This window comes from Ruditapes philippinarum, unplaced genomic scaffold (genome assembly GCF_026571515.1).
Source record: "Ruditapes philippinarum isolate M1 unplaced genomic scaffold, ASM2657151v2 ctg223_1_1_1_1, whole genome shotgun sequence".
Lineage (NCBI taxonomy): Eukaryota > Metazoa > Mollusca > Bivalvia > Venerida > Veneridae > Ruditapes > Ruditapes philippinarum.
This window is the reverse complement of record NW_026851762.1, coordinates 1-254,826: the sequence shown is the minus strand read 5'-3', so window position 1 is coordinate 254,826 and position 254,826 is coordinate 1. Positions and strand designations below refer to the sequence as shown.

At 32.8% G+C, this 254,826-nt stretch overlaps 7 protein-coding genes and 3 long non-coding RNA genes across 13 annotated transcripts; 4 read left to right on the top strand and 6 right to left on the bottom strand.

The window, feature by feature from the left end:
• Window positions 1-10,415: 10,415 nt before the first annotated feature.
• Window positions 10,416-32,346, top strand: LOC132739107 (uncharacterized). 2 transcript variants are annotated; one of them, XM_060726759.1, is made up of 4 exons: window positions 10,416-11,108; window positions 29,686-30,129; window positions 31,237-31,449; window positions 32,205-32,346. In XM_060726759.1, exons 2-4 carry the CDS (start codon window positions 29,686-29,688, stop codon window positions 32,343-32,345), a joined length of 798 nt encoding a protein of 265 aa, XP_060582742.1. In that variant the 5' UTR covers window positions 10,416-11,108; the 3' UTR covers window position 32,346. The 2 variants fall into 2 exon arrangements, with proteins under 2 accessions (XP_060582742.1, XP_060582749.1); XM_060726766.1 differs by lacking the exon at window positions 10,416-11,108 and adding an exon at window positions 19,337-19,678.
• A 25,384-nt stretch (window positions 32,347-57,730) lies between these two features.
• LOC132739099 (uncharacterized) lies at window positions 57,731-60,999 on the bottom strand. Its single transcript, XR_009626959.1, has 2 exons — window positions 60,896-60,999; window positions 57,731-57,767 (listed from the first exon to the last, which is right to left on the bottom strand). It is a non-coding gene; the product is annotated as an uncharacterized LOC132739099 (long non-coding RNA).
• Window positions 61,000-64,843: 3,844 nt separating this feature from the next.
• LOC132739083 (DNA repair protein XRCC4-like) lies at window positions 64,844-82,467 on the top strand. 2 transcript variants are annotated; one of them, XM_060726737.1, is made up of 12 exons: window positions 64,844-64,959; window positions 65,193-65,341; window positions 68,981-69,168; window positions 69,727-69,891; window positions 70,593-70,649; window positions 73,155-73,209; window positions 73,907-73,954; window positions 75,499-75,568; window positions 76,125-76,158; window positions 77,461-77,567; window positions 78,583-78,672; window positions 80,492-82,467. In XM_060726737.1, the coding sequence occupies exons 2-12, from the start codon at window positions 65,206-65,208 to the stop codon at window positions 80,586-80,588; spliced, it is 1,047 nt and encodes a 348-aa protein (XP_060582720.1). In that variant the 5' UTR covers window positions 64,844-64,959; window positions 65,193-65,205; the 3' UTR covers window positions 80,589-82,467. The 2 variants fall into 2 exon arrangements, with proteins under 2 accessions (XP_060582720.1, XP_060582727.1); XM_060726744.1 differs by lacking the exon at window positions 73,907-73,954.
• A 2,342-nt stretch (window positions 82,468-84,809) lies between these two features.
• Window positions 84,810-96,478, bottom strand: LOC132739072 (PDZ and LIM domain protein 1-like). The gene is made up of 3 exons (XM_060726726.1): window positions 95,908-96,478; window positions 89,518-89,666; window positions 84,810-86,804 (listed from the first exon to the last, which is right to left on the bottom strand). Exons 1-3 carry the CDS (start codon window positions 96,004-96,006, stop codon window positions 86,726-86,728), a joined length of 327 nt encoding a protein of 108 aa, XP_060582709.1. The 5' UTR covers window positions 96,007-96,478; the 3' UTR covers window positions 84,810-86,725.
• A 2,677-nt stretch (window positions 96,479-99,155) lies between these two features.
• Window positions 99,156-104,457, bottom strand: LOC132739015 (uncharacterized). Of its 2 annotated transcripts, none has more exons than XM_060726658.1 (4): window positions 104,382-104,457; window positions 101,756-101,784; window positions 100,930-101,547; window positions 99,156-100,422 (listed from the first exon to the last, which is right to left on the bottom strand). In XM_060726658.1, exons 1-4 carry the CDS (start codon window positions 104,387-104,389, stop codon window positions 100,043-100,045), a joined length of 1,035 nt encoding a protein of 344 aa, XP_060582641.1. In that variant the 5' UTR covers window positions 104,390-104,457; the 3' UTR covers window positions 99,156-100,042. The 2 variants fall into 2 exon arrangements, with proteins under 2 accessions (XP_060582641.1, XP_060582648.1); XM_060726665.1 differs by lacking the exon at window positions 104,382-104,457 and adding an exon at window positions 103,536-103,658.
• Window positions 104,458-108,867: 4,410 nt separating this feature from the next.
• LOC132739027 (uncharacterized) lies at window positions 108,868-112,940 on the bottom strand. Its single transcript, XM_060726678.1, has 4 exons — window positions 112,849-112,940; window positions 110,666-110,694; window positions 109,849-110,475; window positions 108,868-109,247 (listed from the first exon to the last, which is right to left on the bottom strand). The coding sequence occupies exons 1-4, from the start codon at window positions 112,854-112,856 to the stop codon at window positions 108,868-108,870; spliced, it is 1,044 nt and encodes a 347-aa protein (XP_060582661.1). The 5' UTR covers window positions 112,857-112,940.
• Window positions 112,941-116,155: 3,215 nt separating this feature from the next.
• On the bottom strand, window positions 116,156-119,268 carry LOC132739058 (uncharacterized). The gene is made up of 2 exons (XR_009626948.1): window positions 118,787-119,268; window positions 116,156-118,746 (listed from the first exon to the last, which is right to left on the bottom strand). It is a non-coding gene; the product is annotated as an uncharacterized LOC132739058 (long non-coding RNA).
• On the top strand, window positions 118,621-118,866 carry LOC132739064 (uncharacterized). Its single transcript, XR_009626950.1, has 2 exons — window positions 118,621-118,741; window positions 118,781-118,866. It is a non-coding gene; the product is annotated as an uncharacterized LOC132739064 (long non-coding RNA).
• A 986-nt stretch (window positions 119,269-120,254) lies between the features above and the next one.
• On the bottom strand, window positions 120,255-139,576 carry LOC132739048 (ubiquitin carboxyl-terminal hydrolase 44-like). Its single transcript, XM_060726700.1, has 16 exons — window positions 139,498-139,576; window positions 135,688-135,822; window positions 134,939-135,016; window positions 134,053-134,093; window positions 133,346-133,504; window positions 131,971-132,021; window positions 129,681-129,893; window positions 129,350-129,515; window positions 128,231-128,382; window positions 127,636-127,785; window positions 126,733-126,832; window positions 125,510-125,642; window positions 125,104-125,175; window positions 123,943-124,039; window positions 123,554-123,744; window positions 120,255-123,226 (listed from the first exon to the last, which is right to left on the bottom strand). Exons 2-16 carry the CDS (start codon window positions 135,793-135,795, stop codon window positions 122,409-122,411), a joined length of 2,529 nt encoding a protein of 842 aa, XP_060582683.1. The 5' UTR covers window positions 135,796-135,822; window positions 139,498-139,576; the 3' UTR covers window positions 120,255-122,408.
• A 127-nt stretch (window positions 139,577-139,703) lies between these two features.
• Window positions 139,704-250,446, top strand: LOC132739037 (inactive phospholipase C-like protein 2; the record flags this gene model as incomplete). The annotated part of the gene is given in 16 exon segments (XM_060726689.1): window positions 139,704-140,033; window positions 176,279-176,428; window positions 184,739-184,960; window positions 194,865-194,907; window positions 201,893-202,022; window positions 219,351-219,463; window positions 220,077-220,143; window positions 226,410-226,503; window positions 228,303-228,420; window positions 229,055-229,140; window positions 233,113-233,233; window positions 237,016-237,184; window positions 245,615-245,707; window positions 248,537-248,639; window positions 249,583-249,762; window positions 250,268-250,446. Coding segments are annotated over 16 exon segments (2,133 nt in total), but the record flags the coding sequence as incomplete, so codon positions are not given.
• Between the last annotated feature and the right edge of the window lie 4,380 nt (window positions 250,447-254,826).

The window sequence follows — 254,826 nt, the reverse complement described above, 5'->3', positions numbered from 1 at the left end:
TGACTGTTTTCTATAATATAAGAAAGTGGGATGATGACACTGGTTAATATGTCGCTATTTAGCAGTGAGTTTGTTGATGAGGTTCCTACAAGTTGCTCCTGCTAGCACAAAAATGATTATCCCATCACCCAGGCGAAGTTTGGCACTTGGGATATAAAAATAGCGTGAGTGTGCAAACGAAAATGATTTCTCTATGATTAGCATGTATGTATTACAATTAACTAATTTCAAATGGCCTGGATAGTGGGTATAGACTAAACACCCAAAGACAAAATAATGTCCGTAGTTAGTTTTGAGCTTCACGAATCAAAATCTAGATTTTAGTCTGCTATATATTGTTGTGACGTTATGGCACTCACACGTTGAAAGATCAATTGGCGAAGAAAACAGATATTTATCACATCTAAATTATGTGTGAGACATTTGTGATTTTAAACGTACTTGACGAATGTTGAGTTGTTTCCTATAGACTTTTGTTGCAGACTAATCTACATCTTATTTTCAAATTTGTGGACGAATAATTTTATGTTTCATTTTCTCGGCTACCACATTGTGGACGAATGTTGAATTTTTGAGACTGACACATGTGGCCTTACCAAAGATTTTAAATGGTTACTATTTGAAACAAACGTCAACATTCGTCTTGATATAATGCAATATATGCATTATTGTAAATAAGATATTGCTAGGGTGGGGCACTTAAAATGTTTATTGAACATTCCTTTTTGTTATGATAAAACAGGCTCGCCTATACTTTTGAAAACTGCGTTATTTTCGTTTATTTTATTGTCATCACATTTCCTACGCCTGCGAAATCTAATATCATCTGGTCTGCCAAATATAACTAATAAGATCCAATAGTTTTTCGCGAAAAATGTCCTATGTCTATACATAGTTACAGACAACATGTTTTTATGAATAGTATAAACAATTCAACATTATATTTAAGCCCCATACAGAGCCCTGTAACACACTTTAGATTTTAAGGTGTTTATAATATATTTAAAATAAGTTATGGCAAATTTATTATGAAATAGATATACAAATAATTATTGAAATACTCCAGCATTATTTTGAGCATTTTTTTCTGCTTTATTTTTGAATCAGGCCACGCCCCCACATACTTAACTCCTCTAGTGACAAGTGGCGAAAAGCTTGTTAATTTTCAATTCAAGATAGTTCATTTTAGTAATCATGATGTGATAAGGCTACATATACATTATCAATCATATGGAATTGGCTAGTAAAATATAGATAGCCGATTGCAACACACTTATGATATGGCGGGTATCTTTGTGTACCTTTCTCCAAATCGCCCAGAGGCGTGCACGTCGATTGAGAGCATGATTCGAAGCACGGCAGGTTTTCAAGGTCAAGTCATCTGTAGTACCCAGAGGTGATTGTTGAGGCTTCCTGTCGTGACTAAATCTGAGAAAGCGAGTTGGCTGCAGTGTCTAATGGTAGCCGTATTAGATTTTTGTGTGTGTTTTTCTGTCAGTTTACGTGGAACTTGATGCCTGGCAATTATTGTCGTACTTCCTCTTACCACCGAACGAACGCAAGAAATAGGCTACAGGAAGATTCAAGCTGAGTGTATCTATACACGTATCTATCCCGAGATGATTGGACTACCACCTTGAAGTTGGTAATATAGCGAGAGGCAAGGATGCTATAGTTCTCGGACAGATTTGGATAATTTATTTTTTGAGAAAATTTCCTTCGCATAACCAATGAGCGGAAGGCACACCGAGTTTAATAAAATTCTTAAAATTTAAAACAGACTGGGGTTCTGTGGTTATTGTTCCTACCTGAAAGTTTACTTTTTTATGAGTAATGTGGGGTGGGACGTTTATGTTTCGGGCCTACCTTGTTATAACATTTTTATAGGTAAGGTGGCTTTTGTCCTATGTGGAAAATTCACAGTGGGAGGGAGCAAGTGGGAACTCTATTGTCCAACTTGTCCAATTTTTAAGACGGCGTTGGACAGGGGGTGGGGGAGCTTTTCGCTGGGCGACGAAAATGTGGCTTCGTCCGTAATCAGAATTTAGCTGATATAGGCAATGTAAATGACTTTATAATAGAGAAGATTGGAAAAAAAGAAAATTAAAAAAAATATTCAAAAAGGGCCTAAAAAAATTCCCGACGCTGACTTTTTGGGAAGTTTGAAATCGTCTCACCTTCGTATGCAAGACACATAGTATCCCAGAACACACGTACAAGTATCTACAGGGTCCGAGTGATTTATTTCATTCCGACCTGTCTTTTTCCATGGTGAATTATGCGGGGCTGTTGTTTTTGGTATATCCTTTTCCTGCCACCGCGGGCCAGACCAAACCAGTGCGTAACTTTTGGTAATCTTATAATTTAATATTTAAACTTTGGCTGAGCTATTTCCACAGAAATAGGTTTTGGATCGTCAGTAAAATCGCAATTTTTCTGAAGTATTTTCAATAGGGGCATTGTCATATGGTTAAAATATTAATATGAGCACTTGATAAAGCCACAAAATAATATAATCGTTAATATTCTCTATGAGTATATTATAAAGATTCACAACAGTCTTTTTGCTGAGTTTTTCTTTATTTCAACTCCTTGATATAAACATAATTAATATCTGGTGAGTACACAGGGGGTTTCAGGGAATTTTCGTGATCTTTTTCTATGAAAAAATATCGCACAAGGGCTTGACTGGTCTTGTTGAACACTTATGCGACTCTTTTATTCACAGCACGGAGTTAGTACCCTCGAATAATATAACATATTAGGAAGTCGCTGTATGCCTCGGAGCCCGTAATGAAATTCCTTTCCATTGTGCTTTAAACTGCATGTGCACACAAGACGCGATATGTTATTCAAGAAAGTTATCCGCTCAAATATCAAGTATATCTGACGCGCGGCACATACAAAACAAGTGTCGATACATATTCGGCTGTTGTCATATATACAGACCCCTTACATTTATTCTAACGTTTAATAGTTGATTATATAAGCCGAGAGAGTGTTTTTGAGTAATCACTACCAAAAGTCACACCCACAGGTGGGTGACGAGATGCAGTATAAACAGATGTATGTATCACCCTACATGAAACTTTAGTACTGCGGGCTGCGGGACACACACACACTGCGCTCAAACAACCACACACGAAAGCAGTATGGGGAGACCGGTTATCACTATATAAGACTTTTAAAACAAAAGCGTTGCATAAAGAGGTTTGTTTTTATATATATTGGGCTATTTTTTTCTTTGGGAAGGCACACACCACACACACAGTAACAGATGGAATAATTTCGCACGCAGAATACTTTGGATTCTATTATACCACGAGAGAGTTCGAGAGAGTTAATGGTAAATGTTTAATCACTTTTTGTAAATTTGTAGAAGGATCAAAATTAATATCAGGTTGTGACTTTTATGTGACCGGTTGCTTACAGTGAATTGGTCCGACAACAAATACATAATATCTTTTCTTAGAAAGAGGAGTCGGTGGGTAATCAATGCCCTATACGGGACAAAATTCTACCATAAAGTATGTTTGTATACTAGCCGGACATTATAATTATTATGGCGAAGGTGGTCACAAAGTGAATACCCACCACTTCAGGTTTTAAAGTAGGAGGTGGACAAAACTTTCTTGGGGTAAAGCATTTAAAAAACTAACATTGTGCATATAGCAAAACTCAAAAGAATTGTGTGAATCAACCATGGAAGTAAGGAGATAACCCGTCCGTTTCGCTCTCGTAGAGGGTTTCTATATATGAGGGGCTATCAGCCACAGCTTAATCCACTTAACGTCAAGTTACAGATGAAGTACAATGAGACGGAAGGAATATACTGTCGGGGCTGCGTTCAAACTAGATAAATTAAAAAATATGATGTTTCCGAGTGCATATAATATAGTGTTCTAATGCGCATTTTAATTTCATTAATTGGATGGAAAGTGGCTTATTCTTGATTATTAGGTAGTTTTATTTTCTATATAAATAAATTGAAGAAATGAATTTGAAGAAAACCTAAATATAATAATGGATATTCAATTCAAGATGCAATAAATATTTAATTTGAGTCAGCATGTTCAAATCAATAAGACTAGCTCTGTTGATGTTTAGATTTTAACAGATTCTGGTAAATTTAATATGTATAATATCGGTCTAAAACATTGAAATTATAAGCTAAATAAATGTGAAGCTTTTGTACTGTATATTAATATATATTTTACATTCATCAAATTCGTTCCCAAGTAATTGGTAAGATGGTGGGTTTTGGTCCACTCTATAAATTTAGGTGGTGGGGTTTTGTCCATCTAAAAATTAGGGTGGGGTTTTGTTCCACTCTATAAACAATTTTTTGAGTGTGGGGTTTTAACTGGTGGGGTTTGTCCTGTACTATATCACGAGTGTTAGGCACTCAGTTACTATATTTACATTCATAATGTTATTTATATATGTAATCAATTCATATAAAACACTTTATACATATAAAGGTATTAGCTATTGAGATCATAAATAATAATTCTATACAACTATCGGAATTTTTTCTATATAGACAAAGAAGGACGAGAGAGGAAGCACTGAGACTACTAAATTTCTACAACAATGCACTCGCCGTTCTTATTATCTCCCAAACTCCTCACACTGATTACCTTTGGTGGCCCACTTGGCAGAATAGTTGCTAAGGTAAATCCACTTTAACGCAGTAGGTATAGTGGGCTTCACAGACGTTCACATGAAAATGATGAAAGTCAATGACGTAGGTTCGCAAGATTTTCAAAACTAATGTAAATATCCAGGTCTGTATAGATAAGGGGAGATCACTGCGTAGGAGATTGATTTATCTCCCTGTTGTATTTTCACAGTGGAGAAGGCGCCATTTTGATTATAAATAATATTACTGTATATAATATTAAAATAGAAAAAATATCGGTAACATAATTGTCGAGTTGATGAGAACTATGCTGCAGAATGAAGAAAATGGTTAACTAAAGAAAATTCATTGATCCGGAAATCACTCGCGAATATCTTTTTAAATTCAAGTCGTTAACATTCGGGCACTGTACAGACGTTTAAAGTCGTTGTTCTGCACCAAAATTATTTGACGTCACTAATCTTGGTATACTCGAGAGCCAAGCAAGCACGGTAGTAAAACAATCTATAAATATAAGTATCGCTATTTAATGTCGCAACGAGTTAGGTTTTACATTTTTGATTTTTCACTTTTAATAATTGTATTCGCTTGGAAAATTATAAGTAATGCTGAAAATAAATAAACAAACTTAAAAGTGTTATCATATCGTTTTTTTTTATTTCAATACAAAATATCTTACGGAGTTTTTTATTTTCAAAATTGTTTTCTTAATTATTGGTGCTTTGATTATGTTCTATGTTCATATATACCACTGGAACGCCTTTCTTAAGAACGTTCTTATTGGACAAACTACTAGACAGAAAAACAAATTAAAAAATTTACTAATCCAAACACAATATACATAAAGTCCAACGTTTATAAATAAAAATTTATGTTTATTATTTCTTTGAACGTATTAGAATGGAAATATTGATTATCAAAAGTCTCGTGACATTATTGTATAATAAAATTTGACCTATCGTTTTTCGTATCGAAAATGTGACTTGTTATATGTTATGCAACACCCGAAAAACTAAGCCCCTATCTCGTGTATACTGTGAGATTAATTTACCACGCATTTGAACTCAAACCGTGCATTGATTCTGTACAGCTTAATTCAATTGCACACTCTCAATTAATTGATATTGTGACATTACTTAAATAATACAAAAATAAGTTTCAATTATCATCAATTAATATAATGGAGTTATAGATAAAATAATAATTTATTTTCAATCAATTTTTATGGAGCATTAAATAATACATTAGGAGATGAAATGAAATGAATCAATGTATCGAACCAGAAGTATCAATTTGATGAAGATTGGTTATTACGAATATAGAAATAAGCAATTATTCAATATAAGAGAAACAGCATAAAGTAACAATAGTTAGACATTTCTTAGTGAGCTCGAACTCGTGTAATAATTTTAATGTTCGTAGATCGTATAGACAACACAACTTTATCCAATTTGGGCCATAAAGTTGTTTTAAGTGATAGGGCTTCTTATCTTAAGAGGAATATTTTTATTTCGTTTGCGTGAGACATAAATTTGGAAATATATTATTCAGCGAAACATGATTAAATGACCACAAATATTTTCAGCGAGCCGAGGCCCAGCCCGGCGAGTGAGAAATATGATGGGCATTTTAAATCATTGTTGTAAGTGACTAAATATATACGGCATAATTTCACAAAAAATCGAAAAAATAACCTATTTTAATTAGATTTCATTACTCAGGAGAAATGGTAAACGAATGCCCCTTGGATTGGCTAAACAAACGTGCAATTGTAGCAGTCTGCGCAATAATTTATATTGAGCAGTACAATATCATATTGTTAGCGCTGGTTCTCGGGTGATATATTACGGGCTTCTATGGATTGTCACAATATTATCCAGATAATCATATGCCCTTTTTAATATGAATCTGTTAGAGTTTTTAAATTAGTTAACTTAATTTTTAACACGAAAACAATCTATAAATTTTTTTTCATTGAATGTATCGACAGACCGCTAAAGTATACAAGCTAATGTTAATAATACTTAGTACCAAAATAAAATAAAGTTAGTTCAAAGGACTTTACATTACACTACAAAAATTATGTATGAAAATGAGAATTGGTACTTCTTTAAGGGTCCTGAATGGGTATACAAAACATGGTCTTTTTACCCTCAACAGTAGGATAAAGTCGACACTTAAATTTTTTAAGTAAAAAATGACAGGAAAATCGGCATCATTAATTATTTTTACATCTTATATATTTTATCTATTTTTGTTGATGTAAAAACAAGTTTTCAAAAATATTTCCTTAGTCAGTGGTCTGTGGTCAATACATTTCTAACTACCTCATTGTAATTTAGTAAAAAGAAACGTTTTGAAGCAGTTTTTGCTAACGAAAAGTTTCGGTTAATTGAAAAATATTAAAAACTTTACCAACTTACAAAAAATCATTACGTTCTGTCCTGCTCCTATACTACTAGGTGACCATATGCTTATTTGTTGAAAAACAAAGTTCTGAAAATTTTATTTATCAAGTGTCGGGGTTATCTATGCGTCGGAGTTATCTCTCCGACCAGTATATGAAACCAAAATAGCCTATTTTCAAGTCAACAAGTCAAAGACCGAGGTCACTGGGTTACAATGCATAAACTTTTTCATGAAATCAATTATTATTTGACAAATTATTTATTAACTTTGTCAGTAGATTAACCTTGATGTGTCCTTCTGGCACTGCCTATTTTTGATCAAAGGTAAAGGTCGAGATGAACTTATTTTTTTAAACATGTTTTTGTTAATGGTCAGTACGACTCAATAGCTTAAATTATGACATACAACTCCTACATATATAACGATAAGTTTTGCCTGCCCAGCCCTTTTTAAGTGAATGTGACGTTAATTTCAAATATTTTTTCCTTATAGTATGCAGTCAGTATGCATTTAGTGAAGCACGATGTTCTTTAAACAAGGACTGTAATACCGGTGCAAGGATAGAATACAGCCTGTAAAAAAGTCCCGTCAATATAATGACATTTTGGTTCAATATATTGCTACTTTGGTATCATATATTGAAGAACTGGTATCATATAATGTGAAAATCAACTTTTATATTGCTACTTCGGTTACATATATTGATAAACTGGTTTCATATATTGTAAAATTGATTTAATATATTGATAACTCGGTTTCATATAATAGCATCTGTTTCCATACATGACTTACTTGGATCCATATATTGAAGATCTGGTATCATATAAAATTACTACTTAAATGGTAAACGATTTATGATGACATATTCATAAAAGATGTACAGTATTTGTATGATACATGTATTACTAGTAATATCGACTTATAACAAATAAACAGGTTATATTATATGAAACTACCGAATTCCATCATTGATGCTTCAATGTTGTTGTTTTTTTGGACACGGCTTGATATGCACTTGTGTACAGTTAGACATCATCATAAATGTAAAAATATAATGAAGTTAAGTATGTTATATATTGATCCATATATTCAAGATATAAATATTTCGTAATCGTAGTGCGTTTAAAATAGTTTGATTTTTAAATTGCTAAATTTAATTAATTAATTAATCACTTGACATGTAGCAGAGTCCTTTAAAACGAGGGGAACAAGAAACAAATAACAAAAAAAAAATAGAAAAAGAAATTGGGAAGAACAAAGTATTTTCAAACGATCATACAAAAGACAGACAAAAGAAAAAGAAAAAAAAATAACATCATCACTATGTCATGTATGAGCGTCGGTTTCGAACCTGTGAGTGCATTTCATAAGAGGTTACAGTGACCCTGATTTACCAATTTAACCACTACGATGGTACACATTTTTATTAGAAATTATACTATAATAGTCGTTGACACTTTCAATCTCCGATGATATGCAGACTTACCCTTTAATGGACTTTCCCAAGTACCGTTAGAACCAAATTATCACCTCGGGATAATAGGTAGAACAGCTTTTTTGAAGAAGAGAATATAATACATTATTTAATTTTACCCATGAAATATGGTGCTATATCAGTCAAATATATTTCATATTTTTTAAAAATAAATATGAAATATAAATATGAAAGTGGGCGGAGTCAAAACTCATATTTATTTTAAGGGACTTCTTTCGCCGTTTTGTTTGAAAAATCTGATAAATACAAAACAACTTTTTCTTGAATATTGTTTTGAAAACTATCTAGCATGATAGAAAATGGTCTAACTAAGAAAATTAATCCGAACACCAATATCTTTAATTCAGTAATTAACGCTGTACAGACGTTTAAAGAGTTGTTTGCATGACGTCACAATGTAGCGCCAAACAGCGCGTGCTTACGCATAAATTATTGCGCGCTGTACAATTGCAGTTGGTAGCAAGCAAGGGGATTCGTTACCATTTTCTTTGATAATGAAATTAAATAAAAAGGTTATTTTTTCGTTTTTTGTGAAATATGGTATATATTTTCACTCAACATGATAAAATGCCACATATTTTCACTCGCCGTCCGGCTCGTGAAAATATGTGGCATTTTATCATGTTTCGTGAAAATATATTCCATATTTCACGCAAACGAAAAAATATCCTCTTAAGATAAGAAGTATCATTTAAAACAACTTTATGGCAAATTTGGTAAAGTTGTTGGTATACGATACGACTTAAAATTTTACCACGAGTTCGAGCCTAAGAAATTGTCTAACATTTTTCTTTCCTTATTTTATCAATTTTATGATATATGCAAATGAATTGGGATATCAAGGTAGTTTTGTTACAATATCTAATAATTTTAATATACAGATAATAATATTTTTTTTTCTTGTATACATTGAAAACAAAAGAAAAAGTGAAATGAGAAGTAAATAAAAAAATAACACAACACAATAAAAATATTCTTCATACAGAAATAATTTTTGCGAATCGAACATGCCTTGCATTGATATTCAAATAAAAATTTAACTGACAGTCTTACCTACTGCGTTAAGTTGACAGTTGGCAAATTATTAGTTTTTTTATTTACATAGTTGAAAGATGATAAATACAATATGATATCTGTTTTACACCGTTATAGTAGACTTGACCATTATGTTACTAATTAATTATAATTAAAAAATGTTGTTTGAAAATTTTTGTAATATTTGCTGGAAATCACTGACCAGCGAATTGCGTAGCTCATCTACACAAACGTTATCACAGATAGATATCTGACTTTTATTAAATTTGCCACATTTTCAGAATATTTGTTGCCATAGCAACCAGAACTTTCAACATCGGAAGAAAAGAAAAAGACGTGCATAATCTCCATACTGCCATCTATCCATATATCAAGTTTCATAAAAATATTTTCAGTACTTTTTGCGTTATCGCGGGATCCAGTTTTGAGGACGGTACAACCGGTTTCAAACATATTAGAACAGAAAAGGTCTTATATCGGAAATGATATATGGGGTTTATTTAAGAAATAAAAAATGGCCTTTCTGGGAAAATGCAAGCTTACGGACTGGTTGGTCTGGCCCGAAGCGCATCTGAGGTCCATATACCTTCCGAAGTCTGAACAACTAGTCCCTAAACTAGCATTTTCCACGAAAGGCCATGTTTTATTTGTTCTATTATACAGAATCTAAATCCTTTCATCCCCTTGTTTTGTGCTGTCATTTTTGGAAGGAAATTTTTTCAAAAAAAAATTTCCTTTCTATATTATCGGTTTTCCATATTGAAAAAGAACGAACAACATCTAATTAAATAGTGTTTAAGCTCAATAGAAAACAAGTAGTTAATGCGACCAAGAAAGTAGTGCAGCAGAAATATATGTATACTTTCAAACATTGATGACTTGAAGAGAAAGCTGATGTGAAAAAAAATTTGTAATAATGATATTCAATGTTAGCTTTCATCAATGGAACATAATCTTAATCGTGTACGAAAAGAAAACATCAGTATTATTACGCATTAGGGCAAAGAAAAGTGTGTGTCCATGTACCTATGTACAAAAAATTGAATTTAAATAAGGTGTAATTTTGTAGCAGAGATACTCAAAAGTTCACATAAAAGTCAACCGAAGAGAAATGAAAGCATTTATTGTATATATTTAGCAACTTATCAATAGCATTTTATGCTACCGATGATTTTTTTTTCGTCGATAACTCAAGAGGAAACAATGGATACAATGATATGTGGCCTTAAAAAGTCGTACTATTTTCGCAAAAAAATAGTTCGCAAATTATCATAGAATCAAAGCGTTTAAAAAAAAAATATTGTTATGCAAATAATTAAAAACAATATTGCAATACAAGATTTTCAAAAGTTTTCTGGAATTAACGGATGCAATTTGGTTAAACTTTGTTTTGACAAATAAGTAGGGCACGCCGTATTCATACGCCACGCGCCATTTTTCTGGCTATCAACAGCTGAATAACGTTCGTGTTTACTTCAAGTTTTATACATCAAAGACAAAGATTTGCTGAAAATTAACATCGCAAAGGTTTGTGGAAATGCTTTTATTTCTTTGTTCACAATCGTTTTGTGTTTTCAGATGTTAATTTGTTAGACAAACGAAATTAGGTCAAGGATAAGGTTTTTAGTTGGGACGTAGTCCCAACTAGTGCACTTACAAACCCGAAATTTCCAACCATACAGGGTAACGCCCACTGCTGTGACGTTTCATCGCCACTCTAAATGCTATATTGTATTCTAACATATCAAGCTAAGCTGAATTCATAGTGATCACCCGACCATGACCGACGCATAACCGCCGCGAGTGAAAAATAGTGCTCTGAATTTCTGAAAACTTCGATTTATTGCGAACAGAAGTGGAGACAAGAAATTTATTTTTTGAAAATAATGCGCAATTGAGCTTGAATTACGGTATTAGAAACGTAGCGGATATAATTTGAAAGGTCACATAATTCTATGAATGGGATAGTAAATTAATTGGGTCATAGTGCTTGACGGCTTGCACTATTTAACTTACTCATCCGCCTTATCATCACATTTTTTTGTATTATATTCCAGAATTTTTGAAAAAGACATTAATTATCGGATAAATTTTGTAGTTTATAATTGCAAAGTGGATATTGAAATAGAATTAGCCAGAGATGTAGATAATCTATTCGTCTCTGAATTAGCCGATAATTAGGTTAAATGAATCCGACAACTTCCGGTATATTTTTCGACCTACTTCACGAGCATAATTATCAGTCTGTTAAGCTCATAAGGTATGTTATAAAGCAAAATATGTTATGAATTTGATGACTAATAATATTAAGTTTATTTATTGATGCCAATTTGTTTCCGAGGACTAAAACTTTCGTAAATAATTTCGAAGTAATTTGGAGATCTCGAGTCTTTCGTACCCAAGACATTTCGATCATACTTAGACTGCAAAACCGACAGATTTTACAAATTGATATTACACAGATGTCTGCCTTTACAGGAAAACCGGCATATACGCCTACAATTTTTTGGTCTTGTCACGGCCGTTACGTCTCTACCAAATGGGGCACATTCTTGAATATTTCAGAATAATTTTATTTTGACCTTTATAAATTATTATATACAGTATCCCGGTGTAACCTAAATTCGGCGATATAAGAACAAATGTCAATGGCATTTTCAATAAACTACAGTAATCTATAATTATACTTGATATAATTTTACTACAAATATTTAAAAGTTACTTTAAGTTCATTTCTAACAATGTAATCGTTCAGCGGTTGCCAGATATAAACAAATATGGCTGATGTAAAATCTTACTACGATCTGAATACGTCACCTAAATTCGGCGATTCTGATTGGTTGCAGTATTTTTTTTTATTTTGGCGGGAATGTGACGTAGTATGTTGACCTAGATCGGCAGTAAAAATAGTTAGTGTAATATTAGAAAAAAAATGGCGACTGTCAAATCATTTTAAGCATAAATATCAATCAAATAGAGGGAAGTATAGATAAACTTGAAATTGCATCAGGTAAAACACACAATTTTCTCCATGTCAAATACAATTTTTAATGTTTACCAGCCGTATCTCCATATTTAGCGCAGAAAATCACTGGAGTTGTAAAAATAGACCGTGGGACATAAACATGATTGACCTTCACCTCTGAAATTTCGCGTGAATGATGAAAAACAAAACATCGCCGAATTTAGGAGAACGCCGAATTTGGGTCACGGTAGGTCTGTTTAAAGTCTAGCCATTTCATTTTGGGTCATCTTTTTACAATTTGAATAACTATTCTGGAAAAACGAAGTGCGCAAATGATCTAAAGGACGAGTACAAAGATTAGTGTTCTAAACATTCATCAAATGGTACATTTATCTGGAAAAAATATTTCAGTCCCATCATGACAAAATACCTCAATGGAACCCCTTTAAATTGAATTACACTTTTTTTAAATGTATGGGTAAATTCCATTTTCAGTGGTTGAAATTTTTCCTCTTTTCTGATTAATCAAGCTATAGTTTCCCATTTATAAAGCCACAGGTTGTTTTGAAACTTGAAAAAAAAATCACTGCCACCTTGATAATTGTTAACCTGAAAAATCTTCAGGCACTTAAAGGGATTTGAACCCCAGACCTCTTGATTACAAGGCAGACACACAACCATGTCGCGAAAATGTCAACACAACAGCAAGACTGTTGGAAATGATCTATACCTGTTCTCAATACATGGTTGAAGTAATTTATCAGTGTTAATTAGACATTTTATAATTATGATTTAACAATTTTTGACACTACTGATATTCACATTTTTTTCACAAATCTACATGTAAAAAATAGATATCATAATAAAATGATAGAACATTTTCTATTTTAGTGGTAATACTGTGGAGTAATATGAAGAAATATTATTAATATTTTATTATCATAAATTTTTCAAATTTTAATTATGTCATTACATGCTGTACACAATCATATTATAGTGTAAACATATATATACATTGTATAGACACATATATACATTGTATATACCAGAGACGTTAAAATACATAAAATGTATTTATATGTCTCTGTATATACACACACTAAGAGAGTAGTATTGGATGATTTTGAAATGAAATCTCTAAATTGATATTTTCAGGGAAATAAAAGATTATTTACTTTAGTATTCACTTGGAAAGGCTGGTACATGTAGCTAGAAAAAAGTACAGTATAAGATTAAAGAAAGACTAGAAGATTATTACAAACAACAGGTACTTATATAATATTTAATGTATATTTCACAAACCAAACTGTTTTCCAAAAAAAATTAATGAAAACATGCATTTTTACCAGTGTCACCACGGGTCAGATTAACAGACCCATTCCCAGTGGCAAATAATGCCAAATGTGCTTTTTTCTTTTCCATGTTTAGAAAAAAGTCATAAGTCAAAATTCCCGTTATCAAAGCTGACAATTTTTCTTCATTCCATTTCAATCCAATATGGTACCAGACAGATGATGTTCAAAAACACATTCCATTGTCAATTTTTTATGTATTTTTTATGCTTTGAATGATATACAATTTGTTGGATTAACAACTTTGTACATGGTACTAAATATTTTTCCCAATCAAGATGCAAAATTTCTTAACCCATTACTTCATGAGCATTTTGTGAAAAATGGCTGTTTTCATTGAAAAGTCTCCCGTTACAAGTTCAAATTGCTATAATACTATAAAAACTACTTCAACACTAATCAAACTTGGCACAAATGTTGACTGGACCATTGCCCTTGCAACAACATGCTCAGGCTTAAATTTTCTGTTACCATGGCAACGAGGGGACATCTCAAAATTGCCCAAAATCACTATTTTGCCTCGATTTTTTCAATCAAAATTGATTTCAAAGTGATGCCACTTCTCAATGGATTGAGATATAGTCAAATGCTTTTCAGCGTTGGTTACACATTACCTTATGATCAATCTGGGGTCATTTACAGCCTCTCACAAGTCCAAAATTTTCTTGGCATCATGCTTAGAATGGTATCACACAGGTCAGTAAGACTGATGTACACAATGTACTGTCTGCACATATGTGTCAGAAAAAATATCACAAAAAAGGAATTTAGTATTACTATATGAGTATTTATTAAAGAAATTGTATTTCAAATATATTTAAATAGTATTATTGAAAGTCATTTTGTATGACTGACACACAAATCTAGTGCTCTGCATTATAAATGTAAGAAGAGACAAATAAGATAAGCATTTTTTTGCAAATTATTGCACTTCATATAATTTTTATTGCTTTTTTTTTAAGGTGGACATGTGTCACTGTCAAGCGAATGAAGATAAGCATCACACTCAGTGGGATCTCCAGTTTCCAGATGTAGTGATCATAACTGTATAGGCACCATTAACACTTTGGACTAGTTGGAGTATTTTAGAGGGCTAGTCTGAATTGAATCCCCTGTCAATAGTAAAGGCCAGTCATGAACGTTGTGTTGAAGGAAAATGTTAAAACTCGGATTTTCCGCTTAACCAATCATTACTTTACCTTATATTCAGTGCGGTAATGTAAGAAATGGTTACTTTCTGGAACGGAGCTGTCAATTATTTTTAATTTTTTAGCTTGTTAGTGTTATCGTCGGACAGTTGTGAAGTAAAGACATCGCAGTTTGACTGTATACAAGTTGCCTTAAAGAAAGTATGTCGAAATCTTAACAGTTATTCGTTGATTTTGTAGAAATTGACCAGAATTCACCTTTGTTTACACGCATCGCTTGGACGTCGAAAACAACATGCAATGACATTTCAGTGAAATTTGGAAACTTGCTCGTATTTTGGAGCATTTTGTAGGATTTCGATGAAGTAAAAAGTGTTTATGATAGGATACATTATTCCTAGAGACAACCACAAAGATAAAATAGTGATCTGGTGTATTTTTACCGAACAGTTCTTGTTTGTTTTGCATGATATTTCTCTCTCGTTAGGGACCTTTATTCTTTATATATAGTATTATGAGCGTATATGGGTAAATGTGGTATATAGTGCCTGTGGTTTTAACATGTATCTTAGCTTGCCTGGTGTAATGATAAGTAATAAACCTGAGAATTGAAACTATGAGAATAAATTGTTATTATTAGTCCCCTTCTATTTTCATTAAGAGGGGACTAAAGGCTGACCCATTTCTGTATGTCAATGAAAGCTGAATTTTGCTATAACTTAAATGGTACAAAAGTAAGGTTCATCATACTGGTATCTGATATAGAACTATACAAAGATTTAGCATGTTATTATAATTTATGCTCCTGAAAGGGAGAGAATATAGTTGCGGTCTTAACCATCTGTCGGTATGGACTCAAGTAATATTATGGATAAATATCTGTGTTCATTCCATACAGACTTGTACTTTTGGGAAAAAGGGTTGCTCATGGGAGGAAAATATGTTTTTAATGGTGTTTTTGAGATTTTAGTTGATAAAGGAAAAAAAACATAGTCTGTACTTAGGAAGACATTTGTCCTTCACACTCTTGTCCGAAATATGAATATAACTAAATATGTATTGAAGGGATTTTATGTAAACTTCACAAAGTGATAGAGACTTTTAAGAAACATAACTCTACCTTGCTTCATGTTTTAATTATATCCCTTAAGTTAAAAATGCTTATTCCAAACTATCACTGAATCTGCATCAACTTGAACGACTCGAATTTTCCAATGTGTCAAAGAACCATAACTCCATTCCTTAGTTTTTAGCTCACCTGTCACAAAGTGACAGGTCAAGCTTTTGTGATCCCTTTTCGTCCGGCCGTAAACTTTTACTTTAAATGACATCTCCTCATAAACCACTACGCTAATTTCATCCAAACTTCACAAGAATGTTCCTTTGGCTGTCACCTTTAAAAATTGTGCAAAGAATTTAATTCCATGCTGAACTCTGGTTGCCATGGGAACCGAAAGAAAAAAACTTTAAATATCATCTTTAAAAAAACCCTAAGAGCTAGAGCTTAGATGTTTGGCTTGAAACATCCTTTAGTGAGTGTCTACCAAGTTTTTTAAATAAAAGCCCTGGGGTCAAAATTGGCCCCGCCCCAGGGGTCATTGATTTTCCCTATGTGCATACAGTAAAAACTTTATAAAATCTTCTTTTAAAGAACCCAAAGAGCTAGAGCTAAGATATTAAGCATGAAACATCATCTAATTAGAGTTTACCAAGTTTGTTCAAATAAAAGGCCCGGGGTCAAAATTGGTCCTGCCCCAGGGGGTCATTAATTTTCTTTAAATGCATATAGTAAAAACTTTAAAAAATCTTCTTTTAAGGAACTAAAAGAGCTAGAGCTAAGATAATTAGCATGAAATATCTTCTAGTGAGTGTTTACAAAGATTGTTAAAATAAAAGCCCTGGGGTCAAAATTGGTCCTGCCCCAGGGGGTCATTAATTTTCTTTAAATGCAAATAGTAAAAACTTAAAAATCTTCTTTTAAAGAACCCAAAGAGCTAGAGCTAAGATATTTAGCATGAACATCTTCTAATGAGTGTCTACCAAGTTTGTTCAAATAAAAGCCCCGGGGTCAAAATTGGCCCTGCCCCAGGGGATCATTGATTTTCCCTATATGCATATAGTAAAAACTTCAAAAATCTTTTTAAAAGAACCCAAATAGCTAGAGTTTATATTATAAGTTGAAACATCTTCTAGTGAGTGTCTACAAAGTTTGTTAAAATAAAAGCCCTGGGGTCAAAAATGGCCCTGCTCCAGGGTTGTCATTGTTTTTAACAGTATGTGTTAGTAAAAACTTAAAAAATCGCTTAGCATGAATCATCTTCTTATGGATGTCTTCCAAGTTTGTTCAAATAAAAGCCCTTGGGTTAAAACTGGCCCTGCAGGGTGGGGGGGGGGTATATACAGGTGAGCAACCTCAGAGCCATCATGGCCCTCTTATTTAATTATCTACCTTTATTATACATGTACTTAATTATGCTTGTCCAGAGAAATACTGGAAAAGAGTTGATGAAATTTGATTAAACTTTTACACAGCGAAAATAATCAAGTGAAAGAAAGTGTTTTTTCAAAGAACCCTAATTTTTGTGTCGCCTTGAAAAGGTGACATAATAGGGGTTACTTTTGTCGGCGGCGTCTGTGTCGTTGTCGGCGTCCCCTAAAGCTTGTCCGGAGCATTACTCAGTCACTATAAGTCTGATTGACTTCAAACTTGGTATGCATGCTTCTTTTAATAACCCGAAGTGCAGTGCACAAGGACCGGTACTCTGCAGTTCTTATTTTTTTAGTTATTGCCCTTTGTTAATTTTCATACTTTAATTTTGTCTGGGCCATTTCTCTTCAACTAAAAAAGCTATGGACTTGATACTTCATAGGAAGATAGATCTCATTAAGAAAAAGTGCAGTGCATAAGAACCAGTACTCTGTACTTCCTAATTTTTGAGTTATTGCCCTTTGTTAATTTTCATATTTTATTTTTGTCTGGGCCATTTCTCATAATGAATAAAAGCCATGGACTTGAAACTTCATAGAATGATAGGTCTCATTAAGAAGAAGTGCAGTGCACAAGAACTGTTACTCTGCATTTCTTATTTTTTGAGTTATTGCCCTTTGTTTATTTTCATACTTTAATTTTGTCCGGGCCATTTCTCGTTAAGTATAAAAGCTATGGACTTGAAACCTCATAGGATGATAGATCTCATTAAGAAGAAGTGCAGTGCACAAGAACTGGTACTCTGCATTTCTTATTTTTTGAGTTATTGCCCTTTGTTGATTTTCTTTCTTTATTTTTGTCCTGGTCATTTCTCCTCAAGTATGAAAGCTATGGACTTGAACCATCATAGTATGATAGATCTTATTGATAAGAAGTGCAGTGTTCAGAAACTGCTGCTCTGAACTTATTATTTTTTTTTAGTTATTGCCCTTTGTTATTTTTCATATTTCATTTTTGTCCTGGCCATTTCTCCTAAACTACATTGTTCACAAGGCGACACATCCGACTCGCGGAGTTCTAGTTTCTAGCTTAATTTTACAATTATCATCTCTTAAAATACATGTACAACAACTTTTAAAATAATGGTTGTCTGGAGTAAATCTTTTCAATGATATCACACTCAAACTAAATACAGTTGTAGAGACTAGTAAGCATAAGTTTTGTGTCAAATAACCAAAATTCTACATTACTTAGTTTTTGAATTATCTCCGTATATATTTCATGATACTGTTCTGAGAGAGGATTAAAATATTGAAGGAATTTGATTGAAACTTTATAAACGTTATACAGTGAAAGAGATTAGCATGAGAATTGCAGTAAACAAAGGCCATTATAAGTTCTAATGACATGGTCACATTCATATAATGTGATGCAAAAAATATTGACCATTTGAGTGTTTACTTGATACTGATACAGAAAATTTGATATATATCACAATTGATTATTTTTTCATAGCTTTATCTCCCTTTATAATGTCATGTGTTAAAATAGTCAAGCTTGCAGTTTCCTCTGGTAGCTCTAATTTCACTTGTTTCTCTTGTCAAAAAAGGCCAATAACGGTTTATGATCGACCTACACGTACATGTAACCTAAATATTATATTTGAACATGTGTGTCATAGAATAATTGTATCAACTACTGTTCATTTACTGAATTGTGCACTTTATATTTATCAACCGGCAACACCCTTCACTCATTGAATTATCTGCCCCGAAATAGAAAAAATAGTTATTTGATCCTTCATACGTCCCAACTGCAGTGCCTTCAGCACTTTGATTGTTATTGTTTACATAATTGTTTTACAGTGTTGACTGTTGTGTAGGATTTGCTTTTTCATATCTAATCTTTTGTATATAGGCTATCTATAAACATTGAAATAAGTTTATAAGATTTTTAACTGTTGTGTACAATTGATATTCGATCATTTAACTGTCGTTTAATACACTGTTAGGTGTTGTGGTCAGGGTGATTAAAATTTATCACTTGATCTGTTGAAGTTGGCCTCTTGATTTGGGAAAACGGTAAAACCTATAATTTGCTAAAATTCCTTATTAAGGAAGTAAAAACAGATTTTTTGGGAAAACTGCATGATTTTAATGGGAAGAGGCCATTAATCGGAGTTTGTTACATAGTTAATTAGTTTAGTAAGTTTATTTCTTTATTTACGTCTTATCCAATGTTTTGTGTATGATATCTGACATAAATTATATGTGAGTGTGCATTTGTTTTCCAAAGATTTGAATATTCATGTGTTGAGCATCTGCTTGGTTTGTATATTGTGAACTTTGTATGTTTAACATTTGTTCTTTGTACACATTTGATCTGTTGAGCTCTGTGCTCCAGTGTCTGACATAAATTTCAAGTAAAATTGATAATACTATTTCTGAATAGATAGTATTATTTTTTACCTGTCAGATTAACTTTATTTTATGATATTTTTTTTTAAAAAAAAGCCTGCATTATTGGATTCCTTAAATTTTAGCGTCCTACAGTATAAGATTTGAGACTATTTGATTCCTCGGCCAGTCATCAAATTTAGCACTGCCCTGGTGGCCCAAGGGCGAGTGTAAATTTTTTAGAAAATTGAGTTAAATAGTGCCAGTTGAAACTGTCAATTGATGTATAAGATTATTGACTGATGCTCAAAATCGATGCTCGGTAGACTGTAGCATTTCAAAAGTAAAACACAAACTGACATTTCAATTTCTAGAGTAAATTCCAAGAAAAGACAATTATAATAACAAGAGTTGATCATACATGATTGTATCATAATTTCAAACAAATGACATAACAAAGACTGCCATTTATGTTCAATTATTTCTTAATTATATGCATTGACATTTCAAGAGTTGAACACAAGCATTGATATTTCAAGAGTTGAATACAAGCAGTGACATTACAAGAGTTAATTACAAACAGTGACATTTCAAGAGTTGAACACAAGCATTGATATTTCAAGAGTTGAACACAGGCAGTGACATTTCAAGAGTTAAACACAAACCGTGACATTAAGAGTTGAATACAAGCAATGATATTTCAAGAGTTAAATAAAAGCAGTGATATTTCAAGAGTAAATTCCAAGAAAAGACAATACAAGAGTTAATCATACATGTTTTGCATTGCCATTTCAAACAAATGACATAACATACGAGTGTCATTAATTAAATTTCAAGAATTCACTTTAGTGTATGCATAGACATTTCCAGTGTTGATGACATAATTTGAAAACAAATGGATACAAGGTAGAGTACAATTTCAGAAAAGGTATTGCTTACTGTGATTTGACCTTAGGGTTTTTTTACACACTTACTTTTTTTGAGAAATTATTTTCAGAAAGATACATTACTTGGGTATGGTAGCAAATTTTAATGCATTTATGGAGTTTTTTAAATTTTCAAGTGCAGGAATTAACTGTTCGCATGTGCACTTATAGTATATGCTGGGCACATTATCATGCACACTGATTTAACAGACAGCATTTTTGATTTTATTGTGTTTAATAATATTTTGCACTGTAAAAATGTGTGCATCCAACATACAAATTGACTTCGTAACACAGGGCTCATTTCACCAAGGATCAGATAGGTTCCCCATAGACAGTCGAGGAAGACAGTGTGTGGGGAATGCTGTATTCAGTTGTGTGTTTAATCATGTCACATCAAAACCATTTATTCTGTGGACTGGTGGAGACATAGAATTTTAAAAATTTTTCAAAAAGGGGATTTTTTGTACAGACATCAAAAACCGTTCTGTCAATCTGTTATTTGGAACCATGGAATTTCCCTCCCCTTTTTTTGTTTTTCAGGGGCCAAAAAAATTAAGTGTTTTTGTTTTTAAACATATTTGGGGGCATTTTGGGGAATTGTTTACAGATTTTGGGGGATTTTTTTTCTAAAAAAAGCTTTGACAAATTAAAGGCTTACTGAAATTTTTACAAAATGGCTGTCTTGATATGCAATCAAAATTTTCTGTGAAATTAATTACTGTTTAACCATTTCTTTTTATGTATTTGATTCCCTTCAAAAAAATGCTTATGGCAGCCTTTTAGTGAAGGGCTCTGCCAAACAAATTTTTTTGGGTTTTTTTCCCTTAAAACATTGGTTTTCTTAGGCAAGTTTTCGGGTCAAAAGAAACAAGTGCTTTTGATGTTCACAAAATTAAGACATGTACAATTTTAACAGTAAGCACATTCAAAAAAGTTGATGAAGTAAAAAGAATTTGTTTTAGTACAGAAACTAACACAAGCTCCTGCAGGACATGTAAGAAACCTCTGACAGTCATGGAAAAATTCCATAATGCCATCAAGTATGGCCCAGATTTTGTTTGCACATGCTGTTCACAAACATGGTTTAAAGAAGGTGTAAAAAAAGCAAGCTTGGTTCCAGAAGTTATGCGCACAAAATGTAATTTATCACAAAGTGACCACGTTTGTATCACATGCTTTAATTATTTACGCTTGGAGAAAATCCCTCCATGTTCAAAAGTAAATGGATTAGAATTTCCAGCAAGACCAAAAGAGCTTGATCTTACTTCATTAGAAGAAAGACTAGTAGCTCCTAGAATACCATTTATGCAGTTAAGGGAGAAGCCAAGGGGAGGACAGTTAAGTATTTCAGGCAATGTTGTTAATGTACCAGCAGATGTAACATCTACAGTAAAGAAGTTGCCTCGTTTGTTATCTGAGGATGAAACAATAAGTTTAAAGTTTAAACGAAATTTAAGTTTTAATCATTGTGTTGCTTTTGAAAGGATTCGTCCTCATAAAGTTTTTGCAGCAGCAAGGTGGCTGGTGGAGAACAGTGAGCTATTTCAACAAGAAGGCATACAGGTGAACTTTGATTGGTTGCAAAATCAGGATTTCAATGAAGAAAATGCTCCAAATAGCGCATGTGAATCTGTAAAACATACAAATGCACTTGAAACAATAAGCAAGAGCCCCAATTTAGAATCTTCAACAATAGATGAAATGTCAGCTGTTGACTCTTGGACAGAGGTTCCGAATATAAATGACAGACCAACAGGCAATATGGACACCATTCTGCAATGTCTAGATTTTCGTGAGTTTAATGAAGTTCTCTCAGTTGCACCCGGGCAATTTAACTCACCTTTAGGTTTATATCAGGACAAAAATGCAGAGTATTTGTCTTTTCCTACCATTTATTGTGGGCAAATACATTGTGACAATACTAACAGACTTGTTCCTTTGCATTATAGTACCATATGTAAATGGGAACTGAGAAATGTTGATCGTAGAAGTGCCGTCTGCATTCCAAATATCTTTTTTAAGATGAAGAAACTACAAATTAAATATGTTAGAGACAAAGTCATGTTAGCAGTGCGTAAATGCAAACTTAATAATAAGAAATACACTGCTGCTCAAATGTTAGATCCAAAGGTAACTAATGGCATAGTACATTTAAATGAGGGTTATCAAGTGTTGAGGAATCTTCGTGGTTCACCTCCTTACTGGGAAATGTGCAAGAAAGATGTTTTTGCACTGATAAGACAGTTAGGAATTCCAACCTGGTTTTGTTCATTTTCTGCCGCAGAGACAAAATGGGTGCCTTTGTTAATAACCTTGGGAAAATTGGTAGAAAGGAAAGACTACACTGAAGATGAGGCTGCAAATTTGACTTGGGAGGAAAAGTCAAAACTGATAAAATCAGATCCTGTAACATGTGCACGCTACTTTGATTACAGATTTCAGAGATTTTATGTCTGAAGTGTTACGTGACCAATCACATCCAATAGGTGAAATAGTGGATTTTTTTTTATAGGATTGAATTTCAACAGCGTGGGTCACCTCATGTTCATATGCTGCTGGATTAAGAATGCACCTACTTCAGGAAATAGTGAACATTCTGAAATTATCAAATTTATTGATAAATACTTAACCTGCAGTAATAACGCAGCAGAAGAATTTCTAGTAAATTACCAAACACATCGCCATGCCAGATCATGTATGAAAAAGAACAAACCAATTTGTAGATTTAACTTCCCTATTCCACCAATGCCGTATACAGACATTCTTTATCCACTTGAAGATCAAGCTCTTTTAGAGTCATCGCAAGAAAATTACAAAAAAATTTCTGTGTTCCTAAATTCACCTGAGATGAGAGATTCTGACTTATCATTTGAAGACTTTTTGTTGAAACTTGAAATGGATTTTGAAACTTACAAGCTTGCGCTCCGATCTTCTCTGAAGCAGCCAAGAATTTTTCTACGACGGCGTTTAAATGAAATCCGAATCAATTTGTACAATCCAACTTTGTTACAGTGTTGGCTTGCAAACATGGACATTCAATATATACTAGATCCATATGCTTGTGCCTCTTACATTGTGTCCTACATTTCTAAAGGGCAACGAGGTATGTCAAATCTGTTACACAAAGCATGTGAAGAAGCTAAGAGAACAGATTCAGATATACGTCAGCAAGTAAGGCATATTGGAAATCAGTTCCTGACGCATGTTGAAGTAGGTGCACAAGAAGCTGCTTACATGGTGTTGCAGATGCCATTGAGAAGAACATCGAGGTCAGTTCTTTTTATCAATACAAGCCCCCCTGATGAACGTGTTGTTCTTATGAAACCGAAGCATGTTCTGGAGGAGATGAATCAAGAGAGCACAGATGTTGAGTCTGGAAATATATTATCTTTGTATCAACAGAGACCAAAAGCACTTGAAACCATTTGCCTTGCTGATTTTGTCTCAAACTTTTCTGTTAAAAGGAACTCCCACAAAGTAGCTGTTGGCAAATCATCGGATGATGGTTTCTTACCAGAGGTCGATTATGATGAAGATATTTCTGATTTGCATGTTGAAGAAAATGAGCATTTGATATTGGAAAAAACATATACTTTGAGGAATGGCACTCAGCTCGTAAAACGGAAAAAACCAAGTGTTCTAAGATGGGTTCATTTTGATATTGAAATTGACAGTGAAAAATACTATAGGGAACAAATCATGTTATTCATGCACTGGAGAAAGGAAGATGAGCTGATGAAACCATTTCAATCATTTAGAGACAGATATGTTTCTTGCCATGAATTTATTGAAAAAAAGGACATGTTATGAAAAAGGTGCTGCTGTGATGCATGATCTAGAAAACATGATAATCAATGAAGATGACATTTGCATGGATCTGGTTGCTCCAGGCAGTGAGCATATGGAACAAATTGATTTTGCTGAAGGGACAAGAAAAACTAAATTATTTGGGTGCTTTGATCCTGGACAAGATGCTGAATCTTATGATGTTGGTTTAGATTTAGGTATTTCTAGAAAACACATAGAGCAAGAAGAAACATCCAAGTGGGGAGAGTTGGATGATGAACAATATAGGCTGATAGTAAAGCAACTAAATGAGCAACAGAAAACCATTTTTTTTTTCATGTTTTACATTGGGTCAAAACAAAAGATGAACCACTTCATGTATTTCTTACTGGAGGTGCTGGTGTTGGCAAAAGTGTGGTGACAAAAGCCATTTATCAGGGTGTCATGAAGTTTTATGCACACCAACTGCATGTGAATCCAGACAATGTCCATGTTCTGGTATGTGCCCCAACAGGCAAAGCAGCACACAATATTAAAGGCTGTACAATACATTCAGCATTTTGTTTACCTGTCGGTCAAGGATTTAAGTACAAGCCACTGGATATGCAGCAACTTAACTGTATGCGAACTAAGTTTTCAGATTTGAAATTATTGATCATTGACGAAATTTCAATGGTTGGGAGAGGCATGTTTGATTTCATAAATATTAGGCTGCAGGAGATCAAAGGTTGCAAAAGGCCATTTGGAGGTATAAGTGTGATTGCTGTTGGTGACCTATTTCAGCTGAAGCCTGTTATGGACAATTGGATTTTTCTTCAACCATGCAGTGAGTATGGTCCAATTGCTGCAAATTTATGGCAAGATCATTTCAAAATATTTGAATTGACAGAAGTGATGAGGCAGAAGGATGACAGAGATTTTGCTCATTTGCTTAACAGATTGAGGGAGGGAACTCAGACAGAAAATGATATTGCTGTTTTGCAAGACTGTGTGGTGCAACAAAATGATATGCCAGCAATAACACATTTGCCACATCTTTTCACTACCAGAAAAGAAGTTGAGGAATACAATGGGCAAATTTTCATGACTGCTGATAGCAATTTCAAAATTTCTGTTACAGCAATTGACTGGGTAATGGGAACTGTTGATGAAAGTGTCCAAGAAAAGGTGCTGTCTCGTGTACCAAAAGATAGCTCAAAGACTGTGGGTTTATCATATGAGTTGAAATTAGTAATAGGTATTCCAGCTGAAATTACAAATAATGTCAATGTAAGAGATGGCGTGACAAATGGATCAGCTTGTATAATAAAAAAGTTTGATTACAGGGTACATGGTTCTGACAGAGTAAGCATTATTTGGGTTCAATTTGAGGAGTCTTCTATTGGGCAAGAGTTGAGAACTGAACTTTCACATTTATATGCAGAAGGAATTCACAAAGAATGGACTCCAATTTTGGAGATAACACGTATGTTTTCAGTTAGAATGAACAGCGCTTTTCAGGTCAAAAGAAGACAATTCCCATTGCAATTAGCAGCAGCTAAAACAATCCATAAGGCTCAAGGGTCCACTTTGAATAGTGCAGTTGTACACTTCGGTTCAAGGAAAAATGACCACATACATTATGTGGGCCTAAGCCGCGTTACCCATATTAAAAGTCTGCACATTTTGCAATTAAATGAGGGGAAAATATCAGTGTCCTCACGTGTCATAGAAGAAATGGAAAGACTTCGTTTTAATGCTAGTTTAAAGCTGTGCTTAGATAGTCTTCATTCACATCCATTGACAGCACTCAAAATTGTATTTTTCAACATCAGATCACTTCATAAACACATAGCTGATTTACAGACTGACTTCAGTCTCCTGTCTTCTGATATAATAGGAGTCTCTGAAACAAGATTATTACGAAGTGATAATGACTCTTTGTACCAATTGCCTGGATTTTCTTTGTACCGGTTTGATTTTGAAAACGAAACTCCTGGCAGACCTTCCTATGGACTTGCTTTATATATAAGAGACAGTGTTACATTCAGAAAAATGAACAAGAAATATATCGATAAGATTCAGTGTTTTTCTATTGAGGTTGCCTGTACAACACAGTGGATAACAGTAACATTGATATACTTACCTCCTAAGCTTACACTGAGTCAGGCTACAGAAGTGTTGCGAAAAGCACTTGAGGGAAGCTCTGGGCCATATTTGCTTGCTGGGGATACAAATTTTGATTGCCAATTTGCTCAGGGCTTGCAAAAATTTATTCTTGAAGAATTTGGGTTGCAGTACTTGGAAACCAACAGTACTACTGATTACAAAACAATTATTGACCAAGCTTTTACAAATCTTCTCCAAGAAGAGATTTATAGCTGGGGAACATTAGAGTCTTATTATTCAGATCACAAGCCACTCTTTGTTTCTTTAAAATAATAATTAATTGTTGAAGTTCATTTCTTTTTTTCAAATCATCTAGTGGTTGCAACTGTTAAAGTTATTTTGAGAAATTATATACTGTGAGTCCAGTTTGCACTAACATTCAATTTTTCTGGCGGTAACCTGATGTAAGCAGTCACTTCATGCCATATCTGACAAAATTCCTTCTTATACTAAACTTTACTAAACAGTCACTTGTTTTTTGCTATTTATGGCCTCAGTTTCAAAATCTCTATCTATTTTGTCCATTTTAAACGGTCACTATTGTTTGAATAAAAAGATTAATATAACACTTGCAGCAAAATGAATTAACAAATCGTTGATACCTGAAACTCATTCTTAACAAGTTTCTGATCTAGTCCCGAAACACTGTAACAGGCAAAGTTCATTATAGCTTCATCATGAACAAGAACCGTTTGACTTGATCAAAGCTCAATTTCATACCGCAAAGTAAGATGTGACAGTGGGCTTGACATGTTCCGGTCTGGCATCTAGTTGTATTTATTGCTTGTTTTCCCATTGTGTACATAATGAACATTTCATTATATAGTTGTGATGATTATCATGATAGTGACAATGTAACAGTATCGATAATGGTGAGAGTAACTTGTGCATAGTGATGTTGACAACAACAGTGATACTGATAATGATTTCTTTTGCAATCATGTAGATTTCATTTGCCTTGGTACATTTGTATATAATTGATTTATGTAGTGATTAGTATGATGATTTGTAATTTTTATTGTACATAATTATTATACATGTAAATAGATGTACTTTTTATTTGTGTGTCTTCTAATCCAGTTCTTCTCTGGGGTGGGTTCGATCTTTGGAGATGCTTTGGTAGTTTAGTACAGAGGAAGGTTACATACAAGTCTAGTACTGGTGTAACTCTCCAGGAACGATGGTAAGGAAACTACCTGCCTATCTGACTGAATTAGTGAAAAAAGGCGTAATATGAAACAAACAAGACATTTGTGTACATATTTTTGATGTTATAATTCTAGTTGTGGATGATGGAGATGATGTTGATGTCCGATGTAATGATGGTTAACTAATTTGTAGATATTGCTGACTTTTGGATCCTTAGGCACATATCTGACATTTAATTTTTGTCTAGAAAATTATGATAGTGATGCTTTTGATATTGATGATAATAATGTTGATGAATTCAGTCATTATGATGATGATGATATTGGTGATGAAGATAATGATGATTTGTTATAAATATTTTAGATGTTGGTACTACTTCTCCATTTGCATTCATATTGTAGATGTTCATTATTCTACTTGATGATGAGGAACATGATGATGATGACAACTAACATTTGTAGAATTTATTATTATATTGATGGTTTATGTACATATTGTTGATGTCATTGTTCTAGTTGATGATGATGGTTTTAATGATGATATTGATGACAGCACTTATGATGATATAATGTTGATAAAAACCAATGATGAATTTGATTTCGATGGTGATGATGATTATTATGATATGTCTGCGTGCATGTTGTACATTTCAATTTAATTATATTGTTGGTAATTATGATGCTACCATTGTAACAGTTTTGTTGACTTTCTTTACATACAGTATTTGCATCTCTTTTCATCATGTTTAATGGAACTGTGATAAATTATTTGGTAATATTAATGATCATGAAAATGGTTAGTAAGCTGCTACTGCGAATAATTATGAGTTTTCTACAAACTGTTGCATTAGTATTTTTGCATGTTTATTATTAGTCTTCATGTAAAAAAAATTATGGTCATTGACATTCAGATTTGTCGATCAAAATATCCTTGCCCAAAACAATTTTAACAAGCCTGGAAAAATCCAGCAAAAGTTGTGGCTAGGTTTTCCGCATCTACTTTAAACTGGAGAAAATAATAATAAGTGATACCACTTGTTTAACACTTATTTCTGATCTTCTTAGACATGGTATACAGTAGTCTGAAACTCACGGGTCAGATGATTTCATTTAGCTTTCTCAGACAAAACAATCAATGTGCATATCCCTCTTGGTCATTATAAATACAGCAGGTTTAAAGGGAGTCCACTGAGATTTTTTGACATGATGGTACTGGAAATATTTCTTTTCAGATACACATACCATTTTATGTAGGTTTAGATAACTTATCTTTGTGCAAAATTTCAGATTATTCCCGCGCTTCATTTCTGCAGAATAAGTATTCAAATTGTAAAAAATGACCTAAAATGAAAAGCGTTTAAACGCCTCTCACTCAAATTGGCTAAGAAAAACATAAAAATACGATTTCTATTTATTTCAAAGTATTTTTCTTATCTAACTGCATATGTTTCTGTTTGAAGTGCCCCAACTCATTGTTATGATTTAGGCTTTCAAACCTCAGTGGAGTCTCTTTAACTGATTGTATACATTACATAACTTTTTTCAGAAAAATTTATCCCAATACCTTAAAAAAATGTTTCCCTCATTTTTCCCCATACCTTAAAACATTGCTAGACTGTCAAACTATGCCCGCTACATTTTATGCGAACAGAATTTTACTAGAGTTGGGCTGGGACTTTGCTTTACTTTTGCAGACTAAAGACTATTTCAAATTCAGCCTGCCTCTATTTAGGGATTTTGATTGCTTATGATTTGTATGTTGTCATTTCCTGTAAAGTAATGAAAGATTTTCGTTTTGTTACAGATGATGTCTTTGTCCAAACTCATCGCTGCCAAAACAGCAAAACCCTACAGTCAACCAGTAAAGGTTACTGTAGTTGAGGTCGGAAGGTCAAGCAGTTACAAGACTGATAAGGGAGAAGACAAACATATTACAGTGGTGGGTGCATGTGATCGTGAGCATGCAATAAAATTGAATGTATATGATCCTGCAAAAGTTGCCCTAATGAAGGAGGGAGGGTGTGTAATGTTAATGAATTACATATTTAAGCAGGAACCGGACAGGGCAATTGTCATCACGAACAAATGGAAAGTGATGCAAACATCACCCATGCTTGACTTGAATGAAGATATCAGGCAAAAGGCAAGGGAATTGGCAAACCCTGCACCTGCAAGACTGGTAGGCTGCAAGTCAGCGAAACTGTCACCTATAAAATCCCTTGTGTCTGTTCAAGGAAAGGTCATATCTGTAAGTTTTATATATAATTTGTTATTCTTACTTGCAATAATAGCATAAGCATTCCTTATATATTTATAGATATAATATGAATGACTTTATTGAAATTTATAAACATCCTTTCATACTAACATCAAATTAAAGGAGTGCTTTGAGTGTTCCATTAGTAAACGAGCAATGGGGGTTCAAAACCCAGTCCAAACATTAAATTACTTCCTTAATCAAGAAACATTCTTACTACTCATTACTTCTTGGTTCTAGTAACCGACTCTAGTGAATTCATGTAAAAGCAGTGTAGCTGCCTTCACAATCAAGCTTTGATAAATACATATTAACCAAAGGCATCAAATATCAATTCATAATAATATATAATGAAATATTCTGGCTAGAGTAATAACTCCTACATTTTCTTGTTTACTTTCAATCTCGCTTTCATAGAATTATATTTAAATTAGAACTAACAGTTTGTTAAAGAATAACATAAATGTCTAGATTCCAAAATTCCTGAATTCTTAATAAACTAAAACATATAAGGCAATTATTTGTAATATGAGTGGCAGTTTATTTCTGAAACTCTTTTCAAAAAAGTTTGTAAATGATTTCTGTGTATTTAAATATACAATAACTTTGCCACTTCTTGTAGTTTCTGGCCCTCTCAGTATTTTTTAAACTATGTTGAAAATTGTTCACATTGGTAAATAAAATGACATTGAAAGATTGTGCTTAGTATATTAGTCTCATTTCGAATGGACATACCAAATACTGCCTTATTGGTATGCATTTTATGTTATTACCTGTAATTAGAAGACTGTTGCTTATGGTAATTTCAACCGCTACAGTTGTGCAATATCATATATAATGCATATACTGTTGGAGTACATTGAATCTGTAAGGGTTGCTTATGCTCTTAAGGTAATATTTTTTCTTAAAAGAAATATATGGGATTATTTAAAGGATACCTTTACACACAATAAATTTTGACAAGATAATATTCTTTTTTAAAAGGGCCAGCAGCTTCAACTGATTGTAAAGTTTCATCTTGGTAAAAAAAGCACTTTGATTGTACAGTCAGTAGAAGAACTTTAAACTTTAATTTGATATGTTATATACTCTGTACAGGAGGAGGCAGTCAGAACAGTGAAGGTGAGAGGTGCTGATGTTCAGGTAAAGAACATCAACATTCAGGACTCAACTGACACACTGAAAGTGGCGCTCTGGAGGGACCTTACCGATTCCTCGCTAGTTGGCCAGTATGTCAAGTTACAGAACGTTGTGGTCACCTCATACAAAGATGAGGTTTCCGTCTCTTCAACAGCAAGGACACAAATTGAGGTACTTACAGTTTCCTTTTTTATATAAAGTAAAACTATTAATTACATTTGTATTTAATTCTTACCATTTCGACAGTGTTAGACATTCGGATTTGAATACACTAGGCTGGTCAGACCACCAGAGTTGGAATATTCACTAGCCCAAAAGACATTTCACTAGCACGATTTCATTTGTTCAAGACAGTTGTTTATATTGCCTCTGAAAATACAGTACCCTGGTCTGGATTGTTACTGTGAAAAGTTGGTAGCCCGAGGAGTAATTTAGTAGTCTGGGGGCTATAGGACTACTGCTAATTTCGAACACTGTTTTGAGCTTTTGGGGATTTATAAACAACTTTAATATTTGTAATGTTATGATATGGTGACACCAGCTTACAAAAGTATTTAATCATTCAATATGACAGCTCTAGTTGCCATTAATGTATTAACAAGATGTTTTTTGCTTAAATCCAGTGGGATTTCTTACATTAATGCTTTTGCCAAGAAACATACATAATTACAGGGCTCTTTGTCCTTGTTATCCGGTATAATGGGTACTTGATAAATGATTTAGTTTATACAGATTTATTTCAGTTTGATGATTGTGTTGGAAGCTATAAGCTTATTGAAACACTCTGGATAAATGATTTGACAGCTGATGCTTCTTAATTCATTGAAAATATACTCTTAAAAAAAGATTCCAAACACATCAATTTCATCCCATTATGATAGTGAATACTAGAAAATACCCTGTTAATTTATTATTTTTAATTTCAGGACTGCCAAGAACCTGCCTCTACCATAGATGGAACGGTGGTGGCATTTGAGGAAGGAGACTTAACTTTCTCCCTCATGGTAGAATGTGGAGAGAACTTCTCTACATACGACGTCCCTGCAGAAATGGTTTCAAGCGCTTAGATGAGGGTAACGCTGGCAGAAAAGATTCCTGCTGAGGCACAGTTTAAAATTGAGAAGGGAACAGTTGTTTCATTCAAATTTCTGTAAAATTGTGTTTGTCAAAAACAACAAAGGCTGTCCAGCTAGAGGGGATACAGATTTGATGGGCATGTGCAGTAGGCCATTTTATGCTCATTGAAATTTTGTGCAGCTAAATATACCTTATGTGCCAAAACCACACAATAACTGCCATATTAGTATTTACTTTTATTACATAAATCTGTCTTGTTGTTCACTTTTCTTCATGTAAAAATGAATCTAGTCATTGATTAGTGTTTTTTTTTGTTGTTTTTTTTTGTAGTTCTGTTTTTTTAGTTTCATTTTGTGTATATGTGTTTATTTTAAAGAACATCACTATGTTGCTCTATTTTGAATAATTTCTCCTTTTTGTTCAATACATTTCACAATGGAGGCAGAACTTCAGAGTTCTTTTCCCTGTTCAAACAATGAAAATATTTGATGTTTCTTTTACCAAATTTTTATAGGCAACTATTCCTTATAATGTGTTTCATTGACTATTCTTATATGGAAATGCTCGTGTTCTAGTATTTTTTGCTTACTTAAATTATCTTTTATAATTGTTGTGTATTGATGTTTCCTCCAATTTTTATCACGTCAAAAAAGCTGTAATAATAATATTAACACAATTTGAACATTGCTTTGATTGTATTCTCTACAATTTTAACAGCTGGCACGTCAAAAAAGTTTTTAAAATACCTGTCTTGGACTCATAATTATACCCCTTTATTTCACTGGGAAACACAACAACATAAAATCATATAATATGCATATAAGTATAATTACAACGATCTAGTCAGTATTATGCCACATATTTTGTGTACATCTTCATTTTTTAACAAAAATGTGCTTTTTTCTTCTTGCTTTGTTTTATAATCATCTTTAAAAATGTTTTCCTACACTTCTTGTTCAATGTTGTAAATATGTATATATGAGTATGTGTCTCCTGCAGGTACGGTTGGATATCATTAAGTAAAATATAAAACGATACAATACTAGTATTTTGAAATTATGGTATTTTAACAGTTACGCTTCATATTTCTTTTTCTCCATATAACAGATGACGCACTAAGACCAGCTTACTTGCATTTAATTACAATAAATGTCATGATAGCGTTAACCTTGAAAAAGCTTCCATTTAATGGAAGATCATATTTAACTTAATATTAATAAAATCAATGGAAAACAAAGTTGGCTGTCATGTGAGAGCAAATAAATGGGTTTTTCAAATTTTTCCTTCAAAAACTGAGAAACAGAAAAAACATATTAAATATGAGCACAAAACTATAGTGATACTTTTTTTAGAATGGTAAAGTGCCATTAGTTTTGATATGGTTTCAGTATCCAACCCTACCTGTGATAGATACACAGTTGTCAGTTCATTAATTTGTGATATGTGCATTTTTTGTCACCTGCCACAAGGTGGGCTTTTGTGATCTCTTTCTGTCCAACTGTTGTCCGTCCGTAAAACTTTTACTTTAAGTAACAATCTCCCCGTCACTGATAAGCCAGTTTTCATCAAAAACTTGGGCATGGAACATCTTTATATGAGTGTCAATCAAGTTTTATCATAAAAAAGCCCTTTGGTAGAAATTGTCCCCAACCCAAGGGGTAATTAACTTCCCTTATGTATATAGTAAGAACTTTTAGAAAAATACCTTTATCAGCTAGAGCATAGAAATAAAGTATGAAACATCTCATAGTAAGGCCATCCTTAAAAAAATGTTTGTTTGCAGTAACCCGACCCAGATTTTTCAAGGTGGGTAGGTAGGTGGATTTTTTTATTTTTTTTATTGAACTGTACTCCCAAATAAACATGGAATTTCAAAATGCTTGACAATATATGCTTTGATAATCTGGTAACAATTAATAAATTGATAACTGAATTCTAATATCATAAGACCTACATTTTATTTCTTCTATAAACCTTTAAAAGAACGAAAACAAAGCACAAGGCATAATTTTCTGATTCAAAAAAGATTTTTTTTTATCCAGACCATGAAAAAAATTTTGAGTAGGGGCAAAATTTGTGAGTCGGTCGCGTTACTGCAAACAAACATTTTTTTAGAGATGGCCTAAGTATCTACCAAATTTGTTCAACTAAAACTCATGGCGTCAAAATTGGCCCTGCCCTAGGAGGTCAATGATTTCCTTTCCTAATATTACAACATTACTTGTTCCTTGTTATGGAAATTTTTTATATTAAGGTGAGCGATTTCATGGTCCTCTTGTTTCTTCATCTTTTCTGTCCATAATTTGCCAAACTATTGTTTATAATAATGGTCTTTCATATATGTCATCATAAATACATGAATTGAACACAAGCTAGAATATTTTCATCATGCTTCTTAACTGACATAAGTTTAAAGTTTTAAATTTTTTTCAACTTAAAACTTCTTTAAACACTTACATTACTGCTTTTTTATCAAATATACCTCACGGTCTTAAACTCTTTTGCATTAAATCTATTTGATCATAGTGTCACCATTTTAGTGTTTAAATATTGAATTTTGCATCAGCCAGTGCTAGGGGGCGTGGGCAGTAACTTTCACTTTCTAGTACCGTCCATGAACAGGCCTAATCAAATCAAGCCAGAAACAGTTTTCAATACTGTTGTGAGGATTCTGTTTTTTCTCTACTTTTTAATTTTACCAACAAGTGTTCACTTTCAAACTTGTGATCATAGTATTTTTTGTACTACCTTTTTGTATAATGTTGTATTTTATTTATGTTCTCATGCTAAGATTAACCTTGGCTAACTCATGACAAGTGCAAACATATTCAACTTTTTTATGTTTTCTTTCTTTTTTTTGCCTATTTTTTGCCAACATTATTTACTTTTTTTTAAACATTGTTCCTCTGAATCATACATTCTGTTATAGTTAAACATGCAGTTCTTGTTAGTTATTTTGCCGAACTTCATATTAGATTGATCACAGTTTCATGTGATGGCTCATATAACAATCTCATTTCTTTGTACTTTATCTAGTAAAATATGAAAACAGAAATGCTCTTGTATGCTCTACTGTTTTAAGTTTATATGCCCATGCCATTTAAATAATGGTGCCAGGACATTAAGTGTTACCCCGTCTGTCGTCCAGTCAGTACGTTCAACTAACATTAGTTTCCAACCAATAAGATTTGTACACCTTTTAAGGATTCAATTTATAATTGGTATATTCAACAATATATCAAAACACAGGTCAAGTTTTGATTTCAGTTACATTCAACAAAATTTATACAACATTATGCCTTCCTTACCAAATTATATGCAAAAAATTGATTTATAACTGATAATATTTGAATGCTTTAGAAATCTATGAAGATATTTCATATAACTCTGGACATAATTTAACAGTCTTCATAGTGAGGTGGAATGTAGTGTTGAAAAATCAGGATCAAGGTCACTACTTTGGGTCAAAGGTCAAATAACAAATTAAAACATGAGAGTATATTTCTATATACAATGTACATGACTGGATTTTGATAGCATTTATCACAACTGTTTACCTATGTATACATCTTTCTCCCTAATCTGAAGCTTTAAGGTCCTGTTCTGATTAAAAGCAACAGGCTCGATTTGCTGCCAAATAACTTATCTAGTTATATACATATTTTGATTACCCACTCAATATAAGCATTGTTCATTGCGTGGCATCCATGTCCTATGGGCACATTTCTAGTTTTTACTAAATTTTGTTGTATTATGTCAGTCTTGTATGTAAATTCTTAAAACAGCACCACCTATACCACTGGCCGTTTGCATTAAAGCCTCTATCATTCTGATTGTTATAACTTGTGTTACCTGAATATGTACCAATAATTTAAAGGAACTCCATTGAGGTTATAAAGCCTAAAACATAACATTTGAATTTCTACATAAAAGAGCTGGGGCACTTGATACAGAAATATATGCACAGATAGTTAAGAAAATATACTTTGAAATAAATTGGAAATCGTATTTTTATGCTTTTCTCAGCCTGATCTGCGTGAAATGTGTTCAAAACGTTTTCATTTTGGGTCATTTTTTACAATTTGAATAATTATTCTTGAAAAATGAAGTGTGCACTAATCAAAACACATCAAATGGTACATTAATCTAGAAAAAATAAATTTCAGTCCATCATGTCAAAAACCTCAGTGGAGTTCCTTTTACACAGTTTATGAAGACTGACAAACTAAATTCCATGATCTCCATATATTTAAGCATTTATTTTTATATAACATATATTTTTACTTTTATGGCAAGTTTTAACATTAAAAGTTTATTATAGATCATTGTTCTTTGTTTTTACTTTCACTTTAAAGCAGCACGCCTCCAGGTGAGCAAAATTTTTTCAATAAAATCACAAACCTGCGAAAAAAGTACTAACATATTAGGAAAAGTATGAAAAATTCAAAGTTCTTGTGATAATTTACATGTTTATTGTGCTATTAGTGACCCCCTATTAGGAAAAGTATCAAATTCAAAGTTCTAGTAATAATTTACATGTTATTGCGCTATTAGTGACCGCTTTTTCAGTATTTATAACAATATTTCTACAGCTTTACTAACGCAGTAAGGGCTATTTTTGCATATTTTTACCTATGTTTAGTAATTTTCATGGGTTGTAAGTGCCATTGATAATGTGTAAAATGCTTCCTTTTGGTTATTTTTACTAAATAATACTTTTAAACACATTTTCAAAATTTTCATGGCAATCAGCATGAATTTGGCGGGCGTGCTGCTTTAAGAGCATGTACATAAATTTCATACTAAAACACAATTAGTCATGTTTGAACTTAACCATGTAAGCACATGATGAGCTTTCGGTCCTTGAGTTTAAAATAAACAGTCTCTTCATTAACTATTATTAAATAATGCTGTACATTTTGTCTATGGCATGGTCTTGAGGTCCTATCAAATCAGCTAGCTTTAAAAATGAAAGTAGGATTGAAGCTCGAATAGCTTTACATATTCCTTTCTTTTTACTTCACAGGCATTGGGAATTTCTATGAAAATTTCCTTCCAACAGTACTTTCAGTGCTTTGATTACTATTATTTGCTTTCAAATAATAATTTTACTTGTTCAGTGTGTGAAATATCTCAAACCCTAAACGGATTTTGTGTATGCTCTTCTTTTAATATTCCGATTACCGATGATTTAGGAGTTGTGATTCCATTTTTGTTAATGAAATTTAATATTAATTTAATGTTACTAGGCAAAATAACTCGGACTTTAAAGGTACTCCACTGAGGTACGGCCGAATGTCACAAAAAAAAGTAAAATTTCACGAACCGATAATTTTTTGTTACCTGCGTGTTAGGGACATTCAAACAGAATCAGTGATACATTGATATGTGTTCTTTGGGTTGGCAAATCGTTTGAAATACATATTTTCTCCAATTTTGTGGGAAAAGCGTTTAAACACCTTTCAGTTTGCAAATCTGAATAAAAAACAACGGTCACGTGATGATTCTCGGGATGACTAAAAAGCGAAACGGAGAATTTTTTGTGTATCGGCAGCAACGAATGTGCGAAAGTGGAATATACCAACAATCCATAAATTTAAAAGCAAATTATGGGTTTGTTTGTTAAATTTCTTGTTGTTCACATATGTTCTTGTGAGAAAAATCTTTCAAAAGCAATTTCAAAATATTTAAAGTATTACATTGTTGTAATCATGTTTTTTTCTCCATTACAGTGATGAATTTAGCTAAACGTACGGAGTTGGAAACTGACATACACAAATTTTACAAATATTCTATGTTAATTTGAGAGCTTTCGTGTAATTATTAAAAATTATGTATTAACTTTGCAAAAATATCATGATATCTAGGCTAAGAAAATTTACTTTGTCAATCATTGTATTAAATTGGTCCTATTTTAAAGGTCATTTTTGGTTTATTTGACACGTGTTCAGGTAAAAAAAAACTTCGTAATACCTTTTATACAACGAAAATGAACTTGAGTATTGTAAGCATAAAAAATCACACGCACACACAGAATGTTATTCCAGAGATTTCTCTTCAACTCTGATCAAAGCACTGAAAGCACTGGCTAAATAGAGAAAGAATCCGGCCTCATTATAGGACATTTAGGCTTCAACTTTATTAGTTAGTATTTCTTATGTATGTCTAGTGCATATAATTAAAATTCTATAAGAAAAAAATCGATCTCCTTTGCTAGATAGATCTGAAATTTTAATATTTATCATTTTAACATACATACTTGCATATTTTATCGCATTGGATGTAAACTTTGTTGATGAGAAGATTACTACGTTTTGATCTAGACATTCAAAACTATAGGTAATTGATACATGTTTCATGTACATGGTAAACATTATCAAGAAGGTCGAAAAAAGAGTTACAATCTGGCTCTATTAATATTATTATTATCATTTATTGATACAGCAGATATACGGATAAATTTCTTTCTTATAGGAAGGCCTCCGTACTAGTGATGGGTCAATTGAGCTGTGATTTAATGTTACCAATATATTGAAGCTTCCCGGTGGAAAGAAGTTGAGAGCGTTATAAGAGTAAAAAAGGAAAACTGGAATAAAGACAAACAAGGCGACGGCAACGTTCACAGGACGCAGCCCCCGGCACAGTCAAGCTTCCACAGCTGCCGTGACTAGTGAAATAAACTTAAAACTGATTATATAGTTGTTGTTCTTTAAAACCCTAATTTTCTTTCAAATTAAAACGAAACAAACAAAATAATGATACTTGCAAGACAAATGTGAAGGGCAGGTAAGTAAAAGTAACTTTAAGAACTCAGTAAGATATCATTAACCTCACCTCATACAAAAAACCATTGCTTTAAACTATGTTTTATAATACTTCCAAACTCCTAGGCGGTATACAAAACTTTGGGAAAGGGCAATACATATTCTTAACCATTGTTTTTCCTCCTTATAGCCTGTTTATCATGGCACACTCATTGTTAATAGTTTTGTAAAATATTTTTATAAAAAAGGTCAGGTTCATTTCCCAACTATTTTGAAAACACGAGTGACTAGTTTCAAAAAACTGCAATGGCTAAAATACTGATCGGGGTGCATTTCATTGCTAGGAAGAGAACCCTGCTTTCTTGCTTTATAGCACTAAAACCTTTTTTTTCTCTACTTTTGTCTCTTCTTTCTTCCTTTTTTTCATTTTTTTTGTTTAGTCTTTTTATTTACCACTTGAAAGCCTAAAATTAATTTTTTTTATTGATAATTTATCTGTGGTCCTGTGTTGCTTGGTCGTGTGGGTGTTGCATTCATTGAATGTTACCATTCCTTTTTGTATTTCTGATCGAAGATCAGGAAATACAAAAGCTAATAACATTCAAATCTCTGACACAGCGGTTTCATGACAAACCTAACAACAAGCAGTTCTTAAAACAGCTGAAAACTAGCGATTTAAAAGAAAGAAAATATTTTTCATTTTGTTATAAGTATCCAACAAATTACAATGCATTCAAAGTTTTAAAAGTAGCTTTGGTTATAGAATTGTCCATGAATGCACATTCACAAATTACGCGGATGAATATCATTTTATTCAATGAAAATGCTATTTTAAGCGATGTCGAGAGCGTATTTCACAAATAAAATCTGACTGTCGAGTAGTGGAATATATACATGTCGGACTGTTTTTGGCGAGAATATTTTTGTTAAATTATTTACATCAATGTTAAACAACATTTTTATCCTGAACAAAAAACCTCGAAATTAATAAGGATTACAAACCAGAAATGCAATGGAAAATCTAAATTAAGTATTACTTGATTGTATTCAGGCATTGTTCATATATCTTCTCCGTGGTGCAAGCGTTACGCGCTCGTTTAGTGTGTCTGGGGTTCAAATCCAATTCAAGGCAACTATTTTTTAATAAAGTTTCTTTGTTAAGTAAATAGCCACGATATTCAAGGATAAAGTGTGTCTGTCATAAAAAATGAACATAAATGATTTTTTGATGCAACTCTAGTCATGCAAAATTCCATATGTATCAAACTCTGGTACAAAGCAAGAAGAATAAAAGTACATAAAAATAAACTAATATAGGGAAAATAATACAGTTATTACAATGCGATTTAGATTGCAAAGATCAGAAACTACCACAGAGCTTGCAGTCTTTTGATTTTATCTTGTTTTTTCGTATGTATGTTCTGGAGATTAGGTGGGTGGTTCTCGTAATACTTTAAGAATTTATATGATTGTGTATTAACCCTTTACCACATATATACGCGAAACAACGCACTTTCGACCCCCCCCCCCCCTTTTTCAGGCCTGAAATAGTGAAAATATGTCCTATTTGGGCCCCAACACATGTTTTCGTTTGAGAAATGTTGCTAAAAAAGTGAGCACTTTTTCGGCGCCGCCCCCCATCCAAAAGATACATCAGGGGTTGCCAGAAGGGGGATGTGCCCCCTTCTGTTTGGGGGGTTTGAAGGGGGGCGGAGTCCCCCTCATCGCCAAAGAAAATTTTGGACTTGTGAGAGGCTTAAAATGACTCCAGGTTGATCATAAGGTAACGTGTAACCAACGCTGAAAAGCCTTTGACTCTATCTAATCCCTTGTGAAGTTGCAAGCACTTTTGAAATAAATTTTTGATGGAAAAAAATCGAGGCAAAATAGTGATTTTTGGCAATTTTGAGACGTCCCCTCGTTTGCCATGGTAACAGGAAATTTAAGACTGAGCATGTCGTTACAAAGGTAATGGTCTCCAGTCAACATTTGTGCCAAGTTTAATTAGTATTGAAGCATTTTTCATAGTTTCATAGCAGTTTGAACTTGTAAGAGGAGGCTTTTCACTGAAAATGGCCATTTTTCACAATATGCTCATGGGGGAAAGGGTTAAAAGCCTTTGTAAATTGTTTTGGAAATACTGGATACCGTTTTGAAAATTTATAGAGCTCCTTAAGTATTTTAAACACATGAACGAAAAATTTCACAGTAACAGTAATTCCTAAGTATTTCGGTTATAGTGAAAATGATGATAAAACAAGATCAACAAGGAAAGGCGGCGTTCCAAAGAACACAACCCCCATATGACCCCAGCAACAAGAACCAATGATTAAAATTACCGTTATCAAACGTTAAAGGTCTCCTTAAGAAATGTTCTTTGGAATTAAATACTAAGTGTAAGCACTAAACACATAAACCACCAGATTGCTTGCAAAATCTTTTATCGGCAGGATAAATTGGTTCACAAAACATGATTTTTCACAGTCATGATCAAATGAACAGACTGTCATTTTCTTCCTGTTACCGAAAAATACACAACAGGAAAATTTCAAGTAGAAGACACGTCACTGACAGAATGATCTTAATATTTGAATAGCAAAGAATTTGCTAAAGCCAATTTATGAAAGAGAAATCGGGATGATACTTAAATCATTTGCCCATAAAAGAGGGTTTATTTTACTCGTTTAGATTATTTTCAAAAACAAAAGTCTCAAAAAGCAAAGGTTAGCTGATATTAAGATGTAAACCGCGATATATAAAATTAATTTACCTGTGAAACTGAAGTGTAAATGTGTTAGTTTATCCAGTTTTTTCTTCAGTGCCTTCAGCACTTTGATCTTATCTGTAGTACAAGTAAACTATATCGTTTTCACCGAGAAATCAATTAAATTCTAAACAAGTTTTCTAATAGAATCATAAACATTTATTGTATCATAGTTTGAAGACTTTTTCTGTTGAAAACGTGTCCGAGTTAAATCGAATTTATATACATGCACAGTGCGTAACTGGAGTGCAGGTAATAGTTCCCAACACTCCAGAGCATGCCCATTGATGTACTCATGTTCTTTTTTTCTTTCTTTTTTTTTTTGGGGGGGTGCTTTTTGTGGAATAACGATAGAAATGCCCACATTCAGAAGCTGGTTCATAGTTTTTTTTTATCTGGGATTTCATATTATTTTCAACAGGGAACGTGCATTTAATTTTGCCTATGGTATGAATATATGATGTAATAGTGTGTGGAACGTGTATGTACGATCCTATCAAGATAGCCTACGAAACGTCACTCATTACATACACAGATGCCCGTTTGTGCCAGAAACAATTTTGCAAAGGAGGGCACCTGAGTTCTTACTCCACCAGTAAAAAACTGAAGAGTCGCCAAAAATGACCTACACAGTTTTGTGTGACGTAATTCCCACTCAATCCAAAAAAACAATCAAATCAAATGAGACATGTGTCATTAACTGTATTTGATTTAAATACGTTATAGATAGCGTTAAATACTTTTATTAGTGTGATTACACTGTTCTCGTTATAGTATAAATTATCACCGATGCATTTATGTTTGCCTTAGAAAATTGAAATTGAAACTGAAATGTCAATGAAAATAATTGTACATGCATATAATATATTTCCGTTTTGTCTAGAAAATGTCCGCTTCGCTGGCGTTTGATTTTTGCAAGACAACGAAATTGCTACCTTGATTATCTTTTATACAGTTTTTCTTCGCTATACTCAAGTTATATAAACATGGTAGGTTATTAGAGTGTTTGAGAAAAAATCAATAGACTTTTTTTTACCCCCGTTTACTCTGTTGTTCCAAAAATGTCCGTTGCGTATTTTAGTTATACCCGATGATTTGATGGTAACCTTCTGTACATGTCTGGGAAAACCAACTTTCATTTTTGCATCAAAAACTAATGTGAAAATGCATTTTCTAGCATAATTGTTGTTAGAGGGTTAGTTAAAGTGTTAAGTTATTGTTATTTAGTTCATAAATATTGTGATTTGTGAGGAAAATTTGTTTACATTTTTTTGGACACAAAATTACCTGTCAGACCTCAGTGTAGCCCCTTTAAGAATTTCAGGAAAAGTATAAAATAAATATTTTAAAACTAAATTAAAGAAAAATCATGACTTTTGATCAACATGTAGTACATTTATGTCTCAGATAAAGAGACAAATCGCCTATCCATTTTGACAGTTATCGTCTGTTTGTGTCGTCGTGAAATTCGCACGTCGTGAAAGCTACGTTTAACCTGCGGTCTGGAGACCGCAGGGTATTGTTACGCGCGTTTAACTTTTTGAGGCATGGAGGAGCACGTCACCTGTTTTCGGTACATGGAGGAGCACGGGATATGTAAAACCTTACATGATTGGTTAATTGAACTTTCAAAAACCTGGCTAAATACCGTTTGCCGGTTTCGTGACGGATTTACCTCTGGGGAATTAGGCAGAATTACATCTAATTAGAACAAAATAACTGTTACGTGATATTTGTAATTTTGTTTAAATATTTTACCGTTTAAGGTTGAAAAACTTGAATAATGTGTTTGAAAATTATCAATGTTTCTTTAATATAAACAATTTATTGTCTGTAAAATTTGAGATACATACTAATTGAAATATTCGATCGTAGTGGCATATGCCATAATAAATAGAGATATTGTCTGCGTAAACTTGTGTGTTTGCTTATTTTTTTGTTCGGAATTATTCATAAAATGGTAGGCCTATTGAATCATTTTCTTAAAAAGAAATAATTGTTTTATGTTCGACCTTCACCGGTCATCAACGGTCACCAGTTTCCAATGACCTTCTTCTATATTGATCGACTATATGTTGTCCCCAAACAATGTTGAAAAATAGTTAAATAAAATATCTTATATCATTTAAAATGTTCCCGCCGGAAACCATTTTACTTGTAAGAATTATGGACCGCCCCGGTCTGTATGCGGTATTTGGACCGGATGACGTCATATTGAATATAGAAGACCGTATGCAAATGAGGTATAATATAATTTATTATCTCTCAATAATAGACTCCAACGAAAATAGAGACTGCTAGTGTCAACTATATATATTTGCTTTGGAATATTGCTCTTAAGGGATCTCCACGATGTCCCATTACAGCCATCACGACACACATATAACGCGAACAGCGTTAAAACGAATTTATGATGGTTAAAAGTCGAACAAAATAAAAGAAAAAAAAAAAGAGAAAAAAAAAAACAACAACAAAAAACAAATGAAACCACGATGTTGAAAAACTCTGCATAATCTCGTATCATCGTCATCGTACTTTCGACCTCTCGCCATAGTAGTTCCGTTGTTTCGTGACCTGGTAGCCTTTGTTCATTTAGTGTTTAGATTCTTGCTCAAGAAATAACGGCTTGCCCCTATCTTGGTTTGTGCCCACACGGTGAGCGATACATAGTTGACTACAGTAAATTCTCTCTATTAAGACCACTAACGGGTCTGACTCAAAGTGGTCTTAATAGTGAACTGGTCTTAATAGTGAATAAGTCACTTTCACAGCAGATGAAGTCCAACTTAACTTAATGTGTACTTTATGCACATGGTAAATGTACTTAATAAAATGAGTAAAAAGAAACACATTTTTTTTAAACAAAAAACATTTTTAATGCATGATAATAATTATGATACATCATTTATATGATGAAAACATTAATTTACGACTTCCCCTTTAGAAGAAAAATATGAGGTATTAATATAGTTATGACTCTCATGATTTATACATTAATTACATATCGAAATAAAGCACACATGAACTGATAATTTGGTGTAATTAGCAATTTTTACCATACCCGCTATACATTGTGATGCACAACAAACAATTTTACATGCTATTTACTTGTTTATCACATCCTAAATACGCTGACAAATTAATCGTTTCTCGCACAATAGCTGCTTAGATTTATTAGCCAGAAGTTGTTTAAACTGATCATGTTGACGCTTGAATGCTAAAGATACATCGTAAAGCAAGCGTCTAATCAATTGATATATTAATGACCTCATCTGACCCGGTGTATTTGTTTACGCCGAAGGGAAGATTACGACAATTAATTGGGGGCAATTAACACCAAGTGATGTCTGGCCATTATGTTGCATGGTCGTAATACAGGTTAATGTTTTGATAAGAAATACACACAAATGTCTGACAGAAGTGGTCGTTATGCCGGATTAGAGACGTGGTCGGTATTCTGGTCATTTTTCTCAATGAATAAAGAAGGCAAATATTTTGTACTTTGAAAAAGTGCCCGTAATAGCGGCGTGGTCCTATTTGTGGCGTGGTCGTTAGGTGGCATTTTACTGTATTTAGACGCGCTAACCACTCGCAATAACAATACTTTATTTATTATATACATGCATAATTTAGTATTATAACATAATGATATGGTTATAAAGATATTTATTTCGTGTACAAGTTATGTTTTTATTTTGACTTTCAAAAGATTTTAAAGAATAATATAACCGTTATAAAATAAGATTCTATTCCAAATATTGGCACCATTGTAACAAAATGTATTTTTTTACCATAATTTATGCGGTGTTGAGGTATAACAATTATGCGATGCAGATGGAAAATGGGAGCAAAACCTTACAAAGCAAAGGTACTGTACATTTATTCTGGTAATATCCATATATACAACACCATAGGAATGAAGTGTTAAAGTACAGCAATAACAAAACGATATATTGACAAACATGTGATTCATGATAATAATGTAAACAACTACACACTTTTACAAGCAACATACAACATATACAAATGTTAAAACAAATCAATGTTTAAAAATTACAAGTTAACGGTTTAAAAATTTAAACAAAAAATAGCGTTAAAATGACAACATGGAAACATTCAATACATTTTTCACCCGAATAACTTGTGCTAGCAATCAGAATCCCAACCATTCAACTTTTCAGTTACATCCAATAACAAGGAGGCAATCATTTAGGGTATGACCATAGCCCTATCTGTAATCATGAGTTATTGTTAATAAATGTGTAAGCAAAAGTTATTTTGTAAAGTCAGTAAAGGATGACTTATACTCATGGATTGAACGGGGATAATAAATTGGATGGGACCAGAAAAAATGTTTTAAAACTTCATAAAGGACAATTCATATTTGTTACAGAAATTGTACACCATATATTAGCCTGCGATCCATTCTGTCACTCTTATGTCCTGTTCGGCTGATCGATATTATCAAAAACACGAACAAGTATGAAATAACGCGTATGTGTTTTATTGTTAAAAAATCATTTTTGGCCGCCAGGCCGCCGGGCCGCTGGGCCGCCAACTTCACAAAAATGACAAAATTAAAAAAAATTCTGAAAGTGATTTTTTCTTTAGATATATCGTTTAAATAACAATAATTATCTTTAAAACTTCATTAAATGCCGTTTTATTGTTAAAAAAAACATTTTTACAACATAAAAATTTTGGGCCGCTAGGCCGCTAGGCCGCTAGGCCGCTGGGCCGCCAACTTCACAAAAATGACAAAATTAAAAAAATCTCTGAAAGTGATTTTTTCTTTAGATATATCGTTTAAATAACAATAATTATCTTTAAAACTTCATTAAATGCCGTTTTATTGTTAAAAAAAAAACATTTTACAACATTAAAATTTTGGGCCCGCTAGGCCGCTAGGCCGCTGGGCCGCCAACTTCACAAAAATGACAAAATTAAAAAAATCTCTGAAAGTGATTTTTTCTTTTAGATATATCGTTTAAATAAACAATAATTATCTTTAAAACTTCATTAAATGCCGTTTTATTGTTAAAAAAAACATTTTTACAACATTAAAATTTTAGGCCGCTAGGCCGCCAGGCCGCTGGACCGCCAACTTCACAAAAAATGACAAATTAAAATAATTTCTGAAAGTGATTTTTTCTTTAGATATATCGTTTAAATAACAATAATTATCTTTAAAACTTCATTAAATGCCGTTTTATTGTAAAAAAAAAAACATTTTTACAACATTAAAATTTTGGGCCGTTAGGCCGCTAGGCCGCTAGGCCGCTGGGCCGCCAACTTCACAAAAATGACAAAATTAAAAAAATCTCTGAAAGTGATTTTTTCTTTAGATATATCGTTTAAATAACAATAATTATTTTTAAAACTTCATTAAATGCCGTTTTATTGTTAAAAAAAACATTTTTTACAACATTAAAATTTTGGGCCGCTAGGCCGCAGGCCGCTGGGCCGCCAACTTCACAAAAATGACAAAATTAAAATAATTTCTGAAAGTGATTTTTTCTTTAGATATATCGTTTAAATAACCATAATTATCTTTAAAACTTCATTAAATGCCGTTTTATTGTTAAAAAAAACATTTTTACAACATAAAAATTTTGGGCCGCTAGGCCGCCAGGCCGCTGGGCCGCCAACTTCACAAAAATGACAAAATTAAAATAATTTCTGAAAGTGATTTTTTCTTTAGATATATCGTTTAAATAACCATAATTATCTTTAAAACTTCATTAAATGCCGTTTTATTGTTAAAAAAAACATTTTTACAACATTAAAATTTTTGGCCGCTAGGCCGCCAACTTCACAAAAATGGCAAAATTAAAAAAATCTCTGAAAGTGATTTTTTCTTTACATATATCATTTAAATAACAATAATTATCTTTAAGACTTCATTAAATGCCGTTTTATTGTTAAAAAAACATTTTTACAACATTAAAATTTTTGGCCGCTAGGCCGCCAGGTCGCTAGGCCGCCAACTTCACGCCGCTAGGCCGCCAACTTCACGCCGCTGGGCCGCCAGGCCGCTAGGCCGCCAACTTCACGCCGCCAGGCCGCTAGGCCGCTAGGCCGCCAACTTCACGCCGCCAGGCCGCTAGGCCGCCAACTTCACACATCTTGAACTTTGCAGTCTAATAGCCAAAAGCTGGCAGTCTAGGAGCCTGGCAGCCTAAAATTGGTGTCATGTTATAAAAAATGGAACGATCAAAATAATAAAATGGCATGTTGGATTTTTCCTAAAATCTACTCGTACAAGGGGCTTCATAATTTACACATTAATTAATCAATACAATATACTTGATCCTGGCAAGTTACATAATTATTGCATAAATTTTTTTCAAATTATTGCCATTTTCAGCAGTTTGATAATGATTATCGTGAACCTAAACCGGCAAGATGGATTTTTTAAAGTACTGTCTATACTTATGGCTTCATAATTTCCACACTTACTTATTTAGAGAGAGTTCATGATATTGCCAAGTTATATAACACTGACATTCATTTTCCCAAGTTATATTCTTTTTTTTTCACTTTGAAAATAGGACCTTGTATGGTTAACTTAATACCTTTAATGGCCGTGTATTTTTTGTGGAGTAAGGGGTCTCTAGTGTCAAGGTCACTGGTGTGAAAATTTTTATAACATTTTCGCTCATTAAGCCTTTATTGTTAAGTTGTATCATAGTTTGGGGACCTTGCTGTTGAAAATGTGTCAGAGTTAAATCGTATACATATACATGCACAGTGCGTTAACTGGAGTGCAGGTATTAGTTACCCGTACTCCAGAGCATGCCTATTGATTGGTTCATTTTGTCCGGGGTTTACATATTGTGACGACAGAGAAAGGGATAGCGATGGAAATATCATATTCAGATGCTCGTTCATTGGTTACTTTTTTGTGGGGTTTCATTTTGTGGTATCAGGGAACGTGTTTTTATGTTTGACTATGATACAAAAGAGAAAGAACATCAGAACACTCGGTAATCAGATTTATACTCGGGGGCTACGCCCCCCTCGTACAATCATATAGCCTCGTGTTTCGATGCTCTTTCTATTACTTAATGTATTTCATGTTTAATACAAACATGCCAAGGGAGGTCCTCTTCCTTTGGGTTTAGTAAGGGGGCCTGTGGGTCAATGCCAAAGTCACCAATGCCAAAAATAGATTTTCACATTTTTACAGGTGCATTAACATTATTCTTTTGAGAGGTGACTTTTATATTTGTAGGAACATAAAATTGAAGTCTTCTCCTTTGGATGGAGTAAGGGTTCAGTTGGGTCAAGGTCGCCAGTTCTAAAAATAGATTTCTACACTTTAACAGCCTTTATTTATTGACAAATGTATTACATATTTGGAAGATAGATAACTTGCATGGTATTCTTCCTTTTGATTGAGGTAGGGATCAATGGGGCATGGTCACAATAATTAAAATAGATTTTAATTTGCAGAGTGAAGTTCACACAAACAGTTTACGCTTTTATCAAATTTGCTTCTCGTATGCGTGTTTTTATTTCCATTTTAACGCCAGAAAGGCAGTGGTTATTCATATTATTGTTGCAATAAATTTAAAAGATGTTTTTCTTACACATCTGTCTTATGTTTTTGTTTTGAAAAATAAAGTTCTTAAAATTATCTTAAAATAGATACTCTATTGTGCGTATGTTTTGTATTTATGGTCATTTGAACTTCACTATGACGTACAGGACATGCGCATTCGGACATGATAAGAAAAAAAGTCAAATCAAACTCGTGAATAAAAATACGATCATAAAATTGGTTACAGATATCTAACTAATATCTTCGTTACATATGTATTATTCATGTCTTGTGTTTTTCGAAAGATGTCAGATTTAATTTCATTGAAATATTTAAAATGAAGCTTACAGATTAAGATTTTCATTACAGCAAAGCAATGATATAAAAAGCCCAATACGGCTAGCTGTCTTCAGCCAAATAGCAAAGCCAATATAAGCTTAACCCATTATTTGTATTCTTAAATTTTTAGCGAAAAAAACACGGCACCCTGCGTTGCCAGGACACGCAACGGAAAATATTATGACGCATATTGGACAATTTGAAACCAGAACTTTAATAGAATTAAAAACACATACAGTATTTTATTCGGATGAGAGCAATTGTAATTAACATACACATATTAGTTACACTGGGACTACTTTTTAAAGAAATATTTTAAAACAAATCTTAATTACAACACAAGTACAATATGATTACATTTTAGCGAAAATAACCGACGACACGCGTGGCCAGGACATCGCAATTAAAATTATTTTGACATATATTTGACAATTGGAAAACAGCAAAATAGAAATGATTAGCTTTGAAAGTTTTAAAGAAATTGATCTTAGAAGAAGCAATTAAGTCAAAAAGGAGCATAACTTCTATGATGAGAAGCCAAAGTGGTAAAATTAATTCAACATTTAAGCATGAAACATAGTTTTTTTTTTTTATTTCTCGATAACAGATCGAAAATAAACCAGTACTCAGTATCTAAGCAGAACTTAGGTGACATCTTCAGAACTTAGGAACCCAAAGTGCGTTGATATGTAGCATATTAACGCACTTTGGGTCGATTTCTCAATTTTGACCAATTTCTCAATTTTGACCCAAAAGTGCGTTTGACCCCAAAGTGCGCTGAGAAGTTAACCGCACTTTGAAGTCGGACCCCCAAAGTGCGTTTGACCCCAAATTGCGGTGTTACAATGCAGAAACCTTTGCTCTCTTGATTAATATAAATACATCCCTCTTTTTGTATCAATAAAGACAGATATTGTTAGAAGTAAAAAAATGTTTAATGTTATGAACTCATTTAACAACATGCTGGAAAAATTAATTCTATATTTTACTGTATAGTTAATGGCGAATTATTATGTGGCAAATCGTTACATTACTATACATGTGACATTCTAAGAGGTAATAATACATTGTTGAGTACAATACTGAATTCTTTTAGACGATTGTCAGACCTCTATTGGACGAGGTAATAGCCGAGTCTGATATAGATTTTTCAGTTGTGTACGAGTCAAATAGAATAAGAACTGTATACATTGTATAATGACCACTTTATTTCACTCCACCATTTTGATATTTTGGCAGAACTTTGTTTTTTTTTCAGGTTCAATAATTTAATGTGAGTTTTTGAACTGAAAATGAATCTAGATGGACTATGAAATGCATGTGATATAGATATTTTGGACTGTGAAAATGAAAACGAGGCCATTTGGGGTATGATATGTATTTGATATAGATATTTTCGACGACGAAGCGATATGGATTTACGATATGCATTTGATGTAGATTTTCTGGCCTCTGAAAAAAAAATGATTTGATCAATAATGATTTCTATAGGAACATTACGTAGCTCAAATTGGTTATATCTTATCTACAGAAAGAAAAAAATGAATGTAACCTTATTTCATGTTCATAGATTTCTAAAAATAATAATGCAAATATCTACATGTATATTTATGTTAGGACAAAATATAATAAATGCATATGGACGTGTTTGTGATTTTAATGACGAAATATGTATGGAAGGTAAAATAAATATTGCATTTTGATTTTAATGCACTGGCGAGGTGTGTATATAAATGGCAGAGTACCATATTTAGAGGGAGTGAAATGTGTTAGAAGTAAAAAAATATATGTGTGTATGTAAAAAAATGTATGTATGTATGTACGTATGTGCGTGCGTACGTACATATGTACTGACATGATAGAAAATTGTTTATACAAATAATACCAAAAATAAGACGATGCAGAATAATGTATTAAACTTAGTTTATATTTTATATCAATCTTAATAAACATTAAAGAATCAATTATGAACAAAAACATATATTTTCAAAACAGACACAGTATTTAGGAATACAACTGTTTGGGTTTTTCTAGCATATATATTTTGAAATGTAAGGAAAGTAATTACGAATTAAATGCATTCAAAGCTTGTAAGAGTAGTGTATCCTGTTTTTTGCATCTTGCTATTTTTTACACCATATTGACAATTTTATATGTGTATATACCATGTGTATATAAAAATGTGACTATGAGCTATATCGGCTGATTGGTCAATTGTGTATTGTGAGATGAAAGAATAAAGCTTCTTCTTTTTCATCTTCTATGGATCTAAAAAGCAGTGAAATGTGCCGACGAAGTTTATGAAATTGTTGAAAAATGAAATAAGCATTGCCTTATTGTATATATCATGTTCGGTGCCTGGTGATTCACGTGAAAATGAAATCGTTTGAAAACAACAAATCATAAAAAAAATACTAGTAATACGAGTATTTATATAATTCGCCAATAAAGTACAGCCGCCACACAAGTTTGAAGTTCCTAGGCCATTGCGTTCTTTAGTACATGTAATTGATCGGAAGCGGTTTGGTATATGGACCAACCGACGGACTGAAATCTGCAAAGCAATATACCCCCACTTAATCGAAGGTGGTGGGTATCAAACAAAAGCAAAAATGAGGACAAAACAAACATGAGGGAAATCTTTTCATTGCTCACAAAATACCCGTTACAGTGAAAAAAACACTGCCGTTTGACGGATCCTTTATCTAAACATGTGGACAATGGCACAAAAGCAATCATTGAGTTGTACAAGGTTTTAGTGATCAAAGTCAATGTTTTTTCTTGACCTTTGACCTACCAACCTAAAAAAACCTCAAAAAAAGGAATCTACTAGTCATAACTAACCTCCACGCTAATTCTTAGGACTGTATAGGGTCATGGTGTTTAAGGGAAGATTTTTCAGTTTTTACTATGTACATGAAGGGGAAACCTATAACCTTTGAGAAAAGCAAATTTTGATGTCTGGGCCATTATTTTAACAACCTTGTACGATGTCCACTAGATGATGTTTCATGCCAAGTTTAAGCCAATGGAGATGGGGAAGAACATTTTAAAGGTTTACAATATAATGTAAAGTAATCATTATTCGAAGGACACTAATTTTCGTAGATAGGTCAATCCACGAATTTAATTCCAAACAAAATATTATTTCGTGGGCTATAAGATTATTTTTTTTGTATTACAGTTTTTTTGCATTTTACATTTTTCAAAAACAGACTTCTTCTAACTTTAAAAACAACCAAACTGTTCTTTTAGACAAAACAAAGATATTTCTTGCCCGCGAAATTGATTTCACAGTATTAGAAGATATATTCCTAATGGAATAGTATCTTTGAAATCTTTTAAAGGTTAATAAGCAAAGACCATTGCTGTGAATAAAATTTAAATGTACATGAAATTGGAAATGTGTGGACAGACAGACAGACAACTAATTTGGTCATCACAACAGCTTGAACTTGATGTCAAGTGGGGCGTCCATGGCCAAGTGATTAAGATCATTGACTTCAAACCACCTGTCCCTCGCCGCTGTGGGTTCGAGACCCGACAGGAACCTTGGATTCTTTCATGTGAGGAAGCTGTAGAGCTAGCTTAAGCAACGTCGGTGGTTCTACTCAGGTGCCCGTTCGTGCCTGAAATAATGCATGAGGGGCACCTGAGGTCTCCCTCCACCAGTAATGTTGGAACGTTGCCATATGACCTATACTGTGTCGGTGTGACGTAAAACCCCTCAAATATGTGTACAAAAATGAAAAACACTGAATAAACCTTTTGACAATTTACTTAATATCAATTTCCTACAAGAGAAAATTTTTAGCTAAAATTGTAAGCATAGTAAAAATATAAACAATTTAATATCCTTGCATGTTTATAACTTTTATCTTTTATTACATGTATGTGATACATTTGTTAGCACTAAGTTATAAACAAAGCTTTTGTAAAGCAAGAAATATCTTCCACTGATATATTTTTTTATATGTTTGTTAACAATGTCTCCAATTCCATGAAAAATAAAATTGTGGCTGTAACAAACACGTGTGTTGCCATGACAATAAAATCAAATAATTTCAATATTGTCTGTATGACAGTAAAGTTCTGGACAAAAAGTACATTTAATACAGCATAATTTCACTTCAGTGTTGTTATATTTTTCTGGTCTTTCTGGATAATTGATTTCAGCACTTTTTAAGTTTGAAAATTGAGACCCACTCAAGCCATTGCTAGGGGACCGTGAGGAATATTGGACTTTTTCATTATCCCTCATGTACAGACTCAATTTTAAAAAGTCTGCAATTTTTATGTAATTTTGCTGATTTAAATGCTTCCGAGAGATCACTTATTATCCAGATATTTCTACATTCATGTAATATTTATGAAAGTTATTTTATAAATATTATCAACAATATCTTCAAAGTATGCCTTTAAACTGTTGTAAAATTGTTTAATTGTGACTGATCATATTTCAGCATACATAATTCATGCGCAATGTTAATAGGAGTTTGAAATTTATTACACAAAGCAGCATACTCCCAGATTCTTGTTAAATTCCATGAAAGTTTTAAGAAACGAATTAAAAAGTAAAATATTGTATAACGTGAAGTGAACAAATAAAGTAATTTACACATTGCAAACAGCACTTGCATGCCACATAAATTACCAAAAAGAGGCCAAAAATATGCAAAATTAGCTCTTACTGTGTAAGTCATACAGTGAAATATGGTCATTAATTGCACATAACATGTAAATTTTTATTTGAATCTTTTTACTTTTCATAAAATCTTAGTACATTTTTTTTCCAAATTTGATTTTCTTGAAATATTTTTATTCATCTGGAGGCATGAGGCTTTATTTTCACAAAGGTTCTTCAACAATATTGATCTTACATTTTGATGTGTTGCTACATCAACCATATTTGTTGATAGCAAATAACTTTGATACTACAATGTATGTTTAATTTGTACATGTGTATATTGCAACTAATAGGTCATGTTCCAGAGTGCATAAGAAAAATATTGAATACTCAATTAAAATATAACTAATATATACAATACACACAAATGTATCTTTATACAAACTAACATTTACATAAATGTACATGAATATTCATAATATCATTATTTGTTTGAACTAATATTTACAGGACTGACTTAAATTCATTAGATATCAATATGATCTAGCATTTAAATAAATGTACATGAATAATCTTAATATGAATAACTGTTGAACTAACATCTAGATAAATGTACATAAATGTTCATAATATGTATATTTGTATGAACTTTTATTTAGACAAATTTGCATGAATATTCATAATATAAATATTTCTTTAAACTAACATTAAGTAAATGTACATGAATATTCATATTTGTATGAACTTACATTTAGATGAATTTATGTACATGAATATTCATATTCACTTAGACATGTATCTTTTATGCATGTACATATTATTTAAAAATGAGCAATTCTCAATTTATCACACACTCTGCCAGTTTTGCCACTCCATAAAAATGGTATTGCACCACATGCATATATATTTTGACAAGACGATTTTTGCATTATACAAAATAGCGTAAAGACACCCTTAAATTTTAGCCTTACACTATATGCGCTTCAATGTAAAAGTGATTCTTTTTCACTGTAACAGTTTTTATTTTGGGTACCGTATGTGATAAATAGAATATTATATTTGTGTAGATTCAACAATAAATTTATTGATATCAAAATCAATAAATCAATATCATGCTTGCCAGAGGCTCGCATAATATCATTTTACTCAACTTGTTCAATAAATTTAGTATTAAATGTACACTCATTCAATATCCTCTATTTACTCTTTTGGAAAACAATGTATGAAAATATTCCAAGTAGACTGAGTCACTAACTCTACATTTACACAAGTCACAAACTGTTATTTATATACAATGACTTATAGATACATGTATACCTATAACTTATTTTGTAATATTACCTCTCTCAGATCAACAGTTATACCATGTATTTCACAGTTTTACAATACTACATGTTTATGAGCCACTCAACTTCTTGCAATTAATACAAATGTCTCTTACAATGCCTATATTTGTATAAGTCCAATATTGATTCTTAAATGACGTTTTTTGTTTTCCTTCAGTTAATTATGGAAGAAAACTAATGAAATGTCAAGACAACGAAAAATCTGGCGTTAGTGTAAGTGAGAAATAATTTTAGCATTATTATTATGAAAAGAAAACGTTATAAGGACAGAAAATATCAATAAAAATGAGTCATAATTGTTGCTGTATACAGCTTTTAAAACTATTTTATCTATTTTATGGAGGGAGAAAAAAAAGTTTTATATATATGTAGTCCCTTTTTTTTTATTTTCTTTGTGTTAAGTGACAATTTCATGAGGAGACTGTTAGAATTTGGTATAGCTAATGGTGCATCCTTCATTTGCTTGTTTTAAACCATGCAATCCTACTTCCGTCTAAGTGGAATTTAACACAAATGCACTTCAAACATCATAAATATATGATATACCAAAGTAACCTTGATATTATTTTCAGAAAAACAAATTCAGATTTACTTCAGAAAAAAAAAGATTTATTTAAATCTCTCTATTTCAGAAAAAAAAAATCAGGACAAGATTTATTTCAGAAAAAAATTATTCAAAAAAAGATTTATTTCAAAAAAAAAATATTCAGAAAAAGATTTATTTCAGAAAAAAAATATTCAGAAAAAGATTTATTTCAGAAAAAAAATCAGAAAAAGATTTATTTCAGAAAAAAAACTCAGGACAAGATTTATTTCAGAAAAAAATTATTCAGAAAAAAATATTTTCTTCAGTAAAAAAAGAATAAAAAAAAGAAGATTTATTTCAGAAAAGAATTATTCATAAAACGATTTATTTCTATGCCTCTTCAACAGACATCTTGTTTGCTAATTTATTACTTGTAACATAATTATGCAATACCACAGTTGAGTTCAGTCAACTCATAACATGTTTTTTTGGTCACTGTATCCCCCTGAAGACAATGATGATTGATGATAATATCTGATGATAACTGATGACTATGAATATACTATGACCAGAACAGTATACTAAATGCCATGGCAACACAGCACACTGCAACATATGGACTTTTTCTTTCACCTGAAGCAAAAAATATAAACATTGCTCAAGTACATGTATAAATAACATGCTGATAATTTAGATAAAACATACATTGAATTTGAACAAAGATTGCCACAGTTTAATGGAGATAACAGCTTTTTTTTTATAAAGATCTATACCAGGTTATAAATACAATTACCATTTAAAGCAGCATGCCTCCAGATGATCATTCTAATTTTAATGAAAATTTTGAAAATGTATTTTAAAGTAAAATATTGTGAAGTGAACATAGAAAGTAATTCACACATTGCAAATTGTGCTTACAATCCACAAAATTACCCCAAAAATAGGCCAAAATATGCAAAAATAGCCCTTACTGCATTAGTAACAGTACAATAGAATTGTGGTGATAAATACTGCAAAATCAGTCATTAATTGCACATAACATGTAAATTATTACTTGAATTTTTTTCCTTTTCTAAAAATCATAGTACATATTTCTCTAGTTTGATTCCTTTGAAATATTTTGGCTCATTTGGAGCCATGCAACTTTAATACAGAAAAACATTATTATAACATATTATTAAGAAACTCATCTTTACTTATAATGGTAATCATTTTGTTACATGTGATAGAGTTGCTATACATTCTGTCTTGAACATTCAGTTTTCCATAATATATATAATTATGTATAACAAAAAATCATAAAAGAAAATTGTCCAACTTGATCTTATAAGTTTAAAATTATTTTAGTTGGAAGTCTTAATATTATACTCTCAAATTACATGTACAAAAAGTTTATTGACTAGTGTAAATTACTTTTAAATGAAACACTTCTGTATTTAGATAAATTTATTGTATACATTATGCCTACCTATTCTTGCACATTTCCAGAATATTCCTAATAACCTGAAATATAACATGAGACAATGATGGAACATTATTGTTACAAAATATGAACATAATTATTAAATCAATAATGAATGAAACCCACACACCTGACCTTTATACATTGGCAACACTTATACATGTTAATGGAATAAGAGAAATGCAGAAATTGGGAAAATGCAGAAATTGGGAAAATGAATAAATTGGGAAATAAAGGAATTGGGGGGAAATGCTGGAATTGGGATTTTACAGAAATTGAGCAAATGCAGTAATTGGGAAAATGCAATTGCAAATTGTTTCCATCGGGAATTTCTAGGACTGTCATTGATGGAAAATTTTGTAATGATATATAGAGAGATAAATATTGACAATTTTTCAATATATTGACTTTGACAGAAGATACAAATTAAATACATTTAAACGTGTGTTATAAATCGGGATCATGGTGTTATGCATGTTTGTATTAGACATTACAAATACTACAATCTAACAGAAAAGTTTTTTTTCTTTCTTTTTTTTTGTCACTGACATTTGAAAACAGAGTTTAAAGTTCAAGTTAGCCAAGAAAACTGGAAAAAAATGACTTCTCTTATTAGGCAATAAAGAGAGGTATACAAATTTTAGCTTGTATCTATATTTGAAAGTGTGTATCAATATTGTATCAGATGATGGATATCAATGATATATAGATATTGCGATATTCAATGACAGTCCTAGGAATTTCAAAATATATGGATTGTAATCTTTTAGTTATTATGCTACTGTATCAAACACCAGAGGAAAAACCCATATTTTTGTGAACAGAACTGAATTAAAATTTCATATTTAAACTTGACAGTTAAGGTCATTTACAGATCAAGGTCATTATAACACAGATCAATTTATATGTCAATGTTCACGTCATAACAGTTGCTTTTTCAAAGAAGGACTCACATCCATTCATAACAAATTTAAAGCAATATGAGCAAAATTCAACTACTTGACCATGATGGTCAAGGTCACTTTAAGGTCAATATTAAATATGAATAGTTCAACGTGTAGGTGTGGCAATCAGAGTTGTTTTTTTGTACAATAATTATACCCTTAAAAATACATGTATAACAAAGTTAAAGCAATAAGAACATAATTCAATAACTTGACATATGATAGTAAAGGTCACTTTAAGGTCAATTTAGGCTAAACTTGAATAAATGAACATGTTGGTGTGGTAACAGTGTTGTTTTTTGTACAAGAGTTTAAAAAATATACATTGTAACAAAGTTACCACAGACAAAATTCAATAATTTGACCTTAAACACAATTCAACATTTTGGTTTGACATAAGTATTGTTTTTTTTTCAAGTTTAAGCTGGTATAAGTCAAATTGGAAATAACATACAAAAGTTATGAAAGCTTCAGAATCTGCAGTTGTTAGCATTAAAGGCCCATTATGCCTGAGAAATGCTATAATTTTTATTTATCAAAAAGTAAATTCTCTCTTTGGTATTTGGTAACTGTTTCCAAAGATACACTCCTTTGCCATATACATGTACAAAATACATAAAAAATCCTTTGGTTATTTTGCTCTGTTTGCAAATGGTATACTTAGTGAATTAATATTTTGTACGGAAGTGACATACTATTCTGTTACAGTTTACATTTTGCTACCTTTTCGACACATGACTGCATGTTCAGCGCTACTTTTTTCAGTTGTTTAACAATTTCTCTTTATCCACTATTAAAACATTAAATTATCAAACACATGTTTGGCATTTCTAAAGAATTACAAAAATATGGATTTCTGAGTCATAGTGTTCATTAAATCACAGTGGGAGCAATCTCAGTTCTCCGGATAGCAGCTTTGTTAGCGAGATGAATGCCAATGACGTCCAAGGTTTCTATCGTGCTACAATGCTATATGTAGTAAAGAATTACTCAGTGAAATGAAAGGAACAGAAGAAGTAAAGTTGTTAGTAAATGTGTAGTTAAATTTAGTAAACATGCCTCGGTGAATTTGGTTCCTTATTAATACCCTCACCCGCCACATTAACTTTTTGTAAAATAAGTGGTCTAATGCAAAACTTTAACTCAACCTATATTTTATGATGTTTCTATGGTGTACCAATAATTATCACAATTAATTGCCTTGTTAATAATAGAGTGTAATCATCTGTTAATCATTATCTTTGTAAAAACAAGAAAAATTGTGAGGACACCATTTTTCTATTTTAAGTAACAGTGACTTTGACCTTAAACCTTGGTGTCCAACTGCAATCCTAAGCTAGGTCTGTCCATAAAATTTTCTATATGCCAAGTTTCATTACAATATTTCATTTCTCCATCTAGTTATCTCCCAAGACAATTTTTCTATTTTTAGTAATAGTGACCTTCACCTTAAACCTATGGGGTCCATCAACAATCACATTAGCTACCTTGATCTTCATAAATCTTGCTATATACCATGTTCAATTACAATATCTCATTCCTAACTCTAGTATTTGTCCAGAAATCATTTTTCTATTCTTAATAACAGTGACCTTGAGTTGACCCAAGGGGATCCAAAAGCAATTAAATTTGGGTCTTCATATAAACTTGTTATAAATTATAACAAGTTTGATAACAAAATCTCATTCCTAACACTAGTTATTGTCCAGAAACCATTTTTCTAATTTTAGAAACAGTGACCTGGACCTTGATCCCTGAAAAGCAATCCCAACCTGGGTTTCAACATAAGCTTGCTACATGTACATCCCAAATTTGAATACATTAAATCGTTTTAAACTGAAGTGGACAGACAAACTGGACATGTACATTTGTACTTCTTATTTGTCAATATAAATGTTTTAAATTGTTTAGTTCAAATATATTCTTGTACATGTATATTTATTTGATGCATATTTACACCCATACATGAAATGACCAGTGCTTAAATAATTCACTGTTTCTTAATTCTATATGAAAATGGCATGCTGAACATGTGAATGTAGGAAAAGCCCCACATGTCAAAACCCCACACTTCAAAATTTTATAGAGTGGACAAAACACCACAGTGGACAAAACCCCACACCTTTAATTTTATAGAGTGGACATTCATTACCTTCAAACTGAAAAGGCAAAAATCAATCCTTTATTTCAACAGTGAGCAATACAATTAAGTAATTTGCACTTACCCTTCCTTGTTTTTGTCAAGAAGACTTGGCGCTATGGACCGTATATAAGCACATGTACATATCAATAGTAACACAACTGTCAGAAGACTTTGGAAATTGAAGATAGCCGACTGTGAATGTAAAAAAATTATACATCAACATATTGTGCTATATTTAAAACATAAAATGCAGCTACACTTTGGAGAAGGGTATGTTTTATTTTTATTTTTTTATTTTTATGCACCTGAACTCCTGAATTCTTACAAGGTGACATTATACAAACCCAAGAGTGAATGGTGATTGGTGATTGCTTAAATAAAATAAAATTAATTCTATTTTTGTCATTTTGGTTTTCAATTTTAAGATAAAACTTAATGTCACCCAAGTAATCAATAACCCCGAGTAATCTATAAATACATGTATCCTTCTGAAATTATCAGTTTAGACAGTCTTTTCATATTTTCAGCAGTTAATATATTTTATTCTAAACATTTGTTTTTATCAATAATTGTTCAATCGCCATTAAAATTTCCAATCTTTTGAAATATACAACTAATTTATCTCTGCTTGACAGTGAAAAAAATGAGGATAAATCATAATCAGAATACTGAAAATATTCATGCTAGAGCTAAGAATCTTGTCACACATGATGTGGGTGATGGTAAGGAACATATATTTGAAGTTTGAAGTAGATACCTTTAGAAACAAAGAAATTGTAATAAAAGATAACATTAAAAAAAAAAATATATTTAAATTCATAAGGAGATAAGTTCATGGGGAGATAATTCTGGAAATACTGCTACTAGAGTTATGAACCTTGTCACATAAGATGTGGTTGATGATAAGGAACATACATTTGAAGTCTGAAGTTTATACCTTTTTGGCTTAAGAATTACAGAAGTTATATTGCTGTCCAAAAAAAACTTTAATCTGAAATTTGGACAGCTCTTCACTAAGTGGAGCTAAAAATGTCAATGATGACCGGCCCCCTGCTAGAATGATCAAGTTTTCTCTCTCTTGCCAGTTTCTTCTTCAACCCTGACTGTTCTCCCACAATTTTGAAATAAATATGCAAACAGTTCTACCACATAAAAATTTCTTTGTGATTGATATTATCAATTAAGTCAACAAAAATATTCTAAATAATCCCACTAATTTTTTTTTTTTAATTAATTGATATATTTCTATACTGTTTACATGTAACAACTTTTTCAGGTACTTTAATCCATTTGTGAGAGATTAAGGTTGTTGGGTGTTTGTTAGTTGATAAACACCTGTTATTATGTGTAGAGCTAAATTAATCAACTACGGTCATTTGTTTAAATAGCTAACTAAAAAAGTAAAAGTTTAAAGATTTAGCTCTGGAATGTTTAAAAAATATCAACTATTTTGTTACCATAAATACATAAATTAAAGAAAAATGTATAGATCTACAATGAATTTTACAATGCAATTGATGTAAAACTATAGCAATAATATCAATTAAATTAAATGTTCTGAATGATAAATCCTATTGTGTAGGAATTATTCTGCTGAAATTTATATCAATTATCTTATAACTAACTTACGGTACCCATTTGTTTAATATTACAAAGAATCTTTTAATTTATAATAAAAATGATCATTCCATTAATGGAGAGGAACAATCTGCAAATCAGGACTTTTTCCCCTAATCCCACGGGTCGGAATATTGGAATTTGGCCCCATTCCCAATCCAAATTTTTTTTTCTCAATCTAGAAGTCGGCATTTTGAATTTTGGTGTCGCGAAATAGCCTTACAGAATATATTCATGCTTTGTGAATAAAAACAGGATTTTCAATTGATATCAGTTTTACATTTGTACAAATTTTAGCCTGTCTTTGTATTTTTGATATGACAGAAAAAGCTGAACAGTTTAAGTAAGATTTATTTAGATTTATTTTAACAATTGTAACACCTTGAATGCTACCACTTTTCCCAAAATGGCAAATTTCACTTTTTTCCCAAATTTGAAAAATTTACGACACAAATTTCCCAAATTTGCCATGTGGCGTTTTCTCAAAATACATATTAAGAGAAAAAAAGGACTGCAAATAGGCTATTGCACATAATTATGCAGAAAGTTCTCTTTTAAAATAGGGGCGAACAGTCAGGAAAAAAACTTCTTGGGAGGAACTTGGTAAGGGGGTGGACTGCAAAGGTGACCTATTTCACTAAATGATATTATACCAGTGATTAATCTAGAAATTCCTTACAATGAGTCGGATAAATGAGTTCTGTAGCAAAATCAATGAGTCACATAGTAAATATAGATACTTCTTAGCAGAAATTATTTTTAATAGCAGATCCTTGACATGATTTGCATGTTTTTATAACAAGGGATTAAGTAATTAAATAAGTGTATAAAAAAGTTATTTTTGGTACTAATATTAATTGCAGGCAAAACAATTTTTATTGGCTGCTCAAAAATCTAATTTGCATAATTTATATTTTCTTACTACGTATGTCTAATAGTGTGCATTATCCATTTTAATTGTTCGTAATTTGCACAAAATGTCCCTGCCACACTGTATACTGACGACTTTTATTGCTCCTTGTATGCCTCTGTGTAGAAAGCATACACAGACAGACCTTTTGATCATGAAAAAAGTCATGCACAATATTTCCCTGATTGGTTAATCACTCTGTCAAATATTTTGATGACGTAATAGACATCTTTTTTTTTTTACACTCCGCGTGAACTTCAGTGACCTTAGGGGAAATCAATTTGCACACCTGTCAGATTATACTGTAACTTACAGCATTTTTTAAAAAGCAACACTTTTTTTCAGTTACCGATAATTATTTTAAATATTAAGTAGATCTACTATTTTTTGTTTGCTTTATTGGAATAAATTTACGGTAGTAGAAATGCGGTAGTAGAAAGGCGTATCTGTGTGGGAAAGGGATTAGGTAAGTAGATAACTTGGAAAAATGCTGTAGGGAAATGGATAAACTCAAGAATATGAGTAATTACAGGGGAATCGGTAACCTGTTGCTGTTGGTACCAGTTTTGTCTGGATGACTAAATAACATATAATATAAGTCTGGCAAAGATTTTATATGCGCCCTTAAAATTGGCCCTTTGCTGACGATTTTCCTGTGCCATTCTCATTTTTTTAGCGCCAATGGCGCAGGGAGATCTCTGCCTCAACCTCGTTTTATATTTCACCATTGTAGGCGATTCGCTCTCATGTAAAATGGATGCTCTGACTGGCTAATGCCGATAATGGCGGTTACCGATCACAAGCAACAATTGTTTGGGATTTAAAGCAAATGGGGGATGAGTCTTGCACCTGTATTAATAGGAAATTAAATTATTCAACTGAAGAAATTGATAAATTATTCAACTGATGAAATTAAAGTAATCAAACTGTTCATAGAAATCACTCATCATGATATTTTGGATTATAAACTACCAGATTTGCACAAATTTTGAAACTGTGCGTCTTTTTCGATTTATATGCGTATTTTACGCAAGACGCACATCTAGATTAATTACAGAGTCAGATGTTTGCTGAAGGTTGTCAAAATATTTTGACATGCAAATGCTAGTTTGTTCTGGTCAGAATCTCGCTTTTGTTCTGGGTCAGAATCTCGCATAAAGAGAAAATATTGCCCATACTGAGTACACAAAATAGCACATCTCAATGTGCAATACAATTAGTTGGCTAAATGCGACCGTCAAGTATATTAGAAATACTGGCGCACAAGTTGTTTGGCTGATTCCGTTTGGCTAATAAAGGGTACACATCCGAGCTCTAGTACACTTGACGATCTTTTTAGTAGTTCTTACAGATAAATGAAGCTTTCTTAAAATACTGTAATGTAAAATGAAAACTGCTGATTTTGATTAAAAAACTGACTGTTAAAGGGCAAAATTGAACAAGATAAGAATGAAATGGTATTCTTAAAAAATATTTACCATTTTGACGTGTTGATCAGTCGGAATTTGTTACCTATCATTACATTGGACGGAATGAATATATTCAACCAATGGAATAATCTGTAACAGTTGTAAAATACAGGCGGTGCGAGTGTGGATTTTATCCCTATCGGAAGGCCCGTAAGTTTGAGCGATGATCCTTCAAAGAATACATACTCGTGAATAAACAAACATGGACAACATAGCTTTTTCTTTAGCGCTAATTGATTGAAAAATCTGTTGCGCCATGTTATGATACAAGGAACTCTCTTTATATTTGATGCCATCCCATTTAATTTTTCATCCGGTGAATACATACAATCCTACTAGTGCATATTGTTCGCCCACAAATTATGTATTTTCTTTCTTTGCAGAGCTGCTACTGGGATGAATGACTGTGAGTTTATCCGAGTTGTAACTAAGGAGAACGAGGAATGTTTCTTACTTACAAAGTTGAAGAATGGTGGACAGGAGGGATTTGATCTTACACTTTGCTGTGATGGCACAGTTTGGACTGGTTCAGGTTAGTTATATGGACGTGAGTCACGTACGACTAGCCAGGACACACTGTATTGGCTAGATGTACGGCACTTTTCAAAATTATATGAAAGTCGAAAATGCATATGTTATTTTATGACTTTAAGCGAGGATTTTAACCAAGAAACAGCAATTGTCTTTGTATGTTTACTTTTTAAGAGATTAATCGCCTTGTTGGCTACAGTAAAGAAAGTACGAATATATATTTTTGTCATCTCGAGACGCCGAGAAAAAATAGCTTTTAGTTGTAGATTTAAAATAACATCAATTGAAATAATTTGCAAAATTTTGATAATAATCCTTTTTTGTCTCATTATGTTTAATTTTCAAATTGAAAAAAAGGAACCGAAAATAATTGTTGTTGGGCTCTGATAATTGCGTCAAATTGGTCAATTACCGACGGTATAGAAGTCTGTCCATCATTAACTTGATTAAGGAAAGTTTGCATGTTCCGTGGAACGCATTCTAAAATTCTATTGTCAGTCCCTAGGTAGGCTTTAATTAAGGTCAATTAATTGATTGTGCTGTTATGTCCGATATTTATCTACTGTATTTGAAAATTATTAAATTATTTTTGCTTTTCGTCGGGTTTTTTTTCAGTATTCATTTTATTTATAAATTTCTTTCTTTCCTTCTTTCCCTTCGATCATTATTTATTCGATTCATGTGCTTAATTAACAATTCATCTTTCATACAAATAAAACAACAGATCATAAGCATGAAAATCAAGTACCTCATAACTATAATAACATAACTTTGACACTTTTATCAAAATAGATTATACAACGCTTGTTCGTATTCATTTTTTTAAAAAATGGCAGAGCATCTTTATTAAAGTGAATACACTAGGACAAATGCGAGATTTGATTAAAATCCTAGTTTAAAGACACAAAATATCACATGCATTTTCGACTTCCATATAATTTTGAAAAGTGCCGTACGGCTAGTAGAGGTGTAACGATTCATCGATGCATCGCGATCTGTCTTGTCCCCGATGTATGCATCGTAATGAAATTACAAATTCCAATATATTGCGATGCAATACATATTTCACCTCCCGATGTATCGATACAGCGGGAAGGTATCGCAATACACTAACAATATCTTCCAGGAATATAAGGACAAAACATAGTTTTTGAAAGACTGAAGAAAGAAAAATAGCTCGGATAAAAACAATAAACAAGCGCGACTATTATCATACCATCGTTGTCATCTCGTTTCCCCATGTCCGCAATCATTTAACGGTTACTAACCAAGTTTTATCAATTCCATGTAAATGGGCTGGTGTTCTTTGAACTTGTTTATAATAAAAACATAATTAGAGATCTGTGCGATTTCAAGAAAAAACAACCTACAAACATGAATTTGTAATTTTATTTTGTAGCACTAAAATAGTGATGATGACAACATCCCCATGTGATATTCGTCACGTATTTATACTTTCATTTCCGTTGACATCATTTTCCCGTAAAAAAACAAGAAAGCAAACAAACAAACAGAAAACATGAAGACTGCAAAATATGTAGACGGGGAAATTACAGTCAATCCTCCTTGGTCATATAAGTCACGAGTTTTGGGAAATTGTAGTTTTTGGGGAACCATCAGACAGTGTTGTATAATGTGGAAGACCGGACGCGGAGTGTTTGCAAAATTTGCAAACTCAAAATAAAATACTCTGGGGTTGAGCACAAATCTTTCGAGAAAACTGAGACTGAAACTTATAAACTGTCATTTTCACAGTTGTTGACCTAAATGTAGATCACTTGTTACTATTTTTTTTCACAAGAAAAATCTTTAGTGGTGTATTGTAAGACTGAAATTGTTAAACTGCCATATTTACAGTGGTGGACTTTAGTGTTAGAATAGCAAGTAGATATCAATTTGCTGTTATGGTTTAATTAAAAATACCTTTAATCCTCAAGTAATCAGAAAAGTAAATTGTTAAAAGATCAAAATTGGAAACCAAGTTATAACAACAAGTTAAAGAGTTTATTTTTTTGTTATTGTAATTAAAGTTTTATATTGTATTCATAATTATGCTGTAAACAAATGGCCAATTTTTTATATACTAAGTCTTAAGTCAGTATCGTGATACGTATCGCATCGCAACATAAGAATCGCAATATGCATCGCATTTCTTCAAAGTATGCAATACATATCGTGAATCGCATCGTTTTGAAAAACAAATATCGTGATATGTATCGTGACAGAAAAAAATGGCAATGCACAGCCCTAACGGCTAGCCAATACAGTGTGTCCTGGCTAGTCGTACGTGACTCACAATAAAGCAGAATAACTTCAATAGGACGATACATTTTGATATTTTTACTCTTGAGGCATGCTGCTAAAAATTAAAGTTGATCATGCACCAAAGTAAAAAATGAATGACTTTTGAATAATAAAATTCACTGTCACATCTTAAAATTATGTTCGAAATCCTTAAATCATAACATAAGTATATTTGTATCATATCACTTTCTAGCACACAGAGCAGTTACCTGATTGGGTCTAGGAAATATAGACATGTATATATATCTACAATGGTTTTTAATGAAAATTATGCAATTGCAAAAAATTAAATGCATGAAGTTTTGTATGCAATGTTTTAACTTCTTAGTGGGTAGTGAAGATTTGATCATTTAAAGTTCTAATAATGTTTGTAATGATGCACTTTTCAAACACATCATCAGATGAACAGATTTTAATAGATTAACTGATTAATGCAATAAAAGTATATTACCCAAAGGTCCCTGGATTGCAGTCCAGTATGCTAACCACTACACCACAGCTGACGTTGGGTTTTCTTTGTGCTAATTGACCTGATATATTTACATTATTTTTAACTTTATTGTGATGTCATCGTTTTTATTTAGATAGTGGCATGCAAGCTAATTTAAGGTACTTTTACCCTAGTTTGCAGACTTAGTCACCAGGGCCAAAACACCATTTTTGGGGAGGGACCTCTGCCTTTTTCTTGGGGGAAAATATGCGTGATTTTGGCATACTTTTGGAAAAGGGGACTCAAATTTAACACAAACTTTTAACAAGTTCTTCAAAATAGAAAAAAAAGCACTGGGAAATACTAATAAGGCAGTAATAATTTAAAGACCTTAATTCAACACCATCATTTAATTTTGTACTGAATTCTATGGGAAATTTCAAAAGACTTAGGAATTTTGAGGACCAAACTAGGGAAAAAAGAGGCTAGTTTGGTTGAGGAAGCAGCCTTTATTCGGCCTCTACAAAGAAGTTTTTTTTGGCCCTGGACTATGTTTTTTTCTTATTGTAAATGTCTTATAAATTGAAAACAAATTTATTTATTATTGTGCAAGGCCACTGGCACTAACACCCATGAATGAATATAAATTATACACATAAATATCACACTAAAAATTAGCACAGTGTGCTTACAATGTAAATTTAAATTGATAAAGCTCAAAAATAATTATTAAGTAAACAAAAATATTATATAAAAAGGGATCAGTAACTTTTAATCCAGTTAATACAAAAAATAATAAATTGATAAACATGTTTATTATGAAAATAAAATTTTGTATAGTTGATATGTATACAATTAATTTATTTACATAAGTTGTCCTCACGCATATAAAGCTTCATATTTCAGTGTCTGCTGACGACCTTGACACATTATGCTCCCGTCTTAAGATCCAGTTTAACAAATATGTAAAGGAAACCCTGAAGGCCCTGACAAACAATGGTGAGAGTAAACACTCGTTCCAGTATGAACTGAAGAGAAGTAAAGACAGTGCTCAATTTTCATGGAAGAAGCACGTCGAGGATGAAAATATAACTGTAAGAACCCATCAATATATTATACATTTTACTCCTTGCATATCATTTATTTCCTTGGTTTAAAAGAGTGAGGAGTGACATATGATTTTTAATCGTTTAACCCTTAAAGCTGTATGCCTCCAAATGATATAAAAATATTTTAAGAGAAAGAAGTTCTAAGATTTATAAGAAAAGTAAAAAGGTTCAGGATTCAAGTAATAATTTACATGTTATGTGCAATTTATGACTGTTTTACAGTATTGATTTGGCTGTATTAATCACCATATTTCTGCTCAAGTTTGTTTCTATTAAAATATTTTGACTCATGTTTTTCAAAGCTTTGGTAGACTTATTTGAACCATTAATCACCCAGCAGCAAAGATTAAACAAGTGCAAACCAATATCAGTGGGCACATCAGTATCATCTGATCATGGTCTGTTCTGTTTTCAATTTTCATTTTCCCTAAAGATGATGAATGGTTTAATCCATAATATCCATTAATATCCAAGATGGACAAGTCCATTTAAGATATTTAGTTTGGTTAGGGTTTAATCTTAACTCCCAATTTGTTACATTAGTTTCAGCTCGGTAGTGCCATGTTGAAGTCTCGTGTTGACTCCCCGCAGATGATCACGCAGATTTACAATCACTGTATCGAGAATATAGGGGAGTTGAAGACAAGAATACACAATCTTGAAACAGACAATCAGCGTCTGTCCCAGGAACGTATCAATGCTCTCAAGGTCTGTTTGCTAAAACTCTTTGTATTATTACATGTATTCAGGGATGGCAAAATCATTTGTCCGTATTGCCCAGGTTGTCCCACAGTTTGTACGGAAAAGTAGGAATTTCCAAGAATATGCTTTATGAATATAAATATCATATAGACAAGTTAAGAAATGCTTCAGATAAAAAGAGACAAGTTAGTCAAAATCAGAATTAACCGGCCCTTATATTGTAATGATAATTATCACTTTATCTTGGCAGCACAATTTGAGCCAGGCCAGCATGGACTGAGTCCGTTTAATTAATTTGATTCCTTTTCACATGTAATGGACTGTACCCAAAGTAAAGCAGGACAAGTACATGTTTAAATTGATACAAATTCATATATGTAGATGTTAAGTTAATTGCTAGCTTTCACCTTAACACTTTTATTGCTTTCACCAAATCTAAAAGGTTTCTTAAATTATCACATGAACGTTTACATAGATATTGCAAAAGAATGTATCTAATATGTTTCAGTGCTTTTTATGGCTGATGCCCAAATGTTATTTACCCTATTATTTATTTCCTTATAGGTTAAGTATACACATTTCACCTTTTGCTATAAAAGTTTCAGATTAATTTAGAACTGGAATAGTATATCAAGAATGCAATGTGTAAATGTATGTTTGTATGTATACATGTAGATTATTATTACCTATTTAAACTGCTTTTTCAGAGACTGGAGAAGTGTGTTGTAGCCAAGGAAGAGCTTGAAAATGACCTGTATTCAAAGGTAGGTTAATATCAAACGTTCTCATTTAATTAAGTTGAATTCATTATATACCATATTGGTATTGAATATATTGTTGACATGAGAAAGTATTCATGTATACATAATGCATATATGTACAAAGAATGGACTAGATGTACAAAGAATGGACTAGATGTTTACAAAGAATGGACTAGATGTTTACTTTTTTACTGTATATAATTGTTAACCCTGAATCTGGTGAATATTTAAAATAGACTTGTCCAGTTACCATTTTGGGACTGTTCACTTACCTTTTGGGGGGATATCAGGATCTAAAGGTTGATTGGTCAGCTAGTAGTTTAGTGCCTGGTTAGACTGCATCTGCATGGGTGTGCAGGTTGGACTGGCTCTATACTGAAAGCAAGGGCTAATTATGCTCCCCGAAAAATTTCGGGGGAGCATATAGTTGTCGGGTTGTCAGTCTGTCCGTACGTACGTCCCGAATTCAGTTTCCAATCAATAACTAAAGAACGCTTAGGCCTAGGAACTTGGTATGGTGATTGGTCAGGACCAGCAGATGAACCCTATTGATTTTGGGGTCAAGGGGTGAAAGGTCAAGGTCACAATGACCTTTGTAGGTAAAAACGGTTTCCGATCAATAACTAAAGAACGCTTAGGCCTAGGAACTTCAAACTTGGTATGGTGATTGGTCATGACCAGCAGATGACTCCTATTGATTTTGGGGTCATAGGTCAAGGTCACATTGACCTTGTAGGTAAAAACAGTTTCCGATCAATTACTAAAGAAGGCTTAGGCCTAGGAACTTCAAACTTGGTATGTTGATTGGTCATTGGAGCATATAGTCGTTGGGTTGTTTGTCCGTCAGTCCGTCCGTCCATACGTACGTACGTCCCGAATGTGAGTCCGGCCCATAACTTTGTTATTTGAAGTCGGATTTTAAAACTATTTCACAGAAATGATCACCATATTGAGACAATGTGTCGTGTACAACATTTGGGTTGTTTTTACACTTTCAACTTTGTCTGTGACATAACTTTGACACTACAAGAGGTATATCTTCCTGTGTCCAAAACCTATTCGGGGAGCATCACCCGGTTCAACCGGCTCTTGTCTATTTCTGATCGGGCAAAGTGAAAGTTGAGGCAATTCTTTGTTGTGGCAATGTCTGTTTTAATCTGATGAAATTGATTACTGGATTGTCAAAATGAAAGAATCTGTTTTGGAAATGTTACTGCTAAATAAATTGAGGTTGATGCTGTAATAGATAATATAGGCTTTGCCTTGATCTAAGTTTGATCCAATAAGAAATAATTGTCAATCAAAAAGAACATGGCTTCTTGGGTCTTTGTCAGAATCAATCATTATATTTGTATACAGACAGGTCATTTGTTCTCTCCTTGTCTTATTTACCAGGTTTTCTGAAAGAAATCACTTGTTTATTAGATTGGTGAATGTGGGTTTGCATGCAAGTTTCAACAAAATTTTCACAGAACTGTCCTCATCAAGTGTCCTGGTGCCTATTTTTCAGACTTTTGTGATATAATAATTTTAGTGAAATCATGGCTTTGTTGTTTAAATACACTTTTGTTTACAAAGCTTTTCATGTTATTGAAAGGATTATGATCATTTGTAATAGGTGAAAAACCTGTTTTTTTCGACCATTCCTGGCACTTGTTTTGACTAACTTTCACAGAGACCATCCTTAAGTAACTCTCTAACAAACATAATATTTCAAATAACAACAACAGGAAATTTATCAATATCTTCTAGTAAGAATGTTATACAAATATTTGTTTTGAACTGGGATTGTGATATTAGCAACCAACTTGTATGAAGGTTCATGAAGTTTTGTTTTACTTAGAGCTTCCTTATTATACATCTGCCTTTTAGGGGATAGTTTATTGTTTGTCTGTATATGACTCAAATAGAATTGTGACAGTATATAAGCCGTGTCATGACAAAACCAACATAATGGGTTTGCGACCAGCATGGATTCAGACCAGCCAGCGCATCGCGCAGTCTGATCAGGATCCATGCTGTTCGCTATCAGTTTCTCTACTTGTAATAGGGTTTGTAAGCGAACAGCATGGATCCTGATCAGACTGCGCGGATGCGCAGGCTGGTCTGGATCCATGCTGGTCGCTAACACACTATGTTGGTTTTGTCGTGACACGGCTTATATATGTATGTCTGTATATGTGTTTCATTGAAGTTAGACATCATGTTTACTGTAAAGTGTTACAAGTAGAGACAACAATCAGTTATTTAGCTGGAACAAAAAAGGAATGGTAATAGCCTTTGTCATCAGTTTATACTGTTGTTAGCTCAATTTGTGAATTTTGATACTGAAATCCTTTCAACTTGAGTGGACTGTCACAAATTCAAAGTTTGGCAAATCCATCACACAAATTCATCAGTAAAAGGGTAAAATGAAACTTTCGATGAAGAACTCATTCTCTTATTTTTAACATAATACATACATGTATACACTTGTATAGTAATGTTACACTCCTGTATTTGTTACAGTTCTCTCTAGTTCTAAACAGTAAGAAGGAAAAGATTCGTCAACTGAAGGAACAAGGTTAGTATTTGAGCCGCGCCATGAAAAAACAGGAATGACCAAATAAAGTTAGTAAATAAATACTGTTACCCAAAAAATTTACTTTGCCAAGGGTCGAAACACATGTATTAGCGGATATTTGCTAATATTTATATGCCCATATAATTTTGAATATTTGGTTGTGTAACTCTTTATAAACAATGTCTAAAGAAGATGCGTAAACAAAACTTAATTTACCAATTAAGACGCTAGATACTTCAGATATACTTGTGTATTTGTGCTTCAGTACCTTCCTGGAATATTAATTACTAAATAAGTCACAAATATTTGTTGACTAACAGTAGATATTTTCTTGTGTCTGTTTTACACATAAAAAAGATGTGATGTCAATGTAATAATTTTACCATATGCTTAGTCCTATAATTAATGTGCAATCAGGTCTCTTTCCGTAGGAAATCACTTGGTTGTTCATTTGTGAGCATTGAAGTTTGCTTATTTTTGAAATCTGATCATTACATTTTTTAAAAAAATTGCAATTAAAGCAGGAAAGTTCACTTAAGTTTGTGTTACTCCAGATGTCAATAGGTACAAAAAATGAACTTTTGTTTCAATCCTTAATTAACAACTTATTTTCTAAACAGAATTTTTGATAATTTATTTTAACTCTATGACCTTTCATTGTATACATGTTATTGACTTACCATCTAACTAATTCCAGTACAAAGTGGAGTTCCCTACAGTAGAACTTCAAAGCCAACATTTGAAGGTAATTGACCTGTACTCATGTAATCTTAGTACAGGGTTCATACAGTCTAAAATAAATGTTTAAGAAAATGCTAAAAAGTCCTTGAAATTGATTACTATCTTGAAAAGTGCTTAAAAAGTGCTTAAATTTGCTGAAAATATGCTTGAAAATGATTGAATGACATAGTGTCGGTAAAAATCAACAGTTAACAAAATAAAAATAAAATGATCCAATGTAGTATCAAAATCAAAGAATTGTTTGCTTAAGGTAACAGTAAGTGGACAAATTGCAGTTGTTTTGAACTAATTTGTATTTGATGCACCCTGTGTTGCTTTTCTATAAAACCTTAAAATTTTGGCCAGAATATGTGTATAATTAAAGGAACTCCACTGAGGTTTATAAGCCTAAAAACATAAAATTTTAATTTTTTCAAATAGATAAACATAAGTACTTAAAACAGAAATACAAATAAAATATAACCAAGAAATATACAAGACATATATTGAAAATCATACGTTTGTGGTATGCTCAGTCCGATTTGAGTGAAAAGCGTTTAAACGCTTTTCAATTTTGGGTCATTTTTCACTATTATAATAATTATTCTGGAAAAACGGAGCGAGCTAATGATCTGATATTTTGCACAGATGTTATTAGTATATATCCACATCAAATGGAGTTATAATCTCAAAAAATTATTTCCAGTCCAGTCATGTCAAAAAACCTCAGTGGAGTCCCTTTAAAAAAATATTGAATAAACTATCCTTCTTAGGTAGAATATTGTGTTGATACACATGTATATGTGCAACAAATATGCTTAAAAAATGGGAAAACATGCTTAAAAAGTGCTTAAAAGTCCTTGAATTTTGGCATGGATGTCTGTATGAACTCTGTAGAACAGTAAAGTTTTATTCACTAACCAGTCATTACTTCATTTTTATCAAAGTTTAAAACAATTCTCTACAGTTCATTGATTCTTATGTATAGCAATTGCCCAATGTTACTGTCCGTGACTTTGAAGTCAATGTACTCAAATAAGACTGCCAGTATAAATATCTGCAAAAAAGGTGTTCCCTCAGAAGCATTTAAATCGGAAATATTACATGAAAATTGCAGACTCACTTTGATTGAGTCTGTACATGAGGGATAATGAAAAAGTGCAACATCCCTCAAGTCCCCTAGCACCGGCTTGAGCGGTACACAATATTCAACACTGGCCGAGTGGATTCAAACCCTTGTTTTTCATGAACAAGAAACTTTACATTCATTGCTTAGTACTGGTTGGTTCCAAGATTTACTTTCTTGATATAATTTATGGTTTTATACCATCCCATTTGAACCTCTTAATGTATTGCAAACTTATTGCTTTGAAAGTGAAATACCAATACACATTATTGACCACCATGTGGACTTTTAGACAAGAAATCATTATTAAACTGCACCCCTCTTTTCCAATATTCAGACATTTTCAAAAGCCTACTATCAAGAATGGTCAAGCACCCTTTTGTTGGTCTGTTGAATTGGAAAAATTTTCAACTTTTTAACATGTTATTATTTTTATCTACTAGATTCTGAGAAAATTGTGACTGGTGTGAAAAGACAACAAACTGAGACACAGGAAAGCAAAGTACATACAAGGTATAAACCCTGGTGTAGTCAGCTAAATGGCATTAAATCACTTGTCCCTCATCGAATCCCAACAGGGACTATGGATTCCTTTATAACGGGAAGTTATTTAGCAAGCTAACAGAACATTGGTGGTTGAAAGCCATCCGGACTGTGAATCTTAAGTCATTTACTTCAAGCCTTTTGTCCTTCATCGCTTAGGGTTCAAATCCTGACAGAATTTTGGATTCATGCCTGAAATTAGGCACAGAAGGGCACCTGAGGTCTTCCTCCACCAGTAAAGCTGGAAAGTCACCATATGACCTATACTGTGTTGGTGTGAAATAAAACCCAACAAAAATAACAAAAACAAAAAAATTCAGGAAAGTGGTAAGGTGGACCTACAACCAAGATATGACCAAAAATGTATTGAAATCAGCTTAAAATTAAACAAAAAAGGCATTTATTTTAAGAATGTTTTTAGGAGCATATTGTTATCTTTGTGAGAAACTATAAAATCTTATTATTTAAATGATAACTATGTTTATATCATGTTTACCATTGAAATTGATTTACTGTTGTTTTTCAGTGATTCTGGAGAAAATACTGACGAAGAGGACATAGTGAGTTCAACTTTTTATTTATTTTGTGTAACAGATTTATCATATATAAAATGTTAATGCCTCCAGATTTATGCAAATTTTCTTGAAATTTTTGAAAAAAAAGTCCTTAAAAGTAAAATATTGTGAAGTGAACAAAGATATCAACTTACACATTGCAAATGGCACTTACAATCCATATAAATTACCAACAAGAGGCCAAAATATGCAAAATTAGCCCTTACTGCTTTAGTAATGCAGTAGAAATATGGTGATTAATACTGCAAAATCAGTTTTTAATCACACAAAACATGTTAATTATTATTTAAATCTTGAATTTTTTTTTATTCTCTTCAAATTTTTTCTTTTTTCAAGTTTAATTTTCTTGAAAATATTTTGACTTATCTGGAGGTATGCAGCTTTAAATTGTCAGATATTAAAATTTAAATACCAAATTATTAAAAATAAATATTAACCGTACACCTGTTGTATAATGGAGTGGCTATATACATGAAGTACAGGTTATCCAACATTGTAGCTAAAGTTCCAATATTGAAGGTGAGTGGGCTGTGGTAATGCAAGGATGGTACATGTTATCTGTCTCTTCCAGTAAAGCTGGAAAGTCACCATTTTATTTAACAGTAGTGATATGTAAGATATTTCAAATGTCAATCAACTTTTTATCTGGAAAGTGAAACTAATCATACATGTATTGAAAACAAAGTTATTTTCCTATTATGCCAGTTTAGGGATAGTTTAGCCTGCTCTTGAAGTCTTCAGTTCTGTGAAGACTGACCTGGCTCCATATTGTTGGTAGGTTAGGTTTTAGCTGTACTATATAAAGATGTACTGGCCCATGAATCTGCATCACTGTCACACTTTAGTTAAATTTTTGGGTGCAAATTGGTATCTCTAAAACTACTGAAGGGAATGGGTTGAAACTTCACACACTTAGTTGAGAGCTTAATAGGTGGTAACTTCCAAGGCCAATGACTTTTACATGAATTTTGACAGAATTATACCACTTTATGAATATAGAAAATTCTACATTACCAAAACTCTTATTTTACTATTAAGCACAGAGATAAGTTGAGCATCCTGTTCTCCTGACAGCTCTTGTTGTATTTTGATATTCAGATCCTTGAACCTTGAATGGACTGTTCTAAATTCAAAGCCAGGGCAAATCCATTACACAAATACAGCAGGTTTAGAAGTTAGTCCATAGATTTTGAACTGAGAGAAAGCTTATATTTGTTATTACAATGTAAATCAGCTCAAAGACACACATTATAATACATTTAATATTTTGTGTATATTTTTTTTCAGCCCAAATCAAAAAGGAGTCGTGTTGAGAATCCGAAGAAACGTGCATCAGGGGGAGATGACTCTCTTATACTGGATAATGATGATGAAAGTGGTGTGTCTGTGACAAGGTAAGAAATTTTCTTTTATTTTTATACATTAGACAAGGTTTTTGTAGTCATTTAACTGATCAGCTGTATAAAGATTTATAGCTTTATACACTTAACTATAATTTTAAGGATGTCAGTGGTCAAACAATAAAAAATAGTTATGAATGCATGAATATTCAATATAACTATTATGGGTTTATAGATTTTTGAATTTAGTGTTCATGGCTGAGTGGTTAAGGGTTTTGATTTCAAACCACTTGCCCCTTACCGCTGTGCGTTTGAATGATTTTTGAGATATGAGAAAGCTATCCAGGTAGCTTATGGAATGTCTGTGGTTCTATACATGTGTCTGTTTGTACCTGAAATATTGCACAGAAGGGCACCTGAGGTCTTCCTCCACCAGAAAAGCTGGGAAAATCGCCATACTACCTATACTGTGTTGGTATGACATCAAACACAACAAAAAAAAAATCAAAAAAATTCAGTGATGTATTATGATAAGAAGAGAGTTTATTGCACCAAAATTTACATATAATATCATAAGTAGTGTTCAATCAATATTTTATTACTGGTGGGAAACACTATCTGTTCATGTACATGTAAAGTTTGATACAGTATTATAAAAAGTAGACCCCATTTCATACCTCTCAGCCTCATACCTCTATTGTGACCTCCCATAGCTTAGGACTGTTCAATGATGGTATGCTTTATATGTAATTTCTGTTTATATATAATGGCCACTATTTATTATGGCTGCTAGGTCAAATCTATATTGGGCCATAATATCTACGCCTGACCAGTCCAGTTTTGTAGCCGCTTGGTAGCATTTCATCATGATGTTTGTTTCATTGTCCAGGAAGCCCTCTGTGACGTGTTCTAAGTCTTTATAATCCAGTAAAAACGTTGTATGAAAGACTTAATGTTTAATCAGGTATATTAAATGACCTGTATTCATCTTTTTCTTGTAGACTTGTTTTTAACATCAGTTAAACATTCTGAAACACATAACTCACATTTTGATGTTTGTATATTGTAGGACAAGACGACAGAGAGGCCGGCAGCAGAAAAAGCAGACGCCTGCTAAACCAGTCTTACCTAGAGTAGGATCTGGTGAAACTACACCTGGGTATGTGTGTCTGCGCCATATTTAACACTTAATCTGCTAATACAAAAAGTGATTAACTTTTGTCACTAGTATAGAGCCAAGGCAGCCTGTTTATTCATGCAGTCTGATGGGGATTATATACTGTTGGTTATTCATTTTAAGCATGTCTGTTTCGAAGGAAAAGTCAAGATATTATGATTGTATAATGGCTGGGGCATATATTGTTACCCTGTTCCGTCATTCCATCCTACCGTCATTCTGTCCTTCCGTCATTCTGTCATCATCAGTTTTCCATTTGTCATATGGATATATCATGAGAAAATACAGGTAAACTTTGAATTTGGTCATGGTCCGATGATTTTTGACAGAGTTATACCCCTTGATGAAATTTTCAGTTTCCGTTCATTATCTCCCCAACGGTATTACACATTCAACTCAAATTTGACATATGGATACTTCAAAGGAATGCGCAGGTCAAGTCCAACTTTAGTCATAGTTCAATGATGTTTGGCAGAGTTATGCCCCTTTCACTTTGAAAATAATATGAAATTTTCAGTTTCCGTTCATTATCTGCCGAACTGTATTTTACATTCAACTCAAATTTGACATTTGGATACCTCAAAGGAATGTGCAGGTCAAGTTCGAATTTATTCATGGTTCGATGATTTCTGTTCATTATCTTCCCAACGATATTACACATTCTACTCAAATTTGACTATGGATACGTTTAAGGAATATGCAGGTCAAGTTTTAATTTGGTAATAGTTTGATGATTTTTGGCAGAGTTATGCCCCTTTCACTTTGAAAATAATAATATGAAATTTTCAGTTTCCGTTCATTATCTCCCGAACGGTATTACACATTCAACTCAAATTTGACATATGGATACCTCAAAGGAATGCGCAGGTCAAGTTTGAATTTATTCATGGTTTGATGATTTTTGGCAGAGTAATGACCCTTTCACTTTGAAAATAATATGAAATTTTTCAGTTTCAGTTCATTATCTCCCAAACTGTATTTCACATTCAACTCAAATTTGACATTTGGATACATCAAAGGAATGTGCAGGTCAAGTTTTAATTTGGTCAAGGTTTGATGATTTTCGTCAAAGTTATGCCCTTTTCATTTTGAAAATAATATGAAATTTTCAGTTTTCCTTCATTATCTCCCCAACAGTTGTACATATGGATATGTCATAAGAATACACAGGTCAAGTTCGACTTTGGTCATTGTTTGATGATAGCTGACAGAGGTATCCCTCTTGAACTTTGAAAAAAATCAGAAATTTTTAGTTTCCCTTCATTATCTCCACAATGGTTGTACATATTCAACATGACATATACATACATCTTAAGAATAAGCAGTTCAAGTTCAAATTTGGTTGTGGTTCAATGATTTTGGACAAAGTTATCTCTCTTGAATGTTGAAAAAATTTTGAATATTTAGTTTCAGCACTCATACTTTTGTAGAAATGTATGTAGTCATTATTTTGGCTACAAATATGCAATATGCAATTTACAAAAGGTTAACAATGAATAGTTTTAGTACCTTGAACTTTGTATAAAAATGGTTTGTGTTTACATTGAATAGTTTTAAGGGCTTTGAACTTAAAATAAAAAAAAATAGTTTATGTAAACAAATTTGGAACTAAATATTGTAACATCTGAAATTTTGGCTGCATGCGGGGGCATCCATGGCGTGACAACACATTTCTAGTTAAAGTTATTAACACACTTGATATTTACACCCCTTAAAATACTTATTAATTTTGCCGAATTTAAACAAGGCATGTTCATCACAAATTCAGCAGGATAAGTAGAATGTATCGTTATATTTACAGAAGTGAAAGAAAATCTCGTCTACGCAAAACTGGGTCGTCTACCAGCAACAAATCAAGTGAGAATATCGATGCTGATGATTTACTGGGCGACTTGTAGAGGACATACTTCATCACAGCATATCAGAATAAATAGCAGACAAAAATATTTTTATTACAAAAAAAAAACAAAAAAACAGTTGTCACGTAATAGTGTTAATTTGTAAGAATTGTTTGCTTGTTTGAGATATACCATGCTCATCTTTGAGTAAAGTATTTTTTATCACAGAAATTTAATGAAATATATGAGATTCTTACTGAGTATTTCTAACTTGAATGAAAGAATATACTAAATTATATATGGGAAGCTGCGTTCCCTATTACAGATCAAGTAAAGTTGGTCCTTTCTGGCAGATTTTTTAAAAACACTATATTTTCATAATATGGACATACAATGTGTAGAGTTTAAATTATAACATAATTATCTACTTTGATTAAAGTTAAGACATGTTTATTTTATATTTAAAAAGAGATTGTATAACAATTATCGATATTTTCAAAATTGAGCATAGTATATCTTTAATATAACTGTTTATTTTACTTGACAACTACCAGATATTTGATTTCAATATGAAAGTAATATGAATTTTACATATAAAAATCTTTCTTTAAATACTAATTCACCATTTCATTATGGCCATTGAATTAAATTTGCCATTTCGGGGCTTGACCGCAAGACTGCAGTAAGTTATATGAAATAAAGAAGGAGTTTCAACAGTTTTGCAATCAACCCTCAATTTGCTATATTTTGTTATAACACAAGGGCACGTTTAGAGGGACTCCACTGAGATGGTTTCTACATCATGTCACTGGAAATACTTTTTCATGATTTGTATATTATTAGATGTTGGTCAAGACTTCTAGATTATTCACTCACTCCATCTTTTCCTCCAGAATAATCATTTTAATTGTACATGGTATATATGCTTTTAATTCAATTTGGGTTAAGAGCACACACAAAAAAATGATTTTTAATTGAATTCTTAGTGTATTTGTTTATCATTTTTCAAAAAAAAAAAAATTCTGATTTTAATTGCCCGGACAGTTTATCTAAATAAGAGTTTCAAATTTTTGATGTTTTAAGGGTTTTTTTTTTACCTCAGCGGAGCTCCTTTAATTAAAATCGGACATCTACTGTGTGTGAATGGATGTATAGATAGTTTGGTCTGACTGTGTATATTGTAAATTGTGATCGCTGGTTTACTGACCCACACTATATCTGAGAATTAATTTTGTTGGTACTTTTATATTGTATTTTGTTCATACATCTATATATGTCTTTTTAACACTTTCTGAGCTAAACCTCTTGAACGGACTTGTCAATTGAACAAAACGCTTTATCACTTTTTGGAGAAATGCTTTTTTAGATCGTCTGTTTCAAAGAAAAATTTTATTTATCCAATATTTAAACATTTGAAAAGGTATCAACATGAAACTTGGAATACTTGGTTCATGGCAAGGTGCATTTGTTAGGCAAGGGGCATAGTTCTGAAAGCTTTATTTAGAATTTTTTTTAACAGACAAGGATTAACAGTGCATGCGGTGCTCTTGTTTTAGAAATAATGAACAGTGCAGACCATGATCAGACTGCACAGATGTGCAGACAGATCTTGTTCTGCACTGGATGCAATGGTTGAATCAGTTAACCCCAGCAAAGCTATTAGGGCTACCATATTACCGAATATTGACAGAAAATGTCATTTATTTCATTTTTCAAAATTTATACAGGATGTTAATCATGTTACCATAGCAACAGCTATAGAAAATTATTGTTGGATGTTATAAATAACTCTTTTTTTTTTGTTAAAAAGTTGACTGTTTATCAAATCATGGCTATTTTTGGTATCATTTTTCATGAACAGATTCTTAAGATATTAGATTTTGTTGTTACAAGTGTGTTAATGATGTCTCTGAAGTAAAATAAATATTTTTTATTTTTATTTGTTTTTGTTTATGTTTAGCTCAACCATACCATATGGAAAATGGGCATTTGCTTCCAGACATTTTCCTCGCTTTTGAGTTTTTTGTCAAGGCGAACAATGGTTCTCTCAACTATTTTAGAAGGGCGGACATTTGCCACCCTAAAAATATTTCCCTTCCCCACCCACCCTTAGTTTATTTGCTGAACAAATATAAAATTAATTTCAAGCAAACTGGAAGCTTGATGGTATAATTTCCTTGTTTCTTAATATTTATTATAAGAATATAATTTTACCATTTATCAATTTTATAAAGATATTTCATCATACATAGTTTTATACCGGTCTATGATGGGAACATTATCAAGTATTTTTTTAATGATAAAAACAATAGAAGTGTATCATCAGATATTCTAACGGAATATTGCTTGAAAAAAGAATGTTAATAAAGTTCTAAGTGATATAGTATTAGCATTTATATGATGAATAATAATATTTTGTTCCAGAACATTATTATCTGTTGTATGAATATATGTTTTTATCAGATCACCTATGTCATACTTTCCAACAACATCCATACATAATTCTTTCGTGGGTTGTTGTTATATCTAATACTATCAATATAGTTATTTACAATATTACATATCATCCATTATAGACCAATTCACTTTAAGTTTTTTTATTTGATTTAAAACAAATGAGCTCACAACTTTCGGTTTTTTTTCTCCTGCAAAGTGGCTTATTTCAGCTTTTAATTTCATTAAGAAACGTCTCCTAAATGACTTGGCGGTTTTTGACAAAACTTCACTAGGACAATACTTTGGTTGCAATCTATAAGAGCTATATAAATGGTTCCAGACAATGTCATCGGAGCTGAAAATAGACATTTAAAATGTCCTTAAAAGTGGTCTCCTTTAAAACTATATGTATAATACCCAGAGCATAGATATTTAACACGTGGCATCAACTTGTGTTCATCTACAAAAGTAGTTTAGATTACGGGTGCAAAAATTGCCTCATCCGGGTGGTTACTTAATATGATAGAGGTATTTAAAACACATCTTGTATGTACTTACATTGTCCAGAGCTAAGATATATTGCATGTAATATCGAATGTAGGACAAAACCCCACCAGTTAAAACCCCACCACTCAAAATTTTATAGAGTGGACAAAACCCAGCCACTAAATTTTAGAGTGGACAAAACCCCACCACTTAATTTTACAGAGTGGACAAAACCCCACCACTTCAGTTTTATAGAGTGGACAAAACTTTCTTGTAAACATGTTAAAAAACAAACAATTGTGCATCAGCAGAAACTCAAAAGAATGTGTGAACAACTCATCAATAAGGAGAAGACTGTACCCGAGTTTCTTCAGACTATCAGCCACAGTATCCACTTAAACTAAGTACAATGAAGTACAATGAAGGAAAATTGACTGAACTGAATAAAAATGTGCTATTTTTTAATCATTAATTGATGAAAATGTGCTACATTCTTGATTAATAGTAAGTAGTTTATTTTTTATATAAATAAATTGAAGAAATGAATTTGAAGAAACTGAAAATAATGGATAATTCAAGGTCATAAATGTGGCACAGTCTCAAATAAATGACTACTCTTTGATGTTGATTTAACAGTTTGTAAATTATTTGTATAATCTCTTATATTACACAAATGTTATATTGAAATTAAAAAGTAAAATGTGAAAATGTGTACTGTATATTATATATATTTTAATTCATCAAATCTTGCCCAATAATTGGTAAGTGGTGGGGTTTTGTCCACTCTGTAAAATTTAGTGGTGGGGTTTTGTCCACTCTATAAAATTTTGAGTGGTGGGGTTTTAAATGGTGGGGTTTGTCCGTCTTCCGTAATATCCCCCTGTGGTTCTCCATAATAGTTATATAAAGAACCCTTGGAGTCATATTTGACTCCGCCTGAGTGTCGCCTAGTTTATATAGACTTGTATAGGAAAACACAGTTTTTTTTTGTGAAACTTCCACTGTCAAGTGGACTTCTGCAAATATCCTATAAATCATGTGTTTTGGACAAAATAGCCCAGCTCTACTTTTTTTATATAACTTGAAGAATAATTGTCGAAAACCACTGGCTGGATAATGTACATGTCACATTATCTATCGGTCTTTAATAGTATAAAAAAATCTATCCAGGGATCAAAATTGATATCGTCAAATGGTTCATTTACTATCATTTTGTATTTAATAAGTTAAATTTTAATCCGAAATTCAATGTCTTGATTATGATAAGCTTTACCATAGGCATTGTAACAACACATACGCAAGCGCACACACACACACGCACGCACGCACATCGCAGACACAAATACACAAAAAACTATAAAAGGTTTCAAATTTTATTTCACTTTTTGTTTCCATCCATACATAATACAAACTTTGAACAGCCCTTTACATATCTTGCAATTGTAAAAATAAACACATAAAGCACAAAATAAACGTATCCTAATTCTCGTACATAACGTCCATTTACATTGACTTTACAGCATGTTAGTGAGAAAAAAACTAAATTATATCATGACCAATTTTTAATTAATTTAGGGCCCAAATCCATGGACTTTTTAAGGGTTTATATCCGGATTTTTGCTACAATAGAATTTACATGAGCCAGTGATGAAATTGTTTATAGATAAAACCTAATTTCTTTTGTTTTGTTTTCTGGTATAAAGTAACATTTTAACAAAATTTGATGAAAATTGTTCATTTAAGATATTACCAATATATCAATGATATAATCGCAGACTTGTACCTCACTTTTCGAAACACCAAAAGAAAATTACATAAATGTAGGGAGATACAAGACAGCTAAGACGAAAATGTCAGAAAAAGACATTGTAACATATTTCAATAAATCTATCTTTGTAATTGAACTTATCTGGTATTGTTTTACATTATAATTAAACTTGAAAATAAAAAAAGAAGGTTTCTGTGTATAAGGCCTTAGAAGACGGATAAGGGGACTAAAACTGACCAAAGAATAATGTAAAAAAGAGAGTACGATATTGCGACCAAGTTGTATTACAATAGATGTAACCACAAAAATTGACATGTGCTCTTTTGTAAATAAATACGTTACTGTGAAATTCTTATTGTATCCTCTTAATCTATACAGGTCAAGGATCTACGCATTGGCACGCGACTTGACAACTTACGTCATAAAGATAGACACGGCCCGTTTCTGTTCCCCTTGTCCGTCTTCCCAAGTGTAACCTAGCTTACAGAGTTAAGAGTCTTTGGTATTGTAGGAGATGCTTTCAGTTAGAAATGTAAATTCAAACGTATACTTTATACCAAACATAGATATGATAAACAAACATCATTCACTACATATATATCTAAAGCTTCTACAATGGTAAAAAAACACCATCAAAATTATTATAATTATATAAAATGGCATAACATGCCAAATATACAACGTGGCGGGAACAAAATAATGCACACGATGATTTTGATAATATATGGTCACCATAATATACAAAAAAAAACAAAATAAAAATAAAAAATGTTGATTTAAAACTATTTTCAGCAGAGGACGGAAATCACTGGTTTTCGCTATGTGATACTTTCACATTAAACTCGGTAATATATTCTTCCAACTGGAAAATATCGAAAGAAAAATGTGAAACAAGCAGGCGAAAAATATCTTTAGTCAATACTGTACAAAAATACATATATATATATGTACAAAGTTCGTCTAACAATGCTATATTTTAAGTGTTGGAACATAATATATAACTGACTCAAGTTTTGAATTTCTTGAGTTAGTTTCATATTGCGTTAAATGTCAACTTGTCCATTATAAGGTTAAAGACAGTACAGTAAAAGTTTTTAAAACAAAACATCTAAATACATGTTCTACTTTTGTTTTTAACTTCTTCCATACATGGTTACATAGATAAATTATAAAACAATACAAAACAGGGAATGAGCTCTCTCACGACGAAATGAACCGCTCAAAAGGAAGATAAATATAAACCGGGACAAACTTAAGCGCGAATGCACCAAAAGGTACTTCCATTTCAACCGCTAGTTGCGCATTTCTACTTTACGGATCTAGCAGGTTTTTTACAGACTTTTATAATCTTATTTTCCAGGGAACTAAACGTTGGAATGTACGTATCCATCTCACAAACTCTCAACACTCAACTGATATTTTGATGATAAAAATTTCACTTCTAAAGAAGATTGATTTTGCAGAATTTTACATTTGTTTTTATATTTAATTTGATATTTCATTTCTTTTATTGCTGCTTGTTTCTCCATGGTGAAAACTTGATAGGCCCCTTCGGCTTTATTCCGGTTACTTCCTTGAAATGGCCCCTGGAATGGGAACATAGAAAATAAATTATGTGAAAAATATAATGTAATTGTATAGTTGCTTTTCACATAAAATGCATTACCTTACCCAGATTACCACTTTTCCAAGGAAAACAAAAGTATTTTCCAAGAAAATAAACACTTTTCCAATAAAAAAAATCCCATTCTTTTCCTTGTAAAATGACTCAAATTTCCAAGAAAACAACACTTTTTTCGAAAGAGAACAACGCTTTTTTCTAAGGAAACAATAGTCTGTTCTTAGGAAAACAACACTCTCTTGTAAGGAAAACTAAAGAAACAACACTCTTTGGTCTTTGTTTCTGTTTCTGCACGCCTCGATAACATGTCAATGTAACAAAAATATTTACAAACTTCAAGAGGGACAGCATGTTTATGAGATCACAATTTGAACCATTACACAGTCCCCTTTGTATACCAAAGAAAGGGGCTTCATTTTTGTACAAAATGTCTGCATCCCTTGGCTGGCTCCTTAAGACAGGTTTTACTGTATATTCATAGTATGACGTATTTTATATAATTTCTGTGTATAGTAAGTAATTAAATCAATTGTTAAATCACGATATTATTTTTTTCCTGTTTAGCACATTTAATAAATTTCAATATAACTAGTAAAAGCTTAGATACGCCAATACGTAAACACAAAATGAAAACTACACGTATAAGTAGATATATTATTTTTAAACTCGTAATTAGGTATAACGTGGTGACACTTTGCAACTTTCAAAGAGGAAAAAATAACTACAAAATACTAGATAGAAAACGGCTATTAATTGTTAATGAGAAGTGATTTTATGCTACGAAAGGTAAAGCCACGATATAACTAAGTTTTAGCTTTTTAAAGGAAGTAAAAGTAAATATTTTTCGAAATACCCCCCCCCCCCCCTCTCACAATTTCATGCTTTTTGTGTACGTCGTCAAAGCATTGTTTTTGTTTTGTTGTTGTTGTTGTTCTGCGCTACTTTTCGCAAATTAATTTTTCCCGCGAATTTATATAAGCGGGAAATTTGCCCGGGTTTACGGTACAGAGAAAATATATAAAAAGGTATCCGGAGAATAATGTGAATTCCACAGTAACGTAGACAGGTATTTTCTCACTGTAACCATGTAGACACACGCCAACATTTCGTGCTGTTATATGCCAGGATTTATTAAGTTCCTGTAAACAGTCAGGTATGTTGATAGCGATCTAAGCATCTTCATAGGGAAAACAGATAACGATTCATTGATACGAGACACATATGATATTATTTAGACGACAAGGTCAGTCACTACACGTGTAATCTGTAAACTTTTGATTTTTCTTAGAATTGCTATATAAAATGGGGAAAACGGAGGACCATTTTCTGACTTGTTTTAAACATGCAAGTTTTTACATGCAATTATTTCATTTTAATTTTAAAATAAATATAGCGTTAACTTTTTACACACACATATTCACTAGAATAAAAAGTTATTTAAGAAATTATAACCACTTTGTTCTACGAAATACCAAATGACATATGTGCCGTGTCACGACAAAACCAACATAGTGCGTTTGCGACCAGCATGGATCCAGACCAGCCTGCGCATCCGCGCAGTCTGATCAGGACCCATGCTGTTCGCTATCGGTTTCTCTACTTGTTATAGAGTTGGTAAGCGAACAGCATGGATCCTGATCACACTGCACGGATGCGCAGGCTGGTCTGGATCCATGCTGGTCGCAAACGCACTATGTTGGTTTTGTCGTGACGCGGCTCATATGTAGGGAAGATTTATGCCAAGGGTTATTGGTGATTCAGCATTGATGATTGGATGCCATTTGGAGGAAGACAAATAATTAGTCGTCCTAAACTGCTGATTCAAACACATGTGTTTACATAAAAGGCCAGGTATTTAGTCATTTGCAAGTCATGAAACTTTTCGAGCGGCCGTGTCAGAAAATGCAATGCACAAGCTGGTGCAGAATCCTATTAGAAAAAAAAATGATGGAGTAAAATTTTTTTTATATAAATGACATATATGCTAATTAACGTCAGAAAATATAGCAAACGAAAGTAAAAGCGACTCGTCAATGTTTCTGTCAAACTATATGATCAAAATCGATCAAACTCCAAGTCATGGATTTTACCTTCACATTGAAAGCTAAGGCATTTCAATGTTAGAAAAGAATCAAAGTACTGAAAGCACTGCTAGTTCGACTGTCTCTGACAAACGGCCTTTCTACACATGAATAGAGTTTTCAAGATAATTGACCTTGACCTTTGATTAAAAATGAATGCGGCAGACAGGGCTCCTCACGGTTCATGTATATTCACAATTGAAGTTCCTGGGGACTGACAGCTCCAGCAGTTTAATGACTAAGGTTTACAAATGCAAAATTTCACAAAAATAAACATTTTTACAATGCTTATCAGACGTCTAATAAAAAATAAAAGGATCTGGCCTACATTTAAAATAACTTGAAAAACTTTTAAATTGTCATTATCAAGCTTGTCCCAAAGTGACGATTAGTCCCCTCCATTCCTGGAAGTGATTATTAATTCCTAACTTTACTGTAAGTGATTATTGGTTCATTGGTTTTCCTTCTGCATAAAACCGATTGTTATCACCCCCCCCGCCTGGTTGACGTTAAAGTAGTCTTAAGCAATGTAGTCTTAAGTGTGCTTGTTTTATAAACGCTACCGTTCATTAACTTAACATCTTCATTAAAACTTACTGTAAGACTGTGAGCTGTAGATGGTTCCCGGCACTTTTAATAAGCTGATGAGCCTGCATATGTGTCAAATTATCTGCGCTGGTTCCCCCAATAGCTTTAATTCCGTCTCCACTGTTGACGTATCCTGCAGCTGGTGAATTTGGGTCTACCTGAAAACGTAAAAGTATTTGTTTGTATTAGTTTTTTGTAAACAAATTTATTTAAGCTCGATTGCAAAACAAGTTCTTGCAACTTAATTAATCTCTTTTGAGTCCGCTCCCTTGAACCAACCTGCACTGGCGTCATAATTATGCAGAAACATGGTGGTGACCCGAGTAAGGCTTGAACTTATTATCCCTGAGTTGACCGCGAGACACCATAACCACTAGGGCACCGCTCCACAGTTTAAAGGGACTTGTATGAATTATTTAAAACAGTAGGATAATTTGAAGTACTTCATTTAAAACCAATTACTATTTTACAGGAAAAAACGCTTTTAGCCATAATTCACTTTCAAAATGTACGTGTTATTATTTTTTTCATTTTATAACTTAACATGTCGTAACATTTCATATGACTTTGACATAAGTAACCTAACGGTAATAAGACTTTGACATAGATATTTAACCCCAGTAACATTTTTTGGAATTTGACATAATAATTATATTTAACCCTTGTTACATTTTATGACTTAACATTTTTCTACATTTTACTCTTGTCACATTTTAAGTGACATTGGTACTATTTTAACAAAGTCACATTTGACATTGTTTACTTAACCCACATAATATTTTATAACTTTGACATTGTCTATCTACCCTAATTATATTTTCAGACTTTGACATTGTATATTTAAGGCAGGCAATATTTTGTATCTTTGACATTGTATATTTCAATCGGGTTACATTTTTTAACTTTGACATTGTATATTTAACCCACAGAACATTTTATAACTTTGACATTGTCTATCTACCCCAATTACATTTTCTGACTTTGACATTGTATGTTAAACCGTAGTTACATTTTACTATTTTGCAATTGTATATTTAATGTCACATATATTTATATTGATATAATGTAAATGTATTTAACACTGGATATATTTTCTCGTATATCTTTGACAGTGAAAATTCAGACATGCTCGCAATTTACTGTTGTTTTAATTTAGCAAGATATATAACATAATCGTTTCAATGGGTTAGACTTATTAGAGTTATTATCTCTTAGCTCCAGTGGGTGAGCTGGTTTTGACCCCTGGTGTTGTTATAAGTTAAGTTTGTAACACCCGACTTCGCCAAAAACATTTTTCCTGTTTCGGCGCGATATTTGGTGCGCCGTAAAACTAAACAAAACAAAAAACCTTCTTGGTGCTTGTATGACTTTCTTTATGAAGTAGTAATAGGTTATAAACTTGGTCTAAGGAATTGTTGAGATACAAGTACTTGGAACAGCCGGTTCTTATTACATACTCAAATTAGTCATAGATATTTTCACTGGCACTGGCCTGTTATTTGTCTGGTATAATGACAATTTACATATGTATATTTTCTATTTTGTCGTTGTTCGCATTTATCAGCGCACCTGCTCTCATGAATTTATCTTTGAGCGAGTACATTACTCTTGTATCAATTAGATAAGCACTAATTGTACATGATAACTCTATCTGTTGTTATTAGTTATGCTACTGTGCTATTCATAAAACTTTGGCAGAGATATTTTTTCATCATCACGCCATGAGTATATAACTTTTTTCTTCAGGTTAATACCCTAATTAACCCAACGTTTGGGGTTTGGACCTCCAAAACGTCTTAAAATCCAAATAAATTTTATATTTGTCAATCCCAGCACATATACTTATATCATATACTAATATATCAATGAAACTTAATTTAGCAGTTTTGGAAAACAGTCATATTTGAATGTGTATAATATATTATAAACACCCCAAGTGTCTGCCTGATTAACCATCTGTTAAATTAATTAAGTCATATGCTTATAAATACTAAATACTGGTCAACCTTCGCCTGATTTTTTTTTAATATTTGTCTAAGATTTTGAACAGTGGATTTGAAGCATGAATTGCTACATGCGAATTTTATTTATTTTAAGCACTTTCTCCGAAGGGAATAATAAAGAAAGAAGATTTGATACGGTGGCGCTCTTGCATAAAGCACATTTCGCCAATACGTTTCGTTGATAGCTAGTTTCAAAGATTAGTTTCAGGTTTTGCTAAAAGAAATATGCCTATTTTAAATTGTCCGATACTGTTTATTTATAATATGTCAGACAAGCCAAGTATAGTTCGTGATGAAGCAAACCTAATACAGTATAAAAGGGACAGCGTTGTTGACGTCATCATACGTTACGCTCGCAGCAATATGAAATATGAGCCGTGTCACGACAAAACCAACATAATGGCTTTGCGACCAGCATGGATCCAGACTAGCCTGCGCATCCGCGCAGTCTGATCAGGATCCATGCTGTTCGCTATTAGTTTCTCTACTTGTTTTAGAGTTTGTAAGCGAACAGCATGGATCCTGATCAGAGTGCGCAGATGCGCAGGCTGGTCTGGATCCATGCTGATCGCAAACGCACTATGTTGGTTTTGTCGTGACACGGCTCATATGTTAAGATATATAATTTCTAAAGTATTTATTTATACACTGTATGTATATAAATATAAGTTTTGCCTGTTTAAACCGCACGTGTTTTTAAAGTAAATACATATCTGATACATTTCAGGGTTTTCAGCAATTTTTAAGACCAAATGTTTCATGTAATATGCCAAACTTACGTCAACACGTGGTCTGAGATATTTGTGATGTATTCTAGCGGAATATAATAACACTTGTAAGTTGCCACATATCTTTCGTTATATAATGTTTTAAACGATGACAGTCATGTGTTGATATGTTGAACTGAATGCTTTGTTAACATTTAATGTCTAGCTGTTCTGCCATCGTCGGACCAATCGGAACTCCTCGGCTATTTTTACTTGTAATAAGCTTTCATGAAACTGTTTTTCATTTTTTTAATCAATAACAGTTAAAGATGTGTTGTATATATCTTTGTATGTACCTTTGGTGACAAAGCCATGAAAATATCTACGACTTATTACATTTACAACAGTCTGTTATATTACTGCATATAAAATGGATTAAATGTCATGTCCAAATGCGTGCAAGAAGAACACATACATACAGTTATTATTAAAGATATGATTTACATGTAATTTGCCACTAATCTATTTAAAAAGCATTTTTATTTATTTATTTATTTTATTTATTTTGAGATATAGAGACTATTTGTGTAAGACTTTATCTCACGTTGACATCAACACCTAGTAACTATTGGCATTGTTGGCAACGTAATGTTGAATGATGTTAGGATGGAAATAGCATTTTTAGTACTGTAAATTTGTAGCTACTGATGTGTTAGATAATACGTTGCCAAATGAGTATTATGTATATATAATTATAAAGTTTTGTATTTATTCTTGTATGTCATTCGTGCCTTTCTAGTGTGCCTTTGTACTACTATGTCAGTGCTTTTTTATCATATCATGTGATCAAGCCTTTCTTTGAATTTAGTAAAACATTACATAAATGATATATTCTCATTATATAAATATAATGTATTATATTTTATTACCAAACATATGTCTGTCACGTGATACATGCAAACACCATACTTAACCAATTGACAGACAGACAGACAGACAGACAGACAGTCTGACAGACTTACAATACAAATTAAATCATATTATACAACATGTTTAATTAAGGTGCGTAATTTAGCGAAAGGCATCGGTATGGGGAGATAGATCGAATTCGGAAGATGTATTTACGATAGGATCTCTGAGAATGAACAGACCATGAAAGTACATATGAGCCGCGTCATGAGAAAACCAACATAATGGGTTTGCGACCAGCATGGATCCAGACCAGCCCGCGCAGTCTGATCAGGATCCATGCTGTTCGCTATCAGTTTCTCTACTTATAATAGAGTTGGTAAGCGAACAGCATGGATCCTGATCAGACTGCGCAGATGCGCAGGCTGGTCTGGATCCATGCTGGTCGCAAACCCACTATGTTGGTTTTGTCGTGACGCGGCTCATATGAATTTTATGAGAGCAGATCTGTCTTGTTAACTTAATCAAGTTCTAGTATAAAAACTAAACTTATAAAACACTTCCCACGCTTAATTTGTAGTTGGTTTGCTTAGAATTTAGCAATATATTTAGTTACTATAGGAGCTTTGCTTTTTTTAGATACTCCAGTTTATCAGCCAGAGAAATAAGGTTGGTCCGACTGTATACTGTACGGACTGGCCAAGCTCTTCACAAGTGGCCACGGCACGTTATTATCATTATCTATTCCTTTTAAAAAAAAAGACGGCTGGTTTCCAAAACCGTTGACCATGTTAAAATAAGTTTTAACAGCTAACAGTGCATTCCATGCTAAGACAGCACAGGTGTACCGGCTGATCTAACCTGTACATGTCGCATGGGTAGAATCTGCTGCCGACAGCCGGCGGCTAAAGGTTAATGCATCGATGCATTGTTTCTCAGACTCACAAATTCCAAGTTTGTTAGCATCGGGTAGGATGATTTCTACCTATAATTTCTATTGATCTTAGAACAGATATACATATATAAAACATAACAGATATACATAGGTAAAAGAAAATTGTTATGCGTTTGTTCATTATACAGTCTTGCATTTAACGACTGTCACATTAAGTATATCTTACGATTAAACACTCGCATGTACCATCTCTTAGATGTGTATTAAGATAATATGAGCCGCGTCACGACAAAACCAACATAATGGGTTTGCGACCAGCATGGATCCAGACCAGCCTGCGCATCCGCGCAATCTGATCAGGATTCATGCTGTTCGCTTACAAACCCTATTACAAGTAGAGAAACTGATAGCGAACAGCATGGATCCTGATCAGACTGCGCGGATGCGCAGGCTGGTCTGAATCCATGCTGGTCGCAAACGCACTATGTTGGTTTTGTCGTGACGCGGCTCATATCATAATTATTATCTCGCTGACTGTACAGATGTTCCGATGTGCATTGTTTTGTTATCAGTTTTCCAATTAGCTGTTAATTATGTTAATTGCTGTCTGACTAATTAATAATTAAGCAATAACTCACTGATTCATATGTGTTCAAACTATATTTTGCAATTTGTATAAAAATATTTTGAATTTTATGTCTAACAATAGCATAAATATTTTGTTATTAGATATTTTAAAGATTCTGGTTATCTCAAATGTGTACGTGTTAATAAATTTAGATCAGCAATTATAGAGAACTTCCCACAGCCATTACTCCCCAAAAAGGAACAAAGTAGAAAAGCGTGACGAACGCGATGAAAAGTTTGCTTTAAGCCATTTATATACATGCATATACGTATATTAACAATTGAATCATATCTAGAGTGATTAAAGAGATTCCGCTAAGAGCTTTTTTACATTATTGAACTTGGATTTTTTTTTGTTCTTGCTTATTTTTTTTTCGAGATTTGTGTACCATTTGATGTATGTCTGGCCCAGAAACTTGTTGTGCAGAATGTAAGATCATTCACTCTATTATTCCAGATAACCTTTCTAATTGTGCAAAATGACCCAAGTAAAAATGTTTAAACGCAAACGTTTTTAAATCAAATTTGCTCAAACATCGCAGAAAAATCAATCTTCAATTTAAATCCTTCATTGTTTGCATATTTTTCAGTTTTAAATGCTTTAAATGTTTTAAATTTTTGATTTTAGGCCTTTGGACATCAGCTGAGCTCCTTTTTTCAGACCGTTAACAATTATTCAGATGAACTAGTAAAAAATATACAATATTTTGATGTTGCAGCCATCAAAAGTATATAACTTGTGCCTTTTAAAAGTACTTATGATAAAGATCCTTGCATCTCAATTTACAATGCATGTGTACATAAGGAAAACTCCTTTCACCAAAAACTTCAGTATAAGCAATGGCAATATGGGACAGCCTTTGCTTCTTCTTTTACATTAACATAAAGCCAACACTACTATTATACTTATTTGCTCTTCTTTATTAACGTTATAGCTTGAACGATACGGCATTAATGCCATTTTATATGAAATTTATTAATACTTATTATACAAGAGCGATGCATTAATCACTGCATGATTACGTACTTGCCTGTGAACGCATATATTCACCTTTTTTACTGAAATACTAGTATTGAAAAGTGTATATAAGGTCAATCCAAAATATTATTTACGGGTCGAACCGAACACTTTTGCATTAACGAATTAAAGATCGACCTATAAAATGCACTGTGATGCATATTTTAATGATAATATATTAGATTTGGTGAGTCTTTATTACAGACGCTCATAAATGATCTATTTAAGATTTTAACTCACCTTTTTAATTTGAAGTGGAATCCTAAAATCACGCCCACCGCTGATCTTCATTCCCCAGGGCTGGTTCACTGATTGCCTTGATATATTTACAGTTGTCATGTTCCTTCCTTTTTTTACCTTTCCACTTAGTTTTACCTCAACTCTGCTATTAATTCCCTTTCACTGCTTCACTTTTTTCCCCGAAAAAAAATCTTCAATATTAAACAATCAAACAAGCAACCTGTTTATATCTGTTTTCACAATATTCCAATTTTTATTTTGTTTACAAAATTCCAAAAATGTGTTATCACCTGAAGCAGGTGGTATGAACCTAACCGTTTATCTGCCGATTCTAGCAGAAAGCAGAAGAAATGATAGTAGATTCTACAACATACTGATTACACGATGCACCGGTTCCTACACAGGTAAAAAGAGGAAAATTGTAAACGAAGCTGGGGGAAAACAATAAGACTTAGGTAGGTAATGTGTAATCCAGGTAGGTTTACCTTGAATTCACATGCCGACTTACTCTTACATTTCATTCCATTAGTTAGACCTGGCACTGTAACATTGTTATTTATAGCTCTTTACAACATTTTTTTTTCTGTTTCCCCCACCCCAAGACTAACATAATCTGATTTATAGATGTTACGAGTATCCAATTATTAAAATAAAATTGTTCAAGGACATCATATCATTCTAAATATTTGCCCTTTAGTTAAATCACGGTCTAAAATAGAATTTAAATAACCCTGGTGCAATGATTCGTTTTATTGACAGACCTGCCATACATTGCCAACTAAATACAACATGAAAACCAAATTACTAAATGGCAAGTTTGTAATCGTAACATTTCATGTGGTTTTTGTTTATAAAAAAAATACATTTATGGCTAACGAGCATTCGAAATCAATTGGCGAGCCCTGACTTGCATTGTAAGCAAAATGTCTAGTGGTTGAGCTACCTGACCTCTCGTGCTCCAAAACAGTTAAACTTTCCCCACTAAAACTATAGGTTCAGCTACCTGACCTTCCATCATCCGCCAGTGTAATTTTCCGCAATGAATCTGTATTAAGCTAGCCTCAAGGTTATTCAAATTTTTTTTCTGAGTTTTGTCTCAAATCACAAGATTTTCATTGGTAAGTGAACATTCTGTGACAGTTTCTGACCAATCAGTTACTGAGGTCTGAGTTTAGAAACGTTCTTGTAACCTCGGACACTGTACTATACACATGCTATTAAAAAGAAAGATGCATTGATATAGATCTATTTTAAGGTAGTATACATGCATTATCTCCACTTTGAAGTAGAATCACTGTCAACAGCATTGGAACGGAGGGGCGTGGGTTCAAACCCCAGAGGGAGCAACTTTTTTTCTTTTTAACATTTTTATGTATCTCTCAAATCCCTTATGAAAGAAAAAAGTGTTTGATTTTAATTATATAATTATTGCAGGTATTTAATTTAATGTGTTATTGATAGAGAATCATTTAAAGAAAAATTCAAATACAGATGTATGTCATTTGTAATGCAGTGACAAATCGGAGACAAAATATATCACATAATTAAAAGCTTAGTAAACATTATCTAGAGTTCGAAACACTTTATGTTCCCTATCTTTGCGAGTTACGCGGCTGTAATCTATGATATTTAAAGTGCTTAAAATCAGCAGTGTTATCCTAACATCTACTCCTGATATTTGATATAATTCGGTGATTTGATAAATTCTCGTAGAAACTTTATTGCTTTTCATGAGACTATATCATGAATTAAATTTTACAACCGTTAAATGTGTTTTGAGAAAATGTTTTAAATATAGATTACAAAGTAACGTTGTTAGAAATTTTGTTGAAATATTAGATAAATATTCTTACAAGTATCTTTATTGTTTTTGTCTTATCTCGTCATAACAGGTCTTCACTATCAGAATGTTGATTTATGTAAATTTAGGAGCGTAAGAATAAAGTTCATAGAAACACCATTTATAAACAGAGATTCCGTATTTTAAATTTATTTCGAAAATTTACGTTTCGTCTCGACGGAATTAGAATTGGCGTGAAATGCTCACTGTATCTGGAGTTTTTCTGTAAATAAGCAAAACAGACGCCCGTCGGAACTAATTTGAATATGTTGGCTCGCACCAAGACTGAGTCTGTTAAGATGTTATCGTGAATTTCAAACTTTACAGGTAGAGGAGGACCTCTAGTGCCCCCACAGTGCATTTTTTTTCACGCACGGCCAGGCACCGTTGTAGAACCACCGACCTTCCGTGTGCTTGAAATCACATTAAAGAATCATTAGTCCCGGTCAGGATTCGAAACCACGGGGATGGAGGACAAGAGATTTCGAAGCAGACGATCGTAACCACTCAGCATCAGAGGTTTGTAACGTATGTAAGCTTGTCAAAATTGCACACACAGACGATACCTTATTCCAATTTGTCTTTAGTTAGAAAGAAGACTCTTTTCATAAGACAGTGTTTCGAGAGAGATACATTTAACGTTAACCAACCATTATAGTTTACATACTTCTTTCGAATTGTTTCGAAAATAAAATGTGAGTACATGTGATAGTAATAAGCTATTTCACAAATTATGCTGATACTTTACTTTTTGGCTACTTGAAATCATTCGAAGACTCTAAAAAAGCTCTTGTAAAGCCATTGAAATTTTGAATTTTGGTTTACACGACCTAAGACGCTGTACTGAATCTCTTCCAATATTTTTCTACGTACGTCACTACACTTCTTTTAAATTGAAATAGCAAGATCTACTTTTAATCATCAATTACAATATCAATATAACATCTTCAATTTAAGATATTAACATTCCAATAGAAATGGAAATTGGCATTTGATTTTATGTTTTCCCATTATAAACTGTTTTAAAGTGAGGCGAGGCTGTTCCGTAATATTGTCTTGAAAATATGCCAGCTTAAATTATATACAGAAATAAGTAAAGGCGTTGACGTGAGATGTATTTGTGAATCCAGTACAACATGTGTTTATACTTCATGGTATATAAATATTATGTTTCAATATTTCTGTACCAACAGTGTCATACATGTTTCATATAACAATTTATAGATTAGAAAATATGGTTTTGGTCATAAATAAAAAAAACAATCATCAATTTTGGTCATAAATAAAAAAACAATAAATAAAAACAATCTTCAAGGAAGCAATATTTTATTTAATGAGTCATCAAAGTACATGAAAAAAGCAATACAAAAATACATAACAATAATAACTAGAAATGTTATGGCAATTGAGTCAACATGTAAAATACAAAGCACTACTAATATATAGACTAAAGTAGTCAAGAAGGCCGAAAACTACGACAAATACAAATTAGCGTTTTAATCATACTGGAGAATATGCATGGTAGTTTAGTTTTTTTTAATCTTGAGTAAACTGTTCACTCTCTGATTTTTGTTCAATATACTCAAATTACCTGATTTGAGTAAATGAATATTCAATTTAACATTACAATATCATTTACACATTTCAATGCTTTATCAACTCGCTATATATTAAAGTTCAAAAACGGTTTTGGCCATTACTCCGACGCTGCCGTCATATTTGGCAAACATTATACATGCACCAAATTTGTTTTCTTCAATCAGAATTGATCTGTTATTTAAATTCTGATGTTCTCCGTCTCATGTTTGCATGAATTTTATTGAAGATGTGATATTAACCTTTTATTCATCATCGTTTTTTCTTAAAGGAATATTTGTCAGTTTAACAGAATTGCCAACGTTACTGTCATGAAGTATCATCACGGTGACAGGTTTCCCTCGCCAATTGCTTAAAAGAAAATAATATATCTCTCTCCATGTAGAAACCTCACCAATGTCTTAAAACACATATGATTCACTTTCCATGTAAAATATCTCCAGATTCATGCACAAGTCCCACAGTGAAACAGTAAATAAATAACATTTCAATATTCTGTTTGTTATTGAATGCAAAAGTAATATTTTCTATGCTTCTTCCGCTGTCAAGTTCAATCGCAATTTTTTTCAAAAATCGCATTACGTTTCAGCAAATTTATTTTTCAAAAAACTGGTTACGTTTCAATTTATTTTTTGTCGTGAAATCATTTCACTGATATTCATATAAATTAATTATTAATATCTCAAAATTATAATGATTTTATCGAAAACCATACTTCTTTAAATCTTTCCTTATCTTCTGTGGGATCATCATTTCTATTCGCTCTTTTTCCTTTCTCTCAATTTCTACTCTGATTAACTCTTGCTGCTTTTCCTCTTCTATTCTTTTCTTTGATTTAAAACCCAATCCTTTCTTTGTGCAATTCATAATAACTGGCGTTTGCTGATTTTTTGCCCCATTTGATGCAGGTGTGCACTTTCCGGAAGTTGATAGCTGACGGGTTTTCTGCTTTTCCTCAATTTCCAGGAACTCTTCAATATCTTTATCCCAGTCCCAGTCTTCGTCGTCATCACATTTGCGACGGACAGACAGATCTATCTTCTGTCTTTCGCTCGCTCGATGATTTCTATCAGACATTTCTAAATTGAAAATGTTGGCAAAATTATAATTTTCCATTTTATTAATAATATTCAATTATATTATGAATAATCTATTAAATTATTAACGAACAGTTTAATAATATTCTTATTTAATATAAAGTACTATTTATGCTCTTGCATATGTGTTTAATTTAATGTTCTGTATTATAAAATTTTGGCTTCAATAATCTATATATATGAACATATTGATAGGTAAAAGCACATAACAATGGTTGTCGCCAAAATTTCCTTCAAATGCAAAATCTGACTGTCTAAACCTATTATTAATCCCCTTAATAATTTAAGATCACAAACATGTGACTTTATTAACTTTTGGTTTTGTAATTTTAAACAAATATGAAAATAAAGCTCAACAAAGGAGAGCAACATTTGCAAGAAAAGGAGAGCAACATTTGCAAGACAAAGCCCCTCCCAACAATATCCAATAGCCACAACACCCAAATGGGCATCAGAAGTCAAAAGATATCACGTTTAATTGGATTTTACCTTCTTTTGGACATAGACGCTTTGTTTCATTGCCAGTTTTATCATACGATGTAACAGCCTTTACTGGTTGCCTATTCATGTTCATCCGTTGCGCCTGCTGTTTTCTATGTTTCCTAAGAAGATCTCGTTCTTTCTGCCACGTGACTTCTTTGTTAATGTCGTGATGGATTTTAGGACAGGTGGGAACTAATTTAGATTGTGAGTCTACTCGTGAATTGTTACGTTTGATTTCTTCCAAGTGGATGCTGTCAGTGTGCTCCACTATAACTTTGGTTTCGGGAAGTTTATCTTTTGTCTTTCCAACTTTTGTATCATTGGATTTATGTCGCTTATCAATAGCAGGAACAACTTTTTCATTCGTTTCTCTTCTGTGTGTTATAACAGGGGCTTTATTATCACACTTTACACCTTTCCGGCGGCTGAATAAATCTTTTTCTCTGATCTCCTTTTTAGGTTCGGGTTCTGCACTTGTGGCAAGTATTGAAACTTTATAAGATGGTTGAATAGGGTTTATGTCTGGTAGTCGCTGAGATTTGAGCGGTGGAAGTCGTGTTGATTTCCTTGGTGGCAATGGCTGGAGTCTTGGTGAAATCCCTATTGTCACCTCAACTCCTTCACCTGAATGTGAGTATAACATAATTGATAAAAGAAATGTATGTTAAATAGAGGTAAACAGTGTTTAAGTAAAGAGCAACAGAAAATAACAAAAATAAACGATGATTTCTTGATATACCTGATTTTAAGTTAATATTTCTTTGATAAGCAATTTTATCATATACTAGTAGAGAGTACGTGTTTTTTTTACTAAGAATAATGGGTATCTTACCTTGCGTAGGTTTTCTTGAATCAGGTAATCTGTAAAATTAGAAATATTTACAAGTTTATTTTCAGTGGATTTCAATGTTTTAAAGAAGAACAGATATTTAAACATGCATGACATTTAAGCTTCAAATAAAATGTAAAGAATGTGAAGCTATTAGGACAGTGCAATTAAAATACCGTGGCATATCATGTCATTTCAGGACAGATGGTAGGTACGTTCGTCTGTGCTTTGAAGGAAAATGGATTAATTTAATATTTTTCTTAACCCCTAACTTCCTGTTACTCTTAGATTTTACTCTCCAGCCTCCGTATTTTGGACTGTATCATCATCAATTTTGTGAATATCAAGACGAAAATTTAAAATTGGATCAGCCAAACGTGTAGAGCATTGTCAGATTGGACTGAAATGAAGACTGGCTTGGCTCTATACTGATGACAAAGGTTAATGTCTGTTAGTTCCATCAGGATAAGGGTTAATCTTAACCCCCAATATATTACTTTTTCAGATTAAATTTATATGAGTGGAAAAACGTCTATACATTACATTTTCAGATTAAAATTATATGAGTGGAAAAAAGCCCATACATAACATTTTCAGATTAAATTATATGATCGGTAAAAACCGCTCATACATTACATTTTCACATTTAAATTTTATGGTCGGTTAAAATCATATTAGTGGTAAACCGTCTATTCTTTACATTTTCAGATTAAAACTACATGATCGGTAAATCCGCCTATACATAACATTTTCTAATGAAAATTATATGATCATTGAACCCCCTATACATTTCAATTTCAGATTAAAATCATATGATTGGTAAACCGGCTGTACATTACATTTGAAAATTAAAACTACATGATCATACATAACATTTTTGGTAAACCGCCTATACCTTACATTTTTAGATTAAAACCATGGTATACTGCCTTAAATAACATTTTCAGATTAAAATATATCATATTCTCAGATTAAAATCATATGATCGGTAAACACCTATACATTTCATTTTCAGAATAGAATTATATGATCGGTACAAAACATTTTCATATGAAAATAGTATAATCGGTAAACTGCATATGCATTACATTTTCAGATTAAAATCATATGATTGGTAACCGCTTAGCAGATTAAAAGTATATGATTGGTAAACCGTCCATACATTACATTTGCAGATTAAAATTAGATGATTGGTAAAACCGTCTTAACATGGCATTTTCAGATTAAAATTATGGTTAACTTCCTATACATTACATTTTCAGATTAAAATTATATGACCCGTTAACCGGTTATACATTACCTTTTCAGATTATTAAAATTATATGATTGGTTAAACCCCTTATACATTTCTTTTCAGATTAAAATAAAATGATCACTAAACCGCCTATGAATAACATTTTCAGAATAAAATTATATGATCTGTAAAACCGTCTTTACATTACAATAATATGATCAGTAAACCGCCTTTGCTTTACATTTTCAGATTAAAATAATATGATTGGTAAACCGCATATACATTGCATTTTCAGATTAAAATTATATGAGTGGTAAAAAGCAGCAGTAGCCAAATAAATGGTTTTATTGCAATTTAGGAACTTGGGCTCGAGGCAAACAGAAGAAGCCATAACATATCTGACCATATGTCTTTAAATGGCACCAGTAATATTATTTTTAAAAAGGGTAACTTAAAGTATTTTCATAATCCAGATAAAACAGACAAATCAAAAGTAACCAGTACAGCATCACATTAAGGCTTGACTAAAATAAATCTAAGTCATTTTACCTGTTCATTTTCTGCAAGAAATACTATATGTTTCAGTAATCATTATATTTAATACCAATTCTGCAGTTTAATTAGCGCCTGTCACTTAGTAAACCTATTTTGACGTTAAAATGCTTTACGTTGTCTATAGAGACGTCGTCAAGAAATATCACGTGACTTAATTGTTTCAGTTGACCAATAGAAACGCGTTTTGTAGATTTTATGTTTCAGCTATATTTACATGCATTTAGATCTACTGAATAAAAAAATTACATGCTCTTTCCATTTTACAAACTTTATATTTTATAAGATAATCATCGACTCTAAGCTCAAAATCAATTTAGTAAAAGTATTTGGAACTTTTAAATTGGAGGGGGGGGGGGGGTATTTTGTGGAAAACAAGTAGTATAGGGATAGAACACCGTGCCCCTAATCCGGAGGTTGTGGGTTCGAATTGCACCAGACGCGATATTCTCATTCAGCTTCCTTAACTCTCATTGGTGAGATTACTGCTTGGTTTTAGGAATACTTGTTCTGAAAGAATAATCTAATGATCGAATGTGACTTAATAGTGAAATGTATAAATGAGACCATCCCCCAAAATGAATTAGTCATTGACTGAAATAACACAATTTTAATCATAATTTTAGCTGGAACTGTTCGAGAATGCTTAAAATAACACCATTTGTTATGTCTAATGTCCGAGACAATATTTTGTAATTGGCAAAAACTGAATCCAAATGAAATAATGCATTTGTTCTTAATGCTAGTGTTCCGACAAATTCTGATCGTTTCTGGCGGCATATCTTGGTAATGGCATTATAATTAAATCACTTTCAATAACAAAACAATATTCTCTATGCTTACCTTGTCATTTGAGTTGATAAATGATTAAATGTTCTATGGTTGAAAGCCTATTTAATCTGTTACATCCAGCATGGTGACATACCGACGTCGTTACTTGGAAACGTCACGGTCTCGTTCTAGACAGTAACGTAACGCGAATGAACGCGATATCTAGAAAACGTTTTGAATTTAGGCCTAAACTGACCACGACATTTTTCTATGTGCAATTATATTGTTTTTTTTTTTATTATATGTATGGTAATGGTGGCTCCAAACAGCTATGCGTTTATTTCAATATAACCGGACAATATAAGATGGTATGAGATTAAGTGAATAATCCTAAATATACTTATGTTGCATAAATCCGGTAACATTGCATGGCAAACTGCGTTATTTTATCACGCTGAATATTTTAATTGCCAATACATGTATATACAACACATTTACCCTTTTTTTCCAAAATAACTATTGACTGAATTGCGAACAGTGCGCAGATCAGACGGCGAGTAGGCGCCAGCTGATCTTGGTTTGCACTGGTCACAAGGATAGATGAAGCATGACGTTTAAACAGCTCTGAATTTTCAACTATTGTATAAATTATGAAAACATTATCATGAATCTGTATTTCATCAATATTGATCATTTAAAACAACTATATAAGAACGCATTAATTTTTTTCCACTTTTGATGTGTTAAGCATTAAAACTGCAATCTATTACCGGCAACTTGCCAATTCTACAACTAGAACCGCGACGAAAGATGAAAGAAAACACAAAACAATCATATAATCTGCAGAGAAAAAGAGTGGTGGTATCAAGGAATAGACAATAATAATCTGACTTGTGAAACAATCGGTTGTTGAAAAACAAATGCATGTTTTGTAGTACAATAGCACGTGCAGAAACAGTATGTGAAACTGCCAAGACAATTAAAATACTGCCAATTTTGACAACTGATATTACAGTGTAGCTTTTTTAAATATGTCCTTTAAGCATACTTATTAAAATAACATTACCTCGAAATGCATTTCCGTTAACACTTTATGCAATAATCTGATCTTGATCTGGCATTTAAATCATTCCAACATCTACTCCTGATATTTGATATAATTCGGTGATTAATAAAATTATCGTAGAAACTTTATTGCTTTTGATATGTCTATATCAGGAATTAAATTTTACAACCGTTAAATTCGTTTTGTGAACATGTACGAGGGGTGTTCGGGAAATTTAAGGACTTTTGCTGTATTTTTTTCCTTAATGGTGCGTTTTTATCCATATTCCACAAAATGTAATTTAGATATGTGCTCAATATGTAGTATAACGCTCACTAACAAGAATAGACAAATACCGCTCGAAACTTGTTTCTTTGGGAACCGCATAACACATACCTTGAGCACTCCGTTTTTATCGTATGTAAGTTAATGGTACCGATATATTTAATTTATAATACTTTTCTTAAATTACAATGGATAACGTCACGAAAAACACGAGCGTTAAATACAACGTCAACGTCATTTCCTGAAAATTCTACTCGTAAATCGTTACAATTGTTTGAATAACAACGGTTTTAACATCACTGGTCCTTTCACAAATCAAGAGAAAAATGACGTCAATAGGCGACGTTGAAGTCAGGGCAATCATCAAGTTTTGTGTAGGAATAGAAAAGACACCAACGGAGATGTATAAAATGATTCAAGCATCTAGTACAACAAAGAAATGATGTAGATCGCTAGTATTTAGATGGCCCGACATGTTCCGAAACGGAAGAGAGTCAATAGAGGATGACAAGCGATGCGGTCGACCATCGGTGGTGAAGACAGCTGCGTGGTCGACGCTTTGATTCCGGGTTGGAATTACAAATTGAAACCCAGAGAATATTTCGTCATTCAACAACATCTGGTACCAGGACACGTACGACAAATGGGTCAAGAAGCATAGAAAATGTATAGCTGTGAATGGAGATTACGTCAAGAAGTGAGTCGATATGACGATCGGGGAAACTTGACGTTAACATTTTTAGCACTGACGTGACGTTAGCGTACTCCGGGTATGCTTCGGTGTATGTTTTGTTTTATTTGTAATTTACTTATTGTTTTATGTATTTCATTGTAATTTTTACAGCTTGCTGTAAAATAATTAAATATTTTTATGGTGTTTTTCTTGTTTTTCAATTTCTATTATTTATCAAACTACAGCAAAAGTCCTTAAACTTCCCGAACACCCCTCGTATTTTAAAAAATAGATCACAAATGTAACGTTGTTAGAAATTGTGTAGAAATATTTAATAAATATGCTCAAAAGTATCTTCATTGTATTGTCTTATCTCGTCATAACAGGTCTTCATTATCAGACTGTTGATTTTCATAAATGTAGGATTGTAAGAACAAAGTTAATTGAAATACCACTTAAATAAAGATCCCATATTTTCAAGTTATTTCGAAAAATTACGTTTTGCCTCGACGAAATTAGAATTGGCGTGAAATGCTAACTATAACTGGTATTTCTCTTGCAACTAAGGAAAACAGACGCTTAATTGTTTCATACGCGGAAGTAATTTGCATAATTTGGCTAGAGATAAGTCGCACCAACACTAAGTCTGTTCAGATGATACCGTGAATTTTAAGCTTTACAGGTAGAGAATGACCTCTAGTGTCGCACATTGCATTATTTCATGCACGATCATGCACCGTAGTAGAACTACCGACCTTCCGTGTGCTTGAAATCACATGAAAGAATTCTTAGTCCCGGTAAGGGCTACATGAACAAGAGACTCGAAGCCGGCGATCATAACCAGTCAGCAACAGAGGTTTAGAACCAAATACCAGTAAGTCTTTAGTTAGAGAGAAGACAGTTTTCATAAGACAGTGTTTTGAGAAAGAGAGACAGAAAAAGAGAGACCACCTGGTATACATTTACGTTCACCATTATCATAATATTGTTTAATTGTTTTGAAAATAAAATATGAGTACATGTGATATAAACAAGCTATTTCACAAATTATACTGATACGAGCTACTTTACTTTTTGGATACTTGAAATCATCTGTAGACTCTAGAAGTAAGCTCTTGTAAAGCCATATTGAACTTTTAAATTGAAAATAGCAAGATCTACTTTTAATCATCAATTACAATATCAATATAACATCTTCAACTTAAGATATTAATATTCCAGTAGAAATGGAAATTGACATTTGATTTTATGTTTTCCCATTATAAACTGCTTTAAAGTGAGGCGAGGCTGTTCCGTAATATTGTCTTGAAAATATGCCAGCTTAAATTATAAACAGAACTAACTGAAGGCGTTGACGTGAGATGTATTTGTGAATCTTGAAGATTTTCCCGGCATAACATGTGTTTATACTTCATGGTATATAAATATTATGTTTCAATATTTCTGTACCAACAGTGTCATACATGTTTCATATAACAATTTATAGATTAGAAAATATGGTTTTGGTCATAAATAAAAAAAAAAAACAATCATCAATTTTGGTCATAAATAAAAAAACAATAAATAAAAACAATCTTCAAGGAAGCAATATTTTATTTAATGAGTTATCAACGTACATGAAAAAAGCAATACAAAAATACATAACAATAATAACTAGAAATGTTATGGCAATTGAGTCAACATGTAAAATACAAAGCACTACTAATATATAGACTAAAGTAGTCGAGAAGGCCGAAAACTACGACAAATACAAATTAGCGTTTTAATCATACTGGAGAATATGCATGGTAGTTTAGTTTTTTTAATCTTGAGTAAACTGTTCACTCTCTGATTTTTGTTCAATATACTCAAATTACCTGATTTGAGTAAATAAATATTCAATTTAACATTACAATATCATTTACACATTTCAATGCTTTATCAACTCGCTATATATTAAAGTTCAAAAACGGTTTTGGCCATTACTCCGACGCTGCCGTCATATTTGGCAAACATTATACATTCACCAAATTTGTTTTCTTCAATCAGAATTGATCTGTTATTTAAATTCTGATGTTCTCCGTCTCATGTTTGCATGAATTTTATTGAAGATGTGATATTAACCTTTTATTCATCATCGTTTTTTCTTAAAGTAATATTTGTCAGTTTAACAGAATTGCCAACGTTACTGTCATGAAGTATCATCACGGTGACAGGTTTCCCTCGCCAATTGCTTAAAAGAAAATAGTATCTCTCTCCATGTAGAAACCTCACCAATGTCTTAAAACACATGTGATTCTTCCATGTAAAATATCTCCAGATTCATGCACAAGTCCCACAGTGAAACAGTAAATAAATAACATTTCAATATTCTGTTTGTTATTGAATGCAAAAGTAATATTTTCTATGCTTCTTCCGCTGTCAAGTTCAATCGCAATTTTTTTCAAAAATCGCATTACGTTTCAGCAAATTTATTTTTCAAAAAACTGGTTACGTTTCAATTTATTTTTTGTCGTGAAATCATTTCACTTATATTCATATAAATTAATTATTAATATCTCAAAAATATAATGATTTTATCGAAAACCATACTTCTTTAAATCTTTCCTTATCTTCTGTGGGATCATCATTTCTATTCGCTCTTTTTCCCTTTTCTCTTTTTCTATTCTAATTAACTCCTGCTGCTTTTCCTCTTCTATTCTTTTCTTTGATTTAAAACCCAATCCTTTCTTTGTGCAATTCAAAATAACTGGCGTTTGCTGATTTTTTGCCCCATTTGATGCAGGTGTGCACTTTCCGGAAGTTGATAGCTGACGGGTTTTCTGCTTTTCCTCAATTTCCAGGAACTCTTCAATATCTTTATCCCAGTCCCAGTCTTCGTCGTCATCACATTTGCGACGGACAGACAGATCTATCTTCTGTCTTTCGCTCGCTCGATGATTTCCAACAGACTTTCCTAAATTGAAAATGTTAGCAAAACTATAACACTATTCAATTATATTATGAATAATCTATTAAATTATTAACGAACAGTTTAATAATATTCTAATTTAATATTAAGTACTAATAAAGCTCTTGCATATCTGTTTAATCAAATGTTCTGTATTATAAATTTAAAATTTTGGCTTCAATAAGATAGATATATAAACATATAGATAGGTAAAAAACACATAACAATGGTTGTCGCCAAAATTTCCTGCAAATGCAAAATCTGACTGTCTAAACCTATCATTAATTCCCTTAACAATTTAAGATAAAAGCGGATACACAGACATGTTACTTTACAAACTTTTGGTTTTGTAATTTTAAACAAATATGAAACTAAAGCTCAACAAAGGAGAGCAACATTTGCAAGAAAAGGAGAGCAACATTTGCAAGAAAAGGAGAGCAACATTTGCAAGAAAAGGAGAGCAACATTTGCAAGAAAAGGAGAGCAACATTTGCAAGAAAATGAGAGCAACATTTGCAAGACAAAGCCCCTCCCAACAATATCCAATAGCCACAACACCCAAATGGGCATCAGAAGTCAAAAGATATCACGTTTAATTGGATTTTACCTTCTTTTGGACATAGCCGCTTTGTTTCATTGCCAGTTTTATCATACGATGTAACAGCCTTTACTGGTTGCCTATTCATGTTCATCCGTTGCGCCTGCTGTTTTCTATGTTTCCTAAGAAGATCTCGTTCTTTCTGCCACGTGACCTCTTTGTTAATGACGTGATGGATTTTAGGGCAGGTGGGGACTAATTTTGATTGTGATTCTACTCGTGAAATGTTACGTTTTATTTCTTCCAAGTGGATGTTGTCAGTGTGCTTTACAATAACTTCAGTTTTGTGAAGTTTATCTTTTGACTTTCCTACTTGTGTATCATTGGATTTATGTCGCTTATCAACGACAGGAATGATTTTGCTGACAACTTTTTCATTCGTTTCTCTTCTGTTTGATATAACAGGGGCTTTATAATCACACTTTACTCCTTTCCGGCTGAATACATCTTTTTCCTTTACCTCTCTTTTAGGTTGTAAATCAGCACTTGTGGCAAGTAATGAAACTTTATTAGATGGTTGAATAGGGTTTATGTCTGGTAGTCGCTGAGATTTGAGCGGTGGAAGTCGTGTTGATTTCCTTGGTGACAATGGCTGGAGTCTTGGTGAAATCCCTATATTCGCCTCAACTCCTTCACCTGAATGTGAGTATAACATAATTGATAATTGTTAAGTAGTGGTAAACAGTGTTTAAGTAAAGAGCAACAGAAAATAACAAAATAAACGATGATTGCTCGATATAACTGATTTTATGTTAATATTTCTTTGTTAAGCAGTTTTATCATATAGAGAGTACGGTTACTTTACTGAGAATTATGTGTATCTTACCTTGCGTAGGTTTTCTTGAATCAGGTAATCTGTAAAATTAAAAAAAAATATTTACAAGTTTATTTTCAGTGGATAGAAGAATAGATTTTTAAACATGCATGACATTTAAGTTTTAAATAAAGTGTAAAGAAGTGAAGCTATTTGGTGGACAGTGCAATTAAAATACCGTGGCATATCATGTCATTTCAGGACATATGTTCGGTACGTCCATCTGTGCTTTGAAGGAAAATGGTTTAATTTAATCTTTTTCTTAACCCTTACTTGCTGATACTCTTAGATTATCCCAGCCTCCGTATTTTGGACTGTCTCATCATCAATGACGAAACTTGAAAATTGGGTCAGTCAAACGTGTAGAGCATTGTCACATTGGACAGAAATGAAGACTGGCTTGGCTCTATACTGATGACAAAGGTTAATGTCTGTCGGATCAATCAGGATAAGGGTTAATCTTAGACTTGAAACCGCCTATATTTTATATTTTCAGATTAAATTTATATCAATGGAAAAACGCCTATACATAACATTTTGAGATTAAATTATATGACAGGTAAAAGCCGCTCATAAATTACATTTTCACACAATAAAATTATATTATAGGTACATAGCACTTTCACCGCCTATACATAGCACTTTCAGACTAAATTCATATGAGTGGAAAAACGCCTATATATAACATTTCCAGATTGAATTATAATGATCGTTAAAGCCGCCTATACATTGCATTTTCAGATTAAAATTATTAAAATAATAATAATAATAATAATAATAATATGATCGATAAACCGCATATACATTATATTCTCAGCTTAAAATTATATGAGTGGTAAACCGTCTATATATTACAGCATCATATAAAAAGTATATGATTGGTAAACCGCCTATACATTACATTTTCAGATTAAAATTATGGTAAACCACATGCAATACTTTACATTTTCAGATTATTAAAGTTATATGATCTGTAAAACCGCCTATACATTACATTTTCAGATTAAAATTATGGTAAACCACCAATACTTTACATTTTCAAATTATTAAAATTATATGATCTCTAAAACCGCATATACATTACATTTTCAGATTAAAATTATATGAGTGGTAAACCGCCAATATATAACGGTTTCAAATTAAAAAAGTATGTATGGTAAAAAGCAGCAGTAGCAGATAGAGAAATCTAAAGTAACTACTACGGCATCATAAATGACTTGCTTAAAATAAATCTAAATCATTTTACCTGTTCATTTTCTGCAAGAAATACTATATGCTTCAGTTATTATTATATTTAATACAAATTCTGCAATTACACTGTACATTCTATAATAAACGCCTATCTCTAAGTGAAACTATTTTGACGTTAAAATGATTTGCGTTGTCTAGAGACGTCGTCAAAAAAGTCACGTGTCGTCATTGTGTTTGTTGACCAATAGGAACTCGTTTTGTAGTTTTCATTATCATTGAAATGTTCCAGCAAGTGTGTTCATGCACATACTGAATAAAAAAAAATATTTGCTTTTTCTATTATACAAGAATCCGTTCCAAATTTTATGGTGTATTATCATATATCGCCTCGATGTTTAATATCAATTTAGTAAAAATATTTGTCACACTAAAATGGGGGTCTATTTTGTGGAAGACAGTGGTATAGGGATAGAACACCTTATTTCTCATCCGAATGTGTTGACCTCGAATCACACAAGACGCGATATTCACTTTCAGCTTCCTTAACCTCTCAATGGTGCGATTACTGCATGGTTAGGAATACTTGTTCCGAATACTAAATTAGAAGTGAAATGAATAAATGGGACCGATCTCTAAAATGGCTTTGTATGAACAGGCCCAATCAAACAGAGCATGCGACATTTTACAATTTTGCCGTGTTGGGCTTTCTTTAGGGATTCTGTTTTTCTCTTTGACTTGAATAACAAAACAATCATTTTAATCATAATTTTGGCTGGAAAGCTGTTTATACTGCACATTTATTCAATACTGGTTAACTGTTTGAGAATGCTAAAAATAACACCATTTGTTATGTCTAATGTCCGAGACAATATTTTGTAAAACTAAATCCAAACGAAATAACGCATTTGTTCTTATTACTTGTTTTCCGGCAAATTCTGATCGTTTCTGCCGACATTTCTTGGTAATGGCATTATAATTGAAACACTCTAAATAAGAATACTTACCTTGTCATTCGAGTTGATAAATGATGGAATCTTCTAAGGTTGAAAGCTTATCTAATCTGTTACATCTGGCATGCTAGCATACTGACGTCCTTACTTGGAAACGTCGCGGTCTCGTTCAGGACAGTAACGTTACGTGAATTAACGCGATACTTTAAGATCACGTTATAAACTGACATTTTTCTATGTGAAATTGTATTTTTTTATGATTAATATGGTAACGGTGGCTTCTAACAGCAACGAGTATATTTCTACACAACCGGAAAATACAAGCGGGCGTGAGAAATTGGTGAATAATCCTAAATGTACTTACGTTGCATAAATCTGGTAATCTTACATGGCAAAATGCGTTACCTAATAACGCTGAATACCTTAATTGTCAATCTATACAAACTCATTTACTTCTTTTCCAAAATAACAATAGTACGTCACGGCTGATCTTGGTCTGCACTGGCCATATGTGTAAAATCAATTGCCACCAGAAGAATTATGGTAAGGCCATGTAATGTGGATGTGTCAGTTAAAGAAATAATAATGTAGAAGTGAATATAAATGCTTTTGAGGGTTAAAGAACTTATATTAGCAACAAAGATGTTCTACATGAAAATTGTTTTCTAAAAGTAAATATATATAAATACATGAACATAAACTTAATATAAACTGTCTATTTTGACATAGATCCTTGATAAGTATTGTGATTTCCGCATATTAAGTTTTAACAGCTCAGTATTTGCAAATTTTTGTATAGTCTATGAATGAATGATCATGAATTTAATGATCATGAATCTTTATATCATCAATATTGATCATTTAAAACAATAATATGAGAAGATATGTTATTTATTTGTTTCACTTTTGATGCGATAAGCATTAAGAGTGTAATCTATTACAGGCAACTTGCCAACTCTACAACTAGAACCGCGACGAAAGATGAAAGAAAACACAAAACAATCATATCATCTGCAGAGAGGAAGAGTGATGGTATGACGGAATAGACAATAATAATCTGCCTCGTGAAACAATCGGTTGTTGGAACAAATGCATGTTTTGTAGTACACTAGCATGTGCAGAAACAATATGTAAAACTGCCAAGACAATTAAAATACTGCCAATTTTGACAACTGATATACAGTGTAGCATTTTCTTTAAATATGTACTTTAAGCATACTAACTAAAATAACATTACCCCGAACTGCATTTTCATTAACACTTTATGCAATGAGCTGATCTTCTTCACTGCATAGTCAATGCCACGAGTCATTAACACTTTTATGCTCTTCACTGCATATTCATTAACACGTTTATGCTATTAACACTTGTATGCTCTTCACTGCATATTCATTAACACTTTTATGCTCTTCGCTACATATTCAATGCCACTTGTCATTAACGCTTTTATGCAATGATCTGATCTTCTTCGCATTGTCAATGCCACGTGTCATTAACACTTTTATGCTCTTCACTGCATATTCATTAACACTTTTATGCTCTTCACTGCATATTCATTAACACTTTTATGCTCTTCGCTACATAGTCAATGCCACTTGTCATTAACGCTTTTATGCAATGATCTGATCTTCTTCGCATTGTCAATGCCACGGGTCATTAACACTTTTATGCTCTTCACTGCATATCCAATGTCACGGGTCACGTAAGTATCACGTCACAACGAGCGCGGTATGTTCATGAGAATACCATTGTTATTTGTCGGAACTTATTTTAAAAATGACCTATTCATTCATATTTGAACACCCTTCGTATACCCATCCGAATATTCAATTAAATGTATATTTTCTACCAAAGTGTGTAATTGTTGCCGAAGTTTTTTTCCCCCGAAAATAATTATTATACCATTCGAGATAAAGTTTGTCGCTGGTAATGACTAGTGTACATAAAATTTATGAATATAGCACCAAACTAAGGAAGGATATCGCATGCTCGTTATTTCCACATTTGACTAGTTGCAGTGATCTCCCTTAGATTATATATCTCTGTGTCTTGTATATATATATGGGGGCCGATGTACATGTCTGTCTTCTGAATGTTCGCACATCGTCGGATACCCACCGTGGCACGGTTGATTAACATGTAACACAACATATAATCAATATTAATTAATGTGCTACCGTTGGTATCCGACGGAGGTGTTTCGCAATGCAATTTAGACAGACATTATTTCAGGTTAGTATGAGCTCATTGGAAGAACTACCGATTTTTCTGGCGCATGAAACAGAAGCAGGACCCGTTAAAGTCCGAGCCAGCAAGGCGGGGGATTTAATAAGAAGAGATGTTAATACACAACAAAAAATGTGCATTAGCGCTATTCTTGTTTTATTCAGTACTTCCGCGTTCCGTTGTCTATTTTTTGCATAAAAAAGATTCGCGCATAAAAATAGCGCATGCAGGTATACATGAACGGATATATATAAAAGTACGTGAGCACGAGCCGTTGTTGCGCGCTTTTTAATATGCGTGACTCCTGGCGTAGAATGAAGTTAACTGTTTTGACGGCCCCGATATTTTCTTTATCACTAGCATGTGGAAAGCATGACAAAATGGTTTCTTTGTACGACAAATAGATTACGAAGGTGCAAGAATAGAGTTAATGCACTTTCTTTTGTGCATAAACATCTGCACAAGCCCTCAGTTTTTATCAAACCCCTTACGGAATCGGGTTTTAAGTGCATGCTTCTGCAGACGCACGAGAAAAGGTGGATTTGCCCTCTATTAGTGCTAAGTTTGGCGTAAATACTATCACTGACTGTGTTAATACAACTTGCACAATAGTCTAGAACAATATTTTTTTTTAAGTTAATAAAAAGGAAATATACCATTAAATAACGCTAGCCGACGCCTTATGAGCCTTTATAAATGACATTGAAGGCATGTGCAATGTTTTAAACGAATACATTTAGTTGTTGTGGTGACTCAAAATTTAAGCAGAATTTTTAATGTTTAGCGAAGGGGAATAATTCAATAAAAATACATGATCGAGTAATGGACATTTGTCAGTGACTTTCTGCAGATTCCAACAAAATGTGTAACGTTTAAAATGAAGGTCAACATTGGTTGTGAAGGAGACACAACATGCATACAAAACCTTCAACGGAAACTTTCCAATGTCATCCAGTTAAAATCTAATACCACAAGCTGTGTTTTCCTGGATTCTCTGTCAGTATTGACCACATATTCTACCCAAGGAACACCCATCCACTCCATGTCACTCACTTCAAAAAAGCTTTACGCACAGTTCATGTAATATAATACATACCTTTGATGTGCATCTTTTGTAAAGAATAATAAATTTACATTATTCTATTTTTACAAACTTTATTCAGTCAATTATGTATTTATATTCTATGCACACTTTTTAGTATAGCATATACCCTGTGTGTAAGTTTTTTTTATGTATTAACACAAATTTCTCAATAGTGTTGCATATAAATGTACAAGGAAAAAAACAAAACATAAAGTGCATATTTAAACGTAAATCGATTCAGTGCTATAATGTAGTAAACAAGAGCTGTCGGTAGGACAGCAACGCTCGACTATTCTTAGTGCTTGATAGTAAAAAAAGCCTTGATAATGTAAAATTTTCTAAGTTAACAAAAGGGCAAATTTTTTCTTTAAATCCATGTTAGAGTTATAGGTATTGAAGAGAGTCCACTGTGTTTCAAAGGCAGATGTCAATAGAATATGAAAATATCTGAGGTGGTATGCAAACTTAAATGCAAATTCTAAGTCGAAAAAGGGGCATAATTCTGTCAAAATGCTTGATACAGTTACCTCCTCCTGTCTACAGGTTGGGGTCATGATGGTGAACAAGTGTGCAAAGTTTCAAAGCCATATGTCAATGGACTTTGACAATATTTGAGGTATTACAAAAACTTTCGTGTAAATTCTATGTCGAAAAAGGGGCATAATTCTGTCAAAATGCTTGATACAGTTACCTCCTCCTGTCTACAGGTTGGGGGTCATGATGGTGAACAAGTGTGCAAAGTTTCAAAGCCATATGTCAATGGACTTTGAAACTATTTGAGGTATTACAAAAACTTTAACATAAGTGGTTACGCCGACACTCGGGTGACTACAATAGCTCTACTTATTCTTATCGAATAGTCGAGCTAAACACTAGTCTCAATTTAACCCTAAACATGCTAGAATTGAAAGTAATTAGCCTTTGCCACCAGTATAGAGCCAGGCCAGCCTGCACTTCAGTGCAATCTGACCAGGCTCTATATACTGTTGGTAGATCATATTTTTGTATTTTGATATTAAAACCCCTTTCACTCTGAATGGACTGTTGTGAATTCAAAGAGAGGCTTTGTTCCCAATTCAGCAGGTTAAAGAATAAGAACAATACTGTCTAGGGGGCAACCAGCTATACAAGCATTAAAATTCTATAGAAGAATTTCACAAAATTGATTTAGGAAATTTTACTTTTTGCTAGAATACAGAATTTATGCAATTCTTTATTGTTATTAAATGATTTGATGTATCCAAACTATTAACTGTTCCCTGATTTTATTCATGAATGTAATTTAAATTAGAATCAATCAATTTATTTATCTGTAAATAACAATAAAAATCATATTCCTTGGACAGACAAAAGAAAAGCAACAAGATTTGTGAAAATTCTTTTAACTTCCATCACACATAAAAAACCAACCACCAAACTTTGATTTCTTGATCAACAAAAAGAAATTATATTTTTTAATAAAACATTAGTAAGTCTGGAAGCTGTGCATATTTTTGCTGTTTGTTGTTAACTAAAATGAAAAGTGAAGGCACAAAATACTTTTGCATCAGAATAATACAAAAACAAAACAAACCTATCTTCACACTAAACACTTGTCATCATTTCACTGTGATTCCTTTACTCCCCCCACACCCACCCTATCTGTTCCCACCAGCAAAACAAGACATACAGCAAATTAATTTTTCTAATTGTCAACATGGTCAGTTTATATAATTATATGTATAAATAACCTAATCTAGTTATTTCTGTACCAATATCACACAACTGTCACTTATAGAACTAATTGATTTTACTTCTATAATCATTAATTGGTTTTCTTAATTCAATTACCAAGCACCTGCTTTTCAAGATTTCAGAAATCATATTGTAATCGTTATTATACATAATCCTGCACTACCATTTTCTTGACAAGTGAGCACAACATGGATAATTCTTATCGTTATCATTAGGTAAGTAACTATATGAAAATAAAATTATCCAAAGTAATGAGAATGTGTGAATAGTCTTTGTAAAATTGTTTATCTAAATTATTACACCAACAGTAAAAGCTACAAGTTGTTTTATCACCACAACAGTATCTGGTGTGAAAAAAAGCTGTTAGGGAAATCATGCCCTACAAACTTATACATTGTAGGTAGTTTGAAAGAAGAAACCCAACAAGGCATATACTTTCCCTTTTGAACCTAAAGATAGCATGCAAAAAAAAGCCCACAGAAAGTAAAGTAGAAGGAAAGCATGTTTTGTTTGATTTTACGGTGCACCAACACAATTTCAGTTATATGGCGCCAGAACAGGAAAGATGATTTTTGCTAACCTCGGACGTGACTTGCACAACAAAATACAAGTCATTCATTCTGGTCATCCCTTAGCTAACTGGTTGTAATTAAATCTACCTATGCCACCAGTTCAGACCAACACATCTGTCCGATAACAATCTGCACTGGTTACAATATTCAATTAATATTCATTCTGCAATTTTGCCCTAAAAATAATGAATAGATTTGTACAAAAATAGGAAGATGGACATGTTCAATTAAAATATTTAGCATTGGAAGGTAGCAGAACCTCTACAGGTGTGGTAAAACAATGTAAAAAATAAAGACACATGTACAGACAAAACGAAAGCAACATTTACAGGTCAACTTTTTTTGGTGCATATACAAGCAACATTTACAGGTCAACCTTTTTTGGTGCATATACAAACAAGGAAGAATTTAAAAAGACAATTCATCCTCGGTCAGGTTTAGTGAAGAAGAAGGAAACTAGAAATGTGTCATCATGCCACGGATGCCCCCGCATGCAGCCAAAATTTCAGATGGTGCATTAATTATTTTTTTCATTTTAAGTTCAAAGCCCTTAAAACTTTTCAATGTTAACACAAACCATTTTCATACAATGTTCAAGGCACTGAAATTATTCAGTCTTAACCTTTTAAAAATAGCATATTGCATATTTGTAGCCGAAATAATGGCTAAAATTATGAGTGCTGAAACTGAAAGTTCAAAATTTTTCCAACATTCAGGAAAGATAAGTTTGTCTAAAATCATTGAACCACAACCAAATTCAAACTTAAACTGCTTATTCCTAAGATGTATCTATATTATTTTCAAAGTGAAAGGGACATAAACTCTGCAAAAAATCATCAAACCATGACCAAATTCCAACTTGACCTGTCCATTCCTTTGACATATTCATATGTCAAATTTAAGTAGAATATGTTAACACTGTTTGGGGTAGATAATGAACAGAAACTGTAAATTTCATGTTATTTTCAAAGTTGAAAGGGGGCTTTACTCTTGCCAAAAATCATTGAACCATGACCAAATTCGAACTTGGCCTGGGCATTCCAAAAACGTATCCATATGTCAAATTTGAGTTGAATGTGTTGTACTGTTGGGGAGATAATAAAAGGAAACTGAAAAATTTCATATTACTTTTCAAAGTGAAAGGGGCATAACTCTGCCAAAAATCATTGAACCATGACCAAATTTGAACTTGACCTGCGCATTCTTTTGACGCATCCATATGTCAAGTTTTAGTTGAAGGTGTTGTACCGATGGGGAGATAATGAACGGAAACTGAAAATTTCATATTATTTTCAAAGTAAAAGGGGCATAACTCTGCCAAAAATCATCGAACCATGACCAAATTCGAACTTGACCTGTATTTTCTCATGACATATCTATATTTCAAGTTTGAGTTGAATGTGTTCTACCGTTGGGGAGATAATGAACGGAAACTGAAAAATTCATATTATTTTCAAAGTAAAAGGGGCATAACTCTGCCAAAAATCATCGAACCATGACCAAATTCGAACTTGACCTGTATTTTGTCATGACATATCCATATGTCAAGTTTGAGTTGAATGTGTTGTACCGTTGGGGAGATAATGAACGGAAACTGAAATTTCATATTATTTTCAAAGTAAAAGGGGCATAACTCTGCCAAATATCATTGAACCATGACCAAATTCGAACTTGACCTGTATTTTCTCATGACATAACCATATGCCTAATTTGAGGTGAATGTGTACAACAGTTTCTAAGATAATGAACGAAAACTGATGATGACGGTATGACAGAATGACGGAAGGACGGAATGACGAAACAGGGTAACACTATATGCCCCGGCCATTACATGGCGGGGGCATAAAAAGAGCACTTTTATAAAGAAGTCAGTATTCAATTTTTTTTTACATACTGGCTTACATTTCCTGAGATATCTACATGGCATCACTATTTTAGTAAAAGATTATAATTGAGCCGCGCCATGACAAAACCAACAAAGTGCATTTGCGACCAGCATGGATCCAGACCATGCACCTGATCAGGATCCATGCTGTTCGCTATCAGTTTCTTTGCTTGTGATAGGGTTTGTAAGCGAACAGCATGGATCCTGATCAGACTGCGTGGATGCGCAGGCTGGTCTGGATCCATGCTGGTGGCAAACCCATTATGCTGGTTTTGTCATGGCGCAGCTCATTTATATATACAATATACTCTCGCAAAACGTCATTACATGAAATAAGTAATATATCAGTCTTCCATAGTTACATTATATAAAAAATATGAAATACAATCAACATTCATGCATCTTTTTTTTATTGTACAGAGTCAATAGGACAAGATTTATCCTACAACTTCCCTTACATCATAATATTATGCTACACAAAATTTCTACTCTATAAAATTAACCGTATTTAAGTACATTCTGTCACCTAAGTGCAGGTTAACTCCTATTAAATCTATAAGGACTTAACCCATTACTGCACTAAGATGACCATTCCTTATCACAATACTACACTTGTTTTCATTGTTATATATCATCTACTATTTATCTTTATATTACATGTTTCAAATACATACATGTGAACTCTCCCACTTTAAGCGGGAGACTCCCACTTTCTGCAGTCATATTTTCAAAGATTTTTCTTAAAATAAGGGTATTTTCACAAATTAAAGAAATCTCCCTCTTTTTGATGTCAGGACTTTCTTCTTTGTTTATTGCAATTTCTAAAATCTCCCTCTTTTTGAAAAAAAAATCAAATATATATATATAAATTTAAAATGGAACATTGCAAAATAAATGATGCTATTCCTTGCAGCCTCTGTAATGAATAATTTTTTCTTTACATGAAAACTCAAGAAAGATCCAAAACAAGTTTTCAGTAGTACTTTCTAATAAAATTACGCTATAAAATCTACAGTAAAACTGTATTCTTAGCCATGCCGGACAACCAATACAAAAATGTTAGCATACATGTACACAATAATGTTTTCATTAGTACTTTCTTATAAAGTTATACTATAAAATCTACGTTTAAACTGTTTTCTTCAACATGCCTTATAACCAATACAAAAATGTTAACATACATTAATACAATCAGTCAAACTTACAATTGTTAATAAACATGTCGTCAAGATTATCAAAAATAAAAGTGATCATAAATCCATGCCTTAATGTCATATAAAGTATAAAATTATTTTTATAAGTTGAAGCAAAAAAGTCTATCTATACAATTAGTACAAAATTCACTTAGTTTAGCATAAAATTCAAATAAAGCCCTTCCAACTACATGTAATATTTAAACATGTGCCTAAATAATTAAGTGTTAGTTCAGAATTTATCTAATTGTCAGTGTCTGCATTAAAATAAGTAAAATCAGAGTCAATAAATTACATGTTATTTTCTTTAATAATTGGGTATGTAGGCGAAGTACATTTTACATGATTAATATGTTCTATATTTAGAATTATATCGACATACAGAAAGAAATCATACACTTTAAAAGTTTCAAAAATCACAACACTAGGTATGCTAGGGTTTTGATTACGTATCAAGTGAACAAAGACCATGTGATACAAAAATACTAACTGTAACATCTTATCAACACTACTTGAGCCTTCATTAAAGTGTATAAAGCTATATATCTGCTGCATTAATTATTGTTTGAATTTTAAAAAAGAATACTTCCAAATTGCATAATATATTGTATAAAATGAATATGGTAATAAATTGCCTTATCAGTGTATGTCACACAACATTATTGCTAAACTGATAAAACCCTACTTAAAATAGCAGAATAATATTTTGTTCCGGAACATTTTATTCTATTTTTAATACTTACAATATTCATTTGCGTTAAATAAAAGAGACTTTTATGTTACAACTCTTTCGGGAATCAACCATAAGATTATGGAAACAATATAATTTTACTTCTGATAAATTTTAATTAACTTCTTTCATAAGATATAGCTTTATACCCTTTAATGTTTCATTTTCTACACTACATACATCAATACAATCACCAGAACGTTGATTTCCGCCTTTTGATATGCTGAGCTGTTTCGTTATCATCTTGCGCGTGACTACGACCGATGTACTTTTCTAGTTTCAATAACGAAGAGTTATTTTCATTTTTCATTGAACGAGTTCTTCTCCTGTTTAATTTAGATTCATCTTGCTTCTTTTCAGGCATTTCACTAGGAGATTTTGCATAGAACGAACCAGTTTCAAACGACAATTTTTTCGCTCGTTTCGAGTTCTGTGTATTTTGTTTATCACAATTATCAAGGGACCTTTTTGAGCTGCGCGTCACTCTCGGACTGTCTGTTGGTTTAAAATTAAATGATATCTCCTTATCAATCACATGTACAGTGTCATTCAAGGTCGATGAACTGTTTAAGTTTGTGACATCGTCATCGTCACTGAGCAACAATGTGCCGTCTGCTTTCAAGGACAGCTTTTCATGAGACGATGATGAAAATTGAGAAGCTGGCGATAACTTTGGTAGAGATGATGATGAGGACGATGTTGACGTAAATGATGCTGGTGAATTTACCCGAGTCAATTTCAGCACAGGAGATGACATTTGTGATGACAACGACAATGATGATTTAGCAGGAATATCATTACACTCTTCCTCATCTTTATAACAGACTGTGTCCTCAGATTTCAGACTGTACGCTACAGTTTCATTGCTGCACTCTGATGTTAAGGAAACTGGTTTCTCAAGTTTATTTGGATGTTCTGCCTTGTAGAAGAGAATATATGCCTGTGCTGTTAGTACGTCCTCTACATTTGATAAAATCATTCTCGAATCATTGCAGTTTACCCAAGATTCTGAAATAAACAAAATGAACAATTACATTGAAACCATAACATTACATTCAAAAATCTTTCCTATAATTAACCCTGAAAGTGTTATTATGTTTGTTAAAAGAACTTCTAAAGTGTCCCATTCCTATTCACAAATAACTATTTGCTATATCTTTAGCACATATACACATGTTGTAAATAAACCTTACAGGATGAAACAGAGTGAAAAAACAGAATACTCAGTAAAAAATTTTGAAGATCAAATTGTGTGTTGTAACCATAGTTCTGAACATTATCTATGTTTGTGAACTTGTACATATGTATATATCATATGTTTTCTATTTAGTGTACCTGCTTCTTTATTCCAGGTATAAGCTGTGTAATGTCCTGAGCCGAATCCTCTACCATGATGTATGATGACACCAAACAGACGGTACTGTAACTGTCCGGCTGTCTGGTTTGAGCAGAAAGGTTTCAGGTCCAGAAGCTCGTCTGTGGCCACATGAGTGCTTATCTTCTCTCTATGTATTCGACCTGACCATCTAAATATAAATGTTCATCAATTTTAATATATAATAAAAGATATGTAACAATAATTATAATTTGAGAAAGATAGCCCAACTCGACTTTGAATATAATATTGGAAATGAAAAATTTTTTCAGTGAGTGATACAGGTGAGGTTATATGTCAATGATTAGACTAATATAAGTATATTGTAAAGTTATAATCAAGATATTACCTGAATCTTTTCAGATGTAGACGTAGTATAGGTGGCAGCTCGTTTATCATAAGTTGTTTTTTGGCCTCTGTATAAACTGTCCCCGATTTACTACGACCTGTAACAATATACAATATGATTATCCCTTGCCTTAACTTACTCAAAATCTAAATTCTTACATACATGTATCCTTGTATACATGTATGTAACTAGTATATGGTAACTTTTGTTTTTGAGTAGTCTAAGCCTTTTTTTAAACAAGATATAAGAGATTAGGGGGGTGTTGCTTGCACTGTTAAGGTGTTTGCCCTTGAACCATGGAATGGAGGGTTTGGGTCTTACATGGACCACCACCGAGTTACCATAGTTTTAACATTTTTATTAAAGCTCAATTGTGAAAAAAAATTCTTGCAATTAATAACTCAATAAATAAATTAATAAATTTCAAGTCCACTTCCAGGAACTAGTCGGTACTGGTGTCATACGGGGAAACATGAACGTGACCCTAGGGCTCCAAACAACTATCCCTATGTTGAGCAGCAGACTCCTTAACCATTATGCCAACACTCCTTATTAATAAACCAGTTATTGTTAGTCCAGTAAGTGGATGGCAAAGTGATTTATATATATAATTTAAAAGACTTTGTTTTGCAATCAAGCCAAAATAAATATGTTTATGCTATCACATTAAAAAATCTTTTAAATACTTTTGTCATTCAATACAGTTACTCAAACCATAAATAATTTTCATTATGTACCTCTCAAGTACATTATATACAAAAATTTAGTTGTCTGCCAAATCTGCATAAAGTGATCATATCACTTTTGGGTTTCCATCAGAAAGAATCTAGCGTGTGAAAAATTAATTATACAAGGTATAAATTATTTCTAAGCAGTAGTTTGTTATATTCTAGCATAAAGAATTCCACTAACCCGCCAAGTTTCTAAATGAACTTGTCCAACTTCCATTTATGGTAATGTGCATTAATGGCCATTATCAATTTTGGTGATATTTCAAGTTGGTCAACCAACAGAGTAGAGCCTGGCCATACTGTACAAGTGCAGACTGACCATATACTGGTAGCAATGGCTGATAACTTTCGGTTTCAGCAGTTTAAGAGTCAATCAATTACGTGTTAATATTCTGACAAAACATAATAATAAATTATAGAGTTACATTACCTTTATTGCATTTTTCACATGCATAAATGTTTCCTTCAAGATGCTCCTCCTCTGTAAACTTAGCTAACATTTCTGAAAATATTTGTAGACATTAAGAAATCACAAATTCAATGTAACAAAATAAGACAATTTTTTTTGTTCTTTAGTTTTGGGTCATAATGCCACCATAAAGAAGCTAAAACACTGGTTATTGTTGTAAATACAACCTTCAAATTATACTGCAAATAATACTCTAATAAGCATAAACATAAAATTTGTTGATATTCAATAGGGCTTAACTTTTACTGACAATACACAGGGATATTTCCCCCCCCCCCATACTTAAAAGTTCATGTATTTCTATTATTTTCATTAAGCCATTTGAACTAAAAACAAACCAAATCAACAAGTAAATAAAGGATTATACCTGTAATATGACAAATATCTTCAGCAACTCGTGAATTCTGTTTTGTGATCTGATATCTATTTGGGAATTCTAGCGACAGATCCATGTAGGATTCAAACGTCTCACTTATATTCTTACATGACTGGCACTGTACCTAGAAATTATACCAGATATATTCATATAAATATAAATGAGCCGCGCCATGACAAAAACAACATAATGGGTTTGCGACCAGCATGTATCCAGACCAGCCTGCGCATCCGCGCAGTCTGATCAGGATCCATGCTGTTCGCTATCAGTTTCTTTACTTGTAATAGGATTGGTAAGCGAACAGCATGGATCCTGATCAGACTGCGCGGATGCGCAGGCTGGTCTGGATCCATGCTGGTCCCAAACGCACTAGTATGTTGGTTTTGTCGTGAAGCGGCTCAAATTATAACCTATGATGTCCAAGACCAGTAGTCTTGTGTTTTACTTTTGTCATTTTGATTTCAAGTCAGATCAAACTTTAACTTGCTTACCATAATGTTCCTTATCTATCTAATTGTCCAATATTCAAATAAATATAAATTTTAACTTATTAACTCATTAAATGATTTAAAATCGGATCAAACTCTAACTTGCGTCCATGATATTCCCTATCCCTCAAATTGTCAACAATGCTTTATTTCAGATTGGTTTTTGTTACTGGGATAAAATCTGTAAACTTTGGTTAATATCTTTGCCCATAGTAATAGCTAAAACCATTTTTTACATTTTCTCCAGTGACATCTCAAAATTTTTAATCATACATCATATAATCACACTCTCCATGGATTAGATTACAATAACAAAGAAAAACTTTGTTCTGATTTCAATTTTGTTTTTCTCCACTGAGGTTTATTACATGGCATCACTGAAAACATTTTTCTTTCTTGTGAACAATTTTTCTGATCATTCTCTCGCTCCACTTTTCCTTAACAATTATTTTAGTTGTGAAAAAATTACTCAAAGATGAAAATCGTATAAACCCTTTTAATCCAAACAGGCTAAGTATTGCACAAAAATACAATATTTGATTCAGTTCAGAGTATTTTTCTTTATAAACTGTTTGCATATCTACCCATTTTAAGCGTTTCAGTTGGTCTATATTAGAAATTCAAATTTTATGATTTGAGGCTTTTGGGCCCTGGTCGAGTTCCTTTAATGAATATCCATGTATGTTCAAGGGTTAAAACTACACAGCTATTAACAAGATTACGTACCTTACTAACAAGTTGTCCTAGGAAGAGATCATCTAGAAGTTGTGATGATGGCTGACTTGGTGTGCTGTTTAACTCTCGTTGTATCTTGTCTAACAGCTCACTGTCAAATAAATATTTCAATCTTAGTGTTAAACAAGTTAACAAGTTTATTTGTTTTTAAATTGTTTTGTTTGTTTTTTTGTTTCATTTTACGCCTTTTCCCAACAGTATTTCAGTCATATAGGCGAGTAGTTTCCTAACCATCGTTCCTGGAGAGTTACACCAGTACTAGACTACCTTCCTCCGCGCTAAACTACCAAAGCATCTCCCGGAGATCAAACCCACGCCAGAGAGGTAACTGGATTAGAAGTCATTGACTCTAACCCCTGGACCATGGAGGCGGTTTAGTTGGGTTTAAATCACACAAACGCAGTAACAGTCATATGGCAAGTTTTCCAGCTTTACTGCTGGAGTTTGACTTCACGAGCCACATCTATGTATTACTTCTGGTACAAGCAGGTACCGGAGTAGAACAACTGATATTTCTTAACCTTGCTGGCTAATTTCCTCACATGAAATAATCCAAAGTTAAAGTCCCTTGCAGGAATCAAATACACAGTAGTCAACATCTTTGATTTTCATGTAATCATTATAAATCATAAACATTTAAAAGAACGCTTCTGAAAAAGTCTTAATAAAACAGATTCCAGTCAGTTAGACACAGATAATAGAAGAAAAATAAATTGTCTGACAAATCTACTAAACACAGTTGAAATGTTTCTAAATTAAGTTTTAGAAATGCATTAATCTTTAACAATGCATGATTACTTAAAATTTAAAGAAGCTATTGTGTGGGAAAATCTAAATTCATCCTAAAAACCAAATAATGACAAAGATTTTTTCTCGGTAAGAATTTACACTCACCACAAGAATTCCTGAGCATCGTGTTGTGCATAGCCTTTAAACATTGGAATAGCCTGCCATACTGCCCGCAAAAAAGCATGGGGACTGACCTGTGCCCATTTACCCGACCATAATACACGAAATAAACCATGAAGTTCTCCACATAATGATCTGTCCCAAGATAATTTACACATGTAATATTACAACAGCATCAAACAACAAAAGTACTATGATACCCTAAAATTAAAGAGCAGATTAGTTTAATCAAATTTATGTAAATCCTATGTACAGAAGTTAAAAGGTAAATACATCTTTTAAAGTAATAACCCGTAGCAAAAATGCAATGTTTTTCTGTTGATTGATTCTCATTATCATATAAGTCAATATACATATAGTATAGTTCTTAACATTTTATTACATGTCTTCAAGAAACTTACGATGATATTACCATATTACTAATTCAAATAAAATAATAAACCATCAAACTGTACCAACTTCAAGTTAAATTGAGAGGATGTCTATAAATCCATTTATCAAGCTGGGTGTCCTGATATATATTTTTTTTTCAGCACAGCATTAAAACATGACAAGGGTAACCCCACAGATGTGAACTTACACATTAGTATCCTGATTTCCCTGAGATTCCACATCACAGATGAGTTGTTGACGTACAGATGAACTAGTGGACTGAGTTGAACCACCATTTAAACCTCCCTTCAATTTCTTCTTCTGTGTAGTCTGCTTTTGGCCATCTGTTGACATCAAATGCTGAAATAATTTACCATTAAAATGTACAAATTTTTTATAGTAAACCATGTTATTAAGATCATTTAGTTATTGGAAGTACTTGCCCTTAACATTGTATACTCTACACATTTATAACTACTATAAAATACATAAAACTGTACCATTGATTTCCTGTTCAAATCTACTGTATATTAGGTAACAAAATATTTTTTAAAAAACACATATCTGTCAGGTGTACCATACTTATCAAGTTAGTTTTTTTTAATGTCATAACTTGTTATTTTCTTTACTTTGAATTTTGAATAATAAATATCAGAAAACTTGCTATTTCTTTCAGTAAAACAAAGAATTAGCATAACTAATTTGTTGAATAATGTGCTTCTTTTATAATATTTGAATAATTTCCTTTGATCAAAGATCCTGTAACTCAATTGTTTATGGTTTTATATCATAAATATAATGCTCAGATGAAGATTTATCAATTTTGTAAATTCCAAAAAGCATTATTTGTAAAGATATTATCGAATTTACATTTCATGTTAATAAAGGGAGGTACGGCTGAGAGATAAACGCGTCAGACTAGTAATCTAAGGATAGCTGACTGCGTGGGTTCAAACCCCGTCAGGGGCAAGCTGTTGATTCCTTGAGCAAGAAACTTTACATTCATTGCTAAGTACTGGTTGGTTCCAGGAACGGATTCGAGAGTGTTTCAATAAGCTGATAGCTTCCAACACAATCAAACTAAAATAAATTAGTATAAAACTAATAAAGGGAGGTAACAACCTTTATTAAAACATACAGGATCTTTAATGTCCAAGTTCAGGCAAATAAATGTTAATAGCTTGTAATCTGAATAAATAACTAGAAATGTGTCCATAGGACAAGTACACCCCTCCCCCTCATTCCAACAAGTAAATCTACGGATGGACAGTTCAACAGAAAGACTAACATAGTGGGGGAATAAAAATTTAAATGAGTGTATAAGAACCTGAAAACATTCAACAGTTGTCTGTCTCGCATATTGTTTAGCTGCAGCTGGTGCTACTACTGCTGGTTTTGTTGCTACTACACTCTTAACAAGGGGGGAACCATCCGAGCTGGCTTCAAAACTGTAGCGCATCTTCAAGAAAAAGTCTCGGAATCCTTCAATGTGGCTGTGAAAAAATCATATCATGAAGATAATTCTTTCGGTTTCATGAATCAATTTTTTAAACAACATTGGAAAACAGCATGTTTGACACATGTATGCGTAAGTATTTCAAAATAAGATGTTTACAATTTTTTTTTCAATTTTCAAAAGTTGAGGGTTAAAACTTTACCTTAATACTTGGAGGACTGAGTTCATGTAACAAGTGTTTCCCAGATTTTTTAGCCCAGTCACACCAGGAGTTATGGTTCTTCTCTTGAATACTGTAGATGATGATGATGCCGTTAGTTGTACAAGTTGTTTGTCGTATGATCTTCTCTTTCGCGACTTCTCACGCTGGATGTAGAATCTCCAACTGTTGAATACCTTAGCTAACAATCTTTGCCTGTCAAAGAAGTAACACATTGACTTGTTTTAGTAACACATGGACTTGTTTAAACTATCATTAAAACCATAAACAGGTGAGTTTAAAATAAATAGTTTTATTGTTTGGGTTTTACGTCACACCGACACAGTATAGGTCATATGGCGACGTTCCAGCTTTACTGGTGGAGGAAGACCTCAGGTGCCCTTCCGTGCATTATTTCAGGTATGAACGGGCACCTGAGTAGAACCACCGACGCTCCGTAAGCTAGCTGAATAGCTTCCTCACATGAAAGAATCCTAAGTCCCTGTTGGGATTCGAACCCACAGCGGTGAGGGGCAAGTGGTTTGAAGTCAACAATAATAACCACTCGGTCATGGACGCCCCAAATAGTTTTATCAAAAGTAGAATATATAATATAACAACATAATTTGTTAAAGGTTAGGTTCAAAAGCCTAAAAACATAAATTTTGAAAATATTACACAGATCAACCAACTGGAGCACTTAAGGACGTTTTCGTACAGACATATAGGCAAAATTAAAACTGTTTAAAAGAATTTCTTTAAACTTGGCATGTTGTTAGAATATGATAACAGAAACATTTTAAGCGAAAAAAAAACTGGGGTCACCGTTCTTGTTTTTTGAGTTATCTGCCTCTGAATCAGATTTTTCTACTTATTTGAGGTCATTTCAAGGGCAGATAACTTATACATACTTAAATGAATTCTTGTTTTTACTTCTGGATTATGTTCTTTTTATTGTTGAGTACAATACATAATAACATGCAATTCCTTGTTTCTTGTTATGTTTCTGTTATCATATTCTAACAACATGCCAAGTTTAAAGAAATTCTATTGAACAGTTTTAATAATTTAATTTTGCCTATATGTCTACATGAAAACTCCTGAAAACGTCTTTAAAAAGGAATGATGTGAAAAATATATATCTGATATGTACTTCGTAACCTTCAACCCAGTTTGAGTTAAAATTGTTGCAAAACTTTTTATTTTTAGCTAATTTTTCACAATGAAAATTGATTATTCTGAAAAAACAGAGTGAGCGAATGATCTGAAACTTTATATACAAGCTATTGGTGTAGAACCAAATGAAATGGTAGAAAAATCTAAACAAGAGCTGTCGGTAGGACAGCAACGCTCGACTATTCTTAGTGCTTGATAGTAAAAAAAATACTTGATACAGTTACCTCCTCCTGTTTACAGGTTGGGGTAATGATGGTAAACAAGTGTGCAAAGTTTCAAAGCCATATGTCAATGAACTTTGAAAATATTTGAGGTATTACAAAAACTTTAACATAAATTCTAAGTCGAAAAAGGGGAATAATTCTGTCAAAATGCTTGATACAGTTACCTCCTCCTGTTTACAGGTTGGGGTAATGATGGTGAACAAGTGTGCAAAGTTTCAAAGCCATATGTCAATGGACTTTGAAAATATTTGAGGTATTACAAAAACTTTAACATAAATTCTAAGTCGAAAAAAGGGGCATAATTCTGTCAAAATGATTGATACAGTTACCTCCTCCTGTTTACGGGTTGGGGTTATGATGGTGAACAAGTGTGCAAAGTTTAAAAGCCATAGGTCAATGGACTTTGAAAATACTTGAACTATTACAAAAACTTTAACGTAAATTCTAAGTCGAAAAAGGGGCATAATTCTGTCAAAATGCTTGATAGAGTTACCTCCTCCTGTTTACAGGTTTGGGTAATGATGGTGAACAAGTGTGCAAAGTTTCAAAGCCATATGTCAATGGACTGGGAAAATATTTGAACTATTACAAAAACTTTAACGTAAATTCTAAGTTGAAAAAGGGGCATAATTCTGTCAAAATGCTTGATACAGTTACCTCCTCCTGTTTACAGGTTGGGGTAATGATGGTGAACAAGTGTGCAAAGTTTCAAAGCCATATGTCAATGGACTTTGAAAATATTTAAACTATTACAAAAACTTTAACATAAGTGGTTACGCCGACGCTCGGGGTACTACAATAGCTCTACTTATTCTTATCGAATAGTCGAGCTAAAAAAGATACAAAAAATTTCAGTCCCATCATGTCTAAAAAAACAATATAAAAAGTAATACCTTCTGTGCCATTCTGCTGTAGCAACTTTATCATCATCATCAGCTTCATCTCTACAACAACAACAAGTAAGTTAAAAACCTGCAATCTGATGTTTAGGAAATCTTTATGAATAAGTTGATTCTCAAGACAATCTAAGGTCGAGGAATGGGACTCTTGACAGGTTTACATTCATGACCCTAGAAACGTATGAAGTTTTAAGAAAATACTTTCAGTGGTTTTGTAATAAAATCTGTATAAAACTTACCGGTAAATTAAATTTCTATCAGGTGTTGAAAGTTAAGTACATGTATATGCAAGCTATGAGATACGGAAGTAGGTCTAAAAACTGGAAATGTATGTGTGAATTATAATCATGTACAATGTATTGGTTATTGAACTGTAGCCCTGACAGTATTTCCACACAAAACTTTAAATAGAAAATAACATCAGAAGAATCACAGCCACTTGGAATATACAATAGTCCTCCTTATATTTTAGAATAGTTCAGCTGAAAAGTGCTAATGACAACATTAAATTTTCCATTTACTGTAATTCTTGATCAATATTAATTAATTTTCTTGAAGGACTGTATCTCTATCACAAAATCTATCAAGCTACAAGTCACATTAAAACACATTAAAATAAACACTTTATTCTTCAGAACATATGTTCATACTGTAATGTCAATGCGTGAATTACTTTTTCACCAACATGGTTTTTTTTGGTTTTGTTTTTTTTATCTTAAAAATAATACACAAAAGTACAAAATATTATTAAAGTGTTGACAATGATACTTAAATCAAACCCAGACATATCGGTCTCTTATAAAACCCCATTTACGGGGAAAATTGGCTATTTTTTATCTTCCATATTTCCAGCATCTTACATTAAGGAACAAGTTTTGCACTTTATGACAGGCTAATGATACAGTCTATAATGTGCCTGTCTTATTATAAATACACAGACTGTCTGCCACATTTACTTCACTTACTTATTTTGTAACTTTTTTCGTACTGTTAAATGACTTCCTTTGACATTTTTGTCTGTTAAAAGGCTAAACTCTTTTTCATTTTTTCTTTCTTTTTAATCTATTTTTCAGACAAAGTAGAAATTGTTGATCCCGAAAGGCTGATTTCCCTGTCATTTACTTTTAAATACGTAACATCAACTAATTTATTAATTTTCTATATGGCAAACAATGACAGATCTTAGTATATCACAATTTTCAAATTTTTTTTTTTACAAAAATGACTTTTCAAAAGAAATAAATCTGAAAAGTACTGAATATTAGTACCAAGTTCAATTTATAGGGTGTTGTAACGAAATTTCTTTTGATCGCTTTCATCGCAATATTATCATAGAACGGAAAGCGTGACATATGGGATATCATATTACCTGTGGACGACCCCTGAGTGAGAATAGGACCTAAGCAATCTTCTGCCCCTGGACTCAATGTCTGTAAACTTCTGTGTTGCTATGGCACTTAATGCTGATCGTAGTAATTTGATGTCTCCTGCTGCATTGTCATTTAACACGTAGTCATCACATGCATAACTGAAATATAGAAAGATTCATCGCTTAAGGAAAACGCAAGACATGCCTCAAAGTACCAATCTGGCAAATCGTCATTGTAGCATTTATCGATGATTTTTACTCTCCTGATGGCTTGATTAACACTATTGTTAAGATATTGTCACCTGCCCGTGCAAGTAAGTGAGAAAATCATAACAATGAATTTAATCACAACTTTTAAGCTCATGAAACAATTTCTATGACTTTTAACTGGATAACAAAACATATTAATAGGTAACTGTTATTTATTTAAGATCTGAGGACGTCCCCTCATTAAACTTATATGGAACGGACTCAGTGTATTTGAAGTAAAAAGCCAGTTATGCAATACAGCAATGTATTGTAGAATATGTCACTGTGGAAAACTATGTAACATATAAATGTACAGACAAAACATAACAGCTGAAATTTCTGCCGATTTTAAATCTGCGGTCTTGTCTTTGGCAGAAATAAAGTTCCTCTTGAAATAAGTACAGTCTTAAACGGTATCATAAGACGACATTTAAATTGGCGATTAAAGTATCACTCACCAGTAGACATATTTTTCATTCACTTCAATACTGATAGGATGCTGAAAAAAAATATAAGAATAAGTATATGAAATATATTGATTATAGATGGACTATAGAGGTGCAAAGATAAGTTCTGATGCATTGAAAACTGTTTTCGTTGGCGCTGATATGATTTCCGATGTCAACTTTAAAAATTTCTATTCCATTAACAACCAAAAATATGGCTTAACCCTCAACCAGCTTAAATGATAATTGATGAGGCCTTGCCCTCAGTATACAACCAGGTCAGCATGCACATCCATGCATCCTGACTAGGCTCTATATTGTTGGTAGTTTAATTTTTGTCTTAATTTATTGACATACTTTAAATTTCAAAGGGACTGTTTGCTTGTTTAAAACAGAACAACTCCATTACATAAATTCAGCAGGTGATGGGTTGTAACTTTTAAAGCTTTCTTTACTATAAATAATATTTATTTTTTATATTTCTATACAGGCGTGCAAGCCCCCCTTTTCTTTTTATCTATTTGTGTTTTTTCATTAAATAATGATTTGCTCTAATCTGAAATCAAACTTTAGAAGTGAGGGCACTTTGTATGAAGAAGAAATCTTGAACCCTGATCATCAGCTCAACCCTACATCTTGTTAAATTGGCTTCAGAAAGCTAGCAAAAAGCACATGTATCTGTCTGTAACTGTATCTTAAGTTAAATTGTATGTAAATCAAAGTCCATCAAATCGTTTGTCCAATTCATTACAAAAATTCCATCCCCTCTTTTTTTTTTGGTTGATCCTTGTAAAAGATGGTTTAAAAACTTGAAGTGTTGGAAGTAACTTTTGTTATAAAAAGATAGTAAAACTATTTATCAAGCCATATAATAAATGCTACAATTCAGCAACTTTACCTTACTCTCCTGGTAGTGTTTCAATGCATGTTTCTCATTGAACCTGCCACATGCAACATTTGAACAACTTAAACATGCCTGAAAAATAACAAATTTCTTAATATTATAACATAAACAGATAACCAATGTATGAAATTATATCTTTTTACAATAACCTTACTTTCTAGGCATACAACTGAACTAATAAAAGTTAAGAGGAAACAACATGTCATCACTATATAAAATTTTGTGATTGCACGATTATTATTCTTTATGTACTAAGATTCTTCAGACTAATGATACCATAGTATGTCATACTTTAAAAATTACTTTTTTGATTTATTTCCCTGGAGCAAAAATGTTCTTCAACATTGAAAATATACAACAATTAATACAAGACTTATTAACAAAATATAGGTAATAAATATATTCATCCATAATTGTTTTCACATTAAGCAAACTAACAAAATAAAGTAAAAACAAACAGGATTCTCAATAAATTTTTCATCAGCAGCCAAAAAGTAAATTCCGGCAGGCCTTTTGTGTAATTCAACCGAAAATTTTCATTATAAAATAAGAAAACTGTATATCTTATAAGAGTTCCAACAGGTCAAATGATGATTTTAGCCAGTCATTTTGGCCTGTGGCCTGCTGATATTGAAAACCCTGACAAATGGCATGCGTCAAACTCAAAGTATCAAAGAGAATACTTTAATGATTAGATCTTCTGAAAAAAAGAGTGAGCAGGAAAGTAATAAACATAATCATACCCAAACACTTTCAGTTGTACGGCAGAGGTAACAAAGCCATTTTTCTGGGTTCAGAATAGAATGATCCCAGGCTGGTCGAATTTTGGACACATGCAAACATTTCTCCATCACAATATCTTACAGTTCTCAACTTGTCTGAAATCATAAATACAAAGATGAATTAGTAAATATGAATGAACTTGAAGAATGGTGTAAGGGAAAAGCTGTTATAGTATCTGACTCTTAATCTGGATGTCATGGTTCCAGTCCCACTAGGGTGAGGTTTTATGTTTAAGAAACCCAGGAAACAGTCAGGCACTTAACTTAAAGGTCCAATATACCTCAGAAATGCTTTCCATTTTATTTCTGAGTACCGCTCTCGGTGCTAGGTGGTGTGAGGAATGTTGCACATTTTCATTATCCCTCATGTACAGACTAAATCAAAACCGAGTCTGCAATTCTCTTGTATTGTTTTTGTGATTAATGCTTCCGAGGTATCACTTTCTTTCCAGATTTTTAGTATTTTGTATGGAAATTAAAATACCACTTAGTTTACTTTTTCTACTGTTATTTTATTTTCAGTGCTCCTTTCTTTCAGCAATTGACATGTTACATGCTATAAAGACCATTTGTTATATGATATATACCATGTTTGCCCTTTACGAAGAAAGCAAAACTATTTTCCGAGGCATAATGTGACTTTAAGCTCTGCCTATAATATTTGTGCAAGGGGTTGGCAGTACATACTAGATATCATATATAGGGAAAAACAGGGAGCAAAATTGTGTAAGAGCTCTTTCAAATTATTTATTTTAATTTATTATATGTAAGGTTAAAGGTAAGTTGCCCCATTCTTCACTTCAGTGTTGTTATATTTTTCTAGTCCTTTTGGATCATTGATTCTAGCATGTTAGTGTTGAAGACTGAATACTGCTTCAAGCCGGTGCTACTTGCATGTGAGCAGTACCCGTACAAAAATCGTAGTTACTTAAAAATATTTTTTTATTACGCTCACAGTCACTTATCAAAAATAATATTGTTACACATCAATTTTCGGCTTGTTACCCAAATTATTGAAATTCCATTATGTTCCAAACATAGAATCAGCCTTAGTTATGAGGCCTCATATGGGAAACCAAAATTATCCATTATTTTGTATGAAGAGAAGTAGTTCCCATATATAAAATATAACCCATTATAATTATACAATGTTGTTATCAGACCTATTTTACATTCTTAATTGTTACAACGACCATTTTCCCCAGTGATAAATACATGCCATTCAAGAAATAGATTGTAGACTAAACGCTGGTATCAATTACCGGGTATGTTACCCCAATACATTCGCATGCAATGGCATGCTTGCATGCATGAGAATTTACCCCATTTAAGCCATAGAATTATTTCATTTGTAATATAGGTCAAAATTAAGATAACTTAACATGTTTTAATCGCATTGCCCACTTATTTATATACTGGTGGTATAAGAGGAAAGCCCTTTAATAGGCCTCATACGTAAATATTTTTGCGCATGCGAGTACAGACGAAATCCCACAACGTTTACAAGGTTACGTTTTGACAACACACAGGTGAAAAAGTTTTCAAACATTTTTGTACGTATTGCAGAACTGACACTTAGATTTTGTCTTGTTCATACATCTGCTTGATTTGATATGAATTTTTAAAGAATGCAAGTAAAAATCAAGCTTTTAAATGAAAAATTCGAGTACTGCTTCTGTACGGGAACTGCTCGCATGCCAGTAGGGGGCATTATAAATCTTGCACATTTTTTTTTAAATATCTCTCATGTCAGAACAGAATCAATCAAACCAACTGCAATTTTTATATATGGCAGTAATGGTAGTGTTGTTGCATTGCTTCTGAGGGATCATCCCTTTTCCAGATTTTTATACTTCACAACAGCAGGTATCAAGTGCTGTGTGGCAGCTGTAAATTTTTGCCATGTACTTCATGTCATTGTTGTTACATTTTTCCAGTATTAAGGGCCGTAGCTGAAAAAATTGTTGGTGGTTTGCAGTTGCGCAACAGACTCATAAACTTTTTTGACTCAAAAATTTTTTTTGACTCACCAGGCATGCACATTTTTTTTATCAAAATATAATCATATGCTTACTTGAATCAACACTAAAATATAAGAAAAATAAAAAAAAATTCTGACCTACTGACTCACTGTTAAAAGGGTGGGTCGGGCAACTTGTAACAAACCAAATTTTTTAGCGATGGCCAGTGCTTGAGGGCATTGTCGCTGGTCCCCTGAAGGGGTTTGACATTAATGGAAGATAGACAGATAGAACAATTAATTAAATACAACTCAAATAAATATATCCCTGGTTGTGGCATTTAAAAAAGGGGTATATTTGAAGAATGAACTCTACTAATAATGCTACAAAATATACGATATCAAACTAGAAATGTGTCCATAAAACTCGAGTTTTGAGAGTGTAGGACAAAAGCCCTCCCGTCCAAAATTGACAAGGCGGACAAAAGCCCTCTCGTGAAAATGACAGGGCGGACAAAAGCCCTCCCGTAAAAATGACAGGGCGGACAAAAGCCCTCCCATAAAAATGACTGGGTAGACAGAAGCCCTCCCGTGAAAATAACAGGGCGGACAAAAGCCCTCCCGCAGCAAATACATATATGTACATTGAATAGTTTGTATTTTCAATTCAATGCACTCAACATATTAAAATTGTAATCATGAATATTTTTGTTTTCCATTGGCATAAGAATGTTTGTATGAGCTTGAGTAAATTCCTGACTGACATCTGAATAATAAGTACTCAAAATCTGTAAGTGCATATTTATTCACGTAAAAATGAAGGATTACTCACATGTGAAATTATGATTAATAGAGTAATAAAAGATGAAAAGAAGTTAAAATTAACTAAAATTAAAAGTCCAAGTACCTTGTAATAAGTCAATTACTTTAGAAAGTGATTTTGTTTTAAACAACATTCGTGTGAAAATATTACCTCGCTAAACATTTCTTAAAGGTATATTCTGAATAAAAGCTGGTTCAAGCTCATGAAAATACTTAGACCAATAGAAAACATCAACAAATATTTATGTTACAAATTTAATATCTTAAGTGCGTTGAAAAAAAACACATGTATGTAACATACATATATATTTTGTTACGGGAGGGCTTTTGTCCGCCTTGTTAATTTCACGGGAGGGCTTTCGTCCGCCCTGTCATTTTCACAGGAGGGCTTTTGTCCGCCCTGTCAATTTCACGGGAGGGCTTTTGTCTGCCTTGTCATTTTCACGGGAGGGCTTTTGTCCGCCTTGTCATTTTTGGATGGGAGGGCTTTTGTCCGGGAGGGCTTTTGTCCGTTTCCCATAAAACTCAGATGCTGCCACATGACATTGACTTGCCAGTCTACAGACAGACAGCTTGAAGGCCATGGGCTACTGTTTATATCCTGTGCTGAAATTTGGTGGGGGCATTTCAAACAATATGGGCAGAGATGTAGTTAAGGTCAAATTGGGGGATAACTGTCAGGGGAGGAAATGGTTTGGAGAGAATATTCTGACGACAGTGTAGTAAAAAAAATAAGTTTTAAAATTTTGACATCATATCAAACAGTATCTTATTCGCATATCAATCACAAATTGTCATTTCGCTCATTTTTTTGAGTTGTCTGCCTTAGCTTTAGTTTAGGAACAAATTCACCAACAACTTCAAAAAGTTTGACAACAATTATTTCCCGTATCAGTCATTGATCATCTGCGTTATCGCAGCAAAATAAAAAATACTTAAATTCTTATTTAAAAGCATTGTTCTGACGGCCATTATCTAATTGGTTTTACCATAAATCATAAAAAGTCACTGTGTCAATATCTTCTCTTTCTTCGGCGCCATTTTGCAATTTTGACTTACGGACGATCCGATTTTATTCAACGGTAAAATAGGATAGGACAATTTTTAAGAAAGAAAAGCTATCTGTATTAACCAAATTTAAGACAGGATTTTAAATAAATTTGACAATGTTAGAGTGACTTTTGCGTAAATTAATCACAATGTAAGAGAAATTATGCTAAGTTCTAACACCCCCATTTCTGGAAGAGTTTATTATTCAACATGGCGGATGAGGAAACGAAAACATTCGCCCAGGATACAAATTTAAGTGATTTGCAAGGTGGTGATGTGTTTATTAATGGAGATTCTGATGATGAATCTAAAAATGAAAGTGCTAATGATCAGGAAAGTTTGGATACTTTATCATGTGAGAAACCTATTCCGCGAAAGAGCAGTTTCATGAATAAAGATGGAACCCGCAGAACTCACAACAGAAAAAAGACTGTGTCTTTTAGTAGCATGCCAACCGAAAGAAAGATTGCCACTGGTAAGAATAACCGAGTTGTTGTAATAGAAATATGTATAAATATTTTGTCCAAAGTGATATTTTGAGTTGTCAACTTTTTAAAAGTGTTATTTTTATATTATAACAACCATTGATACACCATCATTTACTTTTAAATCTGACAGTTTCTTCCAAGTTCTTGCCAAAAAATCTTGGTGTAGTTAGAATTAAAAAACCTCAAAAGGTCAACAGCAGAGACTTTTTACAAAAATAAATGACAGTAACCGATTTTTATACTATTAATATTAGTAATAAAAACCTATATTACCCTGGCATGTGCAATACATATGAACCAAAATGCAACCACATGTCACCACTCAGCTGGTTAAATAAAGTACTGTAAAAAAATGTATTCTAAGATACTTTCGGTCAGAATCATATCTGCATGTAAATCTACATATTACATGTACTCCGAAACAATCAGTTCTGACCATAGCTTGTAAGCGCCTTGTCAGGGAAGTCTTAAAAAATATTGTTATTATAAAAATTTAAAAGATTAAAGTTCGCAGACAAAAGAGTGAGAAATTGAAACTAAAAATTGGAGAAGCTGTCAGCATCATATTGTGCATAAATTAAAGAACCCATCATCTCAGCATGATGGGAGTTAGTTCTTTAATACCATCATGTGTAAAACATGAGCTATACTGGCATGCGAGCAGTTCCCGTACAAAAATCGTAGTTACTTAAACATTATTTTTTATTACGCTCACTCACCAAAATTTGAATGTTACACATCAATATTCAGCTTGTCACACAAATCATGGAAATTCCATCATGTTCTAAACATAGAATAACCCTTAGTTATGAGGCTATATGGGGTACGAAATTATCATTATTTATAAGGAATGTAGTTCCCGTACATAAAATCTAAATTATAATTATACATTTATTATATCGGACTATTTCATTAACAATGTTGAACCAGACCATTATCTAAAGATAAATAAATGTAATTCAGGAAATAGAGGTAGACTAAACGGGGTATCATTACGGTACGTTACCCAACGCATTACAGCAATAGCATGCTTGTATGCATATATTTACGCATCAGCATAAAAATTATTATATATATATATTGGTCAACATTCTGTAATTAAACAAGTTTCATCACATTGCCTACTTTTGTAAACAGTGATTAGTGGAAAACTTTAACAAGCCTCACGTGTAAGTATTTTGGCATGCGGCAAGGACGTAATCCCAGAGAAACAAGGTCACGTTTGACTAGCACAGGTGAAAGTGATTTTAAAATGAGACTTTATTAACGTACTGCCGAACGACACTCTAGATTCTGTCTCGTTATGTATCTGCTTGATTTGAAATGAATTTTTGATGAATGCAAGTAAAAATCAAGCGTTTAAATGAAAAATACGGGTACTGCTTCTGTACGGGAACTGCTCGCATGCCAGTACAGTATATATTGATGTATAAAAAACATATTTTTTTATTTCCTGGTTCTAATTTTACCTGTTCAGTACAGCACACATGTACAAACAAGGAACCAGCATAAAATTTCCTGTCTAATTAATTAACAAGTAGTTATTAGTACATGTGTAATGCCTAAAAGAACAATTTCATACTGAATTATTCATTCCTTTAGGAATAACTAATTTACCGACTGTCTTACCTACATGGTATATCAACATGTATCTGCATGGTTGACTGATGGTAGATAATTTCACCATAAAAGATATGTATTAATATGCATAGCAAAAATATTTAATATATGTATGGTACATGTATGCATTTTGTGCTATTGAAATTATCACATGTAGTTAATACAATGTATAAAGTTAATCTAAAAAAAGTGAACAATTATAAATGGTTATGATTCATTAAATTTAAAATTTAAGTTTATTTATTGTAGCAAGGTAGACATATTGAGATTCAGTCTTGTCTTGCAAACAAAAAACAAACACCTCCATCCCCCTCCCCTTCCAAAAAATAAATAAATAAAATAAATCTCAATGATATAAAATGAATATTTTTTCTTTATATATTTGATAATTTGAGACATATGCTTAAAATATTAAAATTTCATAATTTTTCCATGTAAATCTAATTGATAGATCCCTACTCTGACCTTTAATTTGAATAAAAATAGATTTAACCACAAATATTAACATATATATGCTGTTTTGTTACCAAATATGTTGTGGTGAAATTCTTATTGTATTCACTTAATTATCTGATAATTAGAATTAGACAGGCAGGGATCTATGCATTTTGTTCAGTCACTGACATAAAATAAGGTTGAAATTAATAATGAACCATTGTTTATTATTTGTAGTTAAATAATGAGTAATATGTGCACACTTATGATGAATTAGAAAAATCTCTATGAACTAGAGATTGGTTTATTACTAGTATATCTACGATTTCCTGTTTCTCATCTTATTCTCATCTATTTCTTATCAATTAAAATGGATCATGTATTATTAGACATTGTTAATGGCAGATGACTGATCCAGATCTAAACCACTGTGTAACAAGAATATTAATGTGACATTAAAATTAATTAGAAAAAAAAATTACAAACACAAATTATATATACATGTACATAATTATGTTCTAGCCACACATGATTGTAGGTTACGGTACTAAAAACCTACACAATTAATCACATATATTGTCTGACAATGGTGAAATTGCATTGATAAAATAGTACAAATCACTCTAAACTTGATCTTTGACCTCTTTCCATAGAGAGAGTGGAGCCTAAGTGATCCTTCACTATAGAGCAGATAAAATGTTTCTTCATTGATCTTCAGTGTCTTACTATGTTGGGGGGGGGGGGGGAGTTTGAAATAATTCTTTCTGATAATAATATATGTAAGTACCCGGCAATGAGTATAAGGCTATTTAAAGCATTTCCTATACATTTTGAACTTGAACAATTAAGAATGGATATAAAATTAAATAAAATTTGATAACAAGAAAATTTACATTCAGGAGTCTAACCTCCGACCTCAAAATCAAACTGCTCTGAGGATTTTTCCTTCCCTGCTTTTACTAAAGTCATCATAATGTTAAAGTCGTGAAAAAATCAGCTTTTTTTACTCTGTTACAGTTGTAATTTCTTCACCATTGTAAATGTCAAAGTGTCTTGAAAAAATTGAACTTTATTTTCATGAGCTAATATATTAATATTTCATAAAATATGTTTTCCTCTCTGACAGTAGCAGAAATTATATGAGATACATGTAGTAAATTAACAATTTATCGTAATATATAAGTTGTAAGATTAATTCCCAGATTGATATATTATGTTCTCATAAGTTGCAAATTGATCCAGCATCTGAAGTTAATTCACTGATCATCTAATTGTACACTGTTATTGATCTGTCTCACTTTCCATTCTGTGTCGAACATCATCGTCAAACTCTTTATCGTACAAGTACTCGTAATGCATCTCTTGTGTTTTATTGGAAAAAAACACAAAAAAACATAGGTTTTCATTATAAATTTTTCCAAAGTTTAAAATATTTGTTGTGAAAAATACAAATTGATTTAAACCAATATCACGCTAAATTATCTTAAATAGACTTGTCCGTCTTTTGATCCAGACAAAAACATTCTTCATTTTTAGGGAAATTTTATATATATGTTCAGACAGAGCAAGCCTTGATGTGTCCAGCTTATCTTGGTCTGCATTAGGCAGATATATATGTACCATGTTGGTAGAATCTATTTTATAAAAGTTCTTATGATATAATTTAAATTTTTTTTGTATACTTTTTATATGGGGTAAAATACTTGCGAGTATGGTCTTTTCTTATCATTGTTAAAATGTGGAATGGCAGAAAGAGATTAGGGCTTTATGAAGTTCCAATTTTGCAGTCAGACTTAAATAATCTGATATGAAGATATTATAGGTAAGAGGAAGGCATTTATATTAAACAGTTCATAATCAGGTGAAGAAGCCTATTTTCAACGATTTAGAATTTGTTATTAAATATTTTTTATTTTGTAACTTTCAATGGGGAATTTTTTTCCCTGTTGGCATTGGGGAAAAATAATATATATTTTCGAAGGGAATATGACCGAATATGGGCATAAAATAAGGCAAAATATCCCCCTGGATGTGCTACTTATCTTGGTCTCCATTAGGCAGATACAAATGACAATGTTGTAGAATCTATTTTAAGGATAAAAGTTCTTATGATATAATTTAAATTTTTTTTGTATACTTTTTATATGGGGTAAAATACTTGCGAGTATGGTCTTTTCTTATCATTGTTACAAATGTGAAAATGTAAAGCCAGATAGAGAGATAGGGCTTTTATTAAGTTCCAAAATTTGGAAGTCATTGGGACTGAAAATATCGGACAATGGACGTCATATTATAAAGGTGAAGAAGGGAAAGCATTATATTTTGGAAGTCACAAGCCAAAATCAGGAGTAAACGACTCCCAAACTTCTACTAATGGAAGCCCTGGAGGGAAACATAATTATCATATATAAACATTTTATTATGCCCCCATTTCAAAGAAAAGGGGGTATATAGCTTTGCACTTGTCGGTCCGTCGGTCTGTCGGTCCGTCGGTCCGTAGACCAAATGGTTTCCGAGTGATAAACTAAAGGAACCCTTAGGCCTAGGAACTTCAAACTTGGTATGGTGAATTGGTCATGTCCCAGTAGATGTACCCCTATTGATTTTGGGTCAAGGGGTCAAAGGTCAAGGTCACATTGACCTTGTTAGGCAAAAACGGTTTCCGATCAATAACTAAAGAACCTTAAGGCCTAGGAAACTTCAAAACTTGGTATGGTGATTGTTCATGATCAGTAGATGACCCTATTGATTTTGGGGTCAAGGGTCAAAGGTCAAGGTCACATTGACCTTGTAAGGAAAAACAGTTTCCGATCATCATAACTAAAGAACTTAAGGCCTAGGAAAACTTCAAACTTGGTATGGTGATTGGTTATGATCAGTAGATGACCCCTATTGATTTTTGGGGTCAAGGGGTCAAAGGTCAAGGTCACATTGACCTTGTAAAGGAAAAATGGTTTCCCGATCAATAACTAAAGAACTTTAAGCCTAGGAACTTCAACTTGGTATGGTGATTGGTCATGATCAGTAGATGACCCCTATTGATTTTGGGGTCAAGGGTCAAAAGGTCAAGGTCACATTGACCTTGTAAGCAAAAACGGTTTCCGATCAATAACTAAAACTTTTAGGCCTAGGAACTTCAAACTTGGTATGGTGATTGGTTATGACGCAGCAGATGACCCCTATTGATTTTTGGGGTTAAGGGGTCAAAGGTCAAAGGTCACATTGACCTCTTGGGTAAAAACGGTTTCCGATCAATAACAAAAGAACCCTTTTAGGCCTAGGACTTCAAAAACTTGATATGATGATTGGTCATGATCAGTAGATGACCCCTATTGATTTTGGGTTCAAGGGGTCAAAGTCAAGGTCACATTGACCTCATAGGTAAAAACGGTTTTCCGATCAATAACTAAAGAACCCTTAGGCCTAGGGAACTTCAAACTTGGTATGGTGATTGGTCATGACCAGCAGATGACCCCTATTGATATTGGGTTAAGGGGTCAAGGGCAAGGTCACATTGACCTTGTAGTGGTAAAAATGCTTTCCAATTCAATAACTTAAAACCCTTAGGTTAGGAACTTCAAAACTTGGTAATGGTGATGGTCATGACAGCAGATGACCTTTTGATTTTTTGGGTCAAGGGTCCAAAGGTCAAGGTCCACATTGACGCTTGTAGGTAAAACGGTTTTTCCGATCAATTAACTAAAAACTTAGGCCTTAGGAACTTCAAACTTTGTATGATGATTAGTCGTGACCAGCAGATGACCCCTATTGAGTTTTTGGTCAAGGGGTCAAAGGTCAAGGTCAGCATTGACCTTGTAAGTAAAAAGGTTTCTGATCAATAACTTAAGAAGACGCTTAGGCCTAGGAAACTTCAAACTTGGCATGGTGATTTGTCATGACCAGCAGATTACCCCTAATGATTTTGGGATCAAGGGGTCAAAGGTCAGGTCACATTGACATTGTAAGTAAAACGGTTTCTGATCAATAACTAAAGAACGCTTCGGCCCTGGAACTTTCAAAGCTTGGCATGGTGATTGGTCATGAGCAGGCTGAGCCCCTCATTGATTTTGGGTCAAAGGTCAAGGTCACATTGACCTTGTATGTTAAAACGGTTTCCGATCAATAACTAAAGAACCCTTAGGCCTTTAGGAAACTTCAACTTGGTATGGTGATTGGTCATGACCAGCAGATTGACCTAATTGATTTTTGGGGGTCAAGTGGCAAACGTCAAGGTCAGCATTGACATTGACGAAAAAGAGAAAGGAAGAAAAAAAAGAAAGAAAAAAACTTTTTTTTAAAAAAAAGAAAAAAGGAGAAAAAAAAGAGGAAAGAAGAAAAAAAAAAAAAGAGAAAAAGAAAAAGAAAAAAAAGTAAAAAAAAAAAGAAGGGGAAAAGGGGAAAAAAAGGAAAAAGGGAAAAAAAAAAAAAAAAAAAGAAAAAAAAAAAAAAAAGGGCCCAAAGGAAAAAAGGTTTACCCGTTTTCTTTTTACAATTCAAAAAACCCTTTTTTTAGGAAATTCAATTTGGAGAAGAAATTTTTCGGGAACATAGATTTTGAAACCCCAAAAGTTGTAAATTTCCCGGGTTTATTTTTAAATGACCCAAAACCTTATAACTTTTTAAAAAAAGGGTTTGATATGTCAGAAGCCCTGCAAAAACTTAACGACTCCCAAACTTCTACTAATGGAAGCCCTGGATGGAAACATAATTATCATATATAAACATTTTATTTATATTGAATTTTGATTACTTTTAAATGATTTGGTAAGCATTAAATGTAAGTGGAAATATAAAAAATAGAAACTTTTGTTTTTAATGTTCCATTCACATTCTTTAATTATTACTAATATAATTGGAAGTCCTTGATATTAGAGTTGTATAGTAATACAAGTACTGTCTATTGTTGAACTCAATATATCAGCTACAATTTAGTCTACAGCCAAACAAAAAGATTTATTTAACTTAATATGCCTAGACAGTCTAAGTCCTTAGTGTGTATTGTACACTTACTTCATTTTGCAAATTATTATTATAGTTATATTTCTCTTTTAATGTAAGTAAATATTTGTGTATGTAATTGAAGTATATATCGATCTCCAAATATTCAACTAGTCACTTATCGAATAAGACAGACTAACACTGTATTTTAACATGGTTTGCTTTGTTTCTCAGCTAGCAGTTAAATATACATGTAACCCTTATCCCCTTGTGGCAGAGGGTTTGCCTTTAATAAGGGTTGAGACATAAGAATTGCAACCACTATGCATGATTCAAGAGGCAAATAAATGGAGCCTTATAATGCATCTCAAAGCTCAAGCCAATGAGGTGGTTTTGATCCTTGCTGTTGCTGTAAGTTTGTAAAACCCAAGGTTAGCCAAAGTTATCGTTCCTGTTTCAGTGCCATATGACATAAATTGTATTGGTGCAACATAAAGCCAAACAAAATAAACATCAAACCTCAAGCCTACTGACTATAAGATGTAACCCATGTAACCAGTGCAGACTAAGATGAACTGCCACATTTAATCGTTAATACAAAGTATTAAATTAAATGAACATATATTTTGTTATTTATGACATTTAATTATCGTATATATACAATGTAATATGAACTGATATGATATTTATGGATAATGTTAAATCTGCAAATTACATACATGTAACATTATTGTACAATTATGTATATAATCTATATTTAATGATATCTGGAAAAAAAATATCCATATTAAGCTTGACTTATATAGTATTAAAGATTCATGTGATTGTAACCTCAAAGCCTTTTCAAAAAGCCTGGGAAAAATTATGTAGTATTTATGGAAAGTTGATGGTGGTAGTGCATACATGACGATGTGTAACCATGTGTGGCAACTAGAAGGAAAAAGGATATTGCCCATTGAATGATGAGTCTCACCAAATTGAAAACAATGAACAATTTAGTGGCTGTATTATTTTCTGAACAAAAAGAACGTGACTCAATAGAGTTAAGACTTAATTCAGACTGTCCTTCACTCCTTGTTAAGTTGCTGTTGTACAGAGTTCAAAATTATTTCAGTTTTCCTCATTATATTTATGTAGAATGTCATATTTGGAGATAAGTACATGTATAATTTAAAACTGGAACATATTGACTGCTTTAAAGAAATTCTAACCCTAAATGTCATGCATAATATCCCAGGCTTGCCTATCTTTCAATATGGACAAAACCATTCATCACTTTTTGGAAAAATTGTGAAAATTTCAGAATATGTATCGACTGCATAGCAAACAGTGCAGACCAGAGCAAGCTTGTACACGCTGGCCTGATCTTGGTCTGCACTGGTCAGTGTGAGTCACATAGATTGACTTATTGGTCACAAGCAGCTAGGCTATAGGTGAAGAATTTCATTATTCTATACATTATTGTTTAAAATTTCTTGAGTTAATGAGACTTCACAGAAATAAATGCAGTACATATGTACATGTATATTACATAAGACTGATCTTACTCATGAATATTTATAATTACACATTTTACCGTGGAATGTTTTAACAAATGTGATAATTATGTTTTCTACCAGCTAGCAGTCAGTGTTTGTAAACTATCATGACCCAGAGTGTAACCAGGTTCACCAATCTCTGTTTGGATGCCTGCCATTGTTTCTTGGATAAATGGTAGAACTCACTCAATATGCAAATTTAACGCTGCTGCTCCTTGTTGCTTGAAAAGAAAAAAAAAGAAAATTGCTTTTTACACAGATTGCAGAACATGTTCACAGTATAAAATATGTAGTAAAAATATTTATGTTAGAGAAACTCAAAATAAAATTAAAAGACATTATTTCTTGCTGGAATTGTCATGATCATGTAGTGTGATCATGTAGTGCTAGTACATGTACTTATTTATCTAAACACACAATATAATTATGCAAAGTTGAGGCATAAGTGAAATGAATCAATCTGAACATTTTTTGTATGATTAATGAAAAAATGAATAATTACTCTATACTAGTCTGCATTTGTAGAATTACATGTACATACAAAAGTCATGTAAAAGAGTTTAATTAAATTTAAAGATAGCTTTTATACAAATTCTTCATTTTTATTTGTAGAATATAAAAGTTTAATAATTTTAAAGTAATTCAGACCTTCCATGTTTATATACATGTAATTATATTGATCCATTTAATGTTTATATAAATGTACATTTTGAGATCATATATCATCTCTATGTGGCATCAGGGATTGTTTATTATGAAATATGAGGCGAGAGTAATATATAATTTTATATAAAAATGATGTATAAATATATATGTTTATAACAGATTTTGTAAAAGATCTTTCTGGGTGTACTGTAATTTTAAGGAGGAAAATTTAAACTAATGCATAAAAAATTTTAAGCTTAATTTGCAAAGATTTAAGAAAATTTTCTGCACTTGTCTAAATTTTCCTTCTTTTCCTTCTTTGCCTTAAGGTGTGAAAAATTGCAGAACATGACTGTATGCATGTACAGTACTTCTGGAAATGTTTTGAGCTATATAAAACATAAATTTGTATCCTGCTGAAACCAAAGTGATTAGCTAAAATTGCCACTGGTAGAGTCAGGCCAGCCTGGTTAGGTCAGTACAATATGCCCAAACTCTATATGTTTTCATCTTGATATCCCAAAAATTGATAATGGACAGTTCTAAAAATGAAACCTGGGCAAGTCCATTTAGGAAATTTCAGCTGGACGAGTTATTTATGGGTTAAAATTTTGAATGAGTGATAATTATTAAGCCTTTTCCTCATTAGTGGACACATGTTTTACATCATGTAAATATTTCTCAACATGTTAAATACATGTATAATTAGAAAGATATTTAGTTTAACTTTAAGGAAGTCATGAATACATATAGGTGATGTTGACGTGCAAGTTCTTTTGTAATATCAAACCTTACATGGAGAGATTTTCCTTCCTTGTTTTTACTAATATTTCTAACATACTCATACTGGTGTTGTTTACTGTAGGAAATAAATAACCTAAAACATCTCTGGTGTTGATGTATTCTACTTTTATTATAGATATGATAATTTTGTAAAATTGATTATTTCCTTGAAAAATCATAAAATTTTATTGTATGACTTGTTTGTTGTAATGAATTGTTCTTGTATTTTGTTAGTGTTAGTGTTACTAACGAAAATTTTATTGTCTGTCCATTTTTAATGTGGTTTCATAAAGTGAACATTGCCCCTTTGGTTTGTTGCTAGGTCCATTCAAAATCAGGGAAATTTATGTTTTCATAAATACAGTGTAACCTCGACAGAGAGGCACCATGTGGGGAGATTTTTAACTGTTGTTGTTGTAACAGTTATTGTTGAAAGTTTGCTGTTCTATGGAGGGTCACTTTGCAGAGATTGCACTGTATATATAAAAGAAATTATTGATCAAAGCTAATTCCCAATCATGAGGGTATAGGTCAGGGTCAGTGGTCAATGTATAAATTTACCTAGATTTTTATCCAGTATATGTAATCTTCAAACTACATGTATTAAAATAGAAAAATTATGTAGCCTTTTGTCAAATTTGTTACCTGTAACAGTTGAATTTGTCTTCAAGTCTGACACATAACATTCATACGTGTATACATGACTTCTGCTTCTTATTGTTACCACTTCATTGTTGGAAATGTCAATTAATACAATAATTGTCAATCAGTTAGTTAATTGCACATCATTCTTCCAGTTAATGAACATTCATAAAATGATAAAGAACTTGATCAGGCTGTTTATGAACTGCCATGTAACATGCTTATATAACAGTTCATTGTGACTGCTGAGTTATGTGTTTTCTATTGATCAGGAATTTAATGAGAGTTACTGATTTGATATATTGATCATCAGTGAGTGAATGAATCCTGTCTCAATGAGATACATTTCCTCTCCTGCAATGATCAGATCAATCTAATTTAGAGACAGGTATTTTTGTGAAAAGATGAGTGGAGATAGAGAGAAGTGTTAATGGTTTCACACATCCAATCAGATTCATTATATTTTTTTTTACTCACTCAGGTAGTTAAATTCTTCATTACCAGGTTGAAATTGTATGATGGAATTTAAGTCCTACTACAAGTTCCATTCAATCACCTGGAGCCTATGCATCTCTTGGCTCCAGCAGTTGAGGTGGTAATTTTACCCCTGGTGTTGCTTTGAAGTTTATAACACCTGAGATTAGCCAAAATCATCTTTCCTGTTTCAGGGCCATAGGACCTATACTGTGTTGGTGTGTCGTAAAACAAAACATTAGTTTGATTCTGTTGTAATTTAAGCTTAAATGGCAAAGTTAAGACGCTAAATAAAGCCAACAGCTTGCCTTGAGGTTATAAATTTTTTTCTTCTGACTTATGTCTCGAATCGCAGGAATTTCATTGGTCAATATACATTCTGTACTGGTTTCTGACCAATCATTTACCTGAGATCTGAGATTGAACTTATAATCTTAGACTTGGAATCACAGAAGCTTTACAGAGTCAGAATCAGAATTTCAGAACATGCAGATTGCCTTTGGGTTTATAAATATACTAGTGCAGGTGGCATATTCCAATAATTTATGCTTTTAATATACAGAAGATTTAATTAATAATGTCAGTTACTTCATTGAAGAGAATTAGGCTCACATCATCAATTATTTTGCTCAAGCAGCAACATAATCTTGACTCTTCAACACTTAATGTATTTGGATCATTTCAATTATCCAGTTGGCCAAAAATAACAAATCAGAGATGTATGGTGTTTTTTTTTCTGTGGTCAAAGTTTAAGCAAAAGTCTTGACAGCACGGAGCTCTAGATTCAAGCAAAAAATCCTAATTTACTTGTGAAAGATTGTTTAAATACAAGCCCACTGGCTTCTTGTGAATTTCATTGCTAAATTTCTAAAAGCTTGTGAGCTCTCAGGTAGACTAAAAATAATGACAAAAACAACACCCCCAACCCCTCAACACCAAACACTTCCCCCCCCCCCCACCCCGCCCTCCTGTCCAAAAAAAACAAAACAACAAAACACCACATAAAATGAGTATTTCTTGGCTTTTCAAAGCAATTTAAAGTTTTCTGTTGTGTTTTCTTCAGGTGAAAGAAGAATTCTGTATATGCATACAAATCACAAAATGTTGAATTCTTTCTTGTACATGCTTTCTCAGATCTGTTGGAATGAGGGGTGAAACTAGAGTACCTAAATCATTACAACACGATTTTACATTGAAATTAGTCTAAATTAGACCATCATTAAAATTGTTTCATTCTCAAGTACTTAAGGCATGTAGTACTGATCTGTAAGTTGATAAATTGGATATAAAGGCATTTATTTTAATTGGATATAAAAGCATTTATTTTAATTGGATATAAAAGCATTTATTTTAATTGGATATAAAAGCATTTATTTTAATTGGATATAAAAGCATTTATTTTAATTGGATATAAAAGCATTTATTGCTCAATTGCATGAGACACATGTATGTACATGTCAAATAAATGTCCTGTATATATACTCAAAATTGAATCTGCTTCCTTTGGACTTATAAGCAATGGAGTCTTTAGTATTATGACATCTCTGTCTGTTTCAACTTTAACTTTTGTGTTATTAGGGTTGTTGTGAAAATCTGTTAGCAGACATAAAGAAACAATGCAAAGAAATCTGGAGTACAATATTATTTGATTGGTATTAAATGATATACATATTTTCATGTATTCTTTGTCAATAGTTGTAATCCGAAACTCTGGAAATGTTGGTTTTTCCAAGTTATAATGCCCATAATATATAATTTTACTATTCCATCTTCAAGGTGCATACCATTTACAACAAATAAGTCAACCATTATTACTGAAAACTAAGATTACTGAAAACTAAGACCTTAATTCTATACAAGTAATATTTCTGTTATGCTAGGAATTATGTCATAATGACCCTGCATGTTGTTATAAATTAGTTGACTATAATAATTAGTTATTGATCTTTGATGACCTTTTACAACCACAAATTACATTATGCCACGCTTGGTGCTAATAGTTATTAATGCAGTATTCTCACCATAAACAGGGTTTTATCATATAACTCATTGAAATCGCAAGTCTAGTGTGACTTAAATTTAGACGGAACTGATTAAGTTGACGAGGCCTGGTGGTTAAAGGCGTCTGCCACCCAAGTGACGTCAAAACTCATGGATCATGCTCTGGTATGTGTAAGTCTAGGACATTTTCACGGAGGAAAGTTTCGCCGAGGATAGTAAAATGTCCCCCACCCGCCCCAGATGTTTGCCCTCTTGCAGTGGCGAATCATCTACCCACTCAGATCTTTTTAAAGGGCTGACATTTGACCCCCTAAAATTTTTTGATTGTCGGACATTTGCCCCCCCACCTCCCCTTTTACTGGTTTGAGCCCTTGACTCAGATCATGTCAATGTATCCTAATATGACATCTAAGTATATTGGTTAGTCCCTTCAGGAGCGGAGTCGATATACGTTGCCAGAACTTGTCTCAAAATCAATTTAAATAAATTATTTACAAAAAAATGTTTTCAAGTTGACCTAATTCTACAGTTTACATGTACAAATAGTAAGTTCATGAAATTTTAATACATGTAGTACAAATAAAAACTGTATGTTTTAATATTTAATGTAAAAACTTTAATTAATTTTAAATGAAAAACATTATATTTGAAATATGTATGACATTGTGTACAGAAACAAAAAAGTCTTTGAAGTTGTATGTAGCAATCAATTATATATTATGCAATATTATTTTACATTGACCTTGTCTGATGAATGTTTTGGTATATTGTAAAGGATTGCCCAGCTCGATTTATGAAATATTGATACATATATACAATATATATACAAGTCAATATGTAACATTAATTGTTTATTACTCATTAACCTGACTACTTGGACAGCTGTGACATACTTACCTCTGACACAACAATATTGTATAAATCAACTAATATACACAATAATATATGATAGTAAACAAAGATTTTTCCAAGAGTAAACAAAGATTTTTCCTCAAAATTCTTTAGTCTTTGCTACATGATTTCTATGTATAATATCTATGAATTGGGGAATTGTAGCCTGATTTCAGGAGAGGCTGACGTCCAGTGCACCATTATACATAATCTGTAATGCACCTGACAATTGCAAATATTGCCTGACCCACTCTTGGGAGAGAAAAGTTGGGACTTTGTCTTTAAGATTATTAAAGTTTCTGTGAAGGCCATGCCCTGCAGTTTTAGTTATTCAGATTGTTAAAGCCTAAATAAACATTCTTGCACTGCAGTAATAATTTCGGGACTATTCCCCACTATTTTGGTCCACTGTGTTGACATGTCAATATTTGACATTAGCAGCTGTTGATAGATAAAATCTCATTTCCATACCACCTTTTTGTTAATGATTCATAAAAAAATTCTTGCAAGTGATAATCTCATAGAAATAATACATGGATCGAGGGCGTAATTCTGCTGTAACTTTGACCAGACCCTGTTACATTATGTAAGCTTCGGTCAAATCCCAAACAATGAAAAATCATTAAAGCTGGTATTAAGTGATATAACAAAATTGTTTTCCAAATGAGGTGATAATTTTAGTGTTATACAATATATAGCTTACTGATCTATTTTTATATAACAGATAAAATAGTGTAAAATAATTGGGTCAGATCATGAATAAATGATGCCATACTTTGTGTCTATAATTTTGTATCAGGAAATAGCAGTTAATAGTTCCGATAATTCAGGTTGTCAAATGGAAAGTGCTATAATGTCACATGTTTATATAATTATAGACAGACATCATCCATTATCCTGAACTGAGTCAACTATTTTCTTTTACTGTTTACATCATATAGTACTGTCATTTTATATATGTAAAAAATTTATATTACATTTGTAAACTTATTGATTGTACGTACATCCTTAAATTATAAAATTAATCAATACTGATTAATTTTCAGTTTTCACTGAGCTTGATAAGTTAATTCACTTGTATTTGAAATCCATTTGCTTATATTATGCATGTATTGATAAGCTTGAAAGTTTTATTGTCAAAATTAATATGGCCTTTAAGAAGGTAGTATCTTGTAGTATACCAAAATGTACCAGACATTGCAGGAAAGTGTGGAACAACCCCCCTCCCAAGTTTTTTTCTGAGTTTGTGGTGCATTTGCAATATGTTTATTTCTCAATGGATATTATCAAAATAGGTGGTATAATTATGTACAGTAGAACTTCTATGAGTGGAACTTCGATTAGTCGATTTTCTCGATGTGTCGAAGTAAAATGAAAGTCCTGATTTTTTCCCTTATATATTCCTTATAAAAACTTATGTATGAGTCGAGATTTTATGTCGAGTTTTTCGATGTGTCGAAGTTTTTTTCGTGGTCCGTATATAATAAATCTAGTACAATTTACCACAAATAAGTCGAAGTTCTTCGGTTATTTTGACACTTTCGATCTCGAGACATTTTCACACCTTTTCCGATCAACTTTAGAGACAGGTGTTAATTACACAGCCGAGTGTTCAAACAGTCTTTGTATGCGTTTAAATGTGTGAAAAATGCTCTAATCATTACTATTTTAATTGCCGTAGCAGTATTTGAAAGTACATGTAAACAGTATGAGTATTTCCTTGACCCGGTGTCGCGTGAAAATCACACGCGAAATATTTACTATAAGCTGTTTTAGTTATTGCCCTTTTGTATTGTTCGCCTTTTGTAACTTCATTGTAATTACGTCACGTCAACAGGGAGTCCAAATCATTAGCCGTGAAAAGTTACTTAACATGTTATATTTATCATTGAAAAGAAAAAACATGAAATAGGTTACATTATAGATCTTATAATTAGGGCTAGTCACGGGTTGAAATTTTGTCATGAAATTCAGACCGATTCATGAGTCGAAGTCCCGATGTGTCGAAGTTTTTACGCAAGTCCCTCCAACTTCGACTTACCGAAGTTCTACTGTATATACTAAAAGGTAAAAGGTACCATGGCTTACTTAGTAATATTCATGACAGAAATAACCCCAAAAGCATGAATATCCATGGATTTAGTTTGATTTAGTTTGCAATTTGACAGGAAATTTTCTGAATTGGTTTGCACTCAATATAATAGCCATATGATATGATACAAATTGTATATAGTTAGACAACACTTTATCACGTTTGCTGCTCAAAGGAAGCAGTGTTTTTATTGAATTCTAGAAATAAAGAATTATAACCATATTATTATTCATGATAAAGGTCAAGGACACAGTCACTCAAACTTACACAAGATAATTATTGCTTTTGTAACAGTGAATTTATTGAATTCAATAAATAATAAAGAATTTAAATTACATGTATTATGATATATTATTATATGTATTACAATTGTACGTATAATCATATCTGATTCATGATAAAGGTCAAGGACACAGTCACTCAAACTTACACAAGATATTTTCTGTTGCTTTTTGTTACAAAATAAATATAAAAATACCCAAGATAATATTTAAATGGTAGGCAGTAAAACCTGAAAACTATTATTGCTAAGTAACATCAGTGGCATCAATGTCACCATTAAGGTCAAGGTCATAGTGTCAATTTTAGAATTCTTCTGTGTCATTGACCTTTTATGGACAATCCTAGCTCTTCTTTGAGGTAAATTAATTTATTTCAATATATAGACACTGGTTTCTTTTTTTTTCATTATTTTCCTGTCAACATGAAGCCTTGCCTAGTTAAGGATGGATGAAGTAAGTTCATTTTTAATTTACACTGGAGGAGATGAATGTCACGCTCCATGTTTGTCTAGTCAGAGTTTCTTGTCTCGGCTGCCATTACCAGAAAAAACAGAACTATGTGTAGTTTCTGGAGAGTTTTTCACAGTCTGACTTCAAAGATCATGTATTGATGATGCCTTTGCTAAGTTAGGAGTAACCTATTATAGCAAAAAACTTGTCTGCAGCCGAGGAGGTGGATGGACCTTCATTAACCCTTACTACACTAGATATCTGAAATAGACTTGTCCATCTTTTGTCTGGACAAAACCATTCATAATATATAGGGAAAATTCCAAAATATGAAGTAAATTGATCGCATGAACAGTGAACTATGCACTGGTCTCATGACCCCTCACAGAAAAACGATCTGTACACTAGTCACATGGCTTCCCACAGAAAGTGAACTGTACACTGGTCACATGGCTTCCCACAGAGAAGTGAACTGTACACTGGTCACATGGCTTCCCACAGAAAAGTGAATTGTGCACTGGTCACATGGCTTCTCACAGAAAAGTAAACTGTACACTGGTCACATGGCTTTTCACAGAAAAGTGAACTGTACACTGATCACAGGGCCTTCAAGAGAAAAGCAAACTGTACACTGGTCACATGGCTTCCCACAGAAAAGTAAACTGTACACTGGTCACATGGCTTCTCACAGAAAAGTGAACTGTGCACTGGTCACATGGCTTCTCACAGAAAAGTGAACTGTACACTGGTCACATGGCTTCTCAAAGAAAAGTGAACTGTGCACTGGTCACATGGCTTCTCACAGAAAAGTGAACTGTGCACTGGTCACATGGCTTCTCACAGAAAAGTGAACTGTGCACTGGTCACATGGCTTCTCACAGAAAAATGAACTGTGCACTGGTCACATGGCTTCTCACAGAAAAGTAAACTGTACACTGGTCACATGGCTTCCTACAGAAAAGTGAACTGTGCACTGGTCACTTGGCTTCTCACATACCTGGTCACATGGCCTTCAAGAAAAAAGCAAATTGTGCACTGGTCACATGGCTTCCTACAGAAAAGTGAACTGTGCACTGGTCAGATGATTGTCCTCCAACAGGCTATTTAGGGACTTATTTACAAATAACTAATGGAATATTAGAGCTTATTTTCAACAATCAGCCAATAGTTATGTGTAATATACTCTTAAGTCTATCTATGATAGTTAAATATCCTATTATTAAAATAACAGAATGAAAAAAATATAACATTTATACCAGAAATATTTCAGAAATATTTTTTCTATAAACACCAATTGTCTTAAACCAAGATATTTGAGCTGATAAAATTTCTCAAGAAAATAAGTTAAAAAAATATTTCTGTAGTATTTTTTTTCATCAGTTGATTTCATGTTACAATGTCAATTTATTTGAGGGAGATTGCATGGTTTCTTGCTATAAATCATCCAGCGGTATCTTCTATCCAATAATGATGTCGTCCTGGGAAACAGTAGGAGCTATTTTAAGATGCCAAGTAACATCTAGTGAACTCACAGCACACTGTGATTATAATTAACGTTCTGGTCACAGACAATATTACGTTATGATTACATGTATTATAGTGGGTGTAATTTGCCTGCTCAAATATGATTTTTATTGAATTGTTTACTGCATGTTTACACCCGCTGGAACAAAACATTGCCAGTCTAAATGGCCAACAGACTATAGAGCACAAGCCCATAGGGCTGGCATGTATTGCCAGCCAGGTGGCTGCGATCTGATCCACAATTTAGACCTGACAATTCAAGAATCGAACCAAGGATCATCTCATTTTAGTAATACATTGTTTAAAAAAAAATTTTAAGGGAAGCAATTCATTGATTAATTTGACAAGTTAATTAATAAATCTATAAGTTAGTAACTTTTTTGCAAGGTGGATATACAGACATAATATGTTACAGAATGAAAAGCTAATATTTAATAAAATTGAGTTATAGCAGCCATTAAGTGCAAGTTCTGCCTGTTTGAATGCAATTTTATATGAGTTTGTTAACAATATCTCTCAGTAGTATTATGTCTAGAATAATGGGAAAGAAACTAACACATGGTCTATTAGCCTTGCAGAAATAGCACAAAACTATAAAACAATGAAATTATGACCTAGTAGTATACAAGTATTAACATGTGCTAATTTGAACAATGATGAAGATGGTAAGTTTTGCTTGACTTACACTTTTAATAGTTTAACATACCTGAACATTCACCTGAGCTGCAAGAAAACAATTGGCTGTTATTATACCCCCAAAAACGAAGTTTGGGGGGGTATATAGGAGTCACCCGGTGGTCGGTCGGTCGGGCGGTCGGTCGGTCGGTCGGTCGGTCCAGACGTCCGTTGCATTTTCCTTGTCCGGAGCATAACTTGAAAACTAATGGTTGGAATTCAATATAACTACATACAATGGTCAAGCACATTGAGAGGAAGTGCAGTGCACAAGAACCATAACTCTATCTTGAATAATTACAGAGTTATTGCCCTTTGTTACTTTTCCTTGTCCGGGGCATAACTTGAAAACTACTGGTTGGAATTCAAAACAACTTCATACAATTGTCAAACACAATAAGGGGAAGTGTAGTGCACAAGAACCATAACTCTATCTAAAGTAATTACAGAGTTATTGCCCTTTGTTGCTTTTCCATTGCTTTTTTTTTGTCCGTTGCATTTTCCTTGTCCGGAGCATAACTTGAAGACTAATGGTTGGAATTCAATATAACTACATACAATAGTCAAGCACATTGAGAGGAAGTGCAGTGCGTAAGAAACATAACTCTATCTTGACTAATTACAGAGTTATTGCCCTTTGTTACTTTTCCTTGTCTGTGGCATAACTTGAAAACTACTGGTTGGAATTCAAAACAACTTCATACAATTGTCAAACACAATAAGGGGAAGTGCAGTGCACAAGAACCATAACTCTATCTAAAGTAATTACAGAGTTATTGCCCTTTGTTGCTTTTCAATTGCCTTCCTTTTTTTGTCCGGAGCATAACTTGAAGACTAACGGTTGGAATTCAATATAACTACATACAATGGTCAAGCACATTGAGAGGAAGTGCAGTGCATAAGAACCATAACTCTATCTAAAGTAATTACAGAGTTATTGCCCTTTATTACTTTTCCATTGCTTTCTTTTGTCCAGACCATAACTTGAAGACTAATTGTTGGAATTCAATATAACTTCATACAATGGTCCAGCACATTGCGAGGAAGTGCAGTGCACAAGAACCATCACTCCATTTTGACTTATTACAGAGTTACTGCCCTTTGTTTCTTTTCCTTGTCCAGAGCATGACTTTAAAACTACTGGTTGGAATTCAAAACAACTTCATACAATGGTCAAGCACAATAAGGGGAAGTGCAGTGCACAAGAACCATAACTCCATCTTGACTAATTACAGAGTTATTGGCCTTTGTTACTTTTCCATTGCTTTCTTTTGTCCGGACCATAACTTGAAGACTTATTGTTGGAATTCATTATAACTTCATACAATGGTCAAGCACATTGAGAGGAAGTGCAGTGCATAAGAACCATAACTCCATCTTGACTAATTACAGAGTTACTGCCCTTTGTTACTTTTCCTTGTCCAGAGCATGACTTGAAAACTGCTGGTTGGAATTCAAAACAACTTCATACAATGGTCAAGCACAATAAGGGGAAGTGCAGTGCATAAGAACCATAACTCCATCTTGACTAATTACAGAGTTATTGCCTATTGTTACTTTTCCTTGTCCAGAGCATAACTTGAAAACTACTGTTTGGAATTCAGTACAACTTCATACAGTTGTCAAGGACATTCAAAGGAAGTGCAGTGCACAAGAGCCATAACTCTATTTTGACAAAATACAGAGTTACTGCCCTTTGATACTTTTCCTTGTCCTGAGCATAACTTAAAACGTACTGGTTGGAATTCAAAACAACTTCATAAAATGGTCAAGCACAATAAGAGGAAGTGCAGTGCACAAGAACTATAACTCTATCTTCAGTATTTATAGAGTTATTGCCCTTTGTTCTTTTTCTTTGTCTTTCTGGACTTATTACAGAGTAATTCAATTAAACTTCATCAATGGCCAACCACATTGAAAGGAAATGCATCATACATGAACCACAATTATCTTTAATTGCCCACAACCGTAACTCTATGTTTCAATTCTTTTACAAGGTATTCTGTTACTAGTAACATCCTCATTTCCGAGGCAGACTTGTGGGGGTATTAATCACATTTAGTGATAGTTCTAGTTTTTTCTGCTGACAACCTAGCTTAATAGGGTGAGCATCAGATTTGTTATCTAGGGGTTGCTAGTTTGATCCTGAGGCAAGGTGAATGTAACAGTTCTCACAGACACAATTGATCTCTGACAATGAGTCCAACGGTCATTTGTAGGCTTAGGAAGAAAGTGATTGCCAATATATGAGCAAAAATGTGTTAAAATTTGCATAAAACTAAGCAAACACACAAACAAGTTTCTATTTCTTCTTAAGCAATCTTCCATTGTTGGGAAGGATTTTTGATTCTTTGTATGTAAAGTGTAAGTATCATATATGATGCAGACTTATGTACATGAGAATTGAGTGAGACATTTGTTTTTACTGACCATAATTTCCCACTAGAGTTCCATTTTGCACCTAGCTTGTCATTGGAAGTTTAACGTCCATGAAAGGTATGACGATGTGTCTGTCGACGCGGAAACAAGATACACACAATTGGACAGCCATACTTTCTCAGGAGAGACTTTTCTGTCTGGCGATACATCACAAAATACTGGTCTTCACAGTTGACAAAATGGCTGCTATGTATACTGATGTGGCAATTAGCAAAACTCACAAGGGGATTCTGTAAAATCATTGGTCAGAAAATTGAATGATATGGTGTGCCAATATAAAACAAGCACTGGGAGAAATGAGTTTTTTTTTTATTTACCAGATAAGATAGGGAAATTTTACAGCACTGCATCATTTGTGGTAAATCTTAACAAGCAAAATATAGAAATCTTGGGTCATGTTCGGACCTTGAGGATTTCTGCATGCCATACTGGTTTTGGGCCAAAAGGTCAAAGGTCAAGATCATATGACCTTGAATGAAGGTCAAGATTAAGTTTTTGGATATATGGTCAGTGTGTGTACATTTGTACGTTGTAAGTTCAATTATGACTAAATGATATACAGATTCATCTTATAAGTTCTGGCTGCTTTGCTGATTTTGGGATAAAAATTTATATCAGACACTGAGAAAAGTAGAGAGAGCTGCTCCTTGGTCAACTCGCATTGTGTTGCCTCTTGTCTGTCTGTACGTCTGCATTTACATCGGCATTTTTAAATACTGCCATTTCTTCTTGTAGATCTTAAATATTACTTTGGTTTTTGTTTTACATTGTATTACTATTTTATAAAACAAATAAGAAATAAGAAACACTTTACTGAAGAGCATTGACAACTGTGTAAAATAATTATGCTGGAACTTAAAAACTATTTGAAATACATTGTATAAGTTTTATGCTGTGATTCTTTTGAAGGCTTGCAACATTCTAAACAATTCTTTACTGCTTTAATTAAACAACAGTTGCTGTTGTTGAGGAATCAGATCTGCATCAGCTGACTGCAACAACAATGGCGATAATGGATTCTATGGTGCATACAAAATCCCCTTCTAACACAAAGACATGTAAGATTTAAAGCAAGATTTGTGGAGTGAGAAAGGAATATTATGTTCAGGAATTCAATCAAGAGTACATGTTCATCAATCATATTATTTATTTCTTCGTGCTAATACAAGAAGAAAATTTAATCAAACATGGCTCTGTTTATTGAGAAAACAAATTTTCACTCATAAAACTGTCCATTTAAATTTCCCCGGGAAGTATTATTTGGTGTTATATCGCTTGATATTTTGTTTATAAGTGAATTTTAGCTATAAGAGTTTCCCTAAAAGCTTTCATTGAATCTCATTGTTTTGTGATTTATTGATTGTGTCACGAATAAATTTGTCTTGAAGAATATTCTTTAACATAGAGTCAGTCTACTGATGTGTATGCTTAAGCTATATTTACATTTTCTGTTGACTTATATTGAATGCTGGTATTAGATGATAAGAACTGATCATATTACTAATAATGTATTAGATGAAATAATTTTATTTTGGTCTAGAAAAAAAACCCCAAAAAGCAACCATCTCTAATTTTCATATAAAATGTCTTTTTAACAGAATAGAAAATATAAAAAAGTTCTATATATAAAAATGTCAACAAAATCTTGAAAATATCTTGAATTTCAAGAAATAATACTTATTTGACTACATGTATTTATGACTATTTATAAAAGGTTGATTCAAATAAAGGGAAGAAACTTTTCACAAAATTTTGATTAATTTTGCAAATGGTTGATTATAAGAAAGGGAAGTAACTGCATGCATGTTTTCTATAAATAACTTCTAAGATACAAGTTTCTATTTGGTGATTTTGTTAATTTGTTCTGTTTAATATTCAACACACTGCTAATTAATGGTGTCATCCGAAATAATTTCTGGCATGATTAAACAGGAAATATTCTAAGAAATTAAGAAATCTCAAAATCAATGGTTTTCATGAACCTTAGGGGAAAACTGATTTATGTACCATTTGAAGAAAAGTCAGATTTATGTTGTGTTTGCTAAAAAAAAAGCCAAAAAAAGCAGGAAAATTATCAAAATAGAACGTTGAGTAGTGAAATAATGGAAAGTGCAATTAAGTAAGAAAAGAAGATAAAAGGGGAATGATCTATTGAATAAGAAATGGTTCTTACAGAATAACAAGAAAGCTGTTTATGTGCTCATTTGATATGAAACACACTTTAATGCTATTTTAGGACAATTAAGTGAAAGTGACAGCCATAAAAGACCAACAACACATTGGAAACGGCAGAAACTGATTCCATTAAAGTGAACAAGAAAAGAGTGCCCCTTGAAGCAGACGTATCGGTATTGCGAGTGTACAATTAAATTATCATGTCAGGAAAGAACAAGTTGCAGGACAACATTTTTGAGTTAAAGCATCGAGACACTGACTTTAATAAAGAATTGTTAGGGAAAATTTTACAGAAGTTCTCAGGGTTACGTTATATGGCTTTGAAAATAAGCGGATCTATTCATGCAACTGGTAGTTCACTGTTAAGCTATGAAGGTTAAAGTTTGTTTGTAGCAGGGGTTTTAAGCTCAGAGAAATTCACATTTGCCAAGTTTCAGATAACATCTATTAAATTATCTATAAAAAATAATAATTTGAATGCGGTAAATGTATCTTTATTCTTTGTATTGAAGCAATGATTTTTAGGTAAAATTTATGTTAAAGGTCAATTTATCCAACATCCTTTTTGTTGGCAATAAACCCTAATACTATGATTTGTCCAACATCCTTGCTGTTGGCTTTACCCTAATAAAGCAATCTGTCCGACATTCTTGCTGTTGGCTTAATCCTAATATAGCAATTAGTCCAACATCCTTTCTGTTGGCTTTTCCCTAATACAGCAATTTGTCCAACATCCTTGGTGTTGGCTTAACCCTAATATAGCAATTTGTCCAACATCCTTGCTGTTGGCTTTACCCTTATATAGCAATTTGTCCAACATCCTTGCTGTTGGCTTAACTCTAATATAGCAATTTATCCAACATCCTTGCGGTAAGCTTAATCCTAATATACATCCTTGCTGTTGGCTTAATCCTAATATAGCAATTTGTCCAACATCCTTGCTGTTAAGCTTAACCCTAATATAGCAATTTGTCCAACATCCTTGTGGTTGGCTTAACCCTAAAATAACAATTTGTCCAGCATCCTTGCTGTTGGCTTAACCCTAATATAGCAATTTGTCCAACATCCTTGCAGTTGGCTTAACCCTAATATAGCAATTTGTCCAACATCCTTGCTGTTGGCTTAACCCTAATATAGCAATTTGTCCAACATCCTTGCTGTTGGCTTAACCCTAATATAACAATTTGTCCAACATCCTTGCTGTTGGCTTAACCCTAATATAGCAATTTGTCCAACATCCTTGCAGTTGGCTTAACCCTAATATAGCAATTTGTCTGTCCTTTTGATTTTCATTTACCAATCGATGCCTGAATATTTACATATCATCAGCATATTGGTGACTCCAATCCAGGAATGCTCTTATAAAACAGTTTCAAAAGCCAAATGGTGAAATTCTATGTAATTACAGCGAAAAGATCAATTTTGCAATTAACAACACAAAAAATACCAAAGGGAAATCTTGTAGTTCAGCGAACAGTTTTGCAGTAAACTGTTTAATATTTAAATTTTGTGTTCACAACATAAGCCTTTTTCATGAATAAAGATAAGGGAAAAAAACTAGCATGGAGAGTTTTAGATAGCATATAATTAAAGTTATATCATTAGATAACAGCTGGAGTGTTTCCATTGATTATGAACAATATTTTATTGTTTTTACATTGACAATTTATAATTTTTGTCAAATAGATTGTGTCTTGTATCATCCTCTAAATGAATAGGGGTGTGGATCGTCGGAAAAGTGACGATCCGATCTGATCCACGATTCGCACTTGCGATTCACAAATAGAACCACAAATCTTTTGTTATCAAGACAGCCATAAAAACATGAACATTAGTTCTGGAAACATGTTTATTTTTCTTAAAACAATACTAAACATTAATTTTATTTAACATATATGCAATGCAAATATAAACTAGGTTGGAAACAAGTCGCCCCAATATAAAATTCCACCAGCAAAATGTACTTTCAATGAAAATGAGGAAAAAGCAGTTTTTAAAACATGCCGTGGCAAATTGACTTATATAGATGGTACAACGAACTTGTTTAATCACATGAAAAGACAAGTTTTTCCAAAAATTGGAAGTAAATTTTGCTGGTGGGATTTTTATATTGGCGCGACTCCTTTTCAGCCAATACATGTAATGTCACACTGACGTATTAACTTGCGTTTAGCAAATTGTGGATTCCTAAAAATAAAACAGTCTTCAATACATGTCACGTCATTATAGATCTATACATAGCGACTAAAAATATTTAAAAACAAGTGCTCAATAAAGATAAAGTGATTCCTTTTTCGAAACTAATGACTTCCTAGCTCAGCATCATGGTACATGTTTGTTTACTTCCTGTCTTTAATGAGCAAATTGTATTTAGGTAAACGTCGCATAATTCATACATAAATTGATTTTTTTTGTGCCCCCACTTTAGTGGCGGGCATTTAGATTTACCCTTGTCCGTCCGTCTGTCCGTCCTTCCGCCCGTCTGTCCGTCCTTCCGCCGTCCGTCCGTTCACTTTTGTGTCGCACGTAACTCAAAAAGTATTTGACCTAGAGTCATGAAACGTTACAGGAATGTTGATCAGCATGTGTAGTTGTGCACCTGGGTATTTTCGTCTAGATATTTTTAGTATTTTCAGAGTTATTGCCCTTATTGACATTGTAAAATTTTGCAATTTTCAACTTTTGTCGCATGTAACTCAAAAAGTATTTGACCTAGAGTCATGAAACTTCACAGGAATATTGATCAGCATGTGCAGTTGTGCACCAGGTATTTTTTTCGTCTGGATTTATTTAGTATTTTTAGAGTTATTGCCCTTGACTTGGAAAATTTTTGCAGTTTTCAACTTGTGTCGCAAGTTACTCAAAAAGGATTTGACATAGTCATTTAACCTTATGGGCAGGTTGCTCAGCATATTTAGATTTGCACCTGGGGTTTCGCTTGTGGATTTATCCAGTATTTGTAGAGTTGTTTCCCTTGACTTAGTAAAAAGATTGACAGAACAGTGGCGCGGTGGGGGCACCCGTGTCCTATGGACACATTTCTAGTTTTGACATTTAAAGTGTTAAAAAACAGCGAATGTATAATAAACAAATAAGATCGCAATCAACAATCTCTGGACTGACGAATATTCGTACTCGATTTTTCATTTTGATTCGTGATTATCCGAGTACTCGATTACTCGCCCCAGCCCTACTAATGAAACAAATAAAAATCATTGTTTCAAGGTCAAGTTAATCATCAAGTTTATGGGATCCAACTGTGCTAGAAATAATGCGCAAATTTTCCTTTATTGCTATAGCCTACAGGATCACACAGTGAATGATATGAATTCAAATCACCATGCTTAGAGGTTTAGGGTCTCAATCTTTAATATGCAACCACTCTAATGCTTTGAAAAAAAGCAATTCATGGGTGGGGGTGGGGGCAGGTTTAATATGGCACCAACACTGTAAAGGTCATATGGCGACTTTAAAGCTTTACTGGTGGAGGAATACCTCAGGTGCCCCTCCGTGAATTATTTTAGGCATGACTTAATGCAGCTGAGTTAAGAACTACTGATGTTCCATAAGCAAGCTAAATAGCCTCCTCACATGAATGAATCCAAAGTCTGTCGTGGGATTCAAACCCGAAGCAGTGAGGGGCAAGTGTTTTGAAGTCAACAACCTTAGCCACTTGGTCACAAATGCCACTGTATTAATTTTATGTTGAAACTATAACAATTAATGTTCCCTCATCCAAACTTAAGTGCAGGATGAGGGTCATTACCTCATTACGCGGGAGATTTGATATATTTTATATATAAACCGGCATATTGCTTCCTTGTCCAGCAGGTTAAAACTCATAAATTGAATAATAAAAAAAAAAAATCCTTTGTTCAATGACAACATTTACTTACATTCAAAAGCGAATAGCTTTGCCTGATCATATTGAAATATTACAAAAAGACTTAATGTTTTAACTATTATGCAGTAGAATTGGTTCAAACTTGAAATCATAAGGATTATTGTTTTTCATGATATGATGAACAAAAAGGAAAAAAAAATGGGAAAGTGCAATAGGTTTAATTCTTAATTCAGTGAAGACTATCCTGTGACATAACTTAACAATAGCTGCATGAATTGAGAAATTTTCCTTGATGTTTTACCTAATTATAAAAGTATGCTGCTAATTTCTGGCTGACGTGACTTGACTTATGTAAGTTTTCCTTCTGAACAATTGTTCGCCACATGCAGATTCCATCTATATACTTCCTGCTTTAATTTCAGTTTACCACATGCGCATGTTCAGGATATATATAAATAACATATTACCTTCTTAACAGTTCAATAATAGAGAGCGTCAACAAGTAAGTTGAAACATAGCGCAATCAGTTCAACTTTAATACCATGCTAAATGCATCATGCTTTTTAGCTCGACTATTCGAAGAATATGAGAGCTATTGTAGTCGCCCCGGCGTCGGCGTCGGCGTCTGCGTTGGTTAAAGTTTTTTGTAAAGTCAAATATCTCAATTATTACTTGAGATATTCAATTGAAACTTACAATACTTATTTATAGTAACAAGGTACATCAGATAGACAAGTTTGATAACTCTGCCTACAATATTGACAGAATTATGCCCCTTTTTAACTTAGAAATTTTGGTTAAAGTTTTTTGTAAAGTCAAATATCTCAATTATTGCTTGAGATATTCAATTGAAACTTACAATACTTATTTATAGTAACAAGGTTCATCAGATTGACAAGTTGGATAACTCTGCCTACAATATTGACAGAATTATGCCCCTTTTTAACTTAGAAATTTTGGTTAAAGTTTTTTGTAAAGTCAAATATCTCAATTATTCCTTGAGATATTCAATTGAAACTTACAATACTTATTTATAGTAACAAGGTACATCAGATTGACAAGTTTGATAACTCTGCCTACAATATTGACAGAATTTTGCCCCTTTGGAACTTAGAAATTTTGGTTAAAGTTTTTTTGTAAAGTCAAATATCTCAATTATTGCTTGAGATATTCAATTGAAAATTAAAATGCTTTTTTATAGTAACAATGTACATCAGTTTGCAAAATTGCATAACTCTGCCTGCAATATTTGCAGAATTATTTGCCCCTTTGAAACTTAGAAATTTTGGTTAAAGGTTAAAGGTCTTCAAAGATATTTACTTGAAACTTTACACATGCACTTAGGGTCATAATTGGAGGGTCATTATTGTATGTCACTGACCAAGTTCCATAACTCTATCTTGCATTAAGGCTGATTCATATCCCCTTTTCTACTTAGTCTCTTGGTTAATGTTTACATGCAAGTTTTACATATCTCCATAACTATTAAAGATATTTATTTAAAACTTCACATATGCATTTAGGGTCATAATTGTAGGTCACTGACAAAGATCCATAATTCTATCTTGCATTTAGGCTGATTTTTCTCCCCTTTTTCAACTTAGAAATTCATTTGTAAGCTGTTATCTCAATAACTACTGAAGGGTTTGTGCTTTTTTGGGACAATTTTATGCATTCATAATAATAAAGCAGTGATTTACTTGATAAAACATCTTAATAACAAGCCTTTGTACCTTTTCTGTCAAATTTATGTATTCATAGGTAATTAGTATTATTTATACTCAATAAAACACCCTTGTGACATTACCTTCCGAATAGTCAAGCCAATACTGTTTAATTAGACTCTCTCTAAGGCCTATAACAAGAATTTATAAAAAAAATTAGCCCTTTTGTAAACTTAAAAAATTTAACAATATCAAGGCTCTTTTACTATCAAGCACTTAGAATAGTCGAGCGTGCTGTCCTACAGACAGCTCTTGTTTAAATGTAGAGCTGTCCATAATGTGATTCTGAGGATTTTAATGTCAAAATTCTAAAATTGAGCAGGCCCTGTAAAAAAGATCTGGAAAAAGGAGAGATCCCTATATATTTGTACAGGAGTTCAAAAGAGATGCTGTCACATCAGCCATGTCCTTTAGCAATGGTTTTAAGATGTGTCTGACCGCCTTGATGACTTCTAATCCAGTTACCTCTCTGGCGTGGGTTCGATCCCCGGGAGATGCTTTGGTAGTTTAGCGCGGAGGATTAGGTAGTCTAGTACTGGTGTAACTCTCCAGGAACGATGGTTAGGAAACTACCTGCCTATATGACTGAAATACTGTTGGGAAAAGGCGTAAAATGAAACAAACAAACAAATAAAACTAAGATGTGTCCAAAGTTCTGCAATTTCTTATATTTTAAAGTAAAGAAAGAAAATTTTAACTAGTGCCAGGATTTTTCATAAACACATTGCTTTTATTGAACAGAATCATAATTGAACATCCCCAAATTTATTAAAAAAAAAGGGTGTCATCCCCCTACTATTTTAGTTACCTTGAGTTTTAGGTCACTTTCAGGTTTATACAAGTTAAATCTTATAGTCCATCTTTGAGAGAGTTGTAACATGAAATGTCACTGTTATTTAACATGATGAATATGGAAAGGATATAAAATAAAATGTTTCCGTAGAAAAAATATTATGCTCCCATTTTAAGTAGTGTTTTAACTGTTAAGCAATGATTAATTGCTGGCACCATTGGCTTAAAAGGCAAATAATACAATTTCATAGTGATACAAGCATTTTGGCATGTATTCTTTGACAGTAATTTTTGATGCAAATATATATATATAGCTTTTATACTCCCTATATTTTAGTACAGTACAAAATGTAGTAAATTATGGTTATTCAGATGCAGTTGTTATTTTCGTTTGAAGTCATTGTTACGAAAATGTCTCTGGGGTTATAAACAATTATTTTACAGATTATCATAGTTGTGTTCTATATTTGAAGCCAGTGGCAATGAATTGTATTGTCACATGGTGTATAAACCAGGAAATAAGTGTAACAGAATAATCACAACAAGCATTGCTGTTAATTAATGTGCTGCAAAAAACTAGGAAAAGTTTTTTCAAAGTTTTATTGATATCTCAAGGCCCAACTGGGCATGTGTGAAAACTACAATATAACAAATGATTACAAAACAAAGTAAAGTGATACATATTAAAATGAAACCATGGCAATGTTCTGAACATAATTATGTAGATTAGGGAAAAAAAAAAAAAAAATGAACAAAATAGAATAAAAATAATACATGTACAAAATTTAACAATTAGAATCGGAGAATGAGATCAAAATATCAGATTGCAGGGGTATAAAAATTTCAAAGCAGTCTCTGAATATTACCTTGTATATAGGAGTCAGCTTTTTGGTCGGTCCAGCAGTCAGTTCACTTCATGGCTTTGGGTCGAAAGCTCAAGTCTGGAATGAGTTATTGTAATCAAACTTGGTATATAAGAACCTTATGTGAAAACTCTGTTTAGTATTGCTTTTGGACCCCTTTTGGGGTCAAGGTCACAGTTACTTATAATAGAAAAATGGTTTCCGTACACAACAACAAGAGTTAGAAATGAGATATTGTAATCAAACTTGATGTATAGCAAGCTTTAACATGAATCCCTGATTGGGATTGCAATAAGTGTAAAGTTTCTTGCTTAGGGAGCTTAAGAAACACATACTTGCCCCTGATGAGTTTTGAACCCATGTGGCTGAGAGATCCTTAGCTTTAATTATGTTTGTTTTTATAAGGCACATTTAATGAAAATACTTGAATACCATATTTATCCTATACATGTGACAGTTATAGTCTGATTTTATTGACCTGTCAATTATGAATACGTTATAGCACTCTTTTAAATATTCGATCCTACTTCGGTTTTGTCCGTTTATTTTACGAGAATTAATATGGGGTATATAGCTAACGTTTGGAAAACTCCCACTAGCTTTATGTAGGTTCTCGTAACATCCGCAATAGCAAAGTCGATTAAAGTGATTACCTTATGTATGAGAGGTCCGAGGTTCGATCCCTTCTTTTGACATTTTTTTTAGACGTCACTTATTTTTAGACTTATTTTTTCTTTATTTTTAAGCATATTATAATGAAAATGATCAAGCGCTTTCAGAATTTTCTACACAGATATGAAACAACTAAGAAACACTGACTTGTCACGTTTTGTATTGTATTTTACGGCAATGAAATGACATTTATTGATCCGAATGAATTTTGAATATTAATTCTTTAACAATGTTATATACAAAAAGATAGTATAAACAAAAAAGTGCAAAACCTATTAAAACAGAGAGAACAAACTTAAAAAATATTGAAAATAGTTAAAAATTAGAAAAAATGTATGGACATACGCTGTCTCGATCTTACAACACATAGGACATTTAGAAATTATATACCCATAGTTTACCCTATTGCGCTATAACGGTCAGTGTAACTGATGCATAGAAACCAGATGAATTTAATCACATCTTACTGCTTAAATTTCACGGAATTAACCGAACATTTATCGAATATTAATATATTCTGTGCATTGACCGTATAATCAGTATGGAATTGACAGGTTAATAAAATCAAACAATATACATGCTTCACACATTGCGATTGTATACTTTTAATTAGTCAACTCTTAATCCTGAGAATGTGTGGTCGGTTATCGTGGTGACGCTAATGTTGCCAGGGAAAAAAAACAGCATGTTTTATAATCGATGCCTCCAATGTATGAATATTAGATGTCATAATGAACAATAGACTATGACATCAATGGTACTTATGTTGAAAGCTTATACCACACTCTAACAACTTCTGTAACGTTGCTAATGCATCAGTGTAAATGGAATAATCCCTTTCAATATATGAGCCGCGTCATGACAAAACCAACATAGTGGGTTTGCGACCAGCATGGATCCAGACCAGCCTGCGCATCATGCAGGATCCATGCTGTTCGCTATCAGTTTCTCTACTTGTTATAGGGTTTGTAAGCGAACAGCATGGATTCTGATCAGACTGCGCGGATGCTCAGGCTGGTCTGATCCATGCTGGTCGCAAACCCATTATGTTGGTTTTGTCGTGATGCGGCTTATATGATGATTACAGGGATAGCATCCTCCATTGATATGTATAAAAGTGTATTAATGATAGTTTGGTCTTCAAAATGTTTATTACATAGGTGGACACTCAAATTTGACCATTCATACACAATCAATTATAGAATGATGATAATACATGTATGTAGGTGTTGAATCAGGCAGTAGGATGTCCGTGGCTGATTAGTTAAGGTTGTTGACTGCAAAACCTCTTGCCTGTCACTACTGTAGGATTGATCTCAGATATCCAACGGCTCAAGTTTTTTTCATGTGAGAAATCTATCCTGAGCTTGCTAACAGAATGTCAGTGGTTCTATTCATTTGCCCATTTGTGCCTGAAATAATATATAAAGGTGCATCTGAGGTCTTTGACCAAATGTAAAAGCTGGAAAGTTGCCTATGACCTATACTGTGTTGGTGTAAATAGAAAAAACAAAAATAGAATGAAGCAGTGTTCTGTGCTTCTGATCTGGACAAAACCATTTGTTATTTTTTGGGGGAAACTTTCAGATTAAGTATTGACTGAATAGCAAACAGTGCAGACCATGATCAGACGGCATGGATTTCCTCACTGGTTGTGAGATTCTGTTGCTGCAAGCATATTTAGTGTTATTACATCATAATAGTGTTCAGTAAATTTACATTGTTACAATGTTCATATCTATACAAGAAATTCAAGTCATCTGGGCTGTTAATGTAATTATATAATGCTATTCAAGTGATACTGCTTCTAAATTTGTATGCAATTGTAACCTTTTACATATAGGTCAATTGGAACGTGAACTGGTTCAAATAATTAATTCTAGAGTTATGTTAATAAGACTTCACTGACTTTTGAAAGGTCAATCAGTCAAGTTATAAACTACTGTGTTTTTATGATGTCAGTATAAATGTATTGTAAGATCATCTTCCTAAAATGTCATAGATCTGATCAGTTTTATACTATATTGTAAGATATGGGGGGAATAAAGGTTACTATCTGACCTCTGTTGGTAACAAGCAATTAATCAAAGCCAAACTTGAGATAGATTTGTTGGAGACTTTGTAAATACACTTACAGGACAGAATGTTGTCCTGGTCTGAATGAAAATTGTGTCCGAAACTCGGATGATTTTCTCTGATTGGTTTCTCACATAATTGGAAAGTAGCGGTCATGTTATAAACCAATCATTGTACCCTAGGAGAAAGCAATATGAGGACAGCAAAGAAAAACAATGGGAATTGATCAAAGGAAAAAAAAGACAGTGTACACATAATTGCATAGGTATTTACAGAAAGTTCGTCCTATAAGCAAGGTAAATAATTAAAGAACCATACAAAAATAATCTCATGTACATTTGAACAACATAATGCTAAATGGTAAACTCAGCCTAAAACAATGTATATGTTGGCATCTAAAGTCTTTCTTCACTAATAAAACTGAAATTGTTGCTATAAAAATGTATGACACTTTAATTTGAACAATATTCAGCTAGCTTGTGGAAGGTACATGTAATACTATGTGGTGGTTAGGTAATCAGCATTGGGAGGCATATTTGTAGTCTTTGTAGATAAACTGAAATTTTTGCTATGAAAATGTATGACTTTGAGTGTCAGGGCGATTTAAAACTGACAAACAGATAGCACAAATAAAGAGCCACTTCTAATGGACTCTTCGGAATTCAAAGCGGGGCAAATTCATCATACATATTCAACTGGTTAAAGCATAAATTTAAATATGTTTATTGGTAACTAATTGAAAATTAATGTAAATAATAACATTTATCATGATTCTCTTAACATTTGGTTAATAGCCCAGTCTTAACATTACACCAGTGGAAAGAAAGATTTAAAGTGATATTTTTGAACTACATGTATATAAAATATGACTGTATATATAGACTTATTAAATAAAGAGAGTTTGCAGACTGTTACTCAGCTGCCTATTAAAATAAATTAAAATCATATCACAGTCCTTCTGAAATTCATCAGTAAAACTTACAAGTAACCTTTTTGGTTACGTTGTTTAAACCCAAGAATTAACATGTGAGCAAAATTCAGTCATGGCCAATGTTTTAATAATAAATTGAAATATATCGGAATATAATTGAGGAAATTTCTCAAACTATTGGATGATCGCCACCAACGTTCAGATATCATGCATTTATCTGTCAATTGCCAACAGCTATCAAAGTGTTCACGATGATAATGTATTTTCCCTGTACAAATAAATCATAATCTTTCCTGTGGTAGAGCAGTCAGAAGAAAAAAACAAATAGTGGTTCCACTCAATTTACCTCTGTGATATATTTAGATCATACTTCAAAGACTTCGGGAATGTTTGTGTATTTTAGAATGATGTTTTTTGTACATTGCGGTTTCTATTTTTAGAAAACTCTTGAATATTCAGCGCAAGGTTGATTTCCTGGAGTTGTTGCAGTTATCAGTGAAAAACATTTACAAAAATTGTTATGTTATTCAACAGTACTTTTGTTCCTTCTCAACAAAAAAAAGTTGTACAGAATAGATAACTGAGCATTCAAACATTTGATAATCAAAGTTCATGTGTTTGTGGTGATATTTGTAACTCTTGTTTTAACTTCAATTTTAGCTCATTTTCAGTCATATCGGCTATTTAGTCCTCTTAACCAGCTATCCTGGATTATAACTAACGAGTACTAACCAATTTCTCCCCAAGTGACAAACCACTATGATTTCTTAAAACGCAGCATGCCTTCAGATTCATGTTAATTTTTATGAAAATTTTTAAAATGTATTTAAAAGTGTAATAATGTGAAGTGAAAAAAGAAAATAATTTATATGTAATACTGCAAAAGGCACTTAGAGGTCCACGTAAATTACCAAAACAAGAGGTCAAATGTTGTTAAAATAACCCTTACTGTATAAGTCACTAAGTATAAACACGGTGATGAATACTGCAAAATCAGTCATTAATCGCACACAATATGAAAATTATTATTTGAATCTTGACTCTTTGTACTTTTCTTAAAGAAATTAAGTACATTTTTCTCAAGTTTGAATTTCTTGTCATATTTTGGCTTATCTGTGGACGTTCAGCTTTAACCATTGGAGAGAGACACAGTAATGACCATGTGACCCAATGTCCAGTCCAATCAGTTGTCATGTTAAGTCTCACCCAAGGATGGAACCTGAATCATCCAGGCCCCTGCATGACAAATCCAAAGCTAACCCTGTTGGGCTAATCATGTCAATATCAAGGAAATTAATAGACAATGCTTTAGGTTGTTACATAATGTAGTTCTTCTTGAAAGTTATATATCTTTATTAAAAAAAACTCCTGGAAAAAAGAATGAAAAAATGTATTAATTTTGTAACCTTTCAAAGGATTAATAGTACTTCACTAAAATTCTGACTTGGTGTGTATTTTTCTGTACACCATTTAAATGCACTTGTTTGAACACAAATTTAGTGCATTTGTCTGTACACCAGTTCGGTGCACTTGTCGTACAAAAGTTCAGGGTACTAGTACATGTCTGTACACCAGTTCAGGGTACTTGGTTGTACACAAATTCAGGGTACTTGTTGGTATTTGAGTTACTGTCAACAATGGCCAGGTTTAATGTGTAAACATGGCAACCAATCTGGCAGATATGTAAATGTAAATAAAATATATTTATTGTTTTCATTACATTTCAGCTCAAGACTGTTTGTCATATATGGAAGCAGGAAGTGAATTGATAAAAGTACGTTCAAACAGTCGGCAATATCACAGAATCTTCTCTCTTAACCCAGACATGACAGAAGTAAGATGGCAACCTACGTCCAAGAAACCCCATAAAGCAAGAAGTATGTATAGTTCTATCATTTACAGTGGTTCTTGAAGCTTAGTAGCTTTTTATGCCACGGCAGCATCTGTGATGCGGTGGCATATAGCGATTCACCTATATGTGTGTGTGTGTTTGTATGTATGTTTGTGTGTTATAAGTGAACTTAAAAATCTTCTTGTGAAAAACCACTAGTCCAATTTCAACCAAACTTGGCAGGATTGATCCTTGGGTGAAGGGCTTCCAAAGTTGTTCAAAGAATTTCATTCCATGCAGAAATCTGGTTGCCATGGCAACCAAAAGAAATTACAAGAATAAATATAAAATATCTTCTTGTAAAGACCCAAAAGGCCTAGAGCTTAGATATTTTGCATACGGCATTGTCTGGTAGACCTCTACCAAGATTGTTCAAATTATAGCCCTTGGGTCAAAATTGGCCCCAACCCGGGGGTCATTGATTTTCACGTTATGTACATATAGTAAAAACTTAAAATACCTTCTTGTCTGAAGGTACATAGCTTAGAGGTTTGATATTTGGTATATGATATCATTTATTGGTACTCTTACCGGAGTTGTTCAAATTTACCTCAAGTGTCAAAGTTAGCCGCGCCCCGGGGGTCATAGGTTTTCCTGTTATATATGTTGAGTAAAAACTTTAAAAAATTATCTTCTCGAAATTGACAAATGCTAGAGGTTAGATATTTTGCATGAAACATTGTGTAGTGAACCTCTAGCAAGACTTTATAAATTATATCCCTGGAATCAAAATTGGCCCCACCCCGGGGGTCATTGATTTTCACTATATACATACAGTAAATAATTAAAAAATCTTATTGTCTGAAGGAACAAGGCTTAGAGCTTTGATATTTGGTATATAATATCATCTATGGGTCCTCTACCAAAGTTGTTTAAATCATGCCCCTAGTTTAAAATTGCCCTGCCCAAAGGCGATACTCAGTTTTCCTTATATGTATAAAGTAAAAACTTGAAAAATCTTCTTTTCTGAATTGACAAAGGCTAGAGGTTAAATATTTGGCATGAGACTTTGCGTAGTAAACCTCTACCAAGATTGTTCAAATTATAGCCCTGGGGTCAAAATTTGCCCCGCCCCGGGGGTCATTGATTTTCACTATGTACATATAGTAAATACTTAAAAATCTTCTTGTCTTTGGTTCTTTTTTGTTGGGTTTTATGTGGTTCCAATACAGGAAAGTTCATGGCAGTTTTCCACCTTTGCAGATGGAGGAAGACCTCAGGTGCCAGTCCATGCATTATTTTGGGGATGAACAGGCATCTGAGTTCAACCACCAATGTCCTGTAAGCTAGCTAGATAGTATGAAAGAATGGAAAGTCCCTGGCAGGATTCAAACATGCTTAGGTGTATCAGCAGAAAACAAAACGTAACAGGTCCAAGTTTAATTATAGTAAAAGTCATAATGCGTAAAATTTCTAAAACTGTTCAAATCATATTGTTTTAAAATTCTTATGATCATCTCTGCAGTGTTTTAGAAAACAATATCTCCCATTATTTAATGCACATGAATGATACAACTCATTCCCTAACAAAAAACTCAACTGCTCGTAACAGCCCAATTCTCACATATTCATATTCTGTAATAATCATAAAGTATAAACCTCTATACATAATTTATCACACTACGGTTATTGAGAAGTTTTAACAGAATATTAAATTAAGTGTTATTTCATTTATAACAATTATTGGACGAAATATAGGATAAGATTGAAAATTGTCAGCTGTTGAACAATTTTATTGCTATCCATTCAAAATTTTCTGTACAAAAATAAAGAGTATCTAGTTTATATATCGTAAATCTTCTGTTTTTAGTTGTTATATACATTACTAATCATTTGAACAAATATCTCTATTAATATCAGCTATTTTATGCCTTAGTGACTGCCTGAACAGATGGGATTTGTGAATTGCTGCAACAAAAATGCAATCTCCAAATAGAAATGCCGACCACAGTCCTTTATAATGCTTTAAAATCACATTAGCATTTCCATATATAGATATACATTTGTATTTTATTGTCTAATTAAAATATTTATAGAAGCTTGCCAAGGATCTGATAGATAAATAATGATATTGTATTTGTTATGTAATGTAGGTAGGTAGATAAATAAATATCACAAGATGAATGATTTTCCAAGGTCAGAATAATCTACAGTACGGTTGACTGAGCAATCCAGCAAAGCAGTGATTTTCCACCTTATAAATATAACAAAGGCCAGTTTTCCCAATCAAAATTTTCTTTAAAATCATGCAGTTTTCCCAAAAATCTGAAATTACACCAGCTTTTTTATTTCTCAGATTAGCAATTTTTAGCGATAATTTTTCCCAAAATCAAGATTGAGGCTTAATAATTAAAGGCCTTTAATCCCTGTTAAGTTAGAATAACCACTAGCAAGATCTCTGATCCCATCACTAATTTGCCCTCAAATCTGTATGATACAAATTCTTGTAATGAAAACTTCCATTGAATATGACCAATTTTATAACATTTAGATTTTAGATTTCAAAAGACAAAATTTTGAATATTATCATTCTTTCTGTGAGTCTGCATTGAAAATAACCATTTGTTAATTATCTGTGTTTTAATAAAATGTAACTATTATAACAATATTAAATACAGACATTATAATAAATCGGCAGCGAATTTAGTGTTTTATAATTATCTCTTTTTACTTTTTATTAGAAATTCAGAAAAAAATCAATAGTAAAAATTAAACTCTGTAACAGTTGATCTTTGTAACAAACAATAATTTGATTGATTTTTACCATGACATTTCACTTTGACATATCAACTCAGGTCATTAATATTTGAAGTAGAAATAAATTAATTAGTACAGTCTACACAATTTGTTCAAGTTGTTAATCTTTAGTTCAATTAAGAGGAATCAATTCTGAAAGCAATAATTTTGGAGTTTTGCCCCTTTTTTACCTAGAATTTTTAACAGATGAGTATTACTATTAGTTTAAAGAAATTTATTTTAGTTTGATTATGTGTTGGAAGCTTTATAATAAGCTTATTGAAACATTCGCGAATCTGTTCCTGGAACCAACCAGTACTGAGCAATGAGTGCAAAGTTTCTTGCTCAAGGTAACAAGGGCTTGCCACTGACGGGGTTTGAACCTACACGATCCGCCAGCAATCTTTAGATCACTTGTCCGATGCGTTAACAACTCGGCCTGATGCTGTAACATAAGCAGATGAGTATTAAATGTTTTTAGACCAACATTTTCATCGAATAATGTTTTCGTTATACAAAATGTTACAAGCTTACATGATATAATGTTTTACAATGCAGGTGAAGAAGCTCTTCATATCATGTCTTCTTATTTCTGGAAATGTAGAGTGCATATGTCTGATAATTTGACGTGCTTCACACAAAAATAGCTTGATATCTTGATTCATCTTGTATTTATAAGCTTATATCACGCTGAATCTTTGAAGTTCCATTGAAGACTTAATAGTTTTGAATCATATTCACATAAAGTAAATTCACATATAATTTCTACATCACAGTAAAAATTTGAAGTTGTTAAAACTGTAGCATTAATGATGATTTACAAATTGATCGTAATTGATTTGTAACATAAAACAGCATCATGGCATGTTTTAAATATACCTTTAAACAACATTTTATCTTGAACTACAGGATGTGTTATCACCATAAACTTTGTTTATATTTTTATTCATACGGGGCCATTTTAACTTATAATTAAGAAATATAAAAACATATGACAGACTAATGTTTCGAACAAATATGTCCATAAGGCATGCCTGTAGTAACTTTGATAACCTGAAAGCTTTTGTTTTTCTCAAGACAAATAAAAACAGGTTTCTATATTTATAAATAAACCAATAAGCTAGCTTTATTAATTCATAAGTTCCACTTTGAGAGTTCTTCACATTACACTGCCATTATACCTCAGTTATCTTTAGAAATAGAGTAGTATTGAAACACAAACGTTTGTTTTAATGTATTATTAAACTATGCACAGCTGAGGTTTGAGAACTGTTATTCTGACCTGGAGACATGTTCTTTATGAGTTTTTCAAATTGCAAAAGATCAAATTATTTCCCGATTTTTTTTCCCAATTTTCTTGTGCTTTTCTAGGAAATGATAAAGTTTGTCTTGGAAAATATGCTATTGAACTTGGCAAGCCAGATAAATAGGTTTTACCGTCTACTAAAGGTTGCAGAAGCTGGTTAAAAGGTGAAATATAAACTATACCCAAAATAAAAAACGTTTGAATAGAAAATTATTGTTTTGGTGCAAAAATGTTTTGAAGTGGCAAAATAATGGTATCTGGCATGTCCTTTCTGCCTGTGGTTTAAGTCAATAACCCCTATTGAGGTCACTAGGTCAAAAGGTCAATATCACAGTGACACTTTGTGAAAATTCCTTGTCTGTCTAGTAACTTTAGAAGAAATAAACCCAAGCTGGTGAATGAAAGTAGGGACATAAACCATGGCTAGTAGATGCTACCAGTCCTATTAATGTTTTAAGGTAATAAGGTCAAAGGTCAAGGTCACAGTGACACTGTAAATCCCTTGTCTTCTCATTAACTTGAAAAATATTTAGTCTAAGTTAACAACACTTTTTAGGTACATTGTACATAATAAGTTGTTAATTTTACGTCATTAGGTCATAGGTCAAGGTCACAATGACACTTGATATGATATCTTTGTCTAACCATTCACTAGATTTTCCATTGAGAAACTTGCATGTATTAGCTGTAATACTTAATATAATATGCATTCCTTATTAATATAATACTTAATCTTTATAAAATATGCATATTATCTAGTATGTGAATACCGGGTATGCCATTGTGACTTGCAAATGAATTTGGGGCTTAAGTCACCTTGGACACATCATTTCTAGTTAAATTGACTGACATCTTAGATATTTGGTGTGGATGGGCATGTCAGGTTGATTTTGTCAAGGTCACAAAGACTAAAATAGATTTTCCTCATCATAAAATATGTCCATGATTTAACCCTTCTAACAATAAACATCTGAAATGGACTTGTCCATCTTTCAGCCTTGACAAGGTTTAAATATGTGGCAGTACTCACTGAATAGCAACAGTGCACACCATGATCAGACAGCAAAGAATGATGTGTCAGATGATCTTGGTTTGTACTAGATCACATACGTTTCTGTAGGTGCCAGCAGACTATTAAGGGTTATGCTTCTGTTGTAATCATAAAGCATCTATTGGTGTTATCAATTTTCTTGCTAGAATTTATTTCCATGTGTGTCATACAAATTGACTTCTTGATATTTATAGTTAGATTAATGTTCTTAATTGTTTTCTTTGGCCTTAGACTTCTTCTGTACAAACTCTTGTAATTAAGACAAGGCTTTTGAATTAATCATTTTCTCAAATGTTATTCTATATTGGTCTTGTTTTAAAATGCTTGTGGATAAATTTTATTTTATATCTAACTATAAGAGTCGTATTTTATCATTAATATTTAAAGGCATTCTATATTCCCTTACGGCTTTTATGAAATCTCAAATTTACTAATTTAAATTCAGACTTGATTTTGTGAAATAAAAAAATTATTCTTTCCATTGAAACATCAAACATTGTGTGGAGTTAGAATTACTGTCTATGTATGATTCAAGGATTTATTTCATTTGCATGATCTTAGTCAGTGAATGACAGTAAATAAAAAAAGCAATTTCAGCTGAAGGGAGATTTATTTAGAGTTATACCACATCAATATTTCAATCAGATGGATTCAGTAATAAGTAACTGACCTGTAGTTCAATAAAACAGTCCATGTAGATAATTGGAAATCTAAAGCCTTCTATTCATCAGATGCAGACCGTGTAACATTAGTTTATATCTACATGTACATACAGTCTGGTTAACAATATTTTAGTGCCTTTAGACTGGTTAACGGTTAACAATATTCTAGTGTCTATACACTGGTTAACAATATTCTAGTGTCTATAGACTGGATAACAATATACTTGTGTCTATAGACTGGTTAACAATATTCTAGTGTCTATAGACTGGTTAACTATATGATAGTGTCTATAGACTGGTTAACTATATATATATTCTAGTGTCTATAGACTGGATAACAATATTCTAGTGTCTATAGACTGGATAACAATATACTTCTGTCTATAGACTGGTTAACTATATTCTAGTGTCTTTAGACTGGTTAACTATATGATAGTGTCTATAGACTGGATAAAATTATTCTTTTGTCTCGGTTAACTATATTCTAGTGTCTATAGACTGGTTAACAGTATTCGTGTCTATAGACTGGTTAACAATATTCTAGTGTCTATAGACTGGTAGCCTATATTTTAGTGTCTATCAACTGGTTAACTTTATTCTAGTGTCTATAGATTGGTAAACTATATTCTAGTGTCTATAGATTGGTAAACTATATATTCTAGTATCAATATAGACTGGTTAACAATATTCTAGTGTCTATAGCTTTCTAGTATCTTTAGTGTAGACTGCCTTTATAACAACATTTTAGTTTCTGTAGATGGATTATCAATCGAGTTTCTATAGATTGCAGGACTGATTAAAATACACCATCTTAAGTTTCCATATACTGGTTTCATTTTTAGCTCGACTTTTCTATGAAAAGGGGAGCTATCCTACTCGCCCCGGCGTCGGCGTCGGCGTTGGCGTTGGCGTCACACCTTGGTTAAGTTTTTCGTACCACCCCACTTTATTTCAGAAGTATTACAAGTATGGCTTTGAAACTTACCATACTTGTTCACCATCATAACCTCCATCTACAGACAAGAGTACATAACTCTGTCAAGGTTTTTGACAGAATTATGGCCCTTTTTTGACTTAGAAAGTGTATTGAGCTTGGTTAAGTTTTTTGTACCACCTCACTTTATTTCAAAACCATTGGAGGTATTGCTTTGAAACTGACCATACTTGTTTACCATCACGACCTTCATCAACAGACAAGAGGACATAACTCTGTCAAGGTTTTTGACAGAATTATGCCCCTTTTTGACTTAGAAAATACATTGAATATGGGTAAAATCCACTTATTGCCTTAACCCTTTGAGATATTGCTTTGAAACTTTTAATGCTATTTCACATCATTACCCCCATCTGTACGCAAGAGAAGGTAACTCTGTCAAGGATTTGTTTTAAAAATTAAGGCCTTTTATCGACTTAGAATCTTGGTTAAGTTTTTAGTACCAGTCCACTTTTTGAGACTGAACTGTTTGAGATATTAATTTGAAAGTTGGAATACTTGTTTACAATCATGATTCCCAAACATGTCCAGGAGAAGGTAATTCTGTCAAAGATTTTATTTGAATTATGGCCCTTAACTGTCAATGTTTTGTATTATAGGCAAGCACTAAAAAACTCAACTCAGTTTTTTTTTCTTTCTTACCAGCCCTCTTTTGACTTAAACATTTCAAACTTTGCTGCAGTGTTCAAGGGTATCACACAATTCAGTAAAATAATTCTTCACTAAATATCTTAATGCTCATGGCCATTGTTCACTTTAAAAATACAGAGATTCTTGTATTGCCTTTTACTGCAAAAACTTTTTTTATTGGCAAGCAATAAAAAAGTCGAGCGCGCTGTCTTACGGACAGCTCTTGTTTTTGATACCTTCACTAAACTTATTGAAAGGGGGCATATAGATCTACTATCATTAAAAGTGTGAATGAAGCTACAAGCCTAAAGTGCAGATGAGTTAAACGCTAAGAGTTTAAGGAATTTTTAAATATTCCCAATTTAAGTGAAATTTTGCAGGTTTTATGTCAAATGTGACTGAACTATTTTTACTGTAGGATTTGTTTTGTTTTTAATTCCTTCACTATACTTAATGGGTGGAGGCATATAGATTTACTATCATTAAGAGTTAGAATGACAAATGTTTGATATTTGATACAGGATTACTAAGGACTACCATTAGAGCTTTTATTATACAGGATTGTGTTCAAGCTACCTGTAGCTCTTGTAGTAAGTACAGGTTGACAATAGATAATTAAGATAGAGTTTATACCTAGGACCAGGTATATCTGTAGCTATAATCTATACATATTAAGTATTGATTGGGCCACCAATAACGTTTTCTTTTCAGCCTTAAGGACTATCCATAGGGTTTGTTTCAGGATTAGGGACCTGCATATTCTATGCTTAATGAGGGTCCATCTGCCCTTTCAGGCACTGAGAGTACAAACCCTAGGCTTAGGGATCAGGCTCTTAATTATCTCATTATAGGCATTAAATTCTTTTTGAAATAACTCAATCTTAAGTCTTAATCATATATTAATACTTATTTTTCAGTTCCTATAGCTTCCATTAAAGAAGTGAGAAGTGGTAAAACAACAGATGCATTAAAGAACAAAGAAATTGCTGGGATATACCCGGACGAATGTGCCTTTTCTATTGTGTTTGGGGACAATTTTGAGTCAATGGATTTGATAGCAAACACCCCAGATGAAGCCAATATCTGGGTGACAGGACTTACATGTTTGATCAATACACAGACAACAGGCTCAACTACATGTATGTTTATCTATATATATTATATAAGTATATAATTAATATAGAATTTTTAGTAGTTAAAAACAATTTTAGCTCACAGGAGCCCAAATGCGCTCAAGAGGTACTTTTTTGATCACATGATGCCTGTCTTTCATCCTTTTCCACAGTGTCTTTAAACAATAATGCTTTCTAACCCAAGAGGTAGATTTTGGCCAAACTTCACAGGAGTGATTGTTTGGTGACCCTGTACAATGGTTTTTAAATGGTACCAGTCAAATGTACATGTAGGTCACAGGAGCTAAAAATAGACATTAAGATTAAATTTTTTAAAAGTCTCTCCTCAATAACTACTATGCCCAGACCTAATATAATTTTAGCTTCCTGCCACAAATAAAGCACAGTTCAAGTATATTGTAAGTAAATTTGAAGCTCTCTGGTAAAGTTTATAAGGAGCGTTGCGGTCCAACTTCATATCCGCTTTCATCTATGCTAATGACCAAAAAATAATTGTTGCATCATCACCTGGTGGTCTTTTGAAAAGTTATATGGATTTCCATACAATGTATTTATAGAATATCATTTATTTAAAATTTTGCAGACTGCAACTAACATGCATTGTTTTCATTCTATATATTAATATTTAAGTTCAAATATTTGGTAATCCCAGTTGCGCTATTAAATTTTGAGGTGCCTACAATCATTCAATATTCTTGTGCAATATAACAGTCTGACTTTAATTAGAAATGCTGAAAAGCCATAGAAAGGCATCTCAGTGCATATAATTTATTTTTTTATTCTTTTGATGTAATAGCAAGATATTACAGCTAGTGTCCTCTGGGGGCTTTATACCACAACAAGTTGCTGATTAGCTGGAACCATCAAACAGAGATAAAACCAGTTGCTAAAATACCAACGTAGAATAATTGTACCCCATGCAGTAATTGGGTGCACACAATCTTAATAAATATAATTCCACACATCTCTATGTCATTATAATGCAGATAGTTTTTATGCTGTTCTTGCATGTTAACGAAATTTGCAAATGTTATTGTCTGCAGAACACTTCAAGTATATCAGTTAGTTTGTAGGAATTGTGCAAGATGTCATGGTTGTATTTCATTTAGTTTCCAAGAATATATATGGGTCAGATGACCATAATAGTGTGTGATATGCCTTTAATCTCTATGGCTGACAATTAAACTGAAAGCAAATTAATTAATTTATTCCAGTGACCCTTAAGAATAACATTGTCACAGTACTCCCGCTGTGAAAATGAAATGTATGTGTTATGATTGCATAAAGATATATATTGGCTGCTAAAAATATACTTTAAAAAAATGAAGTCTCAAAAATCTTCTTGTCTGAAACTACAAGGCCCATGGCTTAGGTATTAGGTACACTTATAATGCAGCATTGCCATAGCAATACCTTTTGAATGTGTACAAACAAAGTAACTTAAGTTTGTATAAAATTGGTTTCTGTAATAGAAACTGCAAACCCCAGAGATTGAGATACTTGGCATGTAACATTGTTTAGTAGACCTTTAATACCACAGTTAAGTAAATCATACACCCAAGATCTTCAGTAAATATGCCCTAGAACACACAGAAATTGCTGTGCTTAACATAATTCTCGGAATTGCAGAACATAAAAGAACAGTGAGACACAAATTAAGTTTCATTATATTTGCAGTTGTTAGTCTTTAGCACAATTCAAGATTTTCAGAAAGTGTTTTTCTGAATGTAGGAGAAACAGCATGTGTTAGATTAGACAGTTTCAGAAATACACGCCCACATATAAAAACCAACAGACGGAGAAGAAATAAATACAAAATATACACATGGGACTGGAGATATCTCATTAAAACAGTAGTTTGTATGAATTAATGTCAAAATAAAAGAACTTTAATCATAGGCATAATATATTTCCAAGCACTGACTTAATTTTCCTCCTCCTGCATTATTCTCTGCTAGCCTTTTTTTAAGCCAATTGCTTGAATGCATGGCAAGGTGCAGTTAATTGTTTTTCACATGATGTAGAAATCTCAGTATGGAAAGGAAACAATGTAAGCTGTAAGTATTGGACCTTTACCAAGATTGTTTAAATATTTTTTTTTTCACTTGGTCAAAATAATAACACAACTGCAAGGGGGTTGTGTGTCTGCCTCTATTGTGATGAACATAAAGTGTGGAAGAAGATAAAATATTATACATCACAATAATAAAGATGACAGGGTCTTTCTTGCTTAGACTGGAAACCACTTTTTTCTGCTGCTAGGAGTTGAACTCCTGCAACAGATATTTTTCATGGTTGAGTGACAGAATTGGTCAATGCTTTTGACCTAAATGCTTGTTCTGTCTGAAGATTTTGTAAACTTTGAGTTAAGATTTAATTATACTTAAAACTCTCTGTTAGTCTGATGAGATATACAGTCAAATCTGATGAACAGTACGGTCAAATCTGATGAACAATACAGTCAAGTCTGATGAACAATATCTGATGAACATTACGGTCAAATCTGATGAACAATATCTGATGAACAGTACGTTCAAATCTGATGAACAGTATTTTCAAATCTGATGAACAGTACGGTCAAATCTGATGAACAGTACGGTCAAATCTGATGAACAATACAGTCAAGTCTGATGAACAATACAGTCAAGTCTGATGAACAATACAGTCAATTCTGTTAAATCTGATAAACAATACAGTCAGGTCTGTTAAATCTAATTAACAATACAGTCAAGTCTAATGAACAATACGATCAGGTCTGTTGAACAATGCAATGCGGTCAGTCTGTCTGAAGAACAATATGGTCATGTCTGATGAACAACATGATCAAGTCTGATAAACAATGAGGTCAGTCTGTACAATACGGTAATATGAACATCTGATGAACAATATGGTCAGCCTGTCTGAAGAACAATACGGTCAAGTCTGATGAACAATATGATCGGTCTGATGAACAATATGGTTAGTCTGTACTGTAAAGAATGATGTACAAGTTGGCCAGTAGGCTATTCCAATATTGATGCATTATAGGCCTATATCATTTCAATGTTCAATGTCAGTAAAAAAGATAAAATCTGACAAAATTTCTGACAGTGATGTAAGCAGAAAAAAAGCTCTATGTATTTGGTAGAGAGATATATAAATGGATGAAATTGGATTATTGATATCTTATATTATGATACATAATTCCTTGTACTCTCGAGACTCTCTGACTTCTACATTATTATTGAAGATGGAACATTGTTAGTTAAGGAAATAACTGACTACCAATTGTTGGGATGTCTGACAGACATTACAGCCCAGGGGGGCTTGTCATATTTAATAAGGTGCAACTTCTCAACAATAATTGTTTTGAACCAAATGTTTATACCCTCATTGTTTATATTCCTATTGTCTTACAGTCTTAAGTTATGATCATGACATAGAAATATGATTTTAATATCTTGAGCTGCTTACTTGGTTATAAAAGATAAAATGGTAAAAAGTAAATGAAGGAGGTTGTTACAGAACAGTCAGTTTAAAGAAAATTGTAGGGTGTTGAAGGTTCAAATGGAGTTGAGTCCTTTCCAGTGTTTACAGTTTTATGCAAATTGACTAACTAATTATCCATTAGCTACAATCATGTATGTATTTATGTATGTATGTATTCTAGGCACAATAAGATAATAGTCCATCTGCACTTTTGGCACTGAGAGTACTGACCCGCACACGTGTCATTCATGTTCTTAAATGATATCTACAAAATGGTGACTAACAAATACATAACCACTGAAAAGAATGTGTGCTTTGTTTCTGTTTTTGAGCAGTTAAACAAAGAATGAATAATTAAGGCAGGGCTAAATATTTCACTGCTAAAAACTGGAAATGTTAAAAGACCTTAAGGGCATTCAAAGAAGCTGCAGGGTAACAAGAAAAGTTCAATGGAAAATATCTCGAGTCATGCATTGGGTAAATAGGTGATACAGATTTAGAGACAGGGTTACTGTCATACAACAGGACTTATGCCTGTTCAAATAATTGTATTTATAAGGATTCTAGGCAGATTAATAGGCAAAAGAGAGCACTGATTTAATTATGTTACAGCAACCAAACTGAAGTTATTTAAGATATTAAAGTTAAACAAATAAGGTAAAAAATGACTGAGATAGACTTTCTATATTTCACTAGCAGACCTACTGTAGATTTGCGGCCATAAGTCGACCAAAAACGGTTGCCAAAATTGTCTATAAAAATCAACTCGACTTATGGTCGAGTAACCAAAAAATATTGATCTAATTAGAGCCTTTTTTGAGAGTTCTGTAAGCGGTAATGCTGGCTCATCTTTCAGTACCGATTGGTAAAGAAACATAGACATAATGTTTAAACAATAAAATATTAAAATGAATCTTATTTTAATTTTGCAAGGGATGTTCGATAATAATTTATAATAAATTTCAGTTTTTAAATCAGCGGCCGATATAAAGGAAAATTTAATGGAAAATCATACTTTAATAGCAATTAGCAGAACACATTTCCCTTTGTTGCTGAAGAATGTAAACTTAGAGTCGCTAAAAATATTTACCCTTCTCAATATATCCATGTGAAAAACAAAGTGTCAAAAGGTGCTAATACACTGTACATAGACATACCGTCACCTTTGATCTTTTGTCAGGGCAGCTGTGCTTACGTCACGCTCAAGATGTTTGTATTGCTTAATGATATGCGCAATGTTCTAATGCAAACCAAACGAAGACCAATCAAATTAATTTACTCAATTGTCAAACACACCCATAGCCAATCGTGTTTGATTAGCTTTTTTGCATAGATTTTTTTGATTGGATGAAGGCGTGTTCATAATAATTTATACACACTTTCCTATAATTAATGCACAAGGTTTCGTTAATATATAGATTTTTCTGCCGATTGTTTTTACACATCTATTTGTTTTGACAGTTATTAAACTAGCATTTAACGCACATATTGGATTATCTATAAGGATTTGTTTACTTAAGAAAAAAACTGTGACATAAAGTAAAACGTTTTAAAGAACACGCACAAATTGGATTATCTACAACTGTGACAAAATGCCTAAACGGAAGCGTACTGCTTATGACAATGCTTTAAAATTTGTGTAATAGAATTTGCCGAAACTTCAAATAACTGTGCTGCTGAACATGAGTTTGGAGTCAGTGAAAAACTTGTGCGTGATTGGCGTAAATCTAAAGACAGGATTTTAGATGGCCCGAAGAGCCCGAAATCTAAAGACAGGATTTTAGATGGCCCGAAGAGCCAGAAACAACATTAAGCCTAAAAACTTTAAGGAGATGTTGAGTAAAATTACCCCCGACTTATGGAAGAGTCAAGTCAAAATACCAACTTTTTTTAGTCAATATACACCCCTCGACTTATGGATGAGGTCGACTTATGGCCGCGTATATACAGTATATTGTCATTATTCATTTAAAAAAATTTACGGAGAATCACAGGATACAGACAAATCTTTACAGACTCCCAGCGGATTGGTTATAGCTTGCAGACAATTATAAAAATATCAAAGGGTCTGCGAATTATCAATGTTATTATGAAATATAAGTCATAAAATGATACAATTCTGGCATAAAGCTAATACATCAAAATTAATAATGAAAACGTGATTTCTTAATGTTGTCAAACACTTCATGTTTTGTTGTTTTTGCTCAAATATTTGTCAGTAATGTGAGCACTGTAGCAGCAAAACAAGAGGTCTCACAGCATCAGTCAGCATATTCTATATATCATCTGTGTGTGTGTCACATGTATTTGAGTTTATTTAAACTCGCCACTGGTTGACCATATGGGCGAGTCCTCTTAAAAGAAGATTACACCAGTCATTTTAGATTTTTTGAGGATAACATACTGATACATGCCACAGTTCTAGAAGCTTCTCCTTGTTCTTTAGCATGCCAAGAGTTTAAACACTCATACATGGGACCTCCATTTAAAGTCTCATTAGTAATTTATGTTGGCCAGCCTGGGAATCTAGCCCACAATGTCAAGATTACAAGTCTCGTGCTCTATCTGATTGAGCTATGCAGACTGGCAGATATATCATCTGAACACACAGACAAGATTATTTATTGTTACATGGCTGAAGTCAGGTTCATTCTGAAATATCCCTCAAAATACTTTGCATACAGACCTCGAAGCAGCTAGGCATGTCAATTGCACAAAATACAGTAATTGAGCATTGTTTTATATTACTGTTACAGTTGATTGTGCTCTTAATACCTTCAAGTTCAACCTTCGACAACTGCATCACTGGAATTGATTCTTTGGCTCAGTGGATTACAGCGTTGTTACCTTCCCTTATAAATGGGTAGTGGAATCCTCAGGCCACAGTTTTACAAACTAAAAAATGTTGGCAAGAGTATAACCTATGAAGTGTATTAGGTTATAATGCAGAAAATCTGGACAGTATTAGTAGTAGTACTCAATACAATGACCCTTAAAACAAACTCGTATTTCAGAGTGATTAACAATATGAAAAAAAAGTAGATTGTAAAGTATTAAGGAAATAGGATATGAACACTTGACTCCATGTCTATCAATAGTTTATCAAGTTTCAGTAACCTTTTAATATTTTATTCAATATCAAGTTGAGTTGTTATAGATTATATTAGATAAAATATGGTTGTAAGTTCTAAGATAGCAGCATGTGTGTTTACACCCTTGGTCCTTGCTGATGTATATTTGCCACTCAAAACTGTGTTTCTCAAAATCCCCACCCCAAAACAATAAAGTGGAATCATTATTTAAGAAAAAAAAACCCAGAAAAATGCAATCTTTAATAAAAATTTGTGTAACTCTACAAAATAAAAATGTTTACTGTAATAAGGACTACAGTTCTAACTCTTAGATTTTATTGTATTTAAAGTTGAAAAAGTAAAAGATGCAGTGTTGATCATTTAGTACATGAGTATTACATACCATCAGTGGTTGTAGAAAACAAAGCTCTGAACAGACATATAAACATACAGCTATACTGTGTTAATACAAATATATAATCACAGGGGCAAAACAAAGTTTCAGACAAAGTATAGAGTTGAATGGGAATAGAGGAGGGGGGGTATATGATTAGTGTGTCTGCCTCCCTGAATCCAAGGACCATCATGCTCGAGCCCGACTGGGGTCCAGCTGGAAGTGAACTCTGAATTTTAATTTAATAAGCTTCTTTTGTCTTCTTTACAACTGAGCACAAATAAAATGATTTTGTGGTTGAAACCAATGAAATCGTTCCATTTTTCAATTATTTTGTACATTTAATTGTTTTAATTGGCACCAACTTCATGCTAAATACAAGTCAGTTATACCAGTACTGTTAGTCACACGTACTCTGACTCACATATAGTTTTGAGATTGAGAACAAGGTTTAAGTGTTTGTTAAGTCATCATTATACCATTTAATAATAATATTGTAGTGTCTGACTGTGGGGCACCGACAGATAAATTTCATTAAAAGCTGACTTACAAACACTATTCCTATGACTAAGTATTGAAAATTTAATTCTGTCATTCAAGTCCTATGCAAAATTACACATTTACATCATTTTTTTATCCATTAAATGTACAAAAATCAATGAAAATTTACCAGTGATAAAGACATGATTTTTTTTTAACCATTTAAACCCAGTTGATTAAACATGTTTTACAAGCACATTCCTGCAGAAAACAGACTGTGTCATGCTTTAAAGGAATGCAGTCAGAACTGTTCATTTACTGTATAATTGACTGCAGTTTGTAATTAACTTGATCTCAAAAACAGATGCCAGCTTGAGGGACTGTTGTTTTTGTTTTTTTTTAACATGCCGTATTTTTACGGAAAATCCAATTTTCTGAAATTTTGATTATGTAATTTTCTTACATTTTTTTCAAAGAAAACAAAGAAGTTTTTACATATTATATTAATTTTTATTTCCGTTTTTTCCTGCCCCCTCGTGAGCATGGCCAACTGGAATTAAACCAGAATCTAATTGCTGTGAAAGACACGATATTTACGCCACTGTTTTAGCACTAGGGAGATGAAAGCAAGATTTGGAGAACCTCTGAACGACATGTTGTTCAATTAGTTTTGAAATGTCAGCTTGTTTGCCATTTGTTTGCCTAGGGACATCATTTATTAACAGCTCTCTCTCCCCCTTCCTGAAATTAAACGCTCTGGTAGACTCCATGGACATATCTAATAGTGGCTAAGTTTTTTTCCAGGAAACATGTCTGACATTAGTCTGGTAAGATCGAGAATAATTATAGAAAGTCAACTTCTTAAATATATAAGAAAATCTGGACCCATGATGATATTTTGGTGATTAGTTAAAGAGACTTTACTTTTAATAGAGGATGATGGACTGTTTTAAATGTGCGAACACAAGAACTATATTTGCTTCTGAAATTTCTGTAAGAAATGAGTATTTATCATTTGTGGGGGAAAAAACAACATTTCTTAAAAATTCTAGGAACTTATGAATGCTTGATGAAATTTGCTTAAACTTCACAGGAATGATTATTAGGTGTTGTGAAGATGGTTTCAGTCTAATGCTTAAGTAGGTCACAGGAGCTGAAATGTAATCTTTAAAATCTTCTTCTCAGTTTAACTACAATGCCCAGAGCTTAGATATTTGGCATGTAGCATTACCTTTAATATTTATAAATCATGCCCCTAGGTTAAACATGACCCTGCCCTAGGGGTTTATTAGTTTTCATAAGCTTTAATATAGAAAGATACATTCAAGTATTCTTTTATAAAAATGGAATAGCCATAGCTTAGATGTTTTGTCTGAAGCCTCACATTAAATTTGATTCTCTAGAAAAGTGCTATAAATCATGCCCCAAAGGTCAGAAATGGCCCCATCCTACGGTCAGTATATATAGTTAAGTTAAAAATAAATGTATTAAAAATCTTTTTCTTTGAAAGTATGAAATAAATCTAATTTCTAAATTATAGAAGAAACATGCATTTATTGTTGTTATAAAGTGACAGATAGATCGACAACAAATGAACAAACAAAATTATTTTAATTAAGCATTTTCGGGGCCGTCAGGGTTTGGTGATTGTCCGATTTTGGTGGTCCCCAACCAGTAGAGCTTATATATCATGAAGCATTAATAGTAGCAGACATCTTCAAATAGTTTAAGAATTAAGATGCTTTGGCAAAAAATGACAAACACAGTGTGACCTTATTTTTAAATTGTGAGCTTTTTTAGCAATATATCGTAAGGTGAGTGATCCAGGGCATTACGACCTTCTTGTTTAGGTAAATTCAAAGGTGTTGTTGTGAAAATTTGAAAATATGGATTATATTCTTTGAAAAACAACAAAGCATACATAAATGTTAAAGTTAACATTTTGTCAGAGTTATGGCCCTTCCAATAACTTACTTAGTACTAACAGATACTAAATTACTTTTGATTGGAACAGATGTATGTAAAAAGGGTAAAAATTAGATTGAAGCTTTATTTAGTTATGAATGGTTAGTAGTTATAGTTCAAGTTATTATTATTATTTTGTGGTCAACAAACTGTTTTGAATGGCTTTATGTTTACTTATTTAACAGTTACTTTATGGTTATTGAAATTCTACAATAATAATTGTTATCTTGTGGATATTAATAGGTGTTCAGGTTCTTTCTGTTATAGTTCTTATTGTTACTTTATGGTTATTATACTGTTATGGTTTTGATATTTATTTTTTGGTTATTTAATTGTTATGGTTTACGGGTATTGAATTGTAATAATTCAACATGATTACTACCTTGTGGTTATTTAACTTATCTTGTTCTGATTGTTATTAATCTGTTATAGTTCTAATATTGTTACTTTATGGTATAATTAAACTATTACATAAAACTGTTTATTTGTTGCCATTTTATGATTAATAATCTGATATAAATTGTTATTTCAGCACCAGAGGAGGCTATTGAAGAAATGCAGCAAATGAGGGACAAGTATCCTTTTCTTTAGTTCAATTTTCTCTAATTTGTAAATTCATTATCATGCATGTAATAATCTTTTAAAGCTGCATTATTGCAGCCTCCAGATAAGCCAAAATATTTTAAGAAAATAAACTTGAGTAAAAATTGCTGAGATTTTAAGCAAAGTAAAAAGACTCAAGATTAAAGTGATAATTTCTATGTTATGAGTGATTTATGACCAATTTGCAGTATTTGTTACCATATTTCTAATGTGTTACGCAGTTAAAGGGCTATTATTGCATATGTTGGCCTGTCTTTTTGGTAATTTATATTGGTTGTTAATGCTGTTTGCAATGTATACATTATTTTCTTTGTTCACTTTGCAATATTTTAATTACTTTTTAATAATTACATTTTTAAAAACTTTTCACTAAAATTAGCATGAATCTTGAGGTATGCTGCTTTAACTTGTTATTAATGTTGATTTCTGTTCATCTTTCATTAAAATGCAAAATGTCAGTTGAGATATTTCTTAAACCCTAGAATTCTTGAATTTATCCTTGAAATTATCGTGTGCATATTAAAGTGAATTTGTCTATAATGGAAGGTATGTGATACCATAAATAAATATTGTTGATAGTATTAAGTGTCATACGTGACAAAGACAAACCAGGAAAAGCTTATATATGGATGTTGCTGTTAATTGTGAGATGCCAGATTTCATATAACATGTCTTAATATAGTAGATAAATTGTTCTAGAACAAAATATCAGTTGTCATCTTATAAAATTAATGATCATATTAAATCACTTATAACTTGGTAAACATTTTGTCTTTCTTCAAGAAATATTTTATAAGAATATCCAAATGATGCATTTCTTTTGTTTTTTATCAATATTTGAAAATAATACTTGTGGAAAATGTGCCATTTATAGACAAATCCATTTTAATGACATAACTTGAATATTGAGAAAAACTTAAGTGGTTGGTCGGCTAAAACAGGTGATATGAATGTTCAGACTGTAAATTATAAAGCATTAAGGCACTCCTGTCTAAGCTTGAACTGAATGTTATGGTAATGGATGGTATCATTATAGACAAATATTAATTACAGAAACTTGAACTTTTTGTATCACACCTGGGCACATTGATTTAAGTGCTGGGAAGTATCTTACTTTAAGCACTAAGTGCCCTGGTGAGCTTGAAAACGGTGATGAATAAAAATTAATGTACTTTATTTTCATAATCTGGAGACAATGTATATCTCCAAAATTATATTTCTTTTTTTAAAAAACACATTTATATCCTTTCAAACCTCTTTGTAGATTTTTGACCAAACTTCACTGGAATGCTCCAAGGTTCAGGTTCTCTATAAACAATAATATGGTTGGTTCAAGCCTGATTCCTAGGTAGGTCATGGAGTTTTTGAAAATGTTTGCTCTAAGAAATTAATTCTTCAAAATTATTTCTGTGATTTGTTATATTTTGAAGCCTTACACAGTCTGGTGATTCTCTTAAAAGGTTATTTATGGGTCCATCTCGGAGTCTGATATAGGAAAATAACTATACAATATAATGTTATATTGTCTGATTTTTTAACTACCAAGACCTAATGCTTAGAGTATTTGTCTTAGACAAATACTCTAAGCATTAGGTCTTGGTAGTTAAAAAATATGTATGCCTGTACAGAAGTGATATAAATCATTTCCCTGGGTCAAAATTTGACACAGGACCAATTTCGTCATTAATACTGTCAAATTGGTATCTGAAACTACAAACCAATGAGGTTAAACCTTTGATATGTAATATTGTCTGGTAGACCTTTACAGAAGTATATCTGATAAATTGCACATTTTGATCTTAAATGGCCCTGTCCTGGGTTTATCTTTTATTTCATAATTGCTTGTAGAAAAAGCCATGATTAGTTTCACATGCTCTTGTAAGACCATGATTTGGTGGCATGGTCGATTTGTGGCTTTGTGGTTGTCAGTGTGTGGTGGCATGGCCCAGTGGTTAATGATAAACTAATACCATGTAAACTTCAATGATCTTGTGATTTAGTGCAAAAAATTAGTTCCATGTGCTGATTAATTTAGTACTAAGGTTGTGATTGAGTCCATGCTCTTGTAAAAAAAAAGCCATGATTTTTTGTATGCTCTAAATTGTGATAAAGATAAAGATCATGCTTTTTAAATAGGCCATATAGTTGCGATTGCAATGGAATTCCATGGTCTCTTGATAAATGTGTTGATCTTATGATAAAGCCAGGCATGATTAAGTACATGCTCTTGTTTAAAAACATAATTTGCTCCATTCTTTTGCAATAAATGCCATGATAAGTTCAATGGAGAGTTCCATTGTCTTTTAATTAAGACATAAAAAGAGTCATGCCTTTCATATAATAAAAGCAAAAGCTATAATTAGCTCATGGTTAGTTCCATTTTCTTCTTAAAATGGCCATTAACATTGTTTTATGATTTAAGGAAGGCCATGGTTTCTTAAAGTTTCATGATTATCAAGGCCATGATTCAGTTTCATGATCTTTGATGATAAAGGCAGTGATTGGTTCCATGATCTTTAATGATAAAGGCAGTAATTGGATCCATGATCTTTGATGTTGAAGGCAGTGATTAGTTCCATGATCTTTGATGATAAAGGTCATGATAAGTTTCATGATCTTTGATGATAAAGGCAGTGATTGGTTCCATGATCTTTGATGATAAAGGCAGTGATTAATTCCATGATCTTTGGTGATAAAGGCAGTGATTGGTTCCATGATCTTTGATGATAAAGGCAGTGATTGGTTCCATGATCTTTGATGATAAAGGCAGTGATTAGTTCCATGATCTTTGATGATAAAGGCAGTGATTGGTTCCATGATCTTTGATGATAAAGGCAGTGATTGGTTCCATGATCTTTGATGATAAAGGCAGTGATTGGTTTCATGATCTTTGTTGATAAAGGCAGTGATTGGTTCCATGATCTTTGATGATAAAGGCAGTGATTGGTTCCATGATCTTTGATGATAAAGGCAGTGATTAGTTCCATGATCTTTGATGATAAAGGCAGTGATTGGTTCCATGATCTTTGATGATAAAGGCAGTGATTAGTTCCATGATCTTTGATGATAAAGGCCATGACAAGTTTCATGATCTTTGATGATAAAGGCTGTGATTAGTTCCATGATCTTTGATGATAAAGGCAGTGATTGGTTCCATAATTTTTGATAATAAAGGCAGTGATTAATTCCATGATCTTTGGTGATAAAGGCAGTGATTGGTTCCATGATCTTTGATGATATAGGCCATGACAAGTTTCATGATCTTTGATGATAAAGGCTGTGATTAGTTTCATGATCTTTGATGATAAAGGCCATGATTAGTTCCATGATCTTTGATGATAAAGGCAGTGATTGGTTCCATGATCTTTGATGATAAAGGCAGTGATTGGTTCCATGATCTTTGGTGATAAAGGCAGTGATTAGTTCATGATCTTTGATGATAAAGGCAGTGATTGGTTCCATGATCTTTGGTGATAAAGGCTGTGATTGGTTCCATGATCTTTGATGATAAAGGCTGTGATTGGTTCCATGATCTTTGGTGATAAAGGCAGTGATTGGTTCCATGATCTTTGATGATAAAGGCAGTGATTGGTTCCATGATCTTTGGTGATAAAGGCAGTGATTGGTTCCATGATCTTTGATGATAAAGGCAGTGATTAGTTCCATGATCTTTGATGATAAAGGCTGTGATTGGTTCCATGATCTTTGATGATAAAGGCAGTGATTGGTTCCATGATCTTTGGTGATAAAGGCAGTGATTAGTTCCATGATCTTTGATGATAAAGGCAGTGATTGGTTCCATGATCTTTTGGTGATAAAGGCAGTGATTGGTTCCATGATCTTTGATGATAAAGGCTGTGATTGGTTCCATGATCTTTGATGATAAAGGCAGTGATTAGTTCCATGATCTTTGATGATAAAGGCAGTGATTGGTTCCATGATATTTGGTGATAAAGGCAGTGATTAGTTCCATGATCTTTGATGAGAAAGGCAGTGATTAGTTCCATGATCTTTGATGATAAAGGCCATGACAAGTTTCATGATCTTTGATGATAAAGGCAGTGATTAGTTCCATGATCTTTGATGATAAAGGCAGTGATTAGTTTCATGATCTTTGATGATAAAGGCAGTGATTAGTTTCATGATCTTTGATGATAAGGCAGTGATTAGTTTCATGATCTTTGATGATAAAGGCAGTGATTGGTTCCATGATCTTTGATGATAAAGGCAGTGATTAGTTCCATGATCTTTGATGATAAAGGCAGTGATTAGTTTCATGATCTTTGATGATAAAGGCAGTGATTGGTTCCATGATCTTTGATGATAAAGGCAGTGATTAGTTCCATGATCTTTGATGAGAAAGGCAGTGATTAGTTCCATGATCTTTGATGATAAAGGCCATGACAATGTTTATGATCTTTGATCATAAAGGCTGTGATTGGTTTCATATTTTTTGATAATAAAGGCAGTGATTGGTTCCCTGTTATGGAAGTTACAATTAGTTTGATGATCTTCATGATGGGTACCTTGATCTTATTTTAAAAAAGGCCCTGATTAGCTCCATGATGGCCTTAATTAGTTCCATGCTGGCCATGATTTGTTCCATGATGGCCTTGATTTTTTCCATGATGGTAATTATCAGTTCTATAATAATAAAAAGGTCCAGTCATGACATTTAGGTCAATGCTTTTGACTTGAAGATCCAAAATCCTTGTAACCATTTTACTCCAGAATTTAGAGTATTTGGTTTGTCGGTACACACAAACTTTTACAGTTACAGACAACAGGTTGACTAAGCTATTGTGAACGGTAGTGTTTGAACTGCAGGGCAAAACCCACATTTGCCAAGTTCATGATAACATCTATCATATTCTGTAACAGTTCTTACACAGTAACTGTCTACTTTTATATAACTAAATTGAAAATTCAAAGGTGTTTATTTACTTCACACAGTATTATTTTGCTTTTCAACTTTGTGAGAAGAAAGTCAAAAAAATTGTCTGCAACATCTATTATTTTGTGGTGATGGGTTTTAGATTTCTATTTATATTATTGACATATATGTCTAGATATCATCTGCTGTAGAAAAGTTTTATTATAAATCTATAAAAGAACGTCACATCTATCAAAACTTTTGTATGTAGGTTTTAAAAGCGTTTCAAGTAAAGTTTCTTGTAACAAACTTCAATCCAAAATGTGTCCTTCCAATGTTCTTTTAATGAAAGTAGTTCAGATTTTCTTTAAATAATCAGTTTTTGTCCAATCAAGTATAGTCAAGTGCATTAAAGCTATATATACTGTAATTGTTATTAAATTATTATTTTTGATATTGCCAATTTTTATGTAATTTTTTGTGTAATTTGATATCAGTAAATTACTCCGAAATATATCTTTACTTTATTGAATTAATTATCAACCTGTAATAATGTTGATGTATATAAATGCGCAGAATAGAATATTTAAGCCACGTCACGACAAAACCAACATTGTGCGTTTGCGACCAGCATGGTACAAGACAAGCCTGTGCATCCGCGCAGTCTGATCAGGATCCATGCTGTCCGCTTACCAACTATTACAAGTAAGAGAAACTGATAGCGAACAGCATGGATCCTGATCAGACTGCGCGGATGCACAGGCTGGTCTGGATCCATGCTGGTCGGCAACGCACTATGTTGGTTTTGTCTAGACGCGGCTCATTTGTCCCTGATTGTAAATGCAAATATATGGAAAGCCTTGTCTATCTTATGATTATAAAAATGAACATTATTGTGTCACTATTTCTTTACAGTATTAATGTCTTCCCAAATTAAATGAAAGATTGACTCAATATATTTACTATTTGGATATAAGAACGTTCAGGTTTATAATTATAAGACAGTCAAGGCTTTCTATACAAGTAAGTTGATGTCACGCCATGGCATTGCGTCACATTATGTGGTTGTACAGGAACCGGCCCAGCTAGCTAAATGTAGCTATGCTAATGCCCAGCACTGTTTGATATTCAGTCATTTCTTATTCAGTCATTTATTATTCAGTAAGTTCATATTTATGAAATTTCAAGGACAATGTATTTTTCTTACAAATATTTGATTTATGTTAAAGTATTAGAAAGGGAGTTGGAGAACAATACAGTCCAACCCCTGCTGAGCAACCCCCTTTGGGAGAGTAAAGATTAAGGGTGTTGTGGAGAGGTGATTGTTCTAGAGAGGTTAAATTATACGTTAATATATTGTGGAGTCTTAATTTGGGAAAAATAAATAATATTGTTATAAAGAGGTTCTTGCTCTACAAGAGGGCCATTCTACAGGGGTATCACTGTATTCCAATCACAATTTTTTTTTTCTTTACTATTTTCCAGTCACAATTTTTTTCTTTTATTTTTTATATATCATTTTAATTACCAGTTAACATAGGGCCATTAATTTGTCAGAAATTTCACAGTTAATTCCAGTCACAGATTTTTGACTGTATTCCAGTCACAAATGTTTTTTTTTTAAATTGTTATATATTATCTTACTTTTATTACCAGTTTTAGTATATATAAATACCTTCACCAAATATTTTGTAGAGAGAAAAATTTAGATTGTGTTATTACCATTTTGCATGTCAGAATATAAACTGATCAATAAATACCATGACAAGGAACCATTCTTTTACATTTTTGAAATATTCTGTATCAATTTCCATGAAGCTTTTAGCTTTCAGTGTTTTAAAATGATTTCTTGCAGAAAAATACACCAAATTATTCTCAGCAACTATGCAGACATGAAGAAAAAAAAAATCAGACAGCCTTTTATAGATTTGAAATAGAACTTGAGTTTTTTCTTCTTGGAAGCGGGCTGACTAAAAAAAATTTTCATCGATGTTGTGTTTTTTTCGTCTGGTAAGAAATTATTATTGTACTAAGCATGCGATAGAAGCTTTTATGTTAGAAAATCCTTGACCTTGAATTAACAGCTGGTTAGCGGAGGTGTTCTCAGCGGAGGTAAGAGATGAGTCGCAGACCCTGGCCGAACAGGAAGTGGTCCGGCTTTTACAGAATCTGAACAACAACATAGCAACCTCTAGAATACGCACAAAATTAAAAGTACGTAAATTTTCTTTAATTATTTCCTCATTTGTAAGTGAATAATGTAACTTGTACATTTTTAGGTGCCAAGGACAGGGCATTGTCCAGAAGTAATTGGAATTTATATTACAATGTCCATTTACATGACATTGCCAGTCCACTAAATGTTGATGCGTAGATGTTGTGTTAAAAACAGACATATAAGCTATTATGTTTATGGTATTTGATCAATGGTTAGTAATGTGAATACAAAACTTGAGATTGCCAAAACACTTTTATTATCATAATTGATTATTGATTGATTGATTGATTTGATTGATTAATTAGTAAATGATTGATTGATTGATATTTTAAAATAGTGTTAAACTCCATGCATCTCAGGTCACATGTTACCATAGAAATGGTTATATTAAATTGATAAATCTGATAGTTCCCATAAAATTTAAGTTTATGATGTGCACTGTAAATTTAACATGCAATGAGAATAAAAAGCAAAAAACTTGTTCAGGATAGTGATGTCTTACAGTCTTTTAAAAAAAATGAAGTATACATGTAGTTCATTTTATAAATGAGCCGTGTCATGACAAAACCAACATAATGGGTTTGCGACCAGCATGGATCCAGACCAGCCTGCGCATCCGCGCAGTCTGATCAGGATCCATGCTGTTCGCTATCAGTTTCTCTACTTGTTATAGGGTTTGTAAGCGAACAGCATGGATCCTGATCAGACTGCGCGGATGCGCAGGCTGGTCTGGATCCATGCTGGTCGCAAACCCATTATGTTGGTTTTGTCGTGACGCGGCTCAAATCTATTGACACTTTTCTGTTGACTTAAAACCTCTTGCTCCTCAATGCTGTGGGTTTGAATCCCGACAGGGACTTTGGACTTTTTCATGTGAGAAAGCTATGCAGCAAGCATGGTTCTACTCATATACTGTCCGTTCCTGCCTAAAATAATGCTCGGAAGGGCATCTGAGGTCTGCCTACACAATTATTAAAACAGGAAAGTCGCTTTTAATAATGACCAGTATCTTGTGTTGATGCAACATAAAACCTGACCAAAAAATAAAAATTAGCAAAAATTAACTCTAAGACTACTAATTAAAGGCAACAGATTCATGGCATCTAATCATGGTCTGCACTTTTTGCCATTCAATCAATACATATTTTAAAAAATTTCCCTAAAAATGATGAATGGCTTTGTCCAGATTGTAAAAGGTACAAGATCATTTAAGATATTTAGCATGTTAATAGTAAAAACACACCTGTACCATGTCTTAAATTATCTCATCTTGTTAAATCATACACTGAAAAATTGTGATTAATGATTTTCCCTGTTCGCGATTATTTTTTTATGGTAATGAATTATGTTGGATGATTATAAACACTAACTTTGCCTGTTTGGAATATTGCAGTGCAAACTTCTGTACAAAGTAATGCAGCAATAAATTTGTCATTTCATGCAGCCTCTCATTATTACAGCTATAAGTTATAGCAACTTGGCAATCAGTCAAAAACAACATGAGTTCACCATATTTAAGCTTTCCAGAATCAAAAGGATTATAATAAGCTGTTAGTTTAAATGTTATTTATGTAAGATTGATCTTGAAGAAATCTTGCAGCTTTTTTAGACCACACTTGAATCTGCTTTCTAGAATTTTAAACAGGCCCTGAGGTTATAAAGAAATTCTCCAAGCTCCAACTCAGAGCTCACTTATTTGATTGGTCAGAAACTGTCACAGAATGTACACTGACCAATTAAAATCTCAAGGCCAGTACCGGGGTCTTATGAGAATATACAGCCATGGCTTCAGTAGGGCTCAAACCCAAGATGACTGGGTTGGCCTTACCACTTCCAAGTGCAGGCTGGCCTGACTCTATACTAGTGGCAACGGCTAATTTACTGTCAGATTTGCTGGGTTGATTACGAAATTATATTAAGTTCCCAATAACATTATAAAAGAAATTAGAGAATTCTTTCAGCCCAATACTTCCACCATGATCAGTCTATGAAATCCACATTAATTTTTTCTCCCTGAGAAAGCAAATTTGTGGCAGAATTTTTCCAATATATCATCTAGACGTTATTTCACCCACATATAAAATTAGATAATCTGTCCGTCTATAATTCAGTTTAAAAGATAAGAAATGGAAATTATCATTTGTTCTATAGACACTGTAGGCTGGAGATATTGACACATTTAGCGTAGATTTGACAGATTGTGTCTTCCATACTCATAAAGCAAGAATCCTTGACTGATGACTTTTTATTCCATGGCACTTATAATGGAAAATTTGCTGATCTTTTTCAGAGCTTTGACATTTTATCATCCCACAGAATTTTTGCGTCTACAGATATATATATATATGTATATATATATATATATATATATATATATATATATATATATATATATATATATATATATATATATATATATATATATATATGTATATATATATATATATATATATATATATTAAGTCTTTATGACAGTATAAAAGTTGGAGGGAAAAAACAACTCCAAAAACATTCTGCTTGTGTAGTTGCAATAACTTTCACACCTGAGGTGTTATTTATCTGCTTATTCTGTTGTTTATTTTGATGCAATATACTGATAGAATAATAAAAGTAAATTTCATTTTCAAGGTAGCTTTTCTGGTATGTCTTTCTTGATAATATTTTATTGTATGAATTAAAACTCAACACTTTTATTACAATTTAGCATTACCAGTAATAATATAATTGTGCCACTGCATGGCTAAGTGGTTAATGCTAGCAGCATAAGTTCAAATCTCCATCAGGGGTTTAAGCTGTGTTTCCTTGAGCAATAAACTTTACACTTATATCTCAGTATTGGTTGGTTTTTCGGAATGTACTTGAGAGAGTGTTACTAAGCAAAATATAGCTTCCTACACAATTGTACCTAAATAAATTCTATTTAAACTTATTGAAGTTATTTATTTACAGAAATAAATTCTGTTTAAAGTTATTAAAGTAATTTATTAACAGAAGGGTTTTGTTAGATTTTAAGTTATAACATTCAACAATATCTGAAGCCAAATCCCTGTGAGACAGTAATAACTTGTAATTGATATCGTGGGTTGACTGCAAAACTGCAGTATTAAATTGTGTGCAATAAAGAAGCACTCTTCAATACAACAGTTTCGCTTTCAACCCTTGATATAAAGGGGATACAACTGTTTTGCATCAAGCCCTTGAATTGTCCACTACCATTGCCACTGATTAAGATAAGTTTGTAAGTTCATCATTTTAAATTAAATAAAAATTTGTGAGACTAATCTGTTTGTTCAGGCTAAAAAGTCAGATTTGCTTGACACAATGTTAGACTTTTTCCCCCGCAAAACCTTAAAATATATTGCCATGGTTCATGATGATCACAAATCTAAAAAATTGGATCACATAACCAAAGCTCAAAGCAACATTTTATTTCTAAGTACAGACAAATGCATATATAAATATACAGTAGGTAAGTGAGAACATTTAATAACATATCATTTCTGATAGTTTAAAGGTTTCAATATATTGGGAGAAGTTGTTTTCTCCAATGTCACATCACCTCTATATTTACATATAAATCAGTCTAGAAATCAGTATATGAGCCACGTCAAGACAAAACCAACATAATGGGTTTGCGACCAGCATGGATCCAGACCAGCCTGCGCATCCGCACAGTCTGATCAGGGCTATCAGTCTTTCTACTTGTTAAAGGGTTTGTAAGCGAACAGCATGGATCCTGATCAGACTGCGCGGATGCGCAGGCTGGTCTGGATCCATGCTGGTCGCAAACCCATTATGTTGGTTTTGTCGTGACGCGGCTCATATAGTAAAATTTTATGGATTATTGAAACAATGAGTGGGAATAAATCCCATTATAGGAAGTATAAAAGCTATAAAACTAAATCCCTATACACCAGACTGGGTATCCTACAGTTTTAAAGTATTTTCACAAATTAATTAGAATTTGTCTACCAGTCTTAGCTGGATAAGTGAAAGGAATCAAAGGCTTATGCTCAATCAATGAAAGCAACATCATAGCTATGTCAAACTAAGAAACCTCATTACGTCCTGTCTGATCAGCAACACACACTATTGAGTGAGGAGGATTCTGTATATAAGTTACAGGGCAATAATATCTTCTTTGGTTAGTATATAATGGAAAAAAATATATAATGGCTGTGATCAGAAACATTTAACCAGTCAAATTAAGCAAAACAAATGTTTATTGACTGACTTAAAAAGCACTCAGGGGTCGAGTTCATTTGCTTTGAGGCAGAGGGGTTGCCCTTAGTAGTTGAGGTGTAAGAATTGCAGCCACCGTTTATCCCTGCATCATCGTAAGAAACAAAGGTTTGAATAATGTGAGACTATGCATCTCTTAGCTCCTGGAGTAGATGAGATAGTTTTGCTGGTAATGCTTTTAAGGTTGTAACATCAGAGGTAAGCCAAAATCATCTTTTCTGTTTCAAGCCATGTGACCTATACTATGTTGGTGCCCTGGAAAAACAAACAAAAGAAATTTAAAGAATGTAAGCAATCAGGGGTTTGAATTCATTTGCTGCCTAGTAGTACTTACGGGTTTGAGCTCATTGGTAACATTGAGACAATTTTAACTGATATATATCAATTGAGATGTAAATTATTTTATCAATAACTGATATATATCAATTGAGATGTAAATTATTTTATCAATATAATATATCAATACAAATATAAAAAAATGAACTGGTATAATGCATAATATTATCTTCAAAGAGAAAAGATTTGCATGCAATAAAACTGCTGGTCACCCATTCATCATTTGTTACTGCTTCATAAACAACACAAGTTTTAAGTGCATTTAGATTGCAACAGTTCATCAATCACATTCACAAATATGCTTTTAACCAGTCACACATCAGTAGCATGAAAATTGATGAGAGCAGCCGTTGATGCTTTAAAAGAAAAATATTTCAAGCACACTTCATACATTTGTATACAAGTTTATGGGAATGTGAGGAAGTAATAATGAAGTCCATTGGTTTTCTCAACATTAAAGTGGCAAATAATTACAAGCAAATTTCAGGGTCCAAGAAATTGTAACAATAGCTGAAATCCATACACCATCCGATTCCTAGATATGTTGAATTGTTATTGTTATTTTCAATATTTTGAGGGTATTTAGAATAAGAAAATCTAGAATTGGGCTGAGACTGAGACTGAACAAAAAACAACAAAAAACAAAATATAGGCTGAATGGGCTGTTTGTATAGTAAACTGTGCTCTACGGGTGGCATAGACTTGTCTAAATCTACAATGCAGGAGCTCAACTGTTTGTAAATTATGTTTTTTTTTGGGGGGGGGGGATGATAAGGTCCCAATGTTTTAAGCTATGATTTCAAATTACATTGTGGAATTCTTTTCAAGGAAGCCAGACTTATGAAAGGTAAGAGAACTCGGGCCTACTTAAAGGAAGATGGAAATGTGACTGAGATAATAATGATAGAGGACACATGCGATCAAATATCTCCGTTAAAGTAGGAGCTTAATTAAAGCTTAAAATATAAATATGTATATGAAATAAGTTTCTTTGATATTCTAGATAGGCAGTTTTGATATAGGAGAATGTTATTAAGCAGAGTGTTAGAAAGGTTAAGGAAATGAGGCGAACATTATACACTAGGTTTGATATAGTGCAAGGCTTAGAGGTAACTGTTGATGGTTCAAAGAAAACTGCAAGTGAAACAGCTTGATGCTTTTATAATGTCTTAAAACAGACATAGCTCACAGTATGGTGATCTGAGTTAGATGTTTTCACAGAATTATAGAATATGTGTAAAGATAAATGTATAGCATAGCATAGGAAAAGTAAGTAGACATTTGATTTTATGGAGAGGACATAAACAATTTGTGAGGGTCGTCCATGTGTGATAGGTTAATGTCTTTGACTTCAAACCACTTGCCCCTCGCCTCTGTGGGTTTGAATCCCATCTGGAAAGAATTTGGGATTCTTTCTTGTGAAGAAGCTTAATTAGAATGGCCCAGCTTGCTTATAGAACACCAGTGACACTGTTTGGTGTGAAGAAACTAAGAATGGCCCAGCTTGCTTAAAGAACACTGGTAGCACTGTTTGCCATTCAGTCAGTACATGTCTTGAAAATTTCACAGATTTAAAGATGGACCAGTCCATTCAGAAGAAATTTAGCAAAGTAAGGGTCTGAGCAACATAATTATTTAGCTACAATTGATGAAACACCTCTCATACCTCTGTAAGCATTGGCTCAAATATCTTTAATAAAAATTATTGCTATCAAAGAACCAAAAGGAGCAGAAAATATATCAAGTCTTTTTTTCAATATCTTTCTACTGCAGGCTTACTGTTTTTCCTGTGCTTTAAAGCTTACATACATATAATATAAATTATAGTGGCTTCTCAGTTACAAAAGTTATGTCTATATACATACATGCAGTCATATAACTTGTCAAAAGTCTTTATAACACATTTATAAAATTATGCAGCACAGATTGGTCTCTTTGATTAAAACAAAAGATAATATTGCATAAATGTGCAGCAGCTGTGTGATATAGATAATAATATTTATTATCCAATGATAATCAATCTAACAAACAGTGGTACAATGTTAATATATATATATATATATATATATATATATATATATATATATATATATATATATATATATATATATATATATATATATATATATATATAAAAATATATATGAAATAAGGCAAAACACAACAAAATTCAAGACATATAGCAAAATCAAACAATAAAAAACTAGAAAAAAGTTCAAAAATATTTTTAAAAATGAGTGGTGGCCTATGGTCAAGGTGTCTGCCTCTCAACCCAGGGATCATGGGTTCGAGGCCTTAACTTGGGTCACGACCATGTTTCTTTAAATGACACCAGTACTGGTTGGTTGCGGGAAGTGATTAATGTAAGTTGCAAGAAATTATTCTCAATCGAGCTTAAATTAATATGTTTAAAGTAAACTAAACTCAAGGGTTAAACCAACATGAGAAAAGACAAAGCATGGGATAGGAAGCAAAAAAAAGGAACAGAATTTATGCTGAGAATGCAATAAAAGAGTATATATATCAGTTAGTTGTTTACTGCAGTTTTCTAGCTGTACTAAGTATCATGATGGAACTGTAAAATATAATTATGGCACTAGCATGAAATTACCGGGATCAAATAATGAATGAAATTAGATTACCATTAATACCTTACTGTTATTTTGTGTTGCCAAAAAAAAACAAAACAAAAAACTTCATGTGTTACAACAGTTACTGTTATTGTATGATAATACTAAGGCTATATATTTTGCATTTAACTTTTCTGCCAGAAAAGCATTAATTGAAACACTGTTCAATATTGAAGAGAAAAGAATAATTACTAGTCTAAAAATTGCTGCACAAAGTAAATAAATGAAATGCATTTCAATGGAATGATATATGCTCTAATGTCAATAGACAGTAAAGTTTTTGGTTTTGATTTTATTAAAGACTTTTTCTCAGAATAATCTCTGTTACAACTGCTTTTTTTGATATTTCGAATAGTCTCAAGCATCCGGCATTAACCATTATTTCCCTACTCTAAATATTGGGGAAAAATTTACAAAAGACATTGTTGATGATAAAGGAAATTGCTTGAAATTGAACATTTGCAGATTTTGCTTTTATGGTTACAAAAATGTTTTGTATAATGAAACTTTAACTTAAAATCTTTATTGTTCAATTTACAGATTTCTTTTTGCTCTATATAAAAAGATCTTTGTGTTGTAGTGGAATAAAAACAAATTTATTGGAGAAACTATACACCAAGGACATTAGATAATTACCTTTCATATTGCAGAAATTACAGGAATAAACTAATGTCCTGTTTTTGATTTTGGACATTTCCATTAACAGCTTTAGTAATGATAAATTCATTATGTCAAAATACGGAAGCAGGACTTTTTCCTCGCAGTACACTTAGGCATTCCCAATGCCAAAATATATGTTGACTTTTCCCGCTTGAGAAGAGCTTAAAAATCCCAATCATCGGTCAGCATTAATTTTATTTTGATTTATTTTGTAAAAGTATTTTTGTTCAGAAAAGAAGCCCCTGAAATTATGAATACATTTTAAAGCTTATCACTATAGCTATTTTTTATTCATTATTTGTTTATCATTAATTTTGTTAGACACGTCTCTAAAAATCCGAATTTGGATTTTTTATGACAGTTTGTTTTCTAGAATTCCAAAGGTGTTCAGGTGGCATTCCTAAAATGTCCGGAAAATAGTCCTAAGAAGGCAGCAGTACAGACACGTGTCAAACATTGTGTATATAAGTAAATTGCCTCAGAACAAGAAACAGTCATGTGACTGGTTCATTGATACAGTGTATAGGCCTTTTGTCATCCGAATGCTAATATAGAATGCTAATATAGCATTTCAGATAAAGATAGCGCTACATATATCACAAACATGAAGGAGTCTGACAGTTACTTCTTCTTAATTCACAGTAAAGCCAGCTATTTGATTTACTAATTGTCTAATTATGTACCTAATTATACCAGTCTGTAGCCTAGTGCTCATGTTCTCTTTGACATAGGTGAAGGCTGTTAGTTAATTTAGAAGACATAATTGCACTGTTTTAACCAATAACAGTTGATTATCTTGAAAAGTTTTCTTACAGTTTATGAAGTACAGTTGAATTATTTGTATATTCTTTAAGTAGTAAGCTGAGACAATAATTATTTGTTCACTCCTTCTTAAAGAATATACCTGAAGATACAGCATTTGATGTCAGACATGAACAGAATAAGCTTATAATAATATAGAATGCTGGTCTTAACAACTGACTAGAACTACTCCATTAAAGTTGACAAGCCCTGTCTGTTTAGTCATTATTTATATAAGAAAAAAAGGAGAGTAAAGTTAAGATATAAGGTGAAAATTCTACATTTTTTACAAAGTATTCAGATTATATGGTTAGGTATGCATAAGCAGTTTATCATGGGGTTTTACCTTTAGAATAAGACTATAAATTTAGCTTATCACCTAAGGTATTAATTAAGTAAGGTGTAAGGCACGGGAAAGTGGTTTTTGCCTATGCAATCATTGTGTGGCCAGAGGCATTCAGTATATAGTTAGGCATTAACTGTTTGTCCAGGCATTCAGTATTATTTGTCTAGTCATTCAGTATTATTTGGCCAGGATTAATATTATCTGGCCTGAGGCATTTACTATTTAGCTAGGCATTCAGTAGGGTCAGAGGCATTTACTATATAGCTAGGAATTTAGTATCTGGCCTGTGGCATTTACTATCTAGCTAGGTATTCAGTATCTGGCCAGAGGTACTTACTATCTCAAGCTAGGCATTAAGTAGGACCTGAGGCATTTATTATCTAACTAGGCATTCCGTATCTGGCTTGAGGTATTTACTATCTAGCTAGGCATTCAGTAGGGTCTGAGGCATTTACTATCCAGCTAGGCATTCAGTATCTGGCTTGAAGCATTCACCATCTTAAGCTAGGCATTCAGTAGGGCCTGAGGCATTTACTATCTAGCTAGGCATTCAATAGGGCCTGAGGCATTTACTATCTAGCCAGACATTCAGTGTCAGACCCGAGGCATTTATTATCTAACCAGGCATTCAGTATCTGGCTTGAGGCATTTACTATCTAGCTAGACATTTGATAATGTGGCTTGAGGCATTTATACTATCTAGCTAGGCATGCAGTAGGGCCTATGTCATTTACTATCTCTCTTAAAACATTTACTATCTAGCTAGGCATTCAGTATCTGGCTTGAGGCATTTAATATCTAGCTAGGCATTCAATATCTGGCCTGAGGCATTTATTATCTAGCTAGGTATTCAGTATCTGGCCTGAGGCATTCACTATCTAGCTAGGCATACAGTAGGGCTTGAGGCATTTATTATCTGGCTAGGCATTCAATAGGGCCTGAGGCATTCACTATCTAGCTAGACATTCAGTATCAGGTTGGGCATTAACTATTTATTGTCTAGACAATCAGTATCTGGTCTGAGGCATTCACTATCTGGCTAGGCATTTAATCAGTATTTTGCCAGGCATTTCTGCTTGGCATATAATATGCTTATACACAAAATATAAGGCAATAATTATTTAGTATGAGTCTAGGTATTAAGCTAGACATATGGTAAAGAGCAAGGATAATTCATTATGAGGCTAGGCATTAAATATACAACTAGGCATTTGATTTAGGCAGGGCTTGTTCAATATGAATCTTAGGAATTATATATACAACTAGACATTTGATATATGGCAAGGCTTGTTCAAAATGAGGCTATGAATTTAGTATGCAACTAGACATTTGATACATGTATTATAAGGGCAAGAATGATTCATTATGAGGCTAAGCAATTAGTATACAACTAGACATTTGTTATTATAAGGGCAAGAATGATTCATTTTGAGGCTAAGCATTTAGTATGCAACTAGACATTTGTTATTGTAAGGGCAAGAGTGATTCATTATGAGGCTAAGCATTTAGTATGCAACTAGACATTTGTTATTAAAAGGGCAAGAATGATTCATTATGAGGCTAAACATTTAGTATACAACTAGACATTTGTTATTATAAGGGCAAGAATGATTCATTATGAGGCTAAGCATTTAGTATACAACTAGACATTTGTTATTGTAAGGGCAAGAATGATTCATTATGAGGCTAAGCATTTAGTATACAACTAGACATTTGTTATTAAAAGGGCAAGAATGATTCATTATGAGGCTAAGCATTTAGTATACAACTAGACATTTGTTATTGTAAGGGCAAGAATGATTCATTATGAGGCTAAGCATTTAGTATGCAACTAGACATTTGTTATTGTAAGGGCAAGAATGATTCATTATGAGGCTAAGCATTTAGTATGCAACTAGACATTTGTTATTGTAAGGGCAAGAATGATTCATTTTGAGGCTAAGCTTTGAGGTTGTATTTGATAATAAAGGACTAAGCTGTCATGCAGTGTACAGCAAGCTAAAGATTGAACTTGTATGTTTGTCGATTTTTTTCTTCTGATTTTTGTTTTGTTTCATTTATGAGAATATGTTAAAATAATTTTGTACTTCATTAGAATTTACTTGTTGACAATCATATTCATCCACAGCTGTCTTGATTCAAAATATTGATCACTCTGGCATTACGATTTCTTTGCCTTATTTTTCTTCTTCTAATTAAAGTAGAGGTTAAATCAAGTTGTAGTGCTTTTCATTCCAAGAGATTTAATCTTTTTAAAGAATTATGTCACTTCAGTTGATCTAGGTCTCTGTTTCGAAGACATTTAATCAAAGCTAGGCAAATGACTTTTTTTTAAATCTAAAATTCAAATATCTTTGTGACAGTATTAAATTGCTAGCAATTTCTGATTGATTGTTCCTATACAATGTACTCTTGAATTGTGGTAGTGAAGAACTTTTTCTTCAATGCTCTCTCTGTACTTTGTAGTTATTAAACTGAGTGAAAGTAAGGTAGAAAATAGTTTGAGGCCCGGAAAGAATGTAAAGATGAAAGGAGGTACAGAATAGTTTGAGGCCCTAAAAGGAGGTAAAAATGAAAGGAGGTAGAGAATAGTTTGTGGCCCTGAAAGGAGGTAAAGATGAAAGGAGGTAGAGAATAGTTTGAGGCCCGGAAAGGAGGTAAAAATGAAAGGAGGTAGAGAATAGTTTGAGGCCCTGAAAGGAGGTAAAAATGAAAGGAGGTATAGAATAGTTTGAGGCCCTGAAAGGAGGTAGAGAATAGTTTGAGGCCCTGAAAGGAGGTAAAGATGAAAGGAGGTAGAGAATAGTTTAAGGCAGTGAAAAGAGGTAAAGAACAGTTTGAGACTATGAAAAGAGGTAGAGAATAGTTTGAGGCCCTGAAAGGAGGTAAAAATGAAAGGAGGAAGAGTATAGTTCAAGACAGTGAAAAGAGCTTAAGAATAGAAAAAGACTGGGAAAGTTATTAGAAAATAAATTAAAGCGATGAAATGAAGGTCAAATGTTCACATGAACAAGGTAGCTCACTCAAGGTCAAGGTCACTGTTGGAGGTCAAATGTCATACATTTTCTGTAACAGCTACAAATTCTTAACCTTTTGAAATGAAGCTTTCTTGAAACTTAGTTCCAGTCTGTTCAGGCTTTAAACTGTTGGTTTACAAACCCTTCAAATCATTACATCTTGATATCCCTTAGAAATTGATAATGGACAATTCCAAAAATGGAAGATGGGCAAGTCCATTTTACAAATTCAGTAGGTTATTAGACAAAAGGTTTGAGATTATCTCTTCACAATCAATCATTTTTTTTCTTCAGAGATTATATAAAGTGATTATATAAGAAGTGATAAATCATCTGAGATTTTCTTGTGAGCTTTTATAATTATATAAAAACCTTAAAAAATAATTATTGTAGGAATATAATGATGGCAGATGCCTGAGATTATATCTTACAATTCCTTTCATAGAATATTAATGTTAAAATTTATTGTTAAATAAATTAAGAAGCACTTAAATATTATATAGGACAAATTCAGGTTATGAAACATTAATGTAGCCAGGCGTCTATATTGTACTTTAGGGAAATATTTTCATGAACCAGATTCATAATGTAGTGAAAATAAAAGAAACAGCAACAGTACTGTGCAATCCTTTACTGACAAACCCAACTGCAACCTTTAAATTTTTATGACCTTGTTGGCTAGTCATTACCTCCACTTTTCGACAAAAAAATGGAGCTTTATTGTCATGACCCTCTTGGCAATGGTGGTCAGTATGTGTTACTTAAATTACCTTTTTGGTGAACCTTTTGGTTAAAATATTTCTTTGTAACAGGTGGTCTTTAATGCAGTATGAGTGAGTGTATTTTTATCATTTTCAAGAGTTATCTCAGAACAATTATGTAAAGCAGATTTTTCATTCAAAGTACATCAATATTCAAGATAATATTTTTCTGATGTATACTGATAAGAAATGTTCTTGAAAAATCATTTGGAAATACTATAATTGTAGAACAGTTAATATGTAGATAGTTGATGAAAATGTTTTGATAGTTCTGTGTCCCTCCGTCCATCCGTTAGCAATTTGGTTTCCATTTGGACTACAGTCTTCAAACTTCATAGGATGATTGTCCATATTGGGTAGAAGACCCCTATTGATTTTGGGATCACAAGGTCAAAGGTCAAGGTCACTATTGCTTTAAAACTGAAAACAGTTTCGGGAGCATAACTTAAGTTCCATTTGGCCCACAGTATTCAAACTTCATAGGATTATTGTCCATATTCCATATTGGGTAGAAAACCCCTATTGATTTTGGGGTCACAAGGTCAAAGATCAATTTAAACTGAAAACAGTTCTGGGAGCATAACTTAAGTTTCATTTGGCCCACAGTGTTCAAACTTCATAGGATGATTGTCCATATTGGGTAGAACTCCCCTATTGATTTTGGGGTCACAAGGTCAAAGGCCAAGGTCACTATTACCTTAAAACTGAAAACAGTTTCTGGAGCATAACTATAAAGGAGGATTGCTTTTTGAAGGAGGTAATACTTTATTCAATTCCCATGTCTTACAAATGCTTCATCCTTACTAAAAAAAAACACTTTCGGGCATATAATGCTCCGCCTAGTGGTGCCTTTGTTTTACAATTTGAATAATTATTCTGGAAAAACAAAGTGCGCGAATGATCCGAAATTTTGCACAAAGATTAGTTGTCTAAACCTACATCAAATGGTACATTTATCTGGAAAAAAATATATTTTCAGTCCCATCATTTAAAAAATCCTCAGTGGAGTCCCTTTAAATGCCAAATAATCCTAGAATATAATTATAACTGTCTTATTCTTGCTTATAAAGCAATGCCATTCTATCTTTATTACTTGTTATAACTCTATTTTGCTCATTAAATTGCAGGATTTATGAGCAATTTTCTAAGGTCAAAAAGCCTAAAAACATGAAATATTGAAATTTTTACACAAATTTAGTGAAGCACATTAAAACGGAAAAAACAGCAAAGGATAGTAAAGAGAATAATTATATTCAGAATTAAATTGAATATAGATTCTTTGTGCTGTTCTTAGCCTGATTTGAATTTTGGATCATTTTGCATAATGAAAATGATATGAAAATAAGATTTGCACACAAGTTATTGAACCTGACCTACGTACATCAATAATTACACAAATCTCCAGAAAAATATTTAAAGTCCAATCCTGACAAAAATCTAAGTTCCTGATATTTCACAAGTACTTTATGCTAATAGAGCTATTAATTGTTTTTATTTCATTTATATTACAAAATAAGTGCTAAAAAGGAATTGATATCAAACTGTATTCTGAGATATCTGCAAATTATGAAAACTGTGCCAGACAATTGTGTCATAAAAAAAACAAATCCTCAAAGCCTGTGATACCAAGTTTAAGAAAATTTAAATGCACCTGCTGTGGTTATGTATAACCTAGTGGTTATATATAACCTAGTTGAACTGTTAATACAGAAATAGTATCAATGAAATGACATAGCATAAGATTACATGCCTAGTTTGCATATTTATATATTTTTAATATAATATTTTTTTTACTTGAAGATTATGAGTGCATAATCCCCAGAATTGTTATTTTGTTCATTGTTTTTGTGTTTGGTGCCTAGGGAAAAAGGTAAAAGAAAATCACATGCTGTCTTAACATGTAAATTCAATTAAACATCTTTAAAAAAAACCCTAAAAATATGAGAGGAAACATTTTGCTGAGCTGGGAAAAAAGTGAAACCTGTATGTATTATCTATAAATCCATTAAGTGTTTGTTCAACAGTTTACATGGGGATGTGGCGGAGTGGTTCACACATTGGACTAGTAATCTATGGATCATTACTGGCAGCATGGGTACAAACCCCATCTGAGGGGCCTTGACCAACCAACTTAAAACTCATTGCTAATTAAGAGTTAGTTCCAGGAATGGATTTGGGAGTGTGTCTATAAGCTTATAGCCTATCCTTCCTTCTGAATTGAACTAGAAAAAGATTATGTATAAAACTTGAGTGTATTAATGACAATGATCGAATAAAATTTGATTCACATGAGTTTTGTGAGACCAATAAACAGGATATGAAGTTAATGTAAGAGAAAAACTAATCTACGAAAGAGTAAAGACACTTTATTTCATAATGTTTTTAACTGAATTCTCTTAATACTGTGATGGTATAAACAGTTTTGTTTTATCAGAGATTAATTCTGTCAGTTACAGAAAGATAAAATACCCCGGGAGGAGAGGATAATGAGTTTCACTCACCAGAGTGATTCTATATTTATATATATACAAAAATGTCTCTGGGCACAATAATTCTTTTGCCTTTTTAGATAGAGTTTAATTTTAAAGACATTAATTTGGACTACTGTTAGTTATGTTTGTGATAATGAACTTCCAGAAGAATTTATATTGAAGCTCGTAATCTCACAAAATTATTTCGATTGGTTTTTATTTTCATTATTATGTATTTAGTACTCATACAAACACCTGTGTTTTAAGTATGAAAAATTTTAACCGAGAACTTCTAAATACTACTAAATCCACTATAATGTTTATGTGCGTTACAATTTATTTGTGAGAGCTTAGAATTGAGCTTGTTGGATCTACTAACTCTGTTCTCCAGCTGGTGCTGTAATGATACAAAAAGATAGTGCCTGATTTTCACAATATTTACATCCCTTTGCCAAATGTGGCAGCCATTGCTAAATTATTTACCAATGCTGTTGAAACTGAATTTATAAACAAATTGGTATAAATAACTGACCTTAGAATTTAAAGTGTTCAAAACAATAGTTATACCCAAGAATTATGTAGATTTGGTGTTTTCCCAGCTAATATCAGTGGTACAAAGTTTTTGTAGTTTAGTGCAACATGTTGATCACTGGTTGTATATGGTAGAACCAGATGAGATTGGAAAAATCCACATTTATTGAGTTCTTTCCCTTTTCTAAAGGTTGAATGTTTTATTTTTAGAAAGATCATTTCCATAATCGTCACATCAAAAGTATTAAGGTGGAAAATGAAATGTCCCATAGATAAAGTCCAAAAACAATAAGGCAACTCCTTGACACTTTTAATGTATCAGCTGGCTCTAGGGCTCTCTATATTATGTAAATTAGTAAAGCAGACCTCTATTTTAGACAAGATTGTCACTGACTGCTATATATAGCTCTTGGGAGGCTGTTATGAAGAATGCTTAACAGTGATAATGATGCACTTAAATCCAGATAATATTACTGAAATACTTAGTTTCAAACAACACAAAATTGTTTTTTCCAACAGAAAAATAAAAGCTGAATGCAGCTTTAATACTACATGTTTAGACTCACAATTGTCATCTTTTAATTAATTGAGCCGCGTCATGACAAAACCAACATAATGGGTTTGTGACCAGCATCTGCGCATCAGCGCAGTCTGATCAGGATCCATGCTGTTCGCTTACCAACCATATTACAAGTAGAGAAACTGATAGCGAACAGCATGGATCCTGATCAGACTGCGCGGATGCACAGGCTGGTCTGGATCCATGCTGGTGGCAAACCCATTTTGTTGGTTTTGTCATGGCGCGGCTCATATTTTGATTTTCTCGTCTTCAATAATACAGGTTGGCCATCATTTCTTCTTACATTGGCATTCTCACACGTGTATTGGTTATTCTGTCAATTGGCAGGTTTAATTTCCATTCATGTTACTGGAGGACCCATTGATATGCACTTGTCAAGTATCAGCATATGATTGCTTCTATTAAATGGAAAACCCTTATTGCTTTAACGGTCAAAAGTTGACCAAGCAAATCATAGCAGCTTGTGTCCATTCAGCAATTTTGTGAGAACTTTCATTTCCTAAATTAGCTTCCAATTTTCATTGGCCAGTAGATTGTAGTAAGTTAGCTCTCTCATTCTAAAGGTAATGCTGGAACCTTAGATGATTCATGATAATGACTCCAAATTTAAAGAACACTCGTCTTTGTTAAAGGCAAAAAAAAAAGTCAAAGCTAAAAAACAATGTATATTAACGTTATGTTACAATGAACTATAGAAAATGAGACAATTTTGAATTTAAAGTGCAATTATTATAAAGGTTCATTTAATTATTTGTCAATTTTTTAAAACTTTTTTCCAGAGAAATGAACTTATCAATGATAACAACAGATGGGGCCAACTCAGAAGTAAAACCCCAGATGGGGCAATCTCAGGAATATAAGTACATAAATTGTCTTTATAGGATTGCTAAAGGGGTCATCGCCAAGAATTAGTGGAGATTTCATGTTAGATTGTCCTTGTATTTTCCAGGAAATTGAACTTAACAGAGATGATAGCAAAAGGGGCCGTCTCAACAGTAGTGAGTTTATATCACTGTTCAAAGAAATGTCCACCAGACCAGAAATTTATTTCTTACTAGTCAGGTATGTTTTGTACTTGTTGTGTGCATGTTATCATTGAATTTTGCTAATAGTAAAATCTTTACAAACACTTTTTACAGTCATCACTGTGGAATAACTTGAAAGAGATTGAAAATTATTTTGTGGAATAACTTTTATGAGTTTTGAACACTTTAATGAATTTATATAATAATTATATTGCCCCCCATCAAAAGGAGTTGAAAGGTCGTATATTGGAGTCACCTTATGGTTAATCAATCAATTTGTCCATCTATAGAGCTAAATCTTAAACAGGAAAACACATAAAAAAAATTCTTCTTTGAAAAATTTATGTCTTAAAGATTAAACATTTGGCATGAACCATTGTGTTAGGGGCCTATAAATGGCCCATTGCATTGTGACCCAATAATCTATGGTATTTCTGCATTCATTAAAAAAAATATTACCTTTTCTAGGGATAGAATTCAGGTGAGCAATGTAGGGCCATGATGGCCCTCTTGTTGTAAGAACATTGCTGCTATAGCTACTTTTCGAAGAATTGATTGAAACTTAAAATACAGATACAGGGAGAAGTGCCTTGTCAAAGAACTGTTATGTTATGTCTTATCTACAATATAGGTTTTGATTTATTTTACAGATATGCAAGCAATGCTGATTACTTATCAACAGATGATTTGTTACTATTTTTAGAAGCAGAACAAGGGGTAAGACTTACAGAGCTTTTATAGACGAAATTTCTGTAGATTTGCAACTTGTATTTGTGACATTTATATGCACAAAAGTCAGCAAAAAGCTTGAATGTGTCTGCAGTCTAACTAGGCTCTACACGTCATTGATATCCCAAAACTAATTATGCCCAGTCCAGAAATAAAAGGCGGACATGTCCATTTTAAGTAATTCTTGCATGGTTTATTGAGGGTTTAAAGGGGAACACCCATTTTCCTGATTCTAGAAGTGATAACATCATACCAAAGTTACCAATTTTAGGCCAGTCTGTACATCGGCAATTTGACCAGATTCTATTCTGTTAATATTAAAACTCCTTCATTACAACAGGTGGTTCTTATTCTAAACCTACGGTAGACAAGTTTGTTACACAAATCTAGATGGTCTTCTATTTAAAAGTTCAATTGCGCTCTTTCTATGGCTTTACTCAAGGTTGTCAAACAAATTAAGAACATTGAAAAAACAACAACAAATGTAATTGGCAGTAAAAAATATTTAAGATGCAAATTTTCGAAATTGCTTGTCAGAGAAACAATTTGGTTTTTAAAGTGGAGATATTGATTTTGGTTGCAATCTTTTCTATTTCCAATTGTTAAAGTTAATGAGATAATTTCATGTACTGTCACTAGTGTAAAAATGGCAGCAACTGATTTTACCTATGTGACCAGTGCAGACCAAGATCAGCTTGGTCATCCGTACCATATGATAAATAATGGTCTACACTGTTCCCTATTCAGTTAGTACTTATTTTGAACTTCTTCTCTAAAAATGATGAATGGTTTTGTCCATATTGAAAGATTGGATTTGTATCTCCACTGAGGTTTAGACATGACAGGACTGGAAATCATTTTTTTTAGATTAATTAATGTTCTATATGATGTCAGTCTAGACCACTAACTTGTGTGCAGAATTTCAAATAATTCCTTCACTTTGTTTTACCAGAAAAATTATTCTAATTGTGAAAAATCACCCAAAATTTAAAATCAGCACAAATATAGCATAAAAATACAATTTACAATTTATTTCTGGGTATATTTCTTAATCATCTTTTGCATATCTTACTATTTTAATTTCCCCATCTGATTTATTTAAAAAGTTCAAATTTTATGTTTTTAGGTTTCTCAGTGGTGTTCATTTAAACAGCACAAAATCACTATTAAGAATATAAATTTTCATTATTCATTCAAGTTAAATTGTTGGTTATGCGTTTGACATTCTGTTAAACGAACTGCAAAAAAATGAACAAAAGTGTTTATACAATGTCATTTGGTTTAAACAGCTTTTCAAGAAAATAAAAGTTAGTCTGAAAAAATAAAAATTTAATTTGGAATTCTACATGGCTAGAAGTAATGTGTATCAGTGAAAAAAGATAGATATTAACAAGAACCACTTAATAACCCATAGCCTGATGGCAGAATGAGATTCTGCCATGCAACCTGTGCAGACCAGTATAGACCTGCAGGCTCATCAGTGCAGTCTAATCATGGTCTGCATTGTTCACTACATAATTATATTTAATTTCCCCCTAAAATACATAATTATATTGAATTTGCCCCTAAAATACATATTTATATTGAATTTCCCCCTAAAATACATAATTATATTGATTTTCCCCCTAAAATACATAATTATATTGAATTTCCCCCTAAAATACATAATTTTATTGAATTTTGCCCTAAAATACATAATTATATTGAATTCCCCCTAAAATACATAATTATATTTAACTTCCCCCTAAAATACATAATTATATTGAATTCCCCCCTAAAATACATAATTTTATTGAATTTTGCCCTAAAATACATAATTATATTGAATTCCCCCCTAAAATACATAATTATATTGAATTTCCCCCTAAAATACATAATTATATTGAATTCCCCCCGAAAAGACATAATTATATTGAATTTCTCCCTAAAATGCATAATTATATTGAAATCCCCCCTAAAATACATAATTTTATTGAATTTCACCCTAAAATACACATTTATATTGAATTTCCCACTAAAATACATAATTATATTGAATTTCCCACTAACATACATTATTATATTGAATTTCCCCCCAAAAAATGACGATCAATTAAATTTAAATGGTTTTGTCCAGTTTGAAAATGGACAAGTCCGCCACAGATATTTAGTATGGTAAGGGTTAAACTTCTGCTGTATAAGGTTCTATATGTGGCTAGAATTATCTACTCAAACTTGTCAATATTACATAATAATATGGTGAATATTTTGCCCTACTGTCTGCAACACCTTATTATATACTTAAATTCTCTCTTTAAATATATGCCATTACTTCTCCTTATTTCTGTAAATTGTTGCTAATTTTTTCTCTTTCCTCTTACTAATTGCTCATGTGTCAAATGTCTGTCAGGCATTGTCGTTGACTCAGAATTATATTTCTTTTCAAATGACATATAACTGGTAATTCAATTTTAGCCTGGGTTTTAGAAATTTCTTAAGAATGATCTAAGGGCTACTCTTAACATGTCATTGTAGGTACATCGTTGGTTATCCACGGTATATATTCCGTACATAGTACAATATCTGTATATCATTATATACTACGTTGTCTATATATTATTATAGACAATGTAGTTATTGTACGAAATATATACCGTGGGTAACTGACGATGTTGTAGGTTCAGCATTTTGCTAAGGTTTTGAAGGCAACTTTTTTAACCACAAATTAAGTAATTTGCTTGGAGCTTCAATCACACATATCTTAAGAAACATAATTGTAGGTATTTGACTTTAGACATGCAACCCAAGTCAGGATTTTTATGGGAATTATAAATAACCCTTTATACAAAATTTATCCATTGACCTTGTTTTACTACCAAGTGCTGCAAAAAGTTGAAGGTGCTGTTGATTTCCCAGATGTTTTGTGTGCTTTATAATAAATAAGGAACATGGCAAATACATGTATATAAAATGAGCCACGTCACAACAAAACCAACATAGTGGGTTTGCATCTGCGCAGTCTGATCAGGATCCATGCTGTTCGCTTACCAACCCTATAACAAATAGAGAAACTGATAGCGAACAGTTATGCGCAGGCTGGTCTCAAAATCATTATGTTGGTTTTGTCGTGATGCGGCTCAAATGTTTTTGCTGCTGTACATGCAATTTCATGACAAGACAAATTTTGATATTACTGTATATCACCACGTTAGGACAGTAATAGGTTAATCCTATTTAATTTTTTTCTATTATTGTAAGAATATGTTGAAAATCATGTAAAATTATCAAAGATCAGACAAAATTCTTTGACTGCTCATTTCAGTGATGGCTATATTAATGTATGACGTCATTAGAATAGGCTTCCTGCTAGTGTCATGACCATCTGACATGCCTCGCAAATTTTGGGCTGTGCTTCGGGTAACGTTCATAACATATGGCTGACAGAATGTTTGACTGAGACAGTATAATTATCTTCTGTTCAGTTAACACCAAAAAGTTCAAATATCATTATTTTCATATTAAACAAACCTATCTCAAAAAACCAGCAGGAAACTTTGTAAAAAAAACCTAAAAATATTTGCTGATATTAAATTATATCATACCACTGCATTGTATCATTTGAAAAGTCTCCAGAATGTTGTCAATTACCAGTAAAAAACTTCTATCATGAAGATTGAATCTAACTGTGATAAATGCACCTAATATACCAGAAATATAGCTTTATGATTTTCTATTCTACATAGACATTCTCTTGTGAAAAAAAGTATTTTCAATATTATGAATAATTCCCAGATGTGCAAGATACTTTATGGTGTCTATTTTTAGGTTATTAATGCAATTTTCTCGGGATAAAATTACTTTACAGCAGTCAACACTCCAAACAAATGCTGTCAGGGACTTGAATAGGACATATTTGAGTTTGCTTTTTAAGCAAAATATTAAGTCATCTCGTGCTTCATTGTATAGCGTGTCTCGTGCCTGATTTCATTTCGAATTATTTAGATTGGGAGCGTGTAAAACACCCTATAATAAAGAATTCAGTCACCGAGTGTAAAATGAAAATGTTTCAGACGAGACCAAAACCACCGTATGTTATTTCTGTAATTGTAACTTCTGAAATTTTTGTCTTATTTACTTGGAAATCAAATTTTAATGGTTTGTCTGTTTGTGACTTAGGAAATGAATGGCATTATTGTAATTGTTTATTTTTTAGCCTGTCTCTTAAAAAAAAAATAAAATAATTAAAAATATTAAAAAAAATATTATGATGGCTGTGCCAATAATAATTCTAGTAACTTTTTGTTGTCTTAGTGCAGAAACTTTAATGTAGCCCCATTATTTAAACATTTTAATAGGTATCAGAATACTTGCTTGAAAAGTGCAGTTGTAAGACAAGGGGCATTACTCTGAAGATCATATTTTTATAAGTTATGCCCCTTTTTAAACAGAGTCAAAAATTCAAGTTCTAATAAAATTATAGTGATAGCAATTGCCCTGTACATATGAGCATTAACACTACATAAATGGTGCTCTTGTCTTATGTACTAAGTCCTTTCTCTTCATTCTAATCCAATGTGCTATTGATATATTCCTATTTCATTTATTTGATGCTTTTCATAAACAAAAAAATTGTCAAAAGAAAAATACTTTTTTTTTTCTTTTTTTTTATGATTTTGTAGGAAAATTTTCTGATTTAAAACCTGGGTCTATCACATAAATTGTCAAAAGAAAATTACATTTTTTGACAAATTTGTAGGAAAATCTATTTCCGATTTAAAATCTAGGTCTATCACATTTTCGTAGGGGTCACAATATAAAGTGTTTTAAAAGAAAAAAACAAAAAACTTCAAAGTCAAATTTTATGGGAAAAATAAGATGCAATGACTTTAATGTAAATTGCTAATTTTTATTTTTCTCTTTATCTATAGTACTTGACCCATTTACTGATGCTTAATATAGCCATTAATATCTTATCAATTGATAAAATTATAAAAAAAAACAAAAAACGTAAAACCTTCTGTTACACTCTTAACCCTGACCACTCTAAATATCTTAAATGGACTTGTCTATCTTTTAATCATTATTAGCTGGGAAAATTTCAAAATAAGTGAAAAAGTGTAGACCATGATAACACAGCAGAAATGTGCCGATTTATGGACAGGCCGATCATGGTCTGCACTGGCCACATGGGTAGGTTCTGTTGCTGCAAGATGGTTATGAAGCGACTTACTTTAGGAAAATGATAAAAAGACAGCCATGGTATACATATCATTTAATGGTGATGATAAATGACATTGGTTACCAAGGATGCTTCATTGCATTATGTTTTTTATATAAATTGCATATTTGTCTGTTTTCATAGTTTAATTCTTTGATTAATTTGGGCCTTATAGAGACCAAGTGGTTTAAGCCTCCAAGGCTGAGAGGCAAATAATAAATTATATCTCTGACATAAAATCACTTACTTTTGTAATTTGAAAATCTTGAGAAAAGCATAAGTTTTTTTACCACATATTAAGTCCTTTGTAGCATAATATTCAGAATATTCAGGGTCCTGAACTAGCATTATAAAAGAGCTGGAAAATGGCGATATTGATCTGATTGCATGGTGCTGATCAGACTTAAAACATGCTTTAATAGCAAAGCAGTCAAACTTATTGAAGTAAATAAAAATGACCTAGATTGTAAATCATGATATTTTAAGAAATTGTTAAAGACTGGATTGGCTTGCAATGGACACATTTTCCATAAGTTTTAAAATACTAAATGAAACAATAGAATTGTATCATTTGGATATTCTTTAAAAAATTATTGTGAAAAAGAAAAAATTTGATCGAGTCCCCAATGCATTTATATAATTATATACTGTTGAATAATAATAGTTTGTTCTAGAACAAGTTATAATCTGCTATATATAGATATATAATATCGGATCATGTATCTCACACTTAGCAACAACATCCCTATATAATTGAGCCGCGCCATGACAAAACCAACATAATGGGTTTGCGAACAGCATGGATCCAGACCAGCCTGTGCATCCGCGTGGTTGCGCAGGCTGGTCTGGGTCCATGCTGGTCACAAACCCACCGGTATGTTGGTTTTGTCATGATGCAACTCAATTTATAATTCTTCTGTGGTTTCTTGTCACATATGATTCTAAATACTGAGTCAGCATAATTATTTATGGTATTGCACATGTTCCATTATGGACCGATTCACTTTAAACAGTGATGTATAAATTTCATCAAATGTTTCTTATTTTATTTTTTCAGATGCAAAGAGTTACTAAAGAAAAGTGTTTAGAAGTGATCAACAAATTTGAACCCACCAAAGAAGGCAAACGAAAAGGAAGATTAGGCATAGATGGTATTTTTTTTATGTCTATGACTTTAACCGAGTGGTATTATTTCCCCACTATTATAATGAAAATTGTTTTGCCCTTGTCGTTCACTCATCTTGTCTGTTCACAAGTGTCCCGAATGGGATTTGAACCCACAGCGGTGAAGGGAGCAAGTGGTTTCAGGTCAATGGCATTAACCACATAGCCAGGGTCAGGGGCTGATGATGTGACCATATTTCTATGTTTGTCGAGTTTCCTCGAGCTCACCAGATGTCTCGTTCAGATATTCTTTATATCTCAACATTAACCGATCATATCTATATACAATTTTATCAGAACAGACTTTCGTCCTGAGCTCAGCTTTAAGAGAGGGAAAAAAAAGTCCTCCTAAAATGCAAAATACTCATTACATTAGATCAGGGATTTCAAATGTTTTAAATGTATCTGTTCAATAAATTGCAGGAATCTGTATAAAGATACTAGAATTTCAGCTTTAAATGGTGCTCTTGATATGTTTTATATTTTTTGAAGTATGTAATCTGGAATGTTTTCTCCCAGAAATGGAGACATTAAAGGGAGGATTGACAGACATTTTCAATTTATATGAATCGTGCAGAGATTAAAGAAACTTATCTTAGCAAGCCATTAGTGTTTGTTTTTCAGGAACATTTTGTCTTCTTTTTTTTGTAAGAATAAATATTTTCTTTTTTTTTTTAGAATTGAAAATTACATGATTCTTAATAGATTTTTTTAAACAACTATTGAGTATTCCTGTTTATTACGTGCTTTTCGGTGGTTTATAGAAATATATCAGTGATATAAAAACTGGTAATTTCACTGTTTAAAACAGTGAAATTACCATTTTGATAATTTCACTGTTTTGAATTTAAGCCCCTTACGTTGTTTCAGTGAAATACCAGCGTGCACAGAACTGGGTACCAACTTAATGACGTGACGTCGTAAATGACGTCACGTTGTATTATCATTTGGCGCGCTTTTCATTCAGTATTAGGTTTAATGTCTTTTTAAAACGTTTCTTTGCATATAATAAAAAGAAAATTTGTTTAGTTTAGTGTAAGATCGAAATATATTTCACCTTGTGAACACCAAAAGTTCATATTTCACTCGTGGCTGCGCCACTTGTGAAATATACCTTTTGGTGCTCACTCGGTGAAATATATTCCGTTCTTACACTGAACTATACAAATATCCTCTATTTATTTATTTTTTTTTTTTTGAAAGTCAATAATTTTATTGCAATTAAGCATTTGTTTGCATGTTTCCTATTAGACAAAAGATGATTTACCAAATTTGTTGTTCAGGTCATCAGGTTTAATCCTAGGTCCATATTAGAATCTTGTTTAACTTATTTACATAATAGGAATTTAGTATTTAATTTTTCCAAGAAATCACAATATAATGTATGACCTTATATAATATGTATATTAATTACCTGCTTGTCCACTGTTTTAGTTTTTTATAAGTAAACAATCATGTGGTAATAAGATAAATGGGGTCCCCATGGCCAAATGATAAAGGTCACTGACTATGAACCTTGTCCCTCACTAACATTGGTTCAAATCCTGTGATTAAAAAAATAAAATAAACATCTAGCATAAGAAATGTTGGAAGATCTACTCTAATGCCTGTTCATGCCAAATATAATGAATTGAGGAACACCTTAGGTCTTCTTTCACCAGTTAAACTTGAAAGTTGCCATTTCACCTTAACACAGTGTCTGAGTGAATGTGACTCAAAATTCAATCATACACACAGTTACATGGTACCATTGGTACCAATTACCTTATGTTTTGTATATTTTCAGGATTTACAGATTACCTGTTGTCAGATGAATGTGATATATTTGATCCTGACCATAATACAGTCTGTCAAGATATGAAACAACCTCTTTGTCATTACTTTATAGCAAGCTCACATAATACGTAAGTTATTTATAGCAAAGCTCACATAATACGTAAGTTATTTATAGAAAGCTCACATAATATGCAAGTTATTTATAGCAAGCTCACATAATATGCAAGTTATTTATAGCAAGCTCACATAATATGCAAGTTATTTATAGCAAGCTCACATAATACGTAAGTTATTTATAGCAAGCTCACATAATACGTAAGTTACATAACGTTACATAACCAATTAGTGTTCCATCAAATGCGGAGAAATTGGTTATTACTGGTTAGTTATCCAGGAAAACTGGTTAGTTGACCAAACATCAAGATACATGTATGTTTTTTTGCTGATGTGTGAAAATTGGCATAAAAACCAACCAAACTACCAAGTGATCATCAAGGGCCAAGGAGTCAGTGACTTTGAATCAGTGGCTGTTCACTTCTGTGAGCTTGAAACACCTGAGGGACTTTAAATATTTACAATAGAGGAAGCTATTCTTTAAGGCTACTAATCGGGACTCTTCTCTGGTGCCAGCTGGTTTTTGAAGTAATACACAGAAGGGCATTTTAGTTTTTATTCAATCAGTAAAACAAGCAAAATTGCCTTATGTAATGATGATCTCTAGATGGCACATGTAGATTGTACTATTATTGTTTATTTTTACAGTTATTTATTAGAAGATCAACTGAAAGGTCCATCAAGTGTTGATGCATACATCAGGGTTTTAAGGACAGGATGTCGGTGTGTAGAGTGTAAGTATTAGCTATAATATAATTCCCATCATTGTGTTATATCAAGGTGAACCATAATTCAACATGAAATATTGTTGGGAATAATCATGCTGGCAGTAGCTCTCGAGGTTAAATGAATTTGTTACTTACAACAATACAAAATATACAAAACATGAAATTACTTGTTCTTTGAACGTTAACATGTTCATAGAAATAAATCTATTTTCATAGAAAAATCTATAGTAATATTATTATCTTACTGTCTGTCTGTTATAATTTATTTATCTCTAACATATCAAGGGGTTAAAATTACCCCCTTTTATCAATTTATCATGAAGCTGCATAAATGCTTACAAATCACATTATTATTGACAATTATAAAGCAACCAAAGGAACTGATATGCAGTTTAAACCAACAAAGTTCTGTAAAAACATCAAAAATGTGTAATAAAGAGGTCATTTCACATTGTTGATATGAGAATTATACTGTTGCTATTGGACTTGTACACAGGTGATTGGCTAGCGTCTTGTCCAATATAGATTTTTACAGTTGTGTACTTGTCCAATAGAATTAAGCATTGAACTCAACAATATATAATAACTTTATATTATCATTGCTAATGAAAATTTCAAAACATGAATTGAGTGAATAGGGAACAGTGCAGACCATGATCAGATCTGATGTTATACATGGCTTGCACTGGTTGCATGTATTGATTCAATGGATTTAGTTCCTGTTCCAGTAAGCTAAGAAACAAATTTAAACACTGTACATAAAAAAAAAATTAAAGCGACCTTCAGCTTGATAAAGGTTCTCTGGACATTGTTTTGAAGAAGGCTTAAGAGTGGTATGATGCACTTTTCCAAAACAATATTGCTGAAATATCTACTGGTAGTTGGAAACAACACTGAATTATTTACTCTCTTTTTGTTTTTAGCTCGACTATTCGATAAGAATAAGTAGAGCTATTGCAGTCACCCGAGCGTCGGCGTCGGCGTAACCACTTATGTTAAAGTTTTTGTAATAGTTCAAATATTTTCAAAGTCCATTGACATATGGCTTTGAAACTTTGCACACTTGTTCAACATCATGACCCCAACCTGTAAACAGGAGGAGGTAACTCTATCAAGCATTTTGACAGAATTATGCCTCTTTTTCGACTTAGAATTTACGTTAAAGTTTTTGTAATAGTTCAAATATTTTCAAAGTCCATTGACATATGGCTTTGAAACTTTGCACACTTGTTCACCATCATGAACCCAACCTGGAAACAGGAGGAGGTAACTCTATCAAGCATTTTGACAGAATTATGCCCCTTTTTCGACTTAGAATTTATGTTAAAGTTTTTGTAATAGTTCAAATATTTTCAAAGTCCATTGACATATGGCTTTGAAACTTTGCACACTTGTTCACCATCATGACCCCAACCTGTAAACAGGAGGAGGTAACTCTATCAAGCATTTTGACAGAATTATGCCCCTTTTTCGACTTAGAATTTACGTTAAAGTTTTTGTAATAGTTCAGATATTTTCAAAGTCCATTGACATATGGCTTTGAAACTTTGCACACTTGTTCACCATCATGACCCCAACCTGTAGACAGGAGGAGGTAACTCTATCAAGCATTTTGACAGAATTATGCCCCTTTTTCGACTTAGAATTTACGTTAAAGTTTTTGTAATAGTTCAAATATTTTCAAAGTCTATTGACATATGGCTTTGAAACTTTGCACACTTGTTCACCATCATGACCCCAACCTGTAAACAGGAGGAGGTAACTGTATCAGGCATTTTTTTTACTATCAAGCACTAAGAATAGTCGAGCGTTGCTGTCCTACCGACAGCTCTTGTTTGTGATCGCTCTTCATCCAGCGTCCGTCCGTCGTCCGTCCGTCTGTCGTCCGTCCGTTGTCCGTCCGTAAACTTTTACTTTAAATGACATCTCCTCATTAACCACTAAGCCAATTTCATCCAAACTTCACAGGAATGTTCCTTTGGTGGTCACCTTTAGAAATTGTTCTAAGAATTTAATTCCATGCAGAACTCTGGTTGCCATGGCAACCGAAAGAAAAAACTTTAAATATCTTCTTTAAAAAAAAACAAAGAGCTAGAGCTTAGATATTTGGCATGAAACATCTTCTAGTGAGTGTCTATCAAGTTTGTTCAAATAAAAGCCCTTGGGTCAAAATTGGCCCTGCCCCAGGGGGTCATTGATTTTCCCTATATGCATATAGTAAAAACTTTAAAAAATCTTCTATTAAAGAACCCATAGAGCTAGAGCTAAGATATTTAGCATGAAACATCTTCTAATAAGTGTCTACCAAGTTTGTTTAAATAAAAGCCCTTGGGTCAAAATTGGCCCCGCCCCAGGGGGTCATTGATTTTCCCTATATGCATATAGTAAAAACTTAAAAAATCTTCTTTTAAAGAACCCAAAGAGCTAGAGCTAAGATATTTAGCATGAAACGTTATAGCGTAAAACGCGCTTAATGTTACCGTTACACGTCTTCTAATGGGTGTCTACGAAGTTTGTTCAAATAAAAGCCCTTGGGTCAAAATTGGCCCTGCCCCGGGGGTCATTGATTTTCCTTATGTGTGTATAGCAAAAACTTAAAAAATCTTCTTTGAAAAAACCCGTATAGCTAGAGTTTAGATATTAAGCATGAAACATCTTCTAGTGAGTGTCTACAAAGTTTGTTCAAATAAAAGCCCTGGGGTCAAAATTGGCCCCGCCCCGGGGGGTCATTGATTTTCCTTATATGTGTATGGCAAAAACTTAAAAGTCTTCTTTGAAAAAACCCAAATAGCTATAGTTTAGATATTAAACATGAAACATCTTCTAGTAAGTGTCTACAAAGTTTGTTCAAATAAAAGCCCTGGGGTTAAAACTGGCCCCGCCCCAGAGGTGTCATTGTTTTTAACTATATGTGTATAGTAAAAACTTAAAAAATCTTCTTTTAAATAACCCAATGGGCTATAGGTTAGATTGTTAAGCACAAAACATCTTCTTGTCGGTGTCTACCAAGTTTGTTAAAATAAAAGCCCTTGGGTTAAAATTGGCCCTGCCAAAGGGGGGAGGGGGGGGGGGGCGGAGGTCATTGTTTTTCATTACATGTGTGTAGTAAAAACTTAACATCATGAAACATCTTCTAATGGGTGTCTTCCAAGTTTATTCAAATAAAAGCCCTGGGGTTAAAACTGGCCCCGCTCGGGGGGCTTATATACAGGTGAGCAACCTCAGGGCCATCATGGCCCTCTTGTTTACTAAATTTACTATGAAAATAAAATGTTTAAATGAAAGGATAGGGTTTTAGATTTTTTGTGGAGATAACTTGTTGATTACATCACATTTGAACTCTTTGATTTACAGGAGAATTTAAGGAAGGGAGTCACATTTCAATGTTTAATTTAATAGATCATGCATCAGTTTTTATTCAGACATTTCTAATTATTTTAATTTAATATCTACTGTTTTCAATTGAATTCTTGTGACAGAAATGGTGGACTGGAAAGGATCACAGAGTTTTAATTACAGAACTGTTCAACTTGAACACTTTAGTAACTATATTTGACTGCTCTGAAAGAGTTATTAGATAATTTGGTATATAGAAATCTATTCAGCTTTCTCGTTGAAAGTCAATAAATTCTAGCACCATGTAGGGCTTTGTTTCATATGTGAAGTAATGGGGCTTTTTAGAAATTTTGAAAAATTTTGAAAATTTACAATAACAGTATTTTAGTAAAAGGGGAAGAAAAATTTGTTTAAATTGAATTTATTTGGAAAATATGTGATTTTTAAGAATTTTTTTTTTTTTTTTGGGGGGGGGGGGGGGGAAGGCACCTGGCACCTGTAAACAGTCTTGTTATTATGAAGGGAAAACAATCTCTGCCATGACCTTCTATATGACCTTGACACTATCGGGGTGAAAATAGTAATGTAAAGTAAATGAAATATATAATTTAAAATTGTTTATTTGTGTTTGTGTATTTACAGTGGATTGTTGGGATGGAAACAACGATGAACCAGTTATTTACCACGGTCATACTTTGACGTCAAAAATCTCTTTTCGTCATGTTATAGAAGCAATAGAAAAATACGCTTTTGATACATCGCAGTAAGTTTTCTTCTTTAATGTTTGGGCCTTTCCATAGAGCTGTATGAAAAATTAGATCATGATTTCAAGTCTCATGTTAGTCCTGTACTTTATTTGAGTGTGAGACAAAAGCCAATTTATCAAAAGCACCTAGATTTTTTGTTAATACAGAGAGAAGCCCCACGAATATTTGGAGATGGCCAAAATGCTGTTAAGGGGGCCCATGGAGGGACTTTTGGTAATTTTTAAAAAAAATATATATATTGGAATGCTTTTGTCGGAAGACGATTTCCTGTGAAGATTTTGTTAAAAATCATATGACGTAGTAAACTAGTAACTGAATCATCCGTCTGGATGTCTGTCTGTACAACCAAATAGGGTAAGTGGGCCATTTAAACATAAAACAAAAGAGAACAATAGAGTTCATTCTGTAACATTAGAGCGGAGCCAGTGGCCCTCTATTAAACATAGAAATTGCCTTTTATCCCAATTTCTGAGTAAATGGGTAAACTTTATTTTTGTTGAAAATTTGTTATTGACAAGAATCTGGGCTGGGGCATTTGTGTTTACCAATATATTCTTGTTTTAAATTTGTATTTTGTATCAGCAAAATAAGACCATACATTCAACAATTATTTCATAAGCTACAAAATTCAATTAAATCTGTGACTTAGTGTAATGAAATATCAAACTATTAAATAGAAAATCAATTTTTTTACCTGAAATAATCGATCTATTCGTCTTCATTAAATTTTTCCCCATTGCAATCTCTTGTAAGTTTTTCATATCGTAATTAGTGAAGTATGTGCTCTCGTTATTGGAGTAGTAAATTAGTATGATATAAAGCTTTATTGGATAATTACTCTCTTAATGTCTTTTTGCGAATAGTCATTTAATTTTGTGAGAATTTTATTTTCTTGAACTTAAATTTCACTGATTTCAGCTTTTATTGTTGCACATAGGGGAGAAATCATTAATTTCTGATTATCTACACAGGAAAGCTGATTAGGTGGACCGTCTGCCAAGATATGACCAAAAAATTTGTTAAAATCTGCTTAAAAACGAAACAAACAAAACCAAACCTTAATTTATTGACATTACTTATTAAGTGCAAAGCGGTCATAGCTTATTCTTCATATCCAGTTCGTAATGTCTGGGTTTTACAAGAAATAACAGGATGTACAAATATATACGTCATTAACAAGGTTTATTTCCTAAGTGCTTATAGTGTATTTTCTTGTTTAGTACTACCAGTTTTCTATCAGTAGGTTAAATAAGATATTGCACTTTTAGACTTATTCTCTAAAACCGGTGTGTTATGTATAATCCAGTAACTAGGTAAGATTCCCTCGCAGCATGTTATTGGTTCTTTAACTTCTTTTGGTAATTTCTTTCATGTCTCTTTCTGATCGGTACTTATATACCCTCTTACTTTCAGAAATTGCCCATCTCATTATACCCCCAAAAACGAAGTTTGGGGGGGTATATAGGAGTCACCCGGTGGTCGGTCGGTCGGTTGGTCGGTCGGGCGGTCGGTCGGTCGGTCGGTCCAGACGTCCGTTGCATTTTCCTTGTCCGGAGCATAACTTGAAAACTAATGGTTGGAATTCAATATAACTACATACAATGGTCAAGCACATTGAGAGCAAGTGCAGTGCACAAGAACCATAACTCTATCTTGACTAATTATAGAGTTATTGCCCTTTGTTACTTTTCCTTATCCGGGGCATAACTTGAAAACTACTGGTTGGAATTCAAAACAACTTCATACAATTGTCAAACACAATAAGGGGAAGTGCAGTGCACAAGAACCATAACTCTATCTAAAGTAATTACAGAGTTATTGCCCTTTGTTGCTTTTCCATTGCTTTTTTTTTTGTCCGTTGCATTTTCCTTGTCCGGAGCATAACTTGAAGACTAATGGTTGGAATTCAATATAACTACATACAATGGTCAAGCACATTGAGAGGAAGTGCAGTGCGTAAGAAACATAACTCTATCTTGACTAATTACAGAGTTATTGCCCTTTGTTACTTTTCCTTGTCCGTGGCATAACTTGAAAACTACTGGTTGGAATTCAAAACAACTTCATACAATTGTCAAACACAATAAGGGGAAGTGCAGTGCACAAGAACCATAACTCTATCTAAAGTAATTACAGAGTTATTGCCCTTTGTTGCTTTTCCATTGCCTTCTTTTTTTTGTCCGGACCATAACTTGAAGACTAATGGTTGGAATTCAATATAACTACATACAATGGTCAAGCTCATTGAGAGGAAGTGCAGTGCATAAGAACCATAACTCTATCTAAAGTAATTACAGAGTTATTGCCCTTTAGTACTTTTCCATTGCTTTCTTTTGTCCGGACCGTAACATGAAGACTAATTGTTGCAATTCATTATAACTTCATACAATGGTCCAGCACATTGAGAGGAAGTGCAGTGCACAAGAACCATAACTCCATTTTGACTTATTACAGAGTTACTGCCCTTTGTTAATTTTCCTTGTCCAGAGCATGACTTTAAAACTACTGGTTGGAATTCAAGACAACTTCATACAATGGCCAAGCACAATAAGAGGAAGTGCAGTGCACAAGAACCATAACTCCATCTTGACTAATTACAGAGTTATTGCCCTTTGTTACTTTTCCATTGCTTTCTTTTGTCCGGACCATAACTTGAAGACTTATTGTTGGAATTCATTATAACTTCATACAATGGTCAAGCACATTGAGAGGAAGTGCAGTGCATAAGAACCATAACTCCATCTTGACTAATTACAGAGTTACTGCCCTTTGTTACTTTTCCTTGTCCAGAGCATGACTTGAAAACTACTGGTTGGAATTCAAGACAACTTCATACAATGGTCAAGCACAATAAGGGGAAGTGCAGTGCACAAGAACCATAACTCCATCTTGACTAATTACAGAGTTATTGCCCTTTGTTACTTTTCCTTGTCCAGAGCATAACTTGAAAACTACTGTTTGGAATTCAGTACAACTTCATACAGTTGTCAAGGACATTAAAAGGAAGTGCAGTGCACAAGAGCCATAACTCCATTTTGACAAAGTACAGAGTTACTGCCCTTTGATACTTTTCCTTGTCCGGAGCATAACTTAAAACGTACTGGTTGGAATTCAAAACAACTTCATACAATGGTCAAGCACAATAAGAGGAAGTGCAGTGCACAAGAACTATAACTCTATCTTCAGTATTTATAGAGTTATTGCCCTTTGTTCTTTTTCTTTGTCTTTCTGGACTTATTACAGAGTAATTCAATTAAACTTCATCAATGGCCAACCACATTGAAAGGAAATGCAACATACATGAACCACAATTATCTTTAATTGCCCACAACCATAACTCTATGTTTCAATTCTATTACAAGGTATTCTGTTACTAGTAACATCCTCATTTCCGAAGCAGACTTGTGGGGGTATTAATCACATTTAGTGATAGTTCTAGTTAAGATTAAGAAACAGAACAAAAGAGAACAGTAGAGTTCATTCACTAACAATGAAGAAAGAGGCCATTGGCCGTCTATTAAACAAAAAAATAACAATAGAAATGACCCTTTATCCCAATTCAGTTACACGTCCGTCCCAATATCATGCTGTCCCTGTGTCTGACTGACAAAACAGTGGAATGTGGAGGCATCCATGGTCTATGGATACATACCTAGTTTTCTTTTTTTGTTGATACCAAATGATATTATCTATGGAAAACCATAATAGATGATCCAGTTTCTTATATACAAAAACAAAGCCTAAGTAAATATGTAGTATTTATATTTCTATATTGTAGATACCCTGTGATATTATCCATCGAGAACCACTGTAGTCTGAAGCAGCAGCGTGTAATGGTAGATCACATGACCGCCATATTTGGTGATAAACTTTACTGCGGAACTATCGATGAGAAACGAGTACGACTTCCTAGTCCCGAGGATCTCAAGGGAAAAATTTTAATTAAGGTACTTTTACATTACCTTAGATTACCTTACATGTTTTGACATTTGATACTTCAGTTTTGTCATAGATTTTTTAGTTCTGTCAGATTTTTTGCTATTTCGTTTGTGGATAGTCTGCCTTTTACAAAGTAGAATGTACTGATTGACCTTTGATTTCGTCGCAAGCTGATGAGAGGATAAGATTTTTTTACTAGATAACACAACAATGTATACTGTAATTAAAATAACAAAAGTCCATTAAGCTAAGCTTTATTAAATAGTTGACTATCTTTACAAAAGCACTGATGGAATAATAGAAGACTTAGTGGAAGATCATTGATTTACCTTTGACACTGTCATTAATTGAGCTTCTTACACTGATAAGGAAAATTTAATTTCCAAGGTTACTTAATGTACATGTGTCACGTATTGAACTGTTCACTAATTAATGGAGAAAGTTTGTAAGCAGCCCGATAGCTTAATTGGTAGAGCAACAGCACTATGATATTCAGAGTATCCCGGGCTCAAGTCCCAGTCAGGCGGCACATTTTCTTAACCTGTGACACATGCTGGAAACTATTTCTATGCTTGAAATGGTAGAAATACTGTACCTGACTTAGAAAAACTAGAAAATGTTAAGTCCAGTGTCAAGCATTAATGAAACTGGCAAAAGTATTTTCGTTTGCTTGTTTTTAGCATTTTAACCTCTTAAACTTTTTCATTAGTATTCTAACTTAGGTAAAAGATTATAGAGACAGTGTTAAGTGTATAATGCAGTGTTTAACCCTTTCACTTCCATAGGGACGGCTTAAGCCGTCCGTGTTATTTTCGGCGTATTTGCCATATGGACGGCTTTAGCCGTTTCTATAATAATAATAGTAATAATAATAATTTAATAATAATAATTATAAAAATAATAATAAATATAAAGAAAATTATATCATCGACAATAATTATTATTATACTAACAGAATTGGAAACATATATAATTATTATAATACTAATAACAAATAATAATAATTATATTAATTAATAATATAGTAATTTCTTAGAAAATCCTCTGGCAAATAGGTAAACAATAAAACAATAACCCTCTGGCAGCGAAAGGGTTAATGAAATATTTTTTTGTAAAATTTATAAACTGTAAAATCATTATGTCACCACAACCTTATGGTCAGATCATTTAAGGAATTTTGCATAGAAAGTCTAACATGAATATTGTACATAAAAACAGAATCAAATGTTCCAGTAGTAGAACAAAATATACTGCTATTGTAAGTAAGGTTTTTAGCATTAAGCAGTGATTTCCTATGCACCATTTAGTTCTAGCAGTCTGGACCATTATATAAATACAGTATGCTAAGGATTAAAGGGACTCCACTGAGGTTTTTTAGCTCACCTGTCACAAAGTGACAGGGTGAGCTTTTGTGATCGCTTTTCGTCCGGCGTCCGTCCGTCCGTCCGTCCGTCGTCCGTCCGTCGTCCGTCCGTCGTCCGTCCGTCCGTAAACTTTTACTTTAAATGACATCTCCTCATAAACCACTAAGCCAATTTCATCCAAACTTCACAGGAATGTTCCTTTGGTGGTCACCTTTAAAAATTGTTCAAAGAATTTAATTCCATGCAGAACTCTGGTTGCCATGGCAACCGAAAGAAAAAACTTTAAATATCTTCTTTTAAAAAACCATAAGAGCTAGAGCTTAGATATTTGGCATGAAACATCTTCTAGTGAGTGTTTACCAATTTTGTTCAAATAAAAGCCCTGGGGTCAAAATTGGCCCCGCCCTGGGGGGTCATTGATTTTCCCTATATGCATATAGTAAAAACTTAAAAAATCTTCTGTTAAAGAACCCAAAGAGCTAGAGCTAAGATATTTAGCATGAAACATGTTCTAATGGGTGTCTACCAAGTTTGTTCAAATAAAAGCCCTGGGGTGAAAATTGGCCCTGCCCCGGGGGGTCATTGATTTTCCCTATATGCATATAGTAAAAACTTAAAAAATCTTCTTTTAAAGAACTCAAAGAGCTAGAGCTTAGATATTTGGCATGAAACATCTTCTAGAGAGTGTCTATCAAGTTTGTTCAAATTATAGCCCTGGGGTCAAAATTGGCCCCGCCCCGGGGTGTCATTGATTTTCTTTATATGCATATAGTAAAAACTTAAAAAATCTTCTTTTAAAGAACTGAAAGAGCTAGAGCTTAGATATTTGGCATGAAACATCTTCTAGTGAGTGTCTACCAAGTTTGTTCAAATAAAAGCCCTGGGGTCAAAATTGGCCCTGCACCGGGGGTCATTGATTTTCCCTATATGCATATAGTAAAAACTTAAAATATCTTCTTTTAAAGAACCCAAAGAGCTAGAGCTAAGATATTTAGCATGAAACATGTTCTAATGGGTGTCTACCAAGTTTGTTCAAATAAAAGCCCTGGGGTCAAAATTGGCCCCGCCCCGGGGGGTCATTGATTTTCCCTATATGCATATAGTAAAAACTTAAAAAATCTTCTTTTAAAGAACTCAAAGAGCTATGGCTAAGATATTGAGCATCAAACATGTTCTAATAGGTGTCTACCAAGTTTGTTCAAATAAAAGCCCTGGGGTCAAAATTGGCACTGCCCCGGGGGGTCATTGATTTTCCTTATATGTGTATAGCAAAAACTTAAAAAATCTTCTTTGAAAAAACCCAAATAGCTAGAGTTAAGATATTAAGCATGAAACATCTTTTAGTGAGTGTCTACAAAGTTTGTTCAAATAAAAGACCTGGGGTCAAAATTGGCCCCGCCCCGGGGGTCATTGATTTTCTTTATATGTGTTTAGCAAAAACTTTAAATCTTCTTTGAAAAAACCCAAATAGCTAGAGTTTAGATATTAAGCATGAAACATCTTCTAGTAAGTGTCTACAAAGTTTGTTCAAATAAAAGCCCTGGGGTCAAAACTGGCCCGGCCCCAGGGGTGTCATTGTTTTTAACTATATGTGTATAGTAAAAACTTAAAAAAAATCTTCTTTTAAAAAGCCCAATGAGCTAGAGCTTAGATGTTTAGCATGAAACATCTTCTTATGGGTGTCTACCAAGTTTGTGCAAATAAAAGCCCTTGGGTTAAATTGGCCCTGCAACGTTGGGGGGGTGGGGGGCCTATATACAGGTGAGCGACCTCAGGGCCATCATGGCCCTCTTGTTCATATGACAGGACAGAAAATAAATTTTTAAGATTAATGTTCCATTTGATGACAGTCTAGGTCAGTAACTAGTGTGCAAAATTTCAGGTCATTCGTTGACACCGTTGTTCAAGAATAATTATTCTAATTGTGAAAACTGACCCAAAATTGAAAAGCTATGCGACGCTTTTCAATCAAATCAGGTTTAGAAATGGTACAAAAACACAATTTCCAATTTATTTCTGAGGTTTTGTCTCAATTATCTTTTGCATATCTTTCTGTTTTAAGGTCCCAGCTGATCTATATAAGAAATTCAAATTTTAAGTTTTAGGCTTTTGCACCTCAGTGGAGTTCCTTTAAGCTATTTTGATGTGAATGATAGATTTTTTTTAGTGGTATAAATCAAGCTCGTTGTAACAATGAGTTTTAGTTTAAATTCTTCTCTGACACGATTTATCTGGAAGTATATAAGGGTAAATGTCTCTTTTAATTAGTTGCTATCAATAATTCTGTTTTTATCTTGGTGATTTGTGAACAGTTCTGTTCTATGAAAGCTGCAAGCTGGTAATCAATAAAGACATGAACGGGTTGAAGATTTTGAACTTATTATCTCAAGATTTGATACTGAAATATTATGACAGGGTTGCAGACAAATTATCCCTATATCTGGTCTATTTATGATGGTTTTATATCTAGGAGATGATTTGGAAAGATTAGTAATTTATTTATGGATATTGATTTGTTATCTATCATACTGTAAACAAAGACTTGTTTGTGATGACTTAATTTGAAGGATTTTCGTTATCTGCCACTTGTGTGTTCAGTTAAAGTGGCCTTCAGTTTTTATTTCTTTGTTGGAAAAACAAATCTGTGATGTTTCAGATAAGTTTTTTTAGTAATATTACCTAGGAAAAGTGTATTTCAGTAATATTACCTAGGAAAAGTTTATTTCAGTAATATTACCTAGGTAAAGTGTATTTCAGTTATATTACCTAGGTAAAGTGTATTTCAGTAATATTACCTAGGAAAAGTGTATTTCAGTTATATAACCTAAGCTTTTTTCAAAACAATGTCCTGAGAGTTTCTTTTACTGTTTCTTTTCTAAAAATAGAAGAACGGGAAACAAATTGTTTGCTTTATTATATTGCGCAGACTTGTAGATTAGATGTATCGAGGGGCTTCCTTATTGTTTATGTATTTTATTGATGGTAAATTTCATTTTCCACCATTATTTCTTTTGATTTGACAATTCTAAGAAGCGATTTATCTAAAAATAACATTATTTAACCTTTAGAAAAGCTGAAGGCCAGTTTCAAGGTTATAATAATAGTACCTGTCCGTCTGAAAAAATGTCAGCACACTTAATGACTCAATTAAATCTTTCTTAACCTGCTGAATTTCTAAAATGGATTATTCAAGCTTACATTTTCAGAACTTTTCACCACAAATTTTAGGATATTTGAAGCTAATTATTGTCAGCCAACAGTATAGAGACCCTGGTCAGACTACAAGGAAATGCAGGCTGACCTGGCTCTATACTGGTGGCAAAGGCTAATCAATTTCAGTTCCAGAAGGTTAAAATGTTAAGGTTTTAAGCTACTTATATTAATCAGTATGCAGCATTTTTCACTTATATACTTAATGTATTATGATTTGGTTTCAGATTACTGCCCCTGCATTAAGTTTAGAGATTTAGTATGAATGTTCAACTACATGTCAATGTCATTTTCTTTTCTTCCATTACATTTCTGACTATAAGTCTACCCTTTTAAACCTTAAACTGCTTAAGTTATGTAATGGATTTGTCATTCTTTAAATTCGGAACAGTCTACAGTGGATTTCATTATCAAAATACAAAAATTGAGCTACCAAAAGTATAGAGCCTGGTCAGATTGCACAGATTTTAGACTTGCCTGGCTCTTATAATACTAATGTGGCGAATGGCTAATTACTTTGACAGTTCCAGATGGTTTAGTGTTGTAAAGGGACTGATCTAATATGAGACACTGAGATTGTCAAAGCCCCTTTAAAAGTTCACTTTACATTTTAACATTATTTTGTTCATATGCTGATGCTGTTAAAACTTATAGATATTTTAAGCTTTTAAAAATAGAACTTTACTCTGTTATGGGTCACAATAGTAGGCAATCCTGAAAAAATTGATATTGTTTGGGGGAAAAAAATCAGTCTGATCTTGGTTTACAGTAAGTAGACTGGTATATTTATTGCATCAAGGGAACACTCAATATTGTGTAATGTTTGAGACACAGTCTATGCCTGTAATAAGAGGGAGGATGTGACAAATTTGTTAGACATTTGTTAGACAAATTACTTAAAAATTGCAATATTTAGTTGTCTGTAGCCATCGTAGACTTGATTGATGAGCAATTAATGAAGTCTGTTGAAGATATTTCCTTGTGCTTTTATGATGGAAACGGTTCTGAAATAAGTTACGCCAGACATCGTGTGGCGCTACATATATTTTGTAAATGGCATGTGCAATGATGGTTGGATCATATCAGACTGTTAACAGAATAAAGAAACTTTATATACCAATTCCTAATTTAATCAAATGACATAAAACACAGAAATGGCATTTTATTAAAGATGTTATTGTGAAACAGTCGCACGCTGAATGTCTGTACATATAATGAAAAACTTGCGTGCAGGTTGGTATTTCCAAAAACTGTAAGGAATGAGTTGAAACTTAATTCACTCACTTGTTCTCAGTTATCTAACATAATGGTTGCAGGTCCCATACCTCTTGAGTTACCTTTTTAGCTCACCTGTCACAAAGTGACAGGGTGAGCTTTTGTGATCGCTTTTCGTCCGGCGTCCGTCCGGCGTCCGTCCGTCTGGCGTCCGTCCGTAAACTTTTACTTTAAATGACATCTCCTCATAAACCACTGAGCCAATTTCATCCAAACTTCACAGGAATGTTCCTTTGATGGTCACCTTTAAAAATTGTTCAAAGAATTTAATTCCATGCAGAACTCTGGTTGCCATGGCAACCGAAAGAAAAATCTTTAAATATCTTCTTTTAAACAACCCTAAGAGCTAGAGCTTAGATATTTTGCATGAAACATCTTCTAGTGAGTGTCTACCAAGTTTGTTCAAATAAAAGCCCTGGGGTCAAAATTGGCCCCGCCCCGGGGGGTCATTGATTTCCCTATATGCATATAGTAAAAACTTAAAAATCTTCTTTTAAAGAACCGTAAGAGCTAGAGCTTAGATATTAAGCATGAAACATCTTCTAGTGAATGTCTACCAAGTTTGTTCAAATAAAAGCCCTGGGGTCAAAATTGGCCCCGCCCCAGGGGGTCATTGATTTTCCCTATATGCATATAGTAAAAACTTAAAAAATCTTCTTTTAAAGAACCCAAAGAGCTAGAGCTAAGATATTAAGCATGAAACATCTTCTAGTGAGTGTCTACAAAGTTTGTTCAAATTAAAGCCCTTGGGGTCAAAATTGGCCCTGCCTCGGGGGGGTCATTGATTTTCCCTATATGCATATAGTAAAAACTTAAAAAATCTTCTTTAAAGAACCATAAGAGCTAGAGCTTAGATATTTGGCATGAAACATCTTCTAGTGAATGTCTACCAAGTTTGTTCAAATAAAAGCCCTGGGGTCAAAATTGACCCCGCCCAAGGGGGTCATAGATTTTCCCTATATGCATATAGTAAAAACTTAAAAAATCTTCTTTTAAAGAACCCAAAGAGCTAGAGCTAAGATATTTAGCATGAAACATCTTCTAATTAGTGTCTACCAAGTTTGTTCAAATAAAAGCCCTGGGGTCAAAATTGGCCCCGCCCCAGGGGGTCATAGATTTTCCCTATATGCATATAGTAAAAACTTAAAAAATCTTCTTTTAAAGAACTCAATAAGCTAGAGCTAAGATATTTAGCATGAAACATGTTCTAATGGGTGTCTACCAAGTATGTTCAAATAAAAGCCCTGGGGTCAAAACTGGCCCCGCGGGGGGGGGGGGGGGTCATTGATTTTCCTTATATGTGTAAAGCAAAAACTTAAAAATCAAAATCTTCTTTGAAAAAACCCAAATAGCTAGAGTTTAGATATTAAGCATGAACTTAGATGTTTAGCATGAAACATCTTTAAGTAAATATCTACAAAGTTTGTTCAAATAAAAGCCCGGGGATCAAAACTGGCCCTGCCCCAGGGGTGCCAACTATATGTGTATAGTAAAACTTTAAAAATCTTCTTTTAAAAAACCCAATGAGCTAGAACTTAGATGTTTAGCATGAAACATCTTCTTATGGGTGACTACCAAGTCTGTTCAAATTAACAAATAAAAGCCCTTGGGTAAAAATTGGCCCGGGGGTGGGGGGGGGGCCTGTATACAGGTGAGCGACCTCAGGGCCATCATGGCCCTCTTGTTACAGAGTTATGCCCCTTTTCCTACTGTCAAGCATTTAGAGTATAGGAGTATGCTCTCATAATAAGGCCATGATTTTTGCATTGTCAAAACATCGGTTAGTATCTGTCGGTGTTGATACTGTGTCACAGAGCAAGATCATGGGAAAAATTTATTTTATCAGAAGACAAGTTCTGTCATCTTAAATTTTTGAGACTTCACAAGTATGTTTTATATTACAGATTTAACATAAAGATGATCATTTTATGTAGTAAAAAAAGGTCATCAGATCAAATAGTAAAAATAAGGTTATTAGGTCAAATACTAGGGAAACCTTGATGTACTCTGTAAAAATCACAAATTCAGCCAAAATTTAGCAAATTAAGTCAGAATATTTACATCTTTTGAACATTTTGTTAATTTTATAGAGTTCATAGATTTTATCAATATCTGAATGGAAGTTTTGCCAGAGTAATGAATTTATTGTTATACAAAACTAGAGATGGGTACATGGACACAGTGCATCAACACCACTATAAGTTTTATGATGATATGCCCAAAAAGATATAGGTGTATAATGTTACACACCTTTTCGCCCGTCCCCCATTTGTCTGCAAGCAGTTATTGTGTATGGTCTATAAATGAACTGGAAGAAGAAAATTAAAACAACTTGACAGAAATGTTAACCATAATAAGATGATGTGCAGTGTGCAGGGTTGACCTTCCTCAGGTAAAGGTCACACTTAGTCATTATTTTTTTTTAACAATTTCAGATATTTAGTCCAAATCTAAAGTTGGTTTAATATTGCAAACCAAGTCATTGTGGTTAATGTTTTGTCATTTCCAGTAAAAATGGAACATAGTCACGAGGTCAAATTATATAAAAGCATCATTAATTGTAAATAAATGTTTTTTAATATATAACAGGGTAAGAAGTTGCCAGCATATATAACAGATGAAGGTGAAGTTACAGATGAAGATGAAGGGGCAGAATCAGAGAAGAAGAAAAACAACAAAAAGGTAAGAAAACTTTCATAAAGACAAGGTCAAGGTCAAACACATAGGGGTAAAAGTTCAGAAAAAAATAGGAAAATTTGTATAGGGACAAACTTGATTGCTACAGTTCTTATCGCCCACATTTGCACCTTAAGCTTTTGTAACATTGTCACCCTTGGTTGTAATGGATTTTCCCTGTTTTGAATTTGGAACAGTTCATTTAAAGTGTAAGGGTTCCAATAGAAAAGTACAAAAGTTGAGCTACCAACAGTATAAAGCCTGGTTAGACTGCATGGATGTTAAGGCTGGCCTGGCTCTATACTGGTAACATAGACTAATCATTTTTGACAACATTACTCAAGCCTTTTTAGTCCCCTACCGGTTTAACCAGAGGGGACTTTAGGTTTACCCTCCGTCCGTCTGTCTGTCTGTCCGTCTGTCTGTCAGTCCGTCAGTCGGTCCGTCCACAAAACTGGATCCCGCGATAACGCAAAAAGTACTGAAAATATTTTTATGAAACTTGATATATGGATAGATGGCAGTATGGAGATTATGCACGTCTTTTTTTTTTCTTCCTATGTTGAAAATTCTGGTTGCTATGGCAACAAATAGTCTGAAAATATGGCAAATTTAACACATAAACTGGATCCAGTGATAACTCAAAAAGTACTGAAAATATTTTTATGAAACTTGAAATATGGGTAGATGGCAGTCTGGAGATTATGCACATCTTTTTCTTTTCTTCCTATATTGAAAATTCTGGTTGCTATGGCAACAAATAGCCTGAATTTCAAGATTTCTGATTTAAATTTTTCAGCTTTTTCACTATATGTTCTTTATTTCTTAAGGTGTTTACTTCAAACTTTAAATATAAGTTTCTGGTCATCAACCACATCATATGTGACAAGGTTTATAACTCTAGGACAAAAAATATCAGTATTACCTCCCTTGAACTTAGATTTTTTAGGGGAAAAAATGTTGTCTTTTTTAAATAACTTCTTTATTTCCTAATGTATCTACTTCAAACTTCATATATATGTTTCTTATTATCACTCAACATTTTTGAGAAGGTTAAATACTCTAACAAGACTATTTCCAGAATTATGTCCCCCTTGAACTTAGATTTTTTTCGAGAAACTGGTATTTTCACTCCAACTTCTTCATTCCTTATAGGATTTACTTTAAAATCCCACATCATAATAATATGACAAGGTTGTATAAACATAATTTCCTTACTAAGCATGGAAACTTAACGCATTACTGTGATATAGACAAACTTATTTTATTATGTTTTGTGGTCGATATTTTCAAATACAGACTTCATCCTCAAATTCATTATAAATGGCAATACACAGGAGTGTATGACAATTAAAGAACTTTTTGAGGGACCGGTAGGGGACTACTGTATTGCCCGCAATACTATCAAATGCTTGTTCCATTGTGGATCCCTCTGCCTGTCATTTGTTTATTTGTAAAGTGTAAACTTTTGATAAAGCCATACTGAGAAAGTTAGATTAATGAAAAAATGTTTGTTACCCCAACTTGATGAAGTTGGTATATTTGCAATCCCAGCCTTCAAAGAATAGCATAGATGTTGTTTTTATTAAAGTTATAAGCTGAGCTGTACATTTACTTCATATGTCAGGATAGAAACACCATGATATTTGCCATGTGAAGGTTGTTTTTTTATATATAACAGTAATCTCAATATAACTAATAAAGAACATTTTATTGTACAGAATTGATCTCTTGATTAATATGTATGATACCTTTTCATTTATTTCCCTGGTCGGTGAAAAATGAATGGCCAACAATCGACATGAAAGTAACATTAATAAAGTCTGATTGTTGTAGTGAATGCCAGTGTTCTCAATGCAGCAATTTCTCAATATCATGCAGACTGTTTTGCCAATTAATGTTTGTCACACAATCCTCGCGTAATACTGTAATGGATTTATTACATACAATGTGCTGATGTCACTTCCTGTGTGCAGGGGGGTGAACATATTGATAGATGACCACCAGTAATTGTTTCATTAGCTATTACAGCAACCCAACATGTTCTCGGTATATAAAGGGAATACTAGAATTACAGTGGTGACATTGCAATAAAAATAATTACCATCTAATAAACGGTCTTTAATGGAATAATTGATTGCGAGAGCTGTATTCTGTATTTATTTTATGACCTCAAATTACTACTTCTTTGAAAGAAAAATTATGTATAATGAATTAATTCGTCTGATTCTTGTTTTCAATAAAATATCCAAAAGAACGAAAAGGTTAACAGGAAATATTTGTTTTTAAAAATATCCAAGAAAAAGTGGTAGTGGCTTGGTGCTACATCATATAGGTGGTGTGTATTCTATGCTTAATGAGGGTCTGTCCGCCCTTTTAGGCATTGAGAGTAGGGATGCCATGATATAGGTAGGAAAATGAGTCAAATATTTTACCTCCCACCTGTCCTGGCACTGCCAGGGGATTTTATTTTGGGCTAATATAGCAGGGGATTTTGCCGACATGCAGTGCCTAGGCATCATGTTATAAATTTAAACATGGATACAGTAAAACCTGTGGTAAATGTGACCACCTCTGAATAAAGATCATCCTGTATATAAAGACCACCATTCAACAGTCGTTCATTGATCAAATAGAACATAGTAAGCCCCCCCAAGTATAGACCACTTGTCTATAAAGGCCAAATTTGGTCTCTCCTTTATCTGGCCTTTGCTCACAGGTTTGACAATATTGTCACCTTAATTCAATAACATATTAACTCCATTTGAATTTAGAAGAACTTATTACCTTATTGCACTAAGGTGATTATATGAGCTTTCCTTTTTATCATTTCAGGATGGTGCTTTAAAGAAACATAAGTTAGCAAGAGAGTTGTCTGATTTAGTTAACTATTGTATGTCTACAAGATTCGAGGACTTTCAGGTCTCAGCGCAAAAACGTAAGTATTTTTAGATCAAAGCTACAATAACAAGGCTTTCTAAAATTTATGTTAAAATAAAGTATTTTTGTTTACGATTTATGTTTGTAAAAAAATGTTTACCTTTCTTCCCTTTTAAATGAGCATTTGATAGAAGATTGTACCAAAGATGGTTTGGAAATTTTTAACCGTTAATTAATGAAGTATCCGTGAAGTGAATTAAGAAATTTCAAAAGTGAAATCAAGAAGATGAAAATTTTTGAAAATTACCATTGTGAACATTAAACTTATCAAAAAAGAGTGGTGCAGACTCTTTATATTTTAGGCAGATTTGTATTTTATCAAGAAACATTTTACCAATATCAACTGTTGGTCAGTCACCATTATAACAGTCTTTTGAAACATATAGTAAATTCTGCTCAACTTTTCAATGAAAACATGAGCATAATGTCACTATATATCTTTATATTCAACTAGTGATGAATTTAAATTATCATAAAAGCCACAATTTAAATGTTACAGTGTCTAAATAGTATTTAAGTCTCCTACAGATTTCATTGGAAATATGATTAAGAAAACAATGCAAGGGAAGAATATAATTTTCCTTCAACAAAATACAACATAAAATATTCACAACTTAAATCCTTGATGGTAGTCTGATTTTCTTTAATGGAGGTCAATTGAGGATTTTCACAACCTCTTAAAATCACTCAGACATTACTTGAGTCACATGACACGGGCTTGAATGTCAAACGTTAATGTCCGCTTTGATTGGATAATGCTAGGAACACATTCTGCTTTAACTAGCATCATTTGTTAATAGCATTTCGTATATTTAGACCATCCACTTTCCTATATAAACTCTGTCTAGGGGGATTAATCACTTTTCTTGATAGTTTCTGCTTTGTTATTCTAGCCTAAAGGGAATAAATGCTACAAAAGATTTATTTATGTCTGCTTTCAGAGCAATACTGGCAGTTGTGTTCATTTAGTGAGTCTCAGGCGCTAAAGCTTGCAATATCGTGCCCAGAGGAGTATGTTAATCATAATAAAACATTTCTGTCTCGAATTTACCCGAATGGAATGCGCGTGGACTCAAGTAATTATAATCCACAGGATTTGTGGAATTGTGGATGCCAAATGGGTAAGAAAGAAAAAAGAAACAAACGAGTTTGATCTTGCAAATATTGTAGCTTTTAATTAAAAAAGTTACTCAACTGTAAACATAACAGCAAATGCAATTGTGAAAATAGATTGAATAGTCCATTATTTATAGGAACAATGTGTTACTGTATAAAGACAAGCCTTATATCATTGTCATTCAACAACTTTTATATATTACTTGTTTGTAAATATAGTTAAAATTTAAATATAAATGAAATAAAATAAATAAACATTTTAAAATAGTTCTCTGAAATTATTCTGAATTAAGAGTGCACATTTAAGTAATAAAAGTCCTTCAGTCTTTTTAATGGACTTGCCCTATTTGTGATTAGGTGAGTCCATTAGTAGTGTTTTAGGGATGTTATTACCAAGAAACTAGATTTACAATAATGAAACTAAAGATATACAGAGAGAAATTATTGGATAATTTAATCTGACCATTTTACATTTCTTTTACTTAAACTGTTAACACTATAATTATACAGTGGCCTTAAACTACCAGACTCCGGGTTTGATGATGGATCTCTACAATGGTTGGTTCAATAAGAATGGTGGGTGTGGCTATGTACTTAAACCCGCCATCATGAGGGAGGAGATTGCGTATTTTAGTGCTAATACAAAAGAAGTCATTCCAGGGGTATCACCACAGATTCTTCATATAAAGGTATAAGATCATAACTATAATACACTACAGCCTCATTATAACGCTCATGGTGGGGTCCAATGTCTCAACACCGCGTTCTAACGAGGCTTTCATTAGGACGCTTATTGCGAAATTACCGCATTACCCCACCCAACGCATATATATATAACGCTGACGATTTTTACTTACTGTTCAATGAATATTGACATTTTCTTTTTCTTAAACAATTCAATGATGTAAACATATATTATATTCACAAATAATACTAATTATATTCAAAAGAAACAAAAAAACTTTCGAAAGAAAAACATAAATCATAAATATAGTGTAAACAGTTAGCCAATAATGTAATGGCGTTTGATTAACTAGGGGACACAACTAAAGATGGACTGTAAATTACAATTGATTTTGGGCTTGTGTTGGTTATTTAATTCAGCCAGGTTTACATGTCTAAGATATGTGTGTGAATTTTAGTTTATTTATACTCACCACCGGTTGCCCATGTCACAGTTATGATATGAATTTGAGATTTTGGAAACAATTTGATGCCTGACTGATGGACAGGTAAAACAACATAAGACCGGATAAACGCTAACTTTGGCATGTTTTTCACACCTTTGGCGCTCATAAATGTCCTAAAAACAATTGTTTTTTTTGGGGGGGGGGGAGCCAAGGTCTATGAGCGCTATACTGAGATTAGCGTTATAACGAAGAGCGAAATATCGAGGCTATAGTGTAGTATTTTTATGCTTTCAGAACTTTTTCAGTTAGTCGCTAATTTGTTTTTCCATCCCTGCTTCCATCATAATTTTTCTCTGCTCACTTAGCTCAAAAGGGAAAGAATCAGATTTGTAATTCAGGGATCGCTTGTTTGATCCTCTGGTAAGGCAAAACTTCTCCATGATTGGTCAGAAACCAGCACAGAATGTATATTGACCAATGAAAATCCTACGATTCAAGACAGAAAAAAGTTTTATAACCTAGGAGCCTGATCTCAGAACATTAAGTCTTATGGTCATTTGTCTCTCACCCCTTATTGGGAAATCATGTAGGTCACTTGGAGAGCAATTGGTAATTAATTACTTGTTAGTTATTTAGAAAAGCTGGTGAGGTGAATCAACTGCTGAGATATGCCAAAAATATTGGCGTAAAAAAGACCCAGACAAACAAACAAGCATACTGTTGCTAGTAGCACCTTGACTGCCAAATCATTATTATTCATGGGCGACTCATTTCCGTTGTTTTTATGGATAGGTCAGTCGTCAAATTTAAGATCCAACAAAATTTCATTTTGTCTGCTGTAAGATTATTTTGTATGACATTATTTACATTTTATCTTTTGGAAAATAACAACAATCCACTAATTTAAGAACCCATGAAAATATTCTTTGTGACAAAGCCACAAAATTGCATGCCCTCGAAATTGAGTGAATTTACAGTATATGGATACTTGGTATATTAGTACATGTATGTTTCATGGACCACAATCCATATTAAGCAGTTTAATCAAGAATAATTGTTTTGTGTTTTATTTATAGACATTCTTATATTTATTTTCTTAATTCCTTTCTATTTTTTCTTTCCCCGTTCTTTTAATTTCAATATTAATGACTTTCCCTAAATTGAAAAATATTTTTTTAGATTAATTCAATGACATATGTAAAATAACTCATTTTCAGTTTTTTTATAAAATTAGGAAATCAAATATAATTGTTAATTTCCATTGAAATGGTAGACAGTCTGATATTAATAATTTCCTTTATAAAGCACAGAATATTTCCATTTTTGGTCTCTTAAGAAATACAGCACATGACTCTGAAATCTTTGATGTTAACAAAATTGACATTTAAATTTAGCTAATAAAGGAAAGTTGTAATTTTCTCCTTAAATTTCTAGTCTCTGTAAAATGTCTTAAATTATACATTGTTTACAACTAGGGTAATTAAAGTTTTGCGTTTAGAAGTAATCTGGAAAAAAGAAGAGCATCTTTTAAGACTTCCTTAGAATTAAATGCAATTAAATTTTCAAATAAAATCAAACTAATGTGATGGAATGGCATGTGAGGGACATAAACGTTACAATTTTAAAGTTGAAGTTGTTTTCACGTTATCTCAGAGGCTTTAAATAATCTTACGTAGAGAGCTTTCCAGAAAACAAGATTGTGTATTTAACAGAAGATAACACTGTTAAAGGGACTCCACTGAGATTTAAAATTCTAAAAACATAACATTTGAATTTCTTACATAAATGAGCTGGGGTACTTTAAACAGTAATATATGCAATATACTTCGAAATAAATTGAAAATCGTATTTTTATGCTTTTCTTAGCCTAATTTGAGTGAAAAGCGTTTAAACGCTTTTCAGTTTGGGTCAGTTTTTAGCTCACCTGTCACAAAGTGACAGGGTGAGCTTTTGTGATCGCTTTTCGTCCGGCGTCCGTAAACTTTTGCTTCAAATGACATCTCATAAACCACTAAGCCAATTTCATCCAAACTTCACAGGAATGTTCCTTTGGTGGTCACCTTTAAAAATTGTTCAAAGAATTTAATTCCATGCAGAACTCTGGTTGCCATGGCAACCGAAAGAAAAAACTTTAAATATACTGTGTCGATGTGACGTAAAACCCAAAACAAACAAACAAACAAAATATAGTAAAAACTTAAAAAATCTTCTTTTAAAAAACCCAAAGAGCTAGAGCTAAGATATTTGGCATGAAACATCTTCTAGTGAGTGTCTACCAAGTTTGTTCAAATAAAAGCCCTGGGGTCAAAATTGGCCCCGCCCCAGGGGGGTCATTGATTTTCCCTTTATGCATATAGTAAAAACTTAAAAAATCTTATTTTAAAGAACTCAAAGAGCTAGAGCTAAGATATTTAGCATGAATCATGTTCTAATGGGTGTCTACTAAGTTTGTTCAAATAAAAGCCCTGGGGTCAAAATTGGCCTTGCCCCGGGGGTCATTGATTTTCCTTACATGTGTATAGCAAAAACTTAAAAAACCTCTTTGAAAAAATCCCAAATAGCTAGAGTTTAGATATTAAGCATGAAACATCTTCTAGTGAGTGTCTACAAAGTTTGTTCAAATTAAAGCCCTGGGGTCAAAATTGGCCCCGTCCGGGGGTCATTGATTTCCTTATATGTGTATAGCAAAAACTTAAAAAACCTCTATGAAAAAACCCAAATAGCTAGAGTTAGATATTAAGCATAAAACATCTTCTAATAAGTGTCTACAAAGTTTGTTCAAATAAAAGCTCTTGGGTCAAAACTGGCCCCGCTCCAGGGGTGTCATTGTTTTTAACTATATGTGTATAATAAAAACTTAAAAAATCTTCTTTTAAAAAACCCAATGAGCTAGAGCTTAGATGTTTAGCATGAAACATCTTCTTATGGGTGTCTACCAAGTTTGTTCAAATAAAAGCCCTTGGGTTAAAGAAGGTCATTGTTTTTCCTTATATGTGTATAGCAAAAACTTAACATCATGAAACATCTTATAATGGGTGTCTTAATACCAAGTTTGTTCAAATAAAAGCCCTGGGGTTTAAACTGGCCCGCTTCGGGGGCTTATATACAGGTGAGCGACCTCAGGGCCATCATGGAAAAACGGAATGATCTGAAATTTTGCATAAAGATTAGTGGTCTAAACCTACATCAAATGGTACAATTATCTGGAAAAAATATTTTCAGTCCCATCATGTCAAAAAACCTCAGTGGAGTCACTTTAAAGGTGCGTGTCTACAGATGAGTCAACAAGTTAAATCCCTTACCTCACTAAATATCTTTAATGGACTTGTCCATCTTTCAATCTGGACAAAACCATTCATTGATTATAGGGAAAATTGCCAAAATATACAATGTTTGGACAGAAAACAGTGCAAAAATTTATACAATTTTTTCCTTATAAAAATCTTTTTCTCCTCTCATAGTTTAATATGCAAATTGTTTCTCTTCACTTAATATAAACTATACTTTATACAAACTTTTTTTCCAACATTATAATAACCTTTTTTCCCTCTCATTGTTTGATAGAAATCTTTTTTCACTCTCATAACTTTATACAATATTTTTCTCTTTCATAACTTTATGCTAATCATTTTTTACCTCATTTAGCACTATACAAATATTTTTTCCTCTGATCTTGTTTCCTTCTCTTTACTGTACCAAAATCTTGTTTCCCTCTCATAGATTTATACAAACTGTGTTCCCCTCTCTTTACTTTTCCCAATTTTTTTCTCTTCCTCTCATATATTTATGCAAATCTTGTTTTCCCCTCCATACTTAACCTTAGTCTTGTTTCCCTCTTGTACATTTATACAGGATCCTGCATCCCTCTTAAAGCATTTTACAAATCCTATTTGCAAATCTTGTTTGGCTCCTTGAAATATTTGCGATTTAATTTGCTGG

Excerpts from the sequence above, each read along its gene's own strand:
- LOC132739072 (XM_060726726.1), bottom strand. The coding sequence starts at position 96,006 with ATGACAACTGTAAATATATCAAGGCAATCAGTGAACCAGCCCTGGGGA. Across the intron at positions 89,667-95,907 it reads TTCCACTTCAAATTAAAAAG|GTAGACCCAAATTCACCAGC; the intron begins GTGAGTTAAAAT and ends TTACGTTTTCAG. Across the intron at positions 86,805-89,517 it reads CTACAGCTCACAGTCTTACA|GGGCCATTTCAAGGAAGTAA; the intron begins GTAAGTTTTAAT and ends TTCCCATTCCAG.
- LOC132739048 (XM_060726700.1), bottom strand. The coding sequence starts at position 135,795 with ATGGAGAAATGTTTGCATGTGTCCAAAATTCGACCAGCCTGGGATCAT. Across the intron at positions 127,786-128,230 it reads GGAAATCAGGATACTAATGT|ATCATTATGTGGAGAACTTC; the intron begins GTAAGTTCACAT and ends ATCTTGGGACAG. Across the intron at positions 123,227-123,553 it reads TACCTGGAATAAAGAAGCAG|AATCTTGGGTAAACTGCAAT; the intron begins GTACACTAAATA and ends TGTTTATTTCAG.
- LOC132739015 (XM_060726658.1), bottom strand. Across the intron at positions 101,548-101,755 it reads TTCAAGAAAACCTACGCAAG|GTGAAGGAGTTGAGGTGACA; the intron begins GTAAGATACCCA and ends ACTCACATTCAG. Across the intron at positions 100,423-100,929 it reads GCGTCTATGTCCAAAAGAAG|AAATGTCTGATAGAAATCAT; the intron begins GTAAAATCCAAT and ends TTTTCAATTTAG.
- LOC132739083 (XM_060726737.1), top strand. The coding sequence starts at position 65,206 with ATGAATGACTGTGAGTTTATCCGAGTTGTAACTAAGGAGAACGAGGAA. Across the intron at positions 65,342-68,980 it reads CACAGTTTGGACTGGTTCAG|TGTCTGCTGACGACCTTGAC; the intron begins GTTAGTTATATG and ends TTCATATTTCAG. Across the intron at positions 77,568-78,582 it reads AGTGGTGTGTCTGTGACAAG|GACAAGACGACAGAGAGGCC; the intron begins GTAAGAAATTTT and ends TGTATATTGTAG.
- LOC132739107 (XM_060726759.1), top strand. The coding sequence starts at position 29,686 with ATGATGTCTTTGTCCAAACTCATCGCTGCCAAAACAGCAAAACCCTAC. Across the intron at positions 30,130-31,236 it reads TTCAAGGAAAGGTCATATCT|GAGGAGGCAGTCAGAACAGT; the intron begins GTAAGTTTTATA and ends TACTCTGTACAG. Across the intron at positions 31,450-32,204 it reads CAGCAAGGACACAAATTGAG|GACTGCCAAGAACCTGCCTC; the intron begins GTACTTACAGTT and ends TTTTAATTTCAG.
- LOC132739027 (XM_060726678.1), bottom strand. Across the intron at positions 110,476-110,665 it reads TTCAAGAAAACCTACGCAAG|GTGAAGGAGTTGAGGCGAAT; the intron begins GTAAGATACACA and ends ACTCACATTCAG. Across the intron at positions 109,248-109,848 it reads GCGGCTATGTCCAAAAGAAG|GAAAGTCTGTTGGAAATCAT; the intron begins GTAAAATCCAAT and ends TTTTCAATTTAG.